Source organism: Chlamydotis macqueenii, chromosome 1, assembly GCF_036417535.1.
Source record: "Chlamydotis macqueenii isolate bChlMac1 chromosome 1, bChlMac1.mat, whole genome shotgun sequence".
In the NCBI taxonomy this organism is placed as follows: domain Eukaryota; kingdom Metazoa; phylum Chordata; class Aves; order Otidiformes; family Otididae; genus Chlamydotis; species Chlamydotis macqueenii.
The window spans coordinates 43,234,370-43,522,727 of record NC_141556.1 but is presented as its reverse complement, the minus strand read 5'-3'; the positions used below and the strand labels follow the sequence as shown (position 1 = coordinate 43,522,727).

Here is a 288,358-nt window from a genome sequence, read left to right as displayed (position 1 = left end):
GTGCAAGGGACTCCTCCCTGAGTACTCCCTGAGTACTCCAGGAAAGAAAGCCTTGGTGCTACGGAAGAATGATCTTCATTTTTTTTCTCGACAGAAGTAGATCAGCATTGTGTCTTGAATCCAAGTGAACTGAAAACACAGACTGCTGTAGCTAGAGATAAAGCTGGGCTCTGTTGAAGGGAGCTGTACCAGATTCACACTTACTGAGGACCAACACAGAACTTAAACATCACTTACACTGAGCTGCGGTTACTATTAGCATATCTGCAAAACCACTCTGTTGCGCTGCACTTACTACATTTTTCTTCTGGTATACAGAGGTCAGAGTCTGTTCTGTGCAGAATAGTGCCATTTTTACACACACAGTCTTCCCTTAAATAGGAACAGGGAGAATCTTCATAGAACCATTTATTCAAGCATGTCTTGGCTTCGCAGGGTTGCACACAAGGCTGATATTCCTTGCCCTCAGGACAACTCAATGCTGCAAGTCATAGAAAGAGGACACTGAGTGCTGCTGTTATTCTGTCAGCATTTCATTGGATAAGCAGGTAGTAAGGACAAGTGAATATATCATAGGAAGCATGCATTTATACTTTTAACAGTACTCTTAGGTAAGCAACTCATTCAATCAAGATTAAAATTGATTCATGACACTTTGACTAAAACAATACATCTTAAGAACTTATACCCATGATTTACTAATGCTGTGATAGAATGAGATGGTACTTCCAATAACAGAAAAAAAAAATGAACTCTTCACTAAACGTTGCAGCAGTATAAAGCCACATTGAGGTATAGAACATGGCTATCTGCTTACAACAGTAATCAGATGTCCTCCATTTAATGCAGATGTTGTGCTTGTTGCATAAAGCCGCATATGCAGAAAGTGCATCACACTCGTAATTCCAAAAATAAGTACTGTTGATCCACATCTTCTCACAAAACTCCTGTGGTGACACCTAGGAACACATTGTAATTGAGAATTAACAAATAGAAGAGCTTTCTATAATTAAAACAAACCATTATTTACAAGAAACAATATAGGTGCAAGAGAAAAAATGACAAGCAGTGTCTAAAGTAAAAAATACCATTTTTTTCAGAACACTCATTCTGCAAAACTTAAACTGCTAGAATTTTTTTATGCTCATTATTAGGCACAGAACACAGTTCTAATGAGATTGTCACACTCCTTACAAGAACTTTTGCAGTATAGTTCTGTCAGATAAAAATCAACAATCTCAGCTAAATATTGCTGCTGTACCTTCATAAATTCCTAATGTGAATGAATTATTACTGAGTGCTCTTTTTCTGTCTATAAGACCTGATAGCCTATGTTACTGCATCTAAATGCAGGTGGTCCAACTTCTTTCTGTTGGTTTTATTTGTGTAAGCTTGTAACAAGGCAAAAGAAGTCAGATTTTGTTTCATTCTGCCTGTTCAATACTGTGCTGTAGCCCAGCTCTCCCTGTGGTCTTAGCAAATCTTCAAGCAGTTGCTCACTTCTGCCATAAAGTTCATGACTGATGATTCTGTTACCTATCCTTGTCCAGTTGCTTCATGCCTGTGAAGTGTACAATACACTCCATCCACTCTGGCTCTGCTATCATCAGGTATATGAAAGAAAACAAATTTAATAATGGATGAACCAAGTGCTTGGCAATTTTGATGTTGTGTCAGGTGTTGCTATAAAGCAGGAAAAAATGCAATTGCATTGTATCTGAGGCTATGAGAGGTCTCCTGGCAACATATTTGAAGTAGGAATCTGACTATTCAGATTCTCTTTAATTACTTTTAAATGAGATATGTTAATACAACTATGAAAAGCATCCTGCTACCCACTGGTGCTACTCTCCCTTCTTGATTCCAAACTGCTTACCTCCCATTAAGTTTCTGTGGCAAATATCTATTAATATTAAAAAAAAATATATTTAAACCCTCCCTTTCAGAAGATTTCCCTCAATTTTTTTCTACCTGGAAAGTGAGGAAAGGTCTTGGGAGTCTGATGGAAGGAGGCTCAGCTGCCTGCAGTACCTTTAACATCACTTGTCTGTGATGAAAACCAAAGAGTAACACAATGCAAACCAAGGGTGGAAAGGCAGAACAGTAAGAAGTGAATCAGGAATCTGGACACATCTATCTCTGAGAAAGAAAGGGCCACTTGAGTAAATGATCCATTTTATTTTGACTTAAATGGGAAAAGCATGTCAGACCTCAGAGATTTGGGGATTCCTCACTTCCCATTCTAGGAAGCAGCTCTGCTGCACTACACATCTCTAGTGGTAATCTGTATGCTACAGCTATATCCCCATTAGAAAGTACAGTGTCCAGAAACAAATGATAATAATTTCTGTAAGAAATGCTACCAAATTGTCAGTGTAATAGTGACTATGTAAAAATATATTTAACTGTGAATTTCTTTAGTCCAATCAGTCTTAGACTGCATGAGTTGCTGTTGTATGCAATAGAATCATGAGGCTTTCCATTCTAGTGACCCATGTCAAGAATTTATTAAAAATAAGTCTTTTGGAATGCATTTGTGTTGAGAGGATGATCTGGTGTCATTTGCTTGAGCTTTGCCTACTCAATAATTTAAGAAACAGCGTAATAGCATAGGGATTGAGATAGATGTGTGTTTGCAATGGACGTGACAAAAGTATTAAAGCCAACAGTAGTAAAACTACCCATACAGTGGTCAGATCATGAAAATAAGCAAAATAAAAAATGTGCATATGTCTCTCTTTTCTTAAGTGCACATCTTTTGTTTAATTTACACCTGGAATTTCTCTGATCTTCATACTCACTTTCTTGTGACAAGGGATGAAAATGCTTCTGTTTAACAGTTCCATACAGTATGTGCAGTTGTCTTCAGTACAGTTTCTTACTGGCCTCCTGGTTGTTACATCAAGTGATTTCTCAATTTCCCAACTCTTAATGAACATTTCAATTTCCTCCATATTTCTAATTATGGTCCTGTTTTGCACTTCCAAGTCATCAGTAGGGTCTCCATTACACACCCCTGGAAACAGAGCACCACATTCAAGCACAAACAAACATGCCACATTACTTCCTTTGGGAAAGAAAAGAGCACTTGTTAAGGTAAGACAGTGCATCAAGCTCACCCATGAGACTCAGTCTTCTGAATTTATAAATGAAAGCAGGTATACGTCTACTGTAATTCCAACTTTCTATTTGTGATTTTAGTTGTCAGCTCAATGGCTTAGTAAAACAAGCAGATCATACGATATACGTAATGATACTTTTCCCAACAATTAATCAACTTTTGAGAGAAACTGCTACCGAAATGTGCTATTGAGTGTAGTAAATTCACTGACATGGCAACAGATTCTGATCTCATTCTACTGAATAGCAATGACATCCATGGGAAACATGGAAGATTGTATTACCATGATAAGAAGCAGTTAACAGTAGCACCACTTTTCAGCTTAACACCTATGCGCTTGCTGCTATCCTAATGCTATCCCACAAACTGTGCTGGCATTACACTTTGCCATACTACAGAACTGAGTAATCAATACAGCTTTAAAAATAAAGACAATTTACCACATAGTCACAGATTTATTTTTTTTTCAGTATGAGAGGAAGAGGATAGGAGAATCCCAGACAGGAACAAACGGCAGACAATAGGAAAGAAGCACTAAGAATGCGGAAGGAGACTTCAGACTTTACTGAAAAATACCAGGTAGAGCAACACTTTACAGCAGAGGTTGGATTTGTCTTCATGGTCTTCCTTTTTGTGTCTTTTCATGACACAAAGAGTAACTACTCTATAATCCTTCCTACATTTGACCTCATCGCATCTCAATCTTTTTCAGTGTGCATAGAGAAGATGGCTGATGCTAGGAACAGATGTAGTATGTGCCAGGATGAGCATTCACCTTCTCTCACTAGATCTAGGAGAACTTTCCTTTTGTTCAAGCAGAATATAGCAATTGATTTTAAACACTTAATTTGTTTATATGTATATTTAAACCATACCTTAATTGTTTTGTTTTCTTTCAAAACTAAAAATAGTTTAAAATATTACAAAAAGTTCATTTTCCTGTTCAATATGGAGTAGATTCTGTAAAATTACAATGCACCAGAAAATGAACATTTATGATAGAATTAAAGTAACTCTAAAATACTTGTTTATGCTTTTTCATATAATTCATACTGGCAGTTATTAAAAGGCTATCAGGGAAGCCTGAAACATGCTAAATTTACTATCATTGTAATTTAAGTCTGAGACATCTCAGCACAGTTTTGGACCCCAGATCTAGCCTTAAGACCCTAGATCTAACCTTTGGATTCATTATCCTCAGGGGACTTGGACCTTTACACCTCTTACCAGTATTTGCATAGCGATAAGCTGCCACTGCTAAAATCTGACAGTTATTCTTTCCTCCCATAATCACTGAAATGTACTGTCACTACCTAAACTTCTTCAGCAGGCACTTCTCCATTGAAAATTTTCCCCTTTTCTTTACTTGACTTCAACAATATTCTTAAACACAGGCAGAGATGAGTATATTTTTTAAAAGTTAATTAGATACAATGTATTGATCATTACTTGCTCTGCAAACTAATTTATTAGCAAGCAGAGCTTTCAAACAGAATTATTGATTTATTATTATTAATTAATAAAATGTCATATGCCCACTTCAGATACGATTGTCAGTGTAATCAATGGGATCACAAGGAGAGCTATAGGGACAACAGGTCACAGACACAAAAGGGAGGTCAAAATTTTAAATGGGAAATTATTACATAAGAAAAAAATTGCCACCATAGCCTCACCACATAGTCCTTCTGTCTTCATCGATGTGTTAGAGTATAATCCATACTGTATATCTATGATGCCTGTAACATGAGCCCACTTGATGGTAATACCAGCTGGAGTATTAACGACATACATTGCACCAGTATCCTGAATACTCAGTCCTTCTTTTGAAAATGGTAATGATTGAATCACAGAATCCACTGCTACCTAAAATAAATCAAATGCATTTTAGGGATAAAAACAGATTGCGAAGATGTATTTTATATGTCTTTACCTTTTATAACAAAAGATATTTTTACAGCCTCTGCCACAGACAGTAACAGTCACAGTACTCAAATCACAGAGCTTCCCACCAGTGCTGTTTCCTATAACTGCCAATGAAGTAGGCATGAGAAGGAATAATGATATGGCTTTTCTAATTAAGGAAGCAATATATTTTGTTTATCACATATCATATGATAAAACAAAACAAACTGAAAAACTCATCCCAGTTATTCAAAGTTATCTATTCCAACCGGTTACTGACTAGCAGGAAAGGCAACTTAAGTATTTATCACATATTGGAACATTTCTGTTCAGTTCTAGGTTTTCTGGAAATGTAGTCTCAAGTACAGATGCTTTTGCAGCTTCTTTAAAATATCAAAAAAAACTTTGAAGAGTCATTTTGGATAAATGACATGTAAGTGAAGCATGGTATCAGAAATTTATATTTTTTGCTTGTATTATACCATGGATTACTGGGAATCTGAACTGCAAAAGTAATCCTAATCCTGTAGTACATTCTTTATAGGTCTGATCTATTGCATTCTACAACAGAATAGCTCTCCAGCTATCTTTTAAGTGTACACATGCTGGTATACTGGTGATACATACTTACTTTTCTTGCTAAACGATTGATAAGTAATTTATGCGTGCGTGTTGTTACATTTAATTTCTTAAAACAGAGCCCTGAAGTGCTTGCAGGGGGAACCTTGAAAGAAAAGTGACAAACAAGTTTAGTTATTATTGTTTTTTCTAATTCTGTACCAGTGCTATAGGGAATTTTTTCAGTACATGTAATATTAATATATTTTATAATTAGTAAAAGAAAAAAGTACTCACTAGTTTTCTTATTGAATTTGCACTCTGGAAAATATTAAAAATAGATTAGAAGTGCAATGATAATCAGCAGCATTCTTATTAGGCAGAAATAATTTGATTGTTTTCTTTGTGTTTGAAGTTTCTACAATCAGCTTTATAATTAAATTAATTTAATATGTTCCTTATAAATAATAGAAAACACACATTTCCCAGCTAATGTAGTGCACCTTTCTATAAACTATTTTTAGAAACTTGCTTTACTTGTTAAAGATTTGAATCAAAGGGGTTTATATGGAAAATAATACAGAAAAGATAACACAATGACTTGAACAGCTTGAATTAAAAATACATAGAAATACAATGGTCATGCCAATAGAATCCCCTATCCTAACTTTGATAAAACTGCTGCTTTACTAAGGCATCTTTCTGCCCAAGATTACAGCTTGTATATACTATACCTCAGCTAGCTTTTAACAAAGCAGCTTTAACATTGAGAGCATCATGAGATTCAGCATATGCTGCAAAGCCCTTTCAAAAAATATGGAACTTGTTTATCCACAAACCAAAGATGGAAATACAAGCCAGTTCTTCAAGGGCTGCATAAATTAGGACTAGGGACAATGCGAAGGAACTGTATGTACAGACTCTACAGACGAGACTCATCTGACCTAAACTGGCAGTCTGAAACTGAAGTGGCTGGATCCCCTCTGCAGGCAATGCAGAGAGTTAGACAACTACAAAGAACAACTCAACACACTAATCTCAAACTCATTAATACCTTCCTAAAATAACTACAATATATTTTTTGACTATTCAAAATATTTTAGTATTTTGACCATATTGTAAAGTATAAATTCAAGGCCTCAGGAAGGTTTGTGGGTGGAGGGCCTAAAAGGAGACATGCAGATTCAGAAGTTAGGTCACCTCTGATAATTTAAAAAGAACCTACATTTGATTTTCTTTGTAACATAATACAGCAATTACTATTTAACCTGAGATAAAATTTTTTTATCTAGACAGCGTGATTAAGCATGCTCCTTGAAAATGAAATAACTTCCCATTTTTCAATGGGTGTGGCTTTTATCTGAAAGTTTTAAGTGATACATTTCTGCAGAATTTCATACCTATAACATCAAAATTCAAGAAACTATTACAATTATTGCAGAAATGCAAGCCTCTTACCTGATTAGCAGGACATTTTTCAATATGAGCAACAATCATTTCTCCTGGTAACTTGACTAAAATGTAGGAAGCCATATTAGAGAGGGCTATGTTGTTTCCATCAAATGTAATAACACTCAGTTCAGACAGTACAGAACATTGACCTAAAAAACAACTGTAATTTAATGAAGTTACCACAAAACTGAATACAGGGCATTTCTGAAAACTTTCAAACTTTTCAAAAATATTTGTTTCATATATACATTGATGAACTTGTTCTGCGAATAGTATGCTGAACCTTAAGCAGAAGCAAGCATCTTATGCTACTCAGTGGAAATACCTTAACCTACTTCTATGTGCCCAGGGTAGGGAAGAAAGTTTAAATTGGTGAAAATTTTCACTTAGGTCAATGTTTTACAGGAAAGTCAATGAATTTGTACATTATGAGATAAAATATATGCATTAAAATATACATATTTTTGAGATACTTATAACAAAAGACTGATCTGTTCTATCTTGGGACAAATATTTAAAAGTATTGGTTTCAGTAATGCTGCAAGGTTTTTAATATGACTTCTCTTTGGCCTTTTTGTTCCCTTGGCAGAGAGTCATCTGCCAGTTTCTGCAGTTTCTAAGGGTGAGTAAAAACTGCAGTTAGAGCTAACTGAAATTTAAGGGTTCTGTCTTTCAGAAAATGTTGAAATCTCAACATTTCTACTGATAGAAATTCTGAAAAGTCTCAGCTGGAAAATGTTGATGTTGATGTTCATGTTGCAGATTTCATTTCAATGTTTTCATTCAAAACAAAATATTTTTACTCTCTTGAATGTTAATTCAAATATACCAAAATATTCAGTATATTTCATTCTGGTTTGCTGATAAACAGTTCTTTAAAATTCATTCCAGCATTAAACTTCATATTTCCACTTTAATAACTTAACTTATTACTTGAAATTTACAGATTGAGGCTCTATGTGATATTTTAAAATAAAACAGTGACTTACAGGGACATTCCCATTCTGGGCAACAACTATCAGTGTTAACTTGAACTGGCATTCCTCGAAAACCACAGTCTGGCTTCTGCACATCCTTAGGGCAGTTCCTTGAAATGTTGTATAACATCCAACCCGTATTAACACATACATACTGGCTACACTTGTCAACAGGTTCAAGGTATCTTGGCTGTCATATAAGGAAAAAACAACCAGAATTAACTTTACATTCATTGCCCTTATGAAGTTCAAGCAATCACTTGCTCATCACTCTACTCTGAGACAGAATCAGCATATCTACATGTGACCCATCAATTGTTTTGGAATGAATTGATTTTTTGTGATTGTAACAGGTGACGATGATGCATGTCCATTCACCCACACCTTTCCTGTTCCATCTAGCTTTGGTGGAATACTCTAGGTAAAGCATTATACATTGAGGCTACATCTTATATTCATTAATAACCTGAAGTATTTTAAGAAATGCAGGATCATGCATTCCCATCATTTTAAACTCTGTGACAAAGAAAAACCTTATGGAAAACAAATGGAAAAAAGAAAGATGGTAAGATTATGCAGAAACCCCCAAATTCCATGGATTATGACTTTTTCTGCCCCTCAGAAATACATTCCACTATGTAGAATCAGCATATAGCTTTAAAAGCCATTTTTTTCCAGAGCAATACATCCAAGTTGCAGAATATACCAGGGCAGCATAAGAGCAGTGATACAACAATTCTCTAAGAATAGCTGAGTATTTTAAAATATACAAATAAAAACAAAAATAGGAGATATTTAAAATCTCCGGTATTACATACATAGCATAACAGAACGGACTATATATATTTTAACACATGGGTGCAAGTAAAACCAATCATACCACACATTGGGAAGATGTAGACATCAGTGTATGCATCATTGTACCAAAGGAAGCCTTGTCAGCTGTAGCTGTCATTAGTTCTGTGCTTGCCAGAGAAGTTTGTGTTCCCAGAGGCTCTGAAGAGGAAGGCAGAGCCATTCCACCAGAATGAGATAAATCTATTACAGTTCTGGTCTGCAGTTCTGTGGGTTCTGTTAAACTGGAATAAGGTTTAATGGTTTTCTCTGGTGTGATTTTGGACCAATCTGATGTTGTTACACCCAGGACTCCAGAAAGTGAGATTTTTTTAACTGAGGTTGTATTTCTTGAAAAAGGCAAACCCTGAACTGCAGATACTGTCAAATAAGGCAGGGAAGATATCTCAGTTGTGGTTGACTTTGTCTTGGTAGCATTTCTTTGCTCATGTGAAGTCTGGCTACTTTCTAAAACATCCACAGTTCTTTCAAATGGGGTTGCATGCTTAACTTCTGAAGCTGTAAATGAGGTACTCTTCATCTGTGATAATGGACTTGCAGTACCAGTTGTTTTCATTATAATAATTTTTGGAGTTTCTTTAGTGCTCTGTGAAGCTTGAATTGCTGCAGATGTAAATAAAGTTTTATGTGACACATGCATGGGTGTTTCTATGGTGGTAGGAACTGAAGCTGAAGCCATATAAAACGCCAAATCAGCAACAGAAGAATCAGTGGTTTTTGCAGTAATCCTAGAGGCTACAGTAGTGCCAGAAGCAATTAATAAACTAGCTGAAGAGCTAGGTCGTATTTTTGCAAAAATATAAGGTGTTTTTAAGGATGTAGCATTCGCTGTTGTGTTTGTGATCATTGGTGTAGTGGACTGAGTGATGATTCCAGCTGATAGGGCTGATATTGTTCCTTCTTCTTCTGAAGAACTCAACGAAGAACTCTGTTTTCCTAGAGAAACAGTAGAGATACGAGTGGTCTTAGGAGAAGGTGAAGACACAGAGACCCTACTGGACTCGATTTCTAAAGTGGCTTCAGGAGCTGTAGGCATTAGTAAAGAGGGCATTACAATGGATGTTTTTAGTGCTGCTGAAAGGCTGGTAGAAGGGCTTATGTTTAAAGTGAATGTAGAAAAATCTACAGATGATGTTGTAAAATCTATAACTGGACTTTCTGAAGTTCTTTTTGTATCTAGAGATGAAGCTGATGTTTGTGTAGCAGTTATATTTTGTGTTAATGATGATGTCCTACTGACTATGGGAATGAATGAAGAACTTGTAGTATGAGATGTCACATTAGATGGTACTGATGTTGATAACAAGTTTGTAAATAAAGATGATGACATTGTAAGAGAAAGATCTTTAGGAATGAAAGTGGCTGAACTCTGTGTCACAGGGTCAGTTTTCAATTCTGCATGTGAACTGCTTGGGTACTTGGTAATTTCTGAAGTGGTTATTAATGTAGCATTTAGAGGTAATACCAGTGTCCTAAGAGGGAAGACTGTAGACCTAATGGATTTCACTGGCTTTTTAGAAATGGATGACACTGAAAATGAGTCAGTGTGGATTATGTATTTATTTTCTGTTGAGGCTTTACTTGCTATAGACATACCAGAGATTGTTGGATTGACTCGAAAAGTGGAAGCAGCAGAAGGTGCTTTATAAAGACTTTCAGAGGCAATAGTGACATCTGCCATAGCTTTGGGCTTGAGGGAGGTGATCAGAGAACGCACTGGTACAGGTACTGTGCGTGTTACAGAAGGCCTTGAAGAAGTGTTTATAGGGATTTGAGAAGCAACTTGGGGTGAAGATACAGTCATTATGGGCAGAGCAGCAGAAATACTGCCTTTTGTTAATGGCGATGTCTGCTTGGGAACAGTCGCTGAAATTTCCACCGAAGATAAAAATGGCTTTGGAGAAAAACTAGCTAAAGAACTTTCATTTAATGATATTAGAGAAGTTTTAGGCAAGGGTTTTGCTGTTTCAAAATGTGAAACTCTGACTAATTGAGGAAAACTTGCTGCAAAGCTAGCAAATCTAGTAGTCATAGGAATCTGAGGAGCAGTTGAAGTCAGTGCAGGAATGGGTGTTGGGTGAACTTCAGTTTGACCAATACCAGACCTAGTCCTAACAGACAAAGTAGACATAGGAGAAGTAGATGCACTTAGTGTCAGTCGTGAACCTAGAAGAAATACAGGTCTTGTGAAAGTTGCTCTGCCAGCCAGCAAAGCAGAAAAAGACACTTCAGAGGATACTGCTGCTCCCTTAGAATGACTTGCTGAAGGACTCCTACTATTCCCAGTCCCTGAAGGCAGCTCAGAAATGACAAAAGATGGCTTGGACGTTAAAGTGGTTAACGCTGAGGTAGGGGGAACAGTTCCTAGCTGAGTGGTTGATGTTTCAAGTGGTACTATCACTAAGGAAGTGGGTGTTAATGCAGAAGGTGTTGGAATAGGACTTGGACTGAGCAGGGTTCTTGGAGTTGCTGTTGTAAAAGGTAAAGTTATAGATGCAGAAGAACTGACAGTATGTGATGTGACTGCTGGGGCTTGAAGAGCAATTGGAAAATCTGCTGAGGAGATGAGTTTGGAAAGGACAGTAGGGCTGGCTGTGCTGTGAAGTACATCAGAAGGCTCCACTGTACTTGGTAATGAAAATGTTGAATAGGTGACTGCATTAGATGCTTCCAATGAATAAAAGTCTGTAACAGACTGTGCTGACATATTCATTCCCCTTAAAGTTGTGTTTGCCTTCATGGTTATTTTGCCTGTCACATCCGTACGAGTTGCCTCAGTCTCTGAAGTAACAAATAAAGGAGGTGTCTGAAGAAGTCTCTCTGTGGTAGCACCCGGGTGAGAGATTAACAATGAAGGTTTTGTTCCAATTGCTGATTCTGCAGGTGTCACAGGTATACCTAAAAGGAAAAATGCATGTTTCACTGTCTTTTATGGATTATTGGTAAAGAAAAACAGCAACATCTATCTCTGCTCAAGTCCCATTTAACTATTAGCAAATCAAAGCATCATTTTGCTGAGAAGGTAACTTGCCAGCGGTTCAAGGTGACTGACTCAAGAAGTTTTCTAATTTTCTTCGCAACTGAAGTAGCTAATTTTTTATTATTAGTGAAAACTTTGATTTTGCATAGCAGTTTGGAAGCAACAAGAGAATTCTATGGAAAATTCAGTAAATCTAAAATACTAAAAGATTTGGAATAAATATATCTTTGGAAGGTAGTATATTATATGAGATAACTTTGTTCTAGCAACTAGCAAGCGTAATATATTTTATTCAAAACTAATAAAATAAAATAAGAGTTCTAAAATGTAGTTGCTATGTTAAAAGAATACTGTATCTCCCAAATAAGCAAATAATGTGGTATCTTCACACACCAGAAGTTATGAAATAGTTGCACTGAATTTATTAATGGTGGCTCATCATTAACTGAAAAATCTGAACTTTTCACCACAGCAGTATTTCTTCCATTTGGGATCTCTCTCTTAAATGCATGTATACTAGCAGTATATAGTAATTAGTATTAGTAATTAGTATATAGTGATTAGTAAATTTAACACACTATTTGAGAAATGAAAGAATTCAACTTCAGATATGTCTTGTTTGGCTGTACAAGAGGTATTTTGGATGACTGGGAATCGAGTCTATGGCCCAGAGAGATTCTTCAACAGAAAGATGTTCTGGTAAAGCATTTAATAAAGAAACAACAATGTACATTTGATTAAAGCCTTTCCTGGGATCTCTAGAATGATTTATTAGATTAAACCAATATAATAAAATATACTTACAATCTTCTGGATAAACACATTTAAGGGTGACCTCATCAAGGATCATGTTTTTGGGACAGTATGGCAAGCATCCTTCAACCCTTTAAAATATTGTATAGTTAATTCTGAAGCCACAGTAAAAATATTAATTAATTTTAAATTGTTTTACTTTGTCAAAATGAAACATTTGAATGTCTTACCCATCAGAGTTCTCAGAACTTTCCAGTGCAATGGTGAACACAGCATTTTGAGGTATTTTAAGGTCAAAAAGACATTGAACAACACCATTCTGTTTCTAAATTGTTTATAACTGATTCTTTGCATAAGCTGACGAACATGATAGCTTTGGACCATTCTGCTTCCACAAACAGGTGGAAGTTCAGATCTCTAAACAGAAAGGTTTTCCTTTTTCCAGGACAAAAAACTTCTGCACAAGACCATTGTTCTACCCAGATATGTTCATTTGAGACATTAAAATATTTAGACTGACTTCACAGAAAGTCTCATTCTTGTGCACTTTCAGTGTAGGAGAGTGCAGACAAGTCTGTATATTCCCTTACTTTGTTATTTTGGGGGGATTTTAAACAAGAAAATCATGACATTATCAATCAATGTGCCCATATGGAAAAGGTAAGAATATCAACAGATAAAATTAATAATATTAGTAATATTCCTAATTGTAAACTGCATATGCCTAAGAAGGTAGTCTGAAAGTCAAAATATCATTTCTTTTCCACCAGATTTTATGCCTTGAGGTTTTAGGCGTTTTTCCTTTTAGTTAGTTGTGGTTCCATAGATGCCAGGGGAGACCCGTGGAGACAGGAAATCTTGTTACTAATAACAAGATAACATCAGCCGTGTGAAATCCCTCACCTCATGCCGATGAGCATCTCTTAGCATAAAGTTCCCTCCTCTTACAGGAGAGGGCGTAGTCCACCTGTACGATTCCTACAGTTTTTGGTCTGTCGTGTAAGCACCAGAAACAGGTAGTCATTTACAGCTGGTTTAGGATGTGAATATAAATCCGTAGATGGGAATAGCCTTCATTTAATTTAACAGAATTCTACTTAACCAATACCAGAATCTAATCCCCTGGGCTAATAACAAACCCCCTTATTCTTGTGTTGAAGGATCGCATGTTAACAGGAATATATACTGTGGGAAATAGGAGGCTTGTTACAAATGTTTTCACATGACTTGTGAGAGTTGCTCATGAAAGTGCTACGGAAATCTGGATGAGTAAAAATGAATGGATATTGCAGCTGCAGCAATTTTCATAAAGCATATAGTATGCATATTACAAAAAGCAATACGGTAGCAATACGAGCTTAATTTTACTTACGGAGGAAGGAATTTACATGCTATTGCTTCAGGGTCACTACATGTTTTAACACAAGGGTTAGCACAAGATTCGTACCGCCATTCACACATCCTTCTATAAGGCACAGACGCACTGAGTTCTGAGAAAGAAGGAAAAGGTATTATTTACTTATTCTGTAGTCAATAAACTATAAATTTATAGCCTTTTCTATAATGTACATTGAGATTTTCTGAAAAGTGAGAAAATTAAAACCAGGTAAATTCTTGAGAACTTTCAAGTAGTTGAGATTTTGTTTATTTTCAGTTTCAAGTATTTAAAATTCAATCAAGATAAAAGACACTAAAGCTTCAAAGATACAAACAACTACTCACTTTTACAATATGTTCTGTTTAAAAACCTTAAAAAACAGTGAAACATAGTGAAGATACTGTTGGTCACAGAAGCAAAACAATTACCCTATTCATTTAAAAGAACAGCTCACTATCAAGACATTAAAATGCATCTCTTTGAGTAAAACAATTAAAGTGTAGTTCAAAGATAAACTGTTCATTATATCTGCAAAAATTAGAAAATAACAGCATTTGGAGGCAAAATGAAGACAAAGACAGAATAGTAATTAAAAATAGGATAAAAAATATTTGTTCCCATTACTGATGAAAGACAAGTGCTCTGAAGGCGAGCAGGAAAAAAAAAACATTGCTGGGGATTACGCAAAATTTACCTTCAATACTAAAGCTACTCAGATGTTTGAATTCTTCTGAATCATCATACTTTGCCACTTTAACATTGGATGAGGTGAGGATGATGAAAAAGCCTTTTTTACTGTGCAGTTCGAATGCACTGAGCCCTGGACTCCAGAGGCCTTGGTGATGGAAGAAGGTGGCTCGTCTCCAAAAAGAGGCACTTGCCTGCCACTGTTCTAACCCAACGGTTTCATTGTCATGTACGTACAGAAAGTAGTTTGGTCTTTCAGCAGATTCAAAGGAAACAAGAGAGAGAGCTTCCACAGAAGAAAAAAAAAAGAAATAATAGTAAGATTTTAACAGAAAACAACTTAAAGGTGAGATTAAATCTATATGTTGGCTCTTAAGTGGCTCCTTTTAAACATCTGCTTTTAATTAAAAAAAAAAAATCAGTTTTATGTAACACAAAAAAAAAGTTAGAAATGCAGGGTCTAAAGAAGACTTCTAATGATCACATAATCCAAAGCCACCAGAAAGCTCATCAGTTAGGTCAAACTACATTCAGCCTACTCCTACCAGCCTTCAAAATTATTCATAAGCAGTCTCAAACTGGGACTTGCTCAAATTGGCAGTTTTTTCTCAAATTTGGACAAATGCCTGACAGTTCAGCTATACCAAAATTTCATTAGAAAATAACATCACACAAATATTGTAAGAACATGCTTGACTTCACCTTAAGGTCAGACTGTTTTTATATACAGTCATATCCAGCAATATAGTAAGAAAGAAAATTCTCTGAAAATTTAAAAACTTAGAGGAAGACTGACTTCATATTTGGTTTTCAACTTAAATAAAATCTTGAAGTGTCTTTAATACAGATGAATACTATCTCATTCCTCATAGATATCAAAACTACTTATGTACTGCACAGATATAATAAGTAGTTTTCCATTTTACATCGGTTGGAGAATTGAATTCTTCTGTTCTGTGTACTTTCTCATTTCAAAATCATATCTAAAAACCTAATTTGTCCACTGCAAAGTTGTCAGCTCTTTGTGAGTGTAGTCTCAAATTTTGCTGTGAAGACAGCCCTTCTTCTATGTTGATTTTAGAGGGTTTGGGATTTTCTCAACAAATTAAATTCTGTGAGAAAGCAATGACAAAATCTGTGTTGACTTAATTGGCACAAACTCAATACATGTGAAGAAAGGAAAAAACATACAGAAGGAAAAAATATTTAAACATATTTATTTTTGGTTGTATAATTTGGATCGGTCTCTGATAAGTGAAAAACAGAGCTTAGGAATAGCTGTTCACTTAAAAAACTTCCTTCTACATTGTATGGAGATGCTGCTTACTAACAATGCAGGAGACAGACTAGTTGTTCTAAGTTGCACATTTTATAGGCCACTGAAAGTCACAAAAAAAGAAATAAAGATAAAGTAGAAGTGATTTTACTGAAGGCAAAAAATATCCTGCATTAACCTTCAGTCTTGATACTTGTTAGATACATGTGCAAAATCTTCTGGTTTCCATTTATACAAATTATTTTTTTTTTCACAAGTGAATTCTATTCACTTGCATTTTGCAATATATTTCTAAAACAATCTTTGAAAAGTCAGCTTTAAAGCTGGCAGTGACATTTCCCAATATTTAAAAAAAAAAAAAAAATCAGTATTCCTCCTCAGTTTTGAAATTGGCCACTTCACCCTCACTTATTCCAGTAACTAAAAATATCTAGACTATTTTAGGAGATTTAGAAGATGCAGCAAAAATCATTCATATAGTTTGAAGACTATGTATTGCCATTAGCAAAATTTTTGAGAACACTTACTTAAATCTTTATCTTTGAAAAGACCTGGAGTTATCATGAAACTGAAAAATACATTTCCATATGCTCCGGTTCTAGGTAGGGGAAATATCCTTCTACTGGATATGTTAGCTCCTATAATTGTGTCATTCTGTCCATAACTTGCCAAAATATAGGGTCCTTCACCAAGACCTGAGAGAAGAAAAATCAAATAGAATAAGAAAAATCCTCCTGCATAACCTACAAAATTTAAGTCTTAGTTGACATCATGTATCGTCTTAAATATTTCACCATACCGGGAATCAACTAAATTTGAAACTACAGCTCAATGCTGTATTATGTTGGAGTAGGTCTGTATCTGTCTGTTCAATGTATTCCTTTATTCTTTGCTTGCCACCCAGAATACAACAGATACAAAGTGAGCACAAAAAAAGTGTGGGTAGCTATAATGACAAAATGACCAGTACAAGAAAGTAATCTGGGCTGCTTTTTTATGGTATTTAGTCTTTTGCATGTCCTTATTTCTATACTTTGAAAGATCAACAGAGCAACTTTAATATTATTCCCCAAATAGACACTGAAGCTACTTGAAGATCTACAAGGCAATTCTCCCTCAGAAAGATTTCAAGTTACAAGACTGTAATGCAACTTTTGGCAGTAATATTGCTTAAACAGTTGTCTAGTACATCCTCTCCCACAAACCACTTGCTTCTGTCCCATACTGCCCCGTTTATCATGCCATCCTAAGTGAAATCATTCAGCTGAGTAATAACAAGCCGATTTTTCCAGTCTGGTTCACCACATGATCATTCAAAAGCTCATGCCAATGTAACAGTGACAAAAGCTTTGGCTGGTACCACTGCCGAAACAGTGCTGGCCTAACCGTGCCCTGCTGCAAACCCCTAGAGCTACTTCTGCTGGGCTGGTAAGGCTCCCAGGAATACATCCAGATACAACAGCATCTGTCTTTGTCACTATATTCTACTTAAATAATCAAGAGCAGGATACTTCTAAAACCTCACCTTGTGAGTAATAAACAAAATGTGTAAGTTTTGTGAAAGCTTTTAATCATTACAGTGAAAAGACTGACACCCCTAAGATAGCTCCTTTCAAATATTAATATTCCAAGAGGGAATAAATTCTCATAATAATGAGATTTGGCTCAGCAAGAAGTTAAAGACTAACTTCTGAAGAAAACTGCATGAAAATAATTAGTTTTTATATGGAAATTATGTTGGAGGTCATATGCACATGAAGCCTGCAAGCTTGCCACAAAATGATCATTTTTAAAGAAGTGGTGAGACAATTTACCTGAAAAAAACTCTTTATTCTAAATCACTGAATGTTTTTCCCTACTTATTAACAGAAATTTTGCCTATGACTTGAGCAAAAGCAGGAGAGAGCTATAATTTATGGTTTCCATCAATATTCAAGAGTTTGACATCATGCAGAACAAAAAAGAATCAGAAGAGGAGCCATCCTAGTCCCAAAAAAGTGTTTTGCTGGCACTTGTGTTATCAACACTGTTTTCGTCACAAATTCAAATTGTATCACCATAGTAACTACATGAAGAAAATTAACTCTATCCAAGCCAAAACCACTATACCTTACTGCTTTTTTTAAATCAGACAAAATTCCCTATTGTAAAGAAATTATGGAAAGGCAGCTATACTCAGCAAGATCTTCATGCTGCTACTGTACTGGGCCAGACTTCTCTACTATGTGATGCTCATTATAGGATGCAAGTCACGAAAAAAAAGATGTATCAAAAGGAACATTCTTATTGCATTTAGTCATTTGCCTTCCTTTTCAATATCTTGCCTCCCACAAAGCACATGCACAGTATCCAAATATAAGAGGGGATGCCACAGAAATTACATTTGTTAAATGAATACCACTCTCATTCTAATGCACTGTTCTTCATGGTACAATGCTTGTGAGACTCATGCATAAAATCCCGTAACCTATAAATTTCAAAATATAATAGGTCTCAGTTCTGAAATTTCAGTACAAGCACAAGCTATCATCCTAGAGTTTCTGACTGCCAAGATATGCTGTATGTTGCATTAGTCCACTCCCACATTGAATATGATGAGTTTATTAATTGAAACATTAGGGATTACTAAGATCATTCAACAGAGCTGGGCTACAGACCTTTACCCGTTAAAAATAGACGCAATGTTATAACTACATATATCAAGTCAAAGAAAAAGCCCATTAATTAATTCAATTGAGTCTTTAATTAAACCAGACCAATTTCTTCTATATGTCAATAAAATAAGGAAAAATAAAACAAAGCAAGCCACTTCAGAATTAAAACCTAGAAGATAATTGCATAGTGTGACAAATATTAATAACATTTATGTAGCTGTTAGGTTTTTTTTACAAAAAGCATACCAAATCAATTATTATTCTGATTAATCTTAACTCAGTATCATCAGAGATGCCTGATACCCACACCATTCTTTTTTGGAGAAAAGGACTTGAATTTCCTTCTGTCAAAGGCAATTAGTTCAGGGAGGTGAAAATCTAAATGGTAATAACCATGTATAACCCTCTAAGATGCACACTAATGTGTCAGTATTTTAATTCCTTACTAATGTAGGATTGTCTGTTTGTGTTTATATAGGACAAATCTCAAATAATACATGAGATATTGCACAGAAAAACAGTATTTTAGATATCCATAGCGGAACAGGAGGGAAGAAAAAGTCAGTATAATGACATAATGATATTAAATAGATAAGGAATGTGTCGCAAAATGACATAGAGTACTCCAGGCTGCTCATACAAGTCACCTCTCTTTTCTAATGGGTTTGAAGGTCCAGTGAGCTCAAGGGATTGTCACTATGCAATCCTACCCTGGGAAATGGGGAGAATGGAAAAGAGATGACATCCAACATTACTGCAGCTGACGGAGATTCTTCTCAGCATAAGCTACAAAAAGTTTTATTTGCAGTGTGCACTATATCATGTTTCATCTGAGATGCCAGATGTATTGTTTTGCTTACAACTACGGGGTTTGTTTCCATGCCACCACTGTCCCTGGACACAGACCAGAAAGATGCATGGGGACTTGCTTTGCTAACTTGCTGAGCTCATTAAACTTACATACCCAAATCAGGAGTAAAAAAAAACCAGCCAAACAAACAAATCCTTCTAACCTGTGAAAGGGAGAAATTACCAAACTGCATTTTGTTCAAGGGTTAGTCTGAGTGAACTAATATAAGAAAAGTATCTCTTGGGTATTTGTTTTTAAAAGAGAAGCAAAATAAGTGACAGTAGGGAGAGATAAATATCTCAAAATAGGATCATACAGAAAGAAAGATGATAGAATGGTAAGTCAAAGATGCCATCAGTATTCTAGAGTGGTCAATGTGTAGAATTATCTACAATTAAATGCTTTATAAAAATTGATTCCATTTTGGAACTAGGGAGTACAGATTTGTTTCTAGCACATAGCTAGCTGGTATGCTAGAGAACATAAAGAGTAAATGTATTCAGCAAGATATATAAATATGAGGATGAATCAAAGACAGTAATATAAAATACCACATACCTTGATTGTAATATTCACAGTCATAAGCTGAAAGAAAAAGAAAACAAGTACATTGTTATTACAAAGTAACAACAGAGTCTATGCATATCTGCATCCTAAAAATGTGAAATTCACTTTCCTCAGAGGAAGTTTCCTCTCCCATAATATATTTCAGTCAGTGACTTTATTTCCTTAGGCTTTTATTCAGTGACATACAGCTGTATTTAAATAGATATGCCAGGACAACAGACCTGAAACATGAGTTATTCTACAGCTGGGAACAATTCTCACTGTCCATGAAATGTAGAACAGACTGAATCTCTTGCAGCCCTACACAGAACACTGGGCCTTCCCCAGGTCTGGTATACCAGTGCCTTTCCAACAGTCTCCCTGCCAGCATACCCTGAGCACAGCCAGACTTCTTCAGTAAAACAGAAAATTTGAGTGTGTAAGACTAACAGCTACCACACAGACAGCTTGAAAAATGTGAAGAAGTACATTTATTATCCACTTACTTCTGTCATACTAGTATTATTGGGCAGCAAAAGGCCAAAGATGCCTCAAAGATGAGCTCTGGTGCATGGCCAACCCAGTTACATACCACAGAGTGAAGGAGATCGCCAGTGAATCACTGCTCCTTGCTGGCAGCATTTGTGGGCATAAGCTGCAATACTAGTACACAAGCACTCGCAGTCCCCACGAAGATTGCAGTTGCACGTATCTGTGTGACAATTTTTGACAAAAGAAGTCACATCAATCTGGGGAAAAAGAATAAAAAAAAAAAAAAAAAAAAGAGGGCTGGTGACTTAATTGCATAAGCTGTACAAATTCTTGTTGCACCATTTTCAGCAGCAGTGCTCCCTTTGGATTGACTGAAAGAATTCAACACAAATATAAGGCATTTTCTAAGATCTGGGTACATTCCTATACTAAAAGTACACTCTGAATGGTCAGCTTGTATCTGTGTTACAGGCCAAGGGAAAATTTCAATCAGTGACTATTAACAAGTATGTCTGTCTACACACTTGTTGCTCATCGATTTTCGAAAGTATATTGAAGCTGGCAGTTCTGTTTTTATAAGGCAAATACTGCCATCTATAGTCATCCTCTTAGTTTTGCATTAATAACAAAGTCAGAGCTGCAGCTCTGATTATCAAGTAATTAAAAGTAATAATTTATAAAGGGGGTTTCGGTCAGGGAAAGAAAGCTTGAGCATGTTGGTGACATTTTGCAGAAAAATATTTCTGCATTTATCAAGATTTTAATATACTTTGCCCACAAACCTTCATTAGATCAGAAACTCACATTCTCACTCTAAAATCCTATCACCTTTTGTGGTTTTACTTGATATACTGTTTCTTAGGTTTTACTAATCTTTTTTGTAATGTTGAGCAACATTTCCAAAACAGTGTTCTTACTCAACACATGGAATGTTTAAAGCAATGTTTTTCTTCAGTTTAAACTCTGGTCTAGCTCAGTTGTAGAGCACTCAAATGGCACACGTCAGATTACAGAAATACCATCACAGTAACAAAGCAGCACTTATCTAACACAGAGACAGCTTCTCAGCTGGCAGTTGCTAGAAGCTGGCAGGGACACGAAGACTGGTTTTCTGCCTTCAGTGGAGAGATACGGCATTTTGCTTTCATTCTTGTTTTGAAAACAGGGATACCACTGGAGTGGGGGCATGACTGTTAGCTCCACTGAAAATGGCTGTAATAGTTTCGCAGGAACCACCAAACAGCTCAACCTGTCTCATGTCTGCAGGACAGCATCTCTCCATGGGTCAGCAGCATCCTACTGTTGTGACAAACTTGAAGCCTCAAGTCAAAGGTCCTGCTGAATTCAGGAGTTATGAGGAAGACCTTTTTTTTCTGTGAGTGCTGAGCCCCCTCAGCCCCCGCTGAGTTCAGCAGTTAGCTGGGCAACTGCAATCCATCAGTCGCTGCCAGCCAGAAATGCAAGATGTTGCCTCCCTGAAAACAGGGTTTTCCAGCCTTAGCTGAATTCCGGGGCTGCCTGTCCCATGGGCAGCAGCTTGCCTCCATGCACAGCAGGATTCTCCACTACCCACACAGCAGGACTGCTGCTCCAAACATGTCCCAAAACCCACATCTACACTTTCTGTTCCTTCTTTGTCCCCAGTGTCAGTCTCTGTTTGGGCTTTTTACCTTGGTGCCCAGTTCCCTACCCACGCAGGCAGCAGTAAGCTGCAGATATCCTTGACAGGAGGTCACTTTACATTACTTTTGTAAGAGCCATATTTTCACATGCTGATTAATAGGTGGTAAAAACACCTGAAAGATGTTTGCTTTACAGGTTGTCCCATAGGTGAAAATACTACACTACTAATTAAATGACATGTTTTGCACCTGACATGCATTTTTCAACATAATTATGCTACATTTTTGGCATAGTGTTTGCAAATTTTAATCATAATATGGATAAGATATAGAAAATGAATGTTCAAGAGAAAACACCTTTCTTTATGGGTTATAATAATACAGCTCCTTAAAAACTCTCAAAAGTTCCATTTTTATTTATTGCTCTCCACTTTGAAAATACACTCATCACTATGTTCTCAGGCACATGCTCAAAAAATTCTTTACATAGTAACTAAAGTCAACATTAATAAATCTCTTGGGTTAAGCTACTGCAACCTCCTCCTCAGGCAAATTCCTAACCATGTTGATATCAAACTTCAGTCCTGAAAGTCAGGAGGGTCAGCTGGGACATCTAATGATGTCATTTAGTCTTAATAATCATAAAGAAAATAACAGACTGAGACGAAATGTTGCAGTGGTTCTTAATTGCACAGGTGTAAAGAAGCACCTTCGATAACTAAATACCTTTGGGAGGCTAAATTCAGAAACAGGGACAGGTATATAGAGCATGTCTTGCGTTGATAGAGGGTGGACTAAAACGGAATAGAAGACTCCCACACAAGCTATTGTTGTCCCCATCTTGCCTATACTGAACTTAAGGACATTCTTGTAACTCCAGTCCCAGGTTCAGCCAGGTATTGGGCAAACCAAACCTCAGAGTTTTGATAAAAAGCAGATTATAAACTGTCAGCAAATTAAAAATACTGATGGCTCTGAAGCTGAAAACGTGCCCTTTCATATTTCTTTCTATATTGAGCAGGACAGTTAACAACATAAAATCATTTGAGATAAGTTGTAGGCACATTACACAAATGCTTATTTTAGAATCCTGCAATATATACAAAAGCCTTAAAAATTTAGTTACCTATATAAATAAAAGATATAAATAAAACCTAAAGAGAACAGAACCTTGATTATTCAGTCTACTAACTCATGGCTCCCAGTTATTATGCTATTATGTTTAGACTCCAGTCTTGAAAGGAATAAGGAGCTCTGCACAAACATAGCCCACCCACATAGAGATACTTGCAGGGCTCTACTCGGTATCCTCCATGGCATTCAGACTAAGGAAAGGCACGAAGAAATTAATTACTGGAATTTTAATATTTTCCTACATGAGAACACATCTTGGATATTTAATAAACTTACCACATTGCGACAAGGTGCAAAAACATCACTGTATAAAATTGAGCATTCCTTTTTGGCATAAGGGAACTTGCTCTGATGTACCTCGCATGGTCTTAGTGTTTCATTTGGGCTCTTGCACTTAAAAACAAGCAAAAACACCACAAATAAGATGTGTTTACCATGAACTCAGGTATACTGTAGTATCTTATGCATTCAATACCTGCATATTCAGAAAACAAAAATAAAGTTTACGTGCTATCTTCATCATCTTCCCCTTTCCCTAATTTCTCGTTATAATTGAAAACATTTGCACAAAAAAGAATCGTTGTGTTTTGTTCTGAAGTACTAAAATGTTCCTGCTGTCTGCTCAGCGCATAAAGACAAAATGTTTTCTTTGTGACACATTATAATCATTACCAGAGCAACCAACTGTAACATCACAAACAAATACACAGTCCAAATCCATTCCTGGTGGTTTTGCACTGACTTTAAATGGAGTCACACTACAGATGGCTTTAGCCCTGTAAGTTCAAATAAAGAAGCAGCAGTAGGAAGAGAGCAGCCCATAAATAAAAAGAAAAATAGAGTCAAAGATCACATGATAACTTAAAAATGGCTGAGATACAACTCCCTCTCTTGAAGCCTCTCTTCAAGAAGAAAAACAAATGAACAGAAAAATATAACAAAATGACACTCAGCTCAGAAAACACGAGTTCATCCAAACCCATATTCTCTTGGTGCAGCAGGGAAGCCTAGGATGAGGTAATGATGGAACCGTAGGCACCATTGGGGTGTCCTGACGCAGCCTCAGCTGCAGTGCAGTCGCCCACCTACACTGTGGATGATCAGACTCTGCCTTGGAGGAACGTGCTGCCACTCCCAGGAGGGAGAAACCCTGGAAGCATCCCATGCTTCACGGTGCCAATGCAAGCACGTTTGCCAATAGCAGAGTTGAGTTGTAGGCTTCCAGCTATCACATACTCCTTTATAGTATTTAGATTTTGCAGAAAATATGACCAAGATGCATCTCTATGAAGGTCAAATGTCTTTTCTGAAAAAGACAGCTTACACCTACTGTGAAGGCAGATGAAGTGCCAAGTCTGGCTGAGCACCGGCTGCCTGCGAGGCCAATATTGAACTCAGATTCTGAGTGCTCTGGTGGCCACAGAGATCAGAAGATTATATGAGATTTTACAAATATATATATATATATGGCCACAAAAGGGCAAGTACAAGTTTGGGCTGCATAACCAACGGCCATAACATCCTAGAAGTCACTGTGCTATGCAAGCACTACACACTTTTTTTAAGCAACCACTGAACTGATAAATTGGAAAAGAAACATTCATACACTTCATACAAAGTATTTACACATTTCTTTATGTACCACCTTCTAGATGAGCAGTATAACCACCAACACCACACATCTGCCTTTCTTGGTCACACAATTTAAGCATTTTATGTAGAGTAAAATAGATCCAAAGGGAAATATTGAGGGAGAGAAGACTCAAAACCTTCACTCCAAAGCAGAATAGGTATCATGTTCTTTCATGAGGTGAGAGATTTTGATTCAATTTCCTGCTGTGAGTCAAGGAGAGAACAGATTAAAAACTGGTTCTCACAAACATCCTAAGGGAGCGGTTTACAAATACTGATTTTTCAGGAGGTTCACCAGGCTATAAAACTTTACATCTTCTCAGCACAGATTAACAAAATACCTATTCTCCTGTGCTACAAAACACAGTTGCGGTCATCTACTCTCTACAGTCTCTTCCCTTCTCCTCAGAAACCAAGTTTCCATACTGGGTTGTGCCTGTTGCTGTCTCACCCCGTCACCACTGCTGCTTTGTCAGTTTGTTGTCTGTTTACAAACTGCAACTAAAAAAAAAAATCACCATTTTTTTTTCAGTGTTCAGAAACTTTTTTCCAGGCCTTTTTTCCCAGCGTTCAGATTCTGTTTGCTTTCAATATCCTGCTGCCTCCAACACCAGATAAATTACAATTGTTTTGAAAATTGGGCTGAATCCAAAATCTCAGAAGCAGTGTGTCTAACTCTGTAGAATATTGAAATCCAGACAGCTATGATTATTATCTTATACAGGGCAAAATATCTTTCCTAAAGAGATGGTTTGGTTTCATTTACATTCAGTATATGTTTGCTGTGACCTAAGATATTATTAAGATATTTCACCTCTACAGACAGAAAAATTAAAATGTCGTCTTATACCCTCTTAAACACATAAGTTTAGAAAATCCATGTACGTCGTGCTTATAATGTGTTCATTTATAAATTAAAATTATCATCCTTTTTTGCTAAATTTTTACTGGATGTGGGACTTACCTGTCCTAATACCCAGCTGTCTCCAAACACCTGTGCATTTCTCACCTCCATGTTGTTTGATGTAGTCAAATCATTTGAAGTGTATTTGTCAAAATTTCCACACAAACCTGCTAGTTTACCCTAGATGAGAAGAAGGATTTTATATATATATATATATATATATATATATATATATACTGACAGTCAATGATTCGTACAAATGACATACATGGAATAAAACATTCTTAAACTGAAAAAGGTGAATGCAACTCTGACTTTTACTTTGAAAATATCTGACACTCTGTTATGTTTACAGTTCTGTATAGAAATTTATATTTTCCTTTTTTCTTCCTGTTTTCCAGAACCTGTTCTTGCTGTCTGCCTATGAAAAGGGACTGGAATTTAGTCATATTTTTTTTCAGAAAGCTTAGTAGTACATCCAATCCAAAAGTCAAAAGTTCAGGTGAATTACCTCATGATTATGAAGCCTGACTAGTTGTTGTCATTAAAACTTGCTGCCTCTAATTTTAGCTCACAATAGCAAGAACATTTATAATAGCAATTAACAAAAGAGACAGCTGCAATTTTCTTGTGTTGGAGCATGTGCTGGTGATGGAAAAAAGTATATATACATGCATATACATATATAGAGAAAAAGATATTTCTGCACAACAGTAAAGTGTAGAGTTGGATTTCTAGGGTGCTGTGGGTCATTCTAATGAATTCTTTTTCCTTAAGGTCTGCTGCAGACATTATCTCACCGAACTAGAGCCTCTGGAAGCAACAGTCACTGGGAACAGAAAGAGTTTTAAGTATTTGTGTCCCTGCATGCAACCTGTAGAACTCAGCTCCCTGCTAGCTTACCCAAAAACAGAAGGATTTTTTTTTCACTATGTATATTGATGGCTGATAAGTCAGCTTGTATGTGAAGTAAGCATTTTATGGCTACTGGGGCAAAAGCCTGTAATAATGTTGCTTTAAAACCAGAATAGATGGTCATTGTAACTTTGACTTACACTTCAAAAAATCTGATACTGTATTCTAGCACAGAGTGCTTTCTTTTCTTTTACTGGAAAGAGCCCCCTTTCAATAGGTGTGAATGGTTGAGATGAAGCAAGAATCTAATCATCAAATGGGCAGATAAGGTTACTGTGCCAGGACCCAAAGACTGAGTTGCAGAGACACCAAGGCAGATGATGATGTAGGAATGGAAGAAAGAAAAGCAACTGGCAAGAGAAGCCACATATTCTTCCCAGCATCATGGCTGAACCCTGTCACGGTATACTTATTAGGTTTACATGTCAGGTTTTGTCTAGATCCTTTCCTCTATCTTTTCTTCTTAATTTAAACCCAAGATGTGATTCCATCTCTTCATCTCAGCAGCTTCTACTACATCTCGGGGTGCAGTTCCATCATCAGCCTAATCCAATCCGTGCTACAAACCTGCCGTCTTCCATGCAGCTAGCTGTGGAAGCTTGTTTTGCATTGGCGTTAGCAGTTGTGAAAACATGCAGTGAACTGGGTAACTCAAAACTAACGCTCTCTTCCCACCCCCAAAGTAATTTTAAGTCAGAGCTGAATCACTGCATATCTGCAAGGTTGCAATGTGTGGAGCAACAGAGTAAACATGCAGGTAGAAACAACTCCCTTTAGTAGTCCAGCCATTAAATTACATTCTGCATCTCTTCTTACCTGGGAAATCCTAGCAGCTGAACACCATGATAAACAGCTATATCACTGGGAAAATTAGTCATGAAGACAATCACAGTTACTCAATAAGAGACCACATTAGCAACACAGAGAGTTACACAAAATCGCAGGTTTTTATTTTGGCTCACCTTCCATCGAGGTCCAACTTTAACATGCATCATTGTCTTCTTATCCCACAGAATTGTAATGTCCTGTTCTGGAAAGTGTATCACAGTATAATATCCAGCCTTCCAAAGCTGATAGTTAGATTTGTTTTCCTGTCCCCTTAAGGTCTTCTGACAGAAATGAATATTTATTAAGATCTAATGAAGTAATTCTACCAAAGTATGCAGCCAATTAATAACAAAGTGTGTACTGAAAAAGACTTTATCTTTAGCATATAGATGGATCAATAATATTACTAGAAATGGTTTTTTTAATGCTTTGATATTTTGTCTTTTCAATCATTCAAGTTTGCTTTGATTTTGTACTTTGGTTTCCCTTTCAAAATCAAGTGGAAAGAAACAAATAAATGCCAATAGACTTTGACTGCTTGAGGCTTTTGAGCAGTCTTCTTTGTAGGACAAATGGAACTTGAAAAAAAGAATGAAAAAGTAAGATTTTTCGTGGGACCAGCTGCTTTATCCAGGCCTAGGCACTTGTACTGTGTTAAGTCAGACTGAGAGATGTTTTCCAAAAACGTGCTCCTTTAGAGTCGTAACTTTACAATGCTTATCTTAAAGGGCAACTCAAAAAGGAAAGAAAATAACTAACCTGCTTCTCAGAAGGTTCACTAAAATAAATCTCAGTGTCTCCAACAGTGATGAAAACATTCTTTGAGCAAACAATATCATTGTCAAAGCACTTTTTGTTCTGAGCAATTATAGATATATTTGAGTTATCTGTACTCTGCAATATGAAGAAGAAAGCATTTTACATATAGATTCAATTGTATTTCACTCCTGCAGATTTATTCCAGGCTTACCATCACAAACAGATGGAGGACTTCGTATTTAGACATATTTGAAATTAAATTTAAACAAGCTACCAAAAAAAAAAAAGAAATGCATTTTTAAATTCAAAACTGAACCAAAAACAGACTCAAACTTTGGAGTTAAACACAAAGAGCCATTGCGTTCAGCTGTGAGTCCTCTTTCTGAGGACTTCACAAATTCAGAGGATCAACCTACCTTTAAAATAAGAGTCTGGTTTAGGCTTTTAAAATGTGCTTATATGGGGAATCCAACATTTACTGCACAGTATGGTTCTCAAAAATCGAGACATGCTATAAAAAGAGCTTTATTTTTAAATCAAGGTACATGACATCAAGCTGCTTTCATATTTTTAAAACCAAGAAACCTACCATCCGTCAGCAGTAGATAGAACAATTTTTGTACCACCACCCATCAAAATTCACAAAACCATGAGTCATACATGGTGTTATTGGAGGGGGCAAAGGTTTCTGCTAATATTTTTGCTTGTGTTTTTTTCTTTAACATTTAGAAGATTTGTCTACTCTGTTGTCTTTTGATTTGCTGGGGTTTTAGTACTCAAAATTCAAATTTATTGCCCTTCCAATCACATATGTGTTGTCTCTCCAACCTGTAAATTAATTTTATGTTCTAGGCACATAAAATAACTTTTGCACCTTCGCTCAAAATGTCTGTTTATTCACCTGCAGCTTCTGTGGTTTTTCTGTACCCTGAGGGAAACACACATGCACCTTGTAATTCCCCATGCTGGGATTGGTACTGGAACAAAAGAGACCAGCTCTGTTTTCAGAGTTGATAACACTACTACAAACAAAAATAAAGTTGAGTTGTTCTTATTATTTCTTATTTTAATTTGCCTTTCAATTCATTTCTGTACCAATCCTTGCAAGTCAACAAGAAGCTGTAACTGTAGCAAAGACTTCAGAGAGTTAACTTCATAACATTAATATAAGCCAATAACAGTGCTTTTGAATTCAGTTTAATTTTTGATTAAATTCATTCCTACAATCGTTACAAATCTGAGACAGATATGAAATAAAAATCTTGGATGTGGCAAGCTATATATCTCACCCTCTGAGTCATCCAGTCTTATATGAGACACTTGAGTACTGCTGGAAACAAACAAAAAAATGTTTAAACTTCTTTTTTTTACACTGACCTTCTGAGACTATGACTAGTTGAAACTAATTGCAGGTGCTAATGGTCACAGTGGGCAAAATAGGAGCAGTGGCTTTCCGCAGCTCCACAGTCCTGGGAATTCCTCTTGGCTCTCAGCAGCACTCTTGGAGAGTTCCACTTGGCCACAATGGCAGGGATGCGTTGCCTTGGTTTGTGCCCACAGCATCCCTCCCTACAGCTTTGCTCCCTCCCTTGGTCGGTGTACCTCTCCCTGGGTCGGTGTACCCCTGAAAGGTGCTGGGTACATACTCCTAACTACTCCTTGCCTGTGTCACATTTGTACCCTTATTTGTTCTGTGCTCATGAGAATTCAAGGATAAAAAAATGTATCAGCAATTTTTCCTCACCAGTGAGAAATTTTACAAACAGAAAATATAGGTGCTACATGAAGCAGGTTTTTTTCCCCCTTAACAAAACTCATAGTGACCAAACTGCTTAAAGAACACTTTCAATCTGGACAAAAAAAAACCCAAAAAACAAAACAACCAATGGGATGAAGGGAAGTGTAGAGGTATTCTTGTTGCCACAAAAATTGGTGCTACAGCTTTGCTCCCATGAGTCCAACATGGCCCACAAGCCAGCAGATGCTGCTACTTGGCACAGAAAACACTCTACGGCAAGTGTGAGCAAATGCGATGAGCGTAAGGTATGGGAGACTGCCTGCAAGTTTTGTGTTACCCTAATGCCGGGGCTTAAGAAAAAGGTGGCATGTATTAGCAATTAGCTTGGAAGCCAACAATTAAGGTGGGTAAAGTTAGTCACTAGCTGCTAGTGGTGAGGGGGTGCAGGAAATCAGCTCTTCAGGATTACCAGAGGAACTCAGTGTAAAATACTGAAAGCTTCAGGGTAAAGCCAAGTTCATCTGTTCCATTCTGATGTAAAGTTGTTTTAGGTTGCACTCAGAGTAAAACTGGTCACTACCTTTTTGGGAAATACATTGTGTTTTAATTAAGCCAGGCTTGCTGCTGGAATCAGCCCAGTAATTATTCCCCTCCAAGTCAGATAACAGCCCAGAGCATTTTTTGATTTATTGGAGGTGATGTGGTAAATTAAAAAGGAGACAAACTCATTAGTTTGGTAGATAGGATGCAAGCTGATACATTCTGTGCTGGACAAATGAAAAGTAAGCAAGGAAGCTACCCCCCCACCACGAGTCCCTTCAGAAAAGGACTTTACTTGCAATCTCTGGGTTTATTTGATGCCTAGGAGATTGTGGGCTCTTTTCATTGCAGAGTCCATTCCTCTACAGATAGCTTAGCCTCAGGAAAAGGGGACACTCTGAGTTAATAGCGAAGCAATGTCTTCACTGTAAGAAGAGATGGAGGGCTTTATTTTAAATAAGGATAGTTAATTCAGGCTAATTATCCCATGGTAAAAATACACCTTTTTTGGCAATGGAGACAAGTTCTTGGAGCAGCAGTAGGGAGCTGTATTAGCTATGCTAATTGAAGCTGCTGCCTGTGCCTCCTGACAGTCCAGACCAATCCCTTCAGCTGAACAGCATCGACATACTGAAGTCAGAAGTTTTTGTGTATGGTTGGGATCTGAGCCAAGGGCAAAAGTTGATTTATATTTCAAGTTAACTCTGCAGTAGAGAGAAGCCTGGAGACAGGGAGTGTTTTGCTGACCAAAGCCAGAACAGGGAGTCCTGAAGACATTTGAAGTACTTCCTTACTTGTAGGACTGCATGTTGATGTTAAATTACTAGAAATTATGCAGGATGGAAATGCAGAGAGAGACTGGCGGCAGTTCAGTAGAGCTATGAGTAAACCAGACATTTAAGAAAAAGGGCTTTGCTTTAAATCCTGAGTCTTCTGTGCTTTCTCTCTTTCTAATTAAATCTTACCTAAAGCCAAATACAAAAACACTGTTACAGATTACGTATCTCCTGTGGGTCAAAGCTTTCACGATCAGATTTGCTTTATATACATACCCTTGTAATTCTCTCCATACACCTCAATAAAAAATGAGTTCTTTCCCAGCCATACAGTACCAGCCAAACTGAAAGCTGATAGACAGTTTCTATCGTGGTCTTCAAATTATTCTGTTGCTGCTACATGTGCAGCCTCTTCTTTCAGCAGGGAAGAAATAAAGTGCAATTGAAACTTAGCACTTAACTATTGCCAACAGAAAAGAAAGAACAAGGAGTATTTAGATAAAATGAGTATCATCTTTTAATGTCTGTATAAGACAGTGAGGTCTTGGGCAAATCTCAACAGCTCTTAAGGACTATGATAGTATAAATTATAATGATTGTGTTCCTTCTCTTTAATCTGCACTGGACAAGCTTTTGTCACTACCACTGTAAGAAATATCTGAGTAGACCCTCGGAGCAGGTCTAATGAATAACAAGGTGGGAGTTTTTTTGGTTTTGTTTTGGGTTGGTTTTTTTCCTGCACAGTCTCTTTCCAAGGCAGAATAGCTCTTTACCTTTTTAGGTAAAATGCACCCAACAGGGGATGTGCTACAGTTCATCATGTGAAACCTACTTATGCTGACAGAAACTAGAAATAAAATGGTTTTCCCACTGCAAGAGTATCTTCCCACGTAAATTACCATATCCAGCCTGTTCCAACTTAATATCAGTTTCTTTGTGATAACATGGAGTTGCCAAGCAACAAGGAAGACAGAGTCACAGCTCCGGGCAGTCTGTCAAAAGCTCATTGTCAGTCCTGCTTCTCAGGACATTCTTTTTCTAGACTTCACTGCACTTTTTTTTTCCATATTTCTTCCTAGCTGAAAAAGCAATGCACTGCTTTCCTTTTTTTTTTAACTTTTTTTTTTAGTAGTGCTTGGGAATTCTAGGATTTATTTTTGTTAGATACTCTCTATTTCAATATCCCATTAGAAAGTTGCTATCGCTATCAACCAATAACAACAATACAGTGTGCTTACATAGTGAAAAGGCAGCTTGGGAGAAGACAATTTAAGTGGTTGTATTTATCTATCTTCTTTAAAAGTTTCATTAAAATCTCTCTAACTGTTTAGTGTAAAGACTCATTCTTTTCCATTCTTAATACCCTTGTTTTGTTTTGTTCCCTACAATACACTAACTTGCAAACTAGGATGGCCATAAAAGCATCTAAGGACATACTGGGAACTGGATAGAGATAGATTAGTCCTATTTCCTTTTGTTTTAATGACTCCTTAGAGCTTCCATATATAGCCACATGCACAAACAAATGCAAAAAACCCTCTAAAAATACCGAAAAATATGCAGTACTTTGAAAAGTAGAATTTGTTTTCTGCTTCCTACATATTTTCAGAGAGATACCATTACCTCTGTTCAGACTTAACCTTTCAGGAAATTTTATGGAAATTCAGAATTAGTTTGGTCATTGTTTATTGGGCTTTGAGTTTCTTTGGAAGGAACTTAACATCTGAAACTACTGCTTCTAGTGACCTTCATCCTAGGAGAAGCATCTTAGCCCAGCTTTACTGAGCATTGTGGCATAAATATTCAAGTGGTTTTGGAGAGCATAAAAATGCCTTGGCAACTGACATTATCGTGCTCTGTTAGTTTCTTGTGCCATTTTACATGAGGGGGGTTGATCTCCAGATAATCAGTGAAAACACATTCATTATGCAAAACTAATTCACAATTTACACCAAGAAGCATCTCCTATTGGAAGGCTTCTTCCCTTTTGCTGATGTGATAATTCTTCTGTACCATTTCAAAATTATATATATATACATTCTGTGTCACTTTATTTAATCCCTGCTTTTGCATCCTGTACAAATTCGTATCGTCAAATGCTTTTCCCCATAGCTATTCCAACATTGGAGCAATATTGCTTGGAGTCAGCAGATGGCAGTGATGCATACTGTCTCAGTTTGGGAAGACATCCCCGTGAAAGTTGGGAAACAATATTATAGGAAAGATAGTAGGTGATCCTTTTACAAGGGAGAGAAAAGGAATAGTAATAGTACTTATTTTTCCACCAATATTATGTATTTTAAAAAACCCACATTCAGGAACTTAGAAACTAAGAGCTAAATTGCTCATGCATACACATGTGCACATAAATTCTGTTTTCCTCAGAATCTTCTACAGAGCTGCAGATTATGTGATTTTTCACTTAAAACAAGGCAAAGAAGCTTGCAATACATTTGTAAGATATGACATATTTCTAGCATTGTGGCACAGTTGAGTAGAAACAGAGGAGAGCAACATGACTGAGTAGATTCACTGATGCAAATTCAAAGGGAGTAAGATTATTCCAGCTCCTGACTCACCCTCAAACAACTTCCAGATGTCTGTTAATGCATCTATGATAACTCCTTCCTATTTCTTTAAAAGTTACTTCCCAAAAAGATACACCTTGGGCAGAATAAACTCTCAACAACTCTTGAGAAAGACGCACTACAAGTATCTGTGGGTATGTATACAAGCAATAGGAAAAATAAATCATTCTATCATATTTTCTTTATTGTACATAGGGGTTTTGTAGTAGATTTTATGGCAATGTAGAGTTATGGATTGTTTTGAGGTTTTGTTAACAATATTTTAAAAATCCAAATAATTTTTTAAAGGTACTGCTAATAATGTAAATACTAAATAAATAAAATAAAATGTGAAGCTATTGGATCTTTTAAAAAGTAAAAGTACATAACAGGGAATATTTTACTTGAAAAACTTCAAAACCTTGTTCTAAGTCAACATTTCTTTATCTTGAAAATGCTGATTAATCAGATAAAGATCACTGGAAAGGTTTTTGTTTTCTTTTTTTTTTTCTTTTTTTTTTGTATTTTAAGAGAAGTATATTAGAAGGTTTGAGAAAAGATCATTTAAAGTAGATTTTCTTTCTTTTCATTTACTTAGCCTTGCCTGCTTTTGTATCAGATTTAGCTTTTGCGCAGGTCACATAACTGCAATCCCTTTCTAATTAAAAATTAGATATTCTGAAGATTAAGGATTTGGGACCATTCAAATATTTGTTTCCAAGTGACACATTCTGCAACATGAGCTATTGTGAATCACAAATCAGTGGCACAGTTGGTGGTGTTAGTTTTAAATATCTAAACAGGTATTTATGTGGGACCTAACAGTATTGTTTTATTAATAAGTGCATGATAAATGTCAGTATTTTATTTTATTTTATCATAGTTGGTTATAATGATAAAGGACAACATAAGAGGGAAAAAAAAAGACAAGACATAGTGGTGATAAATTTGCCTTTTCTGAGTTCCAGCAAATGATGGCAGGAGCTAGAAAGCTGGAACTTGCACAAAGCTTTTATTTTTTTAAATATAATGAATGTGAAATGTGTTCACTTACACTGCTGAAGTTTAGTTTCTATGCATTCAGAAACAAAAATACTCATATCCTGACCTAAACCAGGCTAAATTTAATTCACAGTTCTCATAGCTCACTGACAACACCCAGAGTCAGAGGCCATAAACTGCTAAGCTACAGGTTATCCTGAGCATCCTCCCACTTCAAACACAGCAAAAGGCTTTCATTTTACTGCTGCCAACATACCATACAGCTTCCTGAAACAGCAGCACATGATGCTGATTTGTGCTCATCTTTTACTGCTGCATCAGTAGAAGATGAGCATCAACAGTCCACAAAGCTGTACCCACCAGAGGTGATCCAGCTCAGGCAGTCATTCTGAACTGCCTTTTCTGGCAGCCATCAGATTACGACATTTTAGAGTCAGTATAGCCAAAGGGCTGGTGGATGCTGAACATCAACTCAAAAGCAGAAATTCAAGGTGAAAAGGTCACTTTCTTCAAGTTGTGTGGTCGCTAAATGGCAAGGTCCTCAGAAAGAGGATCCAACTTCTGAGTCACACTATGCACACACTGCCTCCAAATTGCCATTCTCATGGCAAGAAACTTTTCCCCAAGCATTTCCTGGAAGCCCTCCATGCTAATCTGCACAAATTGAAAGAAATCTTTCCTTTGTTGGAGAATAAAAGTGATTCATTCACTGTATAATTTAATGGCCGGGAGAATCAGGTGGTGGAGAGGGAAAGGCATGTAGAGGTAATTGAGTCTGAAATCATTGATCTGGAGAAAATGGAACCAGTGTATAAATCCATTGCCAACTGTAATCAAATCTTTTGCTCACAGAAGGGGTAGAACAAATGGAAAAACAGGTACAAGCCAACATTATCTGAGCATTGTGCTTCCCAGCTGAAGACAAGGATGGAAAGGTATGTCTCCAACAGAGAGGTTGTTACTGACCCTTATAGGACTTGCAGAGACCTAGAAAAAAGAGAGCATCCAGAAAGGTTTCCTCTGAAGTTATGGATCTGATGAAAAACAAACTTGGTATTCTTTGCAACTAGAGCAGGGCAAACTATTCACAGTAAAAAATATTTTCTCTGAAATGTAGTCTCTCTTTTTTTTGGACACAAATTTGCATGCAAATTGTTGAGAAACACATCATTATTTCTACAGTTACTGTTGCTATAAATTATTTGACAAGTGTGTTAGGTTGACATATTTTGGCACATCACTTACTCATGAAATTTTGCTGTAATGTGGCTTTGAGAATTAGATATGTTAATTAAAAATTAAAGGCATTCTGATTGGAACCCTGTTACAGTTTTATTCCCTGAATAGACAAAAGTTACTTTTAGAGTCAGGTTTCCAATTTAAAGCATTTGTAATATCAAATTCAACATTATTTACTTTGCCATTACAATCTTCAGGGTCTATTAAAAGAAAATATTTGTCTTAACTGCGAATAGTCAGCTTGACAATGTTGGTTAACCATGAACCTGCAGTTTTAGTCTTCTATAGGGTGACTAACAGCAAGCAGAACGTATTAATTTTACAAACAGGCTACGAGAGAGACCATGCAAAATACTATGTCATTATATAGGTTTGCCACCTTCATGTATCTACAGACTGGCTACCTGGCACAAATGATCTTGAAAAAAGCTGCACAAAAAATTACAGATATTCAATTAGGGGAATCGGCACAAAGGCTACTTCTGCCTCCTCAGGCGTGACAAATGAGTAATTGAATAATTGTTGCTATGTATGTGATTGCTCCAGCTTATGCCCAGTTATCACTTAACAAATTTAACAATCAGGATAAATGTATCAGCAAGTAAAGGGGAAAATATTATCAGTGCATCAACCAACTTCTGTATTAAGCACTCTAATAAAAGCGTCATAAAGTAAGAGCTTTGAACTTGCCTCAAGTAACAACAGAAAGGGTATGCAAGAAAAGAACTCCCTTGCTATATTCCCCAGGGTAGATCAGGTATCTAACACTGGGAACTGCTCATTAATAGGATGAACATTTGGGAAACTGTAGTACTGGTTCACCAGATCATGCATGTTTTGTTATGTGAACCTCTGCCTTAACAAATGGGCTCTCATGTGATGTCTCCTGACCCAAAAGAGTTCCATCTGCACTTCTAATTAGTGTAACAGTTCAATTATTTGATCAAATGTCTGCTTGTTGCTTCATAATCCTCCAATACACTAAATCTGGTGATAACTTTGGCTTTAAAAGAATCTTCATGGTTGCATCAAAAAGAATAAAAAGGTGACTTAAAAATGGCCAAACTCCCAATGTCAGATGAAAAGAAGTGAAAATATTTTTCTCATCTATTTTAAAGTTAGAACTAATTCATAAAATGTGAGTACTTGAGGATGAGGGCTTAGTTCCACTGACCTCTTGGGTTTTTGTTTTTGTTTTTTTTTTTGTCATTTTCTGACCAATGGATGTATCTGTTGAACTGCTTATAAAGGGCTTTTTCATGCACCTACTGTCAAACAAAAAGGCCTCACAGATGATACTGATGTTGAAAACAAAGTTTGAAGTTTCATAATTGGCTGAAAGTTGATACTTGATCTTTCTCCCATAAGAACACAAGAGCTCCTTATTAAAAACATAGTAAAAGGTAAGGATGACTTCTTTGTTTGGTATAGTGCAATACAGTGACAAATTAAAGAGCTGTTCATCAGGTCACATTTAGGGAGGCTAACAGCCAAATCAAACGGCGAGGGCTGGTATGCTGGGAGACACGGGATTCAGATTATAGTTCTTGGACTTAACTCTACTTCTGGGAAGAACTAGTATGCCAACAAATTTATTGTAGTTACCATTTCCCTTATTGCACTGCTACAACATCTTTGTTTAGAGTATATATGATAGCAGAGACAGAGGTCCACTTCTCACAGGACAAGGATTAGTAAAAGGGAAAGGATAAAGTTATTACAGTGGTGTATATACAATATTACAACCACTTCAGCTGGTTTGATTTCAGGTGTTTGGTGAGCCTTTTACATGTTATCCATAAAAATCAGCCTTGTAACAGCACTTCAAACTGCCATTAAATCAATGGATTTTGTACTAGCAACTACCAGATGTATGATGTTCTGTAAGACCTGACAGGTGATGAACATGAAGCACACAGCACATACCCCTCATGGCAGGGTAGCTGGACTAGATGATCTTTAAAGATCCCTTCCAACCCAAACAATTCTATGATCCTTTGATTCTATTATTCAAGTTAAAAAAGATAAATAATGTTGGTTTGTAGAACAGGTAGCATGATTTCAGCGTCAAGACTGCCCTGAGCAGCTGTGCCTGCTGAGGTGTTAGGCAAGGCATTTAAACTTTTGCAACTACATGTATTTTGCCACCTTTCACCTAATTTGTTTATTTGGATAACAGCCTGTAAGAGACAGGGCTCTCTTGCATAGCTTCTGAACAAAGAGTAGTTCAAGGGAGACTTGTTATATTACTCTGATACTGCTATTTAAAAGTGTCACTGCACATGGCCACAATGTAGGGGAGGATGATCATGAAGAGACAGCTTTGGAAACCTCTGCTCTAGGACAACAGAGCATATTTCAAAAAAGAGCAGCCTGATCGTGCTATCATGTCTGCACATATAATGTAGCTTAACCACACCAATATGTGATACAACTGTGTACATGTAAATAAAAGCATATGTGAAACTGGAGAACAGATGACACTTTGGATTATCACTCAGACTGTCGCTAAGGAAGATGTCAATTACATCTGTTTCATATATTTTTCTCACATAAAATTCCATTCCTGCACAGTAGTGGCTATGCAGGAATGGAATGTAGTGGCTATGCAGTGCCTGTCTTCATGGAAGCATAGTTACAGTTATTTTTTCTGCTCACTGATTTGCATATTTCATTGTTGAATTTTGTCCTTCATTTTATCATGCAGTGTTTTCTGCCATAAGATCCTCTGAACCTTTTGGAGGTCCACCTTTGTTTCAGCTGTTCAGACCAGCTCTTTACCACAAGCATATTCTACTTCAATCCTCACACCATCTTTTAAAATTGTTTCTGAAGATGCTGAATGCAGGTTTTAGCATGGATGCCTGTGGGATGTCACTGGGATTTCTCCATTCTAAAAAATGGCTATTTATTCTTATGTTTTAATTTCTAACTTTTAATTCATTTCTCAAAGAATCTTCACTCTCACCCTATGAGAGACTAATCTCTAAAAATATTTGTTGAAATCTGGCTCCAAATGGTCTTTAAGCTAAAATACACACCTGATCATCCTCATGCATATATTTATTGACTTCATGAATAACTCAGAAGATTCATCATGCGTGAAATTTCTTTACAAAAAAAAAAAAGAGTTCTACTTTTCCCAAATTGCAATTTCTCTTTATTATAATTTCTATTAATTTCCTTCATATGTAAATCAGACATATTTGTCTGTTCCTGCCAAATTCAGCCATGGAGTCCTTTTGAAATATTTGGTTACACTGCCATCTTTCATTCCTCTGATTCCAGGATTGCACATCACACAGTTCATCAGTTCTGTGGTTTAGTTCCCTCAAATCTCTTGGGCATCTGCCATATGATCCCATCCTTTGTTTCTTTTTTTTTCCCCCTAAAACTTCTCCAAACATTTCATGGTCAAAAATAAGCCCATAAATACATCATCTGTTCTAGATAAAATTATGCAGTGCCTAATTTGTAATAAACATTTAGATCATGAAAGTTTTCCATATACTAGAGAGGAAAGAAAAATGATGAACAAATTAGGCCATACTTTCTCCCATTAGCTAAGTTTGGGGGGAAAAAAAAATTTGTAAAGCTGAAAAGGTCTGAAAAGTCTGAAAAGTAGATCTACGTAGGCAGCATTTGCGTCATTTGTGTCATCATGTTTACCTGAAGAAAGGCTGATTGGCCATGGGCCACGTGCCTTAATTATGTGGCTGCCAGCTTTATTCTTGGACTCCAAATGCTCACCATGGTTTGTTTTGGGATAGGTACTTTCTTACGCAGTAGAGTGGCAGGTGACATTTGATTGTGTAAGCAAAACATTCCAGTATCATACTAAAGTTTGAAAAAGCAACATAGATTTGTCTTACACACCTCTCTGGCTGGATGGCATAAGAATTATGAAATGACAACCCACTTTTCCGCTAATCATACAGGCATAATGGCTTTACAGGTAAAGTAACCCCTATTTTTTGCAAATTAAAGAAGGAAGGTTTGTGCAAAGGTTTATATATCTCTAAGAGTAAGAGCTCTTTTATGAGACAATATAATACATGCCAGGAGTTTATTAATTGCCAGGTATTCTTATTATCTTTACCAAACCCTTCTCTTTTTAATTTTTTTTTTAAACAAAGAAAAAAATCTAGAAGCAATCTATTTTGTTGCACAGCTGTGAATACTCTACTAAATCATACATTAAATAAACTATTTGCAGTAGTCCTTGTTGAGAAACCATGCTTTTTCTTAGGGTTAGACAGTCAAGTTTGACAGAAAATGAATATTCTTCTAAACACATTACTGTAACTCAGAAGACAGACTCTTAGCCTTAATAATAGCAACAATGATAATAAACAATAGTGTTGTTAGTAATAGAATATATTTCTAAATGTCAGTAATGGTATTTTTAAACAAAAAAAAGGCTAGCAATATACTGTAAATGAGGATTGTTAGCATGTAGCTGCCAGACAATCTCAATGAAGGATTTCATTGTTGAATTATGAAATCATTGTGTTTGATATTATTATACACATTCGCTCCAGATCTGATGCAGATCACATTCAAGAAGGATTCCAAGCAGCCTCAGAGGTCATTGTTAACCCTCTGCGAAGCAGAGTTTATAGAAAATTATTAAATAAATCTATAGATTATGCCTAGTTCTAGAACAGTGTCTATAGTGTTATTCTTTGCTCATTGTGATGAAAGCATGGTTAAGGTAGAATGGAAAACATTGCCTTCTGTTTTTCTCTAGACCCCATAGATATGTAAGGACACACCCATTTACCATTGTCAAATGGCTGAGCACTAAACGTCGTTTTACAGATTCTTCCTTTCAGACACATCTGTTCTGCACCTGTTTTCTTAATGTTTGTTTCTATAGACCATCTCCCACTGTTCAAAATACTTGCCCACTCACGGAATCTTTCACTTGGACACATGAAAATGTATGAGCAATCCTCCTACCTTTAGCAGGTAAGCTTGGCAGTCACTGACATAGTCATACTCCAGTCCATCAAAGGTATAATAATGTCGATCTCCATAAATAGTGCATACAGCAGGACAGGGGTAACTGGTGCAATTGAATACCCCTCTCCGACAAACACTGTAAGGAAAAATAACAATCAGTATCTTCTCACAGCAGGGTCATTTTCTTTTTATTTTCAATAAGAAGTTTTCTCGAGTTTTTTATTTCAAGTCATACAGAAATTCATGAAAGGAAGCAAACTCTCAGATCTTGAAACACAGCGCTATTCTGTGGATTGCTTCTGAAGTTATTGGTGATGCCATGGCAGAAAAGTGTTGAGCATTCTGCCATCAATATGTATGTACAATGAAAATGCATAAGAAATGAATGCAAAGTCTTAACATTTTTATGGCTTGTGCAAATATTTCCATCACTTCCTCCAGTAAAGATAAGACATGCTCATTCATAAAACCTCAATATTATTTCTTTCCTTAATAAACTTTGTTTCAAATCCACACATATTCAATGGAACCTCTAATTGCTACTTGTAAGATTTCAGGGTATCCGACAAGTACAGCATGAGTTTAAGAAATAAGTGGTGGGATTATTGTGGGATTATTTTTCCTGTCAGCTACATTCAGTGACTTACATGAATTTGTGTCAGAGAGTACTCACAGCCTCTAGCTTTGCTTGTCTGAGTGTAGAAGCTCAGCTGATTTGCCAATGAAGTTTTTAACTGAGTAAAAGCTGCCATTCTAAACTTTTTTTAAATTATTAAACATATACTTAACTTAAGACAGATATTTTGGCTAGCAAATTTTAATGGACAAAAAACTGTTTTGTGTCAGTATGAGTCAGGTAAGGCTCCTTAAAAAGACGAGGGGCGCGAACTCATTTTCCCAATCTAATGCTTTTTAATTGCACTTTTTTTTTTTTTTTTATTGCCCATCTTGTTCCTATATAGTCACTCATGCTGACTGGACTGCAGCATAGCTCACACTGCAAACAATCTGGTTCCAAAAGGAGCAGACTATTTACCACTGTCATACATTTAATTTATCTTTTTTTCTGCTTGGTTGACTTTCATGATATTCTATTCTCCAAAATGCCAAATGTCTTTTCTTTCAGAGATTAACTGATAAGCGTGGAATCAAGCATTTGTTCCTGACTGCTTTTTAACTTCGATATCTTCTGCTTTCTTTTCAGACCTGAAGAAGCACTCACTCAAAAGTCTGCCTACTCTTCTATTATTGAGTCTAATGGAAGATATATCCTGTAACTGTCTATATACAAGCATATACATTTTTTTTTCGATGTATTCAACACCTTTTCTGTATCAGTTTCACTTTGTGGCTAGACTGAGATGATTGGGAAGTATGGAAAGTGCATATCACTCACCAGGTGTAACATGGTGTAGCTATCACTTCTCCTGACAGAAATTCTCTGTCTTTCCAGGTGCATGGACAACTGTCAGGAATATAACATTTCCCTCTATGTTCAGCCATCCTTCAAAATAAAAGAATTAATAAGATGAATGCGTAAATTCACAAGTAGATCAACATAACTGAACGTGTAGCATATTGTCTAAAACCCACCAAGGGCAACCGGTCTTCCATCCAGCCAAGGACAATTGTTTCAGCAGGAAAAGCTGTCTGAATCAAATGATGTCCACTGTGCATAGCTGGACACCTCACAAAGCTCACAGCTGCGGCTCTCCTTCTGCCTCAAAAGGGGTGTGTGGTGTGGGGCAGCAGCCCCTATGCAAGAGCATAGATAGTGTCAGTACTCCTCCCTGCAAACTGCAGAGCATTTGTGTGTTACGCAAACTGCTGAGGCTGCAGCTGAGCTGCCCTTCCTTATTTGCTTCTCTCTCATCCCCCTGTCCCAGGGAAGCAGCCAGGCTGATGTGTCTGCTTCTCTGTGCAGAGCAGAAACCGTCCTGTTCTGAGCACAGGATAGCGAGCTGGGCTATGGCAGCTGTTGCAGAGTTAGCAGGACAAAAGAAACACAGTTTTGCTAAGAGTGGTGGTGGAGGTTATCTGCCTACCCTGGGGAAGTGGAAACCACTAACCAGGTTAAGACAAAACAGTGGTATGTAATGCAAAAAGTGGTAAATCTAATTAGATTATGAGTAAGTGACCCAGAGATGTGGTTAACCACTTTTTGCTATCTCCTCATTTCCATCTGCTTAGCAACATTAACTTTAAAAAAAAAGTTTCTGACACTCCCAATGCTGCTGTACAGGGGAGCAATTCCTGCAGTTGTCGTTGCAACGCACAGTCGAGAGTACAGAGATGTTTTTTCAAAGTATAATCTTGAGATTGTCACACTTGAACTTGAATTTAAAAGAAACATACATCTAGAATGGATGAGTTGGGTAGGTCATTTAGAGTCTCTGTCAATGGAAGTTAAAATTCTGCCAAGAATAACATAGGTATTGCTGATGCTACCTAAGGGCAGGAGAATAACTTAGCTCCATGAGGTCCCTTTCCATACTACTGTTCTGTACTCCTGTAATTCAACTTATCCGGTTACATCTCCAGCTCAGTGTAAGGGTGACTTTCAATGTATCTTTGGGTGATAAATTTACAGTCATTCTCAGCTCATTTCTCTGTGAAATTTTGAGCTACTGTAGTCATTTTTTGTAGCATACCAGAGACTTTCAGGGTTTCTTACTCTGTCACCTCTTTAACTACTGACTAAAAGAACCACAAGCTGTTGTGCAATAATTTTAACAATACAAAACGTAACATTTTTACTTTAAGAGGATCATTTTTTGCATACTAGAGTCCATCCTGTCATGGGTATCCAAAGGGAAAGGTTTCAATACCATGCACAAGCTGCTTTAATTTGTGAGCACCATAAATACCCGGAATGCTAGAATAATAGCATAGGTTAGACAATTACTTGGGCACAGTAATAGGTGAGACAATTACTTGGGCAGTAAGCAGGAACACAGATGGTTTACATTATGATTTTTTTTTTGTCACATTTTCTTCTACACTCAAATAAACTATACTGTGAAATGATGGGAATCATCTCCTGTCCAGAGTTCCAAATACTAGCCAATTGGACTCGTAGAAAGCTGGATATCCCATGGGATAGTGGAATCATGGTCTCAGGATGGAGAAACTTTGGGACTCCAACTGAGGAAGCATTATAGCATGGAGCCTCACACCAGCAGAAAGGAGAAAAGGGTTGTCAGAGACAAAAGAAAGAATTGGCCTTTTAACTGTGACTGTATATCTGCAAAAATTTATAGAACAATAGTTTCAAAATTAGAGGTGTGATACCACTGGAATTTAAAAAGCAAAAAAGATATGCAGAGTTAAACTGTGAAAAACATGTATATGGTTGGTGCTCCAGGTTTTGCTGCCAAAGCTTACCCAGGGGGGCAAATGCAGCCACTTGCACAGGGTGGTGAGGGGACACAGGAGAAGTTCATGGCAAGGTTCGCACAAGAGATCCCGCAATTCACACCGGCTGCTGGTAATCCAGGCACAGGAGATCTGCAGTCATAGTAGATTTTTCCTTCAGGGCATACGTGAACTTCAAATGCAAAATGCAAGTTAAATGAGATCAAGTGCTGTTTTACACTGAAGGTTTTTTATTTTTTTTTGTTCACAATCTGTTTATTTTAATGCACAGTTAGCCTACATTACAGTACACATAAGAATACAATCTGAATAAAAGTCTACAACTTCATTTGTATTGCAGAGATGTAAAATTAATATATGTGTTAATGTAAAAAAAAAAAACTTAATATTAAGCATCTGGATCTATGCATCTTGGATCTGATACACAGCCTGTTCTTAAAGATGGAGTAATTATGCCTTAGGTAGTCAGAATCTTTAGAAGTGGCATAATTTTCAGTGTACTGAAATCCCTTCTAAATCCATTAGAAATTAATTAAAAATTTACTTTCTAGAAATCAACATCTTAAGACTTCCTGAACATGGATAGTGAGCCTAATTTTAGGGATTCCCGTGAGAACATATTGACCTACACCTCACATCTAATTATTTATTTTTTTAATTTCCTACGTGACTTAATAGTACAATTTGTGCTACTGAAAATAGGAAAAGAAAAAAACCAAGAGAGCTTGTGCTCCTAACCTGCTATTTTAAATATGTTATAATGTTAAGTATCTCATAATGAAAATACATACGAGGAGAAAACCAAATGACTATTCAATGTCAAAAACTTTTTCCATGCAATTATAATATGAGACAAGATCATAAATTACCTGTATTTTCTGTAGTGGCTTCAATACATTTCACTGTTCCATTCAAACACTGGCTGGAAAAGAAAAGAAAACCCATCTTTATTCAAGGGGAAAATATTTTGTGGTCACCATGTTAAAAAAGATAATACAACTTAACCCAATTTAAACAACAGAAATCAGGAGGAGAAGGAGGATTAAAACCTGAAAGCATGCGCTCTGACCAACATTTTGTTGGTGTTTTCTAACCGCTGATCTGTAATGAGGGCCCAGATGCACAAAGATGTTTATGTACTATTTAATTGCCTGACTCTCACTGAAATAAAAAAAGAAGCCACGTATGTCAACCTCTCTGGGAACGCAGGGCCAGGTGATTCAGGATGCTGGCAGTGTAACACAAAACCTTATCCGACTTGGTGAATATGGAAGGATGAAGTATGCAAATTCCTTATTGCACAGACGTTAGGATATACAGCTTGATTCTTCTTATGTTACGACAGAATTGCAGAAAAACACAGTTGACAATAAACCTAGTCAAGCCACAGGCGTGATTTTAAATCAGCAGGTTGAGAGCGTTTCTTGTAAAATGAACAAGTTTGACCAGGAAACCTGGGAGGCTTCCCCACTTGTTTCTGTGAGCTCAGGATTCCATCATGAATTAATAATACAAAATGACTCAAATACAGCTCCCTGCAAGCCTTTGTTTGAAAGACTTTCCAAAATAGAATCGGGTTGTTTATTCTTCCAAAACCATCCTCATACTGCTATTATAACGCCCCCAGGTTTACGAACGGGACTACGACCTCTAGGTGAGTGTTCTGGGTCCATGCCTTATAAAATTTTCCAGGTATCCTGTTGTTAAAATAAGCAGGTATGTAATTCAATTTATATTAGGCTCCCTTTTACTAAGTGTGGGGAAAAAAAAAAAAAATCTTGATACAATAGACGTTCATTCCATGTGAAAAAATTCTCAAGGCTTTTGAGTAGCATCCAAACTGTGATACGTGAAAGAGAAAACTGTTGGAGCTCAAACCTACCAGGAGCCTGTTGGTGTAGGGAGGGTTTCTCCAGGCTGGAGAGCTTTGCCCTTGTAATGACAATGACAGGCAGATCTGTTAAAAGAACATTTATGCATACAAAAGCAAGATGAAATGAGATTTAAAGGGCAATCCATTTATCAAGCTGTTATAATAAGCAGGCCTTGTAATTCATTAACTCAATCTTTATATTTGCAATATACTTCTAAAGGCAAAAACTCAAGGGTGACACTGACTCTATTGGAGTCAGTGGCAAAACTCCTCCTCTGTTCATCAAAGCCAGGACTTTCCTCAATCTCTGTATTATTTATTTGCTATTTCTGTGCATTAGTCTTATAGAAATAAGTTTTTCTTCCCAGTTATGGTAGTATGGCTACATGTAGTTCCCATTCAAAGTACTGTCAAAATTACGGGACAGAGAAATTATTGCAAAATCCATTAACTCTGTCTGTGGTAAGAGCCAGATGAGATAGAAGTAGCAACAGAATTCCCTAGAAACCATGCAAAAATATGGGAATACCAAGTTACCTCACACTCTTTAATAATTTGAAGAATTCTTTATCCCAACAGTATGAATTTTACTGATCTTTCAAAAATATACGTCACAGTGAACAGCAATAACTCTGTATAATCTTGAATACTCACTCCAGTTTTTAATTCAGTACCTGAAATCAGTAACTGCCCATGGTGGTAAGCTGTAAAATTTCAGTACACAGGGTACAAAACCTATTTCCTTTCATTTCCTTCCATTTAACTGAAAGGGTTTGCATTGTGAGACAGAAAAAAGACACTCTCTTGATACTATTCCTGACATTATGGATTGCTGCTATGAGATTCCTTCTCATTTCTTCTTAAGTGATAACAACAAGGTTTTAATGTGAAAATGCTTTCCCATGATTTAAAAAAGTTTCATCACCCTTCTCTAAAGCAGTGTGACATGTCTTCTCTGAAGTGCAGTAGATGGCTGTACATACGGTAGCAGATGAAGCCCCACTATTGATTAGTACAAAAGAATATGAAATCTTCACATATTGCTTGCTATCCTGTTTAGGCAGTCTACATCTTGAGGTAAACAGCAGAAGAACTACTTTAAATCTTGCTGGAAAGAGGAAAATGTGCCTATGCATATGTTCTGTTTTCTTGTGACTTACATTGATACACAAAAGTTGACTGACTCTTCAAAATATTTCCCATCAGGACAATTACATCCTTCTGCACAGTCATCATCACAGATATTTGCCATAGAAAGTGAAGCACAGGAGTGTTTACAAAAAGAAGAGCACTGATGATAAAGCATACCACTGTGACACATCACAGCTGGAGGAGAGGAGAGAGAAGGGAGAAAAACATACTCTTAAAATGTGAAAAATAGAAAACAAAGCAGTATATCATGGGAGTGCAAAACAGCAAAGCAAAATATTCTCTTGCTGCACTGAGGCGAATTAAAATGCATGAGAAAAATATGCTATTTTACTAATTTCTTAAGTTAGAAATGTTTAGGTTCAGGTGGGTTTATGTCAGACAATTCCTTGGCTGGAGTTGTCTATTTTGTAAGCTGTAAGTGTCTATTCTTTGTGTGTGTGAGTGTGTGTGTGTGCGTGTGTGTCTATTTAGTAACTCAGGTTTCCAAGAGAGGAATGGTCCAGTTGAGGCATTGCTCTATGGTTTAGAAATGCCTTGTTTTGAATCATCGTTATATCCTACTTGGCAAATTACTGCCCACTCTGCCCTGCCCGCCCTGGAGAGCCCCTGCCACTCTGACTTGCCTTCCCTTAGAGAGCAGCCCTGTTCCTGCCACTCCCTGACTACTTTAGCCTAATAGGGGCTTCCATATGACTTAGGGGTTCAAAGTAAAATATTTAAATTCTGTCTGTAGGCAATGGAAAGGGACAAGCACCCCTTGTGAGGCAGCCTAGGGTCCCTGACTCAGGTGCTTAACATAAAGGTTATTAGCGTTCTCCCCTGAGTATGTCATTAGCTCATGGCACAATTCTAGTTTCCAGCAAAAAAGGTCAACCTCTGTACTTTGCAGAGTGAATTATATTTGTAGAACTTTACACATTTCTAAAAGATACTCCATTCTGCAAATGTTACTCACCACAGTAAGAAATATGAGATCTGAAGTCAACAACAACCCCGTGCTTGCCACAGACATAAGCATAGTGAGCCAAAGCGTTACACAAACAGCTGCTTCCACATTTGCACGCGTCAAAGCGGCATAGCTGGTAGTATAATCCTGGACTGATGTAGGCATGGCAGGGTGCAAAAACTTCCTGATTGATGATATCACAGTGAGATGCATACCCAGCTAAGAGAAGATGACATTGTTTTGACCAGATCCATTTTAATAGAACAGTTAGTCAAATTAATAGCACAGAATATTAAAACCAAACATCACAAGTTGTGCAACAAAAACTTGTATACAATGTCTTTCTGCAAATTCTATAGTTTAAAACTGATATTGTAAGCAACTTCCTCAACAATAAACTCCACTTAAGATAAAAATAACTATATAAAACCAGTTATGACTTCCTCTACTAGTGCAGGAAACTTAAATGGCAAAATAATGTATTTCAAAAGAGTTAGTTAGAAGAGTCCTCCAAAGCTTGGAATATGTTTATTCCTACTTGATGTTTCATTTAGCTTTGAAATCAGCAATAGCCATATACTTGGCATGTGGACTTAGGAAGCACTACAAACTGAAGCTCGAGGGCATGCAAGTCCCAAGCTGGCCATATACCTTTTAGGGCCAACAGATCTTCCTCCTACCACTACCATCACAAGTGGTGGAATATCTCAGGAACACTGAGATAGTGTGGATCACATTTAAGCGACTTTTGCTGCTAAAAGAGTGTCCCTACTCTTCATCCTTTCTGTTCCTTCCCACATACACACCGACACAAAGATTTCTCTCAGTAAAAACAAAGATGTCTCTCAGTAAACTAGATTCATGGAGTGAACTTGACTTGGCTGAAAAGTAATCTGACAAAATAAGTAAACAATCATTTCTTTTTCAGTTGCATCAGATTAAGATCATCACAGACATGGAAAAAATGCTTGTTCTGGCACAGCACAGGTGGTGGCATGAAGCAGGACCACTTACTCAGGAACTGCTTTTTCCAGTGATGATTATAGGATCACAGGAAAATTCAGGCTTGAAGGGACCTCAGAAGGTCATGTAGTCCACCGTCCTGCCCTAAGCAGCCTACATTTATGTCAAACTCCACCTTCACTGAGGAAGCACAAAACTGAAGGTGAGGCATGAAGTATTTGGAGAGAGCTAACTTTGCTGAGAGGTACTGCTTTAGAAGACAGCCAATGCTGAAGGCATAAAAAGTCTTAAAATGTCGCAGATTCTTAAAGGTTTATCATTAGTCTAGGCTTGCTTCCACAGGATCCAAATATGGCCAAATCTGACCTCCTTGGTGAGGCCATATGTCTGAAACATTAAAAATATTTGACTAAATTCTGTCAGAATTGGCAACTACTGTCTACCCATTGTCTTCATTAATTGAGAAGAACAGCAACATGGAAAGGAGGATACAGTGAAAGTTCAATGCAAAACATAGGCACATCAACCAGCCAAAACTAAATCTTTACTCAGAAATTTGAACAAATCCACGGATTTCAGATTGTTGGTGTCAGTTTTTGTCAGAGAGCATAGATGGAGGATAACGAAGCTTTTAATGCAGCTTTTTAAGCATGGAGAAGCCAGAGACTGGACTTCTGTCTCGGCAAGACACTGTCTCCTGTACTTTCTTTGTCAATCTACATATGTGCATCACATCATTCCTCTTGACTGGCATAATTTACAGGACTACAGAGAGTGTTCCTCCTAGCATTCTGCATGTATATTAGATGGCAGAATTTAGGACTCATGGCCAGTACACCCAGCATTAAATGATCATCTAGCTTGTATTTACAAAGGACTTGCTTCTTTTTACATGCTAAATGTACGGAAAGAATGGATTTTGCCAAAAAAGAAAAAGAAAAGAAAGAGTGCACATCTAAAGCTGAAGTTGAAATACATGTATGTCCAACTCATTCACAGAGAAAACAAAAAATGACCCATAATAAGAAGATACAGCTAATTCCAAACTCCCATGTGAAAACATACCATTTTGCTGATTAACATTGCAGGGATCAACCACAGGAATATTGATTGGCATAGAACAAGCTGAGGAAACCTTCCATGCATTGGCATGAAGTTGTGGGGTCCCTTCTATCATCCCCGCTGGAGAACTGAAAAGGAAAAGATCAACACTGCAAGCATCCTGCCGACCTTACGGACTACATGGGTGAGGATGCAAGTACATCAAAAAGCCCTAGATGCCTAGTCACATTGAACATTCAACGTGTCAAAAGAATTTCTGTCTGTGAGGTATAAAAGAAGAGAGGACATGTGAAGATTTTTCCTCAATATTCTACTGATGCAAAAATATTCTTTCTTACACTTGAAGTCTGCCCTCACTCACACTTAATTCAAGTACTCTGAAATCAGCTGGAGGAGGCATTAATAAGAGGAAAATTTGGCCTTTATTTGAGTACATACATTCAGTGTAATGTCAAAAGTTTGACTTGTTAACTAATTTCAGTGTTCTAGAGAGGGGCTGTTTGCATTTTGATGCTTTTTTTCACCAAGTATTTCAAAAGTATTTATTGTTGCTAGAAACGTTTTGTGATATTCTAGCTTGAGGAACTTTGAAGGGAATGAAGTAAAAGAGTAAGGAAAGTATGGCCTTCTAATTAAACTATTCCTATGTTTCAGAATTACATTTTTTTCCACTGAAATTTGATACAGGAAAAAGAAATCAAGCAGTAGTAAGTGTTAATTGGGTAAGGATGATACTAGTATTATTCACTCTTTTTGTCAGTGCTCATGTATTTGCCCTGAAAATAAAGGAGCAGCAGGGAGGAAAAGAGTGCATTCAAGCAATATCATCATCCAATAAATTCTATAAATAATATGGTAATTTTCTAGAATAACTTAGCTAAACATCTTAGAATGACTCAGCTAAATTTATGAGTTTCATTTTAAAAGTGACTAACATTTTAATTAAGTGACTTTATGTTGGTTAGTTTAATAAAGTATGAGCATATTAATGAAATGAAATAATCAGATTATTCCATTCAATAAAATTTTTCACTTGTTATTAAACAAACACAATCTAAACGTACAATATGCAACTTACAGAAAATCATCTCTTAAGTTCCCATTGTACGTTCCACATAGTCCTAATGTTCTTCTCTTCCAGCCAACATCAACTTGAACATAGATCCTCTCTCCATCTTTAGCAAACAGTATCTTCAAACCAAAACTAGTTTTCAGTTGAACAAAGAAAGAAGATATATTCTGAATTTCAATAGCCCCTGCATATAGCAAAAGAAAAAGAAAAACAAAGTCACTGAAATCCAACTTCCAGGTTGTATTGGTTCACCCCTTAAACAAAATAGATTTTGAAAACTCAAAATAAAATGATAAACTATGCACAACCTCACCTGCAGCCAAATAACCTCACCTCACCCGTTCTCCATCTGAACTTATGAGACTGCGTATCTTTTTCGTTAGCAACACAAATCAGGAACTGCAACTACTGTCAACAGTAAAAAATCTCTCACTTTTCTGTACCTGTGAGTTATCCAGAAACCTCTCTCGTGTTCCATTTTTTTAGAAGAAGGCAATGCAACAGCATGCCTCTGGCAATGAGAAGACAAGACAAGAAACTGCTTATTTCTTAGTCTCCTCTGTTATAAGATTAATTAACAGATGTCTGTAAAGTGTATTGCAATCTTTAGGCAGAAGGTTCTCTCTTACTACTATTGATATGACATCAGTATAGCTCCTTCCTTAGACTACATGTGAATTAAGGCCCTATCAAATTCTCAGTTTTCCTTCCCAGCAAATCCATTATGTGAGGAAATGGAGGTTTCACAGTCAGAGCATTCATTTGCTACAGATTGTTGGGCTACTTGCAGCTGCAGGCTTAAAGCATATCTGCCTTCACAAGCAGCCTCTACACATGCACACATTTGGTGCCTAAACAGAGAAGAGGCGGAAAAAATGCTTATGTGAGCTTAAGGATGTTCTTAGCTGTTAAGACTTACTAGATACACCCAATTATCAAGAATATGACACTGAAATATTTGTCATAGATTATATTTGTCGCAGACTATGGGAAGGAACAAGAAAGTGAATAGGGACTGATTCAAAAGACATAAAATGAAATCATAAATGAAATTATGAAGCAGAACCGTCAACATAAGTGAAAGTATAACTGAGCTATGAAACTCATTGTCATAGGAAGCTGTGAATGTCAAAAGCAGAACTGTGACTGGACAAATTCAATGAAAAAAAGACACAGCTTCAACCACCAGCGGAGAACTTCCTAAACTCTTTTTTTTGCCAGAGGCTGGGAAAGGATAGGGGAACTCCCACTTTACTCTTTCAAAAAGAGGCTAAAAATCCAGTAAGAATTTACTACCGGTCACTATAAGACAAAAAATTTAGCAATATCATTTCCACCTTCAGTGGTTAATTTTATAACATCCTTTTAAGGCTGATTTATTTTACTATCCTTTCCAAAAAGTTGAAGTAATCTGCCTGAAATCGCAACATAAATCAGCACTGAAAGCAAGGTAGATCCCATAAAGCACATAGATTCTATTCCATGCCATTTATTACAAAAAGCTTTAATCAAGCTAGACCTTAACATCAGCATCAAGATTATTTCCAGCCTCTCTTCACCTCTCTTCTTTTTCTTATCTCCTCCCCCCTAAACACAAACAAAATTAGTGGAATTTCTAGGTACTCTGCAAGATAAGAAATGAGGGCATAATAAAGGACTCTATTTCACAGGCTGAAAAACTACATTTTTAGAACCATTACTAAGGTTATAAGAAGTAAATGATTGTACATTTCATAAGTTATCTTTGAAGAAATTCCTTTTATAGACAGATATTATTAAAACTCTTTGGAGCATATAAAAGAAAAAAATGTGAACCCTGGTAAAATTCAACTCCATGCACTTCTTACCATTAAGGTTAAAAATTTGGCTAGGGCCAGTTTGGACTTGACCATATCTCGTGAGAGTTACTTGTTTGCTCACATCATCTTCAGGAACTAGTGTTATAGACTCAATGCAGGCGTGGTCAAAGTTCTAAGTAGAAACAAGTTTCACCATTGGAAACAGGCAAAGATATTAATATTACCATGGAAAGCAAAAACAAAAAAAAAAAAATCAGTTGTATAGAAAGAAAATACCAGAACAGTCATCAGGTAAATAAGTTTTAAACTATCACTCAAAGCATTAAACAGAGCACCCAAAATTGTATGGAGAACACAATAAAACATTGCATATGCGTATAAGAGCAAGGAGAATACATTTTAGCTATTATGGCAGTCTAGTAGTAAGTGGGAAGAGGTCCTCAAGTACTGATACTAAGTTCAAAAGGCCATGCTTGCATGGCCACCCTGGGTACTCCTCATTGCTGGGTTAACCAGTGTTTGAGCAAGAGTCTGACCTTGTCTATATCAAGCTGGTGCAACCAGAGCCTGAATGCAGCAATGCAGGAGAAAGAAGCTATCACACACATGAAGGTGCTTCTCACTTTGAAACATAGTTATGATCTCTGACTGCAGAACAAAAGGATATAATTTCTCCAGAACTATACTACAATAATTTATAAATATCTGACTATCAAAAAATAGTGACTTATAAACTAACTCACACCCATCGTTTCAGAGTGCTATCCAGGCAGAATTCATGAACTTAAGTACAGGACAAAAGGTGACACATATTAAACTTAAGGCAAGCATCTTATGCTCCCTAGGGTCCCTATGTTTTCACCTAGAAACTTTCCAAGGTGCCTAGAGCTGTGCTAAGGGTCGTTTCCAGTAGCATCCTTGTCTCTCAGTGGCTACCTAACCAAGCATTTCATGATTGAGGCCACCTGAAATGCAGAAACAAGAGTCTCAACACCTATGCAGGAGAAGCAGGTGCTTAGAAAAAAAGGCAAAGGCACCAGCTCATAGACAAGCTTTTGAAGGGACCTGAGAGACAGTCTCATAGCAGGGCAGCTCCAGTGCATCATTCCCTGCTGATGACTTCAGACACCCCAGCCATCAGCACATGGTCAGCTGTGAGTCACAGTCTCAGAGCCCCTTCTCCTGAGAGCCTAGGTGACTAATCACATCATGAAATCCAGTATCGCAGAGAAGTACTTTTTATAAGCACCTCTATTCATAAAGCCTGTTGTTGGATACCTGCCAAAATGCTTTCAAACAAGTATGTGTGGTGGCTAGTCTCTTCCATAAAAGGCATTGTTCCATCAAATTAAATATGCTATAACTTATAAAATAAAAGCTAACAAAAAAAAAAAAAAACTCTTGCCTAACTAGCAGTATGTTAAACCTGTTCAGTCCTGCCAGCAAGATCTTTTCTAGAGCCTAAAACATCTGTTTGTACCATAGCCAAAGATGTATATACTTCTTTAATGTGCATAAATTAATAACTCTCTAGACTTTATCCCTCTAAATATACAATTGATTTTACAAAGGGCATACAACATGCAGCAATACAACTGCTTACAAAAAAAAAAAAAAAAGCTGTAAAATGGTTTCAATTTGTATTTTCTGTTAAACATAATCCAGCATGTAGATTGCCTGAAATATAGATGGACACATTTGTTGTCAATGTTCAACAAAAATGTGACTTACCTGTCCACAAGGCACTTTCTGTAAAGTGATTGTGAATTTGTCTTTCCCGGTGCCTTTTACCAAAATGTACTGGCAAATGCCAAGAAAGGTAAAATGACGTCCATCAAACGTTGTGAAATGAGAGCTACCTGTGATGGAGCACTCAGCTTGAGAGAAAAAAAAATAAACAAGAATGTTCACTTGCATAAGAACGTATCATTATTCTGTAAATGACGGAAGAGAGATAAGTAAGAAACTTTCTCTTTCTTTCTAAGCACATGACCAAGGCTAACTTGAATCTATCTAGCTATTATGGCATTTGGAAATAAAATATGTTAAATGCACCTATTTCTATCAGATACCATCTCATATTGCACACACTGATATGCAGCATCTTTTGGTTCTAACTAGATTATATGCCTTTGAGTCATGAGTTCTCTAAAATACAAAAGAGTTTTCTCTTTTTTACAACTCTGAAATTTCCTAGAATATATTTTTCTCATCATCTTTTGGCATAACTGAGTGTGAAAGAGCACAAGCTTCTTTCTCCTTCCTTCTAGGTCCCATGGCATTGCTTGTTATGGCAGGTAGGGAGAGGCTGCAGGTGTCTGTCCTCAGGGCACATTTATATTCGCTTCTCAGTTCAGATCAGGAGTGCGCTGTTGAAGCAAGTCTCCAGTGCAGCTCCACTTACTGCACTTTCATTCACACCATGGGGCAGTGTCAGAGCACATGAACTGGATTCATTTTGACTACTGCAGGAGGTGCTCTGTGGGAGCACATCTAACCTGCTCCTGCTGCTAACAGGCAGACCACAGTAGTCATAATTAACCCCCTACAAGCACACACAACACACACAAGACATATGGAGTGGTTCTCAGTTTCAGCTGTTTTATACTACAGATCCACCCTGTCAAGCCTTGCTCAGTAACTGTTAAGCCTTGTTTATCGCTTTGTTCAGAGGGGGGTCCTTAATTTGTAAAAAATTCTCTTTCACAAGCTTCATAGTATAATCTTGTCTAAGACACAGAACTGTCAAGGGAGCTTCACTACCCAACTACTGTGTGTTCCTCTGAGTAACGCATTACAGAGACATGCAATCTTTAAAGATAAGGGTCATTGTCCAAACACAAACTGCTGTTACAAGGGAGAAAATACAGCACGTTGAGCATCAGAATGATGTTTTTCTTAATATTTGCATTGCAGTTGCATGTAGTTGTGAGGAGATCCTTATACCTGGCCTAGCTACTGCACATGCAGTAGAAATAAGCTGCCTGCCCCAAAGAACAAAGAGTGTAAGCAGGAGATAGAAAACGAGAGGTGGATGTAACAGGCTGAGTCAGGGAAGCAAATTGGAAAAGGTAAGATGAGTATGGTCAGGCAGTTAACAGCTTCACTCTAGCTGGCCCACTGCCACTCTCAACATCGATTTGCTCAATCTTTCTTCTTAAATTAGCATCCCAAGCCCTTGGATCACATTTGGTGCTGTTGTAATCTGAAAAGTTTGTCCCTTACGTTCACCAAGGAGAGAAAAGAATAGTGAAATACAGATACCTGGGCAATCATGATCAGTGCAGTTCCAAATGCCACCAGTACAAACACTAAAAAGAAAGATCACAAAAGGCAGAAATTAAGTTTGCTGATCTTTAGCAAAAAGAGCAGCTTTGAGCTAACTAATATGTCTAGAGTTCACCCTTTCCATAGAATAGCCTGCATATTTTAATGATACACAGGGCTCAGACTGTAAAACATAGATACTAACTATTCTTTAAAATACATGACTATAATGTTAAACTATGGGCAGCAGTCACAGAGAGAGGAAACAGAGATGCAAGGCTTTCACATACCAGTTGCTACATTCTTGTTCAATTTTTGAGCCTACAGGGAAGGCAGTTCCATGATAAATACAAGGACAGTTCGACACAGAGATACAAGTTCCATTTTCCATAATAAGACCTATTGGGAGGGAAGTTAATAAATAAGATAAAATACAAATTTACAAACTCCAGATTTGCTCTTCCCCCATCTGACTCAAACATTCAAAACTGTCAGAAGATGATCTCACCAGTCGTAACTGGAGACTGGCAAAAAAGAGTCAGCCAATGAGTGCAGAGACCTCAGAGTGATGAACAGTGAAGCTCTCTCAAAGCAGTTGTCACTCTGAATAGTAGTTTTGCAAAAAAAATGTCTGCCTTAGGCATGTAAAACTGTACAGACTCAAAAATTAAAAGATTCTGAGATCACATAATCTTTAGTCTTCCTAGAACAGGACTGTTCATAGTCCAATCCCTAATTTTTATTGAGTACAGGTCTCAGGAAGTTTGTTTACTCGTACAGAGCATAGGACACATTCTGTTTAAACAAAACCTCAATAGATTTTGGAATAATTCAAATAAAGTAGATTAAAACTGTGCAATACCTTACTTAGCAAGCATTAGTGATGGCTCCAAATTGTAACTGACATTTCATTCTGAGCCACCTTTGTATTCTAGAGAAACGTTCAGAACACAGTAAAAGGAAGAATCACAGTGAGAATAACAACAGCTAGAGCAGAATTTACAGTATTCATATTTTCAGGCTTTAACTTTAAGTGCAGTCTATTTAGGCAACTTTATTATGATATTGGATATTAGTTTTACATGTATTTTTTCACATGAAACTGACAGTACTTACCATCTGGACAGTAACAGCCATCTAAGCAGTGTAGGTTGCTGCCAAGACAATCTTTTTCAAATGTGCAAGTTGGTGGACAACAACTGATACAGTCACGGTGTACAAAGCTGTCTTCACACTTCTCAGCTAGAAAAATATACATGGTAAATTGAACATTAGAGCAATTTGAGAACTTCCGTTTCTCAAATAAACTGTTGTGCAACGCTTCTGGTAGTAATTATTCAGATCAGGTACAATGGATTGTTTGGAGAGGTTTTAACTGATGAACTGTGGTAAATCTCTCATCAGTATTTAAGTCTTTCTTCATCAAATTCTTACATGACCCCTCCAAAATAAGTTACAGTTTCTGTGACAGGGGAACATGTGCACATATCTCAGCTAGTTCAAAGTCTTGTGCATGAGACTGAACTGCAATTGATAGGTGGTGGTGACAACTAGAAGGAGCTGGATTAATTATATTAATTCTGTTATAGGGCCACTAGAGGCTGAAAGGTCATCTGGGAAGAGGAGCAATATCAGATCTCCACAGATGTTTGTATTTTGTCCTAGAATATGATCAGCATACGTGATGTTTCAAGCAACCTGTGGAAACATGAATGTTGTATGGATCTACATCAGATCACAATGGAATTAAAATATTCCTCTAGCAAGTCATTGACTTAATTGTCTGCCAGCAGTAGCAAAACTGGCTAATCTACTTTAGTATCAGGTTTGACTCCTATAGTGACAAACGTTGTCAAGATGGAATTATTTGAAATGAATACATGGGGCATCTCAAAGGTCACATAGTATGCTTTATTAAAGAGTCTTACTACAGGCAGGAAAGTCATCCCTCCAGTCCCGCACTGGGGACCCAGCGTGAGAGCATGCTCTAGCGTACTCTGTCACTGCCCTGCAGTATGTTTCATCATCATCCACTCTGAAATGATAAAACAAGAGAGGAATCAAGGAACTCAAATCCCATCTACAAATCTCTGCCATGGGACACTGCACAGGATACTTCGCACATAGCTGACACCACTCAGTGATAATGGCACATAGTGAAAATAAATGAGCTACACTGAATATACCATTGTGCTTTTATCATTTGATCTCACAAAAAGTTATTTCATTTTAATATTACCACAATGAACAAAATCATGAATTTATTACAAAAAAAAAAAAAAAAACATATATGCTGCTTTTGGTGAAAGACAAACATGACCTTGTCTTGAAGACAATGGACAACTCAACAGTCAAGATCCACATCTCAGACCCTCTCCCTCCTGCATGATGTGAAAACTCTGATCTACACTGACAAAAGCCATTCTGGTCCAAGTAACAAGTTCAAGTTTCCAATTGCCCGTCAGTCCTTTAACTTAGGTGAGAAGAGCCCACTTGGTGGACTCCTGACCTTGTGCTCAAGTGCCCAGCACCAGAAGCATTATCCACTGAATAGTGTAGACAGGGTCAGGAATTTACAGTGCAACCTTGGGCAAAGATATTGTCTTTGCCTTAGTCTATATAGAAGAAGCTGTGCAGTGCACTTCTGCCAAGATCAAGTAAATAAACAATCACCAGTGTTTAGGTAAGCTCAAATTTTATTCAGATATGAGTCACATAAGGCGAGATAGATACCAACAACTCCCATCACTGGCTGTGGAGGACTTGATGACAAAATGAACTAGTCATAATACGATATTTCTACTATAAGCATGACTGTGACAGATCAGCTGAGTTTGTCTTTCAGCACACAACATTATGCTTCCAAAATTAATTATATTGTGTTTGTATTCTGCTTTCAACATATCTGTTATCAAATCAACCACCGCTATACTCTTTGTTATAGTGATCAGAGTGTCTCCAGCTCTCCTTATCTAATCCAATTAAATGGGTCTTAATAGAAAGAATACTTGGCATATACTATGGCCCCACAAAAAAAAAACTTCAGAAACTGACACTAAGCCACAAGAAGAGAGGTCTCCTTTATAAATAAAATAAGCCTAAATTAATGAGGTTCTGAGACACAGAAACGTCCTTCAAGGCTTTTAACATTCACACAATTCACATCAATGCACATATGCATGTTGACAAAAATCAAATCCGCCTTATCACCATGACACGGATTCAATATCACATTTGAAAATTTGCCCTTCATTATTCCTCTTTTGCTAAGAAAAAGTTACAATAAGCTCCTGAGTTACAAAGAGACCATACAGAGGCAAGTCATCTCTTCTCTGAGTGAAATCACTGTACAGATCATAAACTTCAGGAAGCACAGTTTGGAGATTTGCCTACAAACACAAATTCTTTCATCTTGATTTTATGGTAAAGCAGAAAACTAAAAAAATCATAAAAATGAATTAACAAATTGTAATGGATTATACTGAATAATTCTTACTTATAGTCTTGTGACCCTTTCTGTGTGTTTTTGATTAAATTTGTGATACTCTGAGAAGGCCACAAGAGTATCTGGTAAAAATCCTGCTGTTCACGACAATTACTTCTTAATTTAAAAACCCTTCCAAAAAGGAAGTGGTATACTGCTTAGTCATCTATTCAATTACACTCTGGAGCACCAGTTTAACTTGGATGACAAGAACTAAACAGGAGTCTGGGATGAGAGTTTTATTTCTTTTGACAACTCTAAATTTACATAAAATAAAACAATTTTGAAAAAATTCTACTGATTTGAACCATAGTGATTGCTCATAAAAAACAGTTCAACCATGTCAGACAGATTGTCCAGTTCCTCCACTATTATTTATATTTCCCCCTAGTATCATGTCCATGTAGTTTTGATTCAGGAACTCCAGATATAGGTTTCAGGGTTTTTGTGATAAGCAGCTCCTCTTTTGTCATTAGTGATTCTCCATGGATTTTTCTTCTCTGTATTTATCTAGTATTTCCTTGAATCCATGTAAACTTCTAGCAATCAAAATATCCCTCAGCAGGCTGGTTCTGTGCCCTTTGTTTCCACACTAAATCACCCACTGAGAAACTCCATCTCTTCAGTTTTGAACTTGGTTCCTCCTAACTTCCCTCAATGCTGCTCAGTTCTGGTCTCAAACAAAAGAGTGAGCATTCATTTAATGCATTAAAAATCAATACACAAGAACTCCAGTCTTACCTGCAAAGATCATTCATACAGCTAGAAATATAAGAATATGGATCTATGCTTTCATGACAGCTGAGAAAAGGAAACTGTAGGAGTATTTGGCACTTGAAGAATATGTCCTGCACATTAAGGAGAATCAGTAAGTGAAAGTTAGCAAATACTTTCTGAACGAGCATAATTCTTTTTAGCTTTGTTTCCCTAATCTAGGGTGCTTTATAAGCCCATTAAAATTTGAGAATATCAGTCTCAATTTATTATTATATCTTCTTTATTGTTCTACCTAAAATTTGTCCTCTCTGCCTAGACTGGCTTGATTGCATGCTGCTCCCAAACCAGCTGGGATGAAAGAGTGTGAAATGACAAAAAAAAAAAAAAAAAAAAAAAGCATTTTCTGACAATGCAAGAGTTGAGCATGTTACTTCCACAGGATTTCACAATTTCCAAAATAATAAGGTGTAAGATGCCAGGACTGGAAACTGAACCCAAGTTTAATGCAGCAATGAAAAGCTCTACCAGCAGACCTGTGCCACTTGGCACACCCTATGTGACCCTTTGTACTTTTTAAGCTAAACATCTGAAGATCTTCAGACATTCCCTAGCAACAGTCCTGATCTGAATCTTCCCTTTCTCAAAGCCTCAATGCATTTAAGGCTTTTTTTAACATGGTATATATTACTAGATTCTTGTACCATCACTAAGCAGTGAAGATTAAGGAAAAAAAAAATATATATATATATATATAAAACATGATTAATTTACCTCAGTGGATTCTGCATCAGCTGAGCAAGGACTGGAAAAATCTGAGGCAGTAGGTACACAAGCTACATCATCTGAGGTTTGCACAGCCCAGCTATTTGCAAATTCAGCAATATCTTCTGTATATTCACCTACTGCATGAAAACATTGGAAGAGCATCCATGGAAGAAAAAAAATTGTCAACACAAACACAAAAGACAGCTTGGAAATTTCTGGTATTTTTTTCAGTGTGTTTGTTACATCAGTTACAGATATGGTCAGAGTACTTGTGGAGTATTAAAATGTTGTTTTTCTTTTTTTTTAATTTCAGGTAGTATTTTATACCACATTTAAATGAAAAGATTAAAAAAAAATATATGACAAAGTGTTTGGTGGAGTTTTTTAAGTGCAGTCACCGACAATTTTACAACAAATGTACACATAAGGACAAGTGTAATGCACTGAATACTTATGAAAAAAATACATTTATTTTAAACAGTTTAAGGTTTTCATCATGTTTCATGAAGGTCAGTTAACACTATTTTCCCCCTTGTTTCCCTTGGTGCAGGAAAGCCCTACAACAAACACAGCACTACATGCCCAGCTCTCCTCACATCATGAGCATGGGAGAACAAATGAATGAGATGCGTGACTGGAAGCCATCACAACTGGCTGAGGAAGATGCTTAACACATAAGAAGGTTGGTAATAAAGCAACAGACCCAAAATTTCCTTATTTTTTCAGCAAGAACTAAATATTATGTTATCTCTGTGTTTTTAAGTATGTTAAATGGTATATTGTCTCCACCTTGAAGAACCTTTGAGTAGTTAGCATCTATGCTATGGTTATCTTTATCTATGCATGGTTAGGAGACAGGGTATTGAAATGAAATCAGCTACAGGTTTTTGTTCACAGAGCTGTACTATCCAAAACTTAATCTAACTTCTTCTAGCACAAGATGTACAAAGTTTGACACTCTGCAATGTGGAAAGCCCCAAAGCACACTAATCAGATATTTGTACTTGGATCTCCACAAATAAACAAAGATAAGATCCTAACCACCAGTCTATTTTACTTAAAAGTGAGGGAGATTTAAAACATTTCTCTCCCTCTCACAGGATAGTTCTTTACGCAGGAAATCCTTCCCAAACATAAAAAGTTCAGTTTAGATCTAGAGGTAAACCCGTTCACATAACTCTGCTTCTGCAAAAATACTAAAAATATTTTATTTACATTTGAACATGACTTGAAAAAAATTTCTAAGTCCTCAAAAAATGCCACAAAAATAAAATCACTCTCCTTGAAACTGTTCTATACACAGATACAGCCTTGTATATTAAAGCAATACAAAGATGCCATTAAAGATAAAGAAAAGGAAACAGAAAATGAGTTTGTTTTCAAACTGTGCTTTGAAATGGAGTATCACATGCCTCTCAGCAACTTATTTATTTGGAAAATTGCAAACTGAGAGCATTCAGACACTGGAAGACTCAGGATAGATGCAAGAGCTTCCCTTACACTACTGGGGGAAGTAGTTTAGCTGGAGGAGGTAAATCATCATCCCAAATTATTTACAAAATTTGGAAACACTCAGAAAAATGCTGTGGCATTATTGTGAAGATATCAGAACTTTGCGCTTTGTATTTGCACAAAGTCAAGGCATCATGTTATACAACTGGTTAAAGGTTAAAATGATTCTTAGTGCTCTCGATTCTACACTACAATAACACTATCAATTCTGATAAAGAAAAATGCTAGAATAAATGATGATGGTGAAGAAATGTAGCTCTGGAAATTAAGAAAACTAAGAACTGGAAGTCTTTTATAACAGATAATACATTTAAAGATAACAAAATTACTATTTTGTTACTATTATTTTTTTCACATCGGTTGCAAGTAAGAAAAAAGTCTCTACATAGACTAAGAATATTCTACCAGCTTAGCAAGTCACCTCTGCCTCAGAGGCAGCACTGGGTGACGACTCATCCTACAGCGTAGTCGGAAGCCCATAACACACCACACCAACAAAGACAGTCAAGGAACTCCTGGCAACAGCTTTGACATTTACATATTTCAACTAGGGGTTTTTTTGTGGTGCTCATATAAACAAACTACTTAAGATGGTGCTTTTTCCAAATATTAATATTTTGGCTCTTCTGTCCTTCTCCCTCCATCTTTAAACATAGAGAAAACCACAAGTATTTGTTTATTTATTTATTATTTGAAGGCACTTTCATCAGCTGAGATAAACGTACCTCAAGTGTTTTGCTGAGCAAGAAAAGGCTTAACCATACATATAAATACTTTCTTGAACTAGGACCTTTTCCCTTAGCATCATTAATGATGAGGAAGAGGACAGCAGATATTCTATTTTCTGCTGAAACAACTGAAATAGGACTCTGCTTTTTTGTAGTATTACATTTAAAGTGAACAAGGAAGCTGTTCACAAAACGTAAGGGTGTATTTCTAAGCTATTTACTTACTGTTTTGTAGTATCAAGTCATCGTATTTATTGCCATTAAAATTTCCACAGAGGCCACAAGGTTTTCCCATATGATCTTCAGTCAGCTTAATATAAATACCAGAGTTTCCATCCCAAGCAAGAGAAAAACCAAAGGTAGTCTTCACCAGAATATAGTCAGCCAGTCTCTCAAGGAAAGCATTTCCAACTATCTGAGGCAACATTAATCTGGAAAAATAAACAGCCTGTTTCAAAGATGTCAGATGAGATGAGCTTGGTGCTAGAAAAATACCACAGAAAACATCATCTTCTAACTCACTAAGCCCTTTTTTCCCAGGTGTATACAGTCACTTCCATTCAATCCTTCATCATGTTTTTACTGTCTTTTCTTCTGTTTACTTCTCTGCATTGACCATCAAAAATTAATGTTTTTCTACTGTATACACCTATCAGTTGTACCAATTATAAGTCTGAAAGAATAATAATCTTAATTTTCAAAGCCTAGCACAGGCACATTTAGGAATACGTGACTTCATGAGCATGCTGTGTTGCGTGAGGAGCTGTGTGGCACTACGAGCACAAGCAGCCCTTCTGGGCACGGGGTCATCACTGGCTTAGATATCTGCAAATGGAGGAACTTCCAGGACAGAAAATACTATTGACCAAAATACTGTATATCTTCCTCCTTTGGCCAAAGACGACAGGACAATAACATTGCAGCATGGATCTAATCCTAATCTTCCAAAGTTACTTCTGTTGAGGAGAATGATATCACTGCAGCTATCAGTCTCAGATGCTAATGGCTATAGCATTACATCGAAGGGGATGGCAAGAACACCTTAACAACTCTCTGAAATTTTCTGTACTTTATCAGCCAGTAAAACATACTTATGATAGCCTTGCACTCATCTTTTTACTTATTAAAAAAAACCCGCCTAGTACATTTGGGGAGTTTTTGTACCTCAGAGATGCTTTGGGGAGTTCTTGCCTCAAAAGGGCGAAGGAGACTTAGTATCTTTGATTCAGCCAATTCAGACTTGTCTAGAAGATTGTCTTACATTAAGTACAGCTACTAAGAATAAATAATGACTGCCTTGTTCAAAATGGTATCAGTATGCACCAAGGATTAGCTAGAACTGTATGATGCAGACTTCGTCTGTACAAAATAGGGATGGGTAATCGTTAGGTTCCAGCTGAGAAGCTGGACACCAGGTCCATGCAGGGAGCGTATGCTATCATCACTCAGGTATTACATCAGCACTATTGCATCTGCGCACAGTAGAGCTCTGTCAGCCCAAATACAGAACACTGAAGGATCAATAAAGATATATATCAAATTATTTTATCTGACTGATGTAAAAAGCATCAAACTCCAAAGCATTCTCAAACTCCACACTTTTTGCAATAAAGTGTTAAAACCCACCACTAGAACACTTACCTGATTCCATCTTTTCTTACTTCATGACCTGAAATAATTATTTCTTCTTGGTTTGAAAAAAATAAGCTGATAGACCTCTGACAAGAATATACCGAACCGTAACAGTGAGGGCTGTTGTGAACCTTAAAGGGGAAAAATATACACACAATAATAACAAATGTTTGTTCTTAATAGTTTCATGCAATTTGTCATAAACTCATACAGGATATTTTACATTTCTATGCACTAATCACTGAAAGAGCTTTAAAAATAAATACTTAGAATATTAAAAGTCACAATTACAAAGATATGCAAAACTAGAACGTTCATGCTACCCAATACTACTGAGAAATAGAGCAAGTTTAATAGTACAAAGCATCACAAAACAGTGATTGAAATACTGGATTAAATACTCAGGCATTTTATGTAGATGAACTTCAGAGACACAGAAGTGACCTAGCTTGTAACTGCAACATAGGGGCTTGTTATTTGCACTGAGGAGACACCTCTTTTTTTTTTTTTTTTTCTGTTTCTAGAGGTCTGATATATAAGAGGGGACTACAAACCAATACAAAACCTCAGCGTAATACCAGTATCCTCCCTCTCCAGCTGAGACTGGCACTAGCTGAACTACAACATGCCTTCCTGAACCACTCAGGATTTGTTGAGATTTTGTAGTGCTCCCACAGATTACTGCAGGCATCTAACTTAACATGGATCTGTTTAAACCCGTTTTGCACTGGCTTTCCAGCCCTGCTAACGAAGTGCACGCTTTTCTGAAGTCTGCCTCTCCCCATTATACATATACAGCATAGTGAGCCAGGGTATTGGTTTGAATTGCCTATCAGCTCCTTTTGTTTGAATACAGCAATGGAAATACAAGTTTCAGTCAGAGAGAGAGATATCTGCAAAACTATGTGTCCCAGATACTGACAATGTGTGACTTCCATCACTGCTCACTACTAGAGAGAGGTGTTAAACAGATCTCAGATACACGCTTCCAGAAATGAAAACCATGCAACTCCTATCTCAGTATGTCTACAGTTTTATGGCAGTGAAGTAGATCTCGCATGAAAAATATATAATCAAACTTTGGAACAAGCATAATAAGTCAGCGCTCTTCCTTCTTGTAGTTTGCCAAAAAGGAGACTGCCCCTGAAGTCAGACTTGCTTTGCATTCCCAGCCTTTGGTGTGGCAGAGCATGACTCCCACAGGAAGGTCCTTGTCCCCAGGGACCACACCGCTTTCATTAGCCAAGTTGTGCTCTCAGTGCTTGAATACCATGCGTTCAGATTTACTCTAATGATAGGGATATAGGCCTCCAGCTTTCTCTGCAAATGCTCTAACCAATTAACTACTACACAGTTTCAAATTACACTCACGTAGTTTAAGTGAGTTTTGAGCACATATCTACTCCTAGGGCGTGAGCAGAACTTAAACAACTTTCATTAATATCAGTGGGGCTGAACCACCCAAACCTGTGGGATGCTCTAGACTACAGTGCTCCAAAAGCCTGTGAGCTGATTTTAGACACCACTGAGGAGACAGGGGAATGTGTTGTGAATCTTAGACACCTATTATTACCTAAATTAAAATTTAAACAGAGTTTAGATAGCTGAAATATGACTGTTATGACCACTTGTGTCACCATTCTCTGAGAAGGATGGGAGTTGCATTACCAGTTTACTTGACAGTGCTGTGAAGCTAAATAGATTAGTAACTGGGAAATGTTTTGCCAACATAGTAAAGGAGGCTGTAAAAGTAACTAGAGCTCTCATTTTTGTAGAAAAGATCTGGTGGTAAACACATACAGTGCTAACACATACTTGAATTAATCTTCCTAAACTGACACTTAATCCTGAAAGTAAAAACCAGTTACTGTTCCTTTGAGTGAAATTAATCAAACCAGGAAAAGCATTAGAGTTTATACATGTATAAAGATAATTGTAATTAAAGACATCATAAATGTTACTAGTATTGACAGATGGTTTCTATGTAAACATGACTCAAGACAGAAAGAAAATCGAAATAATTCTTGTGTTTTCTTCTCCTCTAGAAAGGTGGATTATTAAATCCAGAAGGACCGTAATGTGAGGATTTGGCAAGGTTCTTGGCTCTCCATTGCCTGGCCTGTAGCGATAGCAGTGCTTCAACATTACTTATGACTTTTCTGAGTAAAAGTAAACATTTCTGAGTAAACATTTTCAGATTTTAGAAAAATATGACATTTGTTCCAGCAACTGAATAATAGTTTCTCTCTTTACAGAGCAACTGGAATCCACTGAAATGTTGATTCTAGATTTTAATATAATCTTGGGCTTCGCTACAGCATTTTCTGAAAACTCCTAAAAGATCATAGCTACACACAGAATCCAAAGAATTAAAATGAAGTTGTGGAAGGCAAATGTAACAGCATCTGTCTATAATCTTAGTGAACAGAAATGGCAGTTTTAATGGCAGATTTATCTTCACTAGATGCTATTCTCTGAGGGGAGAGGAGGTCATGTGTTTACAAATGAAAACTAGTCCTTGGAGCAGAAATCAGCATCTAGGTCTGCCCTTGCCCCTGTGAGCACTGTGACCACCAGTGCTCAGAATTAGGACCCGTCTTGTCCCCTCTTCCCTGTCCAATCATCACCAAATCCAACCATTGTGTTAAAAGTAACATAATGAGCTTGTATCCTCTCCTCACAGTAACCAACAGCCTGATAAATAGGGTATCTTCCTTCAAAGAGGGTATAGGTTTGAACTCTCCCTGTCCCAAAGTCATTCACCATGGACACTCAGCAATTTAAGGAAATCACTAAAAAGAGTGCCTTCCATACATAGGTCAAGATGAAGGCTTTTGAGCTGTTAATCTTCTCTGCATGACGTAGAGGTAATCCAAAATTAGAATGCAAATCCCTAGAGGGGACAGAGTTTTCCACAGGCCAGGGAGGCAGCTCCCCATAGCGTGCCAATGGCTATGAATCTGAGCCCAGTACGCTCGGGTGTCCAGCTATCAGGCAGGTGATAGCTGTTTGCACTTTACTCAGCAACTCTTTTTTTTTTTTTTCACAATAGTTTATTGAAGTTTCCAAGGTCTCCTTTAAGACCCTCTTTTGCTCCCAGAAAGGAGAGATCACATCTTTTTTAGGATAGAGGGAGTAAGAAATACTATTTTTAATATACTGACTCTGTTGATTATAATTTCATCAGTGTTTTGAGTTACTGCACATAGGCTTAGACATTTTCCAGGAGGATAGTTTTATATTTAAGTAAGCAATGCAACAGTTTGATCCATTTATTGTCTCTCTACTTACTTTACTTATGATGAAAAATAAGTTTTGTAATACAGGTATACTCAGTGTTTTATTTCTAGCATATGCTTACATACTTACCCAAACAGTATACTGTGGTTCTGGAGTACCGCAGTCTTTTGCAAGAATATAGGAGCAATTTCCTGGGAAGTAGTAGTAGATGCCATCAAATGTTTCAAAATTATACTGTCCCCATGATTTGCAAATGCCATCTCGCTCCTTACCAGTGTTTGGTACTGGAGAGAACACACTGAGTTTACAACAGGCACGGTAATAAAAAATTGACAGGTGTGACAGGCATGTGCAAAAGTAAAAGCTCAGAAAGGAAATAAGAGCTTATAAAGGAAATACATAGCAAGGACAAAGATAACCTAATTTCTTCAGCTCTAAATAAAGTCAGTACTTTTTTTTTTTAATATTTAGGCATGTGCAATCATTGTTAAGTTTTTAATTGGCTTCAGTGGACACATTTTAATTGTAAGTAGAGGTAAGGGATTTAGATCTACTGCAGATCCTGGAAGACAATTCTCGTTGATCCCTATACACAGCAGATTCCAGAAACCAGTGCATTGAAATAGTTGGTAATTTTATTTGCAATAAGTCACTGTTTGTTAGAAAAATGCAGTGACTTATCGGTTGTTCAGCTAACTATAAAAAAGCTGGCCAGCTGCTGATGTACTAGGTGGTGATCTATCTGTTATGGTATCTCTGTATCGTTACAGCCCAAGTGCTAAAATGTAGGCATTCCTGATGTTGATCTAGATATATCCCTAACACATATCATTTTAATCCTCTTAGCTACTAGTGGAAAGACAGTCCTGCTGCAGAAGAATCACAAATATGCTGTTAACAGTATTGTTTTAAAAACCTGCACCTTAAATCTCATTTGAAGCTGAAACTTGACTCTTTTGGCCCAAAACTTACCAATTTGGCACCTGCTTCCTTGAGCCTGAAATAATTGACAGTCACAGTCACCTGCCTCTGTGCAGGCGGCTCCATTAAGGCACTCCTGAGGACAAGACCCTGTAAGCAAGCATAGCAGCCTTTTAGTACAGTATTTTGCAAACAAGCTGGGAGATCCACATGAAATCTGCCCACTGTTAAATCATAAGCAGCTATATTAGCTAAGAAAATTAACCAACAACAATCTCCAGTTTTTAACGTTTACTTAATTTTATCTTTTGTGTTCCTTGGTTAAAAGAGAAGCAAGGTTCTCTCTCGTTTGGTTTGAGACTTGTAAACTAACAAAGGAGCAAAAGGTCAGCCTCCTCCCAGCAAACAAAAGGTCAAGTTCCCATGTAAAGAAACCAAATCCCAGCCCTGCTGATCTCGAAATACACAGGACACAGATTATTCTAATTGCCTAAATTCAGCATAATTTGTATATATGTTCAGCTCCTCCCTCCTAAGCATTACAGTAAAGGGTACATTTGTTTTATGAAGAGTCCAGAATATCTAATTTACAGAGTCAAAACCAATTAAAAATATCCTTCCCTCCATCCTAAAAAAGAAGTGGTTAAAAGGTTATTCCTGCTTAAGAGGTGACTGGAGTCAGAGACTTACAATTCCATGAGAATGGCTTGGTTTATGTTACAATTAGTAATTGCTTCCAAAAGCAGTTTCATTAAAGGATTTTATAGTCTGTTTAGAAGCTAAGACCTCATTGCCATCTACTAATCATTTGCTGAGGTAAGTCTAAATCATAGTTCCCCAAAAGTGAAGAAAGGTACTCTAAAAGCAAAGCTTCATCAGGGTTTGCAGATAGTTGCTTCCCTTCTTGGGAGAGGATTAAGACCCTAGATATAAACACTAACAATCTTGCTGATGGAAATTAAAAGAGCATTGCAAAAGGCAGGAAGTAAATGAAATAAACAGGCCTTTCCACTCCCATTGAAGCCATGGTAAAGCTGCTAGTGACATTAAATGGGAACAAAACTGAACCTTTACAGTAAAGCACACACAGAAGTTACCAATGATTCAAAATATCAGCCTTCACTGTCAAAACTCCTTTCCATGCTAAGTTTTGAATTTTCTCCATTTAAGAATTGCTTCCAAATATATACAGATACTCTGAAAATGCTGACAAAGCAGAAAATACAGTTTATAGAACAGCATTAAGGTCGAAAACTTGTTTGTTATTGTTAGAATTGTGAGCAGTAAAATTACGTAGTTTCATTTACATGGAGAAACACAATGGAAAACACCTACACAGGCACAGGTATTTTCCAAAATGGAAACCAAAGGTCACTTGCATACAGTGAACTTTTCTGCAAAACAACTTCTGTAACTTGGACCTGCTTTATGTGTTTGTACAATGCTTAAAACCCTCCAGAGCAGCTGCGTGCTCATTGCCTGAGCACCCATCCCTTCACATAACCAGTTACACACCTCTCAGACATCCTTACATCCTCTGCCAAGGCCAGAAAAAGTGGCAGAAAAGGAAAATTGCAATGGAACTAAACTTTAGAAAAAAAATCAAAGGATTAGCTTAGGTAGCTGTTCAGATCTGGTTGTAAGGCATTATTTTGAAAGAACAGTTTTAACAGGAATTTTCCATGATTTAACATGGATAAAAAGAGAAAATAAGACAGGGCAGGGTTTTGTAGGGGTCATAATGAGGAGGGCTTCCATAACCCACTGTAACACAGTAGAGCTGGTAGAGAGGCAGCATTTTCAGGACCATCTCTCCTCCTGTGAGTGAGGAGCACGGCACTGACCTCCTGGGAGACTCCGCGTCAAGGCCCCATGATGGTGTGACCGAGGAGAGGCAGCTTGAATCTGTCAGAGAAATGTAAAAGCCAAATCAAGGTGTTTGTACTGTACAAATGAGCCAATATGAACCTGAGGCCTTTCAGCCTAACATGGGTAGAGTCTTTTAATAAAGAAGAGTAATTTGCAGCTCAGCCAGCACACGGCATAGCCGTGGGTGCTGCAGGAGGGATCAGCAGCCTGGGCTCGTGAGGAAGGCAGTGGCTGCAGCAACCAGCACTGTGGGGACAAGTAGCATGACTTTTGGAGGGACGGGGAAGGATACAGCTGTGCTGTGAGGTCACCCCTGGCCTCCTCTCCGTGCCCTCCAATGCCAATGAAGCAGTAGAGCTCCAGCTGGGAAGTTCTGCATTTACATTTGGAAGGAAGAGTGAGGGGACGGACAGAAAGCACTCCTGCCCTTTTCAGTTCAGTCATATACCAATAGTTGGAGAGCTCGAAGATGAGATATCCCTGCATTTCATCCTCTCCCCTAACTCATGCTCTGTGCCGCACCCTGATCATCCCACTGTGGCCACTCCAGCTGCGATGGATTTCACGTCCTCCTTGAGATCCTTCAGAATTGCATTTCAGTTCAACCCAAACAAAAAAGGAGGCGGATCTGCCTGATATGCTTCCTGTCTTGTTTAGGAACTGGGGAGCATCGGACTAGAAGGAAGCTTTGGATCTGACCCAGCACTCTGCTACTGCAGCTTGTCACGTCGCATTGTCCCTTCCAAGAACTGATCCCACTCCAGGCTGAAAGCACTCTGGGGTTTTTTGCCCCTACTAGTCTGACTGGAAAGTTGACCAGGGTGAAGTGCTGGGTAGTTAAATATTACCCTTTTACATTTATTTGTGGCCAGTTTAAATCCTTCTATTTTATAAAGCTTAGCCCTTTTGCTTAAATAGCTCTTCTTCCCTGTGGTTTTTATTTATTCCTTCTCTGATGTACTATGAGAAAACAGTTACCCTTCTGCGCTCCCCACAGATGTATATGCTAGCCTTCAGCTGCACGACTAAGCAAAACAAATTGTTGAAGTCTTCACTTGTAAGCTGATTTCTTTCTTCCCTCCTGCTGCCAGTCATTGGAGTCTGAACTAATGGATCTTAAAGTGAACAGCACTGCGCAAGAAACAGGTTAGATTAAGTCTCACTAATGCCTCATAGAGTCAAATAAAAACTTCCAACTGGAAATATTTTGTGAGATGCATCCAAGTAGCACAATCTGTCTAAAATCAACCTGAAATGGACTTCACCAAATCACCACCTGGAAGGCTCCATGGCCTGTCACTAGCCAGAGAGGATACTTTCCCTCTCCGCACAACAAGACCCATTTCCATTTCCCCTGATAGTCACTCTGAGCCATCCTCCTCAGGAAAGTGGGTTTTGCCCTTTGTATTATTTCGGGGAGGCAGAGCATCCTTGCTGCCACAGCACTTTCCTGCTGAAGGCCTTTCTGGGACAGTGTCAGTCCCAAGAGCCCCTTTCCCTCAGAGGCTTGATTCACCTTAGCACAGCGTTTCACACCAGCTAGCTTCTAACTCAGTCGAGGGCACATAGATCTCAGCAGCACTTGGAGAAAATAATCCGTGGTTCAGCTGCAGGCTGCCTGCAAGACCCTGAGCAGGATCTGCCTTGGGCTTCCCACCTGCTCCCATCGAACTAGGTTATAACTCTGGCTTGGGCTCCATAGCCTGAGACATATACCAGCAGAGAAACAAGATTCCCGCATTTACCTATTAAATTTCAGCGTAACATCACTGGGATGCAGCGTTGAGGCAGCAGTGGGCCAGGGCAGTGGGAACCAGGGCTGGGCCCAAGACACCACCACACCACATTTGGGAGGGAACATGGCTGGCAGCACTGCCATTGTGCCTCTCACCCAGCACTAACAGCTTTCCAGGGCTCTCTGTTCGCCTTCACAAAAGATGAAGACATCGCAGTTGTATTTCCCGTGGTGAGCGTCAGTCGGCTCGTCAGGGTGGGTTGCACACCAGGCACTTTGCTGAGAGTGAATGAAGGCATGAGGCCACGGGCTGAGGCGGGGGGTGAGCAGGTAGGGAAGAGCTGCTCCTCCTCGCTGTCCTCCTCTTACCACGGCCCTTCTCCCCACAAAGGCGCCTTTGTAAGGATGGCACAGGCCCAGAGCAGAAAACAGGGGGAGGGTTTCCCTTCCCTCCCACTCCTGGAGGTATAACCTACCTCAGCTGTTACGAGATCTCTTTTCTGTCGAGTTGCATTAAATTCATTTCTGGAAGAAAACAAAAAGGATCTTGTATAATCAAAGGTCCCTGGAGCAACCTGAATAAGCAGCTCCCCAGAGAGAAGTGTTTCTCTCTGATTACCATCACTTTATCAAAGAGGTCTTTCTTGGGATAACATTTTAAAAGGTGATTTCTTTTTTTTCTTTTTTTTTTTTCTTCCCTTGGTCTCATTTTACAAAATTGGGCAGCACTCCAATCTCTGCTTGGACAGGGAGGTACACAGAGCTTGTGAGGGAGACATAAACAGGCAAAACAGGCTTACATGACAGGATACAAAATTGTAAAGCGGCTTCATGTTTACTTGATGCTGCGTGTGAGTGGGTGCCAGTTCCCCCAAGTGTGAATATACAGCGAGGTACTTTTAATAGCAAGAGATGACTCTCCAGCTGTAGCTGACTTAAATTTGTGATTAAGTTTAGAAACAAAGGCATCAAACTGTAAAACATACTTATTTTCATCAACAGTCCATATCAGACGGCATATCATTTGACATCCATGTGCGTTCGCTAGATGTATTAGAGGTCATTAGACATCCAAAGCTATGTCTGACTGGATGCTTCCATTGAAATTCATGGCACAGTTCCCATTTAATTCAATGGGATCAGGAACATTCCCTAGTTTGGGTTTTGTTTGGATTTCAGCTTCTACATGAAAACTTGGATTGAAAATGTTTATTTTAAGGCTGTATAACACTTACTTTTCTGTGCTTCAAATAGCAGCCAGGATTTTATCATGCGATTAAAACTGTAGAAGGATATTCATTTAATGTATTTTTCCAGTCATGAAATCATGATCTCATCCTGGTTTCATTCCATTATTCCTCTAAGCTTTCTTGAGACCATAGAAGTATCATTTTTCATAAAGACCTCCATTTTTCAAACAGAGGACCCATGCCCTTTATGTAAATTCTTTGAAAAGACTTGTAAACATTCTGAAAGTGTGTTTTACATCCAACGTACATGTACATGACATTTTATATGTCAAATTCAAGGCTATATTTTACTTTCTAACTTGCACTGCATCCCACTCATTCTTGTTCTGTTTTTAGGACTTGACAAATAAAGAATAAAAACTTACTTGGAAGTTCTTCTCAAAAGAGAAAGCTTGCAATAAGATCCTGTAGATTAAAAAGTCGTCAAGTTAAATGTTTTTTCTACAGTCTCACTCTGCATTTGGAAAACAGCAGTTTGTTAAGTTTAAAACAGCACTACTGACTTCTGTTCTTTAATGATCCTAAGTTTTCCAGAGCATCTTTACACACTTTTTCTCTCCCCAAGGGATTTAGCACTAAATGCTTTCCTTCCTGAGAGCTTGATTCTCTCAAGTGCTCGTCACCTGCAAGCTTCCATAGGCTCAGCTCTGGTACATGCTGCTATCAAAAAGAGGAAAGAGTTCATAGTTCTTCAGAGACTCAGATCAAAATTGATAAAATACAAGAGGTGCTCAGAGCTTTCTGGAATCAAACCTCTAGGTTGGTTACCTGTAATAATTTTCTGAATGTTACTTGTAAAACTTAATTTTAATCCATTTCAAATGCTCTAGAAACCATGCTTAAAAAAACCCCAAGCAAACCAAAACCAACCCTTCTTTCTCATATTGCCTTAGAAATCTTTATAATTGTTGCAAGAAAGCTATCTACAAGACCCATTCACATTACATAAAGAATAGAAATGTTTCAATAAGCAAAAGAGCGATTATTTACCCCAGCATTAAAAAAAAATGCTTAAACAAACTGCAGGTGTAGTCTGATGAAACAAAATCATACCTCATTCATTGTCTGCTTACTCATCTGGCAGTAATGGCAGAAAAGCCAAGAAACTTAGATTTCATTCCTAAATAAATATTTTGTAACAAATTCAGACATAAAAATAAATCTTAAAAAAAAAAAGCTACATTTTAGTTTCTAGACTTGTCAAAGAGAATGGTGATACCTAGTTTTTAACCCATGTTAATTTTTTTTTTTTTAATTTATGAAATCCAGCAAGGGTAAAAAAATTGCATTATAATGACAGAAAAAGAAGTAGCCATATTATTTAACTGTTTAGAAAAATCTTTTAAAAATTAGCATTACTGCAAAAAAAAAGGAATAAAATTCTTACCTTGAAAAGAGGACATCAGTAAATGAAGCAAGAATATACTCCATGGTATCATTAAATTGAGATTTCCCACAACGTTCATTTCAGTATAACTTAGTAATAGGAAATTTATCCAAACTAATGGCTTTGATTACGAAGGCATCTTAGAGTTATGTATTTCTACAGTGTATTTGAATCCTTTAAAAATTAGATAGCTAGGTGCATTACTTAAAATAATGCAATGCAAAAAAGGAAAAGAAAAGGAGACATCAGCTTGGTAGCTTCAGGAGCTTTGCAAGCCTTGCATACAACTTTCCGGCTGCATGTCTCTCATTAGTAATGCATAGTAACTCCTCAGCAGGGTCTGTATTAGTTACACTTTCACTGGACGTGCGAGTATTATTCCTCTGTTGGATTGAATCGGCCCTTTATAACGTAGCAGACAATGACATAGAAATGTTGCCATGTTGTGATGGTTTGAGAGTTCCTTCAGTCATCGCACACCTTTGTGTGCTTTGAGGCGTGCGCTGAGTGCTGCCCTTTACTGCTTATTACAGTGAAATATTTTTGCAAGATTTGCATTGATGCTACTGTCTAAATTATAACCAGCTGGTTTTAGAGATTAACATATTATTGTTCCTTCCCTGTTCTAAAAGGAGAGACGTGAACTTCCACGACTCAATACACCTGGATTTTTAAGACTATTTTAGATACATTTTGTGTATAGTTGGCTTGTATCACAAAAGAAGGCTTCCCAGAGGATAGTTATATTTCATTTTTAATAAAACATGTTATGAAAAATTTAATATTAGCAAAAAGGAGAAAGAAGTCAACAAGGCCAATGGGTTTTGTTTCTAATTTTCATTAAAATATAAAAATATACTTTCACTAAAATTAAAAATTAGCATATTTTAAAATTAAAAAATCTTGCCTGCTTTACCCTAACATTACCAGAACCATTAAAAAGCACAGTTTTAAAGACCCATAGAACACTACTTGAAACTGCTACTACCCATTTTATTTTGTGCAGCCTATCTTTTGCCTAACATTCCACTCTTCCTAGGATGCGCTCTGTGAGACCCTCTGAGCATGCTTCAGCAGGTGGGTTTGGACCAAAATAAAATTTAGAAGTTGATGGCCTCTCTCAGGTAAAAAGTTGTCCTATCATTTCTTCTAGCCCTTTCTCTTCCTCACTCCTCAACTGGACTTGAAGAGAAGGCAAAGGAAAACACTCAACCTCTCCAACCACAGTCAAAGACAAAATCCTGTGCCGACACAGCAGCTGAAAGTACTCACGCAGGTCTGGGATCACGGGCAACCCAAGGATTCTTATTGCAAACTGATACACGTTATAACGCTACACTGTGTTTGGAGTATTTCTGAAGAATTGTTTTTATTATTGTTGGACCTGAGAAGCTGACATTCACACATTTTGGATTTCAAAAGGTTTTTTCTTTGTTTTTACTTCTGACTAGCTATGAGCTGGTCCCATGGGCTGGCTGCTTATCTGCATGCAGCTGAAATGCATCCTCCAGCTTCGTTTTTATCTGCTCCACGTGGTCCAAAACCACTCCAGACTGCAAACAGAAGCAAAAGAGAGTTCCTAATCCAAATTAACACATTGGTGTAGTCATATTCAGACTATGAACAATTATGTGGTCATCTATCTTGTAGGAGGAGGCAGAAGCTAATCACATTTCACCCTCTCATAAATCTACTCTTAGAAGAGGATGCCTTAGGTTGCTCTCAAGCTGAGATGAACCCAAGTGTTAGAGCTTCCAAATTCCATTACCAATCTTTGAATTACAGAATGAATATAGAATGGTTTGGATTGGAAAGGACTTTTAAAGGTCTTCTAGTCCAGCCTACAAAGTTATCTCTCTTTCAGGCTAAGTCTGTTTTAGAAATTGTTTCAAACCCTTCTAAGAAATCTGATCTGGGGTTCTTCCGTTCCTCAAGACCATATTTCACATCATGCTTCATATGCAGCTTCACAAATAAATCTTTCCATTAATATAAATGAATTCCTTTGGTTTAACAGAAACTACCAAAAATACCCCATAATAAATATATTACAGCCAAAATTAATTTGCCTGAAATTTTCCAACTTAACGTTTGATAGGACTTAATTTTACATACAGGTTACACAGTTTATCAGAATTATAAACAATGGGTGAGAAAATAACAGCCTTCAGTGCCACGGGTGCAAGCTTGCCCTGGGTTGGAATTGGATCCACTGTTGTCATTAACAAAACATGGTAATTTTTAGAGCTCATGCTCCAGGCTTCATTGAACTGGTATTTTCAATTAAGAATTCAAATGAGGCCACCACCTGGTCTTCCTAAGGATTAGCATCAGTAAAACTGATGAAGAAGCCGGACGATAGAGGTTAGGGGCATTTCTTCTGTTCCAGGAACCACCTCCACAGCTGCTCAAGAACCAACCTCTTAAGGAGCTTGAAGATCAAACTGTTACTATTTCTCTGTGGAAGTGTGTCTCTGGCCAGAGCAGATGCTCAATGACCAAAGCTTGATTGCCATCCCTGCAGAATCAGGACACCAGGAAAGGAAACATTTTTATGAACAGTTTTTCTCCGTACACCTTCAAACTTCACAGCGGTTATGCTTCCCCAATGAAGTTAAGCCCTCTGGTGGGGGATCAGTACGTAACCATTGAGAATAAAAATCTTCAGCCACCCAGGCAGACACCAGCCCCATCCCATGAACATTTCTCATTTAGAAAGCAAGTCTGCGGGGATGACATCACTCTACAGGATTAATGGGACTTTTTTTATAGGATCAGAGTTCAGTTCAGAAAGTATTTTTATTATGCTAAGAGCCTTTTGGTTGAAGAAATGACATGCAGATATCATCTCTGAATGTATTAGTAGCAATGCAAGTGTTATTTTCAGCCTTTCCATAAAAGAACAGCAAAACAAAAAATCCCCAATTGTTACAAGCTGTTCTATGGGCAGAAAAACTGATACATCGGGTTTCCCCATAACTGCGAAAGCCACCCCTAAGGTTACTGGCATCAGATATTGCATCTCCCCCTGCCTCCCGGAGTTTCACACCACGGTAGTTTTGTGTTCTCTCTTTTTCCCTGCATCTAACTGCTCTAACAGCTAGGCAAGAATCAGTTTTGGACAAACCACAGCACAAGGTACGTATGTGCCAACTGGCAGGCCAGTACACGTTTCCTAAGCAATGAGTGAGCCATCGCTTTTCAGTCACCACACGAGCCAAACAACTAAAAAGCTTATTTTCCCTCAGCTGAAGCTAATTAACATCTATCAAGATGCCAGTTTCCACAAAACTGATAGGAATTCAAGTAATCAAATTTGAAGTTAGCCCTGCTTAGCCGCTTTTCCTTAGAAAGCCAGGCTAGGAGGCAGAACATCGCCGTTTTTAGCAGCACAAGAGCTAGAATAATTTGTGAGCAACTCTACTACAAGATAGAAACTCTGAGAAACTCACTGGGCAAGAAATGGGTCAGATCTGAGGGGCTATCTGCAGAAAGGGGGGACGGCGGAAAGCAAACCATGCATCTTGCCAAAGAGACAGCAAGCATCTGGAATAGAATATCTCGTTCACTTAGTGTAAGACAAAAAAATCCTGGTATGTAAATTGGTGATAGAATATACAACAGACCCCTCCAATGGGAGTGTGAGGGGTTTGAATAAAAACGTTCTACGTCAGGTCATGCGATGCAGTATTTTGTGGCAGACGCTGACAGCTAAAATGGGAGATGGATGGAGAATTCTTTTTCAGAAGGAATTTGTTGAAGTTACACGTTTAACTCGAGTCAGTGAAGATGCCTTAAATGCCTCTCTACAGAAAAAGCAAAGAGCCATCATAAAATATTAACATTTGAAAAAAAGCCACGAGCATCTATTTTCCTCAACTAGAACAAAAGGGCAAAATTGTACTACTCTTTCCAGTTCCCCAACCCAACTCACAAAGGAAGCTGGTTTAACTTTGTGTTGACTGAGTACACTGAAATGACCTACCATTAAAGAAGCAATACCACATCAATAGAAAGCAAGAAAACAAGAATCTCAGCTACCAAGGTGATCTTATAACAATTTCAGTACTGGTATACAAATGTACAACAGGCACAAAAATGCCAGGCTTAGAAATACAACAGAAGCTAAGCTCTCGGTTGCTTCCAGTTCTTCTCCAAAATGGTTTTCAAACTTAGGAAAAAACAGTCCAGGGCTGTGCCCATGCCGGTTGGGCCAGCTCATATCCAAGGCCTCACTCATCTTTTTTGTCCATGGGAGATCGCTTCCAGAATGAAAATCTTCAGTTTCAGTGGATGAGAAACTAGAACTTCTCAAACATTTCTTTTCACGTTTGATATACGCACATCCTAGCTAGCTTTGAAAATCACTGTTGTATTTTCAACTCCAGGTTTTTCCTACTTCCTTCCCTTAGGGCCTCAAATTGTCTCACCCAGCTCATGACATAAGCAACTGTCTGGCTTCCACTGGGGTTTTTCTTTTTATTAAATCATTTCATGCTGTTCTCCAGGTCTGCATCCCTCTGTACTTGTACTATGTGAACACATTGTTGAACGATTAATTATTTAAACCTAATCTTATTTGTAACACAAAATCATTTTTGTTTTACATTTACAAAATACTATTTTTGAAACAGAATATATGAGGCTTGTTATTTAAGTGTTTCCTATATTTAGACATACTAATCCAGAAAACTGCCTCTGTATTATCTGGTATGGCAAGAGTTCAATAAACCTCCCCCTGCTCCATAATTACTTTGACAGTGTGACGTTTAAATACAAACTTCAGAAGAGCTGCCTGAACTTTAGTACTACATTGAGTTCCCCTCAAAGGGGTAAATTCCTTGCACTAACCACTAAGAACAAAACACAGTTCACGCAGACGGACAATACTCATCTCCATGTATTTCACAGTGGTGCTTGGAACTTCACTCTTGGAGTCTTATTTCAGGTGAATACACAGGGACAACAGAAGTCCTTTGCACAAACTGCCAGCATTGGTGTACGCTGAAAGATGCTTCATTACACAAAGGCGGCACATAAAAGCAAGTTGCATCACACACGATGTAGAAGTTACCACCTAAGAGTCAGATCCGCACTCGTACGCGTTATGGACTGTCACCGTGATGAGACAGACATTTTCACATGGGGAGAACAGGAGATACTCACATTGATTCATAAAACCTTAAAGAGTGACCATCCAGGTACTGGAAAAGGTCCGTGTTTGTTTGAATTTACCAGAAAGGCAAAGACTGAACTCTGCTTTAATGAACTGCTGCTGTTGCATGTACCCACAAAAAATAGGTTGTGAGCCTTCTTTATGTTTTCATAAGCAGACATTCATCAGCAGGAGAAAGCTCTTTATTTCCAAGACCCTATCTACCTGGACTGACTTACTATGAAGAGAACTGCCAGCAGCCCTCTGATTTTACTTTAATACCAGTCAATTTGTGTATCAATCTTAAGTAAACACACAGTGAGAAATCTGCTTACCCACACAGAAAAATACAATTTAGAAAACATGAAATTTATCAAATTATCTTTATGTTTATTGACTGTCACATGACTGTAGAACAATTTTAACGGTAAGACTTCTGGTAGCGTGCACGAGCACCAGGTCCTCCAAATTTCTTGGATTCACAACGGCGAGGATCTGCAACCAGCAGAGTCCTATCATACTGGATTAGAATATCCTTGATCTCCTTCTTGGAAGCTTCATCAACATCTGTTAAAAGAAAAAAAAAAAAAGTTCACTTTAAGAAGTTTCAAATGGACCAAATCCTTATTAGCAATTTTTGCACCAAAACTACCAGAGGCCACAGATTTCCACTTAAGGTTAATGCAACAATCAACTTACATTTTTGATAGTAAGCCACCAATGCTTTGGAAATAGCTTGACGGATAGCTGTTAAAAAAAAAAAAAAATGGATCAGTAAGGAGTGCAAATGTATTTAAAACTTAAACAGAAAGTGTCAGTTATCGAAGAAACTTGCTGTCTTGTTTACTGCCAAATTGTCCTTTCCCTCCTTAATCTCCCCTCCCACATACTCCATGTGACCTGTACTTTGGCAAATCTGAAGAAATCTGTGCCAACAGGCCACCCACAGTTCATTTGTTGATTTGACAAGTGCCAGCTAGCCAAGGAATTGTACAAGGGCAGCCCTGATCATCTTCTCTCCGGAGTACTAATGTAGGTTCATCTTCTGCCTACAAGCAGTCAGCTTTCAAAATCCTTTGCAACCCAATCCTTTGAAATGTCTACACTTTTCAAAAAGGATAAAAATTATCTGTGTGTTCAAAGACTAAGAAGGCAAAACAGACAACAGGATGGTCTGCGCAGTTCTTCTAGCATACCTCAAGAAAACCAGCCTGTAGCATACTATCACAGTTCTGATTACGGCTCAAAACAGGAGTATGGGAGTAACCGTAAAGATGTTAGGCTGTGATGTGTCAGAACATTACGATCAGGACTTTGGTGAAAATATTAATTTTTTTAATAGATGAACACAATCAACTTTGTGACTGAAACACATCTCTGCTCTTTAATGCAGCTTCAGCTCCACTTCACCAACCTATACCCAACCTGAAACAGCAGAGTAAATCTATCATTTGTAAAGGCAACTCTATCAGCTAATCCAAGTACGTTCTCAGTCTTCCCTGCAAGGGGAAAAGCTGCCTAGCTTCACAAGTCAGCTGAAAGATGCTTCTGAACAACCTGGAAATTTATAACTAAAGGTAAAATTTATAATGATAAATTCCCTTTTCCCCTCCCAAAAGTCTGTGCTCAGCTGCACTTAAACTGTCCTGTCAGTCACACTGTAAGACACAAAGATAATTTCCTCACATCTCCTCAAAATTTCATCAATTTACTTCATTCAACTTTCTCTAGATGCTACAGCTTTAAACATAAAATATAACCGATAAGCCCTTATGAAAAACTGTATTTACCCAGTGGAAAAAGAAACAGAACATTGAGATGTGCAAATTACAGTTCTAAACTCAAGCCTCTTACATATGTGGCTTGACCTGCTCAGGCCCACACCGGAGATCCCACCAAAAATCATACCGTAGATTTGTGCTACATGGCCACCACCTTTTACACGGACTCTGATGTCAACACCAGCAAATCGTTCCTTCCCCAGGAGGAGGACGGGTTCAAGCAGCTGGGAAACAAAATACAGAAAGAAAATTCATTTGCAGTCTGACACAACAAGGATTAGAACTTGTGGTAGGTTTACTATATGTGCAGTTACTGAATGTTCTGAAAAATGGAGCCTTGATTTGACAAGCTCACACTCACATTAAATACATCTCTTGCAGAGTTCTTTGACTAGTGCTGTCATAAAATAAACTTACTGAAGTCTTGAATTTATTTTTTTTAAGTTTCAGTAATCTTAACGGCAAAGCAGACACACACAGGAATTATAAGCAAGGGAATAGTTTAAGTAGAAAGACATAATTACAGAAATCAAGTTTATTAAAACTGAAGATCTGAAGTAATTTGTGGTTGGTTTTCTTCCACTATTTATTACACTTTATATTCATCTAGTCAGTTTTAGATTCTCTCAGCATTGTTCAAACAGCTATTAGGTCCTAAACAATCTTTTAAAAAGGAGGGTTTTAAGTCTCCCATTTTAATTTAAAAAATAGATGTGAAGTGCTGCAAGGACTTCACAAAATTACATTAATCCAGTTAAGCAAAAAGCCCACCCTTCCCAACACGGCAATCATAGGACAGTTTTCTGAATTTTCCTGGCAGCATTTACCTTTCACATAATCAGCTAACATACAACCAAAAATTTAGCACTGCCAGTAAGGCAAGCAACTCCTCTGTATCCCCAAGCAATTATGTGTATAAAGATATTGTTAACACCTAAGGCTGAGGGTGGAGAGGCTGGGTGAATGCTTACTTTATACTGCAGAGTTCTGGGCTCAATCATTTCCAGAGGTCTTCCATTCACTTTAATGAGGCCATTTCCTCTCTTGCAGTGGGCAACAGCAGTTGCTGTTTTCTAAAAATCCGAGTGTGGATTAGTACAGCATTTCATTTCTGCACTAGCAGTGTGAAGCAAATTTCTATTTAGCAATCTAAAAATCTTAGTTTTATGCCCAAGCTTAACATTTCACACTAAACAAAACAGTACTGCTCCTTACATTCCCAGGTATTCACTCAAAGCACTAAGGCACCATCTTAATAAAATTATATTTCGTTTTTAGTTACAAATGCTGTATAGGTGTAACAGTTACAAACGAGGGAAAGATACCCTCTCCATTCTGCAACATGGTATTTTTGTGGCTTATTTCCCCACAGGAGCCTGTCACCTAGAATTATTCGAGCCATTGGATCCCAGCAGTGCGAACTTTATCTTCCCACCACCACCACCTCATAACATGGCTGTCGGGCACCAGCAAGGATGACCCAGGCCGCTACGGCCTGCAGACGACAGCGGCGGCTGGTCCCGAGTACTCCCGAGAAAGAGGGCACTGCTCCGACCCAGAGCACCCGGGTCCACTCCCTAAGAAAGCAAATTTTCCCCCTTCCCGGTTCCGCACGGCCACGGCGCGCTCCGGCAATTAGGGACCGGGACACGTGGGCTGCCGAGTAGGCCTCGCCACCGCCGGTCCTCCCGCACACCAGCCCCACCGCACGGGCCCGGTGCTGCTCCCAAGCTGGGGCCGAGGGACCCCAAACGCGCAGGGGCCACAAGGCGCGGCCCAGCCCGAGAGCGCGGAGGAGATGGAGAGGGCGGCGGCGCCTCGGCCTCACCTTCCGCCCGAAGACCTGGACGCTCTGCAGGGGGCCCTTGGCCGGCATGATTCCTCCTGCAAGAGAGAGGGAGGGCGGCGTTAGCACTGCCGGGGAAAAGGCGGCGAACAGGGCGGCGGAGGCCGGAGCCCGCCGGACACTCACCCTCCCCTCAGCGGCGGCACCAGGAAAAGGCCGAACGGGGCTTCCCAGCCTCTTCTCAGGGGCAGCCGAGCCGCAAAGCGCAAAGCCGTCTTCCGGCAGTACGACAAATTGCCCACCCCCCCCCCCCCCCCCCCCCCCGTTCGGTCGCGCTTTACGGCATCCCGGAGGGAGGAGGGTTTTCCGTTAGCCGCGGTCTGTCGGCGCCTCTGGGCTGCAGGCTCCGCACGGCGCCTGAGGAAGGGGAGCGATGGGCCGGGCCGAGCCGATGGCGGGGCACGGCGGAGGAGCTGCACCTCTGCCTTTCCGGCGGGGCTGCGTCTGCCGTCTCCCCGCTGGCAGAGAGGCGCGGCCCCGAGCCCTGCGGCCGGCCGGAGGGGTGCGATAGGCGCTGGGGACGGTTAAACGCGGGGAGGCCGGCCCTCCCGTGAGGCTTTCCGCCACACCTCGGCACGGTCATCCTGTCTTTGCCCCCTTCCCGTTTTGCTCTGTGTTTGTTTTTATTTACTTACTTTTGTCGCACACGGGATTGCCTCACTTTCCCTTTTTCATGTCAAAGGTCCCGTTAGACTCCCCGGGCGCTGAGTAGGCGCTGTCCCCCTTTCAGAAGCCAGCTTCTGTCACCTGAAGCTTGCGTGCTGGCCTCATGCTGCTGCTTTGGAATCTGCCCGGAGGCGACTTCCCGCCGCTCGGCCGGAGGAACGCGGCCGCCTCTCCCCGGGAGGGAGCCCGGGCCCCTGCCCGCCGCCTCCCGGTGACCGGGCCAGCAGCCTGGGAGCAGCACAGCCCGTGCTCACGGGGGTGAGGTCACTCGCTGCTCGAGCACTGACATGGATTACAGCAGCCTGAAGGACTTCTTGAGAGGGATAGGGATGACGCAAAGCCTGCGGAGAGGCTTTTTCTTCAGTTACTTCAGGAACATCTAGTGTGACGCCATAGCGTACCATGTCTTGGGTATCGCAGTCCCAGCTGGGTTTCTGATACAATGGGAACAAAATGATCCCTTCCCCGAAAGGCTTACAGTCACTCTTTGGACTTCCTTGAGATGCAGCAGTACAAGCTACATAGCTTTTTTTTTTTTTTTTTTTTAGTTTTACAGTTTGGTAAAGTGCTGGAGAAGATGAAGCATTAAACCCTGTATCCTATCCTAGCATGATACACTAAGGCATATTCAGTCAATTCTTTATACCCACTTAAATGGTCAGGGACCATTAGGTTTAAGATTAAGTCAAGGAATTCTTACATGGAGGGCATCCACAGAGCACCATCAATTTGAGCTTTTATTTCTGTTTTCCTTGTTTAAATATCTGTCATAAAACACGGAATTTAAGTCACTTTCAGACTGAAAATATTTGACTTTTAAGGTTTGGCATTTAGTACGCAAAATTTTCCAGACGAGCAAAAGCAGAATCTATTGATGAAGCAAGTCGTGCTGCTTAGATGTTTTAAACGGTAGAGATTTAAATTACTATGATTAATTAGAAAGTTGACTGCTCGAATGAAACAATCAGTTTCTTTGTCTTTAGACAGGATTTTAAATGCTGAACATTAGTCATCAGTCATGTGAGGATTTAAACAAGCCCTTAGCTTTATGCAATTTGAGTGATTAGTTCTATTCAAGTGAAAAGTACAGTGCAGAGGGTGTAAGATTTAGCACATCTCAAACCCCCAATTGTACAAAGCTTTAACATGTGACCTGAAAAGTGATTTTTTTTTTCTAAGGCTGTTTCCTAAGGAACAGTGTTTATGCAGTCACACGTGTCTGTCATCCACTCTTTCCCCATCATCGGGGGAAGGAGACTGGTCGCCAGCTTGTTGGCCAGTTTCAGTTAGTTTTCACAGAAAAATGGAAATTTCAAAAACAATTTAGCTTATACATACTTGGTGAAAATAGGGGGCTCGGTATAATAGAGATCTTTTACTTGCCTAATAAAAGCAGCTGTAGGAGCTGAAATACTACACATTACAAAACCTTTATTTAGGTGAAAAAGAGAAATACCTAATTAACCCAGTTAGACAAAAAGGTTCAACTAAGACTTATGATCAACCCAAAGGTGAGTCATTAGTAAATGAGTTTTGCTGGGTGTTCAGGGCATTTTCAAAGGAAAAGAAAGCAAATCCAAATCTATTCCTTTTAGGGGCATTATCTGAGGTCTGCTAATGAAGATATGTGTTTTAATAACAAATACACCATTAAATAGGGAGTTTTTAAATGTCTACTTGTAAAGCATACCTTTGGGGAGCATGCTTTCTTAGGGCCTGCAAAATTCTTCCTCATTTGGGTGTTCATCTGCTGCATGCTCTTCCTGGAACTGAAAACATGCTTCCTAGAAGAACCTGCATATAAAACCAGTGATATGCCTGCACATACGTATCTTTCTGTTAGCTAATTAAGATTATGACCAACATATGTTGACAGTGTTGCCTAGAATATAAGGTTAAAAGCTTTGTGCTGCTTGTTTCCTTTGCCTTCTGGCATAAAAATGGGAATAGGAGCTAAAGGGTATTTAGAAATCACCTACCACAGAAATTAGGCTGTAACATGAGAAGAGAGAAATAGATCCTAAATATCACCATATACAAATAAAACAAAAAGAAAGATACCAGGATGAAAAAAAAAACCCACTTTAGGTAAGATGCTATGCTTTTAAGAAAAGTCAAAGCACTAACAATGTCTCTGCTTAGTTTTACTGAGCACAGAATACTTTATAATTATAATGTAGATGTGATTTCAAAAAGAATAATTTAGCAAGGATCTCCAAGCACCACCTACAGACTCTTGTCTTCACTGCCTTCCTATTTGTAAAATAATTGCACCTGTGGAATGTAAGGCACTTGCTCGGCAGCCTTTTTTTTTAACCTTTCTTTGAACCGGTGCAAAGAGTTACACAGCATGCAAAACAGTGAATAATCAGGCCCACAGAAATTTCCTGGTAAGCCACTCTTACCAGAAAGAGTATTTCAAGAGAAAGCTGGCAGGCTTGAACCCATCTCGATAGTGTGTTTTTATTATTTCCTAACAGGAGGAAAAATAATTGGATTTGACTGAAGTCTAAGTCTTTGATTTCACAGTGATTCTGTATTGTACTAACAGATGATCGCTTGTACCAATGAGTATCCTATCTTAGAACTACTAAATCTTTTACATGGGCATTTAGCAAGGCTTTAAGGGACTGAGAGTCTCTCACTGACTGACCTGCTCCACTGGAGCTGCTTTGACCTCATTGCAGGCTGCTGTGACCTACTCTTCTTCCACAGACCAGGCACATGGACTACTGCTCTCTCGGTTTGCCGTAAGCAGCGAGAGTATGGCAGCAGGGTATAGTGCTACAGGAAAATGTCTCCAATGATCTCTCCAATTGTTTCCACACTTTGTGACAGGAGCACAACGGCAGGAGATGGGCAAAGGTGGACTAAGGAAAGTCAGTGAGCTGGGCTGAGCGGAGCAGCATTGTATCTGTTCATTGCGAAATTTGCCAGCGTGGAGCATATGGAAAACTGCAGTATAAAACCTGGCTATGAGGCCACTGCCCACAGTGCTGTCAGGCTGATGTAGTCCAACAAATGAATTTTAAATGCATACTTATTTGTTACTTGAATGCTAACATTTTATTTGCCATCCCTATGCAGGAGTCAAATCTATTGAAGACTTTTGCTATTTATGTTTTTGGGATGAGGGGTTCTGAGATTTTACATAAGTTGGAATTTAAAATAACAAGTTACTGGATTTCCATGTGAAATCACTGTATTGGTTCCCCACTTGGACCTTGTCGTATTTGAAATCAAATTCACATGTAAGTTCAAAAGGTAAGCATTCCAAGAGGATGGCATTTGAGCTTCCATTTAACACAGAAGTATGTAGCAACTGAGAGTGTAAGGCAACAAAGAGTTAAGGTTAATATATTAACAAGGCCAGCTGTAATGTGACTCTAAATTTCCTCCTATTTAAAGGGGAGAAAATGCTCTCCATGAAAAAAAAATAGTTTGAGAATTAGTGACATTATATTCCTCATGTATTATCTGAAATACTAGTACAAAGGTGAAAGGTATGACAAAATGTGGTCAGTTACTTCTATGTATGTTGTCTTCGAAAATAAAGAAAAAAATGTTGTAGAAGTAAAGGGGCATTTAGGGGAAATACAGAGAAAGATTTATTCTATATAGTCTGTAATCACATTAAAAACATGCATGCCTTCTATCAAAATGTCCCGATTTGCAATTGAATTATACATGGTAAGATTTTTTTCAGTAGAGTGAATAATTTTAACCAGGGAGAAGATTTGTTCCTATTTCATGCATGATAAACAAAACACATTCCCTGAAGGTTTTACTTCAGACAAGAAAATGCTATATGCTTCGGAAGGTTTCTGTCTTGTACAGATTTATACCTTTTGAAATTCAGTGGGTTCCTTCACTGAGAAGTATGAAGTACCTCAGGAAAGAAAATACTGACCTGCTTTTTTTTTATGGCAGCTCTTGCAATCCGAAAGATCTAGGATATCAAAATATAGTTCTCATTTTACATTTTGCAACTGATGCTTATTTGACGATAAAGTCTAATTAGCTAATGGATCCCATTCTTTCTGCTGGTCGCTTTTCACAGATCATATTCATCCAGGCAGCAGCTGAAGAGTTTTCTAAACTCAATTAGTGCAAGAATGCTGTGACCAATGGAAAAATGTTTGATGCATGCCAGAAAACAAATCTTCCCAGCTCTTGGAAATATGTTCTGAAAACAAATAAGGATCACACAAGATTTTCATATTAATAAATATTTTTTTCCTAAGAAAATATTTAAAAGCTAAAGCAAATTTTTTTTTTGTTTAATTATCCTTCTTTAAGGAAGCTCTATAGCATAAGCTCTGGACATAAGGATATGGATTTTCCTGATTGGTGTGAATACTGACTCCCATTTGCAGATTGTAATTGTTTACGTCACATTGAGATTGAAAACACAAGTCAGTTTGTAATGCAGAAATTAACACAGTGATAGGCATATTCACACTGAAATTCATTGCATGTAAAGAATTAGCAATATGATAGATTAGTCAGGACTCACTCATAGCATTTTTACTTGGGAAAAATCACAATTAATTATTGTATTGACTTTAGTTTTGAATGAATAGAGTCACTTTTTCCATACAATAAACAAAAGAAATACAAAGCCCGTCTTGGATCTGAACATAGAGACAGACATGAAGGCTCATTGTGTTAGCTCTGTTACCTGATTCGTTGCTGGAATCTGATAAAATGTTACAACTTAAATTTACAACATGCATCCTATTTACAATGACTGGAAATGCATATATTCAGTTAACATAGTTTAGCTGGAAAGTGATAGCATGTTAACTGCTCATTTTAGACTCTGTCCATATATTAAAGGATAAAATCTAAAAATCTAGGACTTAGGTTTGGAACATGACTTCATCGACGTTCGAGCTCTCTTGCAGTGCCCCAGGCTTTAGTGAAATTTATTGACAGTAAATTAGAATTACTTAAAAAGCTTCTCCAGTACATCCACAGAAGCTGCTCTTATGCATGTGTGCATGAGCTCATGCACTCACACTTTTCTATGTCAACAGGAATCAAAGTTGTAAGAAGCTGACCGGGCAACAAGCCAGTACCCCCAAGCTACACAAATAAGCTAACAAGTAAATAGAATCATGTACATGAAACAATTTTTTTTTTTTTTTTAGAACAGAACAGCATCTCCAAGCTTCCTGCTGTATTTTGCTGCCCCTGGAGGCTGCTTCTCCGTTTAGTTCCCTTTTTTAGAAACCAAACACAGCAGGGTCCAGTGGGATCCAGCTGCCCTCTCTCAACTCTTCTGCAGCGAGAGGAGGTGTCCTGGGTCTTAGCTTCCGCAGGCCTGTTAAAATCCTTTCTACTTTTCCACGTTAAAGAAATTTGGGGAAGAGAGACTGTAGAAATGGACACCTATTTTGCATATCTTTAAAACATAGGCTTCTTGCCCCAGTTGTTTTTGTTATGTTCAGATTACAAATACAATTATTGCGCTCTGTGATCTGTAGGTCTACATTTCTCTTTAAATTTCATTTTTGATGTCATGCATACAGAAAGTTGCTGTCTTCTAGGCAGATGAAAAGGTGTGATTATTGTTATTGACTGCAGAATAGACTATTAGTTGTGCACGCGCTTGATTTGCTGAAACATTGGTTGCGGTGTAGAGCAGAAAGAGGTAGGTTTCTGTGAAGTTATATTAATCTCTACTGAGGTCATTTCTATTTCTGATTTTGAATCTGTTTGTTGTTTCAAGTGAAACATTTTCCATTGCCTGTGCTAAGAGGGCAGATAAGGCAGAAGTATCAGAGCTCATGAACTGTTGTGTACTTCTGACCTACCAGAGAACTGAGACGTTTTCTCCAGAAACTGGAGCAGTTGAACTCTGAAGGAGAATGAACCCTTTTGGCAAGGCTTTATAAGGGCTCCGGATGGAAAATCTTGTGTTTATGAAGCAGAAAGAGCGAGCAGAAACGTAGTGACTGTCCAGCTTGTAGCATTAGGGGAAAATCATAATGTGTTTTATTCACACAGAGCTGAACACGGCTAGGCTATCTGGACGCTGCGTGCTGCCAGGAATGGTGGAGCCATCGAACTCAGCAGAGTTTCTGTCTGGGGCAGGATTGACAAGGTGGTTGTTACCTGTTACCACCTGTAGCTCTTGAACTGAGACAGAGGTTCGTTCTCAGTGCATTCTTACATGTTAATAGCTGATGTATTTTAGAGTTAATCTCTCCATCCCACCTAGCCCTTTGTTCAGGGACAGCAGTGAAGAAGTCGTAGGATCTGGTATCTCCAACTGGCTCTTTTGTAGTTCTTTCCTCCACTGTTCCCAAGAGAATCTAGCCCATAATATCTACCCACCAGGAGATCTACACACAGCTCACAGAAACACAAACACATGCATTATTACAAGACACGTATTAAAAAGACATTTTTTTACAAGATCAAAAACAGATAGGAAAAATAAAGTGCTGTGGGAAAGCTTCTACCAAAAAAAAAAGTCTGTGGAGGCTTGATCATATGTGGGCCTGTGAATAACACTCAGGAGACTATAAACTTTAGACAAACCAGATGGTTAGACAGCAATCCAGATGGTTTTATTTATGCAGACAAAGTTCACATTTAATGAGGTACTTTGTTCTTCTACAGAAGGTTTCACACACAAAGTAAAATAATTATATACATGTCCTATGATGATGGACTGAAACATTCATACAAGTATGTCTCATCAAGTAGTCCATTGTCCTTTCAATAGAAATATCATCATAATTACATAATTGGGATACTTGTTGGCTGCTCTTGTATGTGGTGTTGCTTCTTTTTACCACAGTAGCATCTAAAGGCTTTGCAAGGATTATGACCAGCTTTTGTTACATGTTATAAAGTTGCATAGGAAGATACAGTCCTTGTTCAGAAGAATTTAGAGTCTAAGCAAGACAAAATGTAACACAGAAGTTGGCCCATGATAGAAGAAAGTAAGAGGGAATACTGAAATAACTTGGTGTGTTTCAACTAGGAACAAGCTGTCCTATTCAGTATCTATGAGAGGCACAGAAAAACAGCCTTGAAATTAATCAAACTGACCTTCCGGTCCTTTGGTTTTAGTTTTACCGCAAACCCAGAAAATACGTTTGTCTTAACCGTAAAGTATATGCATACCTGCTTTTTCTTCAAAACTTCTTAAAATCTCGAGGTCCCTTGAAATGCCATTTTGTGAATTGTCATCTGCACTCATTCAGATGTGCTTCAGCTGCTCTGAGAAACTGCTGCTCTGTCTGGGGGGAGCAATTCTCTTACAGAATGGCAAACAGTAGGTGGATTCCAGATAATTTCAATGCAAACTTAACATCTTAGGTTAAAAACCTTACACTGACTCTACTGCTCAGTAGCCTCCAGCAACACAGCACTCATAGCAGCTGATGATCTATAATGTCTTAAATGAATTCTTTTTTGAGTGTTTATTTATGACATAATTTCACAGGAGCTTTTGACTCAGATTTTTTTTTTTTTCCTGATGGTGCTACCTTAACTTCTTGCTGATCTTAGAAAAAAATATTTCTGGAAAGTGTATTTCCACAATCTTAACACAGGTGTGGCACATAGTGACACATATATTGTGATTAGCAGATTAAGAAGCAAGAGAAATTGCTTCCGTGACTTCCTTTATGTAGTTGGAAAGAACACTGCATGCACTTTTACCATCCCTTCCTTATGAACAATTGCACCTAAACTGTAAACACCTCTGCAACAGAGATCCATTCTGTACTCTCTTCCTATTTACATTCAGCTTTCCTAAGAATTTCATCTTATCCATATTCTTGTTCAGCTATTGGTTTTATAAAAGTGTGCTTTAAGGGTTATGACTGCTCAGTAGAGCTATGGAGATTCAGAAAATAGAGAGCAGATAAAAGATTTCTTTTTCACTGATAGCAGAAGTGTCAGGCTGATCTAAACATTAGAAAGATCACCTCATGATTTTTCCTGGAAAGTATTATCTTTCCAAAATAAATATCATAGAAATGATGGCACTAGCATTGCATCTATGAATGGCAGCAAAAGGAAAATATGTACTTTTTAAAATCTAAATGACTTATTTAATTTTATGGCAATCAAAATCAAGGAAAATGTTTGGCACATGGTGAGGGATAAAAATATGGTGTAGCAACTATACGGCATCAAAGAAAGATATTACTCAGAACAATGAGCAATAATGCTCCCACATCGATCACGATTGCCTGTAGTCTTACACAGTGGAAGATACTGTTGATACAAGCTTCCAAAGTCTTGTCAAATGAAGGAGTTTGGAGAGGAATATAAGTATGGAAATACAAACTGTAGTGATTTTATACCACACAGAAATCAGTAGTTTGATGGGAAATAAACCCTAGGTTTCAAAAATGTTTAAAACGTTTATGACATTTAGGTGCCTAACTCCCAAAGGAATACCAAACTCCTGCCTTTAAGTAACTTGGGAGCCTGAGTTCTGTTTGCAGAAGGACATAGATTCATAGTCTATATCTAATTGAAAATTAATTAGAGTAGACTTTTTAAAGTATCTGTAACTTTTGAAAATGGAACTTTTGTTCATTATCACAGGAACCCTTTGGAACATTTATTTTCTATGCAGCATGCTTTCTGTATTGAGTGGAGTAGTCCTCTCTGTCCTAGCAAATCCATTATTTGGTAGGGGCTGAAAGCAAACAGGGCAAGTCTCTCACAAACAGGCCAGGGTTGTGCTTGGGACAAATGCAGCAGAGTATTAAGGACTGAAAGACTGTATTCCATTGGATTTAAAGATGTTCTGAACTGTTATTCTTATATAAACACATTTTCTTTTCCTTTTTTTTTTAAGATTGCAGTTAAAAGCTCTTCAAGTCTGTTTATTGTGCATTCTGGATGCAATTGCTAGTTGTTTGTTTTAAGAGTTAAAGAATTTTGATAAAAAGTCCTGTATAATCTCTACCATGTAATTTCATTCTATGGTCAGTGACATTTTAGATAGATAAGCCATCAACATAACTTTTCACAATCTTCCATCATTCCAAAATCAGTTTAATGATAATTATGTATTTTTGCCATATCATATGGTGCTGTTTTCAGTAGATTTTTTTAATTCATAGTCCGCATCAGGTTTCAAACCTGCTGGAGTTTGATTTTAATATATTTGGTTTTTATACCTTCTTAATTAAAATAATAGAACACTTGAGTTTTTCCATAATGTATTAATTTTTAAAGCATCATTCACACAGTTCAGATTTAATAGAAGCCATTTTAATCATGCTTCAATAAAATATTAAAATGTCATATATTGATTTATCATTTTGAACAGATTTTTTTGCAGTTAGTTGTATCTCATATGAGCTTGACAGGATACTTGCCTTTCAACAGCATGAAGAGTTGAACCATCATTTGGGGAAAAAGAAGAAAAAGAGCATCTTGTCTCTGTATGATTCCAGCCTGTGAATGCATGAATTTCCTCTATGCAATTATCAAATCTGAACACAAAGACTTAAACAAACTAACCAATAGTTCTGATTGAACATGCACAGAGCCCTTGCTTTCAGCATCAGAAGCTGCACAGTCCCCATCAGTCTTCCTGATTTAATTTTAATTCAGTGCCTTTATTGATTGCTCGCAGAATGTGGCCATTTGGAAACCGTAGCAACTGAAATCTTGCTTTCTATAAAGCAATGTCAGTGAAAACTTCTCTGCTTAGAGTTTGAAATGCACATTTTATCAAAAGTCTCTAGGTTCCTGTTAATGTCTGCATGTTTGGATTCAAATTGTGTTGGCATATGTCCCTAGGTAGCAGTGTGACAGCTGTTCAATGGGTAGCTCTGGTCCAAACGATATAACTCCGCTCTAAAGAATGTATGTAGTTATTCTTTCCCAAACATCCAAAAGAAACAACCAGGGCTGGTCTGAGAATGAGAAAGTAGTCTTGAAATACACTTTCTTTTTTCTGTTTCTGCATTAACTCTCCAGAGGAAAGACTGGGCAGAGGGTTTAGGTCAGACAGAGGGTTTGCATCTTTTACAGTGCCAGCTCATACCACTTGAACTACACTAGAAGGACTAACTGATGGTTTCACATGTGACTGTTGCATAACTATCTGGTGATCAGGCCTCCAGCCCTGCTAAATTGAGCTAGATTTGAAATCGGTTCACTTAAAGTGACCTTTGCCACTTCTGTTGTCTGTTCAGGGTCCTGTAGAAGTGCTTCTTACTGAAGGCCTTCTCAAACACAACTGAAAACCGCGGTAGGATGTGTTTTTCAGCCAATGGTCTATTCATCTTTTTCCCACTCCACATATGTATTCCTTCCATCTCTCCCCTCCTTGCTAACTCGCTCCTTATCCTTTGCCCTTTTGTCTCTCTTTACTTTGTCAGAGGATTGTGACGAGCCTGGAACAGACTCAGTGCTGATCTAAGTGTGTGTGGGTGGTAGGGGATGGGGAGGGTGAAGCCGGGCGAGCGCACAGCCCGTGTAGCTGAGTGACCTTGGGACATGGAAGAGGAGATCACACTGGTTCAGCATTACTGCTGGCTGCAATGGGGTGAATGCTAAAGCTCCCTTGGCTTTTCCATCATCACCTAGTGAGAACCATACCTCAAACCCCATCATGACGTAGTGGACACGTGTCGTAGTTCAGCCCTGATCAGGACCAGACTACGCAGTCTCTCTCTCACTCCCCCCACCTTCCAAGAGAACAGGGAGAGAAAATATAAGGAAAAATGGCTCGAGGTTTGAGATAAGGACAGGGAGAAATCGTTAAAGTTACCGTCACGGGCAAAACAGACTAAACTATTCATTTATTATTACAAACAGCAGGATAATGAGACAGAGAACAAGATAACCTCCATCCACCCCTCCCTCTTCCCAAGCTTAACATTATCTCTACTACCTTCCCCCCCTGAGCGGCACAGGGGGGAAGAGGGAATGGGGGTTGTGGTCAGTTCATCACATGTTGTTTCACGCCACTGCTTCATGGTTGGGGGAAGAACTCCTCACATTCCTCCCCTGCTCCGTTGTGGGGTCCCACCCCTACGCCACAGTTCCCTTCGTGGAACTGCTCCGGCGTGGGTCATCTCTTCCACGGGTGCAGTCCCTCTAGAACAGCTGTCCCAGCAGGCCCTCCACGGGCCACAGCTGCCTTCAGGCATCCACCTCCCCCGGTACGGGGTCCTTCACGGGCTCCAAGTGGATCTCTGCTCCTCCGTGGACCTCCATGGGCTGCAGGGGGACAACCTGCTCCACCATGGTCGTCACCACAGGCTGCAGGGGAATCTTGGCCAGGAGCCGCATTACTCCTCCCCCTCCTTCTGAACTGACCTTGGCATCTGCAGCCGTTCCTCACAACAGGCTGGTAGATGTCTCTCGGGATCTTTTTATATCTTATTCACTTCTCATCTCCTTTCCACTTCTTGCAGCCGGGCCGGGCCGAGTTGGGCCCAGTCGACCGCCTGGCGAGAGGCCAGAGGGTGAAGCCTGCAAGGCCCATAGGCCTGCGCCTCCCCCTCTGCGCCTCTGCCCCCGCTCAGCTTCTTCACATCTTCTCTTCTCTCTTTTTTTTCTGTTTTCCCCTTCTTAAATACGTTATCGCAGAGGCGTTATCACGGAACATTCTGCTACCAATCAGCTCGGCCTTGGCCAGCAGTGGGTCCGCCCTAGGCCTGGCCAAGTCCCCTGAACAAAGGGGAGCGACTTCTAGCAGTTTCCTACAGAAGCTACCACCTTAGGCCCCCCCTCACTAAACAAAACCACGACAACACGCTAAACAGAATGGTCTTTGCACTAACTCAAATACGTCTCTACTGATCCCCACTAAAGAAGATCTAGAAATCAGCCAATTTATATTAGTTTCAGTAACTCAAAAATAATGCCTGAAAAAAATGCTGTAATAAACTTTGACATGGATCCAAAACCCAACACTCTTCAGGGTGACTTTGTCAGGGAGCAGGATGAGCAGGGAGCTGATGGTGACCCCAATGCAGGCAGTGCCCCCACCAAAGAGGCACCATCCCATGGGGGCTGAGCTGGGGACTGGTAATGGGGTCCATTTCACAATTTTTTTATTATTTTGCATTTGCAAGCATGCCCTTCTTTTTGATTTGTCTGTTTCCATGAAAATCCTGCAAGCCCTGGATACCACCTACTTATCAAGATAAATACTTACTGCCTTAAATTGTTGGCATTTTAGTATAAAAACATTGTGAATTGATTAACTTTTTGTGAGCTTTGGTCCTTTTGAACTCTCCCATGGCTCCTCTGGTAGCTGCAACTGGCAGTTTCAGATGCATGGCTGTAGCCAATAGTTTATATTGTCTGCAAACTGCTTCAGTAAATAAATTAAAAAAAATAACCTGGAAGTAATCAGGCAGCTTTCTTGAATGTGAAGCCACTTTCACTGAGATGCCTGCTGGTGTGTAGTATTTATTTGTAGTGAAATTGTCTCTAGAGGCCTCCACCACCCTAAAAAGTTTGCTGTTCTCCTCTCTAGGCATGTGCATCCGGCGTCGCCACACAACCAAGAGGCTTGAAAAGAAACAGGAACCCACCAAGGGTGTGTGAGGGGAAAAACTGTGGGGCCGCCAAAGGGACCTGTGAAAGGACGAAAGGCAGAGCTGTGGACTCAGCTGGTCGGAACCCTCACCTACTGCTGCCCTCACTGAACTCCATGCCCCATTAAAGTTTAGACACCTCCATTTGCAAATTGTCATTCATGCTTATATGCTTTCTTTTTTCTTGTTGGTTTTGTTTTGGTTTTCTTTTTTTTTTTTTGCCTTTTCCCAGGATTCATTCTGAAAAGGTTGTTTCTGCTGCCCCAGGAGAGCAGCAGGACGCCGCAGCCGCTCTGTGTTTCCCCCTCCACCTCACGGCTCCAGTGGAGCCCTGGCTGTGGCAGCTTTACTTGCACACCCAGGCCTTCCCCTGCCATCTTGTAATGAGAACAGGAGGGATGAGGGATCTCATTCCACAACACTGAAACACATCCCTTCCTGTACAAGCTATAACCACCTCTGTATTTTGGTTACTTTAGCCCACATATGTTATGTTTCTGTGACAAAACAAAAAAATGCAGGCCAGCTTCACACGTCAGTGTGTGTTGTGGCATGCCAGCAACACAAAGCAACTGTAAACCCCGCTTAATTGAGCAATTAAACTTTATGACCACTCTGCATCCCTGAAGAAGTAAAAGGCAGCCAGAACGCACCAGGAAATCTCACCCATCAGTTGGAAAAACTAAGGATGAACACCTCCTCAGACCAGCCCCCAGCCCCTGCGGAGAGGCTGAGCATCGTCTCTGGCCCAGCTGGGCCATGCTGGGTGCAAGATGTCCAGAGGACACATGTACACAGAGTTTAGGCGGAGTTTAGCTTTGCAGAAATCTGTGATGATGTTTCTAGGATCAAATCTCACTTTTCAGAAGCACTGCTGATGTAAAATTTCATCTTTGCTTCTGGCAACCTGTCTGGAAATAGAAGAATAACTTTACTGCTAGCAGTCTCATCACTATTTTGTTAGTCTTTCTTGGAGACTATTGCAGTTGCTGTAATTGTTTGTTTAAAAAAGAAAAATAACAGAAGTGGTCTGAGCACAGGAGGCAGGTCTGGGAGCAATGCTGGTCCCGGTCTCTGCTCTGAGTCCACTCCTGGACCCCATGGGTCACCTTGAACTGAAGTCCTAGGTCTTTGGGAAAGCTGAGGCCTGGGTTTGAAGCTTGCATTTTAAACCTACCTCTCCAAATATTTTCTTTAACTGTCTGGCAGTATTTGCTAGCAACGCCTCTTCCGGAGGCGAGGTGTTAAATATGCCAGGAAGGGGTTAAGTGGGTCTGGCTGTTTCATAAAGGCAGGCATTTTGTTATTCCCTAAGGAAATGGGAGCTACTTTCTAGAGAAAGAGAGGACATGGGCTGTGCAGGGTTCTCAACTACCCACAGAAAGGCTCACAATGAATTATGTAGAGACTGCAACAGGAATTTGAAGTTATTGCTAATAGCCTTGTCAGTGAAAACTGTCTCTAGGAAGAAGAAGAGTTTTTATTCTAAAGCAGGAAGATTTAATTTAAGATTATGTAAGTAAAGCACCCACACAAAACCTGCTATTCCTTTTCCTCACACTGTTCACATTAAAAAATATACTTGTTCTCTTGTAAAGGACTTGTTTTGCACTTACTCTTAGCCGTGCAAGTGCTGGGGAACGTCCCTTTTACATTTGGTGGCTGCTTAGTTACCACAGCTTCTTGCTATCAAAATAGACTCGGCCCTGTCAGGGCTGCGAGATGGGGAGAGATAAACACAGGGAGCAATTGTGGCTTCCTGCCACCAGCCCTGCTCAGAAAGCAAGAAAGCAATTGCAGATGAACCGTTTCTGCAGCGGTGGTGGGAAGCTGTGGCCTCACAGGAATAGGGCAACTGAAAAACACAACCGAATATCCTGAGAGCAGGACAAGAAACGCCAAATAACGTGCTTTCTTCTAGTTCCACTTCGCTAGGGCAATAGTTTTGGGGCCAGGAAATGGTCCATGTAGGTATGCACAGAAAGTATCGGGTTTGAGGTAGTGCAGTGGGACGCTCTGTATGCAAAGCCTACGATGGTGGCAGCCAAATTAAAAATGATGTAATACAGTCATTTCTCAGCTGGGATTGTTGCATCAGTCTTGCCTAAATGTAACTGTAAGGTGCTGACCATACATTTTCTGTGTTTATTCAATTCTGGAAAATGTAACTAGAAAAAAAGCAAAAACAAAATCTACTGATGGGAGAGAAAATAAGAGAAATTAAACAAAAACAATAAAGTTGAAATTAGAGAAACACCAAAAGTGCAAAAGAGGCAAGATCCATTACAGAAACAGCTCTCAACCAAACCAGCCTTTCCGTTCCCTTTGGTGGGATGTGGAGTGTGGAGCAGGCAGTTTTCCTATCAGAAACTGCAGGACTCATTTCTGTTATCACAGGGCTTTGTAACAGGGGTTTAATCAGACCCACTTTTGCAGAGGGAGGGAAATAACATCATATGTTTGTTGTTTTTTTAACTTTCAGTGAGGTTGCATGGGGTGCAACGAACTGGTGCTAACAGTAGCTGAGCCCAACCATGTTTCACTCTAAAGGAAAGTTTGCACAATGCTGTGGGTGGCAGAGTATTTCTGGGAGGCACGCTTTGCTGCGGACTTTGCTTGCATCACTTCCTGAAATAGAGATTGACTGATGTGATATATTTTTATTTGGCCTTTTTTTCTCAGACCACGCTACACTCGCATGCTGTTTGCAGAGTGAGGTTTTGAAGAGAAGACCATTAATGTTCAAAGCAAGGTGCACCATGTTTTAATGCAAGCTCTCCCTGACTTTTTCTTTTTTTTTTTTTCTTTTTGTTTCTCTGGCATCTCAGAATGGAAACTCTGCTAAAGCACTGAATTAAAAGAGAATGGCTTTATTGAATTAAAATTATATTCCTTGTGATATTTATCATTGTTTTAATTCACTTTACTTTGGGCTGTCCTCAACTTGTGCTTTCTTAATGTGCTGCAGATCTCTCAGTTGACAGCGAGTAACTGTGAGGAGCCAAGAGCTGGTCAGGATACACTTGGAGTTTTAACTCACAGGAAAGTGTAGGAGGTAGTTTAGAATTAAGGGTTTTCTTTCCATGGGAAAAAGATACCTCTTCTCTATCCCCTGTGCATGGGAGAGATGTGAAAGGGAGGTTTGGCCATTTCCTGCTTTCCTACTTAGCAAACCCATGACAGCATCTGTCAGCCTCCTACCCTTTAGCCTACTATTTACCACTGACTGAGTATCTTCGATGAAATTATTAACAGAAATTAATTTAATTATGATATATTACACACTCAGATTTAATCTCTACCAGGACTAGAGAGGAACACAACTCTGGGAAATTGTGTTTCTATTTTTTTGGTGTTTCTGCGTGACATTATTTAATCAAACCCCATTTGTTTCATTAAATTAGCCTTGATTATGTTTTTGCTATTAATGTGGACTAGGCAACAAGTTTAGATTTGAGAACTAAAAATTATTCTTTCTTGCACTAAGCTACTAATGATCAACAGTGAAGGGTATGGGATGACAATCAAAAGTAGACATGGTTCATCAGTCAACAATGATAGCTCGTCAGCTAAGCTGTGAGAGCACTCTTCCTGTAATACAGGAAAATACAAATGTGCCTTTTCTGTAGTCCTTTAAATTTATATAGTTAACTTCTTATTTTCAACTCCTGTATAACTAATGAAACAGCTAAGTATCACATTTCCAACAATGGCTGCTTGAGGAAAAAAAGAAGTTAGAAAAAAGGCATGAACCAACTAATTTCCTCCCTTTCCTGACCTTTCCAGTGAACAGCTAGCAATTAGCTCTTCCTCCAATATAAACTGCATATGGATTATCCTGTTTAACAGGCAGCTTTGGATCTTTTTCATTCCGTGAATTTCTCTCACTTATTTTTTTTAACTCATTTGTACTTTTAAGCACAAAATCTGCAGTTCACTTACTTCTGCATTAAGTAAAAAAAAAAAAAAAAAAAAAAGAAAGAAAAAATTCAATTTGTTTTCAGTTTTCTGTCTACCAGTTTCATTGGATGTCCCTTATTGGAAGAAATAATGAATCGTAACTCTATTCACCTTCTTGATCCCAGCCATGGATTTTGTAGGTCCCCAGCATGTCTTTTTTCACACACATCTTTCCCAAGGTGAAAAATCTGATCCATATGGTGTTCTCACACAGGAGCTGGCCAGTATCTGTTGTTCACCTCTCAGACATTTCTACCACTGCTTACCCAAACTGACCATAGTAGTTACATTTGAATTGTGGTGGCACGGTAATCTTTTGAAGTTTTATTTAACTTTTGGCTATTGCTGACCATTGCAGGCATTTCCAGGTGAATATCTGCTAGGTATTTTTTTAGATTACCTTTAGAGATACATGCATCTCCCTGTGTCCTAAAGTGGAAGCCTAGCTTCCAGATGTGGTTTTGTATTGCATTCTGATGGCCGGGTGCCTAATCTTACGTTGTCTACTGTTAAATCAGTATGTATTCAGAGGATGGAATAGTGATCTTTGGTTTAAGAAACAATGGATCAATAGAGATCTTTCTGACAGCAGAAAACCAGTTTGTATTAAAAATTAACCTGCTTTAAGTCTTTTGCTCCTCTGCTCAATAATGTGTCATTTCCACAAAGGCTATGAGCCATTGGAAAAAATAACCAGTAGGCTATGATATTTATGAATTAAAATGACAACCTTCGGCTTAATTATTATGGTCTTATAGATCAGCATTGAGGTGTAATATTAAAATCCTTAATTTAATGTAGTGAAAATACCAGATTTATAACAAGGCATACTAAGCTGCATTCCATTTTTTCCTGCTTGGTGGTGGTCCTCCTTGATCCCTACTTGACTTAATGCCTATAAAAGGAAACTCTAAATGAGCAGCACCTGGGAAGGTCAAAGAATGACGCTTTGAAAACTCTTGTTCAAATATGCCGACAAGAAGTGGAGGAAAGTTGCTGTAGCAGTAGCACAGGAATTTGTAAGAGGTAAGGAGGGCTGGCTGTAGCCACATTAGGGCTGTGGAAAAGGCATGATTTTGCTTCTTCAATATTGATTGTGTCTGAAAGATCCTGTTGCCGTTCTTCTCCTGCACACATCTTCTACAGGTTAGCTGGATACCTGTTTACACTGAAAAAGGGTTTTGCCCCTACCTTAGCTCTTTGTTTATCCAGCATAATAACAGCTGCTAAGGAAAAACATACAGTTCTTGCTGGTCTGCTCCGTGATCGTTGATGGAATCTATCTTATTCCAATTAAAATGATAAATCATGGGGCCGTGGCAAATTTCCCATGCTTTAATAGAGCTTTGCTTGAGACAATGGTGTTCAGTTTGTTGTGTTGTATGGAGGCTCGTTACTCAATACCTCTCAGTTTAAATGAAAGCTCCTTTTGTCTGGGAGCAGGAGCTGGAATGCCAACACACCGCACTGCTGCAGTACGGTACGCAGCTCCCCTTGCCTCGCTGCCATGCGGAATAGGTTCTGGGCTGCTCAGCTACCGGCTTCTCTCTGCTTTAAATCAAGACCTGTTGAAATAAGCACACCTCTCAGATGCTTCATTGCTCTGGGATTTCTGAGCTAAATCCTTATCAACCTGTTATTTCACCATTTATAAATACTGTGTCTCTTACCAGTGATGGACTAAACAGTTTTGTGGGCCATCCCAGGACCATACTTTGCCTCATCTTTGCCCAGAATGGTGCAAGTTCCATTTGCAAAGTATTCGCCAAAAAAAACCCAAGCAAAAATCTGGAAATACTTAATGCTGCCATTGCACTTCCACAGATGCAAACAGTTTATGTAATATTAGGAATCATTTTTTGTTCTGGTCAATATTTTAATTTCAAAGATCTTCTTTTCATTAAAGTACTAATATAGGTTAATTTTCATCAAAATACTGATTTTGAAAAGCATGCTTTTGTACTTAGAAATATTCACTCAAATTTTACTCAGAGTTTTGGGAATGTTAGTCCACATTTTGCTTGTAATTCTTTTTTTGACTGAGAAAAGAAAGAGCAGGAGATAAAAATATTGTTTTCCCTTCTTTCTAAACATCTTTTGTGTTTTTCGACCTTGCCTATGAAGAGAGGAAAATAAATAAGACAACATAATAGTCCTCTACTTCCTCCACTTTAATCTTTTCCTAGCTCTGAACTATGCTTGTACAGAATTGCATGAATAGCTTGGTAATTTGTTGCTTATCATATTTTTAAAATTTGTTTGTTAAACTTGTAAAGCAGTATGAATTACTCAGAAAGATAGTGAAGCTAAAGCTAAAGCTAAAACATTATTATTTGTGGTTTAGAGGGATATTTTAGACAGTCTAAATTTTACAAGATCCCTACACATGATCATTAATAATGGGTTTTTTTAAGAACACTTTCTGCTTCTTATAAAGCAACAAAATAAGATACGGGAATCATAAACATAATAATATTATGGATATAAACAAATAAACAAAACTATCCCTCCCAATTTTGATTATTGAGATTTAACTTAAAATATTGAACATCCAATTTTGCTCCATACTTTCAGTTGTAGTTGAAATACACCAATGAGTACAAGAAATTCTCCACTGGTTTCATTGGAATGTGGGTGAGATCCTACAGATTTAAATTATTGTGCAGTTTTTAAGAGAATCAAAGTGAAAGTACAAACAACTTCTTTAAAAGCTGTCTGCAGTTTTCGTCTTTCCAACAGATTGCTCAATTAGAATGCAATTAGACCAAAGAATTTTGCTTATCTTTATCTTTGAATTATGAGTCTATTGTACCAAGTGTGGCTACATTTTTAAAAAAACAAAATACATTTTTCTGTCCCCTTCATATGCTAACACATCAGTGAGCTACTGTTACAGCACACAAAAGCAAGAGCCATGAAGTTTATTTTGATTTCTGAGTGCTATTACATTTCTACATCCGAAGGGTGGGAGTGATAATGAAGTGCTTTGAGTACTTGGAAAAACAATACGCCAGGATTAACTATTCAACAAGTTTAGAGATCACGATGGGGACAGCCTGGGCTGTTTCTGAAGTTGCAGAGTTCCCTATTTTCTGAGAAGAGGAACAGTATGAGGCAATAGATACTCAAAATAAGCAGATTTCACCAACCTCAGAGGGTGATAGGTAAAGTCAGAGGGAAACAAATAAGCTGGGAGACCGGAGGATGGGAGATCGAGCCACCGCTGCGGAAGGCTGTGTTACCCACCCAGGTGCAGAAGAAGGATGCTAAAAAACCCAGCATGGCTGCAACAGTAAGAGAGCAACACGCTAGCTAGCAGGGAGGAAGAAAGCAGAAAGGCTACCATTGTAAGGAGTAACAGGAAATCCTTCTGTAATTGCACTAATAGTAAGAGGAAGGCTGAGAAAGCTTTGGTCTGTTGCGGTGAAGGGAGAAAAGATATAAACAAATGATGCTGAGAAGGCTAAAGTGTTTTAATGCCTTTTTGCTTCAGAACTCTCTGCAAAGGACATCTGCTACCAGATGGCTGGCACAAATCACCCAAGTGACAAAGGGCTAGGGTAAAGAAAACACAAGCACTTAAGTAAGTTTAAGAATCCCAAACCAGCTAGTGAGACCATCACCTGATAAAATTCATCCTGAAGCACTAAACAGAGTAAACCTAGATCTGCCATGGGGGATTAACCTAATTTAAATGGAGCCAACTGAAAGTTCGGCATCTGGTGCAAACAGTTTCTTTATTTTAGGGATCCCTGACCCGTCCCTGGGGCTCCCCCTACCCTGAGCGCAGCCCAGGACCCTGTGTCAGCCCCCTGGGACCATCAGTCCCTGCCATGTGAAGCTGCAGCAGGGCTAATCTCCAGCTCTCCACAGCCCTGCCCTGCAGGAATACTTAAGCTTAAAAATATATTACCAGGTGGTCTCACTCCCTTTTCAATAAATACGTCTAAATAGGGAAGGGAAACATCCACCGACCCCTGTAACAATGCAGATTAAATCTTTTTCCTTGCATGCTCCAAAGTGTGGAAGAACCATTCCAAAATATCTGCGTCTGCCACCTGTTCCCTCCACATCCTGACCTCCACGCAAAATGACTTTGTTTTCCTGGCGTGTCATTTAAATGAAGGTATTTGCTCCGCGCATATCTGTAATACTTGCTCAGCTCTTAGAAACTGCAAGTATTCTGCACCTGGCATATTGCATAATCCGGCCCGATGAAAGAGAAATATGGTCAATAAGTCCTTAACATAACCCTTTCATCTCTCTTCTTGCCAGCAGCTTGTCTCTCTGCAGTTTCCTTTTACAGGGAGATTTGGAAGTTCCTTTTGAGTAGCTTACATTTTATCTCTGGTTGGACATGAAATAACTCCACATGCTGTACTGGAGGGAACATGTTGTTCTGCTATCACTAGCACAGCTGCCTGGACAGAGGAGACTATTAACAATGAGGCATCCAGATAAAGTGAGTAGATACCTGCAAAAAAAAATTGCTACCTCATTAGAGATATCCTGTCTTGCAGCACAGCTCTGTTGAGATCCCATTTGGCTAGTGAAATATGGAATGAAGGGACAAACACACAGATGATATGTTTAAATCAGTTTAATTAAAAGGGAAGGCTAGTACCTACTTTTACTTCCTTTCATTTCAATCAAGCAAAAAATGTAATGTAATTTTTGTACCACAGGCAGTCAAAATAGTAGAAAAAAAACCCGCTGCACAGTTTTATCAGCTTAATCTTTTTCTTCTGAATGTCATTTGGCATTTGTGCTCAGAACTCATATGGACAAAATCCTTAGAAAAATATTCAAAGGGAACACTGCCAAATTTGGTGGCAGTGTCCTAGTTAAGCTCTCTTTCCTCTTTTAGCTTTGTATTGCAAATGAAAGACACCCAAACAAGACTCTCCATCTGCGGAAAGGTTGATTACAAAGGTGCCCAACTGCTATGTCAATACAGAGGAAACTGTGATTTATTTTTTTTTCTAATGGAAAAGTACCAATCCCTCATCAAATGCTCTTGTTCAGCAGATGTGACTGCAGTGGCGACTGCAGAAGAACCATTGCAATCTCAGTCTCCCATCACCCCCCGAGTCAGGAAGGGAGCCACGAGCACTTGTTCAGCTGCTTCCGAAGTCCTGAGTCTGCGGCTGAGTGTTTTTGCTAAAGAGGCAAAAACTGGAAAGATCAAGGATATTTAGGTTTCTTAAGCTGTTCTGAAGTAACTTCTTTCGCTTCCTTACCACACTCCTTTCATGTGATTTTTGACTGGCAGTCTTTCTGGATGCAAATTGTCACTGCTCAAAATGTGTCTATTCTAAAGTCTCTTGCCCTTGAAAGAACTCAAAAGAGTTCGTGTTTTACTAACTTTTCTTCAACTGTTTTTATAAGTTATTGAATACAGACAGACCTTCTATTTCAGGTAAATTTGAATCCCAAGTGAAAATTGATGTGCCAGTCTATTTGCCTTTGAAACTGTCTCTGCTATTATGACTAGAAAACTCTAAGAGAGGCAGAGAGAGCACATGAGAAAACCTCAGGTCTTGGTTTACTAAGAGAAAAAGGTGACTCTGTGGTGGTATTTGGATAGCCTGCCTGTTACGAGGGGTTGCTCCAGGAAAGAGGACAAAGCAACTGCATAGGCTTTCCTCCCTTGCAAAGCCTATTGCTCCTGTCTTGTTGATTATCATCTTTCACTCTTCATTCCCTTGTGTGTGCAACCACCTTTTGATTGTATTTTTTTGTCTTCTCCCATTTATTTTCTGGGATTTACTGTGTGTACTTATAGCCCTTAGCACCAGAAGGCAGAGGTCCAGCAACTGAACCTTATGTCTAGTCTCCTCAGAAAAAAAATCCACGAGCAGTTCTGGACAGAGGTGCAGTAGCAGAGTTATACAGGCAGGTTTATCCAACTGAAATCGGCCTTGCTCAAGACAAGGACAAGAGCACATTGCAAAATAGTTTGGGTTTGTAAAACGTCATAGACTGGTGCTTTCCTGCCTGCCTTGGTTTCAGAGTGCTGATGCTCTTCACTTCTTTCCATGGGGGTTTAGGATCCCTTCTATCACTGAGTTTGCATTTGAGTGGCTCTTCCAATTTTGCTCGAAACTGTTGTTTTGCTGCATGGTTTACTCCTCACAGAAGGACCTTGCCTCCCATAGGGCTTTATCATGTCCTAGGAGACAATTAGCACATTGTGGAATCGGGACTTCTTTGCAGAGTGGTCTGGTAAATGTTTAGCCAGAAGGCACATCTTATCAAGCTCATTATTTACTCACATTTGAAGAACTGCCTATAAAATGTCTACACTTGTGTTGATCTAATTTTAGAAAGCATTTATAAAGCATTCCTTAGGTTCCATGTCAAGAATGAAGTATTCAAATCCTTGTGAAGTTAACCTTTCTCCTTTTTTACTTTATACGCAATCTTTAAATGTTTTCTTATTCACTGTGGTGTTATTAAGAACCTTATGCGTTCAAATCAAATTTGTTCACCACTCTAGCATGATGATTTTATTTTTTAGGTCAAATAATAACTTTATAAAAGAGGCTACTGAAGAGCAAATTCATGGAAGTCAGCAAAAATGATGAAAATTCTGCAGTGCTTTTGTAATATGAACTCCTAACAATTTGTCTGGATTTGCAGGCCACTGGATGTCACTTTTGCTTTACACTTACAAAACAAAACCTTGATTTTTATGATCTTTTTCTTTTTACGTATAGATACATTTCTGATGCAGTGCTTGTGATAGTAGAGGATGGCACACTTGCTGTCTTCTACTTCTTGATTTCCAGAAAAATCTGCCTGGGGATTACCCAGTCCTCTGTGTCATATCAGGGTAACTGAGGACAATAGTGGTAAAACACCTTGTAAGAAAAATATCCTAAAATAAATAAAGTTCTGTGAGAGACCCTAATCCAAGTCTCTTCCTATGGGGTATTTGGTGAAGAATGGTATGTAGATGGCCTCTTCGATCACAGTGAAGGTGACTGTAGGCCCCCATTCAGGATCAAGTAGGAGGCCGGACAGAAACACAGCCTGAAATATCATTTTAAGGACCTCAGTGATGCAAGATGATGGATTGTAGTGTTGCTTTCTTATATTTGAATTGCATTAATAAAAGACAGTCCTAGGAGAAAGCCAGAAAGACCCTGTTGATGGTGAATTCTTCAGTGGCTGAGAAAGAATACTAGCAAGTAATTATTACATTAAAATCATTGTGTCATGAAGCTCCTTGCATGGATATTCATTTTTGCTGACAAGGCTCTTGCCTGTATTTCCTGAGAAGAATTTGAATGTTAAATTTTAGTAGTTGGCTATTGAGGTGGAAACAGCTTGGGACAAGGGACCAACTGAAGCATAAAAGAAACTTTTTTTTTTTTTTTAACTTGCATGAATTATAAAGGCTTGATACACAGAAAAGCTAAAGATGCAGAGCAAAGATCTATTGTGTTGGAAAATAGCAAATCTCATGAGAGCACAGAGGGAAATACACTTCTGGAGATGGATTAATGTGGAAAATTCTCTTCACCTGACCCGTAAGACAAGTGCCTCTTGCTGAGCATGCCGCCAGATGCTTCCCACTGAGTGAGCCAGTGGGATCTGGACAGACGGCAGTACAGCTGGACCACAGGACTGTGGTCACGTACCCTTGTCCATGTACAAGTTAGCTGGAACCGGCTCAAACTTGTCAGCTAGCGACGCGCAGGCACTGGTGATGCCTCTACAGAAAAGCCCTGGGAGCACACGGGTGCTATCACAGTTGCTGCTGCTAAGACTCCAGCTACCGCTGGAGCAAGGACTGATCACCCCTGTCGTTTGTCATGGGGTTATTTTCTGTGTATTTAAGTGCTGTGTATACAAGGAGGTGTGTTAGTGAAGGAAGATGTTACCTCGTAGCAAAGAGAACTGCTGATTACCCCGCTCTCACTGCTTTGTTCCCAACGCACCAGGTAGGACCCACAAGCAAGACCCTGGTATCAGGGCTGTGTGCCACCTCAAAAAGAGCCCCGGGCAGAGGGGGTGAGCTCAGCTGGGCATGTGGCAGGTGTTAGTGGCAAACCTCGAATTTCGCATCAGGCTCTCAGACCAGACCAGGACTTTCTAATCTACTGCAATGACTATTTCAGAAGGTGGAGGCAACTCACACAGGAAAACACATACAAGGTTAATTTTTTAAGTAGATTTATATACTTATAAAGCCGTTTAAAAAATAAAAGAGTTTTTTAATCCTAGGTGCTTACAAACATTTCATTTAAAAACTTAAGTTATTCAAGATAACATACTTGAATATGTATTACTTACATCTCCTTTTTAAATATTAACATGATTTGATTTTGTAAATCCAGTAGTAATGTGGTATGGCAATTGACATCCCAAAACCATAATTAAGTAATGAATTAGTCATGACATCAAAAGAAGCCTGTTGCTAAAAATACATTTTCCTGTATGTCTAGGAAGTTTACCAGATAAAAATGGTATAACATGGCATTTTTATAACGATCAGCATTTGCAAAAATGCCATGCTTGAAAACTACATTCATAGATGTTCTAGTACTTCTGTAGACCTCAGTTGCCATAGGAACAGCTTTTGAGGTGCTAAGTATTTTTCTAGCATCAGTACTTTATGATCAATTTCCTACTGCAAACATCATTCTCGGCAGCCGCCAAGGAGGGTATGTGGCAAGCAATGAAAAACGGTAGGAGTATAAAGTAGGAACACAGTATATGAAAACATCTACTCATACGGTGGACAGAGTCTCCAAGGAATGCACATTTTTTTAAGTGCAACAATTGAACCATTGCTTCAGTTTTAATAAAAAATGCTAAAATATGAGGTACCTCATAATGTTTTTTAAGTTATGTACAGTACTTGACATAAAATGAGATTGGAAGCAATTGCACGTGAAATACAATATAGGACTGCAGATTCAGGAATTCTTTTCAAGATCAGTAAATGAAAATAATTGATACCATTTTTAGTCTTCTTCAGTTTCTATGGCTACTGAAACCCAAGCTTAGAAACTGACTGATGCATATGTTTAATATGGCAAATGAATAAACATGTAAATAACAGTTTACTTCTGAACATTATTCTAGCTTCCCATACTTCAGGTTCCTTTACATGTACTTGACTGCAAGAAGAGATGTACAGCACCAGGAAAAGTTAACAGGCATGAAAATATTGATTTATATTTAAGCTGAACCTTCCACGGCACAATAATATGTTTCTGATCAGCTGTTGAGGCTCAATCCAATTAGCCAAATGTAAGCGTCTTGTGTAACTTCACATGAACTAAAGGTTCATGTGAAGCCCTCGTCTCTACCTGCCGCTTGACAATGGTGTAGGTCTCCCACGGATCTTGTGTTATCAGCTCTGATGGGTGGCTTAGATACCCCAGAGCTTCTCAAGTAGCATCAGGCACCCAAGTTAGGCAATTGAATTGCTCTCTTTGTGACTGAAATAGCCTTCAGGCTACTAGAACGACAGCTAAACAAATTCTGGGGTTATGCTCAGGCAGCAAGCAATGAACTAAACGAATTATGCTGGGACATGTTAATTGCATCAAGAAATTAGCAGGCAATGAATGGAAACGTTCATCTGGGAAAGGAACACAAGAAAAATAGTTTGGGAAACGATGCATTGAACACAAAAAAATAAAAAAGAGACATAGGTTTTGCATTCTGATAAGATCACAATGACTGATGTAACCTGCTTGCCTCTTAACGTATCAGATCATACTGGTACAACTTACATGCATCGGAATGATTGGCACCAAGTACTGGAAGTGATTCAGTATTTAAGTACTGCAGCACGCAAAGGTCCTTTTTCCTCACAGGCCTTACACCTCGGCTCTCTTGAGCTCCTGTTGTAAACACAGGCTTTGTTTTTTAAGGTGCTAGGCAAGCCTTGCTGAGACTTTGTTAAACACGTGCATTTTTTAGTTCATAGGAACACATACAATTTCTTCACTGACAAAACCCCCCACCCTATTATATAATTAATCGCTTGTTAAAATTAAGGCAATTTGTTCTCTTCTGGTTTGGCCCTGCTCTTTGCTACTGCTGCTCTTCGCCCTGCAAGGCCACCACCCACTTTTTAGTTCACAGAGGCATCCCCATCCTCTGCTCCATCCTCCCGTTCCCACATGCTCAGCCTGGAAGGGCCTCACCTCCGCTGGCCTTGTGCCTTCACCACAGCCCTACCACACCATGCTGAAACGGCAACCACGCCAGCACCACAGCCACGCCTCTGGGTTTCTCCCACTTACAGTCTGTTTTCTCACAGATAGCATGTTTCTCTTTTCAGTAATCGCAGATTTTCTCTTTTAGATCACACCTACAAGCAGAAATCAAAAGATGTTGCTTAAGCTGAAATGATGAACTTGCAACAATTTATGCTTTAAGAAAAGTCTCTCACATCCAGTGGTTCTTTGGATCTCCTCTTTTTGTGATTTTCACCTTCCTGAAAACTTGGTATAAATCCAGCAGCTCATTTATTTGAGTATTCAATTAAGGTGGTATGAATGGCACTAACTCTGTTTCCTTTTTCCATGCAGGAGATGGAGACGACTTTGTGTCAGATGAATTAATTCCATTAAGATGTTGTGTGAACACCAAAATCACCTTCATCATGCATCAGTGTAAAAAATAAATTAAGAGTGATAGGCAGTGTAGTGCCCTGCCAAGTGAAAGTATTCTGAGAGCCTGAAATGCAACAGGGTCCAAACACAGTGCATCGCATTTATTCAGTTTGCCAGATTGATATTTCCCTTCTTTTTCTTTTTGAATCTTCAGCAGTTTGATTCTCTTCTTCTTTTGAAGCCATGTAAAGTTGTCCCAGGTTCTATCATCAGATTTCTTTTGGATTGTTTTCTTTTGTTCTGTTTTGTTATACATACGGCATGTGTGGATGGATGCTAAATTTTATCAAGATGACTTCAGTCACAACGAGAAAAAAAGCATGCCTTCATTGGAAACTTTACTGTAAAGTGTGAGTTCACAGGAGAGGGTTCATCTATAAACAAGTAATATTTTATTTGAATCATTCATGGAGGTATCCAGCTGTGTGAGCATATAGCTCATACTGTTTTGTGAGCTGTCCTGTGAGCTTTTGGCTGTTACAATGTGATCAGTGTTATTGCTGTCGATAAGAGACTTCTTTTACACTTGCATTCACATTTCTTTTCCCCAAAATATTCCAAAATGCTAATTAACAAGGATAGCAGTAGCAAGCAAATACAATGGAGAAATAGGCAGTAGATGTAAAGCAACACAAACATTTTGTCCAGTTGGGGTTTTTTTTGGTACATGTCCAAATAAAGAAATGCACACTGTACAGCGAGACATGTATACAGCTTGGCAGAGGTTTTATATTTGAAATTAAATGACTCGTCAGCTACAAAGAAGAGTCCCAAACAAACCTCTTAAAAGCTCTTTTTGCACTTCTTTGTGTCAACATAAATTTATAGGGGTGCATCTAAGACAGACATTGTATTATATTTTTGCCAGTATTTACTATGAGGATTAACTAATTCTATCATGTGGTGTGAACTACAGTGTTCTGCTTTTTAAACTTTTTTATTATTATTATTTTCCGAGAGTATAATTATCCTGACTTCCAGAAAGGGATTGGGTAATTTTCCCTGCTTAAAGGGAATGACGAAATGTTGGAAGTATTTGAAGCCCAAGGAGCTTCTGAAAAGATTTATAGAAGTTACTGCTATAACTGTCCAGCCTTGGAGAGCTGCCACTTGGAAGGGCCCAGCTAAGACTTTGAACTTAATTTGTCAGCATCACGTCTTTAAAATGTAATCTGCAGCACTTCAGCTGTCTCCTTCAAAACTAACACCAGTGCGCTGGTAAATCAGGGCAGATCTGCCCGAGTCCGGGATCCCAGAGGAATTGGTCATAAAGATATTCCCTGAGAAGAGCGAAAACCTCATATGCTGTAAGCATCTTCTGTCGTTCCCTTGCTGTGTGCTATTGGCACAAGGCATCAGAGAGCAGGGGCTTTGTGGTTCCTTTATGCTCCAATAATCCTGGCTACTAAAATAGCCCTTTTGAGGCTGCTGGCATCTGTGCTACCCTTTAAACTCTCTTCTATACACCAGCCCAACAGGGTCCCATAACCAGGAGAAAATAATCTTGGCTTAAAGCCGGTTTTGCACAGCCTGGGTGATGCACTGAACGCTCTCTTCACAACTCTGATGATTCAAGCTTGCTTTTGTGTTTATGCAGAAATACAAGACTCTGTTTTTATGTAGTGAGCTTGTATTATTTTATTCCTGCTCCAATTGAAAGCCTAATGGTTAGGGGGATAGCATCTGTGAAATGTATGTATTGTGCAGTACACATAGGCTATAGTATTATTGATGTAAGCTCCAAATCCACGACACTGTTGTGGGTGTATTAAGGAGTTACTAATCTTCATGCTGTCAAGTAGCAAGTGAATTTCTTTAGCTGAAGAGCACTACTCATCAGCTGTCACTGAAGCAACACATTGCTTTTTAAGACAGAAATCCTTGGCTAATGTATTCATCTGTTTTGTCAGGAAAAATGCCTGTGTGTTGTGCCGTCCACAGAACCTTATGCACAATTACACGTAACTTGATCATTAGAAGGGCTTCTGATACAACCAGACGTTGACATTGGCAGGTTAAGCCATCTACTATTGACTGATGCACAGTCTAAAATAAATCATAGCTATGTCACAAGCTAAAAATCTGGAGTCTGTTTCTCTCTCCGTGAAAAGAGATGTGAGTTGCTGAATTTTTACCAGCAAGTAAAAGCTCTAACCAAGCTTCATATAACTGCCTCTGGGTACTGAACAAGTCATTTTATGTTAAGATAGAAATGAATGCCTAACATACTTGTACATTGAGATTTCTCTCATTTGATTTTTAACACAGTATTTAAGGTCTGCTCCAAGCAATACTCCTGGAGTGAAATCCTGGTCCCATTTAATGTAATGGCAAACCTCCGACTGACATTTGTGGGGCTGAGATTTAACTCATAGCATGAAAGCTGAGAGTAACTCTTGAATTCATTGGCTAGAAACCTGAGATCCAGCAAGAAGGGCATATATTAAATAGATAATCAGTTTATTTCTAGCCTGTATGCCAACAAGCAAGTAATAACATGTTTCTATCATTTGCAATGGCACAAGGAAAGCAACTACTCCCTACAAGTAATACACGATGCAGCAAATATTTGTCCCACCCATTTTTTTCTGTATTCAGAAAGATAGCCTATATTCTGAAGTATTTAATTTACTTCCTGAACCAAGACGATAATCACTGCTTTTAAGAAAACAAAATCCCTAGATTATATATTTTGATAATGCCATTCATTTTTAATGTGCAGAATTTTAAAATACACAAATTAAGTAGGAGTTTTGATTTTGTTTAGTGTATATATATACACACACATTACTTTTTGAAAAGGTTCATCTGCATCTATGGATATTTTCCAGATTACTCAGTGAGTGCAAATTATAGAATAATTGTTCTGTTGACAACTAATAATTAAATGAAACACAAACCAAGAAAATTTCTGAACAGTTTTAAAATTGAGTATAGAGATCTTGGGAGACACTTCATTGTCTTTTTGAATGTTACACATCCTTTTCTCATGGCATGGTCTGTCAAAGCAGCAAGGAGACAAATACTTTTCCCCACATTCCCAGTGCAATAAACAGCATAAAAGTGATAGCCAGTCACCTACAAATACTTACAGACAAAATTACCTGTGGTGAACTCGGAAGGCAGAGCTTGGAGGCAGCACAGCCAGGCAAGTCGTGTGCATCTGATTTCTTAGCTCAGTGTCCCAGTAAGTGAGGCTGTTAATAAAGAGACAGTTCAATTTTAGAAACAGGGACTCCTTTCGTGCTGATGTGCAGCGTGCTGTACATGAAGCAGGGCAGACAGAGGAATGTTTCCAGTGTCCATTAGTTTCTTCACCAGATGAGCTTGGCAAAAGGAGCTTGTGGACACAGGAAACAGAGGAACTGCCTCATTATAAAAAAAAAGAAATGTGCTCGAAGGCTGAAAAAAGTGAAGTTCTTTAGAGGCATTTCCATTCAGAAAGGAGGGTCTGAGAAAGAGTTAGGCCTGCCTGCCTTTCAAGTGAGACATTGTCTTCTCTCATATTAACATTTTTCTCCCCAAGTGGAGTGCTCTGTTCCTATGAATAAGTCACATTTTGTCACATTTTGTTTGGGAGAAGCCTTTCTCAGTCACTGTGCTTACCTTCTCAGGCCCGGCTGCTGAAGGGCAGTCTCTGGCAGATGTCAGATCCAGTCGGACTTGCTGTGGAGCAGTGGCTGAGTGCCGGAGGAGCCAGATCCGTGGGTGGGAGAACGCTGCGTCTCTACCTGGGGAGGGAAGGACGGAGGGCACAACCCACCATGGAAAGGGTGGATGTGGGACAGACCAGCCAGGCATCGCAGGGGCGGTTTAGCTTGTAGGTATGGAAATGGCTGCTGTGGCATGCTGCGCTCCTCAGAACCCAGGGTAAGCAGGCAGTGGTCATTCTGAAAGAAAGCAAAAGAAAAAAGCTCCAGATACGTGAACGGTAGCAGAAAAAGTAACCATTCTGTAATGTGCATACGCTACTTCCCAACTGATAACCACAGTAAACAGGACAGCAAGTGTTTAGATAGTCCTGGTCTCTTTCTTCAATGTTATGCTGTAAATCAGATTTCCAAGGAAAAGAGCTTTCCAAGTATTACACCACTTTCTTGTTTAATCTTAGTATTAAAATTGGTCACAGAAACTTGAATTATGTCAAAACTTACTCCAACTTCCATCCTTGAATAAAAATGGAAAATTTTTATTGCTGTTTCAACATTGGGGGTGAAATGGCTACTAAAGATGTTCAAAGATCCCTGGTCAAATAAGATATTTAAAGAGCAAGTCCTAGTAGGTGCTTTAATTAATGTACATGTCTTGACCCATTGAAGTTAATAGTAAGATTGCATTTGCACAAGTGAAAAAGACATAATTTAGTCAATTTGCCATGCAATTTCCTGGTCTAGGGCTGGACCAAGAACTGGTCTAGGACTATTCAATCTGGTTACCTTATCAGACTTGTATTCAGTAGGTCTTGTCCCATTGGAGCAAGAGATGAAGATTTACCAGGGAGAAGCCAGTTTAGGAAGCTTCCCAATCTCCTACACCACCGCTCCCCACTTGCTCCTCCTTGCCTCCTCCCATCTCTTAACACCAAGCTTCATAGCACGTACTTCCCACATCACATCCCTGCAAAGCTCCTTCCCAATAAATCTGGTGTCTATTCAGCTGTGAATGGAAAAGCAAGCTGCAAGTTATTGGTTATCACTGGACAAAATATTTTATTTGAAATTATTTGTTTTCAAGGGAAAAAAAAGCACCTCCTGTAGCTACAAGAAGCAGCCTTCACACTTGCTTGTCTTTTCTAAGGCTGGAAGCTTGGAAGCTGAAAAAGGTTATCTTTCTGCTTTCAGAGACTCCCAAAGCATGTGTGTGTGCTTTTGTGTTCACTTCCAAAAGATCTCACATATTTTTCACCTCATCACTAGCCAACAACTTCTAATCATTCTAATCTTCCTGTGAGCTCACAAATGAGGTGAACTAGTTACTTCATTTCAAGATGGAGCCTTCTATTTCCGAAAGGATTGCACAGAAAACAACTCATATTGTGTTGCTTTTTTGTTTAACTTTCCAATAACTTCCTTCTGTGGAAGATCTTACATTCCCTTACTATTCAGTCACAAGCATGCATAATGATATATTGCTATCTTTAGAAAATTACGTCTCAGCTACACGTTGCTTTAATGACACACACGTAATTGCTGTCAGTCAGGATCATCAGCCACTACAGTCTCAGAACAATTACAAATTCATTTGTTACTCACATGAAATCAGAGAAGCAAAGTACATGCTCTGGGTTTCAGGGATGGTGTGAATATAAGTGCCCTTGGGCTCGGGCAAGAAAGCCCCAAGCATGATTCTGTTTGGGGCACATACACAGGGTGCATGGATTTTCTAACGTGGCACTGGAAAGCAGTCCTAGCTGAGCTTGAAATTGTGGCCTAAGCTGGAAAAGAAAGAAAGAAAGAGCTTCTTAAGTATCTTTTACAATATTTAATTAACTCGAATAAATCAGTTAAATAGCATAATCAAGGGGAAATATCATCTTCATATATAAGGCGAGTTTCTTCAGCTTGCATTACAGTAACATTTGTGATTTCACTTGAGTAACTGGTGTAACAGAAAAAAAAAGTGCCAGACTGAATTTATAGAATGTAAAGCAGATAAAACCTTTATGTGAGCTTTTAAGTAAAAACATGTGATTCCAGCAGTGCCGTTGATGTTAACAGAATCAAGGTTATGAACAACAAAGGACAGAATGAGTAAAATAGGTTTATGGCATGAATCACACCGCTGAATTAACACTAAGAGGAAGCAGAGATGAAATATTTATCATTCTAATGTGCATTTCATGACTCATCCAAATGCAAAAAAATAAAGTATGTGAATGATTAGGCAATGAAGATAGGTGTTAAGGAGGGAGGGACAATGGAAAATATTATTAAGCTTATAAAAACAACTTGACCTATTCATTAATTTGAAGATAATCTGTTGCTTCTCCAATTATCCTAAAAATAAACAGATTTTTTTTTTCTGTGTGAAAGACAATTCCAACAATTTGGATGACAGTCAAATATGTTTGAGTGACAGGCTGCATAAAATGATTTAAGGCTTTATTTGGCACATACTTTTCATGTGAATCAGCATGCTTATTTTTCTTATGATTCCTCACCTCCATGCTTGTAGGGCCATAAATCCAATCTCACGTCTTCAGAAACTGGATGAAGAGTGACAGCTGTAACATCTAAAGCATCAAGCCAAACCTGTAGTGTAAAAGTTTTTCTACCAGCTAATTTTGTGGGTTATAGTCTCTGTTGATTTGGATTTTGTTGAAACTTTGTTTTATGTGCAGCATACAAATTGCCAACTTAAAAAGGTCAGTTGCATGAAAAAAACATGCAACAATAGATAGTTGTTTGGTACTGCTAACTCTAAATTGGATTTGGGGTTTTTTTTTCTGTTTAGAGCTGGAATTGTGGTTTTCACCATCTCCCTATTTCAAACTCCCTTTGGCTTCTTCCAGTCTACATGGGGTAGGAAAATTAAAGATCTATCTGACCAAATGTAAGTATATCAAATGGAGCTATCAGTTGTTGAGCTAGTTATCTGGGCTGCTTTTATAGTCAGTGGAAAGAAAGAAGGACTTCTAAGATTGAAGTAGATTTATCCAAAGGTAGGCATCTAAAATGCATGAGATGAATCATGTCTCCAAGCACCTATTTCTTTCCATTATTATAAAGCAGAATGACAGGAGGTTGGCTCAGGGATTCATGTCTGAAGTCAGGAGAGATGAGTTCCACCCTAAGAATCTGATCTGAGTAACTGAGGAAAAGGTACAGAGGGAGGACACAGTAAACACATCTTGTGATGACATGGCATGACTACGCTGTATGTGTGGATTTGACAGGTCTAATTCACTTATCTGTTTCTTCCGATGTTTAAAAAACAAAGATAAAGATACTGTGAGAGAGAGGAAGCAGGGAACTGATAGCAACCGACATACGGAAATGCAAAGGAAGAGATATATGAGAGGCAGGCTGGGAGAGAAGGTGATGAGGGACAGAAGATTTAAGGAAAGATCTTTGGCTGTTATCATACCGGGGCTGATAGCTTCCTGAGCTGTAGCCTTGTCACCCCAGTGACTTCAATGGATGTGGACAGGCACAGCTGAAGGAATCGCATTGCTAAGTGTGGTTAAAGTTGAATGAATTCATCCAGATAAGATCAGAGCTTCTCGGAACCAAAATTGCAACTTTCTTGCTTTTAGCCTTTCTCTCTTGCACATACTTACTTACTTACAGAGCCTGAAAATTAAAACTTAAGCTCCCAGGGCCAGTGCTGTAAGAAATCTTTTTCATTTCTTCATAACCAAGAGGAACCAGAAACCTCTCCCAAAGACAGAAACCTGATTCTGAGAGATTTCTAAAGTGGTAACACCAAGATGCATGTCTTGGAAATGTTTCTATCACTAGCCTGGAGATGCTTGCCATAAGGTTTCTGAAGGCATTTTCAGGATGCATCTCTTTCTTACATTTAGCTATGACAGAAAACAGGCAGAACTGAATGAAAATGTAGTGACTTTGCTTTTTCAAAACAGGTTTGGTGTTGTTAATTGGCATGGAAATAAATGTCTTGCCTGTGCACCAGCATGCATATTGATGTACGTAAGCAACAATCAAGAACACATTAAAGCATAGCTTCCATCTCTTTTGTAAATGATGAGCTTTATTTATACTTATATTGTCTTAAATTGACATACTTAGAAATCTCCAGCTTACTGGTGAATTCAACAGACCACAAATGCTTCTATAATCCAGATATAATCTGGATTATATCATCGGGATTAGGTAAAAAATTTACTACGAAAAATGAACACAACTGTATTCTGCAATGCTAATCATGCATAATAACACCATGTCATTAGAACATCTCCATTGTATTTTCAAGGATTAGTATTTGCATGAGTAATGGTAAGAGAATAGGGCCAAGAACATAAATGTAATTTTTAATAAACAGCAATCTGGAATCTCTTTATATAAAAAATTTACCTGATAGTATGAAAAAAGTCACAATCCTGGGATATTAGGAGTCTAAATATTCAAACTGCATTGCTTTTTGTAAACATTAAACTCTCCTATTTAGTTCAGCTTTTAAAAAATTTAATGTAAAACAGAAATGGCAACACCTTGGGTCATGAGAGGAAAGGAATACATCATACATAAAATTTCACCTGAGAGATCTGATTAACATAAACCACCAATGAACTCAGCTGAAACTTTTATAAACTGCTGGGTTCTCCATTTAAATATTACAATATTTGTATCATGACTTTTGTTCACTAAAGTGAGAGTAATTAACCATTCCAGAGAAAAAATATTAATTAGGTGCAGACAGAGTAACAAACCAGTAGGGAATAGGGATGAGCTAGACAGAAAGTACTTTCCATGCTTCTTTTAGGAAAATAATTACTAATCAGTAGTATTAGCAGGAATGATAATTACTCTGTTAATTCTCTGGACTGAGAGCTGGGGGCTTGAGTTTAGTTCTGGGCTGTGTCCCAGACATCACATGTAATCTTGTGCAAATCTTTTCAGAAGTGGCCTTTCATTCCCGATTCCTTAATTTCTGAGTACTTGGCCTGAATTTCAGACCTGTTAGGTTCATACAGATCCTGTTGACTTTAATTGAAACAACAAGTGCGTAGCAGCCTTGAAAATGATTTTCCAAGATGTGTCACTTTGGTTAATCAGAAGTTAAACAACTCAAAGCTAATGATTGCTTGGAAATGTGGTGTTAGTGAAGCTGCCTCAGTTTCTTCTTTTGCAAAATGGACATAACATTTTCCATTAATTACTTAACAAGACGCCTTTCATAAAATGACTTAATCCTCTACATTTTAATGTAAATATATCAGCTAAAAGCATGGATGAGGGGTGACTTATAAACATTTTAGATAGGCAATTGTACATTGATTGCTGCATATGGAAACTTATTCCTTCCAGATTTTGGTAATGAAAACGAAGTATGTGTGAAAAACGACTGTGGGGTTCCACTAAATCATTTACCCACAGTGTTCAAATAGTGTTTACCATAAAGGAGCAGAAACATTTGTCAGTCATGTGACTACAGTACTGCGGAAGGTGAAAGATAGCATCTTTGGAATGAGACTGGAGAAATATGACTCATCCTTTTTTGTCGCTTGCCAAGCTTACCTTGACATTTATTTCTTTGCTGGAGTGCAGAACATGTTTACAGAAGTTTACGCCATGCAAATGCATCTGGATTTCCTCTGAACTGTCAGCAGCTTGCACAATGAGAAGTGAGATTCAGTTTACCGCTCCATGGAATATTTTTTGCTCATGACAGTAAATGAAATGGTAATGTAGGTCTGAACATTGATGGCATACAGGGGCAGCTTTGTATTTTGGAACCTTCATATCCCAGTGAGAATTCTGTAACCTCCCTCTGTCTTCAGAGGATGAAAACAAAACTTAGATGTGAGCTGCCTCAGACCTCTCTGGGTAGGAGCTTTGCATATTAGACCATGTTTCCAAATTATAAACACTGCAGAATTCCTGCAAAGATTGTGACTGTTTAACATGGTTTACAGGATTTTATTATTTAGGCAGGTCTGTGTGAGAAGAGTGGAAGTTATTTGTTCCTGATCCATTTTAATGCAAAGCAAAATGCATTTGTTTAAACAAATCTTTAGGGATTTACTCTGTACAAGGAATATGCGTGCAGTTAAGGATCACCTCTTTGGTGAGGGAGGATAATTTTCTTCATTTCTCTTTTACTGGAGTGGATATGATGCTACAACCAACCCAAAACTTAGTTTAGTTTAATGTGGCAATGTACTGATACAAGCATAACCAGCTTTTGCATAGTTTACATCTTCCGAATACATTTTCATATGGGCTTTACGCTTGTAACTAGGCAAATGTCTCAAACGTAGTTAGATGAGTGCAGTTTTTACAGTCTAGACAAACTATCTTGGTGCCATACAAATCAAGGCAATTCTGTTTACCTTCACAGGCATCAAATGCAATTGTTGTGCATTCACCAGTGTCCATAGAGTGTCCATAGTCTAAAGGATCCAGAGCTCTAAAATGTATTTCCATTTAGACATTTACCAGTATTCACAGGTATGGTTTTTACTTCTTCATCAAGTATTTTTATCTTGTTATCACATTTTCAAACCGAAACCTTTTCTATTATTGCATAGGTTATAGAAGAAATAGAATAGGTAATATTTCTCTCATTTAAGCAGAATATGGTTCTCATTACAGAAGCATCCAGGAATTAAGCAACATACTTTGCATAAGAACATTTACTTGTTATTATGTTATGATGACATCAGAGAAGTAACCCATTTTTTTCCACAGACTCTGTATTACTTAGTGAAATTATTTACTCCTGCCTACTTCACATTTGCAAAATGAAAGAGAGGGAAAAAATAAGAATTGTATTATTGCAAGACCCATCTTCAGTGACAGCAGCATCACAGGCATATTATAGCATCACCTTTGTAATTAGTTTAAAGAAATTTGAAGCTGCTATAATACGGAATTTAACTGAGCCAGATAATTGTAGCCTGGATTGTATCTCCTGTTATTTGTTGTGTTTGTAAAGATGATTATATGTGTTTAAAAGTTCTCTATTTTGTATACATCAGTTTGATTTTATGTTGTATATAATTGACTATATAAAGTTGCTCTTTATTTAGTGCTTTTGCTGCATGGCTGTAAGCTGAACTACCCAAGTAAGTAATCAAATGAGTCCATAGGGTTGCGAGAATATATGATACTTGGCAGTCCTCAGGGACCCATACTCCAAAAGGGACATGTTTTCTCATCTGTGAAGAGTGGTGCCAGGCTTCTTGGTTTTGAACAGCACCACCCTCTTTGAAAAAAAAATATAGTTTGGGTTCATTTTTTAATATTTGTCCAATGTTTCAACTTTGAGAAAGTTAATGGAGAATGATTAGATGCTACTTTAAGATGTATTACTTTAGAGTAGTACCAAATAGTTTTTAGGTGAAGTTTGCTCCTATCTCTTTCTGTGGTAATCTTCTCCAAATTTTTGTGTGTGAGATCCTTCTCTCACTTTCAACTAGGTGATCAGAAGAGCCATCCTGCTGGGGAACCAAACAGATTAAGGACTAATTCTCATTTACATCTCCGTCTGGTAGTCAGGATCAAACTTCGGCTATGAGCTATGAACATGCTCACTTAATGGAGCCGAAGAGAGTCATATCTCCTCAGACCATTGCTTGTAATCACCAATTTCCCAGACACTTTAAGTGCAACTTTGAGAAGAGTATCTGACCTGAGTATTTTCTGACCTCTGTACACTTTCAATAAGTCCTGTATAAATATAGCATCTACAGGAACTTAACTGATGTACAATGTGGTACTGATGTTCCCTTGTATTTTGGGAGTCTTTAGCCCTCATGCCATTTATTTAATTAACCAGTAGAACACTAAGAGCTCGTTTTTACCCCTGCATGATTAGACCAGCTGCAAGTTTCCCACTATTTTCAGTATGGGAGATTATATTAAATACTAAAATATATACAGTGACTCCTAATGTAAATCATATAAGCCTAAATAATTACAAATGCATGGTGAGCAATGAGCTCAATCACTAAACTCAGATTTCTCTATGAACACCTGAACTGAATCTGCGGTAAACCAACTTTAGAGCATTCTTTATGTCTATTGCAGTTCTAGATCAGATAATTATATCAAAGCCTTATTATTCCGGTCGTTGACTAACATCTGCTCGCTTGCCACAACAAACAAGCTGTACAATAACAATGTAATTTCTTTTGAGGTAGCTTAGTTGGTGCCTCCCCTGGGACCAGAAAACTGCATATCAAACATCGTAATTTCTTGATAGAAGGAAAATGCTGAGAAGGGTGTTTATTAAAGTCCTACTATCCATTTAAGTGTCTTGTTTTTATAAATGACTAGGAGGCCATATAATTCTGTATTTACACACCACATGAACTGTATTGCTCCACAAGTAGTCTCACTGAAGTGACTAACATACTTACAATATGGAAATTCTTGCATGGTCCAGATATTGTCTTCTCAGTTGTTGAGAACACTGTAATCAAAAGAGAATCATTACACTTGAATTGGGGTGAAAAGACATATGAAAATTTCCATTTGCAGTATGAATTTGAAGATTGGACTGTATTCCACAGATCCCCCAAACATTCACTTCTAAAGCTGTGAATTATAGATGCTCTCCTAATTTTAGGTTTGGTTCTGTAAACACTCTAGAAAGGTAAATAATGTTCCAATACAGCACATAATTCTTGCTTAATCACTGGTATGGGGCATATACATATGTTAAAAATAAAGAACAATATTTATTGTGTTATTTTAAAGTTCTATATTTGATAATATTTATTGTATGTAGTAGTATTCATTCTTTATGCAGTGAAAAGAGCTACTGCTGGGCCACATCACCTCCCTGTTTAAATACTGTTATGGCATCGATCTGCCTAAAATCCTAGTGATGTGTAGAAAATTTGATCCAAATTCAAGCACATGAAACCAATTGAGGAAATGTTAATTTAAAATCTAGGCCATAGCCATTCTTTATCTTTTGTGTACCAAAAACGTTGAAAACAATACTGTCTTGATGAAATCCTCTGATTTTTAGTATATAATAGCAACTACTTTTAGAAATCCTTTTCTTTCTAAACTATCACTTGGCTTAATATCCATTGTTAATTGTCTCCTACAATCCATTGACCTTATTAATGTAACAGAGTGAGGATACATGCTAGCAGTTGTTTGCTTTAGTCAAGGCGGAGATAAATATTGTCAATCATGTTGCCATTCCACTGAAGGAAACAGCACACAGAGATGTTATATTTTCACAAATTTAACCTGAATCAATGCCATAATGACTTACACCACCTTCACAGTTCTCAAGCTGAGCAAGGTTGAACTAAGCCTGTACTTGACTGGGAATTCTCCAAGAAAAATATATGGAAAGCAGTGTCAGTGTATACTGGACCCTTCCTTCTGACTCATTATGAAGCATATTTCCCAGCCAGTTGCTAGGAGGCAGTGTGCAGTTTGAGATGTCTCTTCTAATGGACCTGCTATGTATTTCCTACTCTAAATTTTTGTGTAGCCTGTTAACCACTTGCCAGCTATTGTCCCAGAACTGGGAGAGCAAAGTGATGCCTAATTAGGAAATATCCTGCTTTAACTATACCTGTAGGCATCATGAAGTCTTAAAGATGTAGATGCAGATATAATCATGAAGAGAACGCAGGATCAGGCAGTCTTATCCCATCTAACAGCAATTATTAGGAATTCCATGAAACTTGCCATATCCTCTATGTGTTATATGATCACTTGTCATCACGCCAGAATACAATTTAAGCTTTAAGACTCTCTAGTCCCTTGAAAACAGAAACCTTCTGCTGCTGTTGAATTTTGTGTTGGTGGAAGCCATTTGGGTAATTGAAGCTTATGGTGTTTCCATTCCAAACGCAGACTGAGGAATGCAAACCTATCCTAGTGTAGCCGGTGTAATGTACCTTATTTGGATTAATTGTTTCAAAGCTTGATGAATTTAATGGCAGTTTCTCCATTGACCTCAGGGAGTTCTGGGCTGCACTTGGCCTTTGGAGACTTGTTTGCTAATAAGCCCATAGGGAGTAAGGGCATGCTTGGCAGCAGCTCACCTCAGAGGGTCTAACTTCACAGTAAAGAAAAAAAAAATCTCCTATCACACACTCCCTAAAAAAGGAGTTTTGTATAGAGCATTAAGGGAATATTGTTTACCTTTTCAAAAATGAAAGCTTTAAGTTCAGTCAGCTGTGTCTTCTTTAATAACTATTCTTAGCAAGTATTTATGAGAATGGTAGGAACATGAATACACTCTAATTCAGATAATGGGGCATCGCTTGACAATGCTTAAAGATATTTTGCACAATCTAGTAGCCAAAGAATTTCGAGGCAAATGTGCCTTCAGGAAATTAAATTTTGTGGTATTGCACAGTTTCAGACAATAACGGAAGATGAGCAGCTGAATTTATGGCATCTATTTTTTCATGATTATTTGTATGGAAAATAGATTACTAACCATGATTAGCTCTCCACCAGCACACGGCCTCTTCCTTTAAAGAAATTGTTTAATGTCAGAAAAGTGAAGCACATCAAATAACGTTCTGGCAAGACTCCTTCTCCATTACATCATTAAAATTTTATATTCAGATAAAGCTTTTTGGGTGAAATAGTTAGCTGTGTGTAGTGATGTATCTTGATTTTTAAATATGTGACAAAACCAGCTGTCACATAACTCTCGGGGGTGGGTTTGTCCTTAGGAAAACAGGGTAAAACAAGTGGAGCTGGTACATCCTGTAAGTGAGACTCTCACACCCATGTGCTGTGAGGTGCTGTGCTCCCCCCAGGAGCTGGTGAGAGACCCATCTGTGAGGAGGGGTCAGCACCCAGGCCAGCCAAAGCAGTAACAACATAAAAAAAAAATCATTTGTACACGTTTGCAGCGGGTTGTTTTGTTCATATGCATTAGATCTACATACCCTAACATCAAAGGAAGGCTGTCGTTTAAAATGATTCCCACATATCCATGGAAGAGAGAACCAAGTCTGATGGTGAGGAAAGACCTTTTCCAGAGAGCACTGCCACAAGCCCTGGCAAGGGATCTTCTTTACGGCAAGGGCACTAGGCCAGGGTGTGTATTACGTCACACGTGAGATTCTCTGATTTTTGAGTCAGCTCGTTCAGAGAGAAATAAGTCAGAGCACTGTGCAGCAATAATTGCTAGCTGAGGCACTAATTGGAACAAATTGCCCTTAGGGGGGAAATTAAAAACAAAGGGATACAGCTTCCCATGATCTTTGCACTGCTGAACCCATTTACAGCAGCGAATTCTCCGTCACCGTGGGCAGGGGTAGCAGCGGGCTCTGAATTGGCGCTGAAATCTAACGGCTCTTGGCAGGTGCCACGATGCCACTCTTCAGGAGGGAGAGAGTAAGAGAGGCTTAAAGACTTGTATTGTTATATGTCTGGAGAGAAAAAAAAATGAAACCTTTAACTTTCTCAATCAGTACAGAGATGATAAACAACGTGCCATAATAGTAGGACCTTTTCTATGCAAGGAACATACTGTAGTAAAGAAAGAAACATTGTTTGGTTTTGTATGTTCCCTGAAGAAACTTGTAAAAAATATTTTCACACGTCCTACTTGCATCATTTCCCACTCCTAAAATGATGATTACTGGGATCAACAAATTGCATCTTCTTCTGACATGGTCCTAAGGCTCAGAAGTGCACAGGGTATGACTTGTGCAGCTAAACTATTCTCTGGGAACTTCAGGCTTATTTAGCCTGCTACATTTCCATTTCAGTCTTTTCCAAAATGTATTTGAATAATCTCACTGGGAGGTTTTTTCCACTAGATTGCCTGAGGACAATATATTCTATTTTTCTGGGAACAAAATCATTTTTATAGCTTATTTTCCAGCATATACTTTCTTGAGTATATGCAAGCTTGTAATGACACTAGATAACATAGCCGATGCTGAGGTCCATTATACTATACGTACGCAGCAATAGGTCCCATCCTAGTTTGTTTATCATACCCAAAATAGCAAAGAGGCAGCTACTGAAGTCAGTCTGGTAGTGATTGTAAGACTGAGTTCAAGTAGCAGCGGTGTCAGGGACAGCATATTTGAACCGTAATCCACTGATCTGGGAATTTACGGATCTTTTCCCTGGGAGGCTGAAGGGTGCTCCCTTTTTCAGGGAGGCTATATAAAGCAACTGTTCAAAATGTCTCTGAAGTTAGAAGGTAATATATTCTGGTTTTTCTCAAGGCTGATATAGAGCTGTAGGACTGAAAATCTCCTTAAATATCTATACCCCTCTCCCAAGATAGGATCAGCTCTATGCATGTCACTTCTGGCAGATGCTTGTCCAATCATTTCTTGAAGTTTTTCTATTATAACAATACTACAACCTCCCTAACAACTTATTTTAATGTTCCATTTGTGTTTGAAAACATTAGGCATTTTTCTACTATCTATTTTTGTTAGCTACCTTTTCTCTTATGCATTGGATTTACCTCCTTTTCAGCACCTTTTTTTTTATTTATTGAAGACTGTTACCATCATCATCTTATATCTTTTTAGGTTAACAATACCAATAGATTCAGTTTTACTCCTAGATGATGATCTTTCAGAAATCTAAAAGGATTTTATTGTTCCAGTTCTCTAAGGGTACAAAAACTGAACACAGAGTCAACACACTGAACATAGAGCTCTGGCTGAGGCTGTGCCAGTGCTGAGCAGAACACGGCCACAGATTTTATTTTGTGTTTATACATCTTGGTTTGTTATTTTTCTTTTTTCTTTAATAGCCAGGCATTGTTCAGTCTCTAACTCAACACAATTTCTAGTTCCTTTCCTGTGAAATTGCTATCTCAAATAATTAATGGCTGAAATGGGCTCCAGAGTGGATGGGGGCAAGGAGCCATAGACTTTTATGTCTCATTCCTGAACTGCACAAACATTAAAAGGCAATAATTAGAATCAAGTCAATGGGCAAATACAACAACTTTTGCAGGGGGAATTCTTATCTCAGAAATCTTTTAGCGTTCTCAGAAGGCCTCACTCAATGTGTGTCCAGGAGAGGCTCTAATTTGTTACAAAAGGTATTAACAGCACTCCTCACAAAAACTCTTAAAAAAACTAAACTCTCTATTCCCATATGTTAATAGTGGGTTAAAAGATAGGAAACTATGAATAGAAATAAATGTCCAGCTTTTGCAACAGAAGGAGTTCACCAATGGCTTTCCACAGGGATATGTGCTAGGACTTCTGTTGTGAAATAAATTTATATATGGCCTTGAAAAGGGAAGAGAATAAGGTGATAAAGTTTACTAACTGAAATTATTCAGGGTAGTAAAAGAAAAACTATCTGCAAAGAGTTGCAGAGGATCTAATGACACTGTGTTCTTGCACAATAAAATGGTAGATTATGTTAATAAATGCAAAATGATGCGCAGGAGGAAAAACAGACATTTTATATGCACAGTGACTCAATATTATGGCCTAGTAATCTCTAGGGATCTTGGAGTTATATTAGATGGTTCTCTGAAAACATCAGCTCAGTGGCAGTCAAGAAACTGAGTGCAAAAACGCAAATCAAGGAAAGGAAGCCGAAAACAAATCAAGAAAATGCTGTTATGCTCTAGTTTAAATCTGTGCTGTACCCACATCTTGAATCATCCCCTTCTTCTACCTCAGGAAAGATACTTTAGAACTGGAACAGTTACATGCTGACTAAAAGGAGAGATAAAAAGTATGGAGCAATTACCACACAAGAAGAGATAAAAAAGTTGAGTTTGAAGAAAGATGCCGGGGGTGAATACAATAATCTATATAATCATGAATAATGTGGAGAAGGTGAGCAGAAAATTATCATTCACCATAACACAAGAAACAGGGGGGGGGACCCAAATCATGAGACACAAAGAAGACAAAAGGTAATATTTTTTCACACAATCTACAACAGGATGTTGTCAATGCCAAAAGACTAGATGGGTTTAAAAACAATTAGATGCATTTCTGGAAGAAATAAATCACTAAAGAAGAGGAGAAAAAGGTATCACCTCTTGCTCATCTAATCCCTGAGCCATGGAGTGCTGGGAAAACTAAGAATTTACCAAGGATGCATCATTATGTTTTTGCTCTGGTTTTATATTCTGCCATAAACAACTGCTTTGGCCATTGTCAGATACCGGATATCGGGCGAAGTGGACTCTCTGGTCCAACCCAACCTCATTATTTCTCTTCTCTTATGTTCTTCTGATGAATTTATTTTCTGCTTCATTGACTCAATCTTCAGTCTGCGGGGCCCATTACCTTGTTATAAAGGAAATTAGATAGGCAAATTATTCTTGACCATTCCTCAGGGGCTGCTACTCCTTACTCCTTGGCTTGCTATCCTCTCAGGATGCACAGAGACAGACTGGGATATCTCTTATTTGGGCTTGCTTTTGCCAAAACCTCCTTTTTTTCCTATGGCAAAAGGAAAATTAAATCTTACTTTAGATGTGTAGGTTACAGCAATATAGACTATTCTATACTACTTCTAAGTTTTCTTTTCAAGCCAGCAGACTTTTCTTTGCAATAATTATTTTCTAGCCTCTAGATAAAAAGTGCTTAATTATTGCTTAAATATTTGCTAAATTCAGTAAAGACAGATATAAGGCTTTAGCATTTATCCTACTGGTTAGGTTGCCTATCTGAAAATGATGGTGTATAAGTTACATTGGAACCTAAATAATATAGCTGAAAAGCAATACGAACAGTGTATTTATATGTTAATCATCAGAGTGAGGAATTGAATGCTGTTTGATTATCATCGTAATTCATAATCCAATTATTTCATACTGGCAAGATAAAAAATCAAATTCATTGTTCTGCCTCTAATAAATATATTCTTTGTTTTACAAAAACAGGAAGATCTTTAGTGACAGCAGCTATGGTTTTCTGTATGTAAAAAGAGATGCTGTAAAAAACTGTTGGAACACAATAAATTGGTGAAATTGGAAACATGCACATGATCCACCTCTTAACTGTTTCAGATGCTTTGCATTTGTTCGTTATGCTGTTGCAACAGCATGAAATAAGTCATTAACTTTAATCATGAATACCAGAGCAGACTGTGTCATTTGCTTCAACAGAGGAAGGAAGCTACCAACATTGCTACTGCATCTTTTAATGCATCCTCTGACCTCCATTTCACAGTTCAGTTGCGGCACACTGAAAAATATTGCTTTTAGCAACTGTCCTAGCAATTGCAGAATAGGCAAATCAGGAATCTCAGGACATAGGGCAAATAGTACAACAGTCGTGGATCTAGCTCTGGCAGAGGGTGTTGTATGGGGATGCCAAATCCCACACCACAAATACTAATGATACAAGAAATTACTCCATTCACCAGTTACTTCTGACGTGGCCTTCTTGCAACCCAATCACTTTCATAGGTCAAATATATTTCTCATCCAAAGACAATCTTAGGTCTTTAAAGTCCTCCTGTTTACTGTTGTTTAGACAGTTGCAAGATTTTTAGACATCTGTCACTGCTGTTTTAGATGAGGCATCAGGAACATTTTTAATTGGCTGAGTACAATTTGCTAACTTTGTTTCTTTTAATATGGTGATTACACAGCTGCTAACAGCACCTTGACTGACAAGGAATTTTTAAAAAGTCATGGTCAATGAGAGCTTATTTAAAATTGTTTAATTCTTTTTAATTCTCTGAATATCTACTTGGATGTCTGTGCAGATTTCTTGACATATTTTCACCAGGTCTATATGCTATAGATGAGGATATGGCATGACAACATACAGGTGAAACAAATGAAATAATCTATGAAAATGTTCTTTAATTCTATGATGTCATTAATTTATTTAAACACAATGTATTCCTAACATTAATTTCATGAGACAGATTCTGAGGTGCTCCCACAAAAAAAAAAATAATGATTTGAGATGATTAACATCCCTTGTCACTTTTTTTTTCAAAACTTGGAGTGCTGCTAAATGTCTTGGCTAAGTCAAAATTCAGGAAGTTAGAGGAGTTTGGTGTGAGCACCAAATGTTTTCTCCTCCATTCTGTAAAGGTGCATGAGCTGCTCACCCTGTGTGCTCAGCATGCTCCAGAATTATTGAATCATAGAATGGTTTGGGTTGAAAGAGACCTTTAAAGGTCATCTAGTCCAACCACCCTGCAAGGAGCAGGGACATCTCCAACTAGATCAGGTTGCTCGGAGCCCCATACAAACTGGCCTTGAATGTTTCCAGGGATGGGGCATCCCCCACCTCTCCTGGCAACCTGTTCCAGTGTTCCACCACACTCAGTGTAAAAAAATTTTTCCTAATATCTAATCTAAATCTATCTCACTCTATTTTGAAACCATTACCTCTTGTCCTGTCACAACAGGCCCTGCTGAAGAGTTTTTCCCCGTCTTTTGAACATAGCAAGACCAAGTCTCTCCAGTGCCTGTTTTGTAGGAGCTCACCCCACTCCTATTGAAGTCGCAGGGCAAATGTACAGGAAGTACTTTCCACATTGCTGTTCTGAATTTTTGTTCTTTTTTTCAGCATAAGGACATGTAAATTTGTGCAGGAGCGGGGGAGGGGGAAGGAGGTTGTATGTGCACTTCCTTAATTCATGGTACCTTCAAAACAACCACATCTTCTGAGGTCACCAAAACAAGATCAAAATGGCACTGTTCTTCCTTGCCCAACAGAGTTCTGTCTCGAATCCACCCCCCTGTGAGGACAATATCTACATATTTTTACACTGTCTGTGCATTGTCTTGGGAACTTTCTGCAATTCAGAGATGCCCGAGGTCCAGCTCTGTGTGTTCACAGCATCCTCAGAGGCCTGAGTTCGGCCTGCTGGGCAATCCCACCTGATGCTGCAGCACTCAGCGCATGCTGGGACCATGGCAGACAGGTGCTTGGAGGTGGCTGAGCCAAGCACGAGTAGAACTTCTCTGCATTGCAGAAAAGAATATGCTTGAGTATAATTTAAAGCACGGGGCATAGCTGATGGTTTCCTTCAAGTGTAATACGTAAGTATCTTCAGGAGCATGCCAGTGAGTGAGCAGTGTGGACATGTCACTACACTTAGCCTTTGAGCTTAACCTTAACACTGGATCTGCCTGGGGGTAGCGAGGCCCTACAGAGGGATCTGGACAGGCTGGAGAGCTGGGCTGAAGCCAATGGGATGAGGTTCAACAAGACCAAATGCCGAGTCCTGCACTTCGGCCACAACAACCCCAGGCAGCGCTACAGGCTTGGGGCGGAGTGGCTGGAGGACTGTGTGGAGGAAACGGACCTGGGGGTACTGACTGATGCTCGGCTGAGCATGAGCCGACAGTGTGCCCGGGTGGCCAAGAAGGCCAACGGCATCCTGGCTTGCATCAAAAACGGTGTTACTAGCAGGAACAGGGAGGTAATTGTCCCCCTGTACTCGGCACTGGTGAGGCCGCACCTCGAGTACTGTGTTCAGTTTTGGGCCCCTCACTGCAAGAAAGACATTGAGGCCCTGGAACGCGTTCAGAGGAGGGCTACAAAGCTGGTGAGGGGTCTGGAGCACAGGCCTTATGAGGAGTGGCTGAGGGAGCTGGGATTGTTCAGTCTGGAGAAGAGGAGGCTCAGGGGAAACCTTATAGCTCTCTATAACTTCCTGAAGGGAGGTTGTAGTGAGCTAGGGGTCGGCCTTTTCTCTCGTGTAGACAGTGATAGAACTAGAGGCAATGGTTTCAAGCTGCGCCAGGGGAGATTCAGGCTGGACATTAGGAAATATTACTTCTCGGAAAGGGTAGTCAGGCACTGGAATGGACTGCCCAGGGAGGTGGTGGAGTCACCGACCATGGGGGTGTTCAAGAAACGTTTGGATGTTGTGTTGAGGGATATGATTTAGCTGAGAAGTATTGGTGATGGTTGGACTGGATGATCTTTTAGGTCTTTTCCAATCTTGATAATAATTCTGTGAATTCTGTGAATTCCTTTTAATACTACAGTTATAACCACCGCTGACTTCAGTGGATCTTAGCTTATTCTTGTATTTTTCAACATAGCTATTTTCTCCCTTCTTTCATCATTGTTTTTTCTATTCACATCTTGCAAAGTTAAATGTGGAACTTGTTTATACCAACATTGTTATTAATGGCTTGACTGTGCCATTTAGCATATTATCTTGACATAAATCATATATTCCTCTACAAATACTAAGTTTTGCAGAAAACCACATAACTCATCATGATATCCCTGATTCTGGGATGACCATTTTTCATTGTGCAGCTTCAAGAAAATTTAAAAGTTAAAGTCTGTTCATTCAAGACCAAAAATTGGCTGAAAGGGAGAATAATGGATGTTTGTTCTGTAAGTTAATGATTAAATTTAAAAGATTGAATTATGAAGTTAAATATCGTTAGAAGAACTTACTGAATCTCAGATGCTTTTGAAACTGAAAAAAACCCCACAACATTTGGACTGACCCAGAGCCCTGGTATCAATTCATTGTTGGGAGGTTGATTTACCAGTTCATTTTAACTTGTTTGTTGTTTCAGTTTTACTGAGCCTACCTGAAGGTAGAAATACACAATATCAAAAGCAGAATTATCACTCCCTTTCTCTTTTGTTTGTGTCTGTTTTCTTTGTTGCTAGACAACATATTATTTTTTAGTTGATATCCCATAATTTAAAAATACCACTATAGCAGATAATATTAGAGAAAGCAAAATAACATACTGTCTCTTTTGCCCTAATAATGGGAAGGTATTTGTCTGGATAAGGTCACAGTTGCTTGTAAGTATAAATTACTTAATTGTTTTCAGTAGGGCTGTTGTCAGCTTCAGGACTAGGCAATCTAATCTAAAGCAGAACTTTCCGTCTTTGGAATAATGTTTCTGGGGATGATCTTTGCAAAATATAAGGACTGCTAGGTCACCAGAGGCTGGACAGCTTGGGTTTTATTAATATTTTTAATGCTGTTTTTGAGGAGAATGTGGATAATAATGAAACATAATTTTTCTGCCACTGTTTTCTATGGCCATATATTTTTAATTCTTTGTATTGTTTAGGCAGAGAAGAGGACACTGCGAAAACAAAGGTTTTCTTCACAATAGCTGAATACACCAGTTGCAAGCGTAGTTTGTGAGATGTTTAATAACAGCCTGTTTCATTAAAAAAAAAAAAAAAAAGATTTTATGCCAATTATGTTATCCATGTGGTAGCAAATATCAGTAAATGTATTAGGTTTACATTCCAATGGTGCATTTTCAATGGCAGTACAGGGAGGGTGGCTCCCCGTTAGTACCACTTGCACATGTGCCTGACGCAGCGGGAACCGTGTTGCTGTGCACTCACAGGGCAGCTCCATCTTCCCGAATAAAAATAAATTTCATTCCCTCTAAGTTTGTATATGACTTGAATATGGATGGACAAGCCTGTGTGCACGGCTTTGCAAAGAACTCTCCCTTTGCGTAAACACTCCCTTGCAAAGCCAAAGCTGGAGGCCAGTTCAGTCAAGATATGTACTGGTTTAGCAACAAACTGTGCTCAAGATGTTTTTTTAATTGGCATATCTGTGGACAGTCTAACCCCTACTTTAATCTGGCTTGTATCAACTAACAAACCCACAACTTTTGTGGGAAAACAAGCCCTGGCCCTCCCCAAATCTTGTGCCTGTGCATGGAGTTTACAGAAAACTATGCAGCAGGCTGCATTAGTAACAGCGCAATGAAGGATTCACTGGGAAGGAAGAAAAGGGCTTGTCCTTATGTGAACTGTACATAAGATGCCTTTAATTCCTTGTGGGGGCTTTTGCGGTGACATAAACTGAGGGAATGCTGGAAAGAGAATTACAACATAAATTTACGTAAGTTCTAGGAGCACATTTGAAATTATTAATTAATCAATTTTTTAAATGTCTCTTTTAGTAGCCAAATGCATGCAACAGTCCTAAGATGGGCAAATGCCAATACTGCAAGAATAAATTTAGCATGCAGCACTATGCTAATAAACAGTTATCCAAAACACAAGGCACAAGGAGGGCTGGATTTCAGGGTGGGTTGGTTGGTTGGGGCTTTTTTTTTCAGATTTTCCTCTTGGGAAAAAAAGAGGGCTTGCTTAGGAGCTTTTTGCAGAGCAAGAAGTACACATATACAAACCTACACCTGCAGACACAGAGAGATACATACATTACATTGCCTCAGCACCATTATGTCCAGCTCCAGAGAAAGAAGGCCTGTTGAACAGCCTTTCTCTGGGCATGTAGGGAAAGCAGGAACAGAAATAAATATGTTAATAAATATTCGAAGCCTCACTGCTTAGCACTGATTTTCAAGTAGCTTACTTCCAAATGCTTGTTACATATTTATACTACGATGTTTGACTTTCTTTTCTCACCTCTGTCTTGAATCATATTCTGTCTTTCCCCTCTGCCTCCATTTATTTGGTCCTTACATCGCTCCAGCTTGAGGCGCTTTTTTGTAATCATCATAGTAAACTTAAATGTGGGAGCATCTATGACTAAACTTTATTATGCTTTTGGTGCTCAGCAGTTCTAATATCAACACTTCTGGTTTTATATTTTTATCTCAATTGTTTAATCTTCCATGTGTTTAAATTAGACATCGGCATGGTTACAGTCCTTAGCAGGCAATCCCATTCCTCCAGTGGGGATGCCTATTTTGTATAAAACACGTGATGTTAGAAAGGTTTGTTAGCATATACCACAATGAGACAGCTAGGATGCCATCTATAGTTTTTGCTGTAGCCAGTTATCTTATACAGTAGCTACAACCTGATAAATGTTTAAATGCCTCAAAGTGCATCTTTGGCACAGTGGAAGGCATTTATATATATGCAGCTCCTGTTATTATCACCAGGATATACATCTACTGTGTGCTTCACTCTTGGCATGATACATTAACTATGGATTTAAGGCTGCACTCTAAAAGAGTAAGGATTTCTGTATAGGCACTGCTGAATATGCTGAATATATTGGTATATCTTTTTTTTACCATGTTTCAGGGAAGAAAAGTTTGCTGATATCCTGCATATCTTGATGTACACCGTCAAGAGCAAAAAAGGAATAATGTATAGCTGAAATGCCTCACCAGCACTGGAAGGCTCTGGAAAGCTGCAGCACCACATAAATAAAGAGCAGCCCACCACTCTGTGCCAGCTACTACTTAGTTGGGAAACTATGCAATGATTAAACAATGAAATTAAACACATACGACCTGGTACATTTAAATATTTAAATGTCACTTTTCATAACAAATCATACTAATGCATAACTGTGAGTCTGACCTTCCTCTAGGACGGTCTATAGCACCGCAAGCAAGACAGCTAACTGCATTGCTCTGCATCTTCAGTTAAGATCTGTGCTCTCACATAAAGGCAGGGCTACCTAGATGAGATCTTTATTATGAAACATCTTTCTTCATATATATTTGTCAGGGATATGACTGTCATTTTTGAGTGAAAGGAGACTACTTTCATATAAGCATAAATCTGAAGCAAATCCATTGACCTCAATAGTGCTCCAGGAAAATGTGAGTCTAGTTTCTTGATGGCTTTTACTTAAAAGTTTCCTCATAGTAACTTACATTACCTTGTTGAATAACTCCATAGCTTTTTTTCAGAGGAGTTACCTCCTCGCTTCATACCCCGTTCAGGTAAACTCCATGCTGGAAGGTCCGCTCAGATCTCCTTCAGGAAAGAGGCTTACAGGTAGGAAGAAACCTCCAGCAGGAGGAAACCTCTGTAGCAGCTGTGTAACGAAGAAAATATTGCTATGTGTTTCCAACAGAAGTTTATACTCCAAAAGGGGAGGGTCAGTAGGAGTCCATTCAGTGGCATACTGAGCAGTAGTTTTCCATTTTTCAGTGATTTTATTTATGTCGGTAAAGAGCTGGTTATAAGATGTTGGCTCCTCCTTGTTTCTGTGTCAAAACTGTATTATATGCACATAAATACATAAAGTGCTTTCCTAAAATTAATTTCCCTTGAAAGTAATTGCATGGCTGTAACAGTATTTTGCAGTCATTGAGAGGGGAACATTTTTTATGGCCTGTCTACGGGGGAAAAAGAAGTGTCGTGTTAACAGCTAAGCTCACTTAACCAACAGGTTAAAACAGCATGAAAAACAAGGTAACTTGGGGTCTAACTGGATAATAGCTCAAGTTCTAATTGGCATTTTCCACAGATCTCAACTCCAGGTGCCAAGCAGAGCTAAAGCAGACTTGCACTGTCACTGGCTTAGCCAGGGCTTTGTCTAGCAGAAGGAGTGGGAAACAGCTCAGTCTGGGACTGTGCTGCTCTAAAGGTCACTCTGCCTTGCAGGGGCAGCCTGCAGCAATGTGAATTCCTGAGTCAAGATAGTCAGGAAATGTTTTTTAGCTGAAACTACCTTTGAAACCACGTTGGTTTTTTTTTTTTAAAAAAAAAACAATCAATAAAAGTGGATTATTCTCACGGGAGTCCTTTATCATGGGGGCATTTTCTCTTGGAGGGAATTTATCTTGATGGAAGTTTTTCAACCAGCTTTAATCCTAAAACCATAGAATTTGTGGAATAGACATGCAGTGGCTCTCAGGGATTATTATTGTAGCCTCACCTTGACACCTGCACATCTTCTGTTTGTTCAGATTTTGCCTCAGGGAAACCACTCGCCCCTACATGCAAACCTAAGAGTTTAAAAGGATTTTCTATCATGGATGTTCTGTCTCACAATTGCAGATCATATTTTTGAAATCTGTCAAAGTATATACTAAGTGTATGCTAAGGCCTACTGACACATCCAGCTTCAGTTCCATCATTCATTCTTTTTCAGTTATTCTGTGGGTTGCTTGTGTATGTGTGGGCATGTGTGTGTATCGAGCCCACCATCCATCCATCCATCCATCCGTCCGTCCATCCATCCATCCATCCTATCTAGCTGTATCTGTTCCCTTTCATAAGATAAATACATACATAGATTGAACAACCTTTTCACTTTCTGCTCACATCAACCCTAAAAAAATTATCCACGTAGATAGACAATATTCCTTTAGAGACAGCTAAGATAGAAACAATTTTCCATCACAAATGACTGGCATATGCGATGCAAAATTTCTTTAGGGTCTTTCTATAATATGAAAGGCAAATTCTTTTTAGCCACCAATACAAGAAGTTTTTTATTCCTTTTATTTCTTGAAGTCTCTCTGCCTAATCATGTACCAAAACATTGCTCTAGCTCTTCAGCAATTAATTTATTTTCTGCTTTATGATTTTAAAATAGCAAAGACTTCTTTGCCTTTATCCATATCCACTATGAAATTTATTTCTTCCATTTGATTAATTCTGATTTATTTATCCATTTCACTAGTTCTTAACAGTTGGCTTAGAGCAACATACTACCTTTAACCTTTAAAAAAGCTGTTCTTGCAATGGTATAGAAAAAGAAGGGGCAGACTTAGTCCAAATCTTCATCAATGACATAGACAGTGGGATTGAGTGCACACTGAGCAAGTTTGCTGATGACACCAAGCTGAGTGGTACGGTCGACACACCTGAGGGACAGGATGCCATCCAGAGGGACCTGGACAAGCTCGAGAAGTGGGCCCATGCGAGTCTCATGAGGTTCAATAAGACCAGTGCAAGGTCCTGCACATGCGCTGGGGCAACCCCCGGTATCAATACAGGCTAGGGGATGATAGAATTGAGTGTAGCCTTGCTGAGAAAGACTTGGGGGTACTGGTGGATGAAAAGCTGGACATGACCATTCAATGTGCGCTCGCAGCCCAGAGGACCAATTATATCCTGGACTGCATCAAAAGAAGTGTGGCCAGGAGGTCAAAGAACATGATTCTGCCCCTCTGTTCCGCTCTGGTGAGACCCCACCTGGAGTACTACATCCAGCTCTGGAGCCCCCAACATAAGAAGGACATGGACCTGTTGAAGTGAGTGCAGAGGAGGGCCACGAAGATGATCAGAGGGCTGGAGCACCTCTTCTGTGAGGACAGGCTGAGGGAATTGGGATTATTCAGCCTGGAGAAGAGGAGGCTCCAGGGAAACCTTATAGCATCCTTCCAGTACCTAAAGGGGACTTACAGGAAAGATGGGGAGAAACTCTTTAGCAGGGCCTGTTGTAATAGGACAACAGGTAATGGTCTTAAACTGAAAGAGGGTAGATTCAAACTGGACGTAAAAAAAACCCTTTTTTTACAATGAGGGTGGTGAAGCACTGGAACAGATTGCCCAGAGAGGTGGTTGATGCCCCATCCCTGGAAACACTTAAGGACGGGTTGGATGGGGCTCTGAGCAACCTGATGTACTTGGATATGTCCCTGCTCTTTGCAGGCAGCTTGGACTAGATGGCCTTTAAAGGTCCCTTCCAACCCAAACCATTCTATGATTCTATGATTCATAAAGAGCAGGACTAAGTACTACATTATGGAGATCACACAATAGCAGTGAGAGTGGAAGCAGGGCAGCTGGGCAGCAAAAGCGGTGGGGACGTGTCAATGTGGCTCAGGCTGTGGCCCTAGGCTGAGAGGTCATGTTCAAATCTCATTTTCTGATGCTGTGGACAGAAGTCTGAACAATTAGGAGCTTCATCTCTCAGACAAGATATTGACCTATGGTTTCTGGAAGTTGAAGATTTCATCACATATTTTGGAAATAAAAGGGGAATAACCCAAATGCCTTGGCCAACATCCCAGTCTTCAGCAGAACTAGTATCAAAACAGAGTGTGATTAATGCTAAGTGCATAATGGCTGCCACATTTGCCTCTGCAAGCAGAAAGTCTCCTGCAAACAAGTTTTTTATTCTTTCTTTCTGGTTCTCGTTAGAAGTCACAAACTTTGCTTAACTGCAGGACAAGCATTGTAAAATATGTTGGTGCTCTACTGTTATACAAAGATTATCTTGACTTATGACTATGTCTTCTCTGCCAATTTTAAATTGATGCGATTTAAATACTTTCAGAAGATTGCTATTCCTCTTAAAGACAACAGTCTGTGGCCTGAACTTATCATCTTCAAACTCAACACTGCTGCTCTGATAATCTCTGTAAAGACAGAATGGTACTTACTGTTCAAAGACAGGAATTTTGAGTGAAATAAAAAGATCTTCTTGTTTCTGTTGCTCTTGAAATACGATGTAGCTGATGCTGGAGAAGCTTAAGTGGCCAACTTTAGTTTGATTTTCAGAATTATACACTCCCCCAAAATACATGTTTGGAGAATTACTATGCATTTTCTTAAGCACGTTGGAGCTCAGACAGTGGCTCAGACAGTTCCCATCCTGATCACATATGCTTTGGACTTAGTACATAGAGCAACTGCATTAGAAGCAAAGCTTATGATAAAAATTTATCTTAAGCTATACAAAAATTCACTTTTCCAGGAGGTGAGGTTGGACTGCAGTAGCCATTTGGGGCAGTCAGCAACAGCTGTACGGCTCCTGGCTGTGAAGAAAAACACTCCCTGAGCTACCTACCAGCCTTGCCCTTGCAGAAATTAAAACTCTAAAAAGTAGGAAATGAATCATTAAAATGGCAGAAACTCACGCTCCTAAAATGTAGGAAGTCAGAGGTGAAATATATTCACTTCTGAAATGCAGCCTTAACTCTGCCCTGAGGCCTACACGGCCAACACTGCATGTACCAGCAAGCTGCAGTCGCAGATGCTCCTTGGAGAGAAACCATATGAATATTGCAGTACAGTACTTGCCGTAACACCTTCTCTTTGCTACGGCCAACAGCTTCTCAGACACAGCGAGCAGGGCCTACGTGTAGCTGGCTTATTTTCAAATATCTGGGGTCATGTCGGCATGAGGGAGTTTACCTACTGGGGTTATGTCTGGCACACAGCTGCCATCATCGCAGTTTGGACAGACCGGGGGAACAGCCAGTGCTTTTGCCCATGGTGGCCTTCCTGGGGAACTCTGCAGGGTGACATGCCCCAGCATCTCTCACCGCGCTGCCTGCTGTGGTACTGTCCCAGCGGGCAGCTTTGCACTGGGGTGGAAGTCCAAAATCCCTTTTTCGGGTTTGTAATGGAATTTATGGGGAAAAGGTCTTACATGCCAGCCTATGCTTCCTATAATCTTCTCCTGTCCTTTATTTTGCATTTTCTCTGCAACATCCATATTTTTTTTCCTGTCATAGTTAATTCTCTTCATTAATTTGCATAGAAATACAGGTGTTATGCAGGTCAATAGATTTTTTTTGGTATTAGAGATGTATAACATCAGGGGTGTTTTTGTTTTTTATTATTTGAGAACTTCAACAATTACTAAAATGACTGGTTGTAAAGCAATGAGAATAACTGGAGTGGACAATAAATTAGTTCCTGAATGTTACTGGCATTTAAATTAACACCTACACTTGGTAAGATAAGGCTACAGGGATTGCAAAACAAGTAATGAGAAGTGAGGCTGAACTGTCATATAAGCCTTGATAATCACCAGGAGGAGAGAGGGTCTGGAAGATGACTCCTGGAGAGTTCAAGCCCAGTCCTCCAACTTGGTATTCACTTAATGATGAGAGCTTTACTGGAGGAAAAGGAGACTATGCTTACAGTGCTGAAGACTATTATTTGGTTTTCCAGCAACTATGTGGAACCTGGAAGATCTAAGGAACTTCATCCAAGACTGCAAAGCTACAAAGTCTGCATAATATTGTGACCACGGGCAATATAGGGAAAGTAACAAAGGAACACAATGCAAATTACCTCCCAAACTGTGCTTTAGAGGGAAGTAATATCACAAATTCGCCACCCATAGCCTCCTCTCTACTTTGCCAATAAAGGAAAAAGAGCTCATTTGCCAAGGTTGTGAAAATGTTATTGCATCATTGGGGACATATCACTCCTGTGAATACAACTGGTTGGGGAGAGCCATGGTAAGTCTTCAGAATGAAAAGACATGTCCTGCAAAGGCGGATGTGAGCACAGCTTGAACATTTTGCATTACCATGCAAAATGACTGTTTAATGTGAGTTTGTAGACTGATGCTGGAAATGCCTCATAATTAGACTGTGTCTAAGTAAGCCAAAATATTTTTGTTGTTATATTTGAATGTTGCATTTTACAGAATATTTGTAAAACAAAAAGGAAAATGTTACCAGAAAAAGAGGTAGGGACAGAAATACCTCTGCTGATTTTGAACTGCCAGACACAAAAGCAATTATCAGAGCAGACTGTGGAGATGTGCACCTGAAGGAGGCCTTAAGGGCATGCTTTGATGGTATGTCAGAATCAGAGGAATACCTGCTTTGTGCTAATTTTTGTCATTGCAGTTGGCTCACACATAGACTTTAAATGAACTGCTGATTTTAAAGGAATATGTCAGTTTTGAAAGCCAAAGTAAATAACTATCTACATAAGAAATCATAGCAGAGACATTTCTATGAAGATTTAAGCCATGAACAAAGAAGATTCAAAGTACTGACCACTCTTAAATGAAACACGGATTAGAGTATGATTCCCCTTAGTGTACACTGTGGTCAAGTGAAAAGACCTGGTTTGGTCATAATAGGTTATCATGTGGCAAAAGATGGCTGTAACCTAGATCACAAAACCATACACACAGTACAGTAGCTCCTGGCAAATAAGTTTTAAGTTCTTCTGCATCCTAATGCTTTCTATTACATTCTTTTGGTCTTTGAAGAGCTGCAAAACATCTTGTATGCTTCCTGAACCTTCTGCTTCTTCTGCCCTCTCTTGAAAAGATATTCCCTTCACTTCTTAGCATTCGCACACTCTTGACCAAGCTAGAGACCATGTCCTCCTTTTTTCTATTTCTTCTTTCTTCTGGTTAAGTTGCTATACTTGCTTTTCAAGCATAGCACAGGAAGGCCACTGAGAAGTATCTGATGAGCAAGGAGAAAACCATAACTGAGAAAACTCTTTAAAATTTTCCATAAGGATATTCTTAGAAGTATTTAATTTGCTTTAGATAGCTCATTCAGGACAGTTCAGCAAATCCCAGTATAATGAATACATGATGGACATGACCAATGGGCTGCTGGATGGCAACAGTGATAAGATAACTGACTGTACTTGTCATTCTGACTGATATTTGGCTTGTCAGAGTGCCAAAGGGTCAGTGAAATAAACGGAAATTGATCAAGGACCTGTGCTATGGGATATTTCAGAGTGACAATTCTGCCAGAGTCTCACTGTTATTCCTCGGGTTATTCTGCAGCCAAGCTCATAACTGATTCTTCTCCACAGGGACTGAGAAAGTTCAGGGCTTTTTTTCCTGAGAAAGCTGAGGAGCTAGACTTTGAATGGCATTTTTTTTTTCTTTAGATCTGCGCCAAGTCATACCTTTATGCTTTGGAGGTGGAAGTACTGGAAAAGAGGCATTTTAAAAACACACTGGCAATTATAATAGAGGGAAAGGAGGGCTTTGAGATGTAATCACTGTGACTTTGGGCCATGGAGTTCAAGTCAATAACAGGAACAGTCCTAGCTGTAGGAATAAAGGCATCACTGGTGAAGGACTGCTTTCACTGGGGATTAATGCAGCATCTGGACATGCACTAATAGAAAAGGATCAAAACGGAATACCTGTCAGCTAGTTTTATTTAATCAGCAAACATCTGAGATTTTACCAAATAGATTTCAGATTGCAACATGGAAGTAAATGCCAAACTAGGTGCAGTTCTACTGGTAAAATCATGGTGGCTAGACCTTGCCTACCTATATTTAGACACATCAGGTTTGATAAATGTTAGCAGTCTTCTTCATTATTCTGACGACATCTTGTAAAATACGCCAATCTTTACTCATCACCATACCATAGAAACTATAGTTATGCATGCAAACAGGCTGCTGACAATCAAATTGACAAGATATCTTTCTGCTTCTACTGTTTGCAGCCTCCAGCCTACAGACCCTGGTACATTAATTCCATCTAACAGGAAACCTGTCTTCCTATCTCAGTTTATATGGCCGCTGCTCAGCATCAGCCTTAAGGAGCTCCTTCAACAGTGCAACTCAGAGAGATTTTCTTTCCCTGCATTTCTTTAGGTCCCTAAATGCCTGACTGCCAAAGAACTGGTTTATGAAACAAGAAAAGTGTTCTGGTTTTGTTAGTGAGGGGGGGCCTAAGGTGGTAGCTTCTGTAGGAAACTGCTAGAAGTCGCTCCCCTTTGTTCAGTGGACTCGGCCGGGCCTAGGGCGGACCCGCTGCTGGCCAAGGCCAAGCCAATTGGTAGCAGAATGTCCCGTGATAACGCCTCTGCGATAACGTATTTAAGTAGGGGAAAACAGGAAAGAGAGGAGGAGAAGATGTGAAGCAGCTGAGCGGGGGGCAGAGAGGGGGAGGCGCGAGCCTCATGGGCCTTGCAGGCCTCACCCTCTGGCCTCCCACCGCGCAGCCGACTGGGCCCAACTCGGCCCGGCCTGGCTGCAAGAAGTGGAGAGGAGATGAGAAGTGAATAAGATGTAAAAAGGATCCTGAGAGGCGTCTGCCAGCCTGTTGTGAGGAACGGCTACAGACGCCAAGGTCAGTTCAGAAGGAGGGGGAGGAGTAATACGGCTTCTGGCCAAGATTCCTCTGCAACTCGTGGTGAAGACCATGGTGGAGCGGGTTGTCCCCCTGCAGCCCATGGAGGTCCACGGAGGGGCAGAGATCCACCTGCAGCCCGTGGAGGACCCCACGCCGGAGCAGGTGGAGGCCTGAAGGAGGCTGTGGCCCGTGGAGGGCCCGCTGGGACAGCTGTTCTAGAGGGACTGCACCCCGTGGAAGAGATGACCCATGCCGGAGCAGTTTCACGAAGGACTGTGGCCCGTGGGAGGGACCCCACAACAGAGCAGGGGAGGAATGTGAGGACTTCTTCCCCCAACCATGAAGCAGCGGCGTGAAACAACATGTGATGAACTGACCACAACCCCCATTCCCTCTTCCCCCCTGTGCCGCTCAGGGGGGGAAGGTAGTAGAGATAATGTTAAGCTTGGGAAGAGGGAGGGGTGGGGGGAGGTTATCTTGTTCTCTGTCTCATTATCCTGCTGTTTGTAGTAATAAATGAATAGTTTTCCCCAAGTTTAGTCTGTTTTGCCCGTGACGGTAACTTTAACGATTTCTCCCTGTCCTTATCTCAAACCTCGAGCCGTTTTTCCTTATATTTTCTCTCCCTGTTCTCTCGGAAGGTGGGGGGAGTGAGAGAGAGACTGCGTAGTCTGGTCCGATCGGGGCTGAACTACGGCAGAGTATATCTCATGTCCCAGTTCAACCAAGGGGCTAGACTGGAATGCATCAGAGGGCTGAGGTGGAAGAGTGATTAGGTTTGGCTTTCAGGGCAAATACAAAATCCACACTAATTATCAGCAAAGACATACTAACATAACAGCAATTCTTGCAACCTTCTCTAATTTGAGTCTTCATCATTCAAGGAAGACAGTCTTAATTCCAAACCCATCTGGAATAGTTGCTAAAATTTAAATCTATGGAAGTCAGCTCAAATAATGGCCCCTTTTAAAACAATTATTCTTCATCTTTGCTTATTATGAAACAGCAATTGCTGAATCATTTTGAGTCACTGTCGCCGTAACTCCATGGAAGCAATTGAGGCTTCTCTACTCGAATGGCATATACAATGCCTCCTCAACAGAAGCTTCTTTTTAAGTAATTGTTTTTTACCCAAAGACCTTATCCTTAACAGACCCCTCTGAAATACAACTCATCTTTTGAATGCTGGAAAGACTTTGTTACACCAAAGACACCAAAAATACTTCTCGAGCTCTTTCTAAAGAGAAACATCCGAATTTCTGCAGTGAGCAAGCACCTCCATGCACTATAGTCTAAAGCAGGATCCTCCCCTCCTGCCAGTTGCTATAATATTCATATTTTAACAGATTTAGGACACTAAATACTGGCAAAAAGGGGTATTACCCTTATCACACCTCCCTTGAACACCTCATATATATTGTCTAAGGAAAACGTGGTAAACTAGACTGTTACTCAGTTTACAGCATCTCCATTGCTTCTGAACACTCCTCAAATTATACTCATTATACGGATGCTGTTTCTAAATAAACTTTGCCAGGCTGTGGTATCTCAGTTTACACCTGATTTTCTAAAACCTCATGCTCCATACTACTAATTTGAATTATTTTAAAATTAATCTTCTTTTGTGCATCTTCTGTTTTACTTTTGTTACTCTTCTTTAGAAGTTCTCAGTAAACTCAGGGGTTTTTTTTTTGTAAAAGCAGAGCTTTTGAGATAATCTATTTTAACCTGAATTTTCAAGCCTCTTCTCAAGGATTTAATAGACATGATAGCTTTCGTAAAGCAGTTATCAAATATTACAGAGGCTGCACAAGGACCAGGTGTTTTTATTATTTACATTAAAATTTTAAAGTTACAGAAAAATTACTTTTATTAGTAGCCAAGTTAAATAAGCTCTTTTAAATAATTCATCACTATGGCGTTAACACATACTCATGGTGCCAGACCTCTCTGTTCTGGGCTGGAAGAATCTATTTAAAGTGAGCTGGAGATTAAATGCTCTCATTGTCAGACCAGAAAGTTCATGCCTTGGGAAAGCAGCAAATTGTTCTGAAACACTACAAATGTAAGAAGACTAAGGGTGATTCATTAGGAGCACATTTAACAAAATACAAGTCTTTAGATTAGCATCATTTACATATTCACAGTAACTTCTGTAATGTCTTATTTGCTTCTAAAATAATGGAAACAGGCACCTAAAAAAAAAAATTAAAACAAGCATCTATCTTCAGTTCTTTAAAAGAAAATTGAATTCTTCTTCCTGCATGTAAGACCCAGGATAGCTGGTTTATATCCACAACACACAAATGAATGTCACATAACCAAATGAAGTGAAAAACTGCAATTCTCCAACTGTTTTCCATTGTTCTAAATACAAGCTTTAGCAGTGCTGAAATAGCAGAGTGATGTAGTTCGTTGCCCAGATGTGCAGTAATATTATGTGCACTTTAATTAAAGGCAGTGGTCCTGATCCTGCTGAGGATTTGGTCATTGATTTACGGTGGAGCGGGAACAGCCTCAGTAAGCAGAGTTCAGTATCTAGAAGCTGCACCTCCAGCAAGGTTTTTGTTCAGAACAGTAGTGAGTATTTGAAGTGAATCCTCTGATCATCCCCACTCACTGCGTGTTGGTTTGGTTTGCAGAGTGGGTTTGGTGCATACAAAAGATATTTTTTCTGGGGGAAATGAAACTGTAACTTTCACTCCAAAAGTATACCTATTGCGCTCAAAGCCTAATTAGGGTGGAAGGGTTTTGAACCACGTGTATGGTAGGCATCATCCACAGTATAAACCTAGAAATAGTTCAAGCATCACAGTAAATCTGTTCTATGGTAAAATGCCCATACAGACAGAATCTAAATGTAGGACTTGGTGCCAGCCATTTCCAGCTGCTGATCTGCTCCTATTGCATTGAATTACATGTCGATGTAGATGTGACCATGGTGCGAACATAGGGTAGCATGCAGCTGACTGCTGAGTATCGAACGGGAGTCAGGTTCTGTAACATCGCACATCTCCAAAACACATCTACAAAGCATGAGACCAACAGTGAAAGCTAAACTAAAGTTGTGAATGATAATGACTTCTCACAGGTGGTTTCTCTGTGAGGTAACTCTCATTTTGGATTCTGCTTCCTTTGCTCATATCAGTTGCATACAGTCAATGAGCCTATGCAGGCTGAAATGTAATTGAAACAGCTTGATTCACTATCCAGTCATTTACAGGCATGCAAAGGCAATGTAACAGGAACGTTTAAAATCATTCCACCAGAAAGAAGCCCAGACCTTTCACTCCACTTTGCACTCGCATTTTGTTGGTTTAAATGGGTGTGAAGTGGGGGATGTTAATGCTGCCTGACTTCAGGCACCTGTCTGAGGAGAGCAGTCTCCTTGCACTCCATAGTCACGAGAAAGAGAAAGACCTTGCCAGAGGGTAACTCTGATCACGTAACTTTGACAACTGAACTCAGATCGTGGAAACTATCTAACACATAGCAACAGAGAATCAAGCCTACTGTCAATAGAATTACGACCTCTATAATGAGAGTGCCTTAAAACAGTGAATTAATGCATTTTAATGCATTAAAAATGACAAAAAAAATTATTTTTGTATAGCATGGAATTGAAAATAAACATGGTTATTTCACAAGAAACCTATGTGATTCTTAAATCTGATGGAACAGAATTCTGGGTTGTAGAACTAGAGGAAGATAATCCTAAAGCTTTATAAAATTTTCCTTTTTAAACTACTTGATAAACAGCAAACAGGAGAGGATCTGCTTCAGAAAGAAAAGATCTGTCAAACCTTCCAGCTAGAGCAAAGATAATACATTATTACAATCTGTTTACTGGGACATGATAAAGTCATCTGAAAAAACACAAAGCACTGGAAACCTCACATTTGCTTGGGATACATATCCTAAACATAATGTAAGATATGACATTACCATTACGATTTCCTTATTTAACATGGAAGAAATATTAAAATTATTTTAAATTGTTGCTTTTTTTTTCCCCTGGGATAAACAAAGATCATTGTCAACAAATCCAGAAGATAAGTTACTGTGAGTGCATTTTACAATCTTACGTATGTCATGGGAAGAAGAAAAATCGGTTTGAGGAAAGTATCTGACAGAAACAAGCAAATGTGGATAATTCAGCATGCAAGCTAATTCCCTTTACTTAGGCTTTCTCATGTACATTTATAATTATGTAAGAACATCTCATCCTGAAAAACCCATCTCATTGCTGACAGTAATTAGTATTACTAATAGTTTATAAGTCTAAAGGTAAGCTGGGGAAGAACTGGTGCACTGCCTAAATGGCAAAGGTCAAAAGCTTTTTGTTTTTGAAGCACCAAAAGCTTCTCCCTTTGTGTCAAATGGCACCTTGGCAGAAACCCAGCTTCTCGCACGTCTATGTGAGCTTCACAGCAGCTTTCCAGATAGAAGCAGATGCACCAAGGGAAACTTGCATCCAGTTCAGTTGCACTACATGAGAGCAACATAATTGTTGTTGTATCTCTTTGGTTGGATTAATATAAATATCATAATTTATATAGCATTAATCTCCTGGCATTCACTTCACAGGCACTGTGAAAAGATGTACACACCTCTGCAGCAAAATGTTTTATTATAATGGCTGACACATACGCCAGAAAGCTAACCCATCTTCTTGCACCACCTTCAGCCCTACGGGTACTCAAACGCCCAGATCCACTGTTTATTACATCCTTTCATCCCCTTAAAAATTAAGGCTTATATTGAAGTAGAGGCCTTAATAAATATATGCTTACTTAATAAGCGTACAAGCAAGCATATGCATACCTACTAGGCCTTATAGGTTTCAATGGGCCAGATTACATGATTGCACCTTTATATTGATGAATATTGTGTGGAAACAAATGTTCCACAGATATCTTTGCAGTCTACTCTAATGTTATTAAAATTAATAAATGCAGTCCCTTTTAGGTATGACTACGCAATGACTAGCCAAGGAAGATGACTCTTCCCTCAAGTAGCCAGTCATCAGGTGCTGTGCCCTCAGGAAGTGGACCCGGCTTCCAAAACAGGTGTTATAGCCAGCAGACAGATGTCATTAGGTGTTGGTAGATAGGTGTGTGCTCAAAAGATGTCCTGCGAACAAGTACAGTGGCTTGAGCTCTGTTCTCTGCCTTGCCTTTAGGCCTGGTCTCTGTTGTCGTCTTTGGTTTCACTGTTCAGACTCCAGCTCACATCTGCCACCTGTTCAGTCATAGTTCTGGCCCAAGCTGCCTGTCCCTGCTGCTGCTCTCTCTGCTCCTTCCCCTGGACTCACCTCGTGAATTGCACTCTCTGGTTTCCTGGCTCCGTCTGAAATTTAGCTGTGCTCTTGTCAAGGTGTGTGCTAGCTCCCTGGCTTCTTGGTGCCAAACTCTACCTCCGACCGTATGCTTGCCTTGCTCTGTTAGGCTAATAAGTATAATATGTCTCTGGTTCTTGATTTCAGATTGCCTTAATTACATTACCTGGCTCCTGCCTCCACCCAGACTTCAGCCTGGGGCCTCACTATGAGGCTTGCAACACCCATGTCCCGTCACAACAGTCTACACGGACAGGTGCAGACAGACAGCAGCTTGTTTCACTAGTGCTCCAAGCTGGGCAGAAAGAAGCTAGCTTTGGTCTGGAAGCCGTACATCTACATTACCTGAAAGGAAGAGCTCTTTTATTTCCGGACAAGATACACAGCCAGCTTGGAGCACAGACAAACTTCATCCACCTCTCTCGGTACTTGCTCAGTTAGATATACTGTGTAAACCTATACTAACTTTTGGAGTACAGGGAAAATTTCAATGCTAAATGCAGACAGAATGTGTAGATCATAGAATCATAGAATCATAGAATCATAGAATGGTTAGGGTTGGAAGGGACCTTCAAAGGTCATCTAGTCCAACCCCCCTGCAAGGAGCAGGGATATCCCCAACTAGATCAGGTTGCTCAGAGCCTCATCCAGCCTGGCCTTGAACGTTTCCAGGGATGGGGCTTCCATCACCTTTCTGGGCAACCTGTTCCAGTGTTCTATAACTTGCATTGTAAAAAATTTTTCCCTAATTTCCAATCTAAATCTACCCCCCACTATTTTAAAACCATTACTCCCACCACTCATGACACAGAGATAGACAGAAAACTACTGTGTGGGTCAGAGGGGACCAAGGCAGAAAGATTTCCACTAAACTTGTCTCATCTAAAAGGTGTTTTTAGCTTACTTGAGAATATTATCTATGTTCACCATGACATTCAGGTGAGGCATAGAAACTATTTCATGACATTCTAATATCAACCAAATTCTAGTCTTAGGCACACTTCTGTGAATTAGGTGTCTCCATTTGTTTCAGTAGAGTTAGTCTGGACTTTCTCAAAACATGTATTTCTGTAAGTAAAACCCTAAATTGAAGTTCAGGCCTTTATCCAGTTTAATTACAATAAGTTTATACCAGCTCATTATTTGATCCTGTGTAATTTCCATGCCAGCAGTTGAAACATCAACAGATACAGAAGATGTCAGAAAGATGTACTTGAGCTACCTCAAAACTAACTAGCTTGTCCACTGGTAGTAGCGTACTCAGAGCTGCCTAAAGCTCAAGTGTAAACTAAGTTAGGCTAGATTTAATTTAGACTACAAGAATTTTACAGCTTAGGCTGAGCTCTGTGCTTGCATAGCTTGTACCCAAGCCAGGTAACACAAACCTAACAAAGCCACTATATACTGGAATCATTAAAGCAAATATTGAATCTATATGGTGCCTATTTTATGGCAGTTTTAAAAGCAAACAAAGCATTTATTAACTTCTAAATTGTTTCTAACACCCCAGTACCTCAATGAGATCGTTCATAAGTACTGTACAATGTGAGCAGCCATGGCAGGATCTGACCATAAATGCTTTCAGGCATGTGATAGAGACTTTCATGCTTTTGTTTCTAGGTAACTGCCTGGTTTTGTTTAACTATGTTTTCATTATGGTATGGAGCTCATTTAACACTGTATGGGCAAATGGCAAGCTTTATGTTATATTTAGCTTTATCTCTCTAGGTATGAGGCCCACGTAGGTTAATTGCTTCTTTGAGGCCTGATCCTCACCTCCGTACTAAAGAGAAAGTGTGAATCTGTGGGAATGTTATATAACAGGGGAATACAATTCCAGACCTGCCATAATATGTTTGACCTGAATAAATAGTTGGGTTGGAAGTTGTCTGTGTGTTGTATAACCCCATCATAAGTTAACACATAATCACATTTCAAATTTTGGACCTTACACTGGAAATCATTTACTTGCATAAGTAACTCCAGTGGAATTCAGTGGGATATTAGCAGGAGCTTATACAAACTCACTAAACCAAGCAGGAGTTCCTAAATCGAGCCTTGACTGTTTTAAATAAAAATAAATTAATACATCTAGAGATTCTTTAGACAGAGCAAGTGTCTAATGTGACTTATGTATGCATCCCTGATACAATTATTATACTTCTAGCAGAAATTGTCATTAAAATGACAGCATATATTTTGAGTATAAAATATTAAGAAACGTGTTTTCCTTTGTGCATACTGCTGCTGCAGAGAAGCATGAGTGTTATACGACAGTGACTGTATGGAGGATATGATTGCAGCATATTCCTGGTTTGTGCATGGAACTGTTTGGTGTCTCTTTGAAAGTAAGAATCTTCTGAAATATGCAATGCAGAAAAGCGGTGGCATAGATTTTGTATTTTAAGTATGGATTAGCTGTTTTTCACAGAAAGAAAACATCAGAATGGTACTTCAAGCTGGGTTTTTTTTTTTTTTAAACTGTTTCCTTTTCTACAGTAGTTAGGCCTCTTCTCCAACCTTATCTAAATGCAAAGTGATGAGAGAGTACGGCCAGACCTTTCTCCTTTTGAAGTAATCATTTGTCATTTATTTTCCTAGGAGTAACATTTTGATTTTATCAACATGGTAAGATTTAATATTATGCACAATTTCAAAATTATGCAGAACCTACCTTTTTTAGATCTAGGAGCCCAGACTTGTAACACAGATATTTTAGCACAGAAATTGCTTTAGAGTTTTCTAACACACAAGAGTGTTTGTGTTTTTTTCAGAGCACTCCTTTCTAAAATCAAAATTCCCACTGCAGAAGAAGGTGCAGCACTGGTGATATATCTCCAGTAGACTTTTATATCTTTATTAAGGCTTTAATTTAAATCTTTTAAATCTTAAATTGTGAGGAATAGGAGTGGAAAGATTCTAATTAATGTGACCAAAATTCTTTATTCAACTCCTGAAGCTTAAATACAAACTGAAGTCAGAAATGCAAAATTAAGAACTTTGAGTTACTTATCCCATGTACAATCAAGATTCAGATGCAGTGCCAAAAACGTTCCAACTTCCTATTAGTCATTCTACCTATCAGCCCACAGTCCTAATAAGTAATTAAAATGTTAATAATCAAACCAATTCAATTTTAAAATTGTATCTTTAAAGTATAATTATAAACAAAAGTAGAAAGTTAATTTTACTGTTATTTATCTAGTTGAAATAATGTCATTTCACATCTATCTATCTACCCACCCATTTGTCTTAAAATAAGTGTAATGTAGAATTTTTCTAGGACCAGCCTGTACTTTCTTGAGCCATTAAAGGGAGAGAGCAACAAAATGCACATAAATAAAAATACAAATCAATGAATGTTTAATGCAACCTGGAGCCAAGTGCCTGATCTTGGCAAAATCAGTGCTTTATATCACAATTAGTGCTTGAAGTAAAAGTATACTGTCACTGTTTCATAATCATAAAGACGTAGCTATACATGACCATGACCCATACATGCCTGGGAGGAAGGTGGCCGTGGGAGATGAACATCAGCATTGCCAGGCTGTAGCTGAGGGGTGAGTTTCAGCTGGGGTCCTGGCTTGCTTCATGTCGCTATACCCTAGAACAGAGTGTGTGCTAAGCATGTCCTCTCAAGATTGTTGCTTTTTAAAAGGACGACTGCCAAGAATGAGAAAGTTATTTGTATTATTTAATATGAAAATCACCTAGCCTTCCACTCAGTAGCGTGTTTGCACAGAATCCTATTTGTTCGGCCACGTGGAAACAAACAGAAAGTGAAACAAAGATACATACATACCCTCCACAGAGAAGACAAAATGGTGGGTAAAGCAGCGTGGGGAATTAACTTGGCAGTGCTCGCTAGCACCACTGTAGTTAGCTGGTTTATTTTCCACAAGCCAGAATCCAGGTCCAAAGGACACCAAACCGTTAAAAAAAATCTTCCCAGAGAGGAAAAATAATGGCCACAGCTAGAACTACGGGTGAGATTTCATGTGATGGTTGAGCCTACATACTGTCTCCCTGCTTCTGAGGAGAGCAACTCTGTCCTTCCTCAGGCCTGGCTTCACACTCCCATCTCCTTCGGAAGCCTCCTGTCACGCTTTGATGAGTCTGCTCAGTTTGCTAGACCACCAGAAAACTAGCCAAGCAGAGAAGTAAATAGTCTGCCAGTGCAGACAACTCACTCAGGTGTCAAATGAACACCAAAACCTGGGGAAAGGTTGGAGATGGTGTCTGTGCATCCAGGGGTAGGGAATGTGCAGTAAAAAGAAAGGAGGACTGGTCCTTTCCATGGCAGTAACCTGCCTGAATGCCTCCATTATGTAGTAAAACTTCAGCCTGCGTCTCTGAGAAAATGCTGGAAGAGATGCCTTCCTCTCAGGCAAAGAGAAGGCTGTATCATAAATCCAAAGGGAAAGAAAAAAAATTGGTTAAGATCTAGAGGTTACAGCCTTTTCCTCATCTTACATTAAGTGACTAAATAATGCCTCAGTGGGAAGAAGCTGGCTTTGAGTTACTTCAGGCATCTGCTAAAGGAAAAGAATTTTTACAGGTTGCTTCTCAATGGGGCCTTTTGAGTTATCGTGATGACTGAATGGAGGAGTTGTAGGCCAGCAAGCCAATTTAGGAATGGTTAGAAAATGTGATTTCATCAGATCAGAGTTGAAAGTCATAAGCCTGTCAAACCAGAAGCCATTTAAGAAGATTCTGAAGTTCACATTTCTTTGTGTTCATGATACAGACATGAAAGCTTCTGGAGTACCTTAGCATTACATTAGTGGTTGCTGCAGATTAACATTGCCTCAGATTAATCGTCTCAATTAAGTCACTCTTCTTCTGAACTGACAGGATGAAGCAATTTAGTTTCTTTATGGCCTTGTGCTAAGGAACAATAGGAGGCCACCAATGGAGTCACTTGATGGTTTGGGATGAAGTCTGATCAGTTAACTTGTAGCCTGAGGAGTTACCTACAGGAGAAGTAACTCTCCGTAGCAAAGACAGGGCTAGTAAAAAATACAGGGCATAGAAAAGCAATAGTGGACGCATTTGTTCGGACGATGAACTACTGGAAAAAGTTAATTCTGAGCAACAAAACTGCTTTCAGTTGCTTATTTCTGTTGTATTCAGGGAAACAGATCTTAATGAGTAGTCTTATAAATAAGCATTGCTATACTCTATTGACCAGTTGTCTTTTAAAGAAAACTGCTTGGTTTTCCTTTTAATGGCCATGTGAATAGGCTAAGGGATGATTTTCGTCAGTGATCTAAGTGTGTTCCTTATGTTACTACATTGCTAAGACTAAACATGATGTGAGGGCGCAGTTATGTCATACGCTTTGCTGGCTCAGAAAAATAGAGCCTGTGGGCACTGTGAGCAGTAGGGCATACTCTTAGGTGCCCAGCATTGAAGCCAAGCCAATTGTTTGGCCACACAGTGATTTTAGAATTTTTGAACTCCAAGTTAGAGAAAGGACACTTTCATATACCAAACCAAAGATTTTAAAAGGAAATTCACATACCTTCTAGTAGCAGCAAGGCAGAAATCTAAGTGTCACGGCTGTCAATAACCCTTGAGTGTATGTGTATTTGCATTGTGAGTGAGAAGCTAGAAAAGGGTGTCTTTCATTTCTCTTTGTCCAAATCATCCTCCTGCAGGCCTGGAAGTATGTTTCTCAGCTGTGATATGTTCAGAATGCAGCTCACAGGGAACATCTTGCACACATTTCAGAAGGACAGGTCATTCCCTTCCCCCTCAGTATTTAAATCGTGTGCTTCAGCAGTACACTCCTTGTCTCGAGCCACACACAATAGTGAAAAAGCAACACTTTACCTGCAGAAATGCTGAACAGAGGTTTATTGAAGCTACTGTAAGATTATGTGGCCTTCTGGATAGCAGAATAAAGCAAAGATACTTGTTCTCTACAACTAGAGGCCAAAACGGACAACAGTGAAGGCAGAGCGTCTAAAATCATGTCTACACCCATACACAAGCAACATTCCCAGGACTGCAGAGACTGAACAGAAACAGAGCACCTACATTTCTGTCACACAACATACAGCTCAGTTCTGTTTTTTCATGGAGTGACTAGGTAAAACTTAAATTTAATTGAAAGTAAGAATGGTTTTATAAAGTCAATTTTATAAATACACATATTTCCCTATTTCTAAAGGACATGGTATTACTTTTTACTAGCCAAGACAACTATTTTTAGCTTAACGCATGCACTACTGAAATCGTCTGTAGAACGAATGCCCGTTTAACAGATGGGTACACGTAGAAGTATGCCAGAGAATCTCTATGTGAAGCAAGTTTAAATGTTAGCTTGCATTGCCATCCAAGAATATGGAGATAGCAATCTGTGTAAAGCTCATGAAAGGTGCTGGAGAATACACCACTGCAAATCTGATTCAGAACTGCATAGTTTATAAATATGTGCCCTGGTTGCTATGGTAGTTTTAGTTTTGGTTTTGGTGACTCAGGATTATGCAGCATCCAAAAGTAACCCACCTTGAAAGGTGGGGTTTCTGTGTAAGAATCTTAGAACTGACAAAATAAAAGAGCGAGAAGTCTGCTTCTTAAACAATTTACTTTCAAATGTTGATAGCACTTTCTGCATAGTCTTCCTATCTCTTTTTTTCTGCATAAGGAATGTAACAGAGTTTCCACTGTTACTTGTGTGAGTTTGTCACACAATCAGAGTAGAGAATACACCAGATTTAAAACCAAAAAGGACTATGACTATCAAATAAAAATATGAAATAAGTGTCTCATTCTTACGATAATAATCTCTGTCACGGCCTTTTCATGTTGAAAATGCTTTTCTATTTTCTTATCCCATCTCTCCTTTTACAATCTATGACTCTCCATAAAAATCTGGAAGATTTATTAGAAAGTTTTGTGTCAATATATACAGTATTTGTCACTATTTCTTCAAATTATTAATTTTTTTTTCACAGAGCTGGAGTTGATGAAATTAACTTTGATGTATTAGTTTTCTTCACTAGGGAGCGAAAAATGTTAGGACAAAATTTTTAGAAGCCACACTGACGGTATCTGTTGCTGTTCACGATGAAAGACAAGACAACAATTATCCTTAGCAGGTCAGAACAAAAATTCTGCATCCTAGAAGCTGACTATTTTGAGTAGTGCAAAAGCTTAATCTGTGTACGGCCGTGGTCCAGAAGCCTGCATGAAATAGCTCTAAACAATGATTGTAATGCTTTTAAGAAAATACGGAAACCCAGAAGGCACACTGATAACAATCTCACTGTTAAGTAATTTTATCGATCACTTGAAGCTTGCCATTAAATTAACTGAAAATATATACGTGCATTCTAGAGAAAAGTAGTCCTACTGAATTCAGTGCTATTATTTGTATGTGGAAAATGACATATTCAATCACCTTCAGTGCTATGTATATCCATGTAAACAAAGGATTTTACAGCACATCTAGTGTGTCGGGTAGTCTGGTACAGATATATCAAACAGCCTGATAAAACTAGGTCTACTCAGTGTGTCTGTAAGCTGCACACATCAGGTAAGTGAAATGATAAATGTCTCTTGTTAGCATACTATTATTAATTGTAAACACACATGCACACTTATGCAGTTATCTAGCTCAATCCTGCGAGACTGTCTTGCAGTAATGACTGTTTCAGGACTAATTTTATACTGACTTTCATATGTTCTTCAAAGTGAGCCTTAATATATAGGGTTGGGTTTAACCCTCTGCACAGAGGAATTTCACCCTCCATGCTTAGGTAGATAATTGGACAAGAATATCAAACTTCTGCAGCAAATATTACTGGTAATTGTGTATGTTTATCTCAATTAGTACTGAATTAGAAGCTGTAGACAGTCTCATCTCCTCTCAGCTACACTGATTTTACGATGAAATCAAATGACATCAAACTGGTAGGATGGAGCACAGAATATGGCCCAGTGTGCCTTTGCTATTGAAGTTTCACATTTTAATGTGAGATATGAGATAGGAAAACTATGGAAACTAAAAACAAGTTGTTATTATTATTATTACTACTACTACTATTACAACTACTATTATAATTATTCCCTCCTTGCTCTGAAGTGTGGCTTAATTTTGTTGAATACAGAAAATGTGAACAATTGCAGAGATTAACCAATTTACATGAACGACAGCATTACTTTTTGCTTAAGGAAGACCATATGCTTTGCTAGATCACATTCAAGGACCACATATAATTTACTGCAGAGTGCACAGCTATCTGGGAAAGGCATATAAACTCCATGTAGATGTAATAGCTGAATTTCATCTGGCTGCACAAATGAATTATGCTGCCTGTGGAGTCTGTAAAAAGCTTCAAACATAACATAACTCCCAAATGAGGTACAACTCAAAACAAAGAAAAAGTCAAGGAAAAATAAAGTCAAGAATGTGGAACATACAAATAGCTGCAGTGTAAGGAAAGACATTTGCTGAAGTTCTCTAAAAAGCTGGAGCTGAATCAGTGAAAAATGCCTGGAGAAAGGAACAAAAGGAAAGTATTAGACCTGAGCTTTAAAACCAGACTGTACGATACATAAGAAAAGAAAAAAGGGACATGCTTTCTGAGCTGGAGAAGCTCTGCATTTTGCTAACAAGCCAAGGAGAGTGAGCTAAAGAGTTAAAGGAGCATCCATGACCAGAAAGAAAAAGCTGAGCTGGAGGAAAGAAGTCAAGGAGAGGGGACTGGAGCCCTGATGGATGCCTAAAAACATGCTCCATTACAATGAAATTCCTAAGAGAGTGCATTTTGACTAAGTGCCTATCAGTTTGCCTAGAATTACTTTGCTGCCAATAAACAGCTTGATTTAAATATTGCTTGCTGAAATCAGTGTATTACATTCTTCAGCTATGTGGTTCTTTGACGAGTCAGATTTTCAGCCAGACAATTGAGAGAGGGAAAGAGAGAAGCAGCACGTTGAGGAGGGCACATGTAAAATATCAGAGACATCTGGGGAAGGAGGACTCAGCTTTTACCTTGTGTTACCTTTTTCTGGGTTATAGTTCTTGGCTCCTTAGGAAATGGCACTAGACTGAGATTCTATCCCCAAGAAGTTTGCCCACAAGGATAAGACCACAGCAGGCAGCTGGAGCCTGCACAAATCCCTCCCTTAGACATGAGTCAGTAGATGCAGCCAAGCTCCCAGCTGGTAACTGTCCATACTGGGCCGATGGTACCAGGGCTATGCCAAAGCATAACTCAGTCACCTGTGTGAGCAAAGACTGCTTCTAAAGCACATTATGCAAAGTCAGCCATACTTTCAAACCCAGGAGCCTAAAATGTACCTCTGGATAGTCACACAGGCTGTCAATGGGAAGGTATAAATTAGATGTTGGGTAATCGTTCATCCACCTACTTAGGCTGCAAATCTTTCTCTGGCAAATCTTTCATCTTGACAAGATGTCATCTTTTGTTCACAATCACATTGTGCCTGCAAATTGTCAGTGCACTGGATCTCATGCACTGCTGTGTGAGTAAATCTGATGGATACTATGCAAATGCCTCCAGAGGAAAATCTGTTCTGAAAGACATTAAGAACAACATATTGCTGCAGGTACCTTACAACTACTACTTCTTGCAAAATGCCACTGACAGTTTTATCAATAAAAATGGAAATAAGACGCCTGAGTAGGCTGTGAGACTGGCCACCGCAAGAAAAGAAGGATACATTATAATCAGGAAAACAAAAAACAAGCAAAATTTGAAGTGTATGAGGTTTGGTGACCCTCTCAAACTATACCTCTTTCCTATAATTAGTTGAAAATAAAGCTTTTTTTCCAGTAAGTTTAAAACCACATTTTATCCCCAGAGATGATTCAATTTAAAACAAAACACCTACTGCTTTTAGCTAAAGAAGACACATTACACATGGAAAAAAAATTAGTATGTGTAATAGCTTGGTTCCTAGAAGTTGCAACTGTGAGTGAATACATTTTAGTCTTTGTATCTTCAAATCCTCTATGTTTTCTCCCAATAGAAAAGATGGATAAGCTACCCCAGGTTTGCAGATAACGCAAGTGAAGTTTGCTTTAACTAAAACCAGCAACAAGCACAAGGATTTGTCCAGTGCAATGCAGAAGTGTTGGGGAAAATGGAAGGTGGTGCTTTTGTACAGCAAGCTGGCCTAACACAGCTACGTCTAACCTCCCAAAGAATCCTCGGTAAGTTGCCCCGCTCGTTTCCTTCTTTCTTCCAAGTGGGTGCATTTGCCCCATTTCCCACCGCAGGCAGGAGCACTGACGTTGTAGCATGGGACACAGATCTGTAACTGCCCGACACAGGCAGAGGAGCACCGGAGCACGGTGCTGCCAGCCGCAGAAGCCCCTGGGAGCTGCAGGCCCGAAGCCTGGCTTAGGCTTTCGGGTTTAAGGCCTAGACCAGACGCTCTAATAAACGCTACCATTCCCTCTCCTCACACACTTCGTTTTGGAGAAGTACATCCCCAGTCACTCTTTGCCGTTTTATTGGCGAGGCCCTCATCGCTTTTTGGGTGTATTTTTTCAGCCTTGAGAGCAGAGCCGGGGCGTAGGCCAGTGCCCCTGGCCCCACCTGAGGCGAGGCCCGCGCAGGCAGCGGTCGCCGTGCGGGGCCGAGCGGCCGGACGCCTCTGAGCCCGGCCCTTCCCCTGCGGTAGCGGAGATTTCCGCCCGGGCGGGGCGGGGCAGGGGAAACCGGTGACCCTTTGGGCTGAACTCTTGAACTCACTGGGCCGTGATGAGGCAAACCGAGCCGGCCTCGCCCCAGTCACAACACAGGCGGTGGCGGGGGAGACACTCCCCCGCCCGGCCCCCCGCTGCCACCCGTGACGCTGCCTCGCCGCCCTGCGCCCGCCCTCCCGCAACGCTCCCCTCCCCCGTCCCCGTCCCGGCTCCGCCCCGCAGCCGGGAAATCTCGCGGGGTTATGCTAAGGAGGCCGCGGCCACCGCCGCCGCCGCCACCACCGCCCGGCCCCAGCTCAGCCCCGCCCCGCCCCGCCGGTCCCCTCCCGCCCTGCGCCCTCCATCTGGGTGGGTGAGCGAGCGAGGGCGAGCGCGGGCCGCGGTGCGCGGTGGGATACCGGCGGTATATAGCCTATCCTCGGCGCGGCGGTAGCTGAAGGGGGCCAGGCGGGAGCGGGGTATGAAGATGGCGGACGCCAAGCAGAAGCGGAACGAGCAACTGAAGCGCTGGATCGGCTCCGAGACCGACCTGGAGCCGCCCGTGGTCAAGCGTAAAAAGACCAAGGTGAAGTTCGACGACGGCGCCGTCTTCCTGGCCGCCTGCTCCAGCGGGGACACCGAGGAGGTGCTGCGGCTGCTGGAGCGGGGCGCCGACATCAACTACGCCAATGTGGACGGGCTCACCGCGCTCCACCAGGTCGGTGCGGAGCCGTTCCCGCCGGGGGGGTGGGGGGGGTCTGGCCGAGCTTGGCGGCCAGACCAGGTCTGGGGCAGGCAGGGAAGGGGGGGCGAGGCCAGCCGGCGAAGTGCCCCCCCGCCGGGGGAGGAGGAGGAGGAAGGGGAAGGGGCCGGAGGCGGCTGCTCTCCCCTCCGCTGGGGGGTGTCGGGGCGGGGAGGGGCCGGCAGCACAGGGCGGGAGGTGGTGGCGACCGGGGTCAGGCTCCGAGGCGGAGGGGCGGCCCGGACCGGCTGGGCTGAAGGGGGCGAGAGGCAGGGTCCCCCCTTCTCGCAGGCCGGGTGTCGGAAGGGGGCGGCTGGGCCTCTCCTTCGGCGGGGAGGAGGTGCCGGTGACCCTCTTTTGCTTTCCCCGCTCGCCTCGCTTCCCCTGTTGGCAGCGCCTCCTTCGGGGGGAGCGGGCCCTGCCCCGAGCTGTCGGGAGTGGGGGGGACGGGACAGGTGCCCCTCGGCGGAGGGGTGGTGGCCGGCAGGTGAGGGGGGCGGGCTCGCCCCGGGGTCGCTTCCCCCTGCTGCCTCTGGCCCGGGACCCCGGTAGCACTTCCCTGTTTCCCCCCGATCTCTCAGCAGTTGAGCCGATTAAACCCCGCTCGTGTGTGCCTGTGGAGAGACGGATCATCTCCGGTTTCTAAGGGGAACCAGTGTTTTGTTCCTAATATAGAAACGTGTATCAATAACAGGCTGCTTGCTTTCTTTAGTGGCGGCTTCTGCCGCAGTGTGAAAGCTGAACTTTCAGGGGAGCAGGGCCCTTACAGTTTTCTTTTTCGTGCGTTGGAGAGCAGTGAAAAAACCGAATCCATATTGCTTTGTTCTGGTGTGGGTGTGTGGGAGGGGGGTTGGTGCCGGGGGAGATAACTTTCACTTGGGTCAGGGGGGGAATGGAAGGGAAACTGGCTGTGAAGTTTCCTCAAAATGGATGCTTTGTGCATGTTGAACTTCATAGCAGTCTGATTGGAATCTCAAAACGTTAGCCAAATAAGGAAAGGCTGTGGCAATCCAGAGATAATGCGGGTTTGCCTGAATAGTTTTTGTTTCTCTAGAAGGCCAAAAGCTTGCACACAATATTAGATTTGCTGGATATCCAAAAAGCAAAAAAAAAAATCTTTGACAGGCTAGCTTCTTGTACGTATGCTTAGAAGTTGTCTGGCAGTTAAAAAAAAAAAAAATCTTAATGATTATGAGATGTAGGTTGATCAAGTAGAAATCTTCCCAGAATGGTTAGGTAAGGTATTTAGGACATTGTTGTTATACAGTACTTCTCTTCAATTTACCACCTCATTTTAGTTTAATATATTTTATCCATTCTATATGGATTTTTCAAGGCTCTGAGTCTCTACAAATACATAAGTTGCTTCATAGTACTGGATAGAATCCCCTCCTGAACATAAGATGTGAAATTTTACTACTCTCTACTTTATTTCCTGTGTATAAATTGTCACTTGCTCCCCTGTAAAAAGGTATTGGTTTACTTTCGGTTGTGAACTGAACTGGAAGAATGAATGTGTGTTGTGGTTAAGCCTGTCAGCATGTTACTGCAGCATGGTTACTTGACTTCAGGCTAGCTGGTCACGTCGTAGTGAGGTTTTTTGTATTTATCCTTCTCTAATCAGGCTATGATTGCTTTGTGGTTCCAGGAGTTCTGCATTATAAGTTGTGCCTTAACTGGTTAGATCGTTGGGTCTGCAAGTTACTGTACTTCAGTGATTGGCAGGAAAGGATGACGTTTGATTTAACTCTATTGTTAGAGTAAGAGATGAATGGTGTTATCTCTCTTTGTGAAGTCCAGATGGCATTGTCAAAATTTCTGTGATAATATAACAAATTCTGAGCTTATTCTCCCGTTCTTTTTACCTGTAGTCAGGTTGCAGTTTGGAAGGGCAAAGGCTAAGGGAACTGAGGTGGAGATTTACATCACTACTAAAACTCTTGCTCACTCTCTTCCTCTTCCCCTCCTGTCCTCTGGTGATACCGAAGAGCCTTTTCTGGTTTTATGATATTAAAAGCAAATAAAAAGATCAATTGTGAAGTTATAATCCTCTTGAGGCAGTCTGGTAAATTAATGTTGCTGGTTGCTATTTTAAAAAAAAAAAAAAAAAGACATATAACAAACCTCTGCCCATGACCAACCCTGAATGGTTTCACTTCATTATTATCAATAAATCTTGTTTTCCTGTAATATCTCATACAAAAGGTGCAAATCATACATGATGCAGTCTATAACATTAATTCAGTTGATAAAATTTGGTGGTGGCATGAAACAAAGCTTTATCTGTTCCCAAAGGCAGCTCTTCCAAAACTTGTCATTTTTCCTGGCAGAGTTTTGACTGACTGATGTTGGTTGTATGGAAGTCCATGTTGTTGTGTTTGACTGTCATTGCTGTTGCTTTGTGCTTTTTTTTTTTTTGGTTGGTTGGTTATGGGTTTGGGTTTTTTTATTTTTGTTGTCTGTCAAGTCCCATGTAGACTTCACTGCTTCACAGGAATAAATTTATCTCAGCAAAGATAAAGTGACTGTACCTTTTTGGGGTTGTGTCCTTTTTGTCTTGCATCTAACTCTTTTGTGGTTATTGTGAAGAAATGCATGTGTCTGAAATAGCAATATAATTAAATATTTAATATACTATTCAACCTTTGTTTTTGCTGCTAGATAGGACAGTTATAGGAAGAGACTTAAGCTGTGTTTCTTTTCCACAGCCCAGGTGGTTGGAACTGATGAAGGGAAGTGCTATTAATCCTGAAATTCTGGTGAACTTCAGATCTGGTCTTTAATGGAGCATCAAGCTTTGTTGCTAAAGCCATTAGCTAAACTTTCCCTATATCGGGGGGTAGAATGCCATCAGCATCAGAAAGCTTTATGTAGAATTGTTTCTCTTAATGCACGCAGGAAAAAAAATTACAGTTGCCTTTGTAGCTCAGAGGAGGAGGGGGGAGAGCGTATATGAGGGACTCTCTTCATCTCTTGACATTACCAATGAGTGATGTTGTTTTATATTTGCATGTGCATAAATGAGTGGGCTTGAGTGCATCATATCTGAGGACATGTCACTTAAGTTTCTTTGAGTTAAAGATTTTGCAGAAGGGGGAAAAATTGTCATTAGATGGTGATTATTATTCCTGTGTGTAATGCTGGGTTCGAATGTCATTCTCTTTAAGAACTTGTTTTAGCATACGTTCAGGTCAGGCCTTCAGCACAAAGTACAAAACTGGGTATACCATTTTTCTATCTATGGGAGGTGTATGCAATGTAGGATATTGCAGCAGAGTGGTATGTATTCTGCTGCAATGTCCTGCATTATAGACTTACTGTGTGTATGCGTCTGTAAGACTAGAAAACTTAGTTTAATTTTAAACCTTAAACTTACAACCACATGTCTCTTCTGGTCGAATTTAGTGGAGGTGGAAGTTGATTGTTTTTAAATATTGCGTTCCCAGACAGTTGTCATGCAGGATGAGATCTGACTTACAGATCGTGCAGCTTTTCTAATCTGCCTTAACAATTGAAGGAGGACTTGAGAGAAAGACGAAGCCTGGAGATGAGCTGTGACCTCACAGATTCATAGTTGGTGGGGGGGGGAGGTGCGCAAGTGTCATATTCTGAAACAGTGGTAAGAAGTGACTATATACTGTTTTCAGTAAAACCTGATCTGTTTTAGGGCAGGCATTTATTCAGAGCAGGATTCAGTTCTATCACCCTGAAAGCTTAGCACCTATCTTTCCTTAGAGTTTGGAGTCTCTCCTCTCTATCCTTGCTGTCCATGAAAGAGGACTTGGTTCACTAGCTCTGATTGGAATTTATCGCTTGAGTGACTGAAAGTAGCTTGTCTAAAAGTTAGGTAGAGCTTTGTACAGGAAAGAGGAGCCCACCCTTTCTGGGCAGCACCATGGAAAGGCTGCATGTGCTGGGGAGGGACTGTGATGCGACTAGTTTCCTGGAAGGCTGGATTTCCTGTGCATGGTGCTCCCCTGGGATCGTGGGGTGTGCACTGTGGAGTACTTGCACGCTCCTGATAAAGAAGGTAGCTGAGATTAGGCTGTAGTTAGGTATGACAATTTGTGCAGCCTGCTTTTTGGCTGCCATTTTTATTTGAGTCTACTCAGACTTAGGAGGTGGTAAGCTGTTTTTGACCTCATTCTCTCTGGGTGAGGAAGGTGGGTGCTGCGGCCTCATTCCACCACATAGCATGAAAGGAGCATGTCCTGCTGTCTTGATCTGCTTCTTCCTGGGGAGAGTACTACTTTGGGGGATAAGATAAGGGAAATTATGTTGGCTGCCTGTGCATGGGGGAATCACTGAATACTGTAGGTGTTGTCATTGATGAAGGCTCAACAGCATGAGAGGCTTCTAATCCTTAGTGAGGGATTCATGTGCGCTTTTTTTTTTTGGCCTGGACAAGTACAGTTTAATTAAGCAAAGTTCCCCCAAGGCTATCTCTCTGTTGCAAATATCAGTGTTTTTCTGCATCTTTTCAAGTACTAAATTGAATATAAAGGTGAGACTGTTAAAACAACATTGTAGTTATGTATTAGTTTGCAGCCATAGCAATATACTGTGTTAAATAGAAATTTTCATTTGTTGCCACTGCTGTAGGACTCTGCTGCTTTGATCCTTCAGCAGTAATTAAGATGCTAAGAAATTCTTCACAAGTGAGTTTCACCGAACACTTATTTCTTCTAACTGTTTAAGGACAGTTATTGCTGTCTTAATGTTTCCTGTGGGTTCTGTGGGATTTATTTCTTGGATAAGAAGTACCTTCTTTTGCTGGAGTTTTGGCAATAGTTTGTGTGAAAAATTCTGTCAGGACTCCTGGTGGCATGCTTATAGTACCTGATATGGTAAAGGGTATCGCTACAGTTGTCATCGACTTGTTGCGACAACCTTTCATGCAGCAAGGAGTGATGGAAAAATGGACATAAAATCTACCAGCACTGGATCCCTTTGCCTTAGAACTTGATAGAGGGCATTAAGACTGCACTGTCGGGATCCTTTTTGATGAATGATAACACAGGTCATGTATTTGAGCTGAGGCCACAGCATGCGGAGCATGTCAAGTCATAAGAGCAAAGAACAGGTTGCTACAGTCTTAAATCTCTAGGCTGTTTGCATCATAGCAGCACCACCCAACAACCAAGGGTGAGGAAGATATGAAAGTAGCTCAAAGCTAGTAACCTCCTAGCTATGACTTCTATGCTGCCTCTTTTGAAGAGTGAAGATACTGGTGTGTGTGGTAGACTTCTTAATTTTTCAAGACTGCCAAGTAAGAGAACTTCCTTTCGTACAGAAAGGTTTGTACTCAGTTATGAAGCTGATACTCAAATCTCACTGTTCGTAGGGGAATCAGCCTCCCACTCACTGGACCCCCTAGTGCTTTCATTGTAGGTGATATACAACTGAGAATTTTGGAGTAATTTTCTCAGCTTTCATTATGTTATCTCAATTTATTTTTTTAATTCTCTATCTGTAAAACAAGGCACAGAGAAAATGAGTCCTGAAATAATTGTAATGTTGACTTCACTCAGTGATTAGACTACAGAGGCATATTTGTTTAAAATCCCCTTTGTAATAAGAGTTGGTTCTTGTGTGGGCCATAGATCTGTCCCTCCGTAGTTACAGTAGCTAGGTTCAGATTCTACAATAAGCATTTGTTAAATTCCTACTGATCTTGTCATCCTAAGACTTTTTTTTTTACCTTTTGCAATGGAGGCAAGAAGAGAAAAAAATATGATTCTTTGTAATATACTTTAATAGTGGAAATTTAAATGCTGCATTCAAAAGAACTGTATTCTGCTTCGTGTTTTGTAAAATAAACCAATAACAACCTTTTCACTTTTTAAGGTTTGTTATCTCCAAGTGTCTCTTGGCTTCTTCATGGTCTGTCAAGTTTAAACCACAGATTTCTGTCTGGTTACTTAGCAGCTTTAATTGGTATGGATATTTCTTGTACATAGCTAGAACAACCCAAGTGAATTCTAGTACATAGAAATTATTTTAAGTATTTAAAGCAAGTTTCCATGTTAGTGTAATTGGCAGATTTCTTAAACTTGTCATGGAGGAAGAGTTCTACATCCAGTGTAAGGATGAATGCAGCTGGTAGGGCTTTAGTATTTAGCAAAGCTAATGTTCAGGAACAATTTCTGCTGGTCTATAGCTATGAATTTCACTGTAGCATTAATGCTGCTTTTACAGTAAAGCTTTATTGTTTTCTGTGTGTTCTGGTGTATTCTTGGTATTGTTAGAACACTTTTTCCTTACAAATTATCAAAAGCATCTTGTAAGAGTAGATGAGATGTGCTCTTGTATGTATGAATAAAACTGATGTGAACGCTCTTGATTTGAGGCCTTTTTGATCTTGGCATTGTAGTAGCAAGCATGTTATTTTTTACCAAATTATAAATTTCAGTTTGTTAGCTAAATCTGAGGCTAGGAGACAGAAGCAGTTATTATAAATCATTAGTAGAGATACAACTTAGGTCTTCTAACTGAGGATCTGTATTCCAGGCTTAAGGGCATATGCTAAATTTTAGATGGAACAGATGGTTTGACAGGCTCTTGGCCAGTGCTTTACTTGTTTATCCCTTTGCTTGTACTCTCACTTGCTCTGTTTCTCAAAGTTGTTGCTTAGGCTAGTGAGACACTTACTGCAATCTTCTCAAAAATTGAGAGCCCGGCAAATTACTTGCCTCTTTCTGTGTAGTTGTGACTCCTGAGGCTGAGCCGACAGGATGTGGAATTCAAAGAATCATAGAATAGTTCAGGTTGGAAGACACCTTTAAAGATTATCTACTCCAACCCCTCTGCAAGAAGCAGGGACATCTTCAACCAGATCAGGTTGCTCAGAGCCCTGTCCAGCCTCACCTTGACCTTGAATGTTTCCTGGAATGGGGCATCAACTACCTCTCTGGGCAACCTGTTCCAGTGTTCCACCACCCTCACTGTAAAAAAAGTTTCTTCCTTATATCTAGTCTAAATCTACCTCCCTCTATTTTAAAACCATTACCCCTTGTCCTATGACAACAGGTCCTGCTGAAGAGTTTCTTCCCATCTTTCCTGTAAGCCCCCTTTAGGTACTGGAAGGCCGCCATAATGTTTTCCCAGAGCCTCCTCTTCTCCAGGCTGAATAAACCAAACTCTCTCAGCCTGTCCTCACAGGAGAGGTGCTCCAGCCCTCTGATCATCTTTGTGGCCTCCTCTGTTCCCTTTCCAACAGGTCCATGTCCTTCTAATGTTGGGAGCTCCAGAGCTGGACGCAGTACTCCAAGTGGGGGTCTCAGAAGAGTAGAGTAGAAGGGCAGAATGACCTCTCTCGACTGGCTGGCCATACTTCTTTTGATGCAGCTCAGGATGCGGTTGGCTTTCTAGGCTGCAAGCACACATTGGTGGCTCATGTAGAGCTTCTCATCCACCATCACTCCCCAAGTCCTTCTCCTCAGGGCTGCTGTCAATCTATTCTCCGCTCAGCCTATATTTGTGCTTGGGATTGCCATGACCCAGGTGCAGGACTTTGCACTTGGCCTTGTTGAACTTCATGAGGTTTGCACAGGCCCACCTCTCCAGCCTGTCAGGGTTCCTCTGGATGGCATCCCTCCCTTCCAGCGTGTCAACCACACCACACCACTTGGCTTGGTGTTGTAGGCAAACTTGCTGAGGGACACTTAGTTGAGGAACATGCATGTGTTCTAGCAAATGTTTATATTTTATCCAATATTATTTTCAGACAGGTTAGACTTAAACAAACTAATATGTTCTAAAAGGTATATGGGTGTAGTTTTGGACAACTGTAGTGTGAGTACACCCTTCTGGGACTTGAAAGCAAGAAATTGTAAATTACACCTTGTTACTACCACACTGTGATATCAATACAGAGTATGCACATATAGGACATGCAATGTATGAGGACATTTACCTAACAAAAGTTGTATCAGTGCTTAACAATGTATCTTTCTTCATTGATCTAGGCAACCATAAAAATGCAAACTGGAATGCAGCTGCAAGGCAGTGGAGCTGTCGGTAAGCTGGGCAGCTTCTGATGCTGCTTGACGGGTGGAGACATTCCAAGCTGCTTTACTTTCCTATGCGCATTCCTGAAATGACAGTCAATGGAAAGGATGGCATAAGAGTGGCAGCATTCCTCAGCTGTTTCCTTTCTAGTAATTTTGAGACTGTAAGGATAGAACAAGAAGGCAAAAGATGATCAGGGTACTTGGGGCTAGGGAAGAAGCATTTCTGGATATTTTTTTAAAATGCTTTCTTTTGACACGGCCAGCTTTTTTGGCAGCTTTTCTGTTTTGGTTGTTTTTTGAGAACACCGAATCAGCCACTGTGCTTATCCTGGAAACCGAAACTTTGACGACTCATTCACAAAACCAAAAATTAGAGCAATATGATGAAGTCTTTGAACAGGACTGTTTCCCATTTATGCTAGAGTGGTGTTAGCACTTACCCCATTAACAATGTATTTCTTAGACTAATGACTTCTAAAGGTCTGTTAAACAGTGAAGAGTGGAATGGGCTTTAAGAAGGTGAAACCCCTGAGAAAAAAAAAAAAACAACCACTTGACCAGCAAATGCAGCCTCATCTTGGGCCTACACGCAGAAGTAGGTTTGTCTTCAAGGCTGCAAGTAAATAGTTCCTATGCTACTGTGACTTCCAAATACTTTAATTTTACATTTGGTCTATAACTAGCACATAACCATCTGCTTTGATATGAATATCTGTAATCTGTGGTTATTAGAAGTGGTTCCAGCTCTAAAACATCCTGTCAGGGGCCAAGTCTCTGATTTGTTTTTTAAATTATTTTTTTTTTCCTTTTAAAAATCAGTTTGAAATATCCTTTGATTTCCGCCCCCCCCCCCCCCCCCCCCGATGTGGTGATTGTAATTCAGAGTCTTGAGTTCAAACTATGACAGTTTGCTTTGACATAATAATTTAGCTGGGCAATGGTGATTACTCTGCAAGTTTTAGCTCTGGGATGATTATTTATTTAGTTTTGCTGTTGCTGTATTACTATCCTGATAGTGAAGTTGGAAGAGTAACCAAAGTATCTTCTATATACATACTTGAGTATTTGAGATTTCTTGTACATCAAGGGATTACACACAAGTCTTGACCTTGTGTTGTGGATCTGAAATATATATATGTGTTTATATATATATATGTGTGTGTGTGTGTATATATACCACTTCTCATGTAAATTTAATTTTCCTCCTATTTTGCATCACTCCACAGAGTGACTGAGATGAATGTTAGCAGTGTGAAACCCGTTTGTTAATAGTTCTGCTTCAGACTTACAGGATGAACTTACTTAACAGTATTTTTCTTAAAATATTACACTGGAATTGAGTATTTGTTTAAGGCAAAATAACGATATCTTCATCTGGTAACAAACGTGAACGCAGCTGACAAGTGTGTATACTGATGTATGTGTGTGGTCAATGCTACTTTCTGAAACACTTAACTTGGATGCAGCTTTCACTGAGAAGCCACATTCCTCTGTCAAATCCAGGATCCTTGTGGGCCCCTTTTGAAACCAAAATACCATGTCAGACTTCTGGCTTTGAAACTTTTGGCTTATTGATGTCCTGAAATTTGCTTTAGCATTCTTGATTGAAAACCTATGCTTCCGTTACCAAAGTGGAAAAAATATTTTAAAGCTGCAAAGCATGTCATCCCAAGTTTTAACAAAAATGTTGTTGCTTGCAGTATGTCCGCAAATACATGCAGTTATACTTGAATGCGTAGGCTTAATTAAATGAATAATCTTAATTAAATCAACGAGAGTTTTCTGAAAGTGTACCCCCTCATCCTAGAAATGAAACAGTCCAAAGCTATTTGTATTATTTCCCTTATCAATCTTAATTTTGACAGCCTTCCTTGTATTCTTTGAAGTGTAAGTAACCCTGCTTACTGTTGTTGCAGCATTAAGTTATTTTTTTTTTAAGTCTGGTTACAGAAAGTCAACAACTCCTAAACTTGTTTTACTAACCTGTTCTTTGGAAGTATTTTTCAAATCAAGCTGGTGCTGAGCTTGCTGCGAACTTGCACAAAAATGAATTGCCTTAGGTTTTAATCAAAGTGAAAAGTGAAGATTGGGGTGACAGCATTGTACCTGTGGACCAAATTGGGACTCATGTTGTTAAGTAATAATTTCATTTCTGTCAAACCATATAAAGCATTGTTTTTGGAAAGCTTACTGAACCTCACAGTTTGCTACCACTTTTGTTCAGCTACTGCGACTTGAATTATTTTAGGTTGTAATGATAAAGATTTTTTTTTTTTTTTTTTCATAGGAGTCTGCATTTTGTCTCCTGCTAGTGAATCTCTGGACATGGCTTTCTGGTCACTCATTTTCTACTTGCTTGCAGACAACCCAGCCAAAATGCTTGGCATTTGTGTCTCTGTATAGCTGTGCTGGTATGCGTGTAATAGTGGTACTGACTGCTAATACTTGTATGTCACAGTGCTTACCGGTATTTGTAGGCTTAGGAAGAGAAACAACTTCCCTCATCTCTGTAAAGGAGAACTTAACAGATCTTAACACTTGTAATATACTTGTGAAATACTGAAGAAGGCCACTGACAACTATATGGTTGTCCTCTGTTTTAGTTGAGCTGCCCTCAAGATTGATTTTATGTGAGATAACTTCTTCATAATATTTTTACCTGCAATTTGCAATATCATATCTTACCCGCAGTCTGCCTGGCTTTGGCCTGATCTGTCAAATGTGTCTTCAAAGAAAGCTCATGGAGTTATTGTATGACTAAGTTTTACCTATAGCTGTAGGTAATATATAGCAGTGGTGACTTAAAACTAGTGTTTCAGAGGAGAATAAAGAACAACTTAGTATGAATGCTGGAAGATACATTGCATATTTCATAAGTGTTTTATCAGTTATTTACCCATGTAAAAAGGTGTGAGAGTGGAGAACTCTTTCCCAATTGTTTCTCAGCAATTGAAAAGTATGCTGTACTCCATAATATAGTAAAAATGTGTCAATTGTAATTACATCACTGCATTTACAAGCTCAAGTGGCGCTTGGATTTTTAGAACACCTCTGTTTGTTGAAAGATTTGACTGCTGCAAATAAATAATACTAGAAATGTTGCACTTGATGCTTTTTGTTTTGGTATATAAATAGCTTCAGGTATAAAGATCATGAATGTAAAACTGGAGGGAGTAGGATCTAAATTAACTTATAGTAGCTTGTGAAAATAAAATCTAGGTTAGAAGAGCTGCAGTTGGGATCCAGGAAGAGGCTGCTTTGAGAAACTTGTGCTTTGGCAACATACAGCAGTGCTGGATGCAACAGCAGATACTGATGTGAAGTATGGAAACACAGGCAACCCCTGGCTGCTTGATATAGGAATTCTTGTTTAAAAAAGATACTACTTTTCTGAAAGCAGGATGAGAAGTGTAGGGGGACTTTATCATTTCCCTAATTTCCCCTAGAGAGTTCTTGAATTATATTATCCTAGTGCTAAACTCTATATGTAGTTATCCTTCATTTAAAACTAGTAATTCCTGGCTAATTCCTTGCCAATGGGCTAACTTTGTGTCAATGAACAGCAATGATAATCTGATTTCATAAGACTGTAGTATCTGGAAACCATGTGCTGTGCTGGTGTTTAAGCAGTGTGAAAGACAATACTGTATCTTGATGAGATTACTCTATAAAAGCCAAATGCAGACTAGGCTTTTTTTTCTTTTTTTTTCCCCCAGTAGAGGAGACTGAGCTTTGTGTAGTGATAATTGTAGCTAATTGACTACCACTAATTGGGAAAAAATATTTAGTGTCAGATACTCGGTTTACGTGATGGTGTGGTAGATTACTTCTGCCTTTTTGGTAGTACCAGCATGTCAGATATAACCCTTCCATTTTCATGAAGGAGAATGTGCAGGAGAAGGTATTTATGTCACTGGGAATAAAAGCCCATTTCCATTTAGTTGTACCTCTCCCTTTTTTTATCGTGCAATTCTTCTGTGGCAGCTTGAGATACTGCTTTTTATATTTTTTTTTTTAAACTCATAATTGCTAGAGTCCATTCAGTATATCTAAATTCTTAAACAGTATTTTTCCCCACAGTCCCTAGAAAAGCAAAGCTGTACTATATTAACAGATGAGAGTATACGACAGATGATGGAATTTCTGTTTGGAGAAACGTGCATCCTAGACTTGAAGTGCTAAGTCATTCTGTGGTACTGTCTGAGAGACTGTTTTATTTATCTTCTTGCTAATTACAAGCTAGCTGGTATTCAGGTTCATTTTGTTGCTTTTGGCCTTGTTTAAAGCTAGAGGCTTCCCCAAAGTATCTGCATGTCACATTGCCTTCAGTAAGAACTTCATGCTCAACCATGTCATTTCCCTTCTCCCTTCAAGAAAAACTACTGCCCTGAACAAGCTTTATTAAAGATGAGTACAAATATTTAATATGGTTTTGAGTACAGTTGAATACCGTTCTTGAGTAAAACGACTACTGGAGTTCTGAGTTTTTTCCTAATCAACATTTACAGTTTGCAATTCATAAAGATCTAGTAAAGTAAACATGAAACCTAAGTAGCAGCTGCAACATTCAGTACCTGCTTATATTTGGTAAGATGATTGGAGGCCTATAATTGATTAGCCAGTCACTTTAAGTAGTTGACTTATTTTGTGTTTACAAAATTGAGATTTATACGTATGAACTCAATTTCTCCAATTTGAGAAGTGTGTTGTGTCCAGAAGGCTATAGTAGCTGCTGCTTCCTGATGCAAAGTGCTGTTAATTAGACTACTGTTCTGAACCTCCCAATTTCTGCCTAGGATTACAGATTTCCTATTGAAATTCAACTATGTCTACTGTAACCATTTGGTGACTTAAATTTTCTCCTGATTCTAGCATAATCGTCCATCCTGTCACTATGGCAGAAATGGTACGGTAACCCGAGAAGATGCTCGTCTCCATATTCAGTGCAACAGAGGAAAGAAAAAAAAAAATTACACACAACTCTGAATGAGGAGGGCACACTGCATTGGGTGAAGTTTTTTTATTTTGTTGTAGTAGACAGATTGACTGGATGACACATTTGGAGGGATTCAAATAAATTTAAATTTAATCTGTGTAGTCTGGTCCCCATCGGGGCTAAACTACGACAAACTGTCATCTGTTTTTCCTGCAAGAAGCCTACCCATGTGAGAATGGCTGTACCTGTGAACAAGTTCCCATAACTTTCTGGAGCCTAATCATTAGTAGGTTCTCTGGCACAAGGAACATGGAAGTAGGGGAGTTTCTGGGTGTGTATGGAGTGGTTCCTGAGGGGAAAATCAACTGTTGGGTGTCAATTTCAGTCTGACTTATAAAAACTTTACAAAAGCTAGTGAAGCCTACTAAAACAAAATACTTAATTAATAAGACTGCAGATTTTAAAAGCTGTTGATGCTATTAAGTATTCGGTATGTATACTGGATTAAAACATGGAAACAAGAAAATTCTGGCATGGAAAAACTTAAATGGAAAACTATCTTTAATAAGACTACTATCATGTAAGTTTGGTGGTTTTGGTTTTTTTTTTTTTTTCTCAAAATATGATGTATAAATAAAAAGCATTAGTAAAAGCTGAAGGCATGCAAACTGTGAGGATTCAAAAAAAGACCAAACAGTGCTTAAAAGTAACTTTGTGTTAAGCCTTGTTGGCATCACAGCTGTAGATTCTTCAGTGACATAGTTTATCATTAACTATACAGAGATACAACTCAAGCGTTTGAAGAGCTGGTGTGTGATTTCCCTCTTTCTGGAGATCCTCCAGGGACTTTGTATCTTGGCAGCTGTTTGCTTACCTGCACATACGCTAACAAGTTCTTAGTCTTTTCGGGACAGACTCTTGTGGCTGTGTTTGAAAGGTTTTGGTGTTTTAATTTCTTTCTTCTAGGATTTTAAGCACTTTTCATTTCTTCTCTAAAATTATCTAATATTAGTTTCTATAGCCAAGTTAAATGGCTTAAATGTGGGGAAATTTTCTTGGTCATTTTTCCCTGTTCATTTTACTTTGTCGTATGTCACTGCTGATAGTGTATTTGATAACATACTTTGCATTCTATTAATACTTGGAAGGTGTTTATGTAGAATTTAAACAAATAACAGCCCAAGTCAACTGATTCAGACTTCTCTATTGCAATTTAAACTACAGATACTACCTGGGTATTAAAACAACTTAAACCTTAAACCAGAACCTTTAAATTTTGAAACAAAGATGGTTTAAAATCTTGATTTCAGATGTTTGGCAGTTGAGCTCATGTGATACGTTGTAAAACTGAGGAGTTTCACTTAACTAGGAATTACATCACTAACTTTTTTATCGATACACTTTTATGTACTTATCTTTGGTAGCTGTCTGTGATTCATGAGACCCATATTACATTGTACAGTTGCCTAAGTTGCTCTTTGAAGAAGTTCTTTGGCCTAGACAAAGGTGGGCACAGGGAAAGACAGGGTAGAAAATACTTCCTTGATCATAAGATAGAACAGCGACAGAGGTGGGAATTTTCTTAATCCAGCTAAAGTGCCCTTTTACCTCTTTTTCTGTCCTCCTGTCTCCTTGCTCTACTTGTGTTATAGGAACTGGATCTTGGCAATAGAATTCTTTTGCCTTGTAAGTCTGAGTAAATAATCAGCACTTATTATTTATTTGTGCTTTTAGAGTTATAAAAGCAGGCTCTGCATTCAGATCTGCATCTGTAGAGAGTTAAACAAGGTGCTGCTGCGTATGGAAACCCAGCATGTGTCCTAATTTGATTTTGTCCTGCCAAGAAAGGTCTGTTGCAGGTTTGTTTCCTTTCTTTGGGAGTATCGGCAAGCATTGAGACACAGGATACTTACATCTCTGCTCCTCTTGATTTCATGAGGATACCTAGGATCACACCCCATCTCCAAAACCCATGATTTTTATTCCTGCTTAATGCAAGGAATAGCAGAATGTGAGGAGTTGTTCCTGTAAAGCCAATTATGTGAACCAAAGGTTTCTGTGAACTCTTGCTGTTGTCAGTCTCAATATGTAGATTGGGGAATGCTTGTGGCACTTTTGGTGAGTCTGGATTCACTGACAATATTGATGACTCTGTTAGGCTATTTGCCTTCTTAATCTCAAATATTCCTGGGTGAATAGTAACACTCAGCTTTAAAACATTCCACTTTTGCATATAGGAATCTTTCTTAAATTTTTATGTTAAGATGCAGGTAATTTGCCTGCTTTAGGCACAATGTGATGTGAGTTTTCTGCAATTTTCTTGATTTCTGAATGTAAGACTTAAAGTTCCAGATACTTCAGTGATTGAGTTTTATCAGTTGGTGGAACCTGGTTCCATGACAACCTAATGCTTGGAAAAAAGTTAACTACTTCAGTGAAAATTGCAAAAAGTTTTCAATCTCTTGGAGGAAAGTATTATTCCATCCTTCCCCAAAAGACTTCAGTCATACAACCATAATACTGTTGCTGATTTAGAAGAGGATGCTGAATTGAAGGAAGTTACTGCTTACAAGATTATACTGATGTGTGAAAGGTGAGTAGCAGACTGTTGGTGGCCTGCTGGAATAAGTAGGGAAAAGTAATTTGTCTGCCTCATCTGCTTTATGGGGGTGGAGGGGATGAGAACAGCACTTAACTTGTAGAATTACATCTTCAGGTTGGCACAATGTCTAAATGGAAAAATACAATTAAGCAGCAAGTTACTGGCTAAATGGACTTGTCCATCATGCCAAGAGAATCCTCTCTTTAGCTGGTAAGGCGTGTGTTTCTGCTGTTGATCCAGTGGTTCTGGCTATAGCTCTGCTGTCTTGTACTTTAATATATATTCTGAGGCCTCTTTAAACCTGATGACAAGTCAGAAGTCTCAGGTTTATCCCTTTGGCTCTGTCACAACTGATGTTCACAAAAGTAAGATTGAGTTCTGCATCTTGCTGAATGCAGGAGTGTAAAATGTCAGATTGGACTGGTTATGGTAAAGGCTGTAGGAGTTGCAGTATGAAGTAAAGCTCAGTGAAAAACTTGTGCAAAAGATGCTGTAGTTCTAAGCATCTGTAGAGAAGAAAAGTCATATTTTTGCGACAGAAATAGGTATATCCTTTATCAGCAAGTATTAAGAGGTTACAGGTAAGAGCAAATTCAGTGTTTTTGATTGCATAGTTTTAAAGTATTTGAAGGCGTCTGACTTCCTGATCTGTCTGTTCCACGTAAAGAACTTTTAGTTTCTATCCTAAAGAGTGGTAGTGTGTTTTTTAAAAGACTGTTCTGATGGTTATGGTGTAAGTGTATGTATTTTTTTCTCCCCTCCCACTTCAAGTGTAAACTGTATTTATAGTTAACAATTGTTAACCTTCTGACTGGCTTTTCTTTGAAGCTATTAGGAGATGTTTCCATGCCGTACAGTTTGACTCTCATGGCATCCCTTGAGTTCAGGGTTGAATAGGCAAGCATGCTTTAGAACTTTCAGATGTATAGTGGTGATGTAATTAACCTGTAATATCCCCATATTATTACTAGGTCTTCATACTGTTTTTACAAGAGTTCTGGCAGCTTTGATTAACTTACGCTGCAGATGCTTAGCTGGTTGATAGTACTCTTTAGCCATAAAGTGAACAGTTAAAATTTTTGTTTTAATTATGTTTCTGAATCTTTGATACAATAAACTTTTACAACATTCTTTTTGAGCTTGGGAATTGAAGCGAATATGTCAGCACTAAGTTTTTTAAAAGAATGTTCAATTTGGCAAGCTTTAACTTTGTCCTCTAATTTATGTTTTGAGTTGGATTTGACCTGTGGCTTGAATATACATACCACATAAAATGAAAGGGTTGTGAATTTTCTGTATTGTCGTAATTCTTTCCTATATTATGCCGGTAGTTATAACACTTTGTACTTCCACTAAGTGCTGTAAGCCAGTAATCCTTTTTTTTTTTTTTCTGAGTTATTTTGAAGGACTGTGGGGAAAGAGATGGACATTCTGCCCTTGCTGGTTGGCAAATGTATGTGGAGTTGTGCATGACGGCTGAATTTGGAGATAGAGAAGTCTTTGAATGCGTAAAGCCAAAATGCTCACTCGCCATTACTGTGATATGGGATTATTGAATTAGTAACTTCATCCAACACTTGAGCTAAAACTGCTAGAAGCAGTTGTTATATTCTCCAATAGTAGCTGAATCTCAGTAGCAAAGTTTAGTGTAACTTCTGCCTCAGTTGATGAAGTTCTAGTACACTTGCTTTGATGAGCTTAAGTTATGTTTTGTGCGTGTACTGGCACAAGCAGATCCTTCAGTTTGTAACCAACCATCATGTGTAATCAAGGATAGCCAGATTGCTCTGACCTCCTGCAAGTTGGTCTCCTAAAATGGAAATTATTCATTTTGCAGATGGAAATCCGAGCCAAGCAGCTGTGAATTCCTGGAGACGCATACTGAGGCAAATTCATAACTTTGCTCTTCTGGTCAACAACCAAATGACAGTTGATTCCAGTATTTGCCACTTGCTGTCAGTCTGCGATTCAAAGGTCTTTTCTGTGAAGCCAGCGAGTATTTGTGTGATGACACTGCTTAATATCCAAAGTGTTGGTTTTTAATAAGTCTTTTCTTCATAATCCTCACCTTCCCTGGCTTCCTCCCCTGAAACAAGAAGCTCTCACTGTTGCCACAGCCTTTGCTTCTGTGGCTGCTGTTTCAGGGAGTTATTGTTAATTAGCATTTAATTAGCTCTTACAGACTGAATGGCAGGAAACTAGGATAGTTTGACAATTTTGTATGCATGTTTTCCTACACATGTAGCTGTGATTTTTAATTACCCGCAGTCTGAGAGGTCAGTGTAGAACTGCTGAACTAAAAGGGCTATTACAAAAGTAGAAGTCAGAAACTACATGCTTATAAATGACATTTCCATGAATCTATGCTCCACTGTGGCTCAGTAAAAATGTTCTTGCCTAGATGCAAGGCTTTCTGTTCTGTTCTTGGTTTAGTTTTGGACAAAAACTGGATGAACTTGTACTATTACTATTGCTAGCATATTTAAACTTACAAAGCCATCATCTAACTGATGTAGAAATTTTCAGTCTTGTGTGAAAGCTTGCTGTGTATTGTAGATTTTGATGGAGGTTTGCAGCTATCGCTACTTCAGGTTTTGTTTTTGACAAAAATCTGACTTGTAAGCAAAAGCAGAGCTGGGAATATATGCAGGCAAACTACCAAACAGTTCTGTGAATGTTTTCCCAAGAGTCCTACGTAAACTGGAAAAAAAATGATGCAGCCTCCTTAAACTGCAGTCCTGGTAGCTATGTTCAGACATTGCCTTTAAAGAAAGAAGGCTGTTGTAGTTGTGCCCTAGGGCTGCAAAAACTCTAATACAATGGCATACATGTGCAGAACGGTTAAGATCCTTTCCTAATAGCCAGGTCAGACTAGAATTCTTTTTGATGGAAAGTGCTGTTTTGGAGGACCGTTAAGAAGGTGAAAGTTTAAGTAGAGCTATGGTTTGCTTTATTTATTTATTTATTTATTAAACACTTCTGCTGGGCCTTGAAGACAAGAAGCTGATGTTGCGTGAATTTCACAACCTTCCTGACTGAGCTCTCAAGGAGTAGGCAGTGTGAGTGTGGTACTACTTTCTGTTCTGAGGTGGGCTGTATTTGAAGTATATAAAGTACCTTTAGGTGCCAGCTGTTGAGTGCATAGTGGAAGGCTGAACTACTTCTACTACTAAAGCATCTGGAATATATTTGCTTAATCTTTGTCAGAGTACTTTTAGGTAAAATAAAAATGGGAGAGCTGTCTTCTACTTAAATCAAAGACTTTTTTTATTTTTTATGTGGCTTTTGATTTATAGGGTCTAATGAATTCTAATTTCCCGGGGTCCTGGGCCATGGAAGGCAAGTAAATACATGCAGACTGGGTACTTACTGCAGTTGGGTACCAGTCTTCTGTTTCCTGATGTATTCTGGTTTACCTTTCTGGGTTTTTTTCCAAGGTTTTACTGGAAGGAGTAAGATGATCTTTGCTTGGCTCTTCTCTTAACTATGTACGTTTAGTGGACAGACAGCTTTAGAACGCTGTTTGGTATTATATTGACCTCGATAGCTTGTGGCGTGGTCTTTCCTGTTTCAGTCAGACTGAGCAACGAGTTTCTCTCTGGTCTAAATGCAAGCCTCATTCTATTGAGAAGGGATGGGATATGTCTTTGCTCAACCTGTTCCTGGACCTAAGAGCTTATTTCTTTGACAGGTAGGTATGTGTTGTAATATTCCTACCTACTGCAAAGTTAGCCTGGAGAGAAGTTGTGCTCATCCTAAGTGGTCTTAGTTCCTGAAAAGCATAACACAGGAGGTGGAGGAACTACTGGAGAGGAGGAATGACAACAGCATACTAAATAGAAAAGATCTGATGCAAAAAGAGAGCACTAAGCTTTGTTACAGCAAAGTATTCTTTGTTCTGCATGTGACATCACCGCTTTGCGGTTCTTACCTATATTCACTTTACAGCATTAAAGTTATCTTTCTAGATACCTATGTATTAAAAAAAACCTGTCTAGACTTTGCAGCAGTCTGTGCCTTAGATTGACTTTTTTTTTTAATGTGACAAGTGTGCAAATAGGTGAGTAGGAAGAGGTGAGGGGCACTGACTTAATGATATATCAGTTTAAACAGAAGTATTTTTTAAATGGAAGTATAATTTAGATTGTCTACTTTGAATAGTCATTCTTGGAAATGGATGCAGGAATTTAGATAACCAGGATAGTTCTTCAGCAGTATTGTCTGTGGAGTTCAGGACTCTTGGTAGCATGCTGACTAATGCTCATCTATCTTTTTTCCTTTTTTTTTTTTTTTTTCCTTCCTTCTCTTCTCGGAGACTCTCCCATTTTTGCTATGCTCAGGCAGAGTTTTGATTATCAAAGCGGAAACCTTTGCCAGAAAACCTGAATTGATCCACACATATGGATATAGATGCTTCTGGAGATCCTGGTCTGTGTCTAGATCTCCTAGGTGTTAAAGTAATACAGGGAGTTACGTGATAACTGCTGCATTCAATACCTTTTATGCCATAATCTGCCTGACATACACATCCAGCAGAAATTCCTAATGAAACAGTGGCTTCACTTGTATTGGGCTATGTACAGACCTCTGAAGATGTCATTCCTGCTCTACAATGCATCATAGTGAAAGATGGATATGCGGTTTGGAGAGGAAGAATACAAATACCTAAAATTACACTAGCTTGCATTTTACTGTCAGTTTCTTGTTGAAGGAAAATAAATTTTTGACTTCTTATATTCTGTCAAAGGTAGATTGTACTCCAGTTGTATCTGTACCTGCAAATTGAGGGGCACTGTAATAATACTGGGGGTGGGGGCAGGGGAGAATTGTCCACTGTTCCTGTGCTGCTCAGTTTTCGTTTTGTGAGTTTTTTCATCCTTACCAGATGAATTAAATTTGAGTAGTTCAGTAAGAATAATTATTCAGAACTTCAGGGCATTTTTACTCTAACTTTTAAATATTTTGTTTTCTCTGAAAACTGGAATACTGTTAAATATGTGAAATTATCAAATCCTGTAAACTGTAAGGGTTTTTTTTTTTTTAATAGTGTATGCATGTATTTAATGCAGCAGTTATTAAAGAAACAAATACACAATCTTGCTGTTCAGAGACTTTATTTGTACAGCGACGAAGCAGAGGATCTTTTAACACTTTGTACTTTTTGTTAAATTTTCATTTATATAAAGCCAGGAGCCTAAGGAAATAAATTAAAACTGCAATGGTATAACTTAAGATCCCTGGTGATAAAAATCTCTATGTTGGATCCCCAATATCCGTCCAAAAGGTAAAACTGTGGCTATTTGTTATTTGATGACAAAGGAGGAATGCGTTAAACTCCTATTTTAACATTTACGTATTGTAAACCTTTTTTTCTTCTTAAAAAAAAAGGTTTTTCTGCCTTTAAAAAAAAAAAAAGGTAGAAGAGGCATAACTGTTACTTCAAGCTCATTTTAATTGTTAATTTCGCCGAATTTTATCTTGATTTAACCTTAGTTTTGAAGTTGTGATGTTCTGAACATGCTTAGACTGAAAGCATCCAATAAAAACAAAGTAGCTTGCAGTAATGGAAAAAATGACTCAGTACAAGTTGAGAACAGAAATTAGCTAAAAGGCAAACAGTAATCCTTAGAACAGAAGATAAGTTTAAGCACTTCATCAACTACGTTGAAGATCAGTTTAATTCTGCTGGTTTACCAGTTACACAAATGCTTCAGTCGCTGTGTTCATGTGTAATTTTTAGTAAAATGTCCCAGTTTTGCCAAATGAATTTCACTATTCTAGGGTTGGTAAATTATTACCTTATTTCAAGAACCATAAGCCAATGCAAGTGCAGTCATCTGAGATTAAGGTACAATTTAACTGATGAAACTCGTGCTACACAGTTCAGAATGTCACCTAAAGAATAAGAATGGTACCAGTTCGCTTGTTTTCTGCTGGCTGTGCTGGTAAGCGCATACTTTGGAGTAATGAGGAGGTTGCTGGTGACACTAGAGCCTTCAGCTGTTCAGCTTCTCCAGTTCTGCATCTACATAACAGTTCTGAGATGTAGATCAAATAAATCTCAAATGAAAGAAATATGCTGTTTCCTTAAGAGCAAGAAAAATAATGTATTGCTGTTCCACATTGAACCTTCATTTAGACCTCCTATCATCAGTTCAAAACCTTAAGTACAGGCTAATTTTAAATATTAAGCGTTAATAGGGAAGATTGCTGCAATTAGGGACTCATTATTCATAGTTATGAATGAGACTAGTTCATAGATGTTTTACAAAGAACAGTATTAATCAAATCAACGAGAAGATACTTCTCTCCTTGGATTCCTGTCTAATTCAAGCTGTTCTAACTGTACCTTTGCCCAAACTACAACTAATAAGTAAAATATTCTGCTTAAACTACCTAGTCATATTCTGTGATGTTATACTCTGCATTGCTAGACACATAGCAGGTACCTACCAAAACAATACCTGGAACTGGTGTTGTAATACATGTTGCAATTGGGTAGACACTTATTTTATAGACATTTTATAGACAATTACCTCAGTACTCCCTAAACATGCTTATAACATGGGAGGAACTAACTCTGTTTTTATGGCATCCAAATGAGCTCCAAATTACAGGAAACTTACTTTGTCACCTGGTTTCCCAAGAGGAAGTGAAAAATTAAACACTATTTACTCTTAAACTTCTTAATCCCTTTTTCAAGGGATTCTGTTTTACACTCCTTTTCCCTTTACATGTCCAATCTCTGATGCTGTTGGCTCCTGCTTGAATGATGTGTCTGTTCTATAGATGGCTTGAGGCACGAGCATGCATAGACTTCTTCCTTAGATAGCGTTAGCTTCCCAAGTAACAACGGGGAAATTCTGAACCAAGGGCTTTGAGTTTCCTTTGTAGGCATTGGCCACGTTGGAATCTATCAACATTTTCTAATGTAGTTGTTAAGCTCCACAGTCATGTGAACATAGTGATTTAAAACACCATGAAAATAAATACAATTCTTACTTTTTTGTTGTTCTGTTTGTGATATAATTGATTCCTGTTTATGCTTGATAACTAATCATATTTCGAAGAAGACTGTTAATTTGTGTCTGACACCTTCATCTAGAAACCTCCATTATCGATGTTTGTCTAAAGAACAATTAATTTATTTACAAGTCTTTAGAGGGTTCTGCTGTACACAGTAGTGAGCACAGACTCAAGAACTGCATGTTGCTTCTACACCTGGAGACACTTAAACTCCAGTAAGTGTCACAGCTTTAGTAGAATTACCCCTAAGGCTTGCCCAGCTAGAGCCAGACTCTACAGCCTTTTCTTGGTATACTTGAAGCATCCTTTTTCAGTGCTCACATTTAAAATCATACATTCTAGACTATCCAGTACTATAGCTGTAACTTTAATGCAGCTTCCCAGTTTGCATAGGAATTGTTTTTCCCATCTCTAGAGCAATAAACAACTCTTATCTAAGCACACGGTTTGCATCTCTTTTAACTGCATAAATTGCTTAGCAAAAGGAAATATCTATGGTAGTACCTAAACCTGTTTTACTGCAGACCATATCAAAGTACTTTTTTTTTCTGGTCTGCTGGATAATTATATACTCTGCTTTTAGAATGGTGTGGTTAAATGCAAACCTCTAAAGCAGCAAGGTAGTGTGAGTGTCATGTCTCACCGCTGTTTGTGCTTGCTGTCTTCATGTGGGGGAACTTTGAGATTGATGCAATTCAGTTGTTTCTTCTACTTGGATAATAACCTCATCCAGTCATAAGTGTGCTGCTGCTGGTGTCCCTGATGTCCTGTTACTTTTTATGAGGGCTGAGAGAATTGATTCTCATACTCATCTTAAAGCAAAGCCTTTTCTTCTAAAACTCAACATCTACATTGATTTTAATGCAAATATATATACATGCTATTTTATTGATTAATATATCCACAGTATGGTGTTGTATGAAGATACAAATAACAGTTTCAAAGTTACTGGAAGCTTCTTGACCAGAAAGTGACTGAGTTGGATTTGGATTCAGTTAGTCTGGATCTGAAGTCTTCTTCACTTTGACCTCAGAAAGCGATGGTTGTGTTCTGCAACATCTTCTTTCACAACCGTCCTCTGCAGTTGTGAGATGCAACTTTGGTAAGAATGAGGATGAGCACTGCCCCAGCATGTGATCCAGATCAACTCTTTGTAGGTTTTGAAGGAAGAGTACTTGTTATTCTTTGTGACCTTACAAGGCTTAGGACTTAGGAATTATCACTCATTAAACTAAGAAGGGTGTATGCTTTTGTTTTGCTCTGACCTGAATTTGCATTCTTTTCCTAAGTGATCATAAAGACTGCTTGGCTAAATTTTGTTCATAATCAGCTACCCTCGCCTCTCATGGGCCCTAGGCAGCAGGAGGGGAATAAGGAAGGGGCAAGATATGAACTGATTCTGAAATTTTAAGCTAATGACTGCTAGTGTCTGGACAGGAAGGTTCAGGGTGACTGTACAGCATCAGCTGTTTGTGTAGAACCTCGCTCCTTGTACACTGCAGCTTAGTATATTTAAGTGCAAAGTACTTGGCTGTTTTAGCAACCTGTTCCGTTACTTAAGACATTAATTATTTCCATGGGAAGAAAGTGATCTACAGCCCAGACTAACTTGGAAAGGCAAAATCTCTCCTACCATCTCATTTCTCTCTCCCTCATGCATACTAGCACGTTGCGGAGGACTTTAACATGCTCGTGGTATTTATACGTCTGCAGCATGCTACGGTTGTGCTGCTTTTTTTGACTATCTAGTTTAGTCTAACAAGAGTAAGTCCTCAGCAGAGCAGTAGGTATTTTCTATGCTGTTCCTAAGGCCAGCAGTGTATTAATGCTATATTGCTTCAGTGTCATGTTATATATTTAGTGCAGGACTGTTAGAGAATAACTTCGGATTCTAGAAGCTTCTCAACACTGAACGCAGTCCTTCCAAAGAAAAGCTCACCATCACAGCTGCCACAGAGGCAATCTCTGGAATGCCCATTGGAATTGAATGAGTACACTTCCTTAGACATGTCTTCTAAGGAGAGCCCATACATGTGGCTTTTTGAGTCCGAGGCCACATAAAATGTGCCTTTAGCGAACTGGTACACTGCGAAGCAGAAATATAGTTGTAGCGACTATAAAGTAATCTGAGGTAGCTTGGTATAATGATGCTTTTTTCTCAATTAAGCATGCGTTTACTTCAGATGGTTAGAGGTGTAGATACTCTGAACTACAATGCTGTCATTGTAGGCTAAATGCCTACTTAAGCATAGTACTTACTTGTTGACAGCTCCTGTACGTTCCTGTGCTCGTTCACTCTTGTGGAGAGAAGTTTAATTTGTCTACTTGGCGAGTCGTGTGGCGGATGAGCTTGCAGTTGGAGTCCAGTAACTTCTGAAATATTCGTATAAGAACTAATTGAGCAGTCCATTAAATTACTGCTTAGGACAACCCAATGGTAAGATCTTGAGGACTGGAGTCTTAGCTCTCCTCTGGATAAAATCACATGAATCTAAATGCCTTACAGCTCCTTAAGGGATCTTTTTCATTTGAGGGAGTGCTAGCCAAGTGAATTCTGAACTTGAGTGGAGATGGCTCTGATTCCCAGTGTGGCACGTAGGTTTCAATAGCATTGGGGGTGAATTTAAGAACAGACTGAAATTTTGTCTTACACAGAGATGTAGTTATCATCTTTCCTCCATAGATATGTCACATATACAAGTAATTTCTGTAGTAAAACTGATTGTGGGTCCTGTTTGGCTACACACTGCTGCTTTTTCTACCTTTTTTTTTTAACTGATGTAATGGCCTATACTATTCATCATAGAAATCGTAGTGACTATGAGATTTAAACATTGCACTTTTAAAAAAATTTCGTATACATCTGAGGCAAAATTGAGACATCAAGTTTGTAGAGATCTGGCCCCAAAATTTTTTTCTAGGTTCATTTCTCTGTCTTTATGGGTCCAGAATGATGTATCTTTCCTGATAATTTGATTTTGATGTTGAACGTCTGTACTAAACTTAGTAAGTGTGAAATCACTATATGGTTAAGGACTCTAGTTATGAGTGAAGTCTTCAAGTCCATCGAGGTGTGAAGGGGAGGCTAAGTGAAAGATTATTCCTGGAACATCTGAACTGATTTTTGAGACTTTTGCCAGTAACTCACACCTCAACTGGAATAGAAGAGGCATGTTTAGGAAATCTATATGTATCTGTTTATATTGTTTAATAAGAACATTGTCTCTTAACAGAAAATTTTGTTCTTACTTTAAGTGGTAGCCATAATTTTATATTAAATGACTGTGAAAAGATCTCCACCGCTGGGGCAAGATAAATATTTTACAAGAAAAGAAAGCATTGGATTTGTTAATCCTTTATGAAGTTTAAAGCTTAGAAGACCATAGTACCATCCATAAGTATTAAATCTATAGGTGAATTTTTACTCAGTCAAAAATATGTATCCCATTTCTGATTTTTTCAGTGATTGGTGCCACCATAATTAGATGCTCTTTCCAGAGGATATGTGAAGTTGATCTCACTACCTGTCATTATACAGATTCTTTGATGTGAGTGATCAGAATAGTACCTAATAGATTGGTGACATTGTCAGTCAGTGTGTAAGCAGTTGTATTGTGGCAGAGGGAATCCCAAACTAGCTATTAAAGATAAATAGCATAAGCGATATGCAATGGAGGAAGCGTTTAACTTTTGAGTATTTAATGGATAGAATTGTTGGTAACTGGTAGTAACTACTGTTTGTTATTACTGTGCATTGAACATGTCTTACTCTCATGGTTGCTGGGATAACAACAATCTAAAATTTCACTTCTCTGTTTGGGGAAGTATTTTCTCATGGGTGAAGAAGGCAGCTAGATCTGGCAGCAGTAGGAATTTATTGGAAGGAATAGTGCTGTTCAGATTGTGATAAACTACAGACACATTTTTTTGTCCTTTTGAATAAAGAGACTATGTGTTGATTGAAGAATTGTATCCTGGTCCCAGCTAAAGTAGGTGCAGATATCAGAGTTGATTTAAGGGATGAAGTAGTCTGGTATACAAAATACTGTGAGATTTGGATATCTTTTGCAATGGAAATCCAGTGTTGACCAAACTGTACAATGTATTGGCAAAACTGAGTTCTCATAAAGCACTGATCTTTGTTGTGAAATTCATACCTTGAAAGATATTAATTAAATTAATTAATTGACCTTTTAATAAATGCAAATAGTAAGTGAAGGTAGGATATAAAAGGAATGGCAGAGTTCTCTAGTAATTCTGATACTGTGTTAGAAGTGTTGCTTCCCAGCATTTAAGTGCTTGATTCCTTCTGAAAAATAAATCCTAGAGTTATGAGGATACTGTTGTCACACTGGCACGTACCTTTAACTGAGGCTTTTTGCATTCCTATGTTTGTCTGTCTAACCCTGAAGTCCGCATATATTTCTTAACTGCCCCTTCTTCAAGACTGTCAATGTTTCCCTTCCATCATATCGAAAGCTCCCCTGTGCTTCTGAAATGGAAGCCTTGCAGTCCTTTTCATTTCGCACCCCTGCCTGTTCAAGAATGGTGCTTTCTCCAGTTCTCCCTGTCCTTTCTCTGTAGACTGTGTATTACCATCTCCTTATAAGCCCTTGCTCGTTAGAGTTATTCTTGTTGGAATCTAGGCTACAAATAATCTTTCCATGCAGCAAGTTGCTGCCTCTGATAAACACGGGCTGCAGCCAGCGACTGGCAGGGAGATTCATTTGCTGTCAGACCCCTGAATTGTGAATTAGGCTTTTCTGGTACTTTTCATTTGCAGCAAAATCATGGACGTCGTGTTTATGAATGCTGCCTGCTGTTCTGAATTGATCTGGTCTAATACTGCGTAAAGAAATGTATTCAATTGAATGTTAAGCTGTAGATTCTTCTGGAAGGCTACTTACATGAACTCAGTTAAGACGAAAGTAATGTTATATCTGTAAGATTTAATTCTGAAGTGTCTTTTAAAAGTGCGCTGCAAATGTTCCCATTAACTATAATGTATAAACTAAAAATACTGCATGGATCTGATCTGTGTAAGCATTTTCCATGGGAATCCCAGTGCCTTATATGGTCAACTTGCTTTGTAGTGTTTCAGTGAAATGAAGGCAGCCATCCAACAACAACAAAAAAAAGCCCAGCCCAGCTGGCTTTAGCTTTGTCTATAATACCCTCTTTCTTGGCCTCCTTCGGTAGCACAGTAGCTAATTATTAAAACTAAAAATGTGGTAAGAGCCTATGCAGCTAGTAGAAGAAATTCCTTTTGTGGCAGTGACTATGCCAAAGATTGAATGCTAATTTAATAAAGAATAGGAGCACATTGATAATACAGCTTTGTTGCATAATGAACTTTTACCATCAGATAAGCTGTTATGCCTTTACCCAAGTTTGTTGTAAACTGGTGATAATTCCTGTAGCTCTTACAAACAGTTTAGTCGACAGAATCCAGCATGCTTTTTTTTCAGTGTGTTTGACCTGTTTGTTAACTGCTTGAATAGATGCTAACAGTTCAAATAAGTGCCCCTTGAGGCCTGCATATTAAAGGATTGCTTCAGAGAGATCTGGTTCAGGTTCCTCTGGAAAGAGCATCTAAGTATGGTGGCATCAGTCATTGAAAATGACTACATTTGCAGTGAGGTGAGCCACTCTGTATTTACTCTCAAGTATTAGGATGCACATAAACTCTACTGTAATTCTCCTTGTGGTAACTTACATACCTATACTTTCAAAACCCCTCCTAAATGAGAGGCTAGACAGTTAAACTTAGTCATATCTCTTTATTCAGATATACAGAATCCTATTTCACAGGAAGTATGGTAAATAAATTGAGAAAGCAAGAACATCAGTACCTTTATTTGGAATACTAATGAAAAACACAACATACTTTCTATTGTAGAAAGAAAAAGTAGAGCACTTTGTCACTTAACCTGCTGTGATGAGAGTAGTATGCAGTAAAAATGCTAAAGTGTTTATTTGACTTGTAGTGAAGAGGGTTTTTTTCCTCTGTCTGGGCTGCCTAGGGCCTTTAGGACTCTGAGTTAATCATATAGCCCCAGTGCCTGATTTGTGTGAAGAGGAAAGGCCAATCTACTGAGCTCAGTAATAAGTCATCTCTGCTTCTGCTGATATGGAGCATTCCAGTCAGCTTTCAGAAAAGCAACTTTTGTTTCTGTATGTCTTTTGGTTTCAGTTCTTACTAGCTTCATGTAATGACCTCAACTCCTTGTACTATTTACTTTGTCCATATTATTCATGATTTTGTAGTGATTTATTATGCAGTCATCAAAGTAATTTTGTTCTAGACTAAAGAGTTCTGGCATAGTGAGTTCTTTTTCTGGAAGGTAGTCCATATCTTTGATCAAAAACATGGATCTCTACAAAGTCTGTTCTCTTACTATTTTCGCTAGGAGCTGTGAAGGAGGATGGATTTTTTTATGCTTAATCAGATGGGGAGAAGCAAAGAGAAAGCCTTCCTGGACAGATCTGTGTTTTTAATATTCTAGCATTTTGGAAGGTGCTAGGATTTTTCAGAAGAACTAATTTTTTCAAACATTTTCAGATTCACCAGAAGAGGAGTGCTTCAGAGAAAAGCTAATATCCAGCAGAATTACCTAAAGAAAAACTGCAGTGGTAGATCTATGTAAATTTTGAATGTGGTTGTTAAGAGCATGGAAGCACTACAGGTGTCATGTTGCTGTGGACTTCTAAAATTCATTTAGAGATATGCTAGTACTATCTGTGCTGTGACCTCTTTGCCTCCACTAGCACGGAGGAGGAAGCTGTAAGATGCAAAAATAGAGTAGGGATGTAGCAGTGAGTCAGAAGAGTGGAGGCAAAAGCAAGCTGTCAGCTGTGGGCTGGCTGTCAGGATGAAACAGAGTTTGGAAAATTAAATGGTGATGTGGAAAAGGAAGTGGGAAAGGAAGGTTTGCACTGGGAATACTGAAACAGTGGAACTTGGATGTTGGAGTATTGGATATCAGGTAATTAATGTTGCCTGTGAAATCTGTACTTAACACACATTAAGCTTTTAATACTCTATTATGTCGTCATACTTAGATTATAGGGCTTGTACGGAGGATTTGCTCTTGGGATAGTCCAGGACATCTGATAAAAGATGCTGTTGCTTCTGGGACTTCTGCTTTATCAGTGGGGGAATAAAGAAGAGAATGGTATATGGGGTAGGAGACTGCAGGGAAGTCTGTAGAAATATTATGCACTTGTGGCTGTAAATGTAATGAAAGGAAGCTTTTCTTTGGACATACGAAATGGTGCATATCCTAAAGCCTCAGTTGCATGGTATTTCCAATTTTATGGTTAAATCAGGGGATATGGCTTATGATGACCTTTTGTGGTGGAGATTTTATGAAAATCCTGCCTATGTACGTAAGTGGCAGTAAGTGCTGATAGGTGGAATAGCCCAGGAGAAAATGACTTCTTTTTGGAACAAGTTTTGAGTAATACAGGCCGAACATTGAACAGTGAAGAAAAAGCCATAATTTTCTATAGCTGCACATTATGAAAGCACTGATCATCTCATAGATTGAATGAAGCAAGTTCCTTTGGCCACAGGGGAATAGAGATAATGTAGGACTGTACACAGGTTGTATGTTGGTGGGGCCAGTTGCTTTGGCTTAGGCAGCATTAATTAAAGCACTTCCCAGTCCTGGAATATTTGGCTGTTTGGCCTTACTATTGCTTATATATGTCTGTGCATAAATGGATATTTAATGTAAAAGTAGAGTCTTTAGAGAAGCATAAAGCTTAGGCATGTTTTGGCTAATTTAATAGCGTAAATTAAGCTGGCAGAACAGCTTTCCCCTCCAGGGACTCTTGTAGAGGTGTGCACCATGAAGGAGAAAAGGCAAGCTCAAGGCAGCAAAGGTAGTCTTGTGGCATGTCAGGGAGTGGGTTTCTCTTTTCTGTTAACGTGGAAGCAGTTTCTCACCATGCACTTCTAGGTATTTGGAGCATATCCCGTAGCCAGACGGATAGATCTTTCATGAAAATAAATTGAAAACCAGTTTTAAAAACAGTTTGCATTGCAAGAGCTTTCAGTTTGCAGCATGAACGGTGTGTAATTGAATAGTAGAGAAAGCCAGATGGGCCTTTGTCCGTTTATCTGAAATGAGGGAACTTGGAAGTCTTCCCTAGCGAACCCTACCCCTGCCCTTGCCGCAGCTCTGTCCCTGCCAGGGCCACTGAATGGTTACTGCCGAAATTCTGCACCCCATAGACTTCCCCTGTGCTCCGGCAGTGTGTATACTTTCTCCATATAATCAAATCTGTTTCATTTTTTGTGTTTTTCCACCTATTTACTTTAGAACTTGTTCTTACGTATTTGTGGGGGAAATGCAGTCAGTAAAGTCAGTCACATTGCTATGACTGACTTTGAAGCCAATGTGCTTTTCAACCAGGCTTTCATTTTTGTGCTCTTTGGTAATAATCATCTTTAGTTAGCAGTCTGATGTACAAGAAGCAGACTTAAAACATTTATGATTAATTTCCTGATGACGTGCATATTGCTAAGGTCCGGTAAACTTCTAGGTCCTTGTTATTTCTTTCAAGCTGACACTGTCCTGGTAAAGAGAAAGCCAGCATGTTTTCTGTCCTGATGCAATTCAAAGACGTCCGCAGTGTCTCAGAAGTTAGGAGTCAACACAGATGAGTTACTACATAATTAGAAATGTCAGCTTTTACCCCTTTCTCCAGAATAATTTCTGAGCAGGAGCAGTTGGAAGCGGTTGCAGCCCAGGTGCGACTAAGGCAATACTGTACTTTGCTGCCTTGAAAGGGCATGCTCTTGCTTCTTTCTCCCACCATGCTGGTTTTTTTACCTCCTTTTAAAAATTTATTTATTTCAGTGGGTGGGGAGGTTGTTTTCTGCCTTGCTGGTGAGTTGAATTGGCTAATGGAGAGTCTGAAAAATGCTTTTGGGAGTGTGCAGTCGAGAATGAGGAGGGAGACTGGGACCTCCCTGTTTGTCAACAGTGAGCTGGTGTAGAATCATGCCCTGAGTGATTAGCCTGTGTTAGCTCAAAGGAGTTAGGGTTTGCTGGTTTTATAACACTACCTTCTGCAGGGAACAGAATATTGCTTAAAACTGATCTTGAAATGTAGAAATGCAAATTATCCAATAGGAGTGGTATTTACGAGTACTTTGAAACTTTGTCATCTCCTGAATATTAGAGATTGTAATGCAAAATATTCCAGGGAGGGTCTAATTATTATCAACTGGGAAATAGTTTTTGTATAACTGCCTAAAACCAAGTGTAGTAGGGGAAGAAGATCCTACAAGCTCAATTAGAATGCTCTCTTAAAGTGTGTGTTTTTACCAGCATTTGACTACAAGAATTTTTACCAAAGGTATCTTCTGCTAACTTCTTAAAAGTGGTATTACGTGCTGCTAAAGACAGTGGAAGAAATACGTCAGTGTCTTTCCTTGACTCAAGTGGAAGCTTCCTGCAAAGTGACACTGTTGATGAAGTAGTGAGCATAAGTACTTAACCTTTTTTAAGAAATATTTTGGGTTTCTGGAAAGCTTTTTTAGTACCTTTTCTCCTTGAAACTGATGTCTGAGATTCCAAAATCTGGCATGCAGGACTGAGGAGCTGGAGATGAACTGCTGGAGCATGTGTAAGAATGCATTAATTACTTGTGCTCTGGCAAAGAAGCAGATTACATGCATGCCATGCTGATTTTGGCATGTATGCTATGGGTTACAATTGCTCATCTAGGTACACTATTTTCCTGTTGCTTGCTTGCTTGGATAAAATTGTTCTTCAGAAGGTTAGCAAGAAGCTGAAAATTTAAAGGTTACTAGACTACAGGTTTACCTTTACACACAGAGATAACTTGGTTTGTGAGGACCAAAGGCTCTGTAAAGGATAGGGAAAATACAGCTGTATCCTATCCTTGCAGCTTTTGTAAGCTCTTCCCTAGACACTTCCAGAGAATCGGGGGATGGCAGACGTGACCTCTTCAGGCAGTGCAAGCTGTGACACAGAGAACAGGCAGTGGCCACAGCCATGACTTGGAGAGTCCTTAAGTCCTGCCACGTGAGATGCTGCAGATCTACCGTTTAAGTGTTTGGTGTCAGTGGTGAAGGTGGTGCAGCGTGAATCACAGTCTACAAATACACCAGAATGAGACTGGAGACTTTGTCGGTACTGGAGGACATGCAGCAGTTTGAAGAAAAAGAAGCTACTTTCCTAATATACTGATCAAAGGTATATAACATTCTTAGTATACTGACTCTCTTAATATAGTGACCAAAAGTCAGTGTATGGCTGAGTAAATATGGAGCTGAGTCATCTGGTTTGCTTTTCCCTTTAATGCTGTGAGGAGAAGAGTAACGCTGGTTGCAGATACAGTCTAGAGAACTGCTTCTCAAAGATACTCAGTTTCTGCTGGCTTTTCATGCATTCTGTGCCAAAATGATGGTCTTTGATACTTGATGTGATGAGGGGCTGCTATGGCCATAAAAAGAGAAATCTGTTTAATTCAGGTTTGGGAGGGTGTGGGTAAAGGAGCCCTCTGATGAGGAAGCCTGTTCAGTTTCAGCACTTAAAGTGTCTTTGCTGTGTGAAAGCTAATGAGCTTTCTTGAGCATCTATGAACAGTTGCCCTGTGCAGAGTCAGCTTTCATCTGGCAAGGCTACAAGCTTAAAAAGCCTCTTTGGACCTATGTTGTTTAAAAATTGTGTTTGCTGGTGCCCCAGGTCTTGGGAGTGTGTGTCAGCTGGAGTCCTTCAGTGTTGATCAGATTTGTCTCCATGGTGCAAAAAAGCATCAGTGCTGTTGGTCAAACTAAACAAGCCTTTGAAGCAATATAACTGTGCTGGCACAGTGTTGCTTTCGTGCTAATAAGCCTAATGAACCTTGATTATCTTGGTATCTGTTATATGGATTTTTGTATTTTTTTTTTTAATTTTACCAAATATGGCTGGCAGTCTAACTCATTTAGTCATCTTGTTAATACTTCGTAGTGGTGGTACAGTGTTAACAGTCCTCTGCTGATTTCCAGATATCTCAAGATCTATTTAGAAAATAAATATCAGCAGATTTGAAGCTGCCTTAAGTTCTTGAACAGTGGCTAGAGGGCTGCCAAAGCATACTTGTGATTCCTATTACCAAGGTCTACTGAGTTAAATAGGTATGTGGGGGTTTAGCATTTTTCTTTATTATTAGGTAGACTGGAAGATATATAATCCTCATTATGCAAGACAAATAAAACTTTCTGCTTCTTTCAAAACACGAAGTGGAGGTATTTGTTGACCAGTTCTGTCTCCTATATTATTCATATATATGGCCTATATTCCTGGTAGTTTTTTTCCCCATTCTTAAATATATTAAGAAATGCTTTAGTATTCTTGACCCTGCCAGCTGTGTTTTTTCAGTGATGTTCATAGCTTTCCTTTCCAATTTTCTCCTACTATTTAAAATTTATACTGATTTTAAAATTTTTTATTTTATATTGATTTTCACATTGTTATTGTTAAACATTTTGTTTTTAATTGCTGCCATTGCTTTGCTTTATCTCTGTGCCACTGTAAGTTCCTGATAAAATTACTTTGTTTTGTAAAATAATAATGGCTTCTGGTCCATGTGATACCCATAAAAAAAAAAAAAGGCTTTAAAATTGCCTCTTTTGAAATGCCATGTATTGCTTATATATAGTGGTTTATACTGTTGTAGATAAGTCTATACAAACTTAGATTATTTTACTTATTGGCTGTTGTCTTCCTGTCCATTTTTTAACGTAATTGGGATGTAAGCAGTTTTCTAGGAACTTATGAGTACTCACAGTTTCTTCGTTAATCTGCCATAATGAGTTTCTAATGGGACAACTGTTCCAAAGTATTTCCTGTTTAGATAGACCAGAGGGAGTCCGATGTCGAAGCTGGTATTTCTGTTGTGCCCTTTTGGGACAGAGAAAGTTGACATAGTGCATGTTGTTGTTACGTTTGTGGCTGGAGATAAATTGTTAGATGTCTCCGTTAAGACGTACTCATGGCTGCTTTCTTGTGCTGGTGAAAAATCTGAATACAGTCGGAAGGTAGTTGTTGGAGGTGGGACTGGGATGGCTGCCAGGGCTGAGGAAGCACACGCAAGCGAGCACAGGTTTCCCCTTCATTCTGGCCAGCAAGGGTTTGCTCGGCAAGTTGCACGATGTGGTTAGCCTATTGAAAATAGAGTGTTAAGTTACACTGTGGCAAAAATGCCTTTTTTAGAAGTCGCCAACCGTATCTGTGTAGATGAACAGCTGCATAGCTAGCCTTTGAGAGAGAGAGTTTGGTGTTGAAGACTTTTTTTTTGTTCCTTATACTTGACAGAGCCTTGTAGTGCATTTGATTATCGTCTCCTTATTTGTTTGTACATTTGTGTTAACTGTACTAAAACATGGCAATGTACTGCATGTAAGTTATTTTAGAAGATAGTTCAGCAAATTTAGCAAAGCCACAGCGCGAGTACACCCTCTTTTAACTTCGAAGGGATTCCTGAAGTGCCTAGTCTGACTTGAATTTTGACTTTAGGTGTAGCTTGAGTTGATCTTATCCTTGCAGAGGATTTATCTGAGTCTTGGTGACCTTTGTCTGTTGCAAGTACTTTATCTTTTGGGGATTACGGTGACATTTTTTAATGCAGATTAAATGAGAAAAAAGGGCTTGGACAGGTTATTCCAAGTGATGCCGTGTGTCTACCTGCAATGTGGAATATGAAAATATATACGGAAGTGATGTGACACCAAGTTTTTTAACATTGTCTATACTTTATGTGTTCCCCTGAGTAATTCCTTCAAACATTTGGCAGATCAGAAAGCAAACTGGGTCCCGGTTTCTTTAGGCTTTATGCTGAATATATTTCTGAAGTCAGACATGAATTGAGCTATTTTAAAATGTAGTTATGTATAAATGTGTGTACCACAGCCAGTCTTTTCTAAAAAGGGAAATTGGAGAGCTGCTGCTTGTTTTTTTTTTCCTGTTGAAAAGTGAAGTTAAAGTGTGTATGCATTACTGATGGGTGCAAAACACACTGTGCCGTCTGTAGGTGTTTAAATGTTAACAGGATTATCCTGGAGGTTTATCGATGTGTCAGTGTTGTCCTGCTTCAGAGCTAGGGCTGCCGTGAGGAGCACTGGGCTGGCACTTCTGGTGCACTGGGCAAAGGGGTTGTGTGAGATCTGTAGGGTGGCGGGGACTGGGAGCTGTAGGTTTCTCACCTTGTAACCATCTGAATAGACAAAATCTGTATTAAAAATTCCAGTATTAAGAAAGAGCAACTGTTTGATATTTACTGTGACAAGTCTGGCTTATTTGCTTTTGGATAATTTCACTAAATTATTTAATTGTTTTTTAGACCTAGGTTTTCTGCTAAAATTTTAGTGAGGCTGTCAGAATACTCCACTTTCATCCTGAACCTGCTGATTTGCAACCTGCATCAGCTTCAAAAATTAGTAGCATTTTTGAAGAGCTGTAAATGCTTTGCAGTTTAGGAACATAAAGTAGGAGCCGCAGTATATTCTTTCCTTAAAAATGGAAAATGAGGATAAATATTTAGTTAAGTTTCCTTTTTATATGTAGTACTACCTTAATTTAATTGATTTTGTATACAAAATGATTTTTTTAATGTATTTACTACATTTAAGATAATTTGATTAATGTTTAAACAACTCAAAATACCACTTTTATTTTTAGTTTATTTCTTGTTTCCATACAGATATGACATGACTATGTTAGATTTTTATGTATAAAATGTATAAAAATCTAACTGATGTATCATTCATACTTCATAGAATCATAGAGTAGTTTGAGTTGGAAGGGACCTCTAAAGGCCATCTAGTCCAACCCCCCTGCAAGGAGCAGGGACATCTCCAACCAGATCAGGTTGCTCAGAGCCCCGTCCAACCTGGCCTTGAATGTTTCCAGGGATGGGGCATCCACCACCTCTCTGGGCAACCTGTGCCAGTGTTCCACCACCCTCACATGTACTTTTAAATTCTGTTATGTTAAATTGACTTATACAAATTAGTTGTTTATTTACATAGATTCCTCTACTTAGGGAAGGAAAAAAAAGTCCTGAATGATACCAACCTTATCAGCTTACTAAAAATGTTTTTATTTCTAATGTATTGCATGATGATGAGGATAAAACCACACATAGCAAGTGCTAATTGAATTAAACATTCATAGGCATATAGTTGCAAATTTGAGTATCTTACTGCCTTTTTGTACCTGTAGTCTTGATTTCTTCTGTTAAAGGTGTTTTTTACTGTCAACAGGAATGGGTAATAGGAAAGTGAGCACACAAAGTATGTCTTGGTTAGTTAAGTATGCTCTATCAACACGTGAATTTTTTTCCCTTAATGAGATTAAGGGTTATCACTGTTTTTATTAAATTCAATGTTGTAAACTTTTATTCTACTCAACTTTGCCACTTTGCTTGACTAAAAGTAGGAAGCAATGAAAATTTCCCCTACATCCTGCTGAAGCAGAAGATGAAATGTCAGTTAACAAGTAGATAATTAACGTAGCCAGTAAGAGTTCAGAACGGAGTGCTGATAGATGTGGTCAGTTTTGCTTTCTTGCAAGGCAGCACAGTTTTCCTCTCCGAAGAACTCTGAGCTGTAGAGAGGTGGTGGTCAGAAGCAGAGGAAAAAAGGAAAGCTTTGCACATGTGGTTTAAATTAAATACAAGGAACATAAAAGTGAACAAACCTGTTTGTTTATATGAACAGATTCTTCTAGTAAGCTTTCTTGATGCCTTTTTGTTTTGCTAGATGATTAATTTGATTAAGAGCATGTATTAGAGGGTATCAGTATGTTAGGTATTTTAAATTGAAAAGCTGCTTTGGCTCATGAACTTGTTTAGTTGCCCATATGCTAAAAGCAGATTATGTGTACTCAGGAAAAAATTAAGTATTTGAAATATGATCAGCATATTCTTAAATTTGACTGGGACAGAAATAAATATGCTACATGACACTGCCTTCTTCTCAAATTTAATATTGACACGTTGCATGACCATAAAAACTAATCACTATCTGCTAAAATTATAACAATAAGTGCTTATTGAAAGCATAGCTGCACAATGGCACTGTATTTTTATAGTATGCAAATTTTGTTTACTCCTAAAAAACATTTATTTTCAATGAATAAAGACGACTTCTGTACCTGTCGTGAGACAGATGTGGAGGGTTGTATGTCTGTGTCCTACTGAGCATGGTGCATCAGCCACAACTGTTGAAATTGCCTCAGAAGGCAAACTGAGAAGGCACGAGAGTGAGAAAGCCATCTGTGAAATGCATGAGTCTGAAATTCAGTTCTGCATTTAACTTCCCCATTCAGAGATTTGGTGCTGCTGGACAAATGGTGTAGATTTCAACAACGTGTAGCTAAAATTAGAGTCTGTCATAGGTAATTTGTGCATACCTACCTGCCTAAGCCTTCAGGGCTCAAGACAGCTTGTGAATTTGTACATCGTACTAGCTGTAATGCCACGTTGCCAATCAGATCTTCATTTCTCCATTTCGCTAGGTAAAATCATGCTCTTTTACCTGCAGTGTGGTTATAAAGCTGACTAAGAAACCTGGATCTACATTTTAAAGCAAGTTCTGCTGTTCTGCAGAATGTGCTACTTTTGTTTTTAAATTGAAAGAAAGCAGGAGGACAGCAGAAGTTGTTTCTCTGATGCTTAATACCATGCGTTTAAGGGAGAGCCTCATTTGTGTGAAGTTTAGGCACAGATTGCTTCATAGAGTCCTTTGTGTCCCGTATCTTCACCAACTTCATGCCAATACATTGAGCCAGGAGAGAAAAGGGCAGTGAAGCAATAGAACTGCTCCGATACCAGTATTTTAGTCTTTGAATGCTGTTTGGTTTGATCCCTTCTACCAGAATTTTCTAAGTGCTAGCATTTTTTTTTCCATGACATCTCATTTTTCCAGGTTTGTTTGGGGGTTTTTTTGACAGGCTTTTTCTAGGTATTTTTTTGGCAGATTGTCTTGAGATTTGTCTTTGAGTTGAAATAAATGAACACCAGTCAAGTTTAATTTTTAACACTTAGTGTGGTAGTTTTAATTAAGAGATAACTTCTAGTGTGGGAATTTCAAGTGTTCCTGAAAATAGATTTGCACGCAGCTAAAAAAGAAAAATATTTATTTGAAGGTCGATTTGCATGTAGTGCTAGGTAGCCTGGAATAGTTAGGGTTTTTTTTTTTTTTTGTGGCAAAACCAGGAAAGCAGGTGTTAGACTGGGTTGTTTTGTTCATATAATGTCTGACAGAGTGAGTCTTGATCTGTTACTGGGATTACTAGCAGGAATGGTAGCATCTCTAGTTATAGTAAATAAAATGTTATGGCCAACTCTCCTCCCCTTACTTATCTCAGCAGGAGGTTAGAGGACAAGAATAAATCTCTACTTGAAACACACTAAACCCACTTAAATATATGCATTTTGTTACAGTCCTGATTAAGAACTATGATTGAGCATTCATTAAGGTTTGAATAGTGGGAAGTCCCTGTGAACTCACTTTTATAATGCATAGATCATGTCAGTCTCAACAGGGGTAGATTTTAGTGTTTTTTTCTGAATTGTGCCCTTAATTAACTTTACAAGTTTAACTATAAATTACGAACTAGCAAAGCTTAAGTGCATGTAATTAATTTAGTAGTTCAGTGTAACAGAGAAAACAAGGCAAAATTGTGGTATAGAAATGACATTATGCTCTTACTGAGTATTTGAGCTAAACAATTATTGGTTTCATGTAGCTCCTGATTTTATCCGCCTCTTGGAGGTGGAATAAAGTCTAAGTGAACTTCTGTTGAGATATACTCATACATTTGACAAGATGTTTACATGAAGTGGAATTAATAGCTAGAGAAGTTTGAGTTCTGCAATGATTTGTCTATTTTTGTCAATGTTTGACAGCTCTGCAGCATTTGAATTCAGTCATGATGGTTAATGGGTGCTTCGTTTCAGTAGTCTCTGCATGCCTTCCCCATAAGACTTGAATGGACATGAAACATTACATCAGCCTCAAGTAGTGTTTTCTCCTTAGGAGAGAGTGTTTCGCCCACCTGCTTTTACAGGTGTCTAAAAGGATTCTCATTTTCTACCCTTAGAAGTGAAACATTTCCAAGAAGGTTCTCTGGAGAAAAAATTGCTGCCCTGCAGTGGGGGAAAGAGTTTGACATTGAACTTTATGCCAAGATTGACTCATATTCTGGTGTGAGAGAAACACAAACAATAAACTTGAAACCGCCGGAACTTGCAGAAGCAATGAGATGCTCTTGAAATTATTTGCTAATTTGAGTTACTGGATATGGCAACTATCATTTTAACATTTTTGTATGGACCAGCTCTTCAGGATTTTAGTAGGCTGTTCTTAACTGAAAATAACACACACATATATCGTACACACAGTATTTACAGAGAAGTTAAAATAACACTAGTGTAGCAAAAGGGCAATTTTGCCCGGGTATCAAGAATATTTGCATGGTAAACTTCTCCATTTTTACTGATAAGCATGCTTTAAAAAAGTAAAATATTCAATCCTAAAACTAGATTTTGTCAGTATGCAAAGATACCCGGTATCTTTTCAGCTCGCTGAAAAATAGAAGCTGTGACTTGTGTGTTGGCTAAATGAACTCTGGAAAGATTATACTTAATTTCATCATTGAGCAACATTTGTCATCTGTAATAGTAGATTAGTGCCTGAAGTTCTGTTACAACACCAAAACTGTCCTGTTTCTCACTGTAAACATGAACATCAGCAGCTGCCTTTCCACCCTGTATGTACTATATTGAAAAGAATATTCAACAAATGTAAAATACCTGCTTTTGTATGATTCCTTAAATAGTAAATAATTGTAATTATCACTAATATTTCATGACCTAATTTGTTGGTCATTCTTATTACCCTTTTTCCTGGAAGTGTTCCCAAATATTAATTGAGTCTTAGGACACTGTCATTTACTTTGTATGAAAACATTTAATTAATGACCTGTGGACAAATTGAAGGTGCAAAAAAAACATTCCTTCTTTGTTCTAGTGGCTGTAACTGCCAGGTTACTTGAAATCTGTAGCTTGGAAGTTAGATACGGCTTATGTTTTCATTTTGTATGCCTTACTGCCACTTCACTTGTTTGTGCTGCGTTCTTAATTAATGTGCAGCATAAATATGTAACCTACTGAAAGTGGTAAGTGTTGCTCAAGCTTGCTTTGGGTCTGTTGACTAAATTTCTTTTTATACCTTCTCAGTTAGTGGTTTATTGAAAGAAAAAATAAAATTAAGAATTGCAATATGTAAGCTTATTCTTTTTTTTTCCCCAAGGGAAGTGAAGACGAACATATGATGTTCATAAACGGTGTGACTAGTGAACTGTGATGCCGTATGTCCTAACAAAACCTTTCCTCATGAGGGCAAAAACCATTGCAGACTGAGACTGGTGTTCAGACTATGAGGATTATCTGACAGTGCTGAGCTCACTGGAGGGCCAGCGAGAGGACCCAGGTCAAAGTGGTAGTTGTTGAGTTCACACTGTGAACTGCTCTGTGGCAGCATTATTTCAGAGGGTTCATCCTTTAACCACCTTTTCATGACAAGTAGTGAATTTAATTCTCTTCAACCTCCATTTCTGTCTCAATTTCTGTTTAAATTGCTGAGGGAGGGAGGGCAGCCAGGTAGACAGAGTGAGTAATGTGATTTCCTTAGGAAGTCTGTGCAAATGAGAAAGTAGGCTAAACTGTGTTGTAAATTTAAAAGTGAGAGTGGTAGAAGTGGTTGCAAATTTAGAAATGTGTTCTTTGAAAGGTGTCAGTTTGAAACAAGTTTTAACATAGGATTTGTAATAGGTGAAATTTCACAATGAAATGAAATTTTGTTTCTCTGATAGTGGAATTAGGACATGAAGATGAATTTCAGAACAAGGCTTCTCTCAATATAAAAACCATTTTAATATAATCAAAGCAAATAATTATGCTTTAATCAGGAAAAGATAATAGTATATTGCTACCCTTTTCTTATTTTATGTAATTTAAAATTCTAATTGCTTTTCTGATCCACTTTAGATCCAGTTCAGCAAAATATGTTGGCATAGCTATAAGGGTGTGGTACGTGATGGCAGAGGGAACAAGCAATCCAGGGTGAAGAGAACAGGAACTGCTTTTTACCAGCTCTGCTGGTAGGTGTGGATGCCCTCCTTTTATTTGATTCTTGGGTACGTTAACAAAGATGTTAATGTCCTGCTTAGTTCCTTTGGACTCACTGCACTTGGTTCACTAGATAAATTAAAGGAAGGGATAAACTATTCTCCAGGCCACTGCGTGAGGTCTGTCTCCTGTTTCCAGCGTTCCCACAGGAATTCAGGATGGTTCTTTTGCTTGTTTTATTCCTTGAAGTCTAATGTGTTATTCCATGCTCCTGTTTTCGACTGCTTTGCATACTAAGAGTAAATAAGGAAAAATTAAATGTGATGACAGAGGTTGAATATACAATGTTTATTTTCTACTATTAGAGGCAAAATATCTTAATTTATGGAATAGATCAGGTTAGTAGTCAGGTAACAGTAAAAGGTAGATTTTATGTCTAGAAAAGAGAAGTAAAAAATTGAACATCTAAACCTCATTACCTCATTAGATCTCATAATTGATGGAAAACAATAAAAATTGTAGTCCAATGTAAGGTACATACTGTATAGCTTTACTGCATGTATATGGGACTGTAATCTAACTGATTGCTTGTCTCTTTCCCTACAAGTTTTCTGATTTTTCTTTAAAAATACAGACTTGTTTTTCCTGTCTTTTGAGGAGTACTGTCTGCTGAATTCTTTGGGTGGTTACTCACTGAGGGACGAAGCAGTCTAGATATCTCTTTTAAAGCTATCTGTTTTTAAGGTTACTTACTAACTTAGGTCTGCCTTTCCCCTACGTACTTAACAGTACGATAGTAAGGAGAGCCAGCTGAATCACATGCTGCTTGCACTGGGATACGAAGTCATGGTGAATACGGTTAAAATCCAGCATGTTCAGCAGGCATCTGGTTGTGCCCTTCTGAGTGATCAGAAAGTATTTCTGGGAAGAGTCTAAAGCATTGTAAGCATGTTGTTTCCAGGACAAGTTGGACCTTCTTAGGGTTTGTCTTGTGTGGGAGCTGAGTGCTGTTGCTCTTTGCTGGTCTTTGCTGTCTGGGTTTCAGTTTGTTGTACAAACAGAAAGCAGTTTTCTTTCCTGGTCTGTAGTATACTTCCTTTAAGATTTCATCTCTCTTCTTATCAGAAAAGGTAACCAGACTTTGTATTATCAACTTTGCTTTGTTTTGGTTCCTTTATGACTAATTAGCCCAGTTTCTAAATTAGTTCCCAAAGGAAACAAAGTTTATACGATTGCACTGTCCAGCTGTTGTTCTGTTTGGGGCCCATTGGCTAACTTCCATCAAATTTGGCAGGGTACTGAGTGCTTCATGCAGAAATGCTGCATTTCTACCAGCTTGTGGAGGCTGGGAATAGGGTTGAGAGACAAAACCAGTTCATGGGCTGAAGGGAGGCTTGAGCGTGTGCTCCCATGCTCTCCTGCTTGCCCCAGGAGCTGGCTGGTGTGTGTACTTTCAGATGTGGCGATTGGCAAGCACTCGGATGAGCTTTGGAATGACCTGTTGTTTCACTAAGTGGTAACTGAGGCTCTAGGTGGGAACTAAGGACCGGGAAGGGTGAGACTGGGGATAGGGAGAATAATGCCAAGAACCGAGATTAATCTTAGAAAGATTGTAAGCAGATATGGAAGAGGAAGGCCTGTGGCTATCTGTCCCCTGTGCGGACAGCGGGACAGATGTCATCATAGGAATTTCTCTTTTTGGGTCACTGTAACATCAGTGGAACTCTTGTTATTTACATCTTGTATGTATGTTGCTTTTCCCTGTGTAATACTTCCAGGCTGAGGTCTAGAAGGGCAGACTTTTCGGAGGCTGTTGCTTTAAGTTTATCGTGCTGTTCTGACAAGCTTTCCTTTTGGGGTTGAGATGTCAGTCTTTAACAACAGAGACACTTCTGACACTTGATAAATACTGCTTTTAGAAGTGACTATGAAGATAGTGCAATGACAATTGGAGTAGGAATGGAAAAACATTGCGATAAAATTTCTTTTCCAACATTTGTGTCTTGGCTTTCTGACTTAAGGTACCTGCTGATAGTCAGAGGTGTCTTCATATGGAAAGTGCTGAGAGTGACAGGGTCTGTCAAACACTTGCCTGTGATACTGTTAAGGGGAAAAAGGGGATAAGGATGTATTATATACGTGTTCTTCACCAACGGGTCAATTGCATTTGCTTTTCTTCACCTTAAGATAGGTAATAACCTTCTTGGAGGCCACAGTGGGTTTTCTATAAAATATTTCAGGTACAGGGCTCATTTTTAACTAATCTTTCTTTAAGGAAATTCAAAAGTCCTATTTTTAAAATTATACTACTGTCTTCTATTTCATCAAGTTCAGCTTCTGTGGCTTCTGTTGTCCTGTAATAAAATTGTTAGAGCAGTTCTTCAGATTGTATAATCAATTATGAGGAACATTATTTAAACCTGACAAATGTGATCACTAGTAATGCCAGTACTCTCCTATTTGCATATGCAAGTAACTTCTTTTATTATCTTAATGTTATTCTTCTATCATCCTAATATATATAATCTCACAGTTGTTTATCTTTGCTTGTCATGAATGTGCAATCTCTGATAATACATGAGAAGTGTATTTGAGCTCTCCTGGTTCTTGCCATGTATGGCACAATAAACTGCCCAAATTTGGTCAAATATTTTTAGCCACTTAGTCATATGTCTTTTAATGTGCTGCATATGTAAGCTTTTGATTCACTTAGCAACAGTATTTTTATGAGTATGTCTTGCCAGTTTTTCTTATGTATACTCGAAAAATAGGCAAGGATTGTTCTGTGTTGGGTTCTGTCACAGTCAGATGGTCTGGCTTTTTTTTCTTTTTGATAGTGCTAATCAGTTTTAAGATATCCTTTTTCACAGATTATGAATTTTAGAGGATTTTAAGATATACAAGTATGCAGCACATTGAAATGTAATATTAAAGAATCTAATGCTTAGGCAATTTCAAAGCTTTCTGACATAAACTTATTTTCCTTGTAATAAATTGGTGAATATTGTGCTATACATAGGACATCAGTGGTCAGTCCAGTGGTTATCCAGAAAAACTGGATATATGGTATGTGTGAAATATTGCTAGGTTAATGTTTCTGTTAAGTGTAAACATATGTGTTTCCTGAATTTGTTTTGATCGTGTCTTGCATTTAGTTCCTTTTAATTTAAGTAACAAAGTGCCTTCCAGAAGGGGTGCTTCTTTTCAGAGCTTGTTACTGGCGTATAAACATTGTACACTGATGATAAGTGGAAGAAATTGAAGACAATATGCTTGAGGAAATTGTAGTCTTTATTATTGGAGTATGTTCATAAATTATTTTACTAAGAGAATTACTGATTTTAGGGATGGATATGACTAAAAAAGCTAAATAAAAAAATCCCTTAGGAAGACAGTTTTCAAGAATACCTGAAAAGGTACAAAGGTTATGAATGTTTTCACTCAATAACAAGGTTTTGTTTTTAATTGAAAAACAAATAATGCAAGCAGTGTGCTGCAGTCTAGTTGCAGTCTAGCTACAAGTTCATGGATGAACAATTCCAGATGAGACTGCTTGTTAAAACAGTTCTGTGTTATATTCTAAACAAAGCCTTAAGTTTGTACCTAACTGAAGCAAATGGGGTCAAAGAGGGATAATTTATTGCTGGTTTTGTTTGGCTGGCTAAATGGGCCAGCAACACATCTCCCTCATGGTGTAGCTGTTGCCTTCGCACTACAGCATGGATTTGATACAGCATTTGTGATTCATCTTGGAAGGCACAGTGTTTAAATAAGGAAATCTGAGAATTTTTTTTGCCATAAAAAAGCAGTATATAATTTTCAGTCTTTATTGCTGTAGAAGTATTCTGAAAAGTAAAATTTATACCTTAATTGCATTTAATTTGAGACATAATTCTCTAGAAGGATTTAGGAGCCCAGCAGTAAAAGTTCTCATTTCAGCCTTCTGGTTATGTAGTATTGTTGATTTATTAAGCTAAAAAATTAATACCAGTCTTGTGGGGTCTAGTTGTTTTGAGTCCTTGCTGTCCTGAAATGCAGAGGGACTTTTCTCTCTGTTGCTCTGCCCTTTTAAGGGCAGCAGTATGGAAGTTGGCAAGAAAACTCACTGAGAGCCCTGTGAGAAAAACACTCAAACGCAGAGAAGAAAGGCAAAATAGGAGCCAGTCAAGATGGAGATCTGGAGAGTGGCAGTAGTTCTACATCTGGGCAACACTTTTGCTTGGTAATTAAGAGATGTGCACAAATGATAATGTCTTTGCAATGTGCCAAGTCGATACTCAAGTAAGTTTATAAACAGCAGTGATTAATAGACTGTTATAAGATGTATGGTGGTATAGAAGATGCTACAGTAGAAAACAGCAGGGGTGTGTTTAAATACAACGTAACGTCCCCTTCCATACTCCTTAGTCTCAACTGCTTTATAATTAAAACCAGGTTATGGTATTGTTTTCCAAACTGCTCTCCATCTCTTGTTCACAACAATTCTACTTCATGGTGTAGCTGTTCAGCTGTTTATTCAAATGTAATAGCCACTTGAGTGGCTAAGCTGGGCCTGAGATGAAGCAAGGGCCTGGGGACTTTATAAAGGGAACTGCTTTGTACTGGAGAACAAGATTGCAGTGGGGGATTGTAAATGGCGTCTCAGAAAACTGGAACAAATTTACCTGAGGAAATAATATTTGTTGGTTTTGTTAAACTCCATTTGAATTTGTTTGTTTAAGGGTTTTTTTTACAACTCTGTAACACTTGCTACTTTTCTCTCAAATTCATCCTATCTTTCTGTCAAACCCCAACAAATAAACCCTACTCCCTTATCAGACCTTAAAATACCTTTTTTTTTCCTGAAGATGTTGCTTAAAGATGCACAATATTGGAGAACAGCTTTAATATGAACTTATTTCTTAAATCTCTCTTTCTTTATAGGCTTGTATAGATGATAACGTAGATATGGTGAAATTTCTGGTGGAAAATGGAGCAAATATTAATCAACCAGATAATGAAGGCTGGATACCTCTACATGCAGCTGCTTCCTGTGGATATCTTGATATAGCAGAGTAAGGCTTTTTCCTCTATTTTTGAAATACATGTATTTTACTAATACATTGTTAGAGGGGCACTATAAGCAGATGGCATTCATAAATTGCCTTTTTAGTTGCCTCTGGGATCTATAGTGAGAGAGAATGCTTTCATGTTGTCTGTTGGTTGTGAAGTATGCTGTGTGTCTATTTGTGCGCTGCATCTTCTCTTTCTGGCTTTCTTACATTGTATCGTAGCTAGCTGTAAGATGTAAACATGTAAGACTGTCCATGACTGTCAGATGATTTTTAAAACTTATTTTCTTTTGTAGAAAGGTTGTTATGGGGGGAGGCATGAGGAAAAAGTTCAAATCTACATTTTATTAGTAGTCTGAAACATTATCTTGGGATAATCCAGGAGATCATTGTCAGTCTTGAAACTTTTGTTTTCCAGGTGTGGTATAAAGTGATGACTTTTGCTAATTATTTTGACTGTGGAAGTTGAAGTTAGGTGCCTGTTATGGTATTAGTTAAAGCTTGCTCAGTCCTAAATTCCAGGAGTGGTTTTGTTGTTATTCTTTAAGCTTGTTGAGGGCCACTGAAGATACACTAAAATAAAATTTTTCCAGAGGCAATCTGTTTTAACCTGAAGTAATGATTGATTTGAGAAAATGTGTGGCCTATGTTGTTCAGCAAGCTGTTCTTGCAGTAAAGAAGGTAATGAAGACCTTTTAGGTAAATACAGACTTAATTAATTCTACTAAATTCGGTGTGATGACTGATCCAGTGTAAGACTTGGATAAAATATAAAGTAGTATTTTACCACATAATTATGTTACTCTCCTAATTACAGTGGTGAAAGATGGAAATTGTAAGTTTAGGGGATCATTTATTGGTGTTCTGTGAGTTTGAGAGGTTTAATTGCTTGAATCTTAAGGGAAAGGAAAAATTCTGGAGATTGTTTTGTATATTGTTTTCCCTGGGAAAATTCCCAGTTCATAGAGTGAAGTGCTTTGTATATCCTTTTTATAACTGGGACACTGTGTGACCATTAACTTCTGTAATCTGCTTTTCTACACTGTGCAGATGTTTGATGCTGTAATCTGTCTCGCATGCATGCTGGAAGTGTTTACTTGTTGACTATACTATAACAAGAATTTCCCTACAAATTGAGATAATGTAAGCCTTTCTTGAGTTCAGTGGAGGTAAAACACCTGCCTTTTTCCGCAGTAGGAAAAAGTTGAATGAATTTTCTTTTATTTGGCATTGCAGGCTAACGCAGGTGGATGTTCAGGGAAGAAAACCCTGTGTCCCTTTTCAACAAGACAGTTTTTCACTATTGGCTTGACTATCTGAAATCTATAATATCACTGAAGACTATCATCTGTTCTTTATTCTCTCAGACTGGGACAGGACCTGTTTGTATATCTTCTCTAGATATCCTGTAAAGAAATTAGATTATTGGAGTATAATCCTGTGGGATGTGGGACATCTAATCTGATGGAAGAGCAGTGTTTTTAAGGTGCAAGGAGTCTTGAAGATAAGCTGTTGAAACAAATTTCCACATGCAGCTGAGAAGGGTAACCTGACCTGAATGGAGAAATATTTATATCTGATGAGGCCCATGGAGTTTAGATTTTCTTCAAGCTGTTTCTCCAGGAGCTCAGCTTCAAATAATTTACAAAACTGACAGCAAAATTTGCAGCTGAGGCAAAACTGGGAGAAGACGAAAGGATGATACAATAAATTACAAGACGTTGTAATTTTGATTTTTACTTGGCCCATAGTACACGCTGGGTCCAGCGTTTGCTTTAGTGAGGATGCATCTTTCTTGGAAAGCATGAGAATGTGCATTTGTTTGTGTCTGCAGCTGAATCTGATACATTTCATTTTTAGCACTGATTTTTCTGGTTCACGGAAGGGAGCTTTTAATTTGGGTAAATTTTAGAGTTTATAGTTCTGAAAAGATTACAGCTAATATAGCTTGTCATCTTTCTGTCCTATATGACATGGACTAGCATTTTTGTACAGAACATCTTCTGTTCATTTCCTATTTTCTTGGAAGGTGCAAGGGAGACGAGAGTCAGGGAGTGGGTTCTGGTGTTTCATAACTTGTTAATGAAGGGCTGGGGAGAGTCTAACCTGTGCTTCCTTTTCTCCTCCTCCCATGGAACTGCCTGTTGCATAGCTTTGTAGAGCTTCTCTTCAGTAGGGCTTCTTGCAATAGGACGAGGGGTAATGGTTTTAAAGTACAGGGAGGCAGATTCAGATTAGATATTAGGAAAAAAATTTTTACAATGAGGGTGGTAGAACACTGGAACAGGTTGCCCAGAGAGGTGGTTGGTGCCCCATCCCTGGAAACATTCAAGGCCAGGTTGGACGATGCTCTGAGCAACCTGGTCTGGTTGGAGATGTCCCTGCTCTTTGCATGGGGTTTGGACTACATGACCTTTGAAGGTCCCTTCCAACCCAAACTATTCTATCATTCTATGATTCTTAAATTGAAAACTTAGTAATCTATTTCTGCTTACTCTGCTGCCATCTTAAGTATTTGTAGGGCTTCCTTCAGATGTCAATAGCTGGAATTTATTTCTCTTACAATCGGTAAAGTCCTCCAAATATGCAAATAGTTAATATATTGATTTTGTTTACAATGCTTATATTTTTACAATTCGTAAGACAAATGTGACTTGATAGCATACTTTAATTATTTCGGATTTTCATGTCTCAAAATCTAAAATTATGTCTAAGAAAGCAACAGAGGTGGGAGGTGGAAATATTTGCTGTTATGAAATGCATTTCTATGTTTAGAATGTGATTTAGGGACTTTCTTGCACTAATTATGTCCTCTGTATGTTCACTGTGTTCACCTTTCAACCTTAACATTCTTCATATACAGCACTTTCTAGGCTTAAACAAGGGGGAAAGAAAGCAGAAGTTCTGTTAATGTTGGATGCTAATTCTTGCATGATTCATCACTAGGGCTAGTCTATGAAATATAGCTGAGATGGAGTGTGTTGAAGTTCACAGATCTGTTAATAGGATGTGAAACCTTGGTTCCATTTTCAAAGAAAAAAAGTTTAATCGTTACAAACCTTTATAGTACAGTCTTTATCGTAGTTTTTCTTCTCCTGATGTTCATTTGACTTCCATAGGATTGTTTTGGGGGTTACTTTCTTAGAGAGTGAGAAAGGTTTCTATTCAGACTGCTTTTATAATAGCATCAGTACACAGTGTCACAGTCCAGCTGTTCTTTCTGTATGTTCCATCCGTATGGCCTACACCCATTTCCTAGTATGTACAGTAAATGGGAATGACTGGGAGTCACTCTGGATTAATACGGAATGATCCCTGCCTGTTTGATCAATGCAGGAACCTTCCCATCTCGCTGCGCTTTCACTGGACACCTGATTCTGTCTCTCTCTTGCGTTCACTGATTTACACATTCTTCTTAAGTAGCAACGGCTGCTATTCAGATGTTCCTGAGTGAGTGCACCCATGTGCTGGAGATGTGGGAGAAGTACGGGCTATGTAGGTGGTGGGGAGCTTCTCTGAAAAAACTTCGGGATGTCTCAGGAAGCCACCACTTCAGCCATGTTTTGGTGCTGGTCCCATGCTAATTGCTCATGGGCTGAGTGAATTTGTGGCATGGCCCCCACTCATTGTGGTTGTTATTTTGCTTTCGCCAACTGCGCTGTCTGGCCAACAGGCTTCTCACTGCAGGTGTATTCCCTGTCCCTGTCATCCTGCACTATGTTCACCAGTCCTGTGGCATCTTCTCCCAGCAGTATCTCCTGTCTCATTTCAGTTTTCTGCTCCTTTGGAACAGCCACCTTCTCTTGAATGTGCTTCCTGTCTCCTCTAAAAAGTGCGTCTTCCAGTTTAAGAAATGTTAGTCTTGTAGAAACCCACTTCGCGTGAAATACAGCAAGAGGACGTAGTTTAGTGTGAAATCAAGTGTCAGCTAGGTGCAGATGAAATGTTGTGCTATAAAAGCAAAAACTCGGCCATGGAGGGCAACTGCTGCTTTTGTTCCCATTGTTTCTGAGATCTGTAAATGCTGGGAGTGCTTACTGGAAATTCTTTGAATAGTTTAATTTTAGAATCACCTACTTAAGTTAATGTTCATCTAGTTTATGATCATGTGAATTAGCTTTCAAGTAATGGTAATAGGAACGTGTTTTAAATTAGAATTCTTCAAAATTGCCAGAAGAGGTGGATTTGGTATAGCATGTTCTCTTTTTCTGTTCTTCTGCCTTTTTTTCGTATGCAGAAAGCTTTACACAAAGGAGCCTTTTTTCTCCAATCTATTAGTATGAATTAAAAAGTCAGCATCTAATACTTTGAAAATGTATAGTTATGTGGAAACAAACTTTAATGCAGGAGGACTTCAACAGAAATTTTGTGTACATTCTTTAAGATGGTATTTAGTGGGTAGGACCCTTAAATTTACCTTCATTAAAAGTCCTGCAAAACTCTTCGGGTGTATATAATTATTTTTTTTTATCTGATAGCTCTCTTCTACAGTTTAAAAGCTTGTATATTATTTCAGTATCAGGGAATAAACAAATTCCTTTTTAGTATGTAAAAAATGTAATAGAGAAGGAAAAATAGTGCAAAGTGACATTTAACAAACAGTTTTAAAATGCTTGCTTTTTTATTTCTCTCTGCTTTGTATTGTACCAGATTACTGTAAAATGAATCTGAAATGGTAGAGATTTATCTTCTGTTCAAGAATTAAAGTTTGTGTTAAAATTGTATTTTCTTGTGGGTTTTGCACCATGCTAGTTCTGTGTAATTGATGTATTTTGAAGCTTGTTTGCAAGTATTTAGGAGCTACAATACAGTTTTACTACTTAAACATGAATGCTTTTTCGTTTTCCCCAGAATGAAAGAAGATGCATCTTCTAGCAAGTGTAAGAAAAGCATTTTTCAAAAATGACATAGAAGTCAGTGACAGTTACACTTTGTGCAAAAACCAAAAACGAAAGGGAGGGAGATGTCTCCTGAGAGAAGAACAGGTTTTTATACCTTCATGCAGTGACTACTACATCAGAGTAACAACTTGCCAAATGTTACCCTAGATACTGAAATTTCTCACGGGTTGAACAGATGAGAAATCCACTGAAGGTGGATACAAAAAAAATACATATGCAGTACACATACATGCAAATTCTATCTGGCATAGAAAATCCATGAACGTAGTTGGAGACTGGAAAGATACTCCAGGAAAAGTAACATGTATTTGCCCTGTTTTTGTTCTCCTTGAAGATGTGCTCACTTTTGGAGACAGACTAGATGTTAAATGGATGTTTGGTCTAGCTCAGTATGGTTCCTTTTATGTTTGGGAGGCATGTTTGATACATGTGGTTACACGTACAGACCATAGACTTAGCACACTTCAAAATACAGTTCTTTATTTTACAAGTTTTAAAGGCTGAAGCATATGGTTACGGTTAGAGAGATAATAACTTAACTTCAGAGCCCTCTCACTCAGGTCATTTAGGAAGAGAACAGCAGCTTGACCAAGTCTGCTGCTCTAAAAACCCAGCTCACCTGCTTTCCTTCCTGCCGAAAGTTTCCTCGGTTGTATCCCCTCCTTGTCCTAATATTTAAAGCAGACTTTAAAAGGCTTGTGTGTAACCACTGCCTTGTTGCTGACACCCATCTGTTTTTCCAGACTCCAGACACCTGAAAGTGAACCCAGCCAAACTAGTTTGCTGAAGCCTCAGCAAGCCATTGTCCCAGGGTCTCTCAATTTCAGTGACAGTCCATTAAGACTAAAGGAGTGATTGGTGTCTGGTATATGGAGGAGTGAGAGACAGTCCTGCAAACCTGTAGTTGAATACGTAGATGTTCAGTGATAGGTGGTTTACTTACAGCACTAATTGTCTTGCGGGGACTGCTGTCGGTGCTGGGTGTTAGTGATTCCTGCCCGTGGTACAAGGATGGGACCAGTGCTCGTCTGTGCAGTTTCACAATATGCTTAATGTGATTTAACTTGAGACTACTGTAGAAAGAGGCAGTCATTCCCTTCTTTCTTTGGTTTTCCTTCCTTCACAGGCTTATACTCCCTCTCTTGCATTATCTAATGATCACACAACAATGTGGGAACTGTTAGCGTAAGACTAGCCTTCAGGGGGTTTGGAGGGTTTATTCTCTTCTGGATCAGTGAGCTGATCTGACTTGCCAGCAGCAGTTGGCATAGATATGTGGGTATAAAAAAAAAGTCTGGGCTGCTTTTCAGACATAGCTTGTACCTCTGATCAGAAGCCTGGCTGTGGAGAGCTGCCTGTGCTGAGGTGGAGTCCTCTCCTTCATCTCCCACCTCATAAGCCTGAACCAACTGGTACTGTTGAATGTTCTTCCCTGATATCTCAGGGTGCTGATGCCACAAACTGTGTTTCAAAGCAGTTGTGTCCATTTCTCTCTTAAGTTTTAATAACTTGATAGTCTGGAGTTTTTACTTACTGGAGTGTTTTTAATCTAAACTCTTTTGCTGTAACCCATTATAGTCCTGCAAGAGCTGAACATTAGTTAGGCAATGCACACTGATTAAAATGTCAGGGCTGGCTCCCATCTCCTTTGGCTTTGTTCCCAGTTAGGTTTTAACTAATTGAGTATGAAGTGACATTATTAGTGATACATTCAGAAGTGAATCTTTGAAGACAATCAGGAGTTTGGATTTGTGAATCATAGAATCATAGAATGGTTAGGGTTGGAAGGGACCTTCAAAGGTCATCTAGTCCAATCCCCCTGCAAGGAGCAGGGACATCCCTGACTAGATCAGGTTGCTCAGAGCCTCATCCAGCCTGGCCTTGAACGTTTCTAGGGATGGGGCTTCCACCACCTCTCTGGGCAACCTGTTCCAGTGTCCTACAACCCTCATTGTAAAAATTTTTTTCCTAATATCTAATCTAAATCTACCTCCCTTTGTTTTGAAACTGTCACAACTGGCCCTATTGAACAGTCTTTCCTGTAGGCCCCCTTGAGGTACTGGAAGACCACAATAAGGTCTCCCCAGAGCCTCCTCTTCTCCAGGCTGAACAGCCCCAACTCTCTCAGCCTGTCCTCATAGGAGAGGTGCTCCAGCCCTCTGATCATCTTTGTGGCCCTCCTCTGGACCTTCTCCAACTGGTCCATGTCCTTCTTATGTTGGGAGCTCCAGAATGACAAGGCAAATTTGATGGTCTGATGTAAATACATGCAAACTCATGATGCAAACTGATATGGGGTTTGGTCTGATAGAGATGCTACAAGGTGAATGAACATTTTTTGGTCAAGATTCAAGGTGTTACTTTAAATGGCACAAGGAAATGTTAACTGAAGAAGTAGAATTAAAAGGAAAAAGGACCAAAGATGAAACTTGATGCAACCCACGCAGAAAATGAGAAGAGGACTTCAGATGTATGTATTACAAAACAAGCCTCGTGACAAAATAAAAGCAAGGAAAGATGATTTATTCCCAGCCAAATAATAACAGCTCTTGAAGAATGACTGACTTCTTACAAGTTGACACTGGTAAAGATGCAATGTTTGTTTTGAGAGCTGTGAAAAGGTCACTGCAGGCTTTGTGAAACTTTATTTTAGTTAATTAATTTCTATTTGCTGCCTTGTTTCTTTCTGGAAGAACAGATTGGGAAAAAACATCAATGGGAGAGAAAATATGCTAGTATGGTAGTCTCTTTCCACACCTCCCCCTCCAAATCAAAGTGTGAGGCTCGTTCTTTATCAGCAACATAAAAGTGCCTCCTCCCCTAAACTTGTATTGTTTATCTGCAAGGATAAAGCTAAATTCCATAAGAGAAAATAATGGAGAAACTTGGAGAAGATCAGTGAGCTAGTACCAGTTGGCGTTTTCTTTTCTGAAGGTGTACTGTGGCAGTGTACTATTTTCAGTGTGTTTTGCTGCATATATGTAGGTCCTAAGAATAAGGAAACACTAATTAAGTTGTTTAGGTTGATGGTGAAATTCCTTTTTTAAAATCATGCCATTATGTGGTAGGATTTATTCTTTTCTACTGTGCAGCTGTGAACTGATGTCTGGATAAAAACCAACGATCAGAAATACAGAGTAAAATATGGGCGATGGGTTACAGGAGATTATAGGACCAAACTGATTTGATACCTGTTTGTTCAGCAGAGGGAGTCTAGGAGAGCTGGTCACTGTAGGATGCATGAAGACTGTGTGTGTGCTCTATAGCTGCCTTCTTCAGATTGGATTACTGTGTGCATCACTGCCCTAAATATTTGTTAGAAAGTATATTTCATTTCTGTTCTTCTAAAGGTAAATCTGCTAGTCTTTTAAGTTCAGAGATGTCTTCTTCAGGGACATATGATTTAGTGGAAGGTATCTTTTTTCTTTTAATATGCTTTAGCAGTTCATTGGATCTAATGAAAAATCAAGGGACCGATGCCCAGTGTATAGCTCAGAGAACTCTTAATTTTTGGCTGGGAAAAAAAAAATGAAAGTGCAGCTCATGTCTAAAAAACTATCCTGCTTTGAGAAGTGATGTGCATAGGAAAGAAAGATCTTACCTGTTTATCACAGAGCATTGGTTTCACTGGTATCCTGAAAACAATTTAGAATAGATGTCTTACCTATGAATTCTGAAGTTGAATGTGATGCACATGGAAGAAAAGACATACAGAAGAGCGATGCATGTGGAAGCCTGGGAGCTTGAGTAGACTCCTGAGAAACATAACACATCACGTCTTCTCTGGATGATGGCTTGTAAGTGCCCATTGACACCGATGGGCTCCTATTTTCTAGCTATAACTGGAACAGGGGCGAGCAACTCTAGATAGATGAGCAACCAGGTTTTGAACTGAGCAAGCGCTTGGTAAGTATGGCACACTGACACTTGTGAGTGTCTCATCAAGTACTTTGAAATTGCTGTTTTAGAGAGAGGTGGTGATAATTTCTTCTTAGGCTGTGTAATCTATAGAATTGTTAGTATCATTAAATACTGAATATAGTATTTATTTAATAAAATTAAATTCACAGTAAAGTTGGTTTTAAGTGTTGTTTTCTAGGAGAAAACATGGATGTGGTGTAGATTGTCACTTCTGTGCATCTCAGTTTTTATTTTCTTTCAGCTTTTACTTGAGCATTTTTCTCTGTTATGAGTTTGACTCTACTCTGCCATGTACAGTAGACTTTCTAATGACACTAAAGCAACTTAGGACCTACTTATCCTTTCTTTCAGCTGTGTCTTTTGTTGAATATCCTAAACTACGTCATTTTAGTGCAATTGATCCTAATCTATGTGTATTTTTTCTAGTCTTATCCCTGACTGAGGCAGGATAAAGGCCACTTGAATTCTTCTGAAATCCTTGTAAATACAGTGTGATAGCTCTAGAGACATAAGGCTGCTGTGCATTGATGAAAGTGAGTTATTTGGATACAATTCAGATACTAAGACACAAAAATGTAGATTTTTTTTTATAAACAGCAGGTATGACAGAAAAAAAGTATAAAAACTGAATTACTTGAAACCTCTTGATTACAGATAAGGTACTGCCTATCAAATTTGAATACACAGTAAGAGTTTCTTTTGGAAGAAATGTGTTTTCAAGGAAGTTCAAAGTGGACTGGACACGTAAACAGCTGCTATGAATTGTGGATTACTGATGCCTGACGAGGGGTTAGACTGAGTTCAGTACTACTGGGTGATGGTAAAAGCTGCACTGTGATGGTAATGTTGCTTCATAGAGAGATTTGGTCACTATATTGTTACAGAATTACAGAATTACAGAATTATTATCAAGATTGGAAAAGACCTAAAAGATCATCCAGTCCAACCATCACCAATACTTCTCAGCTAAATCATATCCCTCAACACAACATCCAAACGTTTCTTGAACACCCCCATGGTCGGTGACTCCACCACCTCCCTGGGCAGTGCATTCCAGTGCCTGACTACCCTTTCTGAGAAGTAGTATTTCCTAATGTCCAGCCTGAATCTCCCCTGGCGCAGCTTGAAACCATTGCCTCTAGTTCTATCACTGTCTACACGAGAGAAAAGGCCGACCCCTAGCTCACTACAACCTCCCTTCAGGAAATTATAGAGAGCTATAAGGTCTCCTCTGAGCCTCCTCTTCTCCAGACTGAACAATCCCAGCTCCCTCAGCTGCTCCTCATAAGGCCTGTGCTCCAGACCCCTCACCAGCTTTGTAGCCCTCCTCTGAACGCGTTCCAGGGCCTCAATGTCTTTCTTGCAGTGAGGGGCCCAAAACTGAACACAGTACTCGAGGTGCGGCCTCACCAGTGCCGAGTACAGGGGGACAATTACCTCCCTGTTCCTGCTAGTAACACTGGTTTTGATGCAAGCCAGGATGCCGTTGGCCTTCTTGGCCACCCGGGCACACTGTCGGCTCATGCTCAGCCGAGCATCAATCAGTACCCCCAGGTCCGTTTCCTCCACACAGTCCTCCAGCCACTCCGCCCCAAGCCTGTAGCGCTGCCTGGGGTTGTTGTGGCCGAAGTGCAGAACTCGGCATTTGGTCTTGTTGAACCTCATCCCATTGGCTTCAGCCCAGCTCTCCAGCCTGTCCAGATCCCTCTGTAGGGCCTCGCTACCCCCAGGCAGATCCACACTCCCAGCCAATTTGGTGTCATCTGCAAACTTACTGAGGGTGCACTCAATGCCCTCATGCAGATCATCAATAAAGATATTGAAGAGGACAGGCCCCAGCACCGACCCCTGGGGAACACCACTTGTGACCGGTAGCCAGCTGGATTTAACTCCATTCACCACCACTCTCTGAGCCCGGCCCTCCAGCCAGCTCCTTACCCAGCCAAGAGTGTACCCATCCAAGCTATGGGCTGCCAGCTTCTGCAGAAGAATACCGTGGGAGACAGTGTCAAAGGCTTTGCTGAAGTCTAGGTAGACCACATCAACAGCCTTTCCCTCATCCAGCAGATGGGTCACTTGATCATAAAAGGAGATCAGGTTGGTCAAACAGGACCTGCCCTTCATGAACCCATGCTGGCTAGGCCTGATCCCCCGGCCATCCCGCACATGCCGCATGATCTCCCTCAAGCCTATCTGTTCCATAACCTTCCCTGTAACCGAGGTCAGGCTAACAGGCCTGTAGTTCCCCGGATCCTCCTTACAACCTTTCTTGTAAATGGGAGTCACGTTGGCAATCCTCCAGTCTTCCGGGACCTCACCAGTCAACAAGGAGCGCTGATAGATGATGGAAAGCGGCTCGGCTATCACCTCCGCCAGTTCCCTCAGCACTCTTGGGTGGATCTCATCCGGCCCCATGGACTTGTGGCAGTCCAGTTGGAGTAGTAAGTCTCTGACCATTTCTTCCAGAATCACAGGGGGGTTAGCGTGCTCCCCAGCCGAGACTACCAGGTCAGAGAGAGGAGTACCCTGAGGATAACTGGTCTGACCTTTAAAGACAGACGTAAAGAAGGCATTCAGAACCTCTGCCTTTTCCTTATCCTCAGTGGTCACATTCCCAGCCTCATCCAGCAAAGAGTGGGTATTCTCCTTTGTCCTCCTCTTACTGTTAATGTATTTATAAAATAAATGTTGCACAATGTAGTTACAAACAAGACAAGTTCTGTGATGTAGTGACTATATCTATGCTAATACCTCTTGAAGCACAGTAAAATAATTGATCTTGATTTAAGTTTTTCTGATATAGAATCATAGAATAGTTTGGGTCAGAGGGGACCTTTAATAGTCATCTAGTTCACCCTTCCCCTGCAAGGAGCGGGTTGCTCAGAGCCCCATCCAGCCTGACCTTGAACATCTGGAAGGGAGGGAACACACTAGAAGGGAGGGATACCATCCAGAGGGACCTTGACAGGCTGAAGAGGTGGGCCTGTGCCAACCTCGTGAAGTTCAGCCAGGCCAAATGCAAGGTCCTGCATCTGTGTCGTGGCAATCCTAGGCACAAATACAGGCTGGGCGGAGAATGGATTGAGGCCAGCCCTGAGGAGAAGGACTTGGGAGTGCTGGTGGACAAGAAGCTCAACGTGAGCAGGCAATGTGCCCTTGTGGCCCAGAAGGCCAACCGCATCCTGGGCTGCATCAAGAGGAGCGTGGCCAGCAGGTCGAGGGAGGTGATTCTCTCCCTCTGCTCTGCCCTGGTGAGACCCCACCTGGAGTACTGCGTCCAGTTCTGGAGCCCCCAAGATAAGAAGGACATGGACCAGTTGGAGAAGGTCCAGAGGAGGGCCACGAAGATGATGAGAGGGCTGGAGCACCTTTCCTATGAGGACAGGCTGAGAGAGTTGGGGCTGTTCAGCCTGGAGAAGGGGAGACCTGATAGCGGTCTTCCAGTACCTCAAGGGAGCCTACAAGAAAGATGGGGAGGGACTGTTCAATAGGGCCTGTTGTGATAGGACAAGGTTTTAAAATAGAGGGAGGTAGATTTAGATTAGATATTAGGAAATTTTTTTTTTACAATGTGAGTTGTAGAACACTGGAACGAGTTGCCCAGAGAGGTGGTGGATGCCCCATCACTGGAAATGTTCAAGGCCAGGCTGAATGAGGCTCTGAGCAACCTGATCTAGGCAGGGATGTCCCTGCTTCCTGCAGGGGAGTTGGACTAGGTGACCTTTAAAGGTCCATTCCAACCCAAACCATTCCATGATTCTATCTCCAGGGATGGGGCATCCAGCACCTCTCTGGGCAACCTGTTCCAGTGTTTCACCACCCTCATTGAAAAAAAAATCTTCTTTATGTCCAGTCTGAACATATAAATGCTAACATGTGGCTGTTGGAGAAAAATAAGTTTGTTAAGTTAGGCCCATGCTCATAACTCTCACTGAACTAGAAAGCAGCAGTTAAAAATGAGAATTTGTGATGCTACTATGGCCAAATATAGCAATGCTACTCTTGGCACAGTGCAGAAGGGATGGTGAGCTAGTGGTGTGATCACCTCTCGTTGGTGAGGAATTAGCTGAGGAATGTGGGCAGCAGCGTGATTTTCCTTCTTCCTCCTTTTCTGGTCTGTGCTGTTGTTACGTCTTCTTTTCAACCAGTGTAACTCAATCTGAAGTATTCACCTTGATGACACTTCTGTAAATCACCAGAAATGCTTGGAAACTTGATAGAGGGAAGCATCCTGAGCACAGAGAGTGTCATCAGCTAGAGTTATTGTATGTACTCTATGTACCCTTCTGCAGCTCCAACAAGGTATTTTTCAAACTCAACCTTCATTTTTGCACCATAGGCTGCAGGCTTCAAAGTAAAGGAGAGAAACACTTGTTCACAAAGTGCATGGTGAATTTAACAGTTGATATGCACTTGGAAAGTACTTTTTGTTTTACTTTCTTTATTTGCTGCTGAATTTTTTGTCTTCTATTTATTCACCCTGGCGTTACCAGGCTCCAGTTCTCTCTCTCTTTTTTTTTTTTTTTTTTTGTAAATAGGTTGTAGCATGTTACCCTATATAGCTTTCTTCATGTTTCCTACTTTCCTCTTCTCAGTCACTGTTTACTTTCACCTAAGCGTTGCTGTGCCACCTCTCATATGTCTTTCCTTTAAATGGATATGGTAAAATAAGAAGACTTATTTGCTTTTCATATGTGGTGATTAGGAATTTTTCCTGTTCCATCTTTGCACCGTTAAATGTTTAGGTGGCCACTTGTGTACAAATATTTCTAAAAGTTATTGCTGTCTTTCTTCAGAGGTTTCTTGGAACACAAGAGGACTAAGACTAACCAGATACTGTTATCTACACTGTTCCTTGTGTGCTCCTGCATACCAAGAAAGAAAATAGATGTGATTTTAGTTACTGTGCTTCTTTGGGTGTGCAGGGTGCAGTAGAGGCTAGGGACAGCCAGCTGTGTGCAGAGCTGTGGTGTGTTGGTACATTGTGGAATGCTGGCTTCATAAACAGAAATACGTTTTTCATATAGGTACAGTATTTAGACTTGATTGTGCTGTTTATGTCAGGGGAATTTTTTTTTTCACCTCTCTGGTGTACTACTTTGATACTACTTTTGGGAGCAGCTGACAATTTTGAAGCAAAGATCTGTGTCTGTCGAAGATGCCTTTCATAACAGCTTAGTGAGGGAGAATCAGAAGCTGGATTTGCTGCTATCTGGAGGAGCTCTTGCATATTGAAGGATATAAAAAAGTCTTTTCAGACCGGTCCATTATTTAGAAAAACACATATGCGAAATCTAGATTAGACTAGTGAAAATTGAAAAGAAATGTCCCTTCTCATTTGCTTAAAAATCATTTGGCCATTTGTTTCTCGGCTGATTTTTAATTCATTTTTTTAAACATCTCTAGCTGTCTGAAATTCTCAGCTCTTGTATTCTGCAAGAGAAGTCATAAATTCACCTCATGCTGATATCAGCTGTCTTAAAATCATCACCCATGTATTTCAGGAGAAATAATTATTTAGTTTTGCCTAATAATCCTAATTGGCCTTATTTAACTTGATGTTTTGTGTAGCTGCTTGCTGATGATACTGCTCATCAGTATCAGGGAGCATTCTGATGTAGAAAGTGCTGCAGTATTTTTTTCCAAGAGAGAAAGATGTGTGTGAGAATCTTCTGGAGTTTGCAAAGAAACATAACCTTAAAAGTGCCTGAGTTTTATCATGGTTTGATTTTAATGTAAATGTCATCACAGACGCCTGTCTTTTTATGTTCTAAATGTTTAGAGGCAGAAGGTTGAGGCACAGCAGCAACTGATAGCGTGGGATGGCGTTTTGCAGAGTGGCTGAATAAGACATCTCTATGAGTTTGAAGTGTTTTTTAAGTAATTTGATTTATTCTGCGTTGGTCTTAAAATCGTACAGGAGAAAGTATTCTTGGCCCGATTGAATTTGTACAGTTTTGGTTCCAGTATTGAACGTGGAGCCTTCCTTTTCTTCTGTAAATCGTAGATCTGGGAGAGGAGACAACTACAGGAGTATCTCAGCTGTGGAGAAAGGAGGACAAGGGAAATTATCTGTAGGCTGTCGCTGAAGAGGAAGAGGACATCCCCGGTTGTGCAGAGCGGGGTGCTGCATGGGGTGCCCCTGTCCAGGCAAGCAGGGCTTCTGTGTGCTTTGTGACACCTGCCAGCCACCTGCCTGTGTTGCACACATTTTAGCGCTCTCCAGCAAATGCTTACAAGGGTTGCAATACATATTTCAAAACCAGTGAAACTGTGACTTTTTATCATTACATTTATATGGCTTTAAAAGCGAGTGTAACAGTGTGGGGATGTATGAGAGAGTATTTGAGGGGCGACTGGGTACTGGCTGTTCAGTCATATGCAATCGACTCGCCGTTCTCCTTGAGACTGGGCCACTGACACAGAGTGTATGCGTACTATGTACCACAACAGAATTTAGCACAATGTTATTCTAATGTTATTGTATTTGCCTCAAGTTTGTGGTATTTAACATTTTTTTAAAAGAAAAATAAAAAGTCTAGGCCTTTTTTTTAGTACGTTATTTTGAGACGTGTACCTTAAAAATTCAGGAAACACATACAAGCTCTAGTTTTATCTCTTGTTATGTTGTATATGCAGGTAGGTATACCTGTGCTTGCCTGGCCTTTTAAGTATTCTTTGCTTGCAAATTTAAAAAACAAAACCAGGCCCAAACCAAAACCACTTTTGAGAAAGGATAGGAAGATTGACGTGGCATTTCTACTTCTGTCTAAGTTAGTAACAACATTGTTAAGAACTTAAATTTGAAGTGAAACTCTTCTGCAGTGAGAAAATATTTAAATAAATATTCCCAGATGTGCAAACCAATTGAAGGTCTGAAAAGCATCAGGTGTTCCCATTTTAGTGTACTTCAATTTCAGCAATGTTAAAATGTTTTATTTTTTATTCATTAACTGTCTCTTGAAGGCCTAATTGTTTGGGCAGATTTACTATGGATGTCTTTTTGTTTGAATTATTTACAAAGATGTACTTTAAAAGGTGTATTGATAGTTTTTTTTTTTTTAAATCAGTGAAATAATTCTGAAAGGCGTTTTAAAAGAAGGCAATTAAAATACATATTCCAAAGATGTGTAGGTTTTTAATGTGATTTTTACATCCTGTGCACTGTGGGGCAGATTTATTTTTCATTGTTTCTTCAAATGATGGCTTGCACAGCTGCATGAACAGTGACACTTTTTCTGTCTTTTACTCCCTGTTATAATTCAGTTAAGACGCTCATGGAATTAATTTGAACTCCACCATCTATGGATTTAAATAAAACCATCTGGATTAAGCTGAAATTGCTGATTAGTTAAAAGCTGCTGAGACAGACTGTGCTGTTGGTTGGTGTCCCCACTAGCAATTAAGTTGTGTTTCCCTGGAAGGCCACACTGAACATGTTTATTTTAAATGTATATACAACATGTTGAACCTCTATTCAACCAGAGATTTTTTAGGAGGGTCCCTCTCCTCACAGTTCGTGAGTTAAAGACTGCCATCCAGTCTTCTGACTAGTCTGAAGGGACCTCTTGTTTTCCCTAGTGAGTCACCAGTGAGCTCAGTAAGCAATTTTTAATGAACTTAATCAATTCAGCAGCCACTTCTCTGCCCTGCCTTGGGCTTGCCGTTCTGGTGACCTTCAGGTTCAGTGGGTACTTAAAGTTAATTATATCCCTAATGACTTTGCAAACTTGTTTCCAGATACTGGAACTGGGGCAAGGTTCGAATGTAAACATGTGCCCCTTTTTCTTTTGCTGAGATAAATAATATTAAACTCTTATCTGCAGCATATCTTCTTGTCTGCAGCTGACAAACTTCAGTAAAGCCAAAGTTTGAGCTTCTTCCAGATTCTTAAGTTCTAAATTGACAAATAAGACTCAAGTGTGTATATAACTGTCTTCAGAGAGAGGTGTTGTCTTCTCTGTTTACTTTGTGCCTCTGGATGCATTTTGTTAATAGACTCAGATACACACACACAAGAAAGTCAACTGTAAGGGGTTTTTTGTTGGTCTGTTTTTCTAATTCAGACTGTAGGCCAAGTTGCTATTTAAAATTTTTTACTTCCAGTTCCTGAGCTTGGTTTTGGTGTGGACTTTTTGGATTTTGTACAGTAATCTCAGAGAGTTGTTATTTAATGTCTCAGAGATACTGAGATTCCAAGCCTTTATTAAAGGTATTGAAATGTATTTTTCATAAAATGATAGGAGAGAATCTAGGTTTCATAATAATCAAAGAAAATAAATGTTTTATGGTTTTTTTTCCAAGGTTGTTAATTTCAGTCTATAATAGCTATTAAGGAATATACAGCAGTGATTCCTAAAAGATAAATTTCAAATAGAAGAATTTTGTCTGCATAGAACAATAGTATCGCAAAGCAAACTTGTTCTTCCAGTCTTACCTAGACTGTGTAATGCCTCTCATGGAAACATCAGGGCAAAAGGATCAGGAACAATTTTATTTTATTTTCCTGCTTTTGTCTTTTCTAGTTCCTGGGAAACTTGCAGTTCTCTGTACTTAGACCACTAGAGTGTCTAAAAGAGTTACCTTTAGCTTCATTATCAACACTTGGAAGCTTTAGTTCCAACAATAAGTATGATATAGGTCAAGCTACTGTTTCCTTCTCATTTATTTACATTTTGAATTAGCACCTACTAGAATATTATATAAATTATCATCAGATTTTCTGAATTATTCTTTTGTAGCTGCCTGTTGGACCTGGCCATTTTGCAACATGTGAAGTACAAAAGACAAAAATTTAAGTGCTATATCGAAAGGCTTTGTAAGTAGGTGACGGTGGGAGTCCTATATGTTTTTACTTCTCCACTGCATCCAAGTTTGCAAAAAGTACTTTTTTCTGGACATGGTATCAAAGGGCATGGTTCTGGACTTTTTATTACTCAGCTCCAATTTTTTTTCTTACTGCATACTCATAGCTGTATCAATTAAACATCTAACAGCTAAGGAAATTAAAGTTATATTAGGTTTACTTACTTTAGAAAGATGAAATTTCAAGATGAAGGTAGCACCTTCTTAATAAAGATACAAGCAATTATGTTGGTTTTTTTTTAAAACATGAATGACTTTTAAAAGGCGCATACATACCTACCCGCAATAATGTGCTGTTGCATGTGGAGGTTGTGGTATATGGTACCAGAATGACTGAAATATCAAATACACTCGTATTTGAAGTCATACTACAAGTTTTAATTAACATTCAGGTTGAAGTACAGTTTGTTTGGAAAGTAATTTTTAAAAAGAACCACAAAACCTTCTGACTTCTAGAATTATTCTAGTACTGGCTTCTGCTCAGCTATGCCTTACAAAGTCAGAGCATCGGTCTCTTGGTCTTGTTTACCAAATCTGTTCCCTTTCTGTATGTGATGCAGGGTCAAGTTACCTACACATCTGAAAGGATTGCTCTCCTCTCCCTTGGTAGCACTAGATTTCCTAATACAAGTTAGGATCCTGCAGGCACCAGGGTGTCTCCGTGTACCATGCTAATACTGTCATTGCTTTGCTGAAACTATTTTTACTGTAAGTGAAGATGAACAAATGCATAAATTTTTTCAGGACAGGGTTATATGTTACTGAATGATACAGAAAGCAAAACAAACTTGGTTTCATTATCGCACTTAAAAGGTGTCTTTAAAATAGTTGGATTTTGAATAATTAGGTTTATACTGAGCATTGCTCTCTCACTATTAATTCACTTGAAGGGATCACGATTAATTTTTTGGTGGGGATAGCAGACGGGAGGCCTAATTGGAGTGGCTGAAGGAAAGTTGGGAAAGGACTGTTCTCACTTCCCTGGCGAGGAGCTTGTTGCCCTTTGTCTTTCTTCTGTTTCTCCCATCCCTTGAAATCCTGTGACCTCAGGGCAGGTTCACCCGTTCTTCCTTTGCTGACCCGGGAAAACCGAAGCCCTGCAGACACGTGCAAAGGGGAACTGGTACAACTCTATTTCTCCAGCCCTACTAATCCTCCTCGCTCTGCTGATCTGATTTTGGTCTGTAAGCAGCTTCATTTTTGGCATCTGCTTTAAAGGATCATTTGATCATGAAGCTGTTCGTATATATAACTTTCTGAAATGCTACCGTAGCCTCTTGTTCGTTCCCTACACTTTCTTATGCATTGCTCCTTTCATCATGGCTATAAGCTATTGACCCAATTGACCAAATACAACCACTTCAATGAGATATGTGTTTTCCTTACAGAAGTAGCTTTAATTTTTCCCTATAGATATTATGTGGAAAGAGGTAAAAATCAGGGTTTTTAAACATCTTTTTTTTTTCCACGTCTACGTTAGAAAAAAACGGATTGAAGGAGCATGAACGTTGACTTGGGATTTTTTTATAAAGATTTTTTTTTTCAGTGGTTGACTTTGGTTTTGAATCAACATTTTGACTTTGTAAGAAAGTTAGTTTTCCCCACTGCGGTTTTTGCTTGTTTAGCAGACACCCGGCATAGCAATTACATGATTTGTAACCTGGAAGGCTGTGTTGCTGTTAAAACAGTTCAGCTGATATTGTTGAGAAATGATATTACTTTGTGTTAATTTTTCATTCCTACAGAAGTTAAGTCTTGAAACTGGAGATAAGAGTCACAGCAGCACTCTTTTAAGAGGAGCAGTATAAAACCAGCACTGCATACCAGCATCAAAGTCAGTGGTGGCAACTGGTGATGCATATCCCAGGAGATATGGTTACACTTCTGAGAATTAATTTCCATTTTGTGATCTGTCAGTTCTTACATCTTCTTGATGTAATTACAGAGGTTTAATAACAAGTGCTGCTTAAATCATACATTAAAAAATAGAAATATATTGGAGTACTTGATGCTGAGTTCCTGAATAAAGATAAGGAAAATATGATTCTAGATCTGTAATCTGTTGTTATTAATTGGCAGTAGTTAAGCAGAAATACTTTAAAGTATTTGTGTTAGTGTTGGATTAATGTTGTGATTGGCTCCTGCATAATTTGACATTCTGGAATAGTCAGGTTAAGAAAGCAATTTTGATTTCCTCCAACTGTTACCAAATGGATAACTTAATTCTTCAGGTCTGAGTATTTCCTGGGGTTTTTTTTTTCCTCAAATATAGGGAAAGTGTAAATTAAGCTTTGCAAGGCAGGAGGTATGTTCGCAATTTTCTGCTAGTGTTGAGTCCTGTCATGGCTCAAATTGTTTAATTTATTAGGGAAGTGGAAATGTTATGATCTGTATTAATGTTTTAATTATTGTTTGTTGCCTACTTAGAAACAGACTATATCTTAAGCTGTAGGTTCTCAATAACTTTATAGGCCTATGGTTTAATACAATAAAATAATTTAATCCTTTTGTGACTTACTGTTGGAATTGATCAATTTGACTTAATTGGAAATTTAGAAATAAATTTTTTACAATGAGGGTTGTAGAACACTGGAACAGGTTGCCCAGAGAGGTGGTGGAAGCCCCATCCCTAGAAACGTTCAAGGCCAGGCTGGATGAGGTTCTGAGCAACCTGATTTAGTTGGGGATGTCCCTGCTCCTTGCAGGGGAGTTGGACTAGATGGCCTTTGAAGGTCCCTTCCAACCCAAACCATTCTATGATTCTGTGATTCTAAATTCCACTAAGTCTGGATTGTTGACTCCTGAGACAGTAGTATTTTAAGTAAGAAGACACTTAGTGAAATTGGGATAAAGTACTGCTTCTTTTCTCCTTCTTGCTTCTTTCCTCACCAAAAGCTGACCTTATGAGTGCTTCAGAGTAGAGGTTATTCTGGTTTTATTAACTTTATGAAACCCCCTCAGAGACCAGGAGTCATCATTCTGGCAAAGTTTAGAAACATAATGTGCCACTGAATTTGGAAGTTTTAGGAAGAGTGGCTTAATATGAGGAGCTCATGGGAATCAGTGGTTCAACCCCTGTTCACCTTGTGTCCGCTTTGGTTTATCATCTAACAGTTTTCTTCTTTCACTTCTTACAAGTATGTATTTAAACATGTCAGGAGTCTTTGTGGCAAACTGAAGAGGAAACAGGGCTATTTGTATTATTGGGTATTGTGGTGAAAAGGCATACAGGTATTCAGGAACGGTAGACAGTGATGAAGTTTTTTATTTATACGTAATACAGTTGATCTGTGAATAGCCTGTGTGCATGTATATACCCATTGCTTATGATATCCTGGTGGGTGCTATTTTTTTTTTTTTGCATCAGCTTTACTTTGTTGCTTACAATTTGTTTTTCTTTTTCTACTGGCAGGTATTTAATTAGTCAAGGAGCACATGTAGGAGCTGTAAATAGTGAAGGAGACACTCCATTAGATATTGCTGAAGAAGAGGCAATGGAAGAGCTGCTTCAGAATGAAGTAAATAGACAAGGTAATTTTGAATATGGAGGCGTGGTTTTGTTTATTGGACACTAAATATATTTTTGAAAACTTACACTAAATTAGGAATGTTAAAGTCACTCAATTTATTTTCTAAAGAGAATTGTCAATACAATGTATTGTGCTCAAGCTGTCTTCTAGATGTTTTTACTCAGCCCAGCCTCTTGTGAAGAAAGAGGTCATAAGTATTGAACCCAGGTGTTAATTGGATTCCCACATTCACTTAACACAATTTATGTGGTATTTAGATACTATGGATGACATTCAGTGCATTGGGGATATAGACTACTGTATGTCATCTTTAGACTATGTCTAAAAAGATTCCTGCCTTAGAGAGAAGAGAAACAAGTGCTTTTAGGGTGACTCAGATGTCTGTTTTAGGATGAGGTGAATCCAGTCCTAAGGTAACTGTTTCTTTCCGTTGACTACAAGAAAGCCTAGAATAACTAAACCAAAAGTAAACAACTATACTGTATCCCATAAATCACCCTTCATGTCTAGTTCTGACCTCTTGAATGCCCTTCTACAATGCCAAATGTCTGAAACTACTCCTTGGCATAAGGAGTCTTAGGTTGCACTTGTTGGAGACCTGAGAACCTTTTAAGTTCCTTCTGATTTTGTGTACTCTTCTGAGAGCACTGTATAGGTGAGCATTCATGTAACAGTTAATGAATAGGTATCAAATGTTATTTGACAGTATTGTTTAAAAACATACAGCCTAAATTTATGCACCTTGCTCCTAGGAAATTGCTAGAACAGGCAGTCGTGTCTTTACAAGAGAAACTGGCCTTTGAAAAAGCATACTGATTTGTTTTTCCCTGCTTTTTTCCACCCTCCTTACACTGCTGTTTTCCATGTTCCAGTCCTCAGGTGGATTTTCCAGTGAAAGGTCTTTCAGAGTTTCTGGGTTTTTTTTCACCCTACAGAGGAAAGAATATTAAGTTGTTGTTGACTGACCCTCTTGAGTCCAGCAGAAAAGCACTGCTACCCCAGAACTCCCAGTGCGAGAGCTGATGTAATCTGTGTTATATTATAAATTTAAGGAAGATGACATTCAGAGTGAAGATGGAGCCTTTGTGGGGGACATGCTAGGGACTGCATCTCCATTACTTCTAAACCCCTGCCAACCTCTTAAAAAGACTTTTCCTTCTTGAAAATGTTATTTTTTTGGAGCGTTGAGTTTCTGTCTCTAAGACAGATTTACATAATTTAACAGTAAACTAGTAATTGCTTCAGACTTTGCTCTTATTTAATTTGTATGGTTAAACCTGTTTAATGCCCAAAGCAAATGGTGAAAAGAAAGTGGATGACATGATGTGCAGGGAAATAAGAGATACCTACTGATACACAGGAGTAGATTGTAGATTTGACACAGAGGCTTTGATTCAATTATTTGTTAGTGTTAACGGAATTTTGATTAACACTTCTTACAGTTAACACATAAAGAACATCAGATTAGATAGTTGCAAATATTTTTTTTTTTGTCTGTACTACCATTTGTCTATTTTAATCAGCTTGGAAAAAATACAGTTGTTCTCTTTTCTAACAGTAGTGTCAGTCTTTTCTGGAGAGTTGTTTCTGGAATGTGCCTCAGCCTAAATTTTTTACGGTTGTTTTTGAAACATTTGAATTTACTACTGTGCTATACTAGTTGACTGTAGTAGTTCTCTGTAAAATTGACTTTTTTTTGGAAAATAATTCTTCCCAAATCTCCTGTTTATATGTTACTGCTTTTTTTTTTTTTTAAATATATATTTATAATATGGGGTTTTAATGTACATTTTTACAGTGCAGGGATTCAACATTACATACTAATTTTTATTCTTTTGCAAGTTTAATTATTTTGAATAGCCCAATTGTAAAATTAGCATTGGCAACCTAAACTAAATGTCAGCATTCACTGAAAATTTCAGTATGATTTACATATTTTTGAATTTCGAGCTTAGAATAAACTGTCTATGGTACGGTCTTTATAAGTCTGAGAAGAAGGTAGATGTTCCCATGCTGTAGCTGTTAGCTTCTAAAGGGATAATTCAGGTTGTTTTAAAATACTAAATTTTACTTACTATGAAAAACCTATTTTGCAAGCATTCCTTGTACATTTTTGTGTCAGTTGTCTTGCTGACTAGCTAAAGGATTTTCAGAAGATTGGTCTTTCTCAGATGATTTGAAAAATATATTGGTTGAATGAGGCACCGTGTCAGGTGGGAAAAAGCTTGCTAGGGCTGTGCTTCAGAGTGACTGGACCTCCTTTCCTCTGTGGAGAGCAGGAACTGGATGCTGTTCTGAACTGTGACCACACTGTGAGCATCCCTGACAGCGTTTCTGCCTTCCTAGTCTGGAGTTTCAGTTTCACAGAAGCAGGGAAGAAGGTGTGCAGCATCCCTCCTTTTTAATTTGTGTCTGAAGGTGTAAGAACTTCGGGCTTTTACCTGCAGGGATGAAGTCGTAGGAAATTTTTAATGATTGTGGGTGAGAATGGAATAGAAAGGGTATGGATCTGGATGTGAACTTGTAGTGTCTGTCTTACTAAATCACGAGACAATTGTCTCGGCAATAAGGTTTTAATCATGTGCTTTTGATGGCATCCTTAACTTGCATATAGAGTTAATATTATATACAGAATGATTATTTAGCCATTATCATGATCACTTGGAAAGTGCCTAATTATGTGTATGTTGTAGCTAGAGAAGTTAATAGCTCTAAAATAAGAACTTGATTGTTTATCTTAATGTGGAATTAACGCTGATGCATTGTGACAGTTTCATCTTTGACTATGCATGTGGCTGAGTGCAATTATCCCTCCAGCTTTAGCATTGCTCCTTGTATAGAATAAAGCAGTGCTGCAGTTTTGATAATGCAGGTTAACTGTGGGGTCTGTGGAATGATCAGCCCTGTCTCAGCATTACCAACAGTGGAAGATCAGACTATTTAATAAACAAACCTGAATGTCAAAAAATCTTACCTCTATGTAGGTAAAACATGCAGCATGAAAATTAAGTAGATGTTTTCTGTAACATTCTTGCCTTGCAACCTTTTCATGTGTATTTATTCCTACATTCTTTATAGTTTAATTTTTGTGTTGCTGTGAGTATGGCTTCCTGCATATTGGCATCAGCAGTCGTAGTCATTTGGTGGCAAAAGATTGCCTGGAAATACCAGTCAGGTTCATTGTGGTTTCAGATGTAAGTGATGACATTTGATGTTTGTTTCTGTTAGAAGTCTGAGGAGAATCACCTTTTTTTTCTGCTTTTGCAGACCTTCAGTCTTTATAGGAGTAGTTCAAACAGAGCCTTCCAGTTGTGCAACTATTCAGCCTTCTACAGATCATCAGTTTGTTTGTACTTATGCCCAATTTTTACGGGTATCTAATTATATTTTAAGGACATGTCTAACTACAGGACAAAAAATGGGGAGCCTCTGGAGACACTAAATTCACAGAAATAAATTATAGAGTGCAACACACTTCACCTCTATGTCACATTACAGGCTTAATAAAAAGAAGGGTCCGCAGTGTTTGCTCATCCTGTTTTAGCGTTCACTCTCCACAATCTGACCTGGCTAGAGAGGAGATGGTCAGTGATCCAAATTAATCTTCTTGTTTTACAAGTTCTGTTGTAAGGAGTGTTTTATAGTAGTATTACCTGATTTCTGTCCTTCTTCAGTTATTCTGATGTCCATATGCAACACTTCTAAATTGTGACCCTTTGTTCAGGTGTCTTTTCATGTGTCCTCTTGTGTGGGCCACAGACCCCCGGACAAGGCCACCTGTGTTCTGCTGAGCATGGAGCGGGACCGTGTTGATATAATGTACTAATGGCCCTTAGCAGGGCCTGTTGTGATAGGACAAGGGGTAACGGTTTTAAAATAGAGAGAGGTAAATTCAGATTAGACGTTGGGAAAAAATTTTTTACACTGAGAGTGGTGGAACACTGGAAAAGGTTGCCCAGAGAGGTGGTTGGTGCCCCGTCCCTGGAAACATTCAAGGCCGGGTTGGACGGGGCTCTGAGCAACCTGATCTGGTTGGAGATGCCCTTGGTCCTTGAAGCGGGGGTTGGACTAGATGACCTTTAAAGGTCCCTTCCAACCCAAACTGTTCCATGATTCTGTGACTATGCAGTAATTATGGACTATATGGGCTAGCTGTCCTATAAATGAAGCCATAGCACTCAGGTAAGTAAGGAAAGCATTTTTCTACCCTAATCTTCAAAGGTGAATTATTGACTTAATTATTTTTTAAGTTTAAAACCTAGTTTGGTTTTATACTTTGTGAGAAGATGAGTTACATACATGCTCAGGTAAGGTATGAAGATTTTTTGACACAGTTACAAAGAGTTCACCAGTAGCAAAACTAGGTGTTTTATGGAAATTACTCCAAAACAGTGCTGAGCAATATTGTCCGTGCATGCCATGTGTTCTAAGTATTTTGTGTGTTACACAAAAAGCTTCTCTTAGGATCTGCTTTGTTGTTTCTCCATATAGCTGGTGTCTTTATTGTGGGCCAATCCCATGTATATAGGTGCCACTGCAATCCACATAATTCTTTATCTTCATTAAAATATTATTATTTATAATTTCTCTATATGATCCCTTATATTTCTACTCTGCAGTTCTTCAACGTATCATTGTTGTGGAAGTTGTCTTTTGCCAGTAGTGTAACTTTTTTTTTTTTGCACTGGTGAAAAACTTGCAAACTTGAGAGGGATGTGGCTTTAGTGCTGGCTAAATGCTGCCTCTCCTCAGGTCTCGAGTAGGGTTAAGCGTAATGGTTTGAAGCTATTTTTTTATCTGTTTATCATCAGATGTCCTCTTAAAATTATTTTTAACTGCTTAAGCAATTATTTTGAATTATAGGAAACATTCTCGGGAGGTGAGTTAGTGGGGAGAGGTGACGTGAGGTGAATCAGGAGTTCATGATACAGCGTGGTAGCTATTCAATAACTGCCAGAGGGATCGCTTCTCTTTTTCCAAGGAGAAGCAAATGTTCCTCATTCTTAATTATAGGTAAATGTAAGGAGACTCCCTCGGATGTATTCCCAGACTCAGCTTCGTTTCTGTGGATAAAATGCGAACGGTTACATTTGAATATAAACACTTGCTACATGAAGGCAGAAGGGGGTTGATCTTCCACGCGCTATCTATAAAACATGCCTTTATATGGCTGAGGAGTCCCGAAACAATGATTCAGCATTTACATTTACCCCGAATTTCATTAAATGCTCGCTGAACGGTGCACTCTTTTCAAACCTGTTTCGGACTGTTGAATAACACTTGTTGATCAGAAAAAAAAAAAAAAAAGAAAAGCATGGAGCAATAAATTTTTAATGATTTAAGAAGCTGTTAAGGCTGACGGAGAGGTTATGTGCGCTGGTGGGGTGAGCGAATGCTCCGGCCAGAGTCGAGGTAGGAGGCAGCGCATTGCCATCTATGGGCCGGATGGAGAAAGTGTTTGAGATGTATGACCAGCGTTTTCTTTCTCCCTGATACCTTAATAGAGTCTGGGAGACAAAAGTAAGGAGAAAGGTCCGTACGAGGTGTAATGAAGGCTGCTTACATTCTGTTTTCTGTAGTTAATAACGGGAATTGCATTTAGCTTATCTCAGAGAGTGGCTTTTTTTCCTGTGACACAAAGTTTAAATCCCGTTTTTGTGCCAGTTATTAAAGTGAGATTTTCTATGTAGATTGGCAAGATTCTTATACTTTCTTCTATTGAAATATGATCAGAAATGTAGTGTCTTGTAAAATAATGTATTGATGCAGCCATTAGTCCTCTGCAGGCGTTATATTGTGTTTGGGCTTCAGAAATGCAATCATTTGTGATATTGATAGAAGTCTGTATTCAGTATTAGTTACTTTTTCTGCAAAAACATTGCTATTTTGACACAGTTCTTTGGGCATACCTGGAAAGTATGCTTAGACATTAACTGTTAGAATTTCAAGATCAGGGTTTGGGAGTAACTTTATCTCTGTTCTTCCTTTATAAAAAAAGTGCCTCAAAATGACCAGCCGCACAGATGAGTGGTTTTACATGGATAGAGATTTACGTCAGATTCTTCAGGTGGAGAAGGTTACTCATGCTCATAAGGATACACAGTTAAACCTCGGGCATGCACAAAGCGGATGGACATAAATGTGACTAACAGATGATATATGAACTATTTATTTGCATAGTCGTGTTTTGCAGGCAACACTGACATGTAAATGGCTGTACTCTAGAGAATTATTTTCCCAGGATCTGCTGATCTGCACTGCTGTGTCATTCTGGAAGGCAAGCAGATGCGGAGGCCCAAGGAAGTTAGAGTTTGCAGCAGTTCAGACATCAATATGTAGGAGCCTTCTGGAGGAATGAGAATATGTGAATATCAATACGTTATTGATCCAAAGATCCTGGTTTTCATTCTTCATATCTATCAGAGTTATAAACATTATTAGATATGTAAAATTTAATCTCTGTTCAGATCTAGTTAGCCATGATTTGTCTTGAGACAGTCCGTTTCAGGAACCTCTATGTATTTAATTTTTACCAAGCTTCTTTCAAACAAGTACATTTTAGCTTTTTGTTCTGCTTAGTGCTTCAACAGTCTTTTGTATCTTCCTGCATCTTGCAGACTTAGCCTCCAGATTAGCGATTTACGTCAGTTTCTGATCAAACTTAATTCTGTTAATTTTTGTTGAATTGTCAAGAGTGAAGTGTTTGTTTTAATGGATTAAGTGGATGAGTCTAGGAATTCCGTTGACTGCTTAAAATACTTACTGTGTAACCCAACTCAGTTATTTTATGATACTTAGTAAAGTTTCATCTTTCCAGCTGTTCTTAGCATTAAGTTTTACCATATTTACTTAATGAACAGAATCTTTTTTCCGACTGATCTTTCTTAGTGTTTTTTAAAAAATTATAATTTTTACATATTTATAGACATAGATTTATTATTTATTGTTTATTTATTACTTATTATTATTTATTTATTACAGTGTGAATTGAACGAAGAATAATAAAAGAGAACTCTGTTGCAGGTGTTTTTATGAAGCTTATAACTAATTTGAGTTAGAAGGAATTGTGTGCATCAATTATGTTTTGAAGTTGTGTGTAATATTAAGAATTTAATCTTGTTTAAAAATACTAAAAAATGCTATTTATTTAAGGAAAAAAAAGAGCTATTTTTCTGGATGTGGTGATGTCTTGTTTGTTTTCTTTGAAATGACTATTTAGATCTTACCATTATTTTTCTGTATATACCAAAAGGGGAGAAATTGGCGTTACAACCTCCTTGTAGTGCAGGCGTTTTTCACTGGTGAAAAGGGAGTTCAGCGCTGTCATATGCTGCCGCAAACCAGACAAATTACATGTTATTTTTCCAAAAGTATGTAACAATTACAGTCATTCTGTTTGCATTTCAGGAAATTTTGATTTGGGCATGTAATTTTCAAGGGTTTTCTTACTGTGTATTGGGGAATTGCAGCATCTGTGAAATACAAATCCATACATAACCTAATAGATACATCAGCCTGCTATCAGCACCTAAAGGACATTTCAGCAGTGCCAATGTAATTGCTTTCAGTTTGCCAGTTTGTTGCACTGGCTTTCTAGTTGCCAGTGGATTGGTAAGAGCTTGATGAATCTGTTTTATTGTATTCTGTTTTATCACGTTTTGCACAGTAGAGTGATGCATTGGACTAAATATGATCATCTCTGTATTATCTATGTCTTTATTTTGTGATATTAATAATTTCTTTAATGAAGATGACTTCATCACTTAGCTCAGTTTCTGCTACGTCTAAATGGTCAACAGTCAAGTTAAGATTTAATTTGGTTTCCATATTCTGGGGATTCAGTCACCCTGTAAAGGACTAGTAGTTCACAGTTTCTTTAAAGACATTAGAGCCTGAATTTGCTGTTCATTATAAAGACTTTGAAAATTAATTAAAATTAATTAATCATGTATAGTAGTTTTGAAAAGAGATGTTCTAGCTTTGCATAGTCTTGTTTGCAGTCTGCTGTATATTGTTGTGCTTTGATTAGTTGGACAGTTAGGAGAGTAATGTGATTGAAACGTGTTTGCTGGCGAAAAAGAGTCTGGGGACTGATGAAGATTCAGCAGGAAATAAAGAAGGCAGAATTAGATCTGAGTCAAGAAGCATCTCTCTCTTAAGTGTTTTAAAAATAATCTCTAAGTTCTTCTTCATAGGCTATAGGAGTACTGTTGAAGTTTGTGGTTTTATCTAGCAATTCGGTACCTGTTTCTAGATTTTAGTTGTTTTTATTATGTCCAAAGTTAATGCTTTGCTCCACGAGACATTAAACATTCAGATCAACAGCATGTATTTCCCAAGTCCCCACATACCAGTGTCTAAGATTAGACAAATCATACACATGAAATAATTTTGCTGGAGGTTAGCCCACTGATGTTCTGTGGTCAACCCAGCTACAGTCTGTGCTCTTGATGATGGTAATTCCCGAGTCCCTGTTCCTCACAAAGTTGTCACTGTTCAGTCAGCATAGATAGAGCAATGCTCATTCATAGTTCTCAAGACCCCTTTCCTGCTGTCTTCTTTAGATGAGTTCACGTGGTAGTAATTAAAAAACACTTGCAAATAAATGCTTTGCTTTGCACATTCAGAGTCTCAGGGGTTTTTTTGATCTGTGTACCCTGTAAGTGTTACGTTGTGTTCCTCCCTTTTCATCAGTGTATGGTAATTTTTTTTGTGGGACATTAAAAGGTTTTAAGTGTTGTGTTTTTGTTTTTGTTTTTTTACCTGAGGTATGAAGGGAGAACCAGACTTATATTTTTGTGCTTGGAAGGTTAAAATATAATTTTTCTCCTTTTTTAACAGGTCACTTCAGTGTTTATTTGTGTGATGGTAGACATTCTTAAAATTGAAGAGCAAACTTCCCCCCCCTTCTTTTGGGAAAAAACTGCATTATGCATGCAAAGTGTCATGCAGTAATGGATGTTTGCATAACCTTTTTAGGTTAATCTTCAGAAAGATTTGTATCTAACATTATTAATTTAACATTATTCATATTGTTTAGCTGTTATTTTTATTGTATCACATAAACAAGGTATAAGATTTATTAAAGAATTGAATGGAAGTATTTGAACTAAAATATTCTGTGTCCTCTTTTCCCTTCTTCCCCTCCCTGTCTGAATAGGGGTTGATATAGAAGCAGCTCGAAAAGAAGAAGAACGAATAATGCTGAGAGATGCAAGACAGTGGCTCAACAGTGGCCATATAAATGATGTCAGGCACGCAAAATCTGGTGGTACAGCACTTCATGTAGCTGCTGCTAAGGGCTATACAGAAGTCTTAAAGTAAGTGTGGCTTAAATGGCAATTTTTCATATTTGATTGTCTTGTTGATGTAATGCTGCTTGGAATTGATAGGATTGGAGACTTCTGACTTTTGGAGATTGTATCTGGGAAAATAATCTCCAAGAACTATATTTTTCTTCAAAGCTTCGTTTTATGTTTTCAAGCACTCATAAATCCTGATGCTGTTAGCTTTCTTTGTTAAGTCATTCAAAATATGAACAGAGTGTACATATTGAGTTTGAATACTTATCTAAAAGAAGAAAGTTGACAAAAAATTTGCCCTTTTTCTGAAGTCAGCTGTGTAAACAAGCTTAATACTTTTTATATAATGCCAGGTAGCATTCTGCTTGATGCATATTTTCAAGACACCGTATTTATTTGCATCCGTAAAGCAGAGTTTGTAATCCAGACTAAAGGTTTTCAGACCTGAAGAACATATAATTTAATTTTGCTTTTTTGATATTGTTGTTGAAAATCATGACTCTTGAAATCTTTCCTGGAAAGCTTCAGGCATTTAGTGTCTCCTAATTCACAGGTAGCTTTTCAGTAATACAGTACAATACAAATATATACTGTGACAGAGGTTTAATTTGTTTTTCATCAAAGCTCTGCTTTTATTGAAGTCAAGCATACTTAATAATACATTGCTTTGCTGTGATTATAAATGCATTTGACGGCTTTGGCAGTACTAGGAATACTTACATATTGTAACATGAGTGAAGATGGGCACACACCCTGACTCTGTAAGCATTGCTACCTTTAAGGTCTGCAGAGCCTTGTAATGCTTTGTCAATGTAGAAGTTGAATGACAGAGCTTTTTTAATCATTATAACCATTACATAAAATTTACTGAATGGGAGTTATGCTTCAAAAAACACTGATGCTTTAGCATGAGGAAGATAAATTATTCTGTTGGAAAAGAATAATATTTGTTTTGGAATTTGTCTGTAAGGGAGTTACATAAATCTGTAACCATTTTGTTTAGCGCTCTCTGTTAGTGTTTTTTTTTTTGTAGTCCAGTCCATATACTTTTCCTAGGAGGGGAAAAATATATTTGCAAGCAATTTTCATGATGGCTTCAAATTATCAAAAATGTATGCTCTGTGTAGGATGCAAGTCTGCAAGACTTTGCAGCTGAGCATATGAGAAAGTTGACTTATTGGAGGATATTACTGTAAGTATATTGGCTCTTGAGAAACAGAGATAATTTTTTGAGAAGAATACTTGATGGTTATGTGATTTGTAATAATTACGGACGATATTTCAGAGAGCTGATAGCCTTTTACACAAAATTGTTTATCAGGTTAAGTGTCCATTGTCACTTTGATACATCAGAACCATGCCAAATTTGAGTGTTGAATGCGGGCTGAAAAGCAGGTTCTCTATGAGGAGCTCTGCTCCCTCTCAGAGAGCACTGAGTAGGCACTAGATTGTTACAACATCAAATGTTAGTGACAGGAGGAGATGCAAGTTTTTATCCCTGTCAGCAGTCTCACAATCAAATTCTTTTGATTTCTTTAGGCTTTTAATACAGGCTCGCTACGATGTAAATATTAAAGATTATGATGGCTGGACACCACTTCATGCTGCTGCTCACTGGGGTAAAGAAGAAGCATGTCGCATTTTAGTGGAAAACCTATGTGATATGGAGGCTGTCAACAAAGTGGTAGGATTTTTATGTAATCCTTGTCAAGATACAAAGTTCTGGTCTCTAAAGTGACTTTAGAAGCCAGGGTAAGAAAAGTGATGATAAACTGCTGTTTACTGTACGTGGAGCTTTATATAATGCATGTTTTGTCAAAACAGCATGTTTGTGTTCAAAACTAAATTCTCTGATTGTCTACATTAATTTCTAGGCCTACCTTATGCTTGGTTCTATATTAAACGATCCATGTAATCTTTGACAGGGAAATTCAAAATATAATGGGTTTATTGACATTTCAGAGGTACAAATTAGTGACATGATGGATTGCATACAGGCTTTCATTTGATCACTGAAGACAATGATGATGCCTTTGGATAGTGTTTTAACTCTTAAAATCAGCTTGCCTTGGCATACTAAAGAGTTCTCACTGTATGCTGGTTTGGATGCACTCAAGAAACTTCTAAGCATCTTCTGGACTCTCTAGATATAACTTGAATGCTTCCTAAGCTATATTTCCTTGACTTTTATGCAAAGGCCTGCATAGGTTGCTGACTTTGCAAGGTCTTGCTCCCAACGGATATAAATTCATGATTCACATAGGCATCACAAGGATCCAGAACTTTTCATTCAACTTTGTAAGTGCCGAAATTATCTTTCTTGACTTTGCACTGTGTTTTACAGATAGATTCTGATCTGCTTCCAATTTCTGTCAGTACTGTATATGTAAATTACCTGCCTGACTTTTAAGATGGATTCTTCACTGAATTTTTTCATAAATGTTTTAAAATAAATGGGGAAGTATGCAGATACAGACCATGAATTAGCAAGTATTTACTCTATATAGGGGCAAAACTACTACTGTTTAACGTTTTCAGTCTTTGTTGAGTTTTTCTTCCGTACAAATTGAGGTTGCTTATAATAAAATCGATGAAATCTGGAATTAAATTTCAAAGAGCTTCAACTCTCTTTCTATATAATGCTTATAGAACTTCTAAATATCAGCTTTATAACTGTATTTTATATCAGTCAATCAAAAGCTGATGCAATTAATTGAAGCCAGTTTATCAAGTTATCTGTTAGACTTTTTACTGGTGGTGTGGGAATGTGGAGGGTGGTATTCCAGAGAGCACTCTCACGAAAGTATGTTCAACTGGGGCAAGAATAAAAATGAAGGAGATACAGAGGGATATAAGCAATTTTATTTGGTGTATGGGCTTGTCTGTGCAAGCTAGGAAAGTTTTGTCTGTTGTGGTCTTGAGTAAGCTAGAAAGAATTTTTGCTTTTGGAGACATGAAGAGTGAAAACTCTTCATATTTGGTTTCAGTTGTAAGTGCTTAGCATCTCAGAGAACTCAGCCATTATTGTTTAGGCCTTTGACTTTCAGGTATTAACTTTTGTGGGCTGGGTTTAGATACAACCTTCCCAACTCTGACATTTTTTTTTGCAAATTGTTTTTTTTTGTGGTCAAGGTAGGTCTAACTCATATTATTTGGAAATAAACCCACTTAGTAGCTACCGAAAAAAGAAGGCCAGATTAAAAATTACAGTCATAATGCAAATATAAACTTGAGATGATTTTGTTGTTTAGTTTCCAGGTTAGTGCTGTGTTATACTAAATGGAATAGTTCATGTCAGAGGACCTCAAGCTGCTTTCGGTAACGTTTGTTGAAAGGAGCATGTGCTTTTGCTGTATGGTCGGAAGTTTCATAGATGTGAAAATTAGTGGTTTAAAGGTCCCTTGTAACCAGGCAAGATAGCCTTCACAGTGTATTTAGGATTATGTTTGCCTTTAGTTAACATTTTGAGAAACTGAAATAAGCAGAGGCAAATATGAACAGCTGTAATTGTCTTAATAAGCTGCTGTGACCACTTTTAAATGACAGCTCTGTTTTTTGTTGCTGGTTATTATGCAGAAGTACTTACTTGACTGATCTTGTCGTGATCCTCCTGACATTTCAGTATGTCCACCCAGTGTGTTGATGCAGCTGCATTTATACCAGTGCCTAGATTCCAGCCTTCTTGTATTTGAATGCAAACTTCTAGATACAAAACATTGTGTTGCAGTAGCAAAGTAAGTTAGGCTTTCTTTGTGAAATTGTGTGAGCTTCAGCCCTTGTCGTCTTCAAGTAAAGATGAAGAAAGACAATTTTTGAAATCTGTAGCAATTCAGACCTAAAATATAGGGTCTCACATCCTGTGGGCATCTGGTCTAGACAAGAATTGCAATGACTGTATGGATGCAAGAAATAGCAAGCTGAAGAAATTCCAGCTGACAGTATTACTCTGTGTTAGTGTATCACATTATGATCTATTCCATGTCCCATGGAAATCATACACTAAGGGAGGATAAGAACAAGTGGTTGTAGCAGGTCTCTTCTAAAATGGAATGTAAAATGAAAACCACAGTTTTACTGTAAAAATGTGAAAGCTATTTAACTTTAGTATAGCTTGCTTAACTAATTTAAACTTCAAAAGATCAAGCTGTATATGGTAGTCTTAAGATGGACAGGATACTGAACTGCTCAGTACCCATCCATACAACTGCTGTTGGAGTAGTTGTTTGGAAATAATGTTGTGAGAATTGTATTCTTTCAGTCGTTTTTTTTTTTCTTTGATAGTTTGTTTTTGTTTTTTTCCCTTCAAAGGACAGCAAAATTTTATTGAAGTAATTTTTTTTATCTCTTAAAAAACGTGTTTACTCATCAGGTATAGGTATTTCTGTTTCAATTACCCAGAAAAGTAGTATTGCGAAGTTGTTTTCAACTACTGACAGACTAACAGTTTGTAATAGAGCTTGGCTTATACTTTCTAATTTCTCTCTCTGAATATGCTCCTGATCTGCGTCATCATGTGATAAGGCATCGTAATCTGTTATATTTAAATTCTACTGTACAATTACAGTGTTTTACTTCTTCCACTTCTCCAGGGGCAGACAGCGTTTGATGTGGCAGATGAAGATATTCTAGGATATTTAGAAGAATTACAAAAGAAGCAGAATCTGGTAGGCCTTTTGCATATAAAGATATAAGTATGTTATACTTTATTATAGATATGATTATGGTACAAAGCTCATAGCAGCATATACATTAAAAACAAAGGTTTGATTTGGGGCTTCAATTCAGGTAATTCCACAGTCATCTCCAAAGTTATTTCATGCCTTTGGTCAAATATGGTGACCAAAAAAAAACTTGGAAGAAAGAAGGTGTTCTTCTACGCCAGCATGATCCAGCATGATCTGAAGCATCAACAATGAACAATTTGGAATAACAGTTTCTGAGATTTTAGAATTTTGAACTTTGACATCTTATGCACATTCTAGTGTTTGTAGTAGTTAGGAAAGATTTCCCTCCATTTGTAGTTTTGTCACACTGATAACCATTCTGTCAATTTAACTGCATCATTCTGTATATTTTGAAGCTTCATAGTGAAAAACGGGAAAAGAAATCTCCCCTAATTGAATCCACAGCCAACATGGATAATAATCAGACACAGAAAACATTCAAAAAGTAAGTAAACTAGGAAAAATAATAAGCTGTTAATAAAAAATATAGCTTTACAAGCTGTCACAAAGTAAGACTTGACAGACTTCAGTAAAATTTTTGAGACTTAGTAAGTATTTTTCTTTTCAAACTCAGTAAAGAGACATTGATTATGGAGCAAGAAAAGAATGCATCTAGTATAGAGTCTCTGGAGCAAGAAAAAGCAGATGAGGAAGAAGAGGGAAAGAAGGATGAATCCAGTTGTTCTAGTGAAGAGGAAGAGGATGACGACTCAGAATCTGAAGCAGAGACAGGTACATTATTTGGCGTATTGCCTTTCTTTAAGTTTTTGCTTTATAAAGTTACTTATTTAATATACAGAGTTAAGTATCTTAAGTTTCACTTATTCTTCTGCATTCCACTAAGCTTCCAGTTATTTTAAAGCAAGTTTATAGGTGTCTAAAGTCAAGTCATAACAGAGATATCAAAAATATGTCTTTAGTGGTGGCTATTTAGGTTAACGTTACTAACTTACTTACTGGATATTGTCTATTATGTTTTAATTATTTTTCTATTTTGAAATAAATCAGTGTTAAGCTGGAAAAAAGGTCTGTCAAGCTTTGTAGGTAGTCTTTCAACTTAGTATATTTGCATCCTTTATTTACAGAGACTGAGCTTTGTTAAATTTAAAACAGTTGTAATATATAACGTAGTAATTTCTCAGTCACTGAACTAACTGTAATGTCTCCTGAACTTTATGACTCTGGAAACTGTGTTCTCTTCATTACCAGTAGATAGTTTGTGCCAGGAAAATTTGACTGTGACACAAGAATTAATTTATGTAAACTTTGGGGTCTTTAATATCAACAAAGCTTTATCATGCTTTATTTGGCAAGCTAGACTTTAAGCTTTTCCCTGTAGAGTTGCATCTCTGAATTCCAAGCTTGTGCTTTTCCTTTTTTCCCATTATTAAGGTTAAGGTAGTTTTCTAGTGAAAAATGTTAAGATTATAAGAAGCATTCTTGTTGTGAAATATTTTAACAGTGTTCAGTATTCTGAAGTACTAGAAACTGTGATTTCTAATCTATTGGGATATTGGAAATGTTTTCCTAAAACTTAGATTCTGTTTCATTGATTATGTAATAATATGGCTTAAAAATAAATACATTTCTGTCTGTAAGACCAAGAAGGGAAATACTAATGTGAAGCTATCATCTCCTAAAGGACAGGGAAACAAGCTGGAATATAAAATTTTCAGCAGTTTGGTTTTTTTAACTTATTTTATTTCAGGTAGCTTAATCTTTTTTGAAAGTTAGTCAATATTAGCTCAGTCATGCATACAACTATGTTATTGCTGTCCTTGAAATAATTTCAGAATACAATTTTGAAAAAAACGTTTTTATCCTTCCGTGCTTTCACTCCTGATAATTTTTTCTGTATATTTTAAAGCTGTATTACTCATTTGCAAATTTCCGGCAGATCTGCCTGTGCATAATTTCAAATCGTACTATCAGTCCGCATTAAACTTTTTATGACCATGACCTAGAAGTTTACTACCATTTATTTTCACTTGTGTTTAAAAAGAACTTTCCATTAAGTGCAGAGTTAGTGATGTAAGCTGCTTTTTTATATTTATATTTGTTTACTGCATTATTATTCAAAACATCTGTTTAGCTATGTCCATAACTAAAACAAGTGTGTGACAGCATACCATTAATGATAGGATTTCCAATCATAGGTTGGTACTTTGCTGAATTTGAATGTTAAATATGAGAACACTGGATTAAAACATTGCATACTTTCTAAATTAACTGCTCCTATGCTATATGGGTAGTGTAGACATAAATATATGTTTATAGTAGGGCCAAAACCAGTGGAGATTGAACCTCATGTTGCTCCATACTGCACAGATAGAATGTAGCAGCCTACTCCAAATAATGTGCAATTTGAATAGGTGAAACAGAAGTGAGGTGTAAGGTTATGAAGCTCAAGCAAGTGCAGTGATAACAGCTGTATCACAACCATGACATTTTCTGTATGTTTGTGTAAGAGGAGTTAAAGTACACAGAAAAAGGACAGAGGAAGAAATGTGAGCAGAAAGGACAAAGCAGAAGAGGATAGATAGGTGGACAGTGAAACTTAGGTAGGAAAAACAAGGGACAGAGAAGGAATTAGACGAAAGGGAAGTTAGAGATCTGGAAGGCAAATCCCTGCCTCAGCTCATTCTACTGACTGGAATCCCTGGCTGGATTCTCTCTACAGTTAATTATTTCTTTGCACTCAACATACACAGTTATACAAGAAGAGTTTTACTTTGATGTAGCAACTTCGGTAGTTCAAATTAACTATTACATACCAACACACTTCCTACTGTTAAATTTTTATGGTCATTAACGATCTACTAAAATACAGGTTGGGGAGGCTGTGGAATCTCTTTCTCTAGAGGTTTTTAAGATCTGACTCATCAAAGCCTGGAGCAACCTGGTCTGTATGCAGTATTAACCCTGCTTTGAGCAGAAGGTGGAATTAAGTGATGTCCTGAGGTCACTTTTGACCTGAATGATTCTGTGGTTCTGTCTCTGCATCTCTGAGTGTTTAACACTTGCTAAGTAACCAAAAAAAAAAAAAAAGTTGTATGAATGAGTGTTACAGCAAAAAGATGGACCTAGGATACACATTGGGAGTGAGGGGGAAACCACTGAGGAATAAATAATAAAATGCCGCTGGGAAAGTTGACTGTCAAGTGTGTTCAAAAGAAATTCAACTCTGTGATGTAGAAGTGAAGAAATTGTGAATGAAAAATGAAAATTAACATCTTGTTAATATTTTGCAGATAAGACCAAAACCTTGGCAGCTGTAACTAATAATGCAAATACCACAAGTACACAATCAGCAGTAGGTGTGACAGCACCTTCAGTAGCTGGTGGACAAGGGGCACCTACATCACCTGTTAAGAAGGTAAAATAAAATACCTTTCTCATTAGTTTAGATTTCTGTTCTTTTTTGCAAGCATACATTTTTAATTCTTATATAGAAAGTGGATTGAGTTATCCAGCGAATTGATGAAAATATGCACAGATTCCAAAAATATTTTGTGTTTTTATCCAGAAACTGTTTCAGGGGGTTTTTAAAATTTTTTATTGTTTTGATTCTAAACAGGAATCTAAAGTACAGAACTACGAAATGGCTGAACATAAGATCCTTTTAAAAAAGCAAAATATCTGTTGCACAGTGACTGGAGTTCCTGTTTTTTCTGAAGCTAAACTTCATCTCTTGAAAGTCTTTTCTATACTAGACTCCTCCAGAATGTTTAGAAACTACAATTCTAGTGTCTCTCTGTGCCTATATTTGTGATGCACTTAAGGCAAGGGAGGCAGGAGTGACTAAGATACTCTCAGGAGTCCTTAGAAGCAATCAGCTAGTGCCTAGGTGCAGAAGTTGAAAATTGTACCTGAAATAAGAAGTAGAAGCTGCTGTAGGTCCAGACCCTGATTTCAGGATGGTTAAGACCTCATGGAAGAGCTAGAGAATTGGGACAAATGATTTATTCAATGCTCAGCTCAAAACCACATCTAGCAAAGCCGTATTATATTGCATGCAGGAAGCTTTTTACAGTTTGATGTGAAAAGTTAATTGGAATGAATTTTAGTTTTCCTGGGGCAAAAAATTACAGTAGATAATAACACATAGTCAGAAGGTGTACAAGTCAAACTTTTAGAATATGTAAGCAAACTGGTTAGTGAGCCAGTAAGGCTTCCTTTGTCAATCATTATGACTTTTCTATAAACATTGTAATCAAAGTGTAACCATCTACTGAGCTTCTGAAAAGCACATTCATGAAAAATTATAGCCATGATATGCTGAAATCACAGTAGACAGAGAAGATGTACTGCTGGACAAATAGTATGTATTGTATTTAGCTCACAGGATCTTATTAGCATTATACTTTCATATTCACAGTAGAACCTACTGATGATTCATCTTACAAAATATACTTTAATGTAACAGGTGCAGGGAATGTATTGCTCAGCTGTATCATATTATGTGGCCAACCTTCCTGATCCCAAGAGCTGCTATACAAAAATCACTGTGACTGATGTCCACAAGATTTATCTCAAAAAAAAAGCCATGAGAGCGAAAGGGGAATTGTGTGCATGGCACACCAGCTGGAATGGCTGCTGTTTCCCCTCACTGAGCTTTGTGGCTGGCCTGTCTAGCTGTCTGCTAGATTCCAGGATCGTCTTGTGACGTTAATCTCAACAGTTCCTGATGGCTCAGTAAGGAATTATGATTCTCTGTCATGGGAGCTGTATTTGCATTGCTGAGGAGCTGCACAGAACTCAAGAGCCACACATTCTCCACACAAACCATAGCGAATGTGTGAGGGAGGGAAGACATTGTGAGTCATTGCTGGTTTGCTAACTGTGCCTAACTGGAATGAATTCAAATATATAATGTTAATTTTGCGGCAAGGAAATAGGCCTACTTTATATAGTTTATTTTTTTAAATCACTTCAGTAATACAAGCATTTGTGACGGTTGCACAGTTTAACTGATTTGCTCTCCACCCATTTTTTTTTTACTGCACTTAAGTGTCTTTGCACACTGGAGATTCCAAGATATCTAACACTTCAAACACTTCATTTTTCTTGTAATTGTCTGAACTTCATTTTGAAGTCAAAAGATTCCTAGTTGTCCCTTGTAATCAATTTATTTATATTATACAAAAGCCTTGTAAGCTGTATGACCTTCAGCAATAGGATGTAACCAAATTGATGCTAGCTGGGCTATGGCTTGAGTTGAATGATCAAATAGACATAATTTTTTGGTAGGTGATTAAATGATGATCAGGGGGCAGACTTTTTTAGAAGAAGAAATAAGTATGATTTTAACCTTTTGTAAATCATTAGTATATTGGCATTTAGTTTGTTCTAATTTTATTATGCAGTAATTAATGGCTCATCTTTTAGTCTTAAAGGTAAAAGGTACGGGTTAAAAGTAAATTATAATCATCTTTGTAATACTATATGTGGAAAATTCAGTGCCTTCTGTAGCTACAAAGTAAATGCACATTTATATCAAGACTGATAATGGTGTAACATAGCATGTGCGTGTGATCTAGAGAAGCAGTACCAGCTCATATCCATAAACAATTAGAGTTTAAACTGTTCTTACTAATTAAGGTAAAACAGCACTGTATGTGTAATGTTGCACCTGCTCTTGCACCTGCTTTTTGTCTGAAGGTACTGAAATAAGGCGAGTTTGGGAGTGAAGGTATCAGTTTGATAGCTAAGCTAGCATGGGATATGATTAAGCGATATGAATGAAATATGGTAAGAAAGAAGGAGGTGTGAGTATTCCAGTATTCTCAACCATATGAGGATTTAGGCCATGGACCTAGTTAGGTCAACAGGCTTTGCTGTCCTCTTCTATGCAAACTGTAATTCTGTCTCTGAGTTACTAAACATGCTGTGTTGTGCTTAATAAGAACCTGTTACTAAGGTTTTAAGTCTCTTACTGCTTTTTGGTATTTTGTGCTGTAATGAAGAGCTGCATAACATAAACATAGGAACAAACTGTGATTTTAAAACAACCTTTTCTGTTTTCCATTCTTTCAATCTTCATCTTTGTCTTGTCTTAATTGGCTTTAGTATGATTTCATTACTCCTATCATGCCTGTCGTGGAGTCAGTAGATCCTGCGTCTTGGAGGCAGGGCTTGCGCAAAACTGGCATTGTTCTTGTGCCCAGTAAGGGTGAAAAATCTATGGTGAGGTTCTGGTGTGCACAGGTTTGTGTACAGGTTGCAAAATAACATATTTAATCAAAATATTTATACTGGATTTGCATGTTTCTAAGTTTGCATCTCATGATCACAGTGTGTATTACAAAGTGTGGGTTTTTCTAAGCTAACTTTTAGAGGAGTAGTATACCTTGACCAATCTTACATCTCTTATCCTGTTAACTAATTTAAAGGAAGATTGTGTAGGTTGTCTCTCACCACAAGTCCCCTACGAATTCAATACTTCTGTGATTATTAAAAATAGTTGTGTTCTCGAAACTCTGCAAGGAGCATGAATTACCACAGGTAATGGAAATTAACAGTGTAAATTCATCTATGTGTGTTTTATAGTTTCCAGCATCTACAACCAAGGTTTCTCCCAAAGAAGAAGAGAGGAAGGATGAATCTCCTGCTTCATGGAGGTTAGGTCTTAGAAAAACTGGTAGTTACGGTGCACTTGCAGAGATTACTGCTTCCAAAGAAGCTCAGAAAGAAAAGGACTCTGCAGGTGTTATGCGTTCTGCTTCAAGTCCTAGACTTTCCTCTTCATTGGACAACAAAGAAAAGGTAATAGTTTTCAGTGTGAAATGACATTTTGAGGAAGTGATCTACCTTACTTAGTGTAGATGTTTACGATGTGTGGTAGAAGTAGGATGTTCTCTGTAGATTGTACTACACATCTATTCTTTACCAAAATTCAAAAAAGTTAAATTATGCAGCTTCTGGATAGTCTCTTTAAAAGTGTAGTATGCATCTTCATTTTGGTGTGGAAATTTTCCCTTTTTGGGACTTGCAGTGCTGGTAGTGGCTTTTACAGTTAAGAGAGATCAGAGGTTTGATAGTTTCAACATCACTTGGAGAGTGATGTTGAAAGAATCTTATGAAGAAGGAATCTCTTTTTGTATTCCATTGTCATTTTTTCTTTACAGAAATGTAGTTCTGTAGTTAAACATGAATATGCTGAACCAAGTGAAGGACTAATTTGGGACAGATAACTGAACAGCATGTAACTTGTGGTTCTGTTTCAGGTACAAATGTTTAAATGTTTTCAGAATTAAGAATAATACCATACTATACTATATAAAAATACTAGAACAGTTGCTTTCAGTGGTCAATGTTGGAATTGTACTGCTGCAAAGCAGAAAAAAGAGAGATCCGGTCATTTGCATCACTAGAATCAAAACATAAACAGTTTCCCTTTGCTATTGTAGTCCTTACGATATTTAATTACAGCTTAGAAGTCGTTTGTATAATCGAGTCACAATAAATATAGCTGAAGTTGTCATAATGGTGATTTTTCAGGCAATAGCAGTATAATCAATAATAGTAACACTTAATAAAAAATATGTGTCTTTCAGGAGAAAGATGGAAAAGGAACTCGACTTGCATATGTTGCACCTACAATACCAAGACGACTGGCCAGTACCTCTGACATTGATGAAAAAGAAAACAGGTGACTCTGAAGTTGTAATTTCTGTTAAATATAAAATTACTTGATTTTAGAGTGGGGGACAAACTTACACACTTTAAGACAATGCTTACTTATAGCATTATGCTGCTGTATAGGTTGTGCTAAATCCATAGGGTGATCTTGTAAATTATAATGACCCTTTTTAAAATCCGAATTATTATATGACAGGAGCAGAACTGAGTAATGAGTGTTATCTTCTTGAGGGAAAAAATGAATAAAATCCAAAATATGAAGTTGTAAACTTTAAGCTACTGAAGGGTGCTAAAAGCATTTTACTGCTTTATCTTGAGCCATGGAGTGCTGCTACTGGGCTCTATTACTACTTTTGATAATAATAAAACCCTGCATTTCTTACAGTCTTTGCTTAGAACCATATCGTGCGACAGCAATGATTTACAAAAATCATGTTACAAAAGCAGTTCTATTTTTCTTGTTTACATGTTGTTCTTCTATCTTCTTTGGAATTTTTTTTTTACTTTCTTTGCTGGTATTTCTTCTGTAGCTTTCACTTTAAAAGAAACAAAATGTTTAGGTGCATAGACTTGTTACCTGTTAGGGTTTGGGGTACTTTCATGTCGTATTTACATTGTAGAATCTTCCTACTTTTCACTTCTCTCTTTCATTGGGATTCTACTTGGACATTTTCTTGAGTTAATGTAGAATGCATAGTACAAAACTTACAAGTCTCCCTAATGTCTTTTTTCTGTTGGACCATGTCTAGCTGATCGTGGACTGACCTGAACTGAAAATCGTTTCATTGCTCAAAATGTGCTGTTATAATCCTTGTCAATAAGGCTGATTGGGTGAACTGGGGTCATTAGTTTTGTTAGTCCCACTGCTGACCAAACAATTTACCTGACAACTTTTTGTGTTCCTTGGTGTACCAGAGATTTAACCTTCTTTTAAGTCAGCCTGATTAGGCACCAGTACTTTGCCTAGTGTATGATGTGGCAGACGAGCCAGTTTACTTAAAACTATAAGAGATTTTTGACATTCTGACCTTCTTTACCTTTAGAATTTAAGTCTGCCCTGCTGCTACCTTAATAAATTATTACAGTTTGTGCCTTTGTCCCAGATCTCTGTCCTTTTTGCTCAGCTTAATGTTGGGTTCTTGTTCTACCTGTCCGAACACCTGCTTGTCTAGCTTATCAGTGATGTAGTGTAATCCAGCTGACATCCTTCTGTGAGTAATGGAAGGGACTTCAAGATGAATCCCAGCTGGACTTTTAGATTAACAAATCTCAGGCATACAGCCTCAGTTGAGTAGCCAATGCTACAGCAAAAGTGCTGCCAAAGTAAAACCTTCAGTAATTGTAAAAAATGTGTCATGCAGCAGGACCTTTCTGAGGTTGATGATATCTGAGAATTTGTCTTTCTCTTTGGTGGTAAGAGATAACACTGCATTGGCTTGTGTTTGATCCTTTTCTAAAACTGTTTCCAACTGCAGAAGTACTAGTATACATTTTTGTGCAAAAAGGGGTACATTCTGAAGGCCAAAGGTATCTCAACATAAAATACATCTTTACAAAATTTTATTTTTTGCACACCTGGTTATCTTTTATGTATAGTTTTGTGAAAGGCATTTTTTTCTTCCTTCTGTCTGATGTTTATTTCAGATCTTGAGCTGACATTTTTATTACAAATTCAGTTTTTTGCATCTCAGTATCAGTTTTCAGGGTAATTTTTCAAAGTAAATTATTGCAAGACTATTTTTTGCTACCATAAACTGCAACAACAGGCTGGAAATTCCTTATGACTAAAGTAATGCAGCTAATGATACATGACAGGCCACTAAGGAATGGCTACTGCAGGCCTGTTTACACTAGTCTACAGTATCATGAGTTCTAAAGGCTAGTCAGCTTTTGAACTTCTTTTTATAACACCCAAGAATGAAAAAATCCATGAAATCAATTTCTAAAAAACATGAATACTTCTCCCTTTACTGCACTGGATAATCTCAGGAGCAAACAGAAAAGCCTCTGGTTCGTTTTGTGAGAAAAACAAAGCCAGCAATGATCACAGATGGAAGCTGATGACTGATTTCATGTTGATTCAATCCTCTTCAGCAGTTTTTCTTTTGGTGCTACTTTTCTATTACATTTCTAACAGTTAGTATGAATGTAGTATTTTTCCACAGGAGTTGAAAATGGTTATCCATAAAGGTAGGTTTATTCCTGTTCTGTGTGGTTATGTTTATTTTAAGTGTGTTATCCAGGGTTTAATCTTTAGTTTTAAACGCCTTTTCAGCTCACATCAAGAACAACCTTCTTTAAAATCTTTTCACAGGGACTTGTCTGCTAGCTCAATACGTGGTGGCAGTTCTTACACCAGGAGAAAATGGGAGGAAGATGTCAAGAAAAACAGTTTGAATGAAGGTCCTACATCATTAAACACAAGTTATCAAAGAAGGTGGGGGATTTTTTCTTGTCTCTTTTAAAATCAAAATAAGCTTACAAATGAAAAGAACAAATTAAGTCCTGAATCACTTCGTAAGGACAATTTAAAATTGAATGGTGACATGTTAAAATGTTGTTCAGAATTATTGCAAAGTATGTACTTATGCTGATGCAATGCTTGTGTTGATTTTAAAGCTACAGTATTTTCACTAGCTCTGAGTGTTGCAGCAACTGCTGTATAATTAAAAGTATATTCTTCCTTTTTCCTATTGTTTATTGCAGTTTGAGGTTCACTTGACTCTTTCCAGATAATCTTGGTTCAGTAACCAAGAAAACTATTTTAAATGTTGGAATAGAAGTAATTCTGCTTGATATCTGAAAAGGGGAAAAGTATTGTCTCTGTTGAATTTTGGTTTTGCATGACAGTATCAGAGGTCTTGGGCTGCTCTCCATAATGGCAGATTATAGCTACACCCACTTTGAGTATGAGCATCATAGAAGGCATCAGTAAAAGTAACTTGAATGCAAAGTACATTATGATTAATATGAAAATAATTTTCAGGTGTGCATGGTTCCTATCATGCAGGATTTGGTCAGAAGGAATCATATCCTGCAAATATATACACGATTAACTTTACTCCATTGTGTGGTTTCAGTGTAGCTATTTGAGTAAAGGTCTTCATTAGAATAAGTGGAGCAATAAGTATCTAAAATGAGTGGATCAAAAGGAAAGATTGTCTTTCAGGTAGCTAAGTTGCAGATTGATACATGCTGATGATGTATGTGATGATGGGTACTTCACCTTTTTTTTTTGTCTTGACATTGATGTTGTCAGTGGGCTGTAGTCACGCTGTTTCATACAGTGTCGTACATCTTCCATCTTTGTTAACCTCCTGCCTTAGAAAGAAAACTCAATTTTCCTAACTTTAGGTTTAGGAAAGATGTTGCACAGATGTCCTGTTCTGGATGGAAAATATCAACAGTTGATACATGAGAACAATCTTTGCATGTTAGCTTTTATCAATATTTATGCTCCAGTTTTCAAACAAAATGTACTCATCACTTTTAAATTGCACGTGGTGCTGTAATGGTGTGTTTTCCTTAGTTGTTCTTCTACAATTATTTTTTCTTTATTGTTTTAGAATTGATAATGATATAAAAATGATCAATTGCAGAATGACAGAGAAGCATCTTTCCTTAAGTCTTTTGCAGTTAGTAATATGATGCTCTGTCTGTCTCCTAACTGTGGATCCTGAGGTTTTAGTCATGGGCAAACATCCTGACTTGGTAATGCAAAATTTGTTTAGCCAGAACCAATGAATAAAAATGTGGAAACCACTGGATTTTCTTTATAACTTGAAGAGAAAGGGAAGAGTGTGAGTGGGAGGTTAATCTTTCTGGGAATGATTAAAGTTAAAAAAAGAGAAGAAATACGTTTAATTGGTTGAAAATTAGAAGAGGAGTGATATTGATGACATTTTCTTCTCTGACAAGCTGTGGAGTAAAATTCTTCATTTTCTGAGGTATTCAGTGTGGGTGAAGTAGCAGTTTAAAAATGCAAGATTAGGGGCCCTATATGAATACTTCAGTAGATGTGATCGAGACAGTCATATATAAACCAGTGAGATTCAATTCTTTATCTCCTCTTCTTATGGAGAAGTGGTCGAGACTCAGGGACACTTCTGCAGCCCTCTGAAATCATAAATTGGAAGTTCTAGTCAAGAAAATAGTGAAGAAAATGGCTTTTGAAAATGCTTCTTTTGCCCCAGAAGTTTCGGAGATTCAACTGAGACACAGAATACACATTTAATGAATCATCCACAGCCTTGTGATATTTTAATGAGCAAAGATAAGTTATACAACACACTCATTGTACATGTCTTTCCTTCAGTGGCTCCTTTGGTAGAAGACAAGATGATTTGATTAGTTCTAATGTTCCAAGTACTGCATCAACAGTTACCTCTTCTGCTGGTCTTCAGAAAACACTGCCTGCCAGCGCAAACACTACTACAAAGAGTACAACGGGTTCTACTTCAGCAGGTGTACAAAGCAGGTAACGGCACCCACACACTTCTTTTTTTCTGTTCTTTTTTTTTTTTTTTTTTCTTTTTTTTTTTTTTTTGTCCGGTCTACTGTATGCTTATGTATGTGCATGCGTTCATGTTTAGTAGATCCTGGGGCTCTGGATTTTTTCACTTTCCTGTTAAATTTGTTTTAATTTTATACAATCTGGCTCAAAAATTATGAATGGCTTTCTGCTGTAAAGTGACAGCCATGTTGGTATAAAAGAATATAGACGGGTGAGAGTTCAGTTACTGTGAACTGTTCAATTCGTAACTTATTCAATTTAATAGCTCAAGTTGAGCTTTCATGTTAGAGACATTTCTCAGTTTGTTTTTTAAAAAAATCCATCCCTCAATTTACATGTTACTAGTTGTTTAGTAAAGTGCTTTCATTGTTTAGCTGTTTCCTTTTCTCTTTTTTTTGTGTTGCTGCTTGTTATGCTGTAGTACCTCAAATCGTTTGTGGGCTGAGGATAGTACTGAGAAAGAAAAGGACAGTGTTCCTACAGCAGTGACGGTTCCTGTTGCACCATCTGTTGTAAATGCTACAGCCACTACCACAGCCATGACTACAGCTACTTCTGGCACTGTGTCCTCAACGTCAGAGGTCAGGGAGAGACGGAGGTGTGTAAAGGTCCTAAGAGTAATGTTGCTCTTATACGAAAGTTATATATATATTTTTTCTTATTTAAAGGAATGTGTTGGTTACCACAAATTTGGATAGTACAGTGTATAAAGCAGTGTTGTTTGCTTCCTGTGCATTGAAACAACTAGCAATGTGCCTCAGTTTATATAAGAGCTTATCAGTACTGGTAGAGACCATTTGCAAAACTTAAAATTGGATGTTGCATATTTTTGACTGGCCTTGGGTTCTCATTGGTATTCAGTATTTTCATATTTGTGTTTCTGTTAATAGCTTAAATTACTCCTCTTAAGAATACCAATAATTAAACTGCAAAAATGCTGAATTAAAAGTAAGAAAATCCATAATTAATTACTTCCTACAAGAGCATTGCTGCTGATTGAGCTACTGTGCCACTGGCAGTATGCTAATAAGTTAAAACGTAGCATTTTTTCAGTCATTTTGTATACCTGGCACTACTGAGAAAAGTGCATTGAACTCAACACATTCTGTTCATTTCGTTGCATCATTTAGGGTCTCCTTTATTTGAAACGTAATATACAGTTGTAAATGCAATGGCTTAAAAGTATTATACAGTATGAAGAATGAGTAAAGAATCTGGTGTAAATCTTACTTTAAGAATACAGTGTTTTTTTCTGTTACAGTTACATGGAGGATGAGTCAAGATTGGTGCATATTTATGTTTCCATAGAGAGTTGTTACTTGCTTTTTATGGAAGCAAAAATAAGATTTTGTAAGGGTGTTACTTTCTGTTAGTTTTCCCTGGGTTGTTGTTGTTCTAGATGCTTATAAATGTTTATTCTTTAACCCTTCTGCTGAAATGCAAGTTCAGATTTCTGTGTTGCTCCTGTAGTAGTTTTGAAATGTACCTCCTGAATCAGTGCCAGATGTGTGTATCTCTGTATGTTCACAGAGGTCATGAAGCTGTTTGTTGTTACAGAAGAAACATGGTTCACTTAAGGCACCAACAACAGTTTAAGATTCCTCATAGCTTTAGGGTAGTCTGTTTTACATAGTCTTCCTTTCATACCCAAAACTGAGGTGAAATAACTTGTATGAAATGGGGATTTTTATTTTTTTTCCCACCATGATTCAGGAGGTGCCCGCAGGTGCTTAGAACCCATTTCAAGAACAACCATAGTTGGACCTTGTGTTTTCCATAGCAAAATTTCACTGAACCCAACAAAGCAAAAGCAGAACCAACAAGGTGCATCTTTTTTTAAAAAAAAGTAGTTCCAATTTCAAAATGTCAGTGCTATTTTAGTCTCATGAGCTAGAAAAGCAAGGAAATCTAGAATTAAGGCTTTTGCTGTCTCATTTGCGCTTACTAGTATATGTGTACTAATGCACATGTATTTTAGATACCTGCAGTTGGCCTGAAATTCCTTGTTCTTTTCTGACTCTAATACATTGTTGCAGATGTATTCTTGATGGCATATTAAAATACCTGTTAATTCTTAGAAATCAGCAAAGCTGGGATAATTACTGCATGCATGCGAGAAAGTAGCGCTCTAAATACCAGCAGATGCATATCTATCTGTATATATACAGATACATATATGTATATGTGCGTGTGTGTGTATGTATGCTTACATGCACATGAAAACCTTGTCTGTATATGAAATACTATATGCTAAATATTTTCTTAAGAAATGAAGTTGGTTAATGCATATTTATAGACTGAAAGTATGTATTTAGAAAGTATGTTTGAAATTGTATTTCAAAGAATATTTGTAAAGTAAAGACATTGTAAACTATTTTCAGTAATGAAGCATGTAATGGTGCATGCTTTTGGAATAGCTGAAGAAGCTATGTTCTTTGTCTAATTTTTAGGATTGGTTTAGAGAAACACGGAAGACAATGAGAAACTTGAATCTTTAAATCTTTGTATCATGAGTAATACGGGTAACCTGTATGGCATACACAGGGGATGCTAGGGAAGGGCACTTTCTACTCTGACAGTAGCTGTAGTCTGCACCTGGCAAGTTAAGAGTTTTCATTTTCCCTCAGTGAGGTTTAAAGTGTTTCGGATTTATTGGAGGGTAGGAGTGTGTACACCAGATACTAAAGAGCAAGTTATAAGGAGTAATTTGTAGCCTTTTTCAAGCCCTAAAGACTAGACCTGCTCTGCAGTCAAAACCTCCCAGATAGGGAGTATTTCAGGTCATGTTAGCTAAAGCAGCTAACAGGCACCCTTTTCCTGGTACAGATAGGGCCTAGGGCTCTGGGAAAATGGAAAGTCTGTCAAAAATGCTGTTTGCAAGAGAAAAGGACAGGGAAATCAAATTAATGTGGTGGGGATTTTTTAAGATGTGTCATAAAACAGGAGATTACATTTGTAAGTATAGCAGCTAATTATAAATATTTTCCTTTGTTTTGGGGATAATTTGTTTCATAGAGATAGAACACGGTAGTAATCCATAGGTCTGTGTAAATGAAGTTTATTTTAAACTTAGAATTGTTTTAGAATTGGTTTTAGTATATGCTAAGGCTAACAAATACACAATTCAATGACCAAAGAACTGCACTTTCCATAGGTAAATTATTTAAGTGTTAATAGGTAATGGCTTTTGAAACATAATCACTAGCCAATTACTGAATCATTAACTAATTATTCATATCTAGTGACATTTAAAAATATAGACAATCAGAAATATTACGGAATCTGACTGCTGTTTTTAATGTAGCTAATTTTATGATCTAAAAAACATCAGAGATGTTTTGTGTTTTAAATAAGCTTTTAGTAGCCTTCTGATTTTGCTTTTTCAAATTTTTCTAATTTTTAGCTGATGTAAAATTTTTTTAAATGTTATAACAGCATTCCCAGAATATTCTGTAATAGAAAATCAAAAATATATTAGAAACCTTAAAGTTATTTATTGATGGTTTTACATACATATATGTGTAAATATATTTACATACATACAAATATATACATTTATGCATGTATATGTCTGGGGTTTTTTTACCCCCATTACCTGGATAGGAGGATACTTTTTTCAAGAATCCGGACCTTGTATGTCTACACTAGTAGCCTTTTGGATTTGATAATGATTACCTGCTTACTCTGCAGGATTTTTGTGGGTTTCATGAGGGTGTATTTTTAAGTACAGTTTTTTTCAAAGGGAGTTGAATTACTCAAAGCATGGATGATTCATGTGAAGATACGGTAACCACCTCCTCAAGAATTTTTAATCTCTGTGCAATAGATGGTATAATTAGATTTTCTGCATTAGCAGTACATATGGCTTTTCCTAAGAGCCTACAAATTATGTTAAAAGTTAATACACACACACATTTTTTAATGTATAAATGTGTAACTGGCTGAATCTCTGAGGTCTTCTACCACTGTGTTAGTAGAGTGCTGAAATACAAAAAAAAAAGGCTTAAGTTATATTTAGAGAAGATGGTAAAAAAAAAATCTGAATTAAGTAGGAAAACACTATGTGTTTTAATTGAGTTCTAAGGCACTTATCTGGATGGATAGATTGTTATGAAACGGATGAAATGTCTAAAATGTAATCTGTCTTATATAGTTAAAGATTTTCTTCTAACTCCTTTGGTTTTCAGTCATATCATGTTGTGGGTTTTTTTTCTGACCATTTAATACATTTGTACAAAAATTATCATTTGCCAATTTTATTTGTGATTAACTCTTTAGATCATACCTCACTCCAGTACGGGATGAAGAGTCAGAGTCCCAAAGAAAAGCTAGATCCAGGCAAGCAAGACAGTCTAGAAGATCTACACAGGTATAGTTTTATTAAAGCTTCTGCATTTATGGAAACATACCCATGTAGCTCCCTGAGTACAGTGAAATTTTAATTGCCCAGTAAAGCTCCAAATAAACAGATGGGTCTTCCTGGTATAAGACAACTTGTACCAGATGAAATAAAGCCTCTTTTTTTCCCATTTCTTCCCTGAAAGCTTTACTACCCTTCATTGCGTACTAAAAGTTGCTTTTCTAATCACTGAAGAGTGGCTTAATGCAAATTTGAAAGCGCAGACTCCTCCACTGAAAGGAAGTTTTTGATTGCATTATGGTAAAATGTCTTACTCAAGTAATTGTGTCTGATGTTACTTAGATGTTTAAATCTAAGACTTTGGATTCTTCAAAAACTAACAGCTGTATGCTTCTGGCTGAAGACTTAATACTTGAGAAATAGGCATAGTGTACTGTTTTTACTTCCATTTCTAAGTCTTTTCTGTGCATGGTCTATTGAAGATAATGTGATTGAGCTGACCGACGTATGGATAGCTAATAAGATTCATGGCACAGAAGAAAATACACTCAACGAAGTTTCTGTGGACACAGAGGAGTACTAAGGAAGAGTTTTTTCTTACTTTCTAGTAATCTAGAATGTAACTGCATGTCTCCTTTCAGCATTTCTCTCTCTTAGTTTACATATTGATATCTTTTGGTCGTTCTTCCTAATTTCTATCAGGACTACCTCATGCTGGATTGCAACCAGTGCTATCCTAACATAGGGAAGGACTTGACAATAGCAAAACAGATGATCTCTAAACACTTTAGTGCTCTTTGTGCAGTGGAGCAATTACCGACCATTGTTCTCTGGAGTGTGTCTACCCATCTCTTCTTGTGTCTGCTGACAAAGTGAGAATAATCATCAAATAGTCCCTGGAGAAAACAGCACAAAGAAATGCTGTAGCCGTCATCTTTATCTCAGGATGAGTCTGTACCTACATTGTTTACTGATGTTACCTTCAAATCTTTGCAGTTTTAAACCCCTCAAATATTTCTGGTTACCTTTCCTAATGAGAGATCCACGCTGCTTGATACAACTTTATCTTACTGGAGTTCTTTTTTACCTCTTCATACTAATTCAGAGCCCTGAGAGATGGTCAAACTACAGGCCAGCTATGGTTGAACCTTTACAGTGAAGAAGCTACCAGGAATTACTGTATTAAAACATTATCAACACAAAAAGCAATTAAATAACTGATAATCTGCAAAGTTGACTTTGCAGAATAGGTTATGAAGTGTTTTGAGCAATATCTCAGTAAGATACATCAGCTGAAAAGTGCAGTAGAGAAAAACTGTCTTCAAAAAATTGTTTGTTTTCTGAGCTTATTTCAAAACTGATTTTTAACCTCAGAATAACAAGGAAATAAGAAATGAGTTGCAACTTTCTCTGGTGCTGTCAATGCCATTTTAATGTGTTAATAACCTAAAAATCAAGTTGCAGTGAGTGAATTTGTAAAGTACCGACATTTCTGAAAATTTGGTAAGTATTTTATTTTTAAGGGTTCTTTCAAAAATATTTAGTATGCTTATGATGATTTTGGAAGGATCTAGTGGATTCTTAAATGATTTCTATATGATTTTATATGGGATCTGTATGCACTAGTTCAACTAAAAATTCTGTTTCTGGAGAATCTGTGGTAGATCAGATTACAGCAAACACTTGCCACTAATCAGAGTTGTGTTTGGTTACAAGATTAGAGAGAAAAGCTTAAAGGTACAATAGATAGGTAAAAATTATTTCTTAATAGATAGAATTAATTTTCTTAAGCTGAATTTTGTCTTTAAAATATGTATGTACGTAATATGATAATCTGCATTACTACGAGTGATTATTGAAACGTTGTTCGCTGACTGCTGTTTTCACAGGGTGTAACACTGACAGATCTTCAAGAAGCTGAAAAAACAATAGGAAGAAGTCGTCCCACACGAACCAGAGAACAGGAAAATGAAGAAAAAGAAAAAGAAGAGAAAGAAAAGCAAGACAAAGAAAAACAAGAAGAAAAGAAAGAATCTGAAACGAAAGATGATGATTATAGACAAAGATATTCCCGAACTGTTGAAGAGGTATTTTCATGATGGGTCTCTTTAGGTAGAGAAATTATATGTATCTTAACAGCAACTATAATATTTTAATTTTGATATTACTATAAGGATTATATATTTAAATGTTTTAATGTCCTGTGGTTTGTATTTTTTTTAGTTTTGGTAAATTAATTTTGACATTTTTCTGCTGAATAGCCATATCATCGCTATAGACCAACTTCAACTTCAGCTTCAACTACTTCATCATCCACCTCTTCGCTCTCCACCTCCACTAGTTCTCTTTCAACTTCAAGTCAACTAAACAGACCAAACAGCCTTATAGGTATAACTTCTGCGTATTCTCGGAGTGGAACAAAGGAAAGTGAGAGAGGTAGGAGTACTGTTTGTGAAAGTTTTGTTTGTTTTTTTCAGTTGACAAAGCTTATGTTTCTAAACATAGTTTAAAATAGGATGTGATATGTTAGACCACTGGGGATGTATCTTACTCCTGTCTTCTGTAAGAAATTCCAAAACTTGCGTATAGAGAGGAAGAAAGATTTTCTGCACCTGGTGGTGTTTTGTAGCTGTTTAGACTGTGAATCTGTGTTTTCCATTGGTGGGTCATGGAAACATCAAATATACTGCCATCAGTATCCACATAATACTTAAATTTCTGCTTTAACACAGCAACTATAATAAAATATTACATTTCAGATTTTAAATACTTGCAGGTATTGAGGAGGAATTTTACATTCTTAAATAATTGCTAAACAATTAGGGTTTTGTTTCAGTCCTTCCACACTGAAGGACTGGAATTATGCTTTAATGCTTAAAGGATCTCTCAGGGTTTCATGAGCAGCTGAAAACAAAGGGAAGGGAATCTTTCCAGAGGTAGCTCAGAACATTTAATGGAACCATACTTCTAGATACTTAACTGGTTTATGTAATTTTAAACTGAGGATCAGCTGCGTGATTCAGAGTTCAGAAAAAAGCTTTTCTCTGATGTCACAGAGTTTTTGCTCTCATTTCAAATGTGAATCACCTGCTATAATTCTCAGAGATGTTGTGCCTGATTAGTTGCCTGTCAAAGGAGGAGGCTGTTGACATACAGTGTGATCTCCTGTTCTCTTGGAGGCATGCCACAGTTGACTTGGGAGAAATACTTTAATTCAACTTAATGATCAGTAACTTGAGTAGGATTATTGATTGAAATTGATAATTTTGATATACAGAGGATCAGATTAAATAATCCGTTGATCAAATCTCCATGAACTATATAGCAGTACTGCCATTTTCCCTAGACTGCTATTTTCTGAGGAAGTTACTGGGCTTAAGATTCTGGGATATGCTTTCTGATTTTTTTTACCACTGTCTTAACATGAACTAAAATCTGGATTAAGATTCTGCAGTAATGCATGCTTACTCTAGGAAACTCTTTCTAGATTGTTCTATGGAGAAGATTTTCATGGGTAAATATTAGCTACAGCAGGTTTTTTTTTTTTCAAATTATGGCTTTAGGAGGAGAAATACATTATCGTCTGAAAGCCCAGAGGTAAAAGCATAATTTATTTAATTAGGAAAGGTATATGCTCACCATGAATATTTGTATTTCCTTCTTTTCTGTTTAATTCTTGCTTCACACTAAAATGTTTATTTACCTCTGAAGACTAGTGATGGTAAAGTTATTAGTGATGCTTCTACCTGAACTCAAATCTGTGGTTTCTTTCTTTAATAAAAGAACAGCACACTGAATAGACTGCATGGTAATAGGTAAATAACTTCTGTTTGGGCAGGTTTGGTTAATGTTGGTTTTTTACACATTACTTGTAAACATGTAGAGGAAGAAACAGAACCCTGAGGTATTATGTCAGTTATGAATTGCAGTTGCATTTCTTTTAAAGAAAAAGGAAATCTGTAAAATAGTATTAATCTTGGAGATCTCATTTTGTTCTTCCTCAGAGCAGAAATGGAGAGGACTGTGATGAAAAGGGGGACTCTAAGGAGGACTTCACAGGCTTTTAAAAGTTTTGGGGTTTCTTGTAATATCAGACTCCTGATGTAAGCAAAAAGCTTGTTTGATGAAGAATGGTGAAGAATTATCTTATCTTATTTTGTACTTTTGTACATCTGCTGACACAGGTGTTTGAATTATTACATGACAGTTTTGAAAACTGAATTTTAAGTCCAATTTGTAGTGTATTACTGTTACATTGAAACATTTGGTTTAGGTGACTGAGGTGGAATTAGTATTTTACAGTTACTCTTCAAGAATTGGAACAATATTTTCAGTATTTTAGAGCTATATTCTGAGAAATGTATATTATAGCAAACTCTATATGTGGTAAGAAGCCCTTTAGCTAATTTATTTCAGGTAAAAAAATTAATTGTAAGCCTTTTAAAGACTGAGAATTATTGCAGAAAATTTTCAGAAAATTAGATTGTGTCATACTTGAATGAATAAGAAAGTTGTTATTAACAGAAGGGGGCAAAAAAGAGGAAGAAAAGGAAGAAGATAAGTCACAGCCTAAATCTATAAGGGAAAGGCGACGACCAAGAGAAAAACGACGATCTACAGGAGTTTCTTTTTGGACTCAAGATGTGAGTAAACGACTGCTGCTGCTGATTTATAGCCTTAGCTTGTAGCAGCGTGGAATGTGTGTTGCGTATTCTTAAAATAGAGAATAGTATAGAGTAATACAGTATATAACTAATTGTTCTGGAAGAACTGATGCTTGTTCGAGTTATGTGTTCTCTATTTTGAAGCTTTCTTTAGTTAGGTAGACTTCTGCTGCTCTTATATTTACAAATTAAAAGTCTACAGTGCCTTAAAATCTCAGTAATCTTTCAACAGTATAATTATTTTTCCTCTCCTGCCTCTTTCACCAGAGTGATGAAAATGAACAGGAACACCAGTCTGATTCAGAAGAAGGAACAAATAAGAAAGAAACTCAGGTAATTGTTAAAAAGATAATTATTTTATTAACTTTCTAACATATACATTTTGATTGTAAAATTTCTGTTGCAGTTGGATTCAATTGGAAGGGTACATATGGTTTTTATGAGTGCTTTCTGATTCATAATTTGTGGCTATGGTTCAGTACAATTTCTTTTGCAGGCTTTAATAACAATTTTTGAAGTATTAACCATGGCTGCAACTGATATTTTTCTCTTCCATTCTGATTATGTAGGATTAGCATCCAGAAAATGTGGGTGAAGTTTCTGACACGTAGGTCAGGGACATGTTGCAGCAAGTTACTGGAGGGAGCTTTCAGTTTCTGTCTTAGTTTGCCACCTTAGAAAAATAACACTGGAATAGATCTTTAATATTCTACTAGGGAATTTGTTCCCAAATCCGCGGCAAAAAGTGTATTTTAAAAAAATTTTAAATGCCTAAAGAAATTGCACTTTCCTTTTTGCAGTTGCTAAATCTACTTTCACTTTGACACAAATCTTGCATGCTTTATTGTAGAAATTATCATATTTGCTTCTAAGTCCTTTTCAGTTCTAGGATGAGAAAGGGAAAGATATATTAATAAACTAATAATAATGAAAGATGTTCAGAAAAGATTTATGTTTTTTCTGTTGTGCTGATTATTTGATGTAGTGCTATTCAGAAGACAGAAACTTCAGAAATACTGAAATTCTTTGTTCCTCCCTTATGTGGTGCTGCTGTTGTTTTTTTTTTTTTTTGCTTTATGAAGTTACAAGCCAGAGGTAAGAACATGGTAACTATAAACTTCCAAGGCCTTTGGCTGTAACTCAAGAATTTAAACTAAAGAGAGGAGGTCAGGAACAACCCTTGCACATGGGTGCGTGCTACAAAGAAAATTAAAAGACCTTAGACAAAAGAGTTTCTAGCCTGAAATCTTTAAGGAACTAGAAAAATTATTATCCTATTAATCTCAGAGATCTTTGAAGTAATTGTCTTGTAAGATTTCAGTTTGTGTGTTCTTGTTCTTCAGTTCTTCAGAACTGTCTTTTGACTTTTTAGCTGATCATTGGTCCATAAATGAGAGCTATTAAAGAGAAGTCAAACTTTGCTAAGCACTTTGACAGTTGGAGGTTGTTCTCATTAAATTTTGTTTAAGCTTTTTAATGTTAAGAGCTAAGAGTTTCTTCAATTTGCACAAAAAATTTACATGTTTCTTAAAGGAGATTGGTGTTCCTGCAAGGATAGTCTTAGAACTAAGTTGTAGGATAGCAGTTCAAAAATAAAAAATTCGGAAGATCACTTTAGCAACTGAAAGATTCCAAGAAAAAAAAAGTGTTTCCATGAAGCCTGGTTTTTCAGTTTGATGTATTTAAAAAAAAAAAGTAAGAATTTGAATAAGTACTACAAGTATGGTTTGGTTATGATTAAATGTATTTAAATTTTATTTTGTCAGAAATTGGATATGTGACTTCTGAAAGGTGAAAGCTAGTAATATTAGGATAATAAATGTCATTAGGTCTTCTAATTCTGTGGGAATAAACATGAGAAACTGGCATTAATAGTGTTGATTTTGTGCTGTACTCAAACTCTGTTTCTCAGTTTCACTGCTGTGAAACACAGAAACACTGATTTATAATACTACAGAAAATTCCACCTGACATTGATATTTTATTTCCATTACCAGTAATTATTCTAATCTCACTAAAATGTAATGTGCCTGTCTAGAAGCTTAATGTACATTTTCAAATACAAAGTTTCTTTCAAGACACCCTTATGGTCTGTATAGACTGATGGCGTAGGGTTAGAAGTAGGTGTTATTTCAAGTTGTGTAGATAAGGATACGTATGTCTTAAATTTTTGTTACTGCTTGTGTAGCCAGTGTAAATGTGGCTGCTCAGTTCTGTGACTGTATGGAGAATATCCATTTCGTGTGATTTGGATGCGTGGTGATATCTGTGATTTCCCCTCAAGCTTTATGTGAAGTTTGTAGGCTTACACCTTTTCGCAATTTTTTTTTGTGAGATGTCAAAAATTGTGACTGAGCTGAACTGACAGAAATTGAAGGGGAAAATAAAGACAGAAAACACCTGAGACTTAGAAAAATTCCCCTAACGTGTTTTGTGAAAAGTGAGGGGAACAAGAACAGACATGTGTTAGAGAAATGTGCTGCTCTTCCAGTGAGGTGTGGAGGCTGGCTGGTGCTTGAGCAGCAGGAGCAGGGCTTCACAGCTTTCAGGGAGCGGAGGCCAGTGACATAGAGTTTTCTAAAGATTATGGAGTCCTTGTCCAGCTTCTCAGGTTCCCAGCCTCAGTCTGGAGAACAGGAATGGGTTGCATCTGTGTTTTCTTGCCTCTAGTAGTTAGTCCTCTCTTACTTCACTGGTTCATTTGTTGTCCCCCTGTGTAGGTGGGAATTTTTGTTTCTAAGATTGTCTGCATGTGACTTAATAACTTGTATTTTTGTTTGGGAAGCTATAGTGCAGCAGGTGAATGAAGATCTGGGAGGTTTTCACGTTCCCATGGCACCATGGGGAGTCCACTAGAAACAAAGAAAAAAAAAGCCTTTAGGAAGTGTATTCATTAAGAAATAATGTAGGAATGGTTTTCTTCTTGTGGTGGCTGTTGTACATTGTAGCTAAAGGTTAAAAGGACCAGCTTAGCATTTTTCTGTATACTGCATTCCTTCAAGGTAAAAAGAGAAGACCTAAAGTCTTTACAGACAAAGCTTCCTCTGTTTTGTTGAGTTGAGAAGGAAGTAGTGGAAAAGTGATTTTTGTAGATCATTGTGGTGGAGTTCTGTTACCTCACACTGATCTTACTTAAACATATGATAATGCAAGATAAGGCTCATACTTAGGTGGAAGTTAATCTTCTTGTGGCCAGTAGCTTAAAATCTCCCCATGTTTAGGTGTGTGCCACCTGAAACGTTTTGTACAAAATCTCTTGAGTTCTCACCATTATTTGTGCTCTTAACAGAAAACAGCAATGTTCTATTAGGCTATAGCACATTCTTTTCATATCCTATATGTAGTGAATGCACTTCAAGGTGTCAGAGGGAAAATTGAGTATATTGTGGAGAATGTGGCTGTTTTCCTCTGTGCGCATCGACAAAGTAGTTTCCTTCTAAAAAAGGAAACCAAACAAACCGCACCACCCCCCAAAAAACCCACCTGTGGGGAAGTCTTCTGCCACTGCTAGGTGAATAACATTGGAGGATGTCCAGGTGATGATACATCAGTAGAGTTTCTTGACTGAAATGTCTTCATGCAAGATTATTATAATTGGAAAAAATTATGAATTTGTATTGACCACCCAGAAGGAAAAAAGTTTTGTATGACTGATGTAATGCTTAGAGGGCACTCCCTCACTCTTAAGTCATCACTTTTAATTAAATTTTACTTCTCAAGTAAAGTAAGTGAACTTTGTGCCTGTGGATTCACCTGGAATGAATGAATGAATGAAAGTAATATAAAAAATGTGTAATTTAAATTAAATCTAATAAGTACTTCCTTATGTTGTTGGTGTAGTAGCTTGTTTCCCATCAAGCTATGTTGAAATGATGACTTATGTTTTATATTATTGTTTTGAGCTGAAGTCATTATTATGTTGACCTTTCAAAACAGTATTACTTACGTTAGAGAAGAAGGAGGAATAGGGAATTCAGGGAACACTGTTCTGATGCCTTCGAGGACAGGCAAATCGCAGAATGCACCGACTGCTGAAATGACTGCAATGTTTAGGACAGTCCAGACTTTTAGAGTATAATGTTAACATCCTTGTAAATCATATTTTGGCAAGTACATTCTAGTACATTTCTTTTCTGTTCCAGACATAACAAAATTAAAGCTTGACAATGTTCAGATAGTACATACTGTTGGATAGCATGCGCATTTAACATAACTGTTTAGCTAAACTTGTTCATAGATTGTTACATATTTTATTTAATTAAATTATTGACTTGGTCTATTCTTTTTCTCTCTTTTTACCCCTCCCCATCTCAGAGTGATAGCCTTTCAAGGTATGTACAATTGAAACCAATTAATTTAAAATTGTACTTTTTGTTCACATATTCTCATTTTAAATTCTTTATGTACAAATACAGCTTAACCCCAGTAGTCAGCTGGCTTGAGCTTCAGAATATGTCAGTGATACTTAACATTTGTATGAAATATGGTTGTAAAGCTACAGTACTGAATATTTTTTTTCTGTATGTAGGTGGGATGCTTCATTCTGGGGAATGTGTGGACTCTAGTGCACTGAAGGCAGGTTGAGCATTTTGTAGAACATAGTGGATACAGTACCATTCCCTACAAATTTTTTAGTATGAAGTCAGCTTTTACAAAGAAGAGATTCTTATTGCCCCTCTTTTAGAATACTCTACTGAAAATTTTCTAAGGAATCTCAATAAAAATACTACAGCCTCTGAAAATCAGATTTTCTTAAGATTTGTTTAAAAAAGAAAATGCAGAAATAGCAATAATTTTTTTAAAAAAAATTTCATTTAGTTTTAGACCTGTAGAATTAATTATTGGCCTTTATTATGTTCCGTGTTGAAGATCTGTTAAATAAAACTACTGCAGCACATGATCAGTGAAGAGTGAGTATTGTGAAATTATTCTAAACTTTATTAATACTAGTTGTAATTTAGTGAATAATATGATAAAAGACTTCACTGAAGATGTGTTTCATAAACTGCTTCTGTTGAAATGCTGGAATTCACAACAAGTAGTTTTGAAATCTCCTTAATTTCTCTAATAAAACTTGGAGAGTTCATCTAGGCCGATATTTGAGAGATTACTTTTTAAAAACCCTTTAATTAAAGCAATATTTTTTTAAAATAGGTCTTCTTTGTAAACAAAGAAGAATTAAAGTATCTAAGCTGATATAAAATCCTTTAAGATGTAAATATTTGCTTGAGTTAAAGAATTTAATTTAAAAGATTTCTCTGCATACAAGGCAGACACTTACTGGGCACACTGAGCAATTTAAAAACATTTTCACACAAAATCGTGAAGTACTGAAGGAATGTAAAAATTAAATTTGCATCAAAGTAGAAGACAGTCGCTTCACTAAAATATATCATTGCATTTGGTTATTTTCAGCTGGGTAGCAGCAAACTCACAATGTTTGATGCTGTGAGAGGTCTCAGTTTGAGTGCAAAGGCAAAGAAAAACAACTTTTCTTTTACAGATACGATACGGGATCCCTCAGCGTGTCTTCAGGTGATCGTTATGATTCAGCGCAGGGGCGATCGGGGTCACAGAGTTACCTTGAAGATCGTAAACCATACTGCAGTAGACTAGAAAGAGAAGATAGCACTGATTTTAAGAAGGTATCCGAGCCAATAATTTTGGTGTGAGAATAGAACTTTATTATTCTTTTTCATAGCTTATCTGGAATAATCTCACATTGCATCACAAACGCTCTTTGAAAGAACTCAGCTGAATGGAGGAGGAGAGCAACCACTACCGTGGGTGAAAATGCATATTACAAAACAGCTTCTGGCTTTTCACTTTTCTCTTCAAGGCAAAGGAGAAATCCAGAGGGGCCAAGACCCATTTTTTATGGCAAATACTATCATATTATTTTTTTAGTTGATTGTATTACTAAAACTGCTGTATATATATGTGAAGCCTTTTATTTTATGTTTGCTAGCTTACATACATACAATGTAAAAAATTGTTTAGATCTTGCTTTAAAATGGAGGAGGAGTTTGTCGAAAAGTTTACTGTGGTGTCTAATTTGTGAAGTCTGAAGCCAAATAAGTGGCAAGTATTTTTTTTAATATGTGTAAGGTAAGTTACATGCTCCCTATGCAAAGTTGCTTGTTTCTATAAATACTTGGTAACAGTTCTTTAAAATGCTTGCTAATTCTAAATAGCTTTAAAATCTGTAACTGTTGTTTACTTCTTAGACTGTTAATGTATTTATTCATTTTATATGCAGCTCAATCGTGGTTTTAAAATTATTCAGCTAATCTCACTGAATTGGTATTTTTTTAAATGAGTATTTTCTCTTAGCTTTATGAACAGATTCTAGCTGAAAATGAAAAACTGAAAGCACAGTTACATGATACCAACATGGAACTTACAGATCTTAAGCTACAGTTGGAGAAGACCACTCAGGTTTGTATAAAACAAAAAAGCATGTACTTAACTGACAAGGTAGAGAGCAAACTAGAAGCACCCCAGGGTACGGGCCAGTTTTTACTAGGCATCAGCTTTGTTTCTTTTCCAAAGATGGGAGTGAAAAGGAATACCTCTCTGTTTCTAAAGAGAAAAGAGCACAGGATTCTGGTCTTCAGCTGTGAACAAAATGTGTGAGACTGCCTCCTGCCTTTTTAAGTAGTAGTGGTTCATGCCAGCATGTATCTGGAACTCCTTTACAGGGTAGAGATAAACACTTTCTACACTGTTAAGCTTATATTCAAACTGTCAGTTGGAATTGATTGATTAATTCATAAACCTGCTGGCAGATTGGCATAACCTGCCAGTTCTTCCTGGCTGGTTATGTAGCTTTATCTTAGAACTGAAGAGCAAATAGTACACTCCAGTTATAGCTAACTGCTGTCAGATAACAATGCTGCATACAGTAATACCAGATATGTACACAATTTGTCTTAAATTGCTGTAGAAAGAGTGTTTTCTCTTCTCAGATCACATTTGCCACAATTTGCCTGTGTGGGTACTTAAGTGTCTTCCATGTGTACCCTGTAAATATGAGTGAGGCACATTAAAAAGATGTTTGTTTTGTAATGCTTTTAGATGTACTATATTACTCCTATTTGCCAAAGGCTATGTAGTGATTACATTACTTAGGGATGGTCACAGAGGAAGTGTGTGATAAATCTAGTTCATTCTTCTTTATTCTTTATTTCAGTGTTACTTCCCTGATCGCACTTTAAAATACTTTTGAAGACATGCTTCAGACAGAATACCCAAATGTCCAATTGAATTGTTTTTCCTCAGTTTTATGTTGCTTAAGAACAAGTACCAATGTCTTTATTAATATTGTGTTTCAGAGACAAGAAAGATTTGCTGACAGATCACTCTTGGAAATGGAGAAAAGGGTGAGTTTCTGCCAAAGATCTCTTAAGTAGTCCAATTCAGACTTTTTTTAGTTTGTTTTGTAACCCCCTGCTTGGACATATTTTAGTGGGAACAGAAGCCTTTCTCATAACTTGCATTTTTTAGAAGATTTGGGGATTTTAGGTTTCAAAGTGGCAATGAATGTGAGATACCATGGGATGGAATTACTCTTTAAAAATTGCCTTCGGGTTGCCTGTTGATTAATGGTGACTAGGTTGTAAATCCCACTGCCCTCCAGGGATCTGCCGCTTGTTCCATTTCATCCTAAACGATGTTGGCACTCCAGAGGGTTAAGCAGATTCAGAGTGTCTCATCTGCTAATGCATTTCCAGCATTGAGAGACACTAATTTCCTCAGAGCTTTCCAGAGGCGTGCATGTTGTTTTACCAGTTATTGTTGGTAATGAAGTAGCTGTTTCTACTTTACAGACATGAGACCTTAAACCTGCTAAGGATATAAAATTAAGCATAATCTGCCTCTTTCCTTCTACTGCAACTTTTTTCCAGAAAGAATATGATCCTGGGGCAGGGGAGAAAGAATGAGTAAGCAGTGTGGGAAGAGAGAGGCATCAGGGTCAGAGACAACCCTAAATTGAATGGGAAAGGAGTCATGTTATAAATCCATATGTGAGATAGACTACAGGAATTATTTCAGAAGTTAGACACATGATAACTTTAGGCTGTAGTTTCATGCTAGTTTAAAATCCATCCCTATAGAAGTTTAGTTCCACAGCAATGTAAAACAAACTACACTGGTCTTGTGGTCCTGGCTTCCTTCATGACCCTGGCCACGTGTTCCTTTCTCCTCCTCTGATCCTGGAGTGACACACTGGACACTTAAACAGGAAGAAAACTAAAAGGACTTTGACAGTAATAAGTTATATGGTATACATTTATTTATTCCTGGTGAACTTCACATTCACTAGCCTCTCATGTTTACTTTCCTGTATTTGTGGTGTTAGAAAACAATTTTTAGTTCTACAAACCTGTCTGGTGTATAAACACTTGGGAGATCTTATAGGAGCACATGAAGATGTAGAAATGCTCTCACGCACTTTCTGAACTTCCATTATCTTTATCTTAATAATCTCTGCAGATAATTGCAGCTGCCTTTTAGCACCTATTTCTCTTTCATTTTTTGGCATCCTGCTATAGACAGTGATTTCATCAGGAGAAAAGTTTCATCAGCAGCTTTAATTGGTTTCTTGCTTGCTATCATGGCCACACAAGTGAACATTTAATTATTTCATAGATTTAACTGTTTCCATTACCATATAGGTTCCATACTGCAGAGCATTCAGTACTGCATAGCTAGGCATTATTTCAGTTTTAAATTACTATTTTGCCTTTTTCCCAGAATAGGCCATTGCATTAAAACGACTGGCTATGTTAGGAATTCTTGCACCTTTTTTTTTTGTAGACATTTAGCCTGACAGAGAATAGAATAAAATAGACTATTTCAGTTGGAAGGGACCTCAGTGATCATCTAGTCCACCTGAAAAATGTCTTTCCTAAGTGTTACTCTTCCTAAATGTATTAGTACTAAAGGTAGCAGGTAAAAAAAATAAAGTTAGTGATAATGCTGTGTGAATGAAACATGACTTACACAAGATTTAGGACATATTCCTGGTGTTTTATAATTTTAAAGTTATTTTCAGACAATAATTTAAAACAGGAATTGTGATTTTATTTCCATTTTTAGTGTCAAAAACTGGAGTTACTCTCACTTTGAAAGGGACTGATGCAGGACTCTCATCTGCTAGTCATCAATAGCTGATCTCTAGAAATAAGCTTACCAAATTCAGTTCAGATTGTGGATCTTCAAGAATAATTTGAGAGACATCTTTTTAATGCATAAAGTAACGCTATAAATATAAAAGGTAGAAACAAACTGTAGAGCTTTCCTAAGTATACTTTTCCAAGTATATGACTTCAGTAAAATAAAATATAAAACTGAAGAAGTTTATGTAAATTACATAGAGAAATGGAAGGGGAAAAGTAAAGTGGTGAGAATAAATTGGAAGAAGTAAGACTGACAGAGAAAAACCTGAAGGCATCATTGAACTATGGCATTTTCAAGCTGAAACATAGCTTTATAGTAAAGAAGATGGGAACATTTATTAAACCTAGAATTGCACAGTAATAGAATTTAGAAAGTACTGGCTTTGAATTTTATTTGAACTGAGCCTTCAGAAGCAGGTTTCCATGATGTGATTTGGTGATGCATTGTCAGTATTGCTCATTTGAGAACTGTTTACCAGAAAGGGGCTATTTCTATGAGGATGGAGGGACAGATTGTATCACAGATGCAAGGTCCTAGCAATACATAGGCAAAAATAAGGGTGTCATTAACGGCCCGTCACTCTGAAAAGTACACTAAAACTCCTTAGCAGCATTTCATATGATGTGATAATAAAACATAAACTGCCATGTTTCGATCTGGATCAAGATTCAGCATTGTAGTACTCTTAACCAGTTTAACCCAAATTTAGAATTTGTCTGGAAATTTGGATTGTGGAGAGGTATATTTTTTTGTATTACTGAATATACAAATATATGTAGGTATATACATCTGGTTTTGCTTGTTAATAATTTTATAACTCTGGGGTCAGTTTTTCACCTGTATATATCCCCGTACCTCAATTTCACTGCACCGAGACTTTGGTTCCTAGTTGCTTTGATAAATACAAATGTGCCATTGTATTTTATAAGCTGAGAGACTAGCCTGTATTTTTTTCATTTTGAAGGTTGCAGATGTTCCTTGGTGTACCTTACAGATTTGTTGACGTATATAATAAAATTTTAGACTGCATAAATTGCAAACCCTTTCTTTGAGTCCGAGAACTGATCAAATAATACTGGCAAATCTTCCCAGTGAAACTGCAATGTGTTATTTCGTTGGCATTCCTCAAGCCAGTTCCTAAAGGAGTAAGCAGTTCAGGAAAAAGGGATGCATAGCTTCACCTAATTAGAAAAATACATTTTTACAATAAATCTTATATCTAAGCCAGTCCATTTAAATGTTTCTTTTATATAATGTGAAGCATACAAAGTTAATGAAATAAGGATTCTATTTAATTGGCTTTTATTGCTTGTAGTTATTCTTAGATATGCTAGTTAAGTAAATGCATCAAAAGGACTAATGATTTTTAACCATCTGAAATTTTGAGATTTATTTGATCATTCATCTCTTGGTAATCACAGGAGTTGACAAATGTTGCTTAATGTAAGAGCACTGATAATATATGTTATTCTACAAAGCCAGGAGGTAACTGATAGAATTCTAAGTAACATAAGATGGTGTAGGTTTTTTGTTAGACATGTGCGTACTGCAGTTAACTCCCTGGTACTTACTATGCCCATTACAATCCGTCAGTATCATTATGGGAAAAGTCTTAACTCAGAGGAGTTATGTATGTTAAGTACTAACAACTGCAGTAATCTGTTACTTTGATAAACTTTTAAAGTTGTTTGCTAAAATGAGAAAATGTTGGAGTATAACTGCACTATGATTAAACTAAATTCAAATGATTTGTATCTGAAAGGTGTCCGGCAAGAGTCAGTATCTACTGGGCGGTATGATCTAACCAAAGTTTTACACACCTCAGCCAATGCTGCTTGCTGTTTGCATAACACCGTTGTATGCAGATGCATTGTGTCCACTTCGCAATAATCTGTTGCTTCTGCCTTTCACACTTTGGAAAAATCTGAATGTAGAGTACTGATAACCGCAGCTGCTTTTAAATGAGGCACACTGCATTGTCTGACACAGGAAAGCAAGCAATCAAGCTATAAACCCCTGAAGTCTTATTGCATTAGCTATTCATCTGTCAGCTGTGTTGAAAATTAAGTTTAAACAAAATAATGTCCTGTAGAAATATGGTAGTGTGTCTGCACTGCAGACTACAGCATAGCATAGAAAACCCTAAGCTAACTTTCCATAAGCTAGCTTGGCTACTGTCATCAGTTTAATCAAAACAACTTGAAGTTCTCTACAGAGGATAATTTCTCCTGCTTCTCAGGTAAAAAGGGGGAAAAAAAAGAAAATAAAACCATACTAGAAACACAGAAAATACTCAGGAAACATTTGCTCAAGAAGCAGGTGATCTTACATAGCTAGATTTCTTTGGTACTCAGCTGAACTCCTTTAACGTAAATTTGGATGTGTCTACACTATGTATGCAGTTTATTTATATTAAATAAATCCAACCAAATGGTATTTATGACCTGTCTAAATTTGTTTAAAGGAAGGGGTATATTTTGTAGGACTTGATGTAAATTTCTGTATCTCTTCCTCCTCAGATACTGAAATTCCCTATTGAGAACATTTCTATGTATCACTGCCATCACAAGTTTCCTGTCCACACTATGCTTTTGGTTGTATGATCTTTGAAACTTGAAGTATTTCACTGTTACCACAGTATTTACAAGCAGTAATTTTTTTAAAATGGTATTGTTCAGTGTTAACACACATCTTTTGGTTTAGGAAAGAAGAGCTCTAGAAAGAAGGATATCTGAAATGGAAGAAGAACTGAAAGTAAGTAAACTATTATATGTTAAACTTTTAATACAAAGTGCGTAACTGCGTCAGTGCAATATGTAGTCTGGCAGTATTACTGATGCGTATAATTTCATTGGAAAATAACTAAGTTATAGCTGCATCTCAAAATCCATCATGTCATCCATCAAAGCTGTTATGCCGGCATAAGCAGTTGTACATGTAGGATGTCTAAGAGGACGCCGAGACTTCTGCTTCTACAGCGTGTTGGCTAACAAGAAACATTCAGAGATGGCTGGAGTGAAACATACCTTGATCTAATCAAGACGGAATTGCAATCTAATTTTGATGTGATACCCTGTATTTTATTAACTTAAAAATAATAGTAGCATATAATTCCATAGATATTTAAGCATTAAATGATGCTTCAATTTTATCTCATGCTCTTTAAGTTATGTATTAGACAGCATGTTACCCATATTAAAAGAAAAACTAGAATCATAGAAGGCTAGGATTAGAAGGGACCTTCAAAGGCCATCAGTCCAACCCCCCTGCAAGGAGCAGGGACATCTCCAAACAGATCAGGTTGCTCAGAGCCCCGTCCAACCTGGCCTTGAATGTTTCCAGGGATGGGGCATCCACCAGCTCTCTGGGCAACCTGTTCCAGCTTTCCACCACCTTCAGTGTAAAAAAAAAAATAAATTATATAGAGTGAATAATAATCAGGTTTTAGTTAACAAAAAGCAATGGATAGATTTCAGATGTTTATAAATAAATACCATTTACCACATGCACTGATTTCCCCTTTTTTCAGCTACGTATAAAGTGAATCCTAGAAGGAAGATACTTTTTAAATACAATTCTGACTTTTATTTTTTTAACTAGTCATGGTATGACTTTTCTCATTTTCTGGTTTATGAATGTTAAGTCCTTTGATATGATTAAGAAGGGTGAGAAATTTGGCAGATCTGTTTTGTCTTATGTACTTGGATATAATATTGGATGGGGCCAGCCAAACTGGTAAAGTGTGACTATAAAAGTAGTGGAACGTGATGAAAGAGAAAAAACATTTTTGCACTCCACAATTTTAAAGAAGTACCACTGTTTTGACATTTGATATTTGTCATTGATTAATAAAAAGCTTCCTTTTTAGCTCATTTTTGAGCTCCCTCTGGTGCTTGGAAACGGCACTAACTTCCAGATACTTCTCATTAAAATACACGCACGAAGTTTTCTTGAAATGATTGAAGTTGTCAGGCAGATGTAGGCAGAAGGCAACCACGATGCCTCCAGCTCCCTTGGATTCAGGCAAGACAGTTTGCTGTAAGGGAGGACACAATGTCTCTGGTTCCTTGAGGCACCTTTAGAAGTGAAATATGTAGAAAGCAAACTACGGTACAGGAAAATAATTGTGTCTGAGTGGAAGACAGGATGTGAGCTTCTATCATCAACCTGTAAATCCCTGTTAGGGAAGGCTGGGCTTCGGAGAAGAATAGAGAATGCAACTATATTGCCTTTTTTTCAAAGGCTTACTTTCAATAAGAAATATGTGAAAGTTTTGAATTAATGATTAAGTACTCTCCCTATAATTTGTTGCACTGGCCGTGTAAAAGCGTATGTTAAATGTGTCGCTAGTTACTGACTTTTGAATAGGAGATTTAGTTTGTGCAATTAGGATGTTAAGTAAAGAATTCCAGGAATAGCTCTCATTGTTAATGTATCCTGACCTGTTTTGGAAAGCTGTGACTAATCACTGCTGTTCTTAGATTGCTTTTCAAGAATGTGCCACTTGTTTGATACTTTCCTTTCACAACTACTTATCTAGTTTAAACAGGACTGTCTCTTCTAAGTTTTCTTTTAGTTCTGCTCATCTCTAGTTCTTTTAAACATAATATACATGTTTTTTTTTTCTCGTTTTCACTCCTGTTTCTTTGATTCCTGCAGAACCTACAACAAATAAAGCAGATTCAATCTTTGAGACACATAAATGAGCGACTGGTGACTGAGAATAGGGCCTTGACCCGAGTGGTTGCCAAGCTGTCAGGGTCCTGTAGGCAACTGCGCTCTGTGGACTTGTAATTTCTTCCTTCTCCTTTGTGTAGCCAGGCAGGTGTTGACATTCAGTTTGTGCTTGGGTAGAATTTTACTATTAACACTTGTGTGTCAGAAACTGACTTACTGCTGCTGCTCGGTGATGGAAGTGTGGCTAAAGCATGGTGTCCGGTGTACCAACTACAAGGTGTGGCAGATGTGTTGGTATGGTGTGGCATTGTCCTTACTAGCACTGAAGCTTGTCCTCCCTTAAGTCAAGATAAATTGGCAGTGATCCAGGAGAGCATCGACATGTTAAAACCTTGGCAACAGTTGAAAGGATTTGAGTTCACACTGGGATATGTTGAAGTCACTCACTTGTTTTGATGTTGGAGTAAACTCTCAAATAGATAGATTTGCCTCTAGTTTTCTCACAAACTGAAATTAAGATTTGAGCTTTCTTACTGCAGTGTAATTGAAGTGCATAGAATTGATACAAATCTAGTCTCAATTAAAGAATGTCTGGGAAGTGGTTTCAGTATTGTGCATTCCTGAACAGTTGCATCAGCAACTTTATTTCTTACATTTGTGTGTTCTAGTGTTTAGAGGGGACCAAAGTCTTTCATTTCAAAAATGTATCAGAGTTTCAAGTCAATCAATATTTTCACATATTAACTTCCTATGTGGTTCTGGGCAATCTTTTTTTTTTTTTTTTTAATCTAGGCAGGTTAAACTATCCAGTTTTAGCACTGAGTTAAGGTTATTGATTTATATTGCTATATATGTAGGCATTCCAGTGGACCAGAATCCTGTCATGCAAGGACTGTACAAACACAGACAAAAAACCTGCCTAGTGTGTCAGATTGGTTCATACTTAGTAGGTCATCTGCTTCAGTCCTCTTCTGTTAAAGGAATGAACTGGCTTGAGTTTAATCTTTGAAAAAAATGCCAGTTTGTTGTCCTTAGGGCTGTGTCAGAAACCCACTGAATTTTCAAAACTTCTACAAGGAACAAAATGTGGTTTCATTCCACACCAAATCTATAGGCCTTTCTTCCTCCTCTTATATAACAGCTGTGTAGGGTGGAGGTTTCAGCAAGCTTTTAAGATCTGTAGGTGAAAAAAAAAAATTCCTTCTGCACAGTGACTCTTGCTAAACTGTGTCCTCTCTCCTACCCTTCTTCCCACTTAGAAGCAAGGCAATTGAGGGTATGTTTTTTCATTCTGCTCAGAGTCCTATCTCAGATTTTCCCCACTAAGGGCACGAAATAAAGAGAAGGTTTATCCTTTGGCTTCGGGTCTTCCTGGAGTTGATCTAACAATAGGATGTGAATAGAAAGGTTGTTCCATATCCAGGCCCTGGATTCCTCAGCGTTCCCTTGTGTTAACCCTTGCTGAGCAAGTCGAGTCAGCTCACTGACCTGGCTGAAAACATATCCCTTTATTGGTGATACCACTTGATCCATCTCAGCGCAGCATTATTGAATCGCTCAACTAACAGACAGAAAGCAGCAGGAGCGTTCTGCTGCATGAGGAGGGCGAGCTGTCCCTTTAGGGCAGGCAGTCTTACATCAGCTTCAGCTAACAATGTGGTATTTCAACACAGCTGAGCTAATCTCATGACTGCTGTCCACAGCCACACGTCCATACCATCTTTTTTTTTGCTAGCGCCGGCATTCCTTTAACCATGGTAAGCCAGTTCAGGATGTTAACCCACAGAAAACTATTCAGTATTCCTTTTTGTAGGGGGAGTTTTCAATGGCAGATCATTGTGGAGCTTGAGGAGCTGGGCTAGCAAAAGAAAAAGCAATGGACAAACGGCAGGGAGGCTTGACATTATGATGCTTAACCATAGCAGTGTGCCTGATTTGTCTGAACAGGTACCTTAACAATTTTGAGCTTTTTATAATCTTAACTTACAAAGCTTTCTTGTGTGTAAAAACTGTTAAATCCTCCAGCAAACACAGACATTATTACTACTGCACTGATCTGAGTTGGCTCCACATATGTCATGTGATTACTTAAATAATTATTTGCTCAACAACAGCACTGCAAAGTTACTAGCTAGTCATACAATACAGATAGGAAAAATAGTGCATTTGTAATCTTATTGAGGAATCTCATCACAGGAAGATACTCTGCTATTTTAGTGAGAAACAAATTGGAATTACAAGTGTTAAGTACAGTATGTAAATATAATTTTACTGAATTTACTGGAAAGCCTTTTTTTCCTGCCTCTGCACATTAAAGGTGTGTGGTGTCACCTGATGAGAAGTTTGAGTACTATAGGAATGCACTGCTCCAAGAAAATTGTATAAATGTCTTTAAAGTATGTGGGGATTAGTATAGATGAGAAAGCTTAAATATTTTAGGTTACTTGAGCATATACTTCCTGATCAATCTCCTATTACTCGTAACTGCTTTTGTGTCCTACCAGTCTTCCCATATTCTTTAGCTGACTCACAACAAAAAGAGAAAATATTTTCTTAATACCTATTCTGCCCATTAGTTTAATCAGGATTAAAATCTATCTGCAGAGATTTGCAGACATATAATGGTACCGGATTATGTTAAAGCTCTAAATTTGAACAGCGGCTTTTTGTTAAAATAGTTCACCAGAAAATATAGCAGTCTGCGGGTCTGCCTGTATGTAATTAAGCATGATTGGCTGCAGGTCCCTAGTCAGGGAGCTGAAAGGGGACTGAGACATTCCTGGCGTTACTTTCAGGTTTCATTGGAAGGCATAGATGACAACAATGGTTGAGATACACAATTAACAAGAACCAAATCAGACTCCCTTGCTTCCTTGTGCATGGCTAGATGAAGGCTGTTGTGGTTTCACCCAGGATCTTTGGTATGAGGTCCGTAACAGAACAAACAGGAGGAAGGAAAGGTGTTAGTGGCTTTGCCTGAACAAATGGCTGTTTCATTGTTTGCAGATGCACATTATAGAACAACCCTGAGTTTATCCTAATATTACAGGTGCATGCACAAATGCATGGTACACACGCCTGTTATCTGGGTATGACTCCTAGCATGTGTATCTCAGGCAACAGTAGCTGGTTTTTACAGCTTAGAAAACTTAACACAGGTAAAACTTTAAAACTGCCAAATGATTACTGGTGTGTTGCCCAATTTCAAACACCTTGACATGGTTTTTGAAAGTAATCAGCATTTTACAGTGCTTTCTGTTCAGAGCACAGCTCTCACTTGACCATAATGGAAGCTTCCCTCTGACTCTGAGAAGAGCTCGGTTTAGGTGGCTTGCCCTAAGCTCCACTGTGAAGCAAGGTTGGAATCCAGGTTAGCAGAATGATTTTTTACTTGCTCTAAATGTGGAGACCATCTTTTTACCTCTTATGATCTCCTGTCATCTTCCCTTCACGTACTCAGATAAATAAACCAGAGATCCTATATCCTCAGTCATCTTGAGTACATCGTCATGTTCCACTCTGTGAGAGGGTCTCCTCTTTGGTGAACTGAGTGTGAACAGGAAGCCTTTAGAGGAGATGTGTAAATGAAGCCTCTAGTGTAATGCACAGTTAATTAACCCTGCATTTTTTGACTTCTCAGTTCTTTCTGTTCCATTATAATGTTCTGAATATAATGGGGTTGAAGGTGTATTTCTGCTTGAATAAAATGAAGACAAAACTAGTGGCAATGTCGTAAGGAAAAACTATGCAGCGGTTGTTACATAGGTCACCAGCTGGACTTAGACCTCTTGCATGCACTTGCACCTGAGGTTACTGAATAACCACTCTGCAGGAATAGGCTGTTACCTCCTGTGTAAACCTGCTGCTAGAAACCGTACACGTAATTTAGCCATGGGTATTACAGGTGGTTTGTTATCAGTGTGTGAATGTAGTATCGAGAGCTGCTGAGATTACTTCTGGTTTCTCTGACAAGTTACATTCTCCCAACACAAACCTCTGTGCACTGACTTGTCCTCCTTTCCTGTCTGATCCTGTCCCAGCTCTCACCTCACTTGGCTTCTGCCTTCCAGCTTTTGTGCTTGTGTGTCACCCATCTCCTGTGGCAACCTTAACGTGCCATCTCCTAACTTGTATGCCTGAGTATGCAGCCTGGTGTTTCAGTGATCTCTTCCGATGATCTGATCTTGTGTGAACTGTGCTGTTCAGGGATATGATCTCAAATTATAGGATGTGTGCTTCAACACGAGTTCGGAAGTGGCTGGAAGATTAAATGCTATGAGCTAATAAGCTGAGTCACGCTGTATCTGATCAGGATGAAATCATCCAAGAGCACGGTGGTAGATCTGCTTAGCCACAGCATGGTTGGGTTTTTTTTAACTGTCCAAGTAGACAAGCCTCTTTAAATTGTTAATAATTAACGTGTTTTTTTGTTTTGCACTGAAATTTGAAGCATTTAATTACTTTCCTCATGCTACTCTAAATGCTTTTGTTAGAGGCTTGTCATCTGCACCACCAAGTTTTAGCACATCCGGTCCAAGCAAAAGAAAGACCCTGACCTACAGCTCTTAACTGCATCATGCTAAATGGTGAGATTTTCCTGAACTGCTGATATGAAGGGGGAGAACTGCCAAGATGCTTAAGCTGAATAAAGATTTTTATCCCCAGTGCTTGTCTAGTCTTGCTGTTTTTACTTGGGGTATAATAGCAAATAACCTTCGTGTTTCGTTTTTCATAGATGCTACCAGACCTGAAGGCAGACAACCAGAGGCTAAAAGATGAAAATGGGGCCTTGATCAGAGTTATAAGCAAACTTTCCAAATAAAGGGTTTACTACAGCAGCAAATAACGGTATTGCACATCACTAGTAACTCCAGTGGACCATAGTATGGCAGTCACTGGAAGTGTGGGAAGATCCCTTGGAGACTGTCATTTTCAGATATCCTGCCAAACGCCCTCTTACCTGTGTGTTTTTTTGTATCAAGATCATTGTTTCTGTTAAAATGCAGCTGCTGAGAAGATAAAATGACTGAGAAATCTTGTTTACAGCTACAGCATAATAAGGAAAGTGTTCAAGGCCAGATACGCCTCAGATATTTAACCAGTAAGCCTTAGTTGTACATAAACACTTTTACATCATCAAAAGCTTTCAGCTCTCACAGAAGACAGTTACTCAATAATGTTTTTGTTGTGCCACAATTCCCATTTTTTTTTCTATACTCAGTTTTTCTTTAAATCTTAAGTTTGGAATTTTTTTTCCCTTCTAATTATTCATGTACCAGATTTTCTTGTACAGTGTTTTCACAGCTTTACCATTTGCAGAGACCACACATCCTTTTAAATTACATATTTGTGTAGCTACCTAGAGTTGTATTGTCCAGCCACCTGGAACAGAGATGTTTGGTGGAACATTTGCTTTCACTGTTTGTGCAATATGCATTTATTTCCTATACAAAATGCTTTAAAAGTCAGTTGAAACTAGAAATATTTTAAGAGTCCTGTTTTCTGCCTTTATTGGTCACTTTAAAAAAAAAAAAAAGAAGTTTGTAGTGGAAGATGTTAGATCCTGTAATCGTCACATTCATTTGAGCAGGTACTGAGTGATGCTGTATATATAAATGTGTACTGGTTTGATTTTTCAGACCACCACGTGGCATGCTTGAATATATTTCCCTATTGCAAATGTCTGTTAATGCAAATTAGGCTACTCCAGAATAGTGTGTTTAACAAAGTTCATTAATTTTTATGGTATAAAGAATTTAGACATTGTACATTGTATGGAGCCCTATCTTTACAAAAGGTCTAAACTATATAAAATACTTTATTATCTTTTCCTCCCATTTTTTTTTTCATTTGATAGTGTTCACCATAATTAAAAATTGCATAAATATAACTGCTTCACTACATTTCACATACCTGTATTTATCTGAGTGCTGTCCAAAACTGTTGTGCTAGCCAAAGTAATGTACTAAATAATTTGAAAAACATAACCCATTACACTCACATTAATGTTTATATGCACTGTTGTTGCCATGTGAGAAGGCATCCAATTTGATAACACCATCATGTCAGACCATTTTATACATTTCAGTGGCCTTTAAAAACAAAAAAAGTACTTAAGTGAAGATCGCTTTTGTTAGAAACAGCTTTTATATTTTCACTAAACCATTCAAACGACGACATCCTATTGGCACATAGTTTATTGCCTAAAACCACTGAACAGATCAGCCATTAAAACAAATTGTACATTGTAAAGCTTGTAGTAGCTATTGTATTATTGATTATATTGTATACTATATTAAATGTGAATTTGTACCCCTTCATTTAAAAAGGTCATTGTGTTCTACTGCCTACTCGGGGGGTGGGGGTTAGTTTTCCGGGGGTGGGATATGTTTTGGTAAGCAAGACATGATGTCCTCTCTCTGTTGATTGGTTTTTTGAAGATGTAAGGTTATGCTCTTACTACCAAGCTCAGGATTCTTGATTTTAAAGGTACACGGATAGTTTGAGATATCTTATTGTAATTGATCTGTATGAGAGGTGGGTCTGAAGCATAGGGACTTCCATTGTCTTACGCTAACATAAAATAAAGAATTGAATGGCTGCAACGTATTGAGTTCTGTTACAAGACAGTTAGGCATATTCTGGATTATATTTGGTAAAGTTTGGGTGCCTGTGAATGATTAAATACGTGTTTCTAATATTTTAGTGTTTTATATTTAGGTTATTTATTCTTTATATCTAAAAAAATGAATGGCTACTGTGCTATATTGATTTTATTGGTAGTACTGAGCAGACCTTGTATCTGCATGAAACTAGTTGCAAAACCCACTATTTTGGAAAAAAAAAATTGTATTTTGACATATACAAATAAAATGAATACAAACTATTTTAAATGTGTGAAAGTTTTACTGAGAAGACATTGAAATTTGTTATGACTTTAAACCATGTTATAAGTTTGCTATTTAAATTCTTTGGTGGGCATTTCTCATTCATTGCGTTACTTGGATGCAAAGTTCAAGTAGCTTTCAAAGATTGTAATCAAATTGTGATTATGTGCACATCATTGTACATGCACATCTGTAAATGCAACAGTAAAAATGCCATATTTATGCAATCTGTAACAACTTGGACAAATGTTTATATATTTTACATAAACCTGTCTGTGTGCAGAATCTGAGAACCATTTTTTACGTGCTGTTAACCGAATCTCACAAAGCAATCACTGAACTCGTGTCACCGTCTGACTGTACTGATCGTGTTGCAGATCAAACACATCCCCAGAAAATCCAGCTACCTCAGAGAGAAAATTTGTAGTGGAGGACTATTTTATTATTTAGGAGACAGTTTGCATACAAGAAATAGATTATTCTTGGCTGCCGACTCTGGCAGCGTTCCTTAAGCGACTAAGGGCTCAACCGGTAATTGAAAACAGCAGCTTAGATTTTCAGGGGACTTGTCCCAGTGCAGAAAAGGATCCTTATGTCCCAGAATTAACATCAAGTACCCATGGAGGCATGGAAGTAGTTGGTGCTGGAGGGCTAAGGGCAAAAGGGCATGCCCAGAAACAGCTCCAGCCACAAAGGAAGCCATAACCCTGGGAGGAGGAGTGACCGCAGGTGGGAAAGTAGCCCAGGCAGCAGAGTGCAGGGAGGGTGGAGGCAGCGTGGCTGTGTAAGGACTGCCTGACCTCATGGTTCCAAACAGTAGCAGTTACCTGGAATAACAGAGTCAGGAGCTGGAACTTCATTTTTTTCCCCCTCTCCCTTATCATGAACAATTCTCTCTGGACCTGCCCAATTCCTACTACATACTGCTTTAGAATTTTTGCTATTTCCTTGCCAGATTCTAAAAAGAGCAGTTATAATTCATATTGTGTAGGTTGGTGTATTATTTTGCTCGACACTAAGTACAAAACATGAGTCTCAGTATTCCCTCCTTTACTTCCATGCTAAATTGTGGTTTGTACTCGGATGAAGATTAAACCAACGGGTATTTCTCTTGCCTGTTTGCGATATTCCTGGCCGCTGTCCATTTCACTGTCTTTTAAGAGCAAATGTGTTGCCATAGAACAGGTGTCTTTTCTTGTTTATAAAGAGTAACTATTTACATGTCATGTTATAGAAGAGAAAAAAGGCAGTGCTTTTGGGTAGCTGAAGATACCTGCTTCAGGAGATTTCTCTGATAAATTTTAATTATTTCCTTTACCTTTATCATACAGAAGTGGGCGCCATATGAGATGGCTTCTATCCCTGCTAACAGGGATTTAACCATGAGGTTTATAGTCAAGAGCGAGGGCACCACATAGTGCCAAAACCCTCCGTATGGCGGTAGACAGGTAATCTACACAATGAGAAGCAGGTGGTGAGGAGTATGCCACGATGCTGGACATGGAAAGGCAACACCATGTCAGAAAATGAATAGTTCACATGGAAAAAGGCAGGGGACACACCAGAACAAAACTGGTCTGAAGTCGGAGCTCAGGTCCCCATTGCATCCAAAGTCCTGAACAGAGAAAAATTGTTCAAAGTTAGCAATGGTATGAATTATGCCTTGCTGCTGGCTTGTGCTACTGGTCAGAGGAGGTATTAATTTATTGTTAAATGAAGTTGTGGTAATGAAAATAATCATTACACTGACTCATACTTGATCTGGATGATCCTGGAAATGGCTTGACTCTCCACAGCTGACACTTTACTGTTCCTTTATGGGCATCTTGAGGTCTTACCCACCTGCGCAGCACACCAGCTCCTCCAGAAGGAACGCACACCTATTTGTCTCTATCGTGTTGCTTCTGGTCTTGTGGCAGAATCTTAAGCAGAGGTGGCCAAATCTGCCACGCTGCAATGTGGTGCAGCCACTGGTCCAGGGAGCTCCAGCTGGGCCTCCCCAGAGAGCACTCAGGCCCTCGGTGGGGCGAGGGGCACCAAGGGCTCTTGGCAGCTGTGGCCTCGACCCTGTCCGGTAGGGAAGGTATAGGTGGCCACGTTTTTAGTTCCACTGAAATTCACTTTTCCCCTTGTAGTGGTAG

General features: G+C 38.4%; 3 protein-coding genes across 12 annotated transcripts in view; 1 reads left to right on the top strand and 2 right to left on the bottom strand.

Moving 5' to 3' along the window:
* OTOGL (otogelin like) overlaps nt 1–75,933 on the bottom strand; it is a 93,779-nt gene extending 17,846 nt beyond the window's left edge. The window contains exons 1-45 of the mRNA XM_086740978.1: nt 75,855–75,933; nt 74,833–74,872; nt 73,694–73,742; nt 71,458–71,518; nt 69,665–69,763; nt 68,822–68,976; nt 65,462–65,583; nt 64,046–64,251; nt 61,587–61,717; nt 60,840–60,946; nt 58,543–58,649; nt 57,731–57,856; nt 56,905–57,013; nt 56,612–56,658; nt 55,079–55,224; nt 53,396–53,519; nt 51,555–51,732; nt 50,480–50,604; nt 48,461–48,670; nt 47,514–47,679; nt 46,363–46,437; nt 45,350–45,402; nt 44,490–44,652; nt 42,502–42,609; nt 41,103–41,241; nt 28,279–28,413; nt 27,654–27,800; nt 25,837–25,956; nt 23,517–23,633; nt 20,585–20,741; nt 20,005–20,031; nt 16,470–16,637; nt 14,674–14,952; nt 13,974–14,091; nt 12,653–12,732; nt 11,497–11,766; nt 8,894–9,804; nt 8,026–8,203; nt 7,043–7,185; nt 5,882–5,905; nt 5,658–5,750; nt 4,798–4,987; nt 2,802–3,016; nt 818–959; nt 296–481 (exon numbers count right to left, since the gene is read on the bottom strand). Of these exons, the coding sequence (XP_086597104.1) occupies nt 296–481; nt 818–959; nt 2,802–3,016; nt 4,798–4,987; nt 5,658–5,750; nt 5,882–5,905; nt 7,043–7,185; nt 8,026–8,203; nt 8,894–9,804; nt 11,497–11,766; nt 12,653–12,732; nt 13,974–14,091; nt 14,674–14,952; nt 16,470–16,637; nt 20,005–20,031; nt 20,585–20,741; nt 23,517–23,633; nt 25,837–25,956; nt 27,654–27,800; nt 28,279–28,413; nt 41,103–41,241; nt 42,502–42,609; nt 44,490–44,652; nt 45,350–45,402; nt 46,363–46,437; nt 47,514–47,679; nt 48,461–48,670; nt 50,480–50,604; nt 51,555–51,732; nt 53,396–53,519; nt 55,079–55,224; nt 56,612–56,658; nt 56,905–57,013; nt 57,731–57,856; nt 58,543–58,649; nt 60,840–60,946; nt 61,587–61,717; nt 64,046–64,251; nt 65,462–65,583; nt 68,822–68,976; nt 69,665–69,763; nt 71,458–71,518; nt 73,694–73,742; nt 74,833–74,872; nt 75,855–75,933 (6,625 nt within the window). The remainder of the gene's footprint in view (nt 1–295; nt 482–817; nt 960–2,801; nt 3,017–4,797; nt 4,988–5,657; nt 5,751–5,881; nt 5,906–7,042; nt 7,186–8,025; nt 8,204–8,893; nt 9,805–11,496; nt 11,767–12,652; nt 12,733–13,973; nt 14,092–14,673; nt 14,953–16,469; nt 16,638–20,004; nt 20,032–20,584; nt 20,742–23,516; nt 23,634–25,836; nt 25,957–27,653; nt 27,801–28,278; nt 28,414–41,102; nt 41,242–42,501; nt 42,610–44,489; nt 44,653–45,349; nt 45,403–46,362; nt 46,438–47,513; nt 47,680–48,460; nt 48,671–50,479; nt 50,605–51,554; nt 51,733–53,395; nt 53,520–55,078; nt 55,225–56,611; nt 56,659–56,904; nt 57,014–57,730; nt 57,857–58,542; nt 58,650–60,839; nt 60,947–61,586; nt 61,718–64,045; nt 64,252–65,461; nt 65,584–68,821; nt 68,977–69,664; nt 69,764–71,457; nt 71,519–73,693; nt 73,743–74,832; nt 74,873–75,854) is intronic.
* Nucleotides 75,934–81,378: 5,445 nt separating this feature from the next.
* RPS16 (ribosomal protein S16) lies at nt 81,379–85,382 on the bottom strand. Of its 2 annotated transcripts, none has more exons than XM_086749774.1 (6): nt 85,272–85,382; nt 84,619–84,674; nt 83,762–83,863; nt 82,918–83,014; nt 81,709–81,756; nt 81,379–81,576 (listed from the first exon to the last, which is right to left on the bottom strand). In XM_086749774.1, exons 2-6 carry the CDS (start codon nt 84,664–84,666, stop codon nt 81,431–81,433), a joined length of 441 nt encoding a protein of 146 aa, XP_086605900.1. In that variant the 5' UTR covers nt 84,667–84,674; nt 85,272–85,382; the 3' UTR covers nt 81,379–81,430. The 2 variants fall into 2 exon arrangements, with proteins under 2 accessions (XP_086605900.1, XP_086605892.1); XM_086749766.1 differs by lacking the exon at nt 85,272–85,382 and adding an exon at nt 84,763–84,887.
* Nucleotides 85,383–161,805: 76,423 nt separating this feature from the next.
* On the top strand, nt 161,806–286,216 carry PPP1R12A (protein phosphatase 1 regulatory subunit 12A). Of its 9 annotated transcripts, none has more exons than XM_086749791.1 (27): nt 161,806–162,243; nt 208,922–209,052; nt 230,149–230,267; nt 239,427–239,586; nt 241,108–241,249; nt 244,158–244,232; nt 244,649–244,737; nt 244,867–245,024; nt 247,544–247,668; nt 250,362–250,478; nt 250,842–251,057; nt 251,849–251,943; nt 254,248–254,370; nt 256,249–256,410; nt 256,868–257,044; nt 260,725–260,815; nt 262,696–262,893; nt 263,068–263,242; nt 265,331–265,449; nt 265,738–265,803; nt 269,785–269,801; nt 270,974–271,115; nt 271,804–271,908; nt 272,805–272,852; nt 277,357–277,407; nt 279,313–279,474; nt 284,066–286,216. In XM_086749791.1, the coding sequence occupies exons 1-26, from the start codon at nt 162,007–162,009 to the stop codon at nt 279,445–279,447; spliced, it is 3,273 nt and encodes a 1,090-aa protein (XP_086605917.1). In that variant the 5' UTR covers nt 161,806–162,006; the 3' UTR covers nt 279,448–279,474; nt 284,066–286,216. The 9 variants fall into 9 exon arrangements, with proteins under 9 accessions (XP_086605917.1, XP_086605909.1, XP_086605934.1 ...); XM_086749783.1 differs by having other exon boundaries at nt 241,108–241,252; XM_086749808.1 differs by lacking the exon at nt 250,362–250,478 and having other exon boundaries at nt 241,108–241,252.
* Nucleotides 286,217–288,358: the final 2,142 nt, after the last annotated feature.

Bases quoted from the DNA above. Each gene is read 5' to 3' on its own strand.
- PPP1R12A (XM_086749783.1), top strand. From the start codon at position 162,007: ATGAAGATGGCGGACGCCAAGCAGAAGCGGAACGAGCAACTGAAGCGC. The intron at 250,479-250,841 runs GTGAGGTTCTGG...TGTGTTTTATAG, and splicing joins GTAAGGGTGAAAAATCTATG to TTTCCAGCATCTACAACCAA. The intron at 272,853-277,356 runs GTGAGTTTCTGC...CTTTTGGTTTAG, and splicing joins TCTTGGAAATGGAGAAAAGG to GAAAGAAGAGCTCTAGAAAG.
- RPS16 (XM_086749774.1), bottom strand. From the start codon at position 84,666: ATGCCGGCCAAGGGCCCCCTGCAGAGCGTCCAGGTCTTCGGGCGGAAG. The intron at 83,864-84,618 runs GTGAGGCCGAGG...TCGGATTTTTAG, and splicing joins TCCAGGTCTTCGGGCGGAAG to AAAACAGCAACTGCTGTTGC. The intron at 83,015-83,761 runs GTAAGCATTCAC...TTTGTTTCCCAG, and splicing joins CCAGAACTCTGCAGTATAAA to CTGCTTGAACCCGTCCTCCT.